This window comes from Hemitrygon akajei, chromosome 5, assembly GCF_048418815.1.
Source record: "Hemitrygon akajei chromosome 5, sHemAka1.3, whole genome shotgun sequence".
Taxonomy (NCBI): Eukaryota; Metazoa; Chordata; class Chondrichthyes; order Myliobatiformes; family Dasyatidae; genus Hemitrygon; species Hemitrygon akajei.
The window spans coordinates 166197285-166485642 of record NC_133128.1 but is presented as its reverse complement, the minus strand read 5'-3'; the positions used below and the strand labels follow the sequence as shown (position 1 = coordinate 166485642).

The 288358-nt window shown below is 39.9% G+C and overlaps 1 protein-coding gene and 1 long non-coding RNA gene across 4 annotated transcripts; one reads left to right on the top strand and one right to left on the bottom strand.

Moving 5' to 3' along the window:
- Positions 1–72531: 72531 nt before the first annotated feature.
- LOC140728408 (uncharacterized) lies at positions 72532–77172 on the bottom strand. The gene is made up of 2 exons (XR_012099062.1): positions 76267–77172; positions 72532–76192 (listed from the first exon to the last, which is right to left on the bottom strand). It is a non-coding gene; the product is annotated as an uncharacterized lncRNA (long non-coding RNA).
- Positions 77173–77400: 228 nt separating this feature from the next.
- On the top strand, positions 77401–213385 carry ube2e3 (ubiquitin-conjugating enzyme E2E 3 (UBC4/5 homolog, yeast)). Of its 3 annotated transcripts, none has more exons than XM_073047091.1 (6): positions 77401–77664; positions 78350–78575; positions 79030–79080; positions 200476–200608; positions 204245–204392; positions 212747–213385. In XM_073047091.1, the coding sequence occupies exons 2-6, from the start codon at positions 78391–78393 to the stop codon at positions 212842–212844; spliced, it is 615 nt and encodes a 204-aa protein (XP_072903192.1). In that variant the 5' UTR covers positions 77401–77664; positions 78350–78390; the 3' UTR covers positions 212845–213385. The 3 variants fall into 3 exon arrangements, with proteins under 3 accessions (XP_072903192.1, XP_072903191.1, XP_072903190.1); XM_073047090.1 differs by having other exon boundaries at positions 77403–77664; positions 78386–78575; XM_073047089.1 differs by lacking the exon at positions 77401–77664 and adding an exon at positions 77956–78160 and having other exon boundaries at positions 78386–78575.
- The last annotated feature ends 74973 nt before the right edge of the window (positions 213386–288358 follow it).

Genomic DNA, 288358 nt, shown 5'->3' with positions numbered 1-288358 from the left:
ACAGGAACAGGGAGGTTCTACTGCAGTTGTACAAGCCCTTGGTGAGACCGCACCTAGAATACTGTGTGCAGTTTTGGTCCCCTAATCTGAGGAAAGTCATTCTTGCCATAGAGGGAGTACAGAGAAGGTTCACCAGATTGATTCCTGGGATGGCAGGACTTTCATATGAAGAAAGACTGGATCGACTAGGCTTATACTCACTGGAATTTAGAAGATTGAGGGGGGATCTTATTGAAACGTATAAAATTCTAAAGGGATTGGACAGGCTAGATGCAGGAAGATTGTTCCCGATGTTGGGGAAGTCTAGAACGAGGGGTCACAGTTTAAGGATAAAGGGGAAGCCTTTTAGGACCGAGATGAGGAAAAACTTCTTCACACAGAGAGTGGTGAATCTGTGGCATTCTCTGCCACGGGAAACAGTTGAGGCCGGTTCATTGGCTATACTTAAGAGGAAGTTAGATATGGCCCTTGTGGCTAAAGGGATCAGGGGTATGGAGAGAAAGCAGGTACAGGGTTCTGAGTTGGATGATCAGCCATGATCAGACTGAATGGCGGTGCAGGATCGAAGGGCCGAACGGCCTACTCCTGCACCTATTTTCTATGTTTCTATGTTTCTATCACATAAATATTATGTGTTTTGAAGTACCTTCCATTTAGACCCAATGGCACATGTTTGATAGATCTGTAGGTAAGGACATAGAGTGGTTAAATTCTGAACTCTGACTTGAGCTGTGATCAACGAGCGTAAAATGTGAATTCAAATCCTCTGAGCAATTCTGGACTCACATTTAGAAAAAAGCTTATGACAGAAACAGCATCTATGAACCTACTAGATTGTCACAGAAATGTAACTGGTTAACTAATGTCCTTGAGTGGAGGAATTCTGTGATTTGACCAATATGTGATTCCAGACTGAACAATGTAGTTGACTTTTAACTGCCTTGTCAGCTAACAGAGATGGACAATCAATGCTCACATTGTGAGCAACACCTACGTCCCCTTGTGTAAATACTGTAAGTAAAAAAAAAGGCTTGGAACTATATCTTCACATTCTACACAGCCACTACCTACTCTAACTGCTGTGAGATTATTAAATGAAAAGATAGAACAGTGACATGTTGAACTTTATTAATAATTGAAATATTGCTGCTAACCCTGTGATGATGCAGAAATAATAGATCTATCATACTCAGTGAAATAGATCTGTGCTATTTTTATGTTTCGTAAGCACTCCTAAAAATAAGTCTGATGTGACAGCTGTTGACTGTAATATGATTTACTTTTCCCTTAGAGGAATGCTCAGGATGAATCACTTTACAACAGAATCAGTGTAAAATAAATCAGTCAGGTTTGAAAATGACTACTTCTGGAACTGTATAGATACTCTTTTTATTGCCAGTTCAGTAGGACCTGTCAGCATTTGTCCTGGCTGAGATGACAAATAACTAATATATATATGTTTGGTCTTTGTGTACAAGAACAGACCTTAAAACGATTTGATAATGGTAACATGATCAGATAAATCAGTCTACAGAAAGTAATTGTTCCAGTGCCATTAGCTCAGAATTTAAATTTATGTGCACTTGGAATAGAGATAGAAGAGAAGATTAATGCTGCAGAGCCTTATATGCCAGACACATGATTTAATATTATGAATGTTTGGAAGAAGTAATGAACCTATGTATATATTTATGAAAAAATGCTGAAATAATTGGTGTTAGTTCACCAATTCTACACTGCTACCAGGATGCTAGAGCCAAAGGAAGTTTGAATTGGAGATTTGGCAGCAATACACCAACAGAAAATCATTAACTTGTTCCTTGCCAGTTGCATGGATGCTGTGAATGTGTCAAGATACAGTTGCCTGTTTGATTATGAAGTTAAAATTTAAAAATGGCTTTTGCTCTTGATGGTTTCATAGAGTCATACAGCATGGAAATGGGCCATACGACCCACCGTATCTATGCCAACGTTATTTGATGATTTGAGATAAGAGAAAACACCAGCTCCTGTCCCTTGAGGAACTCAGGCTTGAGACTTGTTAATGTCTAACCATTACAGTCCCAGGAAGATGGAGCCTGAGCACAAATGTGGCTGATTCTTCTGTGATATAATGATGGACATTCTTTTTTGATTACCAGCTTTCAAACTCAATTTGAAACTGTGTTGTCACAGTAAGACTCCATTAACAATCACTGGTGCAAACATATTCTTGAGACTTTAGTTCACTCATCTCAGCCCAGGCAAGTCAGGCAGTCAACCTCAATAAACCTTAACTCGGAAAGGTTACCAAATAAATCAGTCAGAATTTCTGCATATAATCGGCATCCAATGATGTACAGCCTGTCAGAGTTCATTATCTTTGTTGACATATGAAGCATGGCCATGACAGAAATATGTCAGAGGGCATATGAATAGAATGTTGGATTTACATATGTATTTCTCTTCTTGCCAAATTTAATTCAGCAGTTTATGTTATCCAGCAGTAATTCTTAATATTAATGTTAACTATGAGGTTATATAGAACAATAGTCAACAATCTTAACAGAATTTTCAAATGATGTCTTCCAGTTTTCCATCAAATACAGGTTGGCAGAGAAAAATACATTGAAACTCTAATAATCTGCCACACAATTATTCAAAAACCACAGTGGTTTGACATCTGGCTTATTAGGTGATGTCTGCCATGCTTTCCAACCACACAACAGGGTCCTTGTTCCCATGCTGCCTATCCACACATTGGGTCCACAGTTCCAAATTCCCTTTCTACTCACCAGATCCCAATTACCGCACTCCCCCTAACTCACTAGGACCTGATTTCCACACACTTTTAAACTGGCTGCACTCCTTTAAAACTTTTCTGGTTCTGTTTCCCAAACTTACCTTAAGTTCACTGGAAAAAATAATCATTCTACTATGTAATGTATCTTAAAAAGTGAATTAAGTGTGTGTTGGAGCATTAATAGCATAACATCTATTAGTCTAGAAAATGTCCAGTCCAGTATCATTGAAGTTCCAAGTGCACTGGGTTAATAGGTTTTTTAACATCTAATTATGTTGGAGCATTGGCAGGGGTGAAATGGAAGAGCAAATTGTAACCCAGTGTTCCCCTGATGTGAAGTAACTTGCAAATGGCACAAAACAACCCATAAATCTTGCTGTATCTAACAAAAGCAAGGCACATTGTCAAAATGGGGTTATTGTTTCCCTGCCTCACCAAAGTGCTTTCTTGGGGATGGAAATGCCCAAGAGTAGCGGGAGGAGGGGACAGCAGTGCCTGGTCTAGGTTGGGTCAGTGATCAGGAGTTCTGATTGTGGGGATGTTTTGGGAATGTGAGCTGTTACTTGGGCTGACTGTTGTTGGGTAGATGGATAGAAGTGGGATTGAGACAAATAGAGGAAGAGGGTTGGGCAAGATCAGTGGATGGGACTCAGTACTGGAAGGAGCAGGTGAACTGCTAATGATATAAAGGTATGTATGATGCTTATAGGGATCCCATTTGGGCATTGTACTCAAAAGACCTAACTTCCCAAAGAGAATCCAATGACCGTCACTCCAGGCATAATGTGGCCTAATTTTCCTTTGAAGTGCTCCAAAGTGAGCACTGCATGGGGAATCATACAAATTGACGCTTATCTGGAACAGAAATCAGGTAAACAAGCTGCAGCAACCACATTTTCAGTCAGGTAGTTTTGAAATAAACAATATTATATTGTCCAATTTATAGGTAACTGGGTACATTCGAAGCAGGAACTAGGCCGTTTCCAAGCGTTTATCAAAGTCCAGCACCAGGAAAAGGATAATTTTTCAACGTTTATTTAAGAGCCGTCTGAGACCTGCTCCACGAGAAACCTAAAGCTTTTTGAGAGGTCCTTTGAGGGGACATAACAAGAAGAAAATTTTGCCATTGTAGAGATTGTCTGCTGACATTATTGAGTAGAACATTCTGGAAGCCCACCACAATGACTTATTTCAATGACTTTCTCCTCCATGGATGCCGTCCTAACTCTGGCTTTCTATTAGCCTGGGGTCATAAACACTCAATATTACAGCTTGGTAAATTGTTAAACTACATCTTGTGGTCAGTACATTGTGCACTGGTAGTGGAGGGAACACCACATTAACCCCCAACTCTGACCATGAAGCATGGTCAGATCTTTGAAATGTCCTTGGTTCCTTTACTGCTAGCCTCCATCTTGGATTGACCTGATACTTTCCTTTCCACTCAATAATGTTCCATGGAATGAAGGAAAAAGTGCACTGGGCATTGCATGCTTATTGATGCAAGACCTAGCATAGCAAACACCTAATGGATATGGGTATGCTATATATCAACTCTCTTGTACACTTCAACTGGTGCCAATGAATTTCAAGGCCCTTATATTTTCATGACTTCAACATGGAAGTGGTAATTCCATTTAAAATGCTTTCCCATTTCACCAGTGTTCCTCTCTCCAATTCATCTCCTGATCCAATGCTGCCTCATTCATGAAGACTGACCCCGTCGCTGCACTGATGCAGGAAAGGCTTGTCTATTGAGAAGGTCCGCTGTAGCAAAATAACCCGGAAGTATGAAGCCAGAAGCATCTCACCAAGCAATGCAGGGACCTGAGCAATTCATCTTTGCTGAAGCCACTGAGGATGTAACACGCTGAAGCATCAGGAAGTACAAATAAAACAGATAAATAAAGATAAAATGAATAAAATAAATTCTTTTCCTTTCAGATGTGGTTCTGCTACTGTTGGAGCCTGTGGCGGACATTTTGGTGATGTGTTCTTCAGGTTGTTTGAGCAATCTGGTGCTTTGGTGTCTCTGAGGGTTTTAAAGTGAAGTGTGCGGCCTCGAGGCCAAGAAGCCTAGAGACGGGCTGCAAGCCCATGATCGACTCAATTTCTTGCTGATTTTCCCGATTGAAATGTAAAAGAAGATTGAAATCATTGAGGCAAGTGTGGAAGGCACGCTGGTGTTCAGCACTGTCTCGCAGCTTCATGCTCGCTGCTGCCGGAGGAAGGTATCTGTGTGTGATGGCTTCTCTCTCTCTCTCCCTCTCTCTCTGTCTCTCTCCCCCTCCCTCCCCTCTCTCTCTCTCCCCCTCCCTCCCCTCTCTCTCTCTCTCACCCCTCTCTCTGTCTCTCTCCCCCTCCCTCCCCTCTCTCTCTCTCTCACCCCTCTCTTTCTCTCTCTCACCCCCCCCCCTCTCTCTCTCTCCCTTGTTGCTGTCAGAGGATGGTGCTTAATCAGCATGGTTTGTGGATTGGACGTTGGACTCTATCGTTCACGTTATGATGTTTCTGATTTCTGGTCACTCCTTTTTGTTGGTATTTTGGGCAATTTTGAATCGGGGTGGCCTGCAGATAACGAACACTGTGCTGATCTGAATATGTCTGGACTCCTTCAATTTTGTGCTTTATGCTCTGTGTTTTTGCCTGTTTCTTCATTTCCATTTGCATGTTTTTTTGCAGGTGGGGTGGTAGGGTTGAAGCTTGTTCTTTGAACAGATTCCATGGTTTTTTTGTTTAGTGGTTGTCTGTGGGGAAGATGAATCTCAGGATTGTATACTGTCTACATACTTTGATAATAAATGTACTTTGAAACTTTGAAGTAGATCAAAAAACACCCCCAATCCTGATCTCATCAGGGTGGAAGTCTGCAAGTCTGTAAAACTGTAAGCCACACAGGCACTCTCTGTCAAACATTTGCCAAAGGGAACGGAGACACCAGCTGCAATAAATGAGCCCTTACTGAGATGAGACAGTGACAAGTTTAAATAGCCACCTGAACTGGTGCTCAACTTGCCCGTTCCCTTGTCATTTTCCAGAGCCATGGGAAACACATAAACAATTCAGAGCCAAGTTAATAACCATTTAAAGATGCTTCGTTAATATCTCCTAAGGGTTTTAACTGAGTCAATATATATCTACCTAGCACTCAATAAGAAATTCCAAAGCTGGAAAATAAAAATCTCCTGGGAACAAAATACTGTATATGGCTTCCGTTATCCCAGACTAGGGGTGTCAAAACTTATAATAATAATAATGACTTAATTTACAGAACACTTTTCATACAGAGATGTAACTCAAAGAGTTTACAATGGGAATAAAGTACAAAAATGAAAATAAAATAAAAAAATAAAAATAAATATGAAACTCAAAGACAAAAAGATGTTAGCTAAAAACAAGGTTAAATAAATAGGTGTTGAGCTGGCATTTAAAAGTGTTAACTGAGTCTGATTCTCTTATATAGCTTTTGGTGTTGAATTCCATAGTTCACAAAAGCTGACCTGCCGATTATATTTTGAAGGAGGTTGTTTAAAGTTAAGAAATCAGCGGAAGAAGACTTGAGATCTCAAGCAAGATTATAAAATGAAAATGATTTTGTGATATACTTCAGTCCCAGACTATTAAGATCTTTAAAAACAAGAGAACTTTAAAATAAATTCTAAAAGATATAGGAAGCCAATGCACAGTAGCTAGTGCGGGTATGATTTATTCTCTCATCCTGGTTTGGTGAAAAGTGTAGCAGCAGCTTTCAGAATGAGTTGAAGTTTGTCAATAGGTTGCTTTGGAAGGCCAGTAAAAATGCATTTCATTAATCTAGTCTATTCGACATAAAGATGTGAATTCTTTTGTTAGCATCATTATAAGACAGAAATTGATATATCTTTGTAATATCTTTTAAGTGTAGAAATACTCCTCTGATTACTTTCTTTATGTGGGATTTAAAATTCAAATCTTAATCGATAACATCCAGGCAATTTACTTATGATTTTACAGGGGGAGACAAGTTCCCAAGTTTATCAAGAAGTTTATCTGTTTTGGCTTTGGGACCTGTTATGTTTTGTAATTCCAGAAATTATTCAAAAGAAAAATGTGGGAGCCCAGGGTAACTTGTGAATGTTTAGTTAGGACTTATGCCATTCACATACTTTTATGTATAACCTACAATGAATTATGTAAATAACAAAGAATATTTAATAATATACAATATTTATATACAATATTACTCAAATATTAAATGCACAATTAGTTGATTTCAGAAGAGTTAAGACTAGCTCTCTCTTACCACTCTCCCCACCCAGCATCTTCTGAGATAAAGATGCGAAGATACATAAAATTTTCCACACAAAAAGCTCACAAAATATCTATGGATAAATGTAAATATAATAAAGGTTAAGACCTTTGGCACTGACCACAAAATCCATACCTCTTATTTAGATTATTGTACTTTGTGTGATAAGTCCTTTAACTGAAAAACAATTCAGAATCAGGTTACCACCATCCCTATAATCAATCATAAAAAAACTCTAATCCCAATCATTACAGTTATTTTAATAAACCTAAGAGCTATGCAATCATGCATCATTTAGATTCCTGCAAATTCTTGTCAATATTTTTCACTAGCTTTACCACGCAGTTCAATCTGTTTCTCTATTTCTAATGAAACTCTGTGCTTTGAAGATTGAAGGTACAAAAATCACTTAGTATATTCAACAATTGTGAAACAAAATCTCAAACTTATTCATAAACTTGGAGCCACAGATTTGCCTTTCATTTTCCACTCTGACTGGCTCTGGAGAAGATCAATGGGTTGATGATGCTTTGCACAGGGACTCTGCTGTCCTGAGGAATGCCTGCAGCTAAACTGAATGGTTCAGAAAAGCCATCAATCCTCCTTTGTGCAGATACGACTCCAGCTGCGTGGGAATTCTCCCCAAAGCCCAACCACACCCCAAGCTGAGTCCATTACCCCCAAGCTCCTCCCTGCCAAGGCGAACATGGCCAAGGGCAGTAACATAGGATTTTTATTTATCCTAATTTTACCATTTCCAGTTCCCTCTTTTCATTCATTTTCTCATAATATGAAAAGGCCGTTGAACATCAAAAAGTAAACAAAACTTTATTTGGCACATACAGCACTTTGTTTCATGCTTTTGCCTAGGGGATGCCCCTTTCTTTCTCCCAGTACAATGTTCATTCACAGTGCCTTTCAAAATGAGAATTACCTTCAATGAGAAGGAGTACAATGAAAGTTCTCATCTCTTGGTATTTACATCAGCTGATGCATACAACCATTTTTTTCCTTGATCTTTATTTGATCAAGCAGTGAATAGACTTTGGCCTTCCAAAGCAAGTTGTCTTATAGCTGTTTCAGGATCAACCAGGATTTGTTGAGCGATTCAACATTGCTCTGCTCTTGCAACAAAATGAATGTGATAATTGCCTTTACGTTTGATGCTGTGTAGTCATTCCAAACTTCCAAAGGAAACTTGGAATCCGAGTCAAGCAACTGTGTACATGCATTAAGATGCAGTGTATGGTAAATAAATTGCTTCATCTTCCTCTTAAGCAATCAAACTATCAGTATTCCTAATCCACATGTTCAAAGATTGTCCTCAAGTTGCTTATCTGCTTCTTTGGTTGGCATGATTATCAATGTTAACAAAGATTAACTGCACTGTCTTAATGGAGACTTGATGTTCAGGCAAAAAAAGAGTTTCACAGACACAATACCAGCAACTTTAAATTAGTGGAAAGTTCATTGACGTCAAGAAGTTGTTCCAAGACAGTAATTCATGAACTGTTCATGAATCAAATTAATGGAATGGACGTCAAGTTGAAGTACTGGAGGGAAAATTTTTTGAATCATTTGTCAAACTGCAGGATGTCATGATGGGGTTTAGTAGTACTTTTGTAAGGAGGTGATTGAAAAGGCTGAGTTTAAGAGCTGAAAGGTAATGTTACAGCTATATAGGACCCTGGTCAGAACCCACTTGGAGCACTGTGCTCAATTCTGGTCGCCTCACTACCGGAAGGACATGGAAACCATAGAAAGGGTGCAGAGGAGATTTACAAGGATGTTGTCAGGATTGGAGAGCATGCCTTATGAGAATAGGTTGAGTGAACTCAGCCATTTCTGCTTGAAGCGACGGAGGATGAGAGGTGACCTGATAGAGGTGTACAAGATAATGAGAGGTATTGATCATGTGGATAGTCAGAGGCTTTTTCCCAGGGCTAGCACAAGAGGGCATAGTTTTAAGGTACTTGGATATAGGTACAGAGGAGATGTCAGGGGTAATTTTTTTTTACACATAGAGTGGTGAGTGCGTGGAATGGGCTGCCGGCAGCGGCGGTGAAGACGGAAACGATAGGGTCTTTTAAGAGACTGCTGGATGGATACATGGAGCTTAGAAAAATAGAGGGCTATGGGTAAGCCTAGGTGGTTCCAAGGTAAGGACATGTTCGGCACAGCTTTGTGGGCCAAAGGGCCTGTATTGTGCTGTAGGTTTTCTCTGTTTCTATGTTTCTAGATCTTAACTGTTCATTGGTGTGTCAATATAAACCAGTAATTATACCATCAATATCAAGATATCTTAACTTAGTCCTGGAAAATAAACCAAAGAGATAAGAAGGTCTAATTACTAAAACAATTATATGAAAGAGATCTAAAGTTATTATCTAGGGCTTATTGATTTCTGTTTTCACCCAATGTCTTTGAAGAAGAATTCAACCTGGATACAGTTCTGAATTTGGTCTCTTTTCTTTCTTCTTTAGCCACACCTTTTTATTGTGAAACAGTTATCACCAGCAGAATTGTTATGAACAAAGTAATATACTTGCCTGTCAATACAGGATTCAATATCATATCTTGCATAATCACATTAAAGATAATGTCAAGTTCTAGTCAGGCTGGTTTGTTTCTCCTTGGAATTCACTCTATACATATGTAGATACAAAGGATCTAGTCTTTGCTGTCCTCTTTACAAGAAAAATGCAAACACAGGATTTCAGTTCATTGTAATCAAGTGCAAAAGTTTTAAATCAGTTCTGTATGAACTCACCGACCCTTTGCCAGTCCTTGACTAATCCAACTCAGCCCTTGTTCCTCTCTCATTCTACTACTGAGATCATGCAAACCTCTGCGGTTACTTACTTGGGCTACCCCAGCAACACCTCCTAAACCAGCAACGTCAACCAAAATGGATAAACACTGCAGCATGAGAATGCCGCAGCAACAGGCTTCCTATAATTTAGATGGCATCCTGATTGTAGGAAATTATCCCATTCCTTTAACGTGGCTGGGCTTAAACGTTTGAAGCCTCTGCCCAATAGCCATAGAAGGACTGCAGGAGCCCAAGAAGGTTGTGCACTGCCATCTTCTCAAGGTCAATCAGGGAGAGACATTTTCCAGAGATGCCCCATCCAAAAATCAATATAAGTTCTTCTTTGCCCTTTGCCTTCACCTGTGTGCTTGCTGATCTATACTGATTAGGAGTTAGGCCATGATAGCACTTTAAAATTCTCCTCTTCAACTTCAAATCTTTCCAATGTTTGTTCAATCATTTTCTCCTCCAGTCATGTACTTTATATACTTGCCTGAGATTTTTGTCTTCCACAAAAATGTGGAACATTTCTGACTTTAGTTTGACTACCACAGCTTCAGTTCCCAACACACTAAGCTCCAGAATCTTAAATCCCCTCAACACCTGATCTCTCTTTCCTGATTTAAGATGCATCTTAATATCTATTTTGATCGATATCCTATTATATGCATCATTGTCAAATATTTGATAATGTTCCTGTCAAATAGCTTGGGCTGTTGGTACACTTAAGGTACTATCAAAATGGAAGTAGTTGTTTCTATACCATTTTTAAGACCAGTAAATTGTAAGATGGCAATGAGCAGGAATGGTGATTTGAAAAGCAAAAGCAAACCTAGAAATCCTGAAAATCGGAAATGAAAGCAGTATCGACTGGAAAAACTCAGCCAATCAGGCAGCACCAGTGGAGAGAGAAACAGAATTAATGTTTCTGATTTATGACTTTAACCAGAATTTGCAAACGTAAGAAATCAAATATGTTTTAAGTTGCAAGGTATAGGACGGAGTGGTGGTGGCACCTTTTGTTACATTTGGTAAAGACTGTAAAGACTTAAAAATGCTATTCCCAGAGTTAAGTCTGATGCCCTATTGTTTTATGTGATTTTATGCCCATAATTTATATATAACTCTGCCACCCCACTGTCTTTTCATGACTTTATTAGTAGGATTCTGTAGTTGCCATCATGTTCTGTAGTTTTCCTCCACTGTTAATACAAACTGGTTTCTGAGTAAATTGGCTTTCTTTGTTGCACATCTTCTGTGAATCCAGACAAATACACCATTTTGCTCTGTGGGTTGAAACAAACTATGGTCAGTGGATGTTTTGTTCAACAAAATGGAGCCAATGCTGTTGAGGCGACTGTATGATAAACTGAGCACCATGTATCTGAAGGTATGAAAATGCCTGAAGATGCCTTTCATGCATGAAGATGGGTTGTGAAACTAAACTCAGTCCCTCATTCATTTAAAACATTGACTGTTTAGCTTTCAATGTAATAGTAGAAAATGTTGGACATGCTCAGCAAGAGAGGCAGTATCTGTGGTAAAGGAAAAAGAGAGAATATTTCTGGTCAATTAGCTTTCATCAGAACTGGGAAGAGTTGGAAATAATTCAAGTTTAAAATCTCAAAGGTAAAAGGCAGAATGCACAAAATTAAAAGGGAAGATTCATGATAGGAGGAAGACCAGTCGAGCTTTTGTTATTTAATCTTTTCATTGGCATTTGGCTGTTGCTGGTAACACTAATATTTGAGGTGCTGCACATGGAAATGAACATGATTGAAAATCAAAAAGATGTAGATGCTGAAAATCTGAAATAAAAACAAAATGTTGGAAACATTCAGGAGGTCAGACAGCATAAATAGAAAGAAAAACATGGTTAATGCTTCAGGTCAAAACCCTTTTATCAGACCTGAAACTTAACTGTTTCTTTCTCCATAGAAGCTGTTCAACCTGCTGAATGTTAGCAGAATTTTCTGTGTTTTTTAATGAAATATTATGATGCAAATAAGCAGATTAGAAAAAATGTGGGGAAAGAAGAAAAAATAAAACCAAAATAATATTAGAGGAGAGATGGAAAAAACTGAATGCAAGGAATGTAAGATAAAATGAATTAATTACTTGCAGTTGTTGAATTCAGTTCTAGTCTAGATGTTGTTTCATCTGTCCCACTGTAGACATTTCTGTTAAATTTGTCATTCTGCTTGGTTCTCTGACTGATTTCAATTCTGAGTCACCAGCAAAATGTTTTCCTCCCCAGCTAAATTAATAACTTTCACATTTTTCAAATCATTTCTCAGCAAAATTTCAATTGGTCCTTATGCAGACACAACTGTTTCTGGAAATGAATAACAGGTCTGCTGGTCCTTGACTCAATGAGAAAACACAGAGTGTGCTAACCTTTTACTAATGCTTGAATCTGCCTATGCCAATGTTTGGGTACAACTTTTATCAAATCATTCTTAGGCTACAGCCTATTAAGATTCTGGATAGGATGGCTTCCTCGTCTCTACAAATATTAAGTAAACTACTCCTGAATTTAATGCTCATCTGACAAAATGCACTATATGTATTCAGAATGCTACCATCTCTGTCAAGGTTTAATTGCTCATATCATAGATCAGATTAATGTAGAAACCATGGATATTTCAGCACAAAGAGATGACATAAATTGTTCAGCCCTGCAAACTTCATTCTAGTCATGGTGGTTTGCCCTCAGGAACAATTTGAAATGTTAGAAACGTAGTAACCCGAATTCTCTTAGAATTTTAAAATAAGTTGAATTTATCATAACTAATCCCAGCAGAGTTATGATCTGTGTCCTCTACTTCCCGTCAGTGCAGGAGTGCAGTTGTACAACTAATCCTTCTTGTTAGCTTTTAGTTCTTATTGTCTCTATCTTCACTCTGTTCTTCTCAAATGCAAAGCCATTTTTCTGAAATTCAAATCAGTTAAACTAATTTAAACTCCTGAGCCCAGAATTCTACTTAAAAATATCTTAAACTGGCATAGTAGGCAGTTGCATTCCTTGCAGTAAAATTTCTCACCAGTGTGTGGGCATGTGGAAAACAACAGCCTAAAGGGGGTTGATGATAAAGGTTAAGAGCCAACGAGCACTGGGTCAGGTCCCAAGGATCACAGGATTTGAAGCAGATTATAATCAGGATCAGTATCACAAACTGCAGATAATGGCAAGCATAAGTTATATATTATTATGTGAAGAAACACAACTTGGTCCAATAATTTGGAGTTAGAAAGGGCAATCCAAAATCAGATAAAGTTCTTCTCCATTTTTGGTACTGGATACGGGCCACCTCCATCTGTGGAAAGCAGTTGCTATAACCCATTACAAGAGTCTTACCAGAGCCTTTGATTTAAAGGTAGCTTTTATTTGTCCTCTCTCGGTAGATGGAATATAGCAAGGACATATAGAAGTATAAACATTTTTACCATTTTTAGAACATATTAACATGACACATTTTGAATACTTCAAGAATATCATGAACATGCTTAATGATTATTGGCAGCTCCCAGGAGTTCTGTTGCCCTTCCCAACCAATATACATTGGGCGGCTCACCTCAGGCAAGTAACACCTGTACACTGAATGTCTGCAATGTTTGGGAAATTAATAGGTTTAATATAAGTTGGAAATCTAGACCACTTTTATTAAAAATGTAGTTATATTTAGTTTATTTTCAAACAATATTTATTGAAATTTTTAACCTGGTACGGCTTTCATGTTTGCATTTTTCAGAGTTAATTATTTAGCATAGAAAATTGATTTGGGGATCTGGAGTGTGGTTCAAGTACTTTTTCCAAATCATAATGTCACCGGAATGCTTGGTCATGTTTTTTTGTGGTATTTGCTGTAATTTATTTGGCGAATAAAGAATCAGATGCAAAGTTCATGCATATTCTTGGTTGTTATAAGGGCTTGCTTTTCATCTTTGTATGCACTTTCCATGAACCCTACAGCAGATGCCGAGTGTGGACATCATGTCCTGCTTCCGTTTTGTTTTAGGCTTCTAGATATTCCAATATTCCTCTTGCTGACCTTATTGTGAATATGTGTGAATCTTGCAAACAGGAACTTGTCTTTAAACAACAACATAACCACAAGAGGTCTGCAGTTGCTGGATATCCAGAGCAACACACAAAATGCTGGAGGAACTCAGTAGGTCTGATAGCATCTATGGAGGGGAATAAACAGCTGATGTTTTGGCAGAGACCCTTCATCAGATCAACTGTTTATTCACACAATAAATGCTGCCTGTCCTGCCGAGTCCTTCCAGCATTTTGTGTGTTACTTTATCTTCAAACAAGTTGCATCCTTTTTGATTCAGAGTTTTATAAGCCCAAGTCAGTGTTTTAACTGACATTACCCTGGCTGTATACTTCCCATGTCATAATTTCACAAGATAAGTTATTTGTTTAAGAGAGACAAGAGTCTATTAATCAGAAAGGAAAGAACTGCAAGTGGTGGAAATCTGAAAGAAAGGTGAAAGAAGAAACTACAGGATTGAAATAGACCAGCCAGTTGAGAGGTGTCATAGCAACAACCTTGCACTCAATATCAGCAAAACCAAGGAATTGATTTTGGCCTTCAGAAAGGGAAAGTTGGGAAAGTACACACCAGCCCATACTGAGGGATCAGCAATAGGAAGGGTGAACAACTTCAAGTTCTTGGGTGTCAGTATCTCCGAGGAACTGTCCTAGGCCCAACACATTGATGTAATCGAGAAGGCGTCCAGTGGCTCTACTTCATTCAGTTTCTGAGGTTACTTAGTATGTCACTGAAGACCTTTGCAAATTCCTATAGTTGAGCGGTGTGCAGGATTTTGATTTGTTGCATCACAGCATGGCATGGCAGCTCCAATGCACAGGATCACAGGAGGCTACAAAGAGTAGTAAGCTCAGCCATCTCCACCGTGGACATCTTTCCCACTATTACAGATCTCTTCAAGAGGTGGTGACTCAAGAAGGCAGTATCTATCGTTAAGGACCCTCACCACCAGTAAAATAACTGCTTCTCATTACAGCAGTCCATCTAAGAGGGAAAACTCTGATTTCAAGCCTCCGCTGCCTTGTGGCCATACCCACTCATAGGAAGGGCTTCGGGAGTAAACCCCGAGGACAAATCCGGAGCTGGAGTCCCTAAGGCAGTCCGACGTTGCCTTCAACCTCCTTCTGGCAACTCCTGCGACGACACTGGTGCCAAGCTGTATCGGCCCTTGCCCTTCCCTTGGACAGCATCGGTGGCGTGGAGAGGGGAGACTTGCTGCATGGGCAACTGCTGGTCTTCCATACAACGTTGCTGAGGCCCGCTCCCTGGAGAGGGTGCAGATCCATGGTCTCACGAGACTAACGGATGCCACACACATTACTACAGAAGGCTGAAGACCCACACTGAATGACTGCAAAACAGCTTCTTTCCCTATGCTATCAGATTTCTGAACAATCCACAAACCCACAAATACATCTACATTATTCCTTTATTTTGCACCATTTATTTATTTTGTAATTTATAGTCATTTTATGTCATTGTAATGTACTGCTACTACAAAAAACAAATTTTGTATCATATAAGACAGGGATAAAAAACCTGATTTTGTTTTGAAATATTAATAAGGTAAATAACATTTGCTGTGAAGGTTAATGTTTCAGGTTGATTACCTTTCATCAGAACTAGAACAAGTAGGAACTCCAACATGCTTTACGTTGCCGAGAGCGGGAGGAGTGCAAAACAAAGCAAATGTCTGTGACGTGCTGAGGGTGGCTGACGCGGGTCATGTTGGTGCTGGCTGAGACAGGATGGTTAGGGTTTGTGAATTTCAGCCTGTTTGGTGGAGGTTAAAATGAACATACAACAGTACAGCTCAGAAACAGGCCCCAGCTGTCTGTGCTGACCGTGCCAATCTAACTAATCCCATCCGCCTACATACGGTTTACTTCCCTCTATCCCCGTCTGTTCGTGTAGGGGATGTGCTGGAACTGTGAATAACAGAACATTGCAATCGCTGGACATCGGAAATGAATGAGAATGTTGGAGATGCCTAGTAGTTCGTATTAATACCGTAGAGCAGGGGTATCAAACTCATTTTAGGTCACGGGCCGGATTGAGCAAAATGCAGCTTCATGCGGGCCAGATCAGTCGGACGCGTGCGAACGCAGCTTTCGTTGCCTCCGTTTTTTCAGCCTGCTCTCATGTGTCTCAGTCTCTGCTATAACTACAAAGTGTTTCACTTTACAAATTCCATTTCTTATGAAGAAGACTGCCGAATAAACACTAAAAACCCTGAAAACCTGGTACCTGAATAAACTCAGCATTAGCCATATCATACGCCATAGGCGTTTCGATTACTGGGGCCAGCTTTAATAGTAATTAGATATTATCTCGCAGGCCAAAGATAATTCCACCGCGGGCCTTGAGTTTGACATATATGTCGTAGAGAGTGTTTGCAACTAAATCCAGATTATTGACAGTTTTATAGCAGATGGCATTCTTGGTTAAGTAGAATAATTTTACTGCAGAAATTTTAAAAAGCTGTATTATTTATACAGCTACATAAATGTTGACTTCTAACATATGTACCTTTTGTCCACCATAGATTGTACCTGCACATCAACCACAGTGACTCTTCTCTTCCTGGTAGGTTGAATGTCTTTTACATTTGTGGGGGGGGGGGGGCGTGGAATTTGTTCACCCGCAGGAGAAATCAAAATTCATCCCATCAGGTAGGAGGCCTGTGGTTGATGGTGCACAGGTGCTCAATGTGGTCCGCCAATTTATGATGGGTCTCACCAATGTACAGGAGGCCGCCTCGGGAGCACCGGACATATGAGCCGACCCCAGCAGATTTGCAGGCGAAGTGTTGCCTCACCCGGAAGGACTGTTCGGGGCCCTGAATGTAGGTGAAGGAGGAGATATATGGCAGGACTTAGGCCATCTGAAGGTTAAATGCCTGGAGGGAGATTACAGGGGAGGGACAAATGGATGAGGGAAATGCGGAGGGAGCGACCTCAGTGGAAATCTGAGGGGATAGGTAAAGATATGTGTCATGATAGGATTTCATTCTGGCGTCTTCTTCCTTTCTTCTCAGTCTTGAAGATGGGTCTTAGCCCAAAACATTCACTGTTTACCCTTTTCCACAGATGCTGCCCGACCTGCAGAGTTCTTCCAGTGTTCTGTGTGTGTTGCTTTGGATTTCTAGCATCTGCAGACCTTCTCATGCTTGTGATTGCTAGATCCAGTTCAACCAAATCATCAAGTTTGCAAATGACACGAGAGGTTGGCCCCATCAACGATGATGACGAGATGGCATAGAGAGGGGAGTTTGAGTATTTGGGGGAATAGCACAAGCACAACTTGAATCTCAGCATGGGCAAGACCAAAGAGTTGATTGTGGACTCCAGAAAGGTGCAGGCTGACCACTTCTCACTGCACAAACATGACTCCTCCCTGGAGAGAGTTAGGAGCACCACGTTTCTGGGAGTGTGCTTAACAGATGGTCTCACTTTGTCTCTCAATGCCACCTCTTCAGTCAAGGAAGCACAGCAGTGTCTCCATTTTCTCGGGAGATTGAGATGAGTGAGGCTCCCTCCCCCATCCCCACTTTAACCAATTTTTACAGGAGCACCATCGAGAGTGTCCTGACCGGCTGCATCATCATCTGGTACGGGAATTGCAAGTCTCTACAAAGGATTGCGAGGACTGCTGAGAGGATCATCAAGATCTCTCTCCCATTTATTTATCAGGAGTATTGCCTTAGCACTCTCAGTGATCCTTTCATCTGTCCAAAAATCTTGTTCAGGATTTTACTGCAGCAATACTTACTTACATACTTATTATCTGTTATGCCACTGGCGTTTAGGGCAACCGTGAAGATCCTCCATCTCTGACAGTGTTCAGGGCTTCCGTTATTGTGCCAGTAGCTTCCTCTCGGTTTTCATTACTGACAGCCATGCAAGTCCTGAGTGCAGACTCTGGAATACTGTCGCACTCACATGGTGAAGGGGTCTTCATTGCTGCTTCATTAGCAGTTTAGTTTTACCAGTTAGGGTTGTTAGCCCTAAGCTAAATCCCCAAACCTGGAGGGCTGGTGGACCACTCTTCCTCTGGCCTCTACTCTTTGACCTGACCGGCATGAGTAACCCTACCAACAACCAAAGCACAAAGTCCTGACTCCAGCCAATATCTCTCTCTGGATCTTTGAGGCAAGCAAACCTCCAAATCACAACGTAGTTGAGGTCCTCTTGTAGGACTGTAGCATTAGGCCAAGAACTGTTCGGATGGCAAATAGCTTCTTACCCCAGGATGTATGACTACTGAACTCCCTGCCACCGCTCAGCTCTCATTATGTATACGCATTATACTGTTAGAAAGTTTGTGAACCCTGTAGGACTTTCTCTATTTCTGCATAAATACGACATAAAATGTGATCAGATTTTCACGTAAATCCTAAAACTAGAAAAAGAGAACCCAATTAAATAAATAACACAAAAACATTCTACTTACTTGTTTATTTATTGAGAAAAATGTTCCAATATTACATGTATTTGTTTTAAACCAATCTGTTGTTGTCTTTCGGATTATTGTCTTGTTGCATTATCCAACTTCTATTGAGCTTCAGGTGATGGGCTGTTACCCTGACAATCTCCAGTAAAATGTCTTGATACAATTTTGAATTAATTGTTCCTTCAATGATTGCAATCTGTCCAGCCCCGAGGCAGCAAAGCAGCCCCAAACCACGATGCTCCTTCCACCATGCTTCACAATTGGATGAGGTTTCGTTGTTGGCGTGCAGTGCTCCTTCTCCTCGAAACATAGCAATGTACATTTCTGCAAAACTTTTGTCTCATCTGTCCACAGACCCTTGTCCCAGAAGCATTATAGACCATCCAGGTGGTCTTTTGCAAACGAAGTGTGTAGCAATGTTTTTGTTTGGAGTGCAGTGGTTTCATCTGTTGTGTCTTTCCATGAACACATTTTTGTTCAGTGCTTTTCTAATAGTGGACATATGAACAGAGACTTTAGCAAGTTCTAAAGATTTCTGCAGGTCTTTTGCTGTTAGGTTCTTTTTCACCTCTTTCAGCATTGCACATTGTGCTCCTGGTGTGACCTTTGCCAGATGCTCACTCCTAAAGAGAGTAGCAACAGTACTGCGTTTCTTCCATTTTATAGATAATTTCTCTTATGGTGGACTGATGAACACTCAGGTGTTCAGAAATGCTTTTGTAGCCTTTTCCAGCTTCATGCATCTCTACAATTCTTTTTAAGACCCTCTGAAATTTGTTTTCATCGAGGCATGGTATACATAAACATATCTTTCTTGAGAAGAGCAGGCTCTGACAGTAGCCTGTCTTTGCGTGTCATTTTTTAATGTAGGGCAAGGCCTCTCAACAACCCACATCTCCAATCTCAGCTCATTGATTGGAACACACACAAAATGCTGGTGGAATGCAGCAGGCCAGGCAGCATCTATAGGGAGAAGGGTCTGACGAAGGGTCTCGGCCCAAAACGTCAACAGTGCTTCTCCCTATAGATGCTGCCTGGCCTTCTGTGTTCCACCAGCATTCTGTGTGTGTTGCTTGAATTTCCAGCATCTGCAGATTTCCTCGTGTTTGCTCATTGATTGGACCACCTGGCTGTAAATAGCTTTTGTGGAAGGCTTTACCCCAGTGGTTCACATACTCTTTTTCCAACAAATACAGATAATATTGGATCATTTTCACAATAAATAAATGATCAAGTATAATTTTTTGTGCTATTTATTTAATTGGGTTCTCATTTTCTAGTTTTAGGACAGGTGAAGATCTGATCCTATTTTAGGTAATATTTATGCAAAATTAGAGAAAATTCTATAGGGTTCACAAACTTTCCAGCACCACTGTAGAAGAGAAAATCTGTAGATGCTGGAAATCCAAGCAACACACACAAAATGCTGGAGGAACTCAAGAAAAAGAATATAGTCTACATTTCACGCCGAAATCCTTCATCAGCATGAAGGGTCTCGGCCCGAAAAGTTAACTATATTCTTTCCCATAGATGCTGTCTGGCCTGCTGAGTTCCTCTAGCATTTTGTGTACACTTTTTAACTTATATTGGATATGTATTTTATTATTCAAGGCAATATTAAATTATGTGTTATATGTGTGAGTTATATATACTGTGTTATGCACCTTAGTCTGGAGTAATGTTGTCTCATTTGGTGGCATACATGTGTACGGTTGAATGAAAATAAATTGAGCTTGAAATTTTCAAACCATATTGATGACTGGACACATTGTGCAATCACTTCCTTAATTTTTCAGCCTCCCTTTAAAAATACATTTTACCAAGAGCAACATATTTGCATCTCAACAAAGAGAGCATTATTCATGAATGAATTTTATCAGTTATTGGCAGCAGACTGTACACAGTCTGTACACAGGGAATCACAACTGAGCCTTGCTTTGCTCACTGTATAAATTGCTCAGAATCCACATTCACACTTCCCACCAGTCATTGAAGTCAGGATTGAGAAACAAAATCAGAATCAGGTTTAATGTCACTGGCAAATGTTGTGAAATTTGTTAACTTACTGGCAGCAGTACAATACAATACATGATAAATATAGAAAAAATAAATGAATTATGATTATTAGTTATATTAAAAATTGTGCAAAAACAGAAATGACAGAAAAATAATTGAGACAGTGTTCATGGGTTCAATGTCCATTTAGATATCAAATGGCGGACGGGAAGAAACTGTTCCTGAATCGCTGAGTGTGTGCCCTGAGGCTTCGGTACCTCCTTCCTGATGGTAACAATGCAAAGAGGGCATGTCCTGGGTGCTGGGGGTCTTTAATAATGGACACTGCCTTTATGAGGCACCGCTCCTTGAAGATGTCTTGGAATCTACAGAGGCTAGTAACCACAATGGAGCTGACTAATTTTACAACTTTCTGTAGCTTCTTTCGATCCTGTGCAGTGGCCTCCCCCACACCCCCCCCCCCGCAACCAAATGGTGGTACAGCCTGTCAGAGTCCTCTCCGAGGTACATCTGTAGAAGTTTTTGTGCATTTTAGGTGATAAACAAAATTTCCTCAAACTCCTGATGAAATAGAGCTTCTTTATAGCTGCATCAAAATGTTGAGCCCAGGTTAGATCCTCAGAGATATTGATACCCAGGAACCTGAAATTGCTCACTCTCTCCACTTCTGATCCCGCTATGAGGATTGGTGTGTATTCCCTTGTCTTGCTCTTCTTGAAGTCCACAATCATCTCTTTTGTCTTACTGACGTTGAATGCAAGGTTGTCGCTGTGAGACCAATCTATTAGCTGGGATATCTTGCTCCTCCACACCATTTTGTCTCAATCTGAGATTCTGCCAACAATGGCTGTATCATCAGCAAATTTATAGATGGTATTTGAGCTGTGCCTAGCCACATTGTCATGGATATAGAGAGAGGAGAGCGGTGGGCTAATATCACATCCCTGAGGTGCACCAGGTCTGACTGTCAATGAGGAGGAGATGTTATTACCAATCTGCACAGACTGCAGTCTTCCAGTTAAGAAGTCGAGGATCCAATTGCAGAAGGAGGCATACAGGCTCAAGTTCTGTAGCTTTAAATCAGAACTATAGGAATGAAGGTGTTAAAAACTGAGCTACAGTCAATAAGCAGCATCCAGACATGGGTGTTTGTATTGTCCAGGTGATCTAAAGCCGCACAAAGAGCCATTGAGATGCGTCTGCCGTAGATCTGTGGTAGCAATAGTTTGGGAGCTCATAATTTTTGTTTGCCTTAATGTTAGGAAATTCTGCAGATTGTGAACATCTTACTATTATCCCTAATGTGCTCATCACAATACATAAATCAAACCTACCAATAATCTTTTTAAGAGGTTACAGTGAAATAGACCATGAGACACAGTAGCAGAATTAGGTCATTCACCTCAGCGTGGCTGACTTATTATCCCGCTCAACTCCATTCTTTTGACTTCTCTCACCTTTGACCTTTGACACCTTGAGTAATCAAGAACCTATCCACCTCCGCTTTAAATGTAATCACTTGGCCTCCACAGATGTCCAAAGCAATGAATTCCACAGATTCACCAGCCTCACTACAGAAATTCCTTGTCATCTCTGTTCTAAATGGACATCCCTCTATTATGAGGGGGTGTCCTCTGATCCCAGACTCTCCTACTAGAGGAAACATCCTTTTCACATCCACTCTTTGTCGGCATTTCAATATTTGACAGCCTATAATGAGATCGCCCCCTCATGCTTCTAAACTCCTGCGTGTACAGGTGCAGAACCATCAAAACACTCCCAGTACATTAACTCTTTCATTCCTAGGAATCATTTTTGTGAATCTGTTCTGGACTTTCTCCATTGCCAGCTCATCTTATCTTAGATAAGGGGTCCACAACTCTCTCAAATACTTATGATGTTATTTATATTTCCATAAAGCACTTGATGAGGTCTGTCATAATAGATTGCTAGCAAATGTTGAAGGTCACAAAACTGAAATTAAATTATTGATCTGGTTAGGAAATTAGTTGAGCAGCAGGAGATTAGAGGCCAGTTAATGGTCAATATCTCCAAATGGAAGTTGGATTTAATTGATGACCAGCTAGGACTGGTGCTAGGGCCTCAAGGACTCATATGTTTATAAATAACATGTGATGGGATAGAAAGCCACGTTTGCTGACAACACAAAGGTGTACTCAATATTGTTAGGAGCGTCGATGGAAGTACAAGATTACAGGAGACCAAATGATCAAATAAATGTGTGAACTTACTACGATGAAAGCCATTGTTAGGAAATGTGGGGCCATCCAGTTTGGCCCAGAAGAACAGAATACTTATTTTCTTTACAAAAGCTAGAAAAAAACTGGAGATCCAAAAAATATTGGAGATTTATGTTAAAAAAATTAACATCTCATGGACTGGAAGAGGGAGTAAACATAAAGGTTAATGAAATGTAGATTCTTTTTGTGCACCAAAATATGAGGGACAGAAACTATGTTATAGCTATACGAAGTTAAGGTTAGGCAACACCTGGACCACATTGACTTTTTTTTATTGGGAAAAGTGTAATGTAGATTTACTCCAGCAATTAGAGGACCTGGAAAGTGGACTACATTGGAGCACACTTTCTTTAGTGTTAGGGAGGGTGATTTCATCAGCATTTCTCTTGAATAGCATTTGCAGAATTATTCTAAGTCTGCGGCTGCATATGGAGTTATATTACACAGTTCTGTGAATACTGGACATTCGTCTGAAACAAACACTTGGTCACGTCTGCTCTCATGTTATGCTAGTTTGGCAATTGGGTTTCTGAGGTGAGTTCTGTAAACACACCCAATGTCACACATGGACTTCTTAAATGACACTTGGTCTAAACAGCTGGATGCACTTCCTATCCTGAACAACCTAACCTCCTTACATTAGTTAAAAAGATAATCAATTGCTTGCAAGAAATTTGAGGATCTGTATAAGGAAGGGAAACTTCTCGGGTACAACAGTGTTCATCTCAATCCGGAGGTGTGAGGTAGAGATTAAAGTGACAGTTGCTATTCCCATGCCACAAAAAAAATGAGAACTTTTATTGCTGTCAGCAAAAAATCATTCACTGGAATCATGAATTACTGGAGCAGGAAATGTTGGTCCAAAGTAAAAGAATCACAAACATCCACTGTACCCTTTTCCATAGATGCTGCTTTGCCTGCTGAGTTCCTTCAGCATTTTGTGTGTGTCGTGTCCAAAGTAAAAGATTCATTTTAGGAAGAGACAAGAGAGGCAAAAGAGCCTAGTTTAAGCAAACATGGTTTATCCACAAATGACCTTCCATATACAACAGTTTTATATCCATCTCACAGAGACAAAATGCACTTGGATAATGATTGTAATATAACAAATTTCCCAACATACGACAGTGATATCATTGATATCAGTGATTTCATTTGGAGTTTGAGGAGATTCACTTTGTCAACTAAAACACTTGAAATCTTCTAAGAATGTGTTTTGGAGAGCATTATGACTGGCTGCATCACCGTCTGGTATGGGGGTGGGGGGAGGGCTACTGCATAAGATCAAAGTAAGTTGCAGAAACTTTTACAATTAGTCAGCTCCATCACGGGTACTAGCCTCCAGAGTATCCAAGCCATCTTCAAGGGGCAGTGTTTTAGAAAGATGGTGTTCATCATTAAGGATCCCCACCACCCAGGACATGCCATCATCTCATTGTTACTGTCGGGAAGGAAGTACAGAAGCCTAAAGGCACACTCTCGGTTAAGTCAGGAACAGTTTCTTCCCCTCTTGCCATCTGATTTCTAAATGGACATTGAACCTGTGAATACGACCTCACTACTTTCTTATTTCTGTTTTTTTGCACTACCTATTTCAACTTAACTATTTAATAGACACATATACTTAATGTAATTCAGTTTTTTCCTCAATATTTATTGATCATGTATTTCATTGTACTGCTGCTGTAAAGTTAACAGATTTCATGACATATGCCTAAGATATTAAACCTGATTCTGATTCTGAAAGTTGCAGACAGAAATTGTGCAACATTATTATACCTGGACTGTGCTTAGCTCTTGGTTGATGTTGACCTAAATTTATAATCTGCTGACTCCTCAGCTTCTTCAGTCACGTTGTTCCCTGTACAAGAGACGTGGGATGGTGTTTCTGCTGAGATGGTGGACGTCCCTGTAGTTTAGGAATGACATATTATATCATTATTCCCACATTTTCTGAGCACTTTAACCAACATCCTTTCAAATATCTTTTATGCTTTTGAGGCAAACAAAAGTACACAAGGCAGATCCCAATGCAAACACGGCTCTATTTACACACACATGGTTAATCATTCAATACTTAATTTAGGCTTAAATTATCTCATAGATTTAGGGCCAGTCACAGACATCTTTGTTGGGCTCCAAGAGTCCAGGGTTCCCCGGTCTTCATGAAGGTTAGTCTCCTGCCTTGGGGCAGGTTTGTTTGCTGGTGTCACTTTGCTCCCTTTGTAGGCCTTGGACCTTTCTGGCTTTGCTGGCTGCTGTCAAAGTTCTTTACTGCTGACCAATACAGCAGGGTTATTGCGGCGTTGGTATGCTGATGGGGGTAGCTATACCCCTGCTGTGACCTTCAGAAACTTCGCTTGGCTCAACCAGTTAGATGCTGAGATGCAAAGGCCACTACTAGTCACTTCAAAGGATAACAAATATTGGAGTAGCTTTGAATTCAAACCCTGCTAATCTGGCAGGGTAGGCAACCTAGGCTCCACTCAGTCTGCCTCTCTCTGATTTCTCTTTCCCTGGACTAATACTCATTATGTTAAGACTCAAGATTCAAGGTTGTTTCATGTCATTTCCAGTAAAAAAAACACAGCACGATAAAGAACACAATAAAACAAAAAATCCACAATAAATATAAATACATAAGATAGCTTCGATACATTAATTGATAGTATGTCCATAAAAAAGGCCAAATATTCAATCACTAATCAATTGACCTGCACTATGGTCACTAGCACCCACTGGTACCACAGTACTACACCTGAGCCGAGGTATTTAAATTCCCTTACTATCCTCAGTATTCTGCTTTCAATGATGATGGAAAGCAGCACAGCAGCAGATCCACAAGCAGGCTGATACAAGGCCTCTGTTTTGTCAGGAATGATGGTGAGGGCAAATAGACACAAAGCTTCTGCAAACCCGTCAATAACCAGTTGCAGGTCAGACTCTGTGGGCCGTTAGAGCGCAGTCATCCACAAAGAGTGCATTGAGGTTAACTCTTTTAACTGTCTTAGCAACGCAAATCAAATGATGATCCATCAGGTCTGTACTGTAAGTATACCCTGTGTTCAAGGTCCCTGAATGTGTAGTTGATTATGTATGTGAAAAAGAGGTTGAACAGCACTAAAGCCAGAAACACTCTTGCTTCATACCATTTGGAATATTGAATGGCTCCGAGGCTTCTCCATGTGAGAGGACGAGGCCAGTCGTATCATTGTTGAAGAGGTGAGAAAGATTGATAAACCTGTGTGGGCATCTCCAGTGCTGATTCCTAGGATAAAGAAATCAATGCCAGGATTTGCAAGGCTAGTCAGAGCCTGTGCCACCGGAGACTACATGTGCTAAGCCAGCACACTATACAGATGTCCACAAAGATCAGCTGGTATATGTCCTCACTGCCTCCTGTATGGTTTTAAAATGTGGCCCATATTCAAAAAGCAACTCAACCTGCTGAAGTACTTCAACATGCAAAGTCTGAGATTCACTGGCAAGACCATATCACAAACCTGGAAGTCCTCAATAGGGCAAAGACTATTGAGCCTATGATCCTGAAAGCACAATTTCATTGGACTGGACATGTTAAAAGCACAGAGGACTCCAGATTCCCTAAGCAGCTGCTCTATGGCCAGTTATCACAGGAAAGCAGAAACTGTGGTAGACCTTGTAAGAGGTATAAAGACTGTGTGAAAGCCATCATTGCTAATGGTGGGCTTGTTCCCCGGCATCTGGAACATAGGGCATGAGACAGAACTAGTCGGCTCACCGTGATTAAACTTGCTCACAGCAACTTAGAAGATAGGTATCACACAGATCTGGAGACAACCAGGGAGAAGAGGAAAGCAGTAGCAAAAGATGGAATCGGGACAACTCCCTTGTCCCCACTGTGAATGTTTCTGCCGTTCAGGAATTGGCCTCTACAGTCACCTCCAAACACACATCAGATGAGCTGCACAAACACACTTGTCATCATTGAACTTGATGGACAATCAACACACCCGCGAGCTCTGACTGAATTCCTGGCTGAGCTGGTTTTGTGCATTTGGATCTTACACTTGGACAAGGTCAGTTTGGCTAATTTTTCCATGGCTCCCAGCTCCCTTTTCTGAAGAGTTGCTTGGCTACACTACGAAGTTCAAAGTAAAATTTATTACTTACATACATATCACCACATACAACTCTGAGATTCTTTTTCCTGCAGGCATAGAGTCATAGAAAAGTACAGCACAGAAAACTCAGCAAATCTATAGAAAAGTGATTGTAAACAGGATAAATGAAAGAGCTGAGCATATAAGACAACTATCTGTTGAATGCAGCTATAAATAAATAGCAAGAAATAACAAGAGCAAGAAATAAGAAGATAAAAAGTCCTTAATGTGAGATCATTGGTTGAAGAAACATCTCAATTGAATGAGTGTAATGATCCTCTTTGGTTCAAGAGCCTGATGGTTGAAGGGTAGTAGTTGTTCCTGAACCCGGTGGTGTGAGTCCTGAGGCACTTGTACCTTCTGCCTGATGGCAGCAGTGAGAAAAGAGCACTATGCTTATGGTTCTGAAGATTCCAAGTACCTGTCCAAAAACAGAAAGGATAATGACTCCCTGAAGATGCCAATTATCAGCACTACTGCGTGAAATATTGCGGGTAGATGCCATGGACCCAGGATGCTTAACAACTTACTTATTTTCTTACAGTCTGCTCACATTTCATGCACCATTCATCACCAACAGCTAAGTCTGGGGAGAAGGACTACCTTGAAAGTTCAAGGCAGTATTTGCTAATGGATGCCACTGTCCATGAGGTAAATTGCATGTCTCCTCCATATTAAGGCAGGTGTGTTCCTAGAAAATGGAATATATTGTGCTTGCGAATGAACTCTTCTCAGGCTTCCAGCTGGGTACATGTAATGGTTTGACTGTTGTTTCGACGACAAACTCTGCCATCTTCATCAGGGATTACATTGAGATTCTCTGGAATGCAATCTCATGACAAGAAATGAAAGTTAAAAATGTGTTGAATTACTTACTATATTTCCAGATAAATTTTGTAAGCGCAAACTTTTATTCCATCTGGCTGAATTGTTGGTCGTGATTTGTGATCTTTTTTAAGGCTGAATTTCAGTTACTTGAGATGCTGTAGAGTGGTAGTCTTGTCCTTTGGATTCAGTCTTCTAGCTTGGGAATATACATCACTGAACTTTGGTTGTTGTTTAGTCAAAATCCTGGAACTCAAAAATGGCCATTATTATTTATATAGAAACATAGAAAACCTACAGGACAATACAGGTCCTTCGGCCCACAAAGCTGTGCTGAACATGTCCTTACCTTAGAATTACCTAGACTTACCCATAGTCCTCTATTTTTCTAAGCTCCATGTACCCATCCAGGAGTCTCTTAAAAGACCCTATCATTTCCGCCTGTCGCAGCCACTGGCAGCTCGTTCCACGCACTCACCACTCTCAGCGTAAAATACTTACCACTGACGTCTCCTCTGTACCTACTTCCAAGCACCTTGAAACTATGCCCTCTTGTGCTAGCCATTTCAGCCCTGGGAAAAAGCCTGACTATCCACACGATCAATATCTCTCATTATCTTGTACATCTCTATCAAGTCACCTCTCATCCTCCTTCGCTCCAAGGAAAAAAGGCCGAGTTCACTCAAACTATTCTCATAAGGCATGCTTTCCAATCCAGGCAACATCCTTGTAAATCTCCTCTGCACCCTTTCAATGGTTTCCACGTCCTTCCTGCAATGAGGCAACCAGATAATGAGCACAGTACTCCAAGTGGGGTCTGACCAAGGTCCTATATAGCTGCAACATTACCTCTCGGCTCTTAAACTCAATCCCACGATTGAAGAAGGCCAATGCACCGTATGCCTTCTTAACTACAGAGTCAACCTGTGTAGCAGCTTTGAGTGTCCTATGGACTCGGACCCCAAGATCCCTCTGATCCTCCACACTGCCGAGAGTCTTGCCATTAATGCTATATTCCATCATCATATTTGACCTACCAAAATGAACCGCCTCACACTTATCTGGGTTGAACTCCATCTGCCACTTCTCAGCCGAGTTTTGCATCCTATCAATGTCCCGTTGTAATCTCTGTCAGTCCTCCACACTATCCACAACACCCCCAACCTTTGTGTCATCAGCAAATTTATGAACCCATCCCTCCACTTCCTCATCCAGGTCATTTATAAAAATCACAAAGAGTAGAGGTCCCAGAACAGATCACTGAGGCACACCACTGGTCACCGACCTCCAGGCAGAATATGACCTGTCTACATCCACACTTTGCTTTCTGTGGGCAAGCCATTTCTGGATCCACAAAGGAATGCCCCCTTGGATCCCATGCCTCCTTACTTTCTCAATAAGCCTTGCATGGGGTACCATACTAAATGCCTTGCTGAAATCCATATACACTATATCTACTGCTCTTCCTTTATCAACATGTTTACTCACATCCTCAAAAAATTCAATCAGGCTTGTAAGGCACGACCTGCCTTCGACAAAGCCGTGCTGACTATTCCTAATCATATTCTGCCTCTCCAAATGTTGATAAATCCTGCCTCTCAGGATCTTCTCCATCAACTTGCCAACCACTGAAGTAAGACTCACTGGTCTATAATTTCCTGGACTATCCCTACTACCTTTCTTGAATAAGGGAATAACATCCGCAACCCTCCAATCCTCTGGAACCTCTCCTGTCCTCATTGATGATGCACAGAACATCGCCAGAGGCTCAGCAATCTCCTCCTTCACTTCCCACAGCAGCCTCGGGTACATTTCGTCCAGTCCCGGTGACTTATCTAACTTGATGTTTTCCAAAAGCTCCAGCACATCCTCTTCCTTAATATCTACATGCTCAAGCTTTTCAGTCCGCTGCAAGTCATCCCTACAATCGCTAAGGTCCTTTTCTGTAGTGAATACTGAAGCAAAGTATTCATTAAGTACCTCAGCTAACTCCTCCGGTTCCATTCACACTTATCCACTGTCACACTTGATTGGTCCTATTCTCTCATGTCTTATCCTCTTACTCTTCACATACTTGTAGAATGCCCTGGGGTTTTCCTTAATTCAGTCCACCAAGGCCTTCTCATGGCCCCTTCTGGCTCTCCTAATTTCATTCTTAAGCTCCTTCCTGCTAGCCTTATAATCTTCTAGATCTCTATCATTACCTTGTTTTTTGAACCTTTCGTAAGCTCTTCTTTTCTTCTTGACTAGATTTACACCAGCCTTTGTACACCACAGTTCCTGTACCCTATCATCCTTTCCCTGTCTCACTGGAACGTACCTAAGCAGAACCCCACGCAAATATCCCCTGAACATTTGCCACGTTTCTTCTGTACGTTTCCCTGAGAACATCTGTTTCCAATTATGCTTCCAAGTTCCTGCCTGATAGCCTCATATTTCCCCTTATTAAACGTTTCCCTAACTTGTCTGTTCCTATGCCTCTCCAATGCTATGGTAAAGGAGATAGAATTGTGATCACTATCTCCAAAATGTTCTCCCATTGAGAGACCTGACAGCTGACCAGGTTCATTTTCCAATACCAGATCAAGTACAACCTTCACAGTCACAGTAAAGAGACTGTATATCATCCCCATGGAATACATGGGTTTTCTCCACATGCTCTAGTTTCCTCCCACAGTCCAAAGATGTACCGGTTAATAGATTAATAGGTCATTGTAAATTCTCCCATGATTAAGCTAGGATTCAATGGGGGTCTGCTGGGCTGTGTCAGATTAAAGTGCCAGAAAGCCCTATTCCATGCTGAAAATCTCCACCCCATCTAAACCCCTCACTCCATGGAGATGCCAATCAATATTTGGGAAATTAAAATCTCCCACCAAAATAACCCTGTTATTATTACTCGTTTTCAGAATCTGTCTCCCTATCTGCTCCTCGATGTCCCTGTTACTATTGGGTGGTCTATAAAAAAACACTCAGTGGTGTTATTGACTCCCTCCTATTCCTAACTTCCACCTACAGAGAATCCGCAGACCACCCCTCCATGACTTCCTCCTTTTTTGCAGCTGTGACACCATCTCTGATCAATAGTGCCGTAGACCATAAGACCATAAGATATAGGAGCAGAATTAGGCTATTTGACTCATCGAGTCTCTCCCAAAGGCAAACTGAAAGTAAGTGTGATGCATGGAGGCCAAACACAACAATTAGAGCTTTATGTATTAAAAAGTGGAGGACTAACACTTTTTAGATATGAATAGTTGAGAAAAGTCCAACTTGGCGGGCACTCAATCAAAGCTCTCAGTGTGACATCAACAGGCAACAGCAGCTCAAGTGGTAACACTAGCCAGAGACTGGCACAGCTGCTTAATGCTGATGAGAAAGGGATTGGTAAACTCAAAGGTATGAAGGCCAAATTTGAACTGGATGAAACAGCGACATCAAGATTCCACAAAATGCATCCAGTGCCTTTTGCACTATGTCTGAAAGTAGATGCTGAACTGCAGAGCTCAGAGGTGGCTGGAATTCCCTCCAAGTTGAATGGAGCGATTGGGCCATGCCCATTGTCCCAGTGATCAAGAAAGGGAAGGCTGGAGCCGTTCGCATATGTGGGGATTTCAAGGTGAGCATCAACCCAGAGTTGCATACCGTGCAGTATCCCCTGCCAGGAATAGAAGAGATTTTTGCATCTTTGGCAGCTGGGGAGAGGTTTTCAAAGCTTGACTTGCCACAATCCTCTCTGCAAATGGAGACTGAGGAGTCAAGCAGGAAGTTCCTCACAATCAACACTCACAAGGAACTGTTCCAGCATAATCGTCTCGTCTTTGGCGTCGCATCAGCTCCAGCAATTTGGCAAAGAGCAAGGGACCAAGTGCTTCAAGATATGCCAGGAACACAATGTTACCTTGATGATATCATTGTGACTGGCAAAAATGATGAAGAGCACTTACAGAACCTTGGTAAAGAGCTTACCAGGTTGAGTGAGTGTGGTTTGTGCACAAAGAGAGAGAAAAGTGAGTTTTTCAAGAATGAAATCTCATATTATGGACATGTCACTGACAAGCATGGCTTACATAAGTCACCCCAGAGAAAACTGAAGCAGTACTACAGGCACCCAAACTGGAAGATGTGTCACAACTCAGGTCATACTTAGGCCTTGTAAACCACTATCACTGGTTTCTGCCAGACATCGCTATAGTGCTGCATCCTTTGAAAATGCATTGTTACAGACAGGAGCAAAGTGGGAACAGTGAGAAAGAAGTGAAAAAGCATTCAAAGAAACAAAGGCATTAATAATATCCGATGAACTGCTCACACATTATGACCCACCCCTGCCCATCAGACTGGCATGTAATGTGTCCTTTATGGCATTGGAGCCATTTTGCCACACAAACTTGGAATCATTTTCGTGAATCCCCTTTGAACCCTCTCCAATGTCAGCATATCCTTTTGAAGATAAGGGTCCCAAAACTGTTCACAGTACTTCAAGTGAGGCCTCACCAGTGCTTTACAAAGTCTCAACATTACATCCTTGCTTTTTATATTCGAGTCCGCTTGAAATGAATGCTAACATCGCATTTGTCTTTCTCACCACAGACTCAACCTAAAAAGAAACCTTTAGGGAATCCTGTACAAGCACTCCCAAGTCCCTTTGCACCTCAGATTTAAAAAAAATTTCTCTCTATTTAGTCAACCCTATCATTTCTTCCACCAAAGTCCATGACCATTCACTTCCTGACACAGATTAGTGACAGACTTTGTTGTTGCAAGGAAACACTTCAACACACAAAGGCTAATATAAGTTTGAACCCCTCTCCTGAATAAGGAAAATGATGCTGGATCCATTATTATCTGCACATTTAATACCTGTAAATATCTTTATTCCATTATACATGACATGGGGCAAAAGTCCCTTATTTCAGGAGTTATAATCACAGCTGATCTGTGAAGATTTGAATATATGGCAAAGTTTTATTCCTGTGTTGTTATTTAAAATATTTGGTTCATTTAAATTTGAATTAATTGAACACTACCAACATTACCAAGTTAAAATCTTCGACTCATGGATGAGTGTCGTGAAAGGAACCATTTCATAAAGACCACATTGCGGTTTGCAATTTGGTTGAAGGTAACTGAGAAGTCTCCGAAACTGCAAAACTGTTCCTTGTTTGTAGTTCCACCCTTCCCCCATCACTACGTGCTGAAAAGAAGTATTACTTTTTCTGGGGCAAATAGCTTATGCTATTGCTTTGGAATGTATTCCTGGTTATTCTCCTGGCCCCGTGCTCGAGGAAATGAGTGGTATGGTTGTAAATGCAACTTGCATATGGAATCATAATTTTTCCCATCTGACAGGAATAAATGCTTCTGGAATTAATACACAGAAAAATAACACTGTGATAGAATTATGGTTTGAATGAGACAGTGAAAAGCACTATCCAAGTGGCTGTTCTGGTTTGACTTTCAATACAATGTGATTAGAGAGTGTGCACATATGTAAACTTCACCCAAGTGCAAATCTTGGCAATAAAATCTTATCTCACAAAATAAATTCAAGTCCAGGTAGAATTCCCCCTTTACAGAATTGATTTGAGAGAGTATTATTGTGGTATCTGTATCTTGCCTGACTTGGCTTGTGTGAGGAGGGCAGTGAGGGCAATTGACTTCAGGAAGAAAGGCATTGCACATGCTCCTGCTTTCATCAATGGTGCTGAGGTGGAGATGATTGCCAGAACAAGCTCCTTGGTAAAATCATTGTCCTAGTATATACAACCAGTTAGATCCACGGCCAAGAAAGCACACTAGCACCTTTACTTCCTCAGGAGGCTTAAGAATTTCAGCATGTCTCCATTGATTCTCACCAATTTTTATTGATGCACCATATAAGGCATCCTATTTGAATGCACCACTACTTGATATGGCAACTGTTCTGCTCAAGACTGCATGAAACAGCAAAGAATTGTAAACACAGATCAGAAATGAATGAAAACCAGCTTTTTTCCCATTGATTTTGTCTGTACTTCCTCTTGCCAGCATAATTAAAGACCCCTCCCATACCAAACATTCCCTCTTCCTCTCTCCTTCCATTGGGAATAAGATACAAAAACACATGCCACCAGGCTTAAGAATAGCTTTTATTATTATACAGTGCAGACGCTGTTTTAAGACTATTGAATTGGACCTCTTGTATGATAAAATAGACTCACAATCTATTTTGTTATGGCCTTCCACCTTATTGTCTAGCTGCACTGCACTTTCTCTGTAACTGTAACACCATATGCTGAATTCTGTTATTGCTTTTCTCCTTGAATTACCTCAACGTACTGATGTGGTGAAATGATCTACATGGATGGCTTTCAAAACAAAGATTTCTGCTATACATAATGTCTGTACTTGACAATAATTAACCAATTACCAACCAATAACAAAATAATACAGTATTTCATCATACATATTGGGGTGGTACCGCTCTCCTTTTCTCAACTGCACCAGAGATTTACATTTGGAATAAAAAGGGGGTCATTCTTGAAATATTATTCTTTGATCCAAGCTTGACTGCTCTATATTGCATTAACTCATTTTCAGTACTGGATCTCCACTGATTCTACAAGGTAGATTTAGGAAGTTGCTTCCAACTCTGACATGGCAGAGCCACAAACCTCTGCCTTGGTACATTACTTTTAAATAAGATGAAAAATTAGGAAGTATAAATTCTACTGTAAATGTTAAATTTAAAAAAATCTTACCAGTATTTATCGGATTAGATTCAGAGGCAGTGTTATTTTCAGAACCGGCCATAATTGACAGACATGCCAGGATCATCCGCTCCTTATAAAATCAGTCCAAACATAAAGTACTGTCTGGTCATGATGATAATGTTCACATCTGTCAATTGTGCTGGAAGTTCTAAATAATTGCTGAAATTGCCTGTGAGCTCACGTACATGCGGGATTCTGTTCATGCATAAAAGGATCATTAGATGGAAGCTGGCATCAGTGAGTTGTTTGTGTTTTCCTTCCTGCTGAATAAAGCTGATCATATAGGTGTTTACTTTCAACTGTTTTGTGCTCTATGACTACAGGCTATGGTTTCTCTGATTTGTTGCAGAACACCCAAACTGAACCGTAACAGGGCAGCATTATGCCATATTGACAACTACAATTGCAAACACCAGTTCCATCCTTCTGTGGTACAAATGCAGTACACCACTGAAGTGATTAAAATATGTGATGACGAAGATGTAATTTACCTCTGGTGCCATTTATATGATATTTAATGTGGAGACATGACAAAAAAAATTGACAAGACTTAAGGGTCATGGTCATGTACACTCAACAATGACAAAAAGCCAGTGTTAATTAAATATATATTGTCTTAAAATAGAGCTCAAGCTTCTTTTGGTCCTCTTGAGTGACCAAGTTGGCAATGAAAGACACAAATTCACAAATAATTTGGTTAAGTAACTTTATTTACCTCTTAACTAAATGAACAAAGAAATCAGTAAATCAAGTAATCTTGTTAACTCAACCCCAGTTACAAATCTAGTCTAATTCAACTGAAGAAACAAAACTCAAGACGTCTTTATTTGATTCTTCACTAATAAATCAAGCTTAAGGTTGCGAGCAATTCATCATAATACTTATCATCAATTAACAATTAGCAATGCTGCTTATATATTCTTAACCACTCGGTCTTTAGCTCCCAGGGAACCCTAATATTTCACCAAGAAATGAAGGAGCATCAGGGTCAACAAGCACTGGTCAGGAGTCAGCCCATGGAGAAGATCCAAAAATCTCTTGAAACAATCTTACTTTTATATTTCTCAGGGTCTCCCTTATCTCCCCTACAAATGAATAACAACTCCATATAAGGCAAAACTCCTGATAAGCAATTTTCTGGAAAATACCACATGATTTCCAGTAAATTGCCATAGACAGGCCTAATCGCATCACCAAAGCCTAAAGCTAAACTTAATCAGCAATCTTCTGGACATATTCAGTTATTTTATAGTTGTTGCAACAGGGAAATAACTAATTCTGTTAATCTTGCCACATAGGTCAAATTTGTTTCCTTGTTTTCTCTAAGAATATCCATTTTCTTCAAAACCTGCTAAATATATAACTGCACTTAATAAACAAATCTATGGAATGGGTGAATTACAGTGTCCAAGACTGCACATTGTTGTATTTGAGGCTTGCAGAACTGGTGTCCCAGCAAATTTAGTGATGCATAATAATCTGACATGATAAGAAAAGACACACACAGTATGGAGATGGAAATAAGTTCTCTGGGAATAGAGTCTGTACTCAGCTGAAGTCTTCATAGAGGGATCAGAAGTGGAGAGAGTAAGCAGCTTCAAGTTGCTGGATGTCAGAATCTTTGAGGATCTAACCTGGTCCCAACATATCGATGTAGTTATAAAGAAGGCAAGACAGCAGCTATACTTTATTAGGAGTTTGAAGAGATTTGGCATGTCAACAAATACAGTACACTCAAAAACTTCTATAGTTGTACCATTCTGACAGGCTGCATCACTATCTGGTATGGAGGGCCTACTGCACAGGATCGAAAGAAGCTGCAGAAGGTTGTAAGTCTAGTCAGCTCCATCTTGGGTACTAGCCTACAACGTGCCCAGGACATCTTCAGAGAGTGGTGTCTCAGAAAGGCTGCGTCCATTATTTTCTCTCTGCCTTTTTCTCACTGTTACCATCAGGTAGAAGGTACAGAAGCCTGAAGGCACACACTCAGCGATTCAGGAACAGCTTCTTCCCCTCTGCCATCCAATTCCTAAATGGACTTTGAATCATTGGACACTACCTCACTTTTTTTATTATACAGTATTTCTGTTTCCCCACATTTTTAATAATCTATTCAATATACATAATTGATGTACTTGTATATTTATTAGTATATTATTATTATTATTACTACATATTTTCCTCTCAGCTAGATTATGTATTGCATTGAACTGCTGCTGCTAAGTTAACAAATTTCACGTCACGTGTCGGTGATAATAAACCTGATTCTGATTCTGATACTGACTCTGAAGTCTTTCAACATCTATCTCAGTAAATAGGCAAAATACTGAGCTTTCAGAATGAGACATTCCCATCCTTGCTTGCTACAGTAGTTCCTATTTTGCTGCATTTGTGCAGTCAAAAGCAAAATTAATAATACTTTTCTTAAAAATCAGTAACCCAATGCATAAAAATAAAAATTTGAAAAAAAACATTACCCTAAAGTGGTGACATCAAATGGAAAAATAGCTGGTCTACAAAAGACTTTAATTCAAAGCTCAAGGTAAATTTATTATTAGAGTACATATATGCCACCATATACAACCCTGAGATTCATTTTCTTGTGGGCATACTCAATAAATCCATAATAGAATCACTACTAGGGCGTTCAACCAGTTTGCAAAAGACAATAAACTGTGCAAATACAAAAGAAGGAAATAATAATAATTAATAAATAAGCAATAAATGTAGAAAACATGTGATGAAGAGCCCTTGAAAATGAGTCCATTGGTTATGGGAACATTTCAATGATGGGGCAAGTGAGGCTGAGTGAAGTTATCCCCTTTGGTTCAAGAACCTGTTGATTGAGGGGTAATAACTGTTCCTGAAGCTGGTGGTGTGAGCCCTGAGGCTCCTGTACCTTCTTCCTGATGGTCACAGCAAGAAAAAGGGATGACCTGGGTGGTGGAGTTTCCTGATGATGGATGCTGCTTTCCTGCAACAGTTTATGTAGATGTGCTCAATAGTGGGGAGGTGCTTTACCTGTGGTGGACTGAGCCATAGCCACTACTTTTTGTAGGACTTCCTGTTCAAGGGGATTGGTGTTTCCATACCAGGCTGTGATGCAGCCAGTCGATATACTCTCCACAACACATCTAAAAGTTTTAGATGTCACGTCAAGTCTTTGCAAACTCCAAAGGAGTAGAGGCACTGCCATGCTTTCTTCATAATTACACATATGTGCCAGGTACTCCAAAATAATAACACCATGGAATTTAAAGTTGTTGACCCTCTCCACCTCTGAGCCTTGGATGAGGACTGGCTGATGGACCCCGGTTTCCTCCTCCGGAAGTTAATAGTTAGCTCCCTGGTCTTGCTGACATTTTGTAAAAGGTTGTTGTTATGGCACCCCTCAGCCAGATTTTCAATTTCCCTCCTATATGCTGATCCGTCACCACCTTTGATTAAAGCCAATGAGATTACATCTACTCTGGAGCTGTTGCTCTGGTAGGTAAATTGGAGGAAATCGAAGTTGCTTCTCAGGCAAGAGTTGATATGTTTCATCACGAACCTCTCAAAACACATCATCACTGTGGATTTAAGTGCTGCTGGACAATTGTCATTGAGACAGGTTACCAGGTTCTTCTTAGGCACCGGTATAATTGAAGCTTGCCTGAACCAGGTGGGTGTCCCAGACTGTTGAAGTGAGAGATTAACAAACTCAGTGAACACTCCAGCCATTCGATTAGCAGAAGTCTTTAGTACTCGACCAGGTACCCCGCCTGGGCCGGATGCTTTTCATGAGTTCACTCTCCTGAAGGCTGCTCACATGTCAGCCTTGGAGACTGAAATCACAGGATCATGCGGGGCTGTGGGAGTTCATGATGGTTCCTCGGTGTTCTGACTGTCAAGGCGAGCATAGAAGACATTGAGCTCATCCGGAAATGAAGCCCTGTTGTCGTCTATGTTGCTTGATTTTACTTTTTAAGAGGTGATAGTATTCAAGCCCTGCCACAACTGTTGAGTATCCTGCGTTGATTCAAGTTTAGACCAGAACTGGTACTTCGTCCGTGAGATTGCTTTGTACCAGGACCTATTGTAACTTTCTTGGTGACCAGACTTGAATGTCTGATTTGTCTCTCAGCTGACTGTAGTTCTCATGGTTCATCCAGGGCATCTGGTTGGGGAAGGCGCTGAATGACTTATGGGGACACACTCATCTACAACTGTTTTTATAAAGTTCATGACAACCACAGTGTTTTCATTCAGATCCACAGATGAGTCCTAGAACACGGCCCAGTCCACTGACTCAAAGCAATTCTGCATCCGCTCCTCTATCTCCCCTGATCACATCTTTGTTGTCCTCATCTCTGGAGCTTTGTTCTTTAGCCTCTACCTGTATGCAGTTGGGAGAAATACAGCCAAGTGATCCAATTTACTGAAATGTGGGCATGAAGCAGAACCAATTCCAGTCTATCTTGAAGGTTGTGATACATATCAACTAAATTTTTGTGAATGAGGAAAAATATGAGTTTATTTTGACTCTGTGGAATTTGTCTTCCTATTGGTTCAATCTTGATCGAAGATCTGCAGAATGATATAAACATGTAGTCTGCCAAATGCAAACTGATTACATTCTATTAAAAATTATTTTAAATTAATTTTTGATTAATTAATATTAGTTAATATAAATAAATTAATTTAACATTTCTAGATTTAATGATGAAACAGCCAACGGCTGCACCCTTGGTTTTTTAACAGAAAACCACCTCAGACTCTGAGGTGAAATGAGCAACAGAAACTGACAATCCTAGAAAACTTTGGCATAATGCTGGACCCGGCAGCAGAAAAGATGTCAGTGCAAATAGTATTTCCAGGAGGGAAGACATCAGTTAAGATTAAAGAAACAAATAAAAGTACAGAGGATGCTTCATAAAGGGAAAATAACGGGGAACAAAAACATTTTTGTGAAGAAGCAGGTTAAATCAATCCAGTTTATCAAAAAGAGGTAAATGGTAATAATGTAATTGTAAACATAGCTAAAAGTGGAAACATTCAGAAAGTCAGAAATGCCATCTTGAAAGGAAATGTTTTCAAGATGTTTTTGAAAACTGAAAAGATAAAGGGATTTCAAGAAGTATATTTTGCAAACAATTAGGAATGAAACAATGGTACAGGGGAGACAAATTGCAGAAGGTGTAAAAAAGCAAACATAACAGATGATCTGAGTTGAAAGTACGGAGGCAAATGGAAACAGGTTCCTTTTAATAAAGAAGGATATGTACTCTCAGTAGCCACTTTATTAGATACTGTAGCTCCTGTAACTAATAGAGTGACCACTATGTTAGATGTCTTCTGCTGCTGCAGCCCATCCACTCTAAGGTTTAACATGTTGTGCATTCAGAGATGCTCTTCTGCATACCTTTGCAATGTGTGATTATTTGAATTACTGTCACCTTCCTGTCCGCTTGAAGTCTTCCAATCTGCCCATTCTCCTCTGACCTCTCTCATTAAAAGGCATTTTTGCCCACAGAACTACCATTTACTGGATGTTCTTTTGTTTCTTGTACCATTCCCCAAAACTCTAGTGACTGTTATGCATGAAGATCCCATATCAGAGGTTTCTGAGATACTCAAATCACCCCGTCTGGCACAACATTATAGGCTCGAGGGCCTGTAATGTGCTGTAGCTTTCTATGCATGTTAACAATCATTCCACAGTTATAGTCGCTTGGAAAACATTTCTTCCCCATTCTGACATTTTGTCTGAACAACAACTGATCTTTTGACCATGTCTGCATACATTGTGCACTACGTTGCTCCTACTTGATTGGCTGATTAGATATTTGTATTGATGAAGTGTACAGGTGTACTAATAAAGTGGTCACTGAGTGTATGTTTATATCAAAAACACAGACTATTTATCACTAATTGGACATTTTGGAGGAACTTAGAAGTAAGAAAGGGATGGTCACCTTGGTAGGGCTATATTATACATATGAGAATAGTAGGATGTATGCTATTCAGATTTCAATTTTCTTGGCATTGGCCATCCAGAGCGCAAATGGCCTGGATGGGGCGGAATATGCACAGTACCTTCCAGATTGTTTCCTCGTGCAATATATGGAGTAATCTCTGCAGGAAGGAGCAAAACCGGACCACTTTTTAGAGAAAGAGGCAGTCCAGGTAACAGAAATGACAATAGGGAGCAGTTTGAGTCCAGTGGTCATAATTCAATTTATTTTAAAGTAGATATGGAAAAAGATAGAAGAGTCTATGAGTTAAAGTCCTGAATTGGAGCAGGGCCAATTTTGAGGGCATTCAGCAGGATCTAGCTGAGGTCAACTGGGCAGCTCTACTTTAATACAAAGAAACATTTAGAAAGCTTTTAAAAGATCATATCAATAGTCCAGAAGCATCATGTTCCTGTTCAGGTGAAGAGTATACATACCAAGTTCAGAGGACCTTTGTTGACATGAGACATCGAGGCTCTGGTCAGGAAAAATGAAACGTGTCACTTTTAGGCAGCAGGGTACGAATGGATCCCTCGACAAATATAAAAAGTTTAAGAGCAGGCCAAAGATGTAAATCAGGAGGGCAAAAAGAGGGTATGAGCTGGATTTAGCAGACAACGTTGAAGATGATCCCAAGGGGTTCTTCAGTTATATTAAAAGTGAAAGGTGATGAGGGAAAGACCAGGTCCTCAAAGACCAACAGGGTCACCTATTTGTGATGCTAGAGGAGATGGCTGAGAGTTCTTAATATCTAGTTCTCCTTGGTGCTTACTAAGGAGAAAATCATGAATGCCAAAGAATTGAGGGTAAGGGTAAGTAATGAGGTCTTAGGACATTTGTATATTAGAAGGTTGGAAGTATTTGCAGCCTTGACGCACGTGAAGCACCTTCAGACATTGGCAGAAGAGTATAAATCTCTGAGGCCTTTATAGAGATATTTACATTATCGTTCATCACTGCTGAAGTTTTAAAGGACTAGACAGTAACTAATGATGTTCCATTGTTCAAGAAATGTAGCAAAGACAGGTCAGGGATTTATAGGTTGGTGAGCCTGACTTCAGTTGTCGGGAAGTTACTGGAGGGAATTCTGAGGGACAAGATCCACCATCATTTGGATAGTCAAGGCTTGATCTGGAAGAGTCACCATGATTTTGTGCCAGGGAAGTCATGTCTGACAAATGTTTCAGAGTTCTTCAAAGAAGAAACCAAAGGGATAAATGAACATAGGGCAGTGAATGTTGTCTTTATGGATTGTAATAAGGCATTTGGTAAGGTCCTACATGGTAGGCTGAACTAGCAAGGTGGATTCAGAATTGGCTGGATAGGAAGGAGTGGCTGATGGTTGAAGTTTGATTGTCTAACTGGAAGAGAATGATGAGTAGGGTGCTCAAGGTGTCAGTGTTGGGACCTCCGTTATTTATTATATATGTAAACGTTCTGGATGGGAATGTGCATAGCCAGTTTGCTGATGATATTAAATTAGAGTTGGTAGTGAAGCAGGTTACAATGTATTGTGGAGATCTTGATCAGTTTGGAGGATTGGCAAATGGATTTCAACTTACGGTAGGTAAGTGTGAGGTGATACATTTTAGACAGTCAGGCCAGGGTAGGGTTTATATAGTGAATGTTGTGGAACAGGGTGGCCCAGGAGCACAAATGCTCAGCTTGCTGACAGTGGCTGCACGAATAATCAGATGGTGAACAAGGCATTTAGCATCAAGTTTAGGAGTTGCAGCTATAGAAGAAGTATTGTGTACAGTTTTGGCCACCCTGTCATAGGAAAAATGTCATCAAGCCAGACAAGATGTAGAAGAGATTTGAGGACGTTGCTTCGACTGGAGAGCCTGAGTTAGAGGGTGAAGTTTGCCATGCTGTATCTTTATTCCTTGGAGCATAAGAGAGTGAGAGGTGAGCTTATGAGTTAATAAAATTAAGGAGAGAATGGATGGATGCTAGTCTTTCTTTCAGGGTTGGGGATTCTAAAACTAGAGGGCACAGATACAGGACAAGAGAGAAAAAAAAAGACCAGAGTGGTAACTTCTTTTCACAGAGCTTGTGCAATGAGCAACCAGAGGAAGTAGTCAAGGCAGGTGTATCTACAACATTTAAGAGTATTTTGGATAGATACATGGAGTGGAGAGGCTTTGGGAGTTATGGGCTGAATGTTGGCAACTGGGACTGGGAGGAAGAATGGTGTGGTCGGTAAGAGGCCAGTTGGGCCAAAGGACCTGTTTCTATGTTGTGTTACTCTCTAACTCTAGGTATTACATCTGAAAACTCACCATCTCCACATTACATCTACATATTTACATCTACATATTACCATCAATACAGTAAAATATATTAAAAGCACAAAATATTATCAATAGAAGAGCTGACTCCAAGCATAGAAAATACAGAGGACTCTGGTTAATTGGGCCATGGGTTAATTGAGGTAGCCACTTATTTGGGATTACTCTTAAAGAACAATAACTAATTGAGAAAACTGCCGGGTTTCCCTTCGTTCATTTGGGACATAGTGCTGTTTAATAGGAGACTTGCCAACAGGTTCTAAGTAGCCTCAGTCGTGCGCACTTGTGTGGCCGTCAGATGCTACACTGTGCTCAGATCGAACAGTTTCTAAATAGCATCAGTTGCATGTGTTTGTGTTAAAAAGAAAATGAGGTTTGTCACTGATAGTTGGCGAGAAATGAACAGTAATACAATTCTGAAATATTTTGCACACTGCGGTTTCAACCATTCAGGCTTGGAGATGCCAGAAATTACTGGGAATGAACATGAAATGATTTCACAACTTCAACAAATTGGGAACTGCGAAGAATTTGAAGGTTTCAACAATCATCTTGACTGTTACAATAAAAATTAGGATTTGGAGGATGCAATCATTGACAGCATCGTATGAAGGCGGTCTATTATCTGCAGTGGGTGTCTGCACTGATTTTGTTCATTGTGTACACTAGTCGAAATCCTCCTTCGATAACTACCAGGAACTAATACACAGTTTTATAGTACTGTAGTATTATTAGTAGTGGTCGAATTTGTTCTGTATTTAATTTAAAGACATAATTTGTTACTCAGTTCGTCTTTTTTTAATACCTTTTTAACTAATTCCATGAAACTTCAGCTAATCAGGACAGCCGCATACTTGGGCCAAAATGTACTGGCCCTGCTGTGTCCCAATTAACTGCAATCTACTGTATGAGAAAAGATTATCCAAAGTATTAGTGAAATAAGTGCAAATAAAAATTTATCAATAAATATAGGAATTCCCATTTAAGACAGATGAGATAACATATTTCTCTCAAATGAACATGAATCTTTGGAACTTTATTTCTCAAAGGGTTGTAGAAATTCCTAAGAAGGTTGGCGTCATTCAATGTCTGTAGTGAGATGCTGAAGATGTTCTATAGGTCAGTTGTGGAGAGCGCCCTCTTCTTTGTGGTGGCGTGTTGGGGAGGAAGCATTAAGAAGAGGGACGCCTCATGTCTTAATAAGCTGGTAAGGAAGGCGGGCTCTGTCGTGGGCAAAGTACTGGAGAGTTTAACATCGGTAGCTGAGCGAAGGGCGCTGAGTAGGCTACGGTCAATTATAGATAACTCTGAACATCCTCTACATAGCACCATCCAGAGACAGAGAAGCAGTTTCAGCGACAGGTTATTATCGATGCAATGCTCCTCAGACAGGATGAAGAGGTCAATACTCCCCAATGCCATTAGGCTTTACAATTCTACCGCCAGGACTTAAGAACTTTTTAAAGCTATTATTAATGCTTTTTGAGATGGTGATTTAGATGCATATCATATTTTTTTTACTGAGTTAGGTATTGTATGTAATTAGTTTTGCTGCAACAAGTGTATGGGACATTGGAAAAAAGTTGAATTTCCCCATGGGGATGAATAAAGTATCTATCTATCTATCTAAATAGAGACTTGGAAATTGAAAAGCAGAGGAGAGAGATTCTTCATAATCAAGGGTTGGGAATAAGATGCTAAGCTGATTTGCAGATGAGCCATTATCTTGTTAAATGGCAGCAGGTTTCCTTCTGTTTCTAATTTGTGTGTGGGAGAGAGACTGGTCAGAGAGGGGAAGGGAAGGGAGAAAGAGGGGAGGGGAGAGAGGATGAGTGGGGGAAAAGAGGGGAAAGAGAGGGGAAGAGAATGAAAGAGGGGGTTGGGATGGGGAAGGAAGTGGGGAGAGAAAGAGGGGGACAGGAGGGGAGAGGGGTGGAGAGGAGGGGGAGAGGAAGGAGAGGGGCAGAGAGAGGGGAGCAAGGAGGTGGAGAGAGCAGGAGATTGGGGGAATAATGGAGGGGAAGGGAAGGGGAGTGGGGGATGGGGAGATAGGGGAAAAAGTGGGCAGAGAAGGGGTGTGAGGGGAGAAAGGAAGGGAGAGAAGGAGGGGAGGGGAGAGAAAGGGATGAGATCAAGTGGGAATGGGGAGGACAAGGGGAAGGATGAGTGGGAGACTGAGAGCGAGAGTGATAGTGAGAGTGAATATTATAATTGAGAAGGTAATTGCTTAAGAGCAACAGTAAAGGAGGAGTCTAGGCTGCAATGGCTGGCCTTCAACAATACATTTAAGTTAGGTTTGACAGCAACCATTGAAACTTTCACTTTGTTACTTGGGCTCTTTTTTCCTCTTGTATTCATCCTGCATTCATGTCCAAATCATTAGTGTGATAAGATCTAGAGCTGAGCAATTTTGGCAGAAAACAAACTGAGCATTAATCTTCTCTTCTTTGATTTTTTCCTTTAACTTAATGATGTTTTATGCCAAGATCACAAATGGATAAGCTCCTGGGTTATCCTTGATTCGATATAAATATGCACAACTGACAACTCTCTCCAGTCTCAGCATAATTTTTACTCTCATTGATTCTCTAAAACCTCTCATGATGCGACTCATTAATTTACCAGTTTGTTCAACTTGCTCTAGGGAAGCCTGGTAGTGTTGGAGGTGAGATGCTTTGCTTATTATTCATGCCTTTATTCTATCATTTTCTTTATGGGCCATTTTGATATTAGTTTTCCTTCATTTCACCATTACATAAATGTGATTTACATTTTGATGGTGGGTTTTCGGGCTGATTGAGCAATCTGGTGCTTTGTTGTCTCTGAGGGATTTTGGTGAGGTTTCCAGTGGAGTGTGCGTCCTGGATGCCAAGAACCCTGGATATGGGAGGCGAGCCCAGGATTGACTCCACTTCTTACCAATTAAAGCATCGAGCAAGATTGAAATCATCAAGAACAAAGAATGGAAGGCGAGCAGGTGTTCAGAGCTGTCTGCCTACATTTGATCAATCCCTCTCTCTTCCCCTCTCACCCAATGCTGCCGGAGGAAGATGCCAGTATCTTGGACCTTGGGCAAGCTTTAATTGAAGCATTTTGTGGATTGTACTCTGTTGTTCATGTTATGATGTCTTTCTGGTTACTCCTTTTTTATTTCTATTATGTGCGATTTTGATTGGGTTGGACTAGCTCTGTAGCCCGCAGTCATCAAACAGCACAGTGCTAAATTGAACTGGACTGAGTATTCCTATACTGTTTCAATGACTTTGTGATTTGATCATTTATATTCTGTATTTTTCACCTGTATTTTTTTTGATGTTTGCACAATTTGCTCTTTTTTGTACACTGTGTGTTTTATGTTTTCTTTGAAAGGGTTCCATGGTGTTTCTTTGTTTTGTGGCTCTCTGGGAAGATGAAACTCAGGGTTGTATACTGCATATATACTTTGATAATAGATATACTTTGAATCTTTGAGGATTCCAATAGAGTGCTGACTACATTGTCTAATACCAGGGATTCTTCTGATTAAAAAACATATATGCTCTTCTAATAACTTCTGTAACAGATGTTTTACATATTATAGAAACTCTGAAATTTAGGTGTGAGACCTGAATCAGAAAACACAATGCCAGGTGTGAGCTCTGTCTATTAACACATGGAAGGGTGCTAAGGGATAGCAGGTTGTGCTATTCAGTTGAGGTTGCATACTAGGGCACAGACAAAGCTGTCCAGATTCTTGACTTCCAAGCCTAAAGAATGGAGACAGTGGAGAGCAAAATCCATACTGCTTATTCAGCACAAGATGACACAACACAGGGTAGACAAAAGTTTTATTATTATCTTATCTTATTTATTACACAGACAGACAAAATTTGCACCATCAATTAAAGTTCTCAGGTGGAATGCAATGCAAGCCACTTTGAAACAGTGGACCATTATTCCTCTTTACTCAGCCAAGAGCAAGGAGAAACATTTCAGGCATAATAGAGTTGGAATTGTTTGCTGATAATTACAATTTTGGTGATTTGAAGTATAGCTCATTAGAGCTAGAATTGTGTTGGCCACAAAGGAATTAAAATATGTAAGAAAACATTGAACTCGAATGAGGACAATGGAAGTAGAGAAACCAATTGTCTTTGATCTTGCCATGTGGTTGAAGGAATGGAGGCTACCATTTTGTGAAGCTGCTCTGTTACTTCCATTTTGTGAGCTATTTTGCTCAGGAATAGTGTTTCAAAGTGGACACAACGATGCTCCTGATAATCCGCTGAACTAGCGATCATTTCCAAATAAGAGGTTATTTGTGAGGTGTTCTTTGGTACAATGAAACATACAGGTTTATGAATAGTGCAGTCTGTGTCTGACCTGAGTAATTCAAGCCTAGTAGCTGGCTGATTCAGAACAGAGATTCAGAGATTCAAAGTACATTTATTTTCAAAGAATGTATAAATTATACAACCTTGAGATTCAACTGCTTATAGGCAACCACAAAGCAAGAGACTCGAAAGAACCCAATTAAAAATAGAGAAAGAGGAAAAAAACAAAGCATGCAAACAGTAAAGCAAGCAACAGCATTCCAAACCAAAATGAGTCCAAGGACCCAGAGTCAGGAGCAGCCAGAGTATGCCCATAGTCTTAGTTTGTCACTCAGCGGGGCAAATTGCCACGAAGCTTACAGACATGAAGCATGTAGCAGCTGGAGTAGCTTCAGTGCCATGGAAAGAGGAGAAAAACAGACATTAATTACAAGTTGTCACTCGTAGAAGGGCAATCAAATGGTGCTGGCTTGCAGCACAGCCAATGGGAAGCTGACAAAACATTAGCCAGATAGGCCCAAGCCAACAAGATTTAAATATTTGAACCGTGGAGGAGCGTATAAAAGTGAGAGGCTTTGAATGCAAAGCAATGAGAACTTTGGAGACTAACGATCACAAGGAAGACTACCCATGCCAGGGGCTGAGAGAAGGATCAATCATTTGGCCAATGGGAGATCCCCTATTTCAATAGGAGAAGTAGTCTGAGTGAATATTGGTAACAAAGGAACAGTAGAATTCATGTTTTAATTTGTTGGCCTGGGGTCAATGGAGTGAAGTTGGTGTTTGTGCAGAGACAATAAAGTGCAAGCTTTGGTTAATTAAGAGATGTGCAGTGAATTGCATAGCCTAGATCAGTTGATCATAGTCAACAATTGCTTGTTTAATTCTGGAGTCCAGCCTGAAGAAATGGTTACTACGTAAATCAGAATTAGGATTGTTTCTTGGCATTGGCATAAGTCGTGAAATTTGTTGTTTTGTGGCAGCATGTAGTGCAAGCATAACAAATTACTATGTTCAAATAAAAAATAAAATAAGTACCGGTAGTGCAACAGAGGAATTGCAAGGTAGTCTTCATGTGTCAAGCAAGTTTTCCATTGTACCTGAAACTCACTGTACTTCTGCAGATGACAAAAAAAATAAATCATTGCTTGACAATAAGACCCTTTGAGAACAACAAGCATTTTTTAAATACTAGATTTGGAATGACAATTTGTTGACCCAATAATCTGGAAACCTTACATACATACATACATACAGACTAAATGGTCAATTTGGATATTTGTTTATTTTTACTTTTTTGGAAGTTTAAAACAAATGTAACATGTATGAAATACTGATTCAAAATGAATCATGGATTGTATCATAAATACAAGAAATTATGCAAGTGCTGGAAATACAGGGCAACACATACAAAATGGTGGAGGAACTCAGCAGGTCAAGCAGTATCTGTGGAAATGAATAAACAGTCAATTTTTCAGGCCGTGACCCTTCATCAGGACTGGAAAGGGGGAAGAGGCCAGAATCTGAAAGTGGGGAAGTGGAAGGAGTACAAGCTAGGTGACAGGTGGGGCCAGGTGGTGGGAGTTGGGGATGAAGTAAGAAGCCGAGAGGTGATAACTGGAAAAAGTAAAGGCCTGGAGAAGAGGATATCTGATAGGAGAGGAGAGTGGGTTATGGGAGTAAGAAAAGAGGTACCGGGGGAGGAGATGAGTAGATGAAGAGAACAAGAAGGGAGCCTGAGTGATGAATGGAAGAAAAGGAAAGGGGACTGGGAAAAAAACACTGGAAGTTCGAGAAATCATGTTCATGTCATCAGGTTGAAGTCTACCTAGCTGGAATATGAGGTGTTGCTCCTCCAAGCTGAGAGTGGCCTCATCATGGCAGTGGAGTAGGTTTCAGTAGGACCAACATTTCAGAATGGGAATAGGGACTGGAGTTAAAACAGTTAGCCACCGGGAAATCCTGCTGTTTTCAATGGAACAAAGGTGCTCAACAAAGCATTCCCCCCAATCAACATCAGTCTCCCCAATGTAGGGGAGGCCACATTGGGAGCACCAGATAACCCCATCAAATTTGAAGGTGAAGTGTTGCCACACCTGGAAGGACAAAACACTCAATGCCAATGCTGATTTATTTGTTCTTCAAGTGTCTGTTAAACATGAACAAGACCCCCAAGCAGTACTTCAGGGTGTTTATTCTCACCCTGCACAAATGAGACAATCGGAACCAAGGACATATGCAACAGCTCAAAGTGCTCATGGGGACATTAACTTACAGCATGGAAACACACTTGTTTTAGATGATAGAAGTCAAAATAGTACCTTTGATATTATGAGGAAGCAAAATGAAAAAACATTATTTGTACTACAGCAAAAGATTTCATGTTTACCTAAAAGAAAAATTCATATCTTCAATGATGATTCATTGCTGCATTATGCATCTATGAGGGCTTTTGAAAACTGTGTTGAAGCAAGACTGACAACTATAGTGACTGTGTCTATTTCCTTGAACAGTACAATAGAAGTTGCCAGCATGTTAACCCTGAGAAAGGATATCTAAAAGCTAAAGCTTTACTTCAGGAATATTTTAATTATGAATAGAAAATTGTACCCACCTACCTGCAAATTGCTCTTTCTTGGGTATCTATCAAATCTGAAGATCTGAAAGCTCTTCAAGACTACAGTCTCTTTCTTAAAGGCTGTTGCAATGCCATAGAAGTGCATGCAGTACAGGTGTGAGGTGGATACACTTACTAATATGTCATTAAGAAGGAGGTTTCTCACAGATCAGCTGCACTCATTTGGAAGGAGAGCTTCGTGGGTGTTCGACGTCATTCTGGCGGCCTAATCAGCTGCAGTAGCAGTGCACAGCAATGAGCTTTCTCACAGGTTGGCAGCACTCATTTAAAAAGAGAGGTTCGTGTGCATTCTTTGTCATTCCAGTGGTCTAATCAGTGGTGGGAGCAGCGCACAATGAGGAGGTGTCTCACATTGGCTCTGGGTAAGTTTCTGTTATATTTTCCTTTTTTCTTACTGTGTTAGGGGTACTTAGTGTAGTTTAAATGGTCGTTGTGTGTTCTTCATGCCAGATGTTGGAGTCCTGGGAGACCCAGAGGCTCCCAGGGAACTACATCTGTGTGAAGTGCATCCAGCTGCAGCTCCTAGAAGACCATGTTTGGCATCTGGAGCAGCAGCTGGATGACTGTGGTGAACTACATATACCTGTCTGGACACCCCCCCCCCCTCCCCCCCCCCCCCACGGCTGACTGCTCCTGTGGCTCCTCCCACGGATCCAGGTATAAAGGCAATTGGAGGCACTGCCCCGGCCTCAGTCTCCAGGATGTTGTGTGGTGGTCACTTGCTGCTTGTTCTTTCTTCCAGCCAATAAAAGCCTATATCTCGCCTCACGTCTCTGAGAGTTATTGATGGTGCATCAATGACTTTCGGCTTGTACAGGAGAGTGAGAAGATCATCGATCAGTTACAGGGAAGTAGTCATTCCTAAGTTTCAGGAAGCGGGTAGCTGGGTGATGGTGAATAGGGAATTAATGCAGAGCACCCCTGTGGCCATTGTCCTCAATAATAATTATACTGTTATGGATATTATTATGGTGGGGTATGACCACCCAAGGGAATGAGACAGAGACTAGGTTACTGCCACTGAACTTGGGTTTGTGGTGCAGAAGGGAAAAGAGAGAAGGGAGCGGTAGTGATAGGACACTCAATAGTCAGAGGAATAGACAGAAGATTTTGTGGGCGTGAACAGTATAACCAGATGGCATGTTGCCTTTCAGATGCCAGAGATGTCTTGGGTTGTGCCCACAACATTTTGGAAGGGGAGGGGAAGCAGCTAGATATCTTGGTACATATTGGTACCAATGACATAAGAAGGAAAAGCAAAGAGGTCCTTAAAAGAGTATTTAGAAAGCTGAGAAGTAGGACCTCCAAGGTAGTAATTTCTGGATTGCTGCCTATGCCACAAGCCAGTGATGGTAGAAACAGGATGATTTGGCAGATTAATGCATGGCTGAGAAGCTGGTGCAGGGGGTAAGGTTTCAGGTTCTTGGATCATTGGGATCTCTTCTGGGGTGGTACGACCTGTACAAAAGGGACAGGTTGTACCTGAACCCAAGGGGGACCAATATTTTCACAGGCTGTTGGGGAGTGTTTAAACTAATTTGCAAGGGGATGGGAACCAGAGTGAAAAGACTCAGGATAGGACAAATGGTAAAAAAGCCAAGTGAGCGTGCAGTCTGACGGTCTGGAAGGGCAAGCAGATGATAGGATAGAATTGCAGGCAGCGGGATGAGTATCATTGCCTTAGGGATGCAAAATCAAAAAGGGTAGCAAATACAGTACACAGTTTTATATTTCAATGCACAGAGTATAAGAAATAAGGTGAATGATCTTGTTGCACTTTTACAGATTGTCGGATATGATGTTGTGGCCATCACTGAATCGTGGCTGAAGGATGGTTGTAGTTGGAAGCTGTACGTCCAAGGTTACACTTTGCATTAGAGGGATAAGGTGGTAGGTGGGGGAGGGATGGTGGTGTGATTCTGTTGGTAATGAATGGCATTAAATCATTAGAATGTGATGTTGGATCAGAAGATATTTAATCCTTGTGGGTTGAGTTAAAAAACTGCAAAGGTAAAAAGACCCTGATGGCAGTTGTATACAGGCCTTCAAACAATAGCTGGGATATGGATGACAGAATATAACAGGAAATAGAAAAGGTGTGTCAAAAGGGCAATGTTATGATAGTCTTGGGAGATTTTAACATGCAGGTAGACTGGGAAAATCAGGCTGGTAATGGATCTCAAGAGAGTGAGTTTATTGAATGCCTATAAGATGGTTTTTTAGAGCAGCTTGTCGTTGAGCCTACTAGGGGATCAGCTATACTGGATTGGGTGTTTTTGTAATGAACTGGAGAAGATTTGGGAGCCTAAGATAAAGGAACCCTTAGGAGGCAGTGATCACAATATGATTTGAGTTCAACTTGAAATTTCATAGGGAGAAAGTAAAATCTGACACAGCAGTATTTCAGTGGAGTAAAGGAAATTACAGTGGTATGAGGGAGGAGTTGGCCAAAGTAAATTGGAGGGAGCTGCTGGCAGGGATAACAGCAGAGTAACAATGGCTTGAGTTTCTGGGAAAAATGAGGAAGGTGCAGGATAGATGTATTCCAAAGACAAAGAAATATTCAAATGGCAAAATAGTACAACCATGGCTGAAAAGAGAAGTCAAACTAATGTAAAAGCAAGAGAGAGGACAAACAACAAAGCAAAAATTAGTAGGTAGAGGACTGGGAAGGCTTTAAAAACCTACAGAAGGCAAATAAAACATCATTGGGAGGGAAAAGATGAAATATGAAAGCAAGCTAGCAAACAATATCAATGTAGATAGTAAAAGCTTTTTTTTAAGTATGCAAAAAAATAAAAGAGAGGGGAGTGGATATAGGATCACTAGAAAATGAGGTCAGAGAAGTAATAATGAGGGACAAGGCGAAGGCAAATAAACCAAATGAGTATTTTGCATCTGTCTTCACTATGGAAGACACCAGCCACGTGCCAGATGTTGAAGGGTGTGAAGGAAGAGAAATGAGTGCAGTTACTATTTATTATAAGGGATAAGGTACTCAAAAAGCTGAAAGACCTAAAGGTGCATAAGTTACCTGGATTGGATGAACTGCACCCTAGTGTTCTGAAAGGGGTAGCAATTCATATTGTGGAGGCATTTGTAATGATCTTTCAAGAACCATTCTACCCTGGCACAGTGCCAGAGGACTGGAAAATTGCAAATGTTACTCCACTCTTTAGGAAAGCAGGAAGGCAGCAGAAAGGAAATTATAGATCTGTCAGCCTGACCTCAGTGGTTGAGAAGATGTTGAAGTCAATTGTTAAGGATGAGGTTATGGAGTACTTGGTAACACAGGACAAGATTGGACAAAGTCAGCATGTTTCCGTAAGGGAAAATCTTGACTGACAAACCTGTTGGAATTCTTTGAGTTTTCAAGCAGGGGATGTAGTGGATGTTGTATATTTGGATTTTTAGAAGGCCTTTGACAAGGTGCCACACATGAGACTGCTTACCAAATTAAGGACCCAGGGTATTACAGGAAGGTTACTAGCACGATTAAAGTATTGGTAGGAGTCAACAAGTGGGAATAAGAGGATCGTTTTCTGGTTGGCTGCCAGTGACTAGTGGTGTTCTTCCGGGGTTGGTGTTGGAACTACTTCTTTTTGTGCTGTATATAAATGATTTAGATGATGGAATAGATGGCTTTGTTGCCAAGTTTGCAGATGATATGAAGATTGTTGAAGGGGCAGGTAGTGTTGAGGAAGCAGATAGGCTGAGACAGATTAGGAGAATGGGCAAAAGAGTGGCAAATGAAATACAATGTTGCAAAATGCATGGTCCTGCACTTTGGTAGAACAAATAAATATGCAGTCTATTTTCTAAATGGAGAGAAAATATAAAAAGCTGAGATGCAAAGGGACTTGGGATTCCTTGTGAAGAACACCCTAAAGGTTAATTTGCAGGTTGAGTTGGTGGTGAGGAAGGCAAATTCAATATTAGTATTCATTTCAAGAAGTCTAGAATACAAGAACAGGGATGTGATGCTGAGGCTTTATAAGACACTGGTGAGGCCTCACCTTGAGTATTGTGAATAGTTTGGCTCCTCATCTGAGAAAAGGTGTGGTGGCATTGGAGAATTTTCAGAGGAGATTCACAGGGATGATTCAGGGAATGAAAGGGATTATCATATAAGGAATATCTGATGGCTCTGGGCCTTTTCTTACTGGTATTTAGAAGGATGGAGGGAGAGGGTCTTATTGAAACATTTCAAATGTTAGAAGACCTAGAAAGCGTAGGTGTGGAAAAGGATGTTTCCTATGGTGGGGGAGTCTAGGACAAGAGGTCACAGCCTCAGGATCGAGGGGCGTCCATTTAAAACAGAGATGCGGATAAATCTCTTTATCTGAAGAGCTGTGGAGGCCAGGTCGCTGTGTGTATTTGAGGTGGAGATTGATAGGCTCTTGATTGGCCACAGCATCAAAGGTTACAGGGAGAATGCTGGGCAGTGGGGCAAAGGAGTAGGAAAAAAAGGATCATCCACAACTGAATTGCAGAGTGGACTCAATGGGACAAATAGCCTAATACTGCTCCAATGTGTTATGGTCTAAGAAATTGTCCTAAATGCTTAGGGATAAATAGAGAATGGAGGTCTGTAAACAGCAAGAAAGGCACAACCATAAGATTACTCTCATTGACATTGTTGATTTTATTAAAAGGCAAGTAAAGATTTCTACACACTTGGTATTTGGGAATATACAGGCTGCTACATCACTGGCAATAAGCAAAGGTGCAAACAAAATTAAGCCAGACTTTCATTCTAATACTAAAGGAAGCTGCTTTGCCACCATTGTGGCCACTGTGAGAAGCTAAAACTGCATGTGAAACTAATGAAAGGGAAATGGCCTCATCAGCCAAAAGGGTTTGTCAGTTCTGTGAAAATACATCCGATTCGTGCCCTCAGCTAGAGAAAATGGCTCACAGGAAGGCAATATTCTCACTAAAAGAAAATGGTGTCTGCTTTGGCTGTTTGTGGACAGGACACATCAGCAAATATTGCAGGAACTGTCTTTCAGGCAAGGTATGCAGTGGCAAGCATCCCAGCATTCTTCACATTCATTCTAATGAAAAGGGTGCAGAATCAAATAAGCCATGAAAAAATTCAGACACAGCAGTGAGTAGTGATCTGATATTTAATGGCCTGTTTGGGGCTGGCGATCAAGATTGTCAATTTTCCATAATTCCAGTACAAGTGAAGTCTAAGAGTGTCTAATAAGACAGTGGTTACTTGTGCTTTCCGAGATCAAAGAAGTACAGCAGTGTTCCACACAGCGGGACTCTGAAACAAGCTCAACCTCACAGGGAAAGGGACATGCATTCTCAAAAGCACCATGGGTCAAGAGAACATTTTGAGTAGCTACATTGTTTCAGGATTGGAAGTGGCTGGCTAGGATGGAGAAAATGATCGTAAACTACTGTGGTGAACTAGATATACCTGTCTGACTGCTCCTGTGGCTCCTCCCACAGACCCCTGTATAAAGGTGACTGTGGGCTGCTGCTCTCCCTCATTTTCCCCAGGATGTAGTGTTGTTTATTCTTCCAGTCAATAAAAGCCGATATCTCGCTTCCTAAGTCTCAGCGTGAGTTATTGATGGTGCATCAACTACCTAACATCTATACGCAGGAAAGCGTGTCTGTCCACAAATGGAACATTCCAGAACAGAGGGATTTCCTGGAATGGTCTTACCTGAAACATGTCCATTTGCCAGAGATTGATTCAGAAATTGAGCTGCTGATAGGGACAAATGTGTCTGAAGCACTGGAGCCGTTGCAAGTGATTTGCGATGTTAATGGTGAACCCTATGCAATTCGAACAATGTTGGGTTGGACTGTGAATGAACCACTGAAAGGAGCCATGGTGATGGAAGAGACTGTGCATAACCAGAGGAGACAGCTAACAGGATGTTATAGTTCAACTTGAATGAGTTTTGTCAGCGACAGTTCAAGGCAGACTTCCCTGCATGCAGTCAGGATGAGCAAACTGGTTTGTCAAGAGGAGATATACAGTAAGTTCATGGAGCCTGATTAGGAATTCTGTGAAACTGGTGGATAGCCATGACCAGACTGGTTTACCTTTGAGAAAGAAAGATGTTAACATGCCAAATAATAGGAAGATTGCTGAACAGTGTGCTCAATCTCAGGAAGCGATTTAAGGAGGATTTATCATTTCTTACTGTCTACACAGCTTTCAAGAAGCATTTCATTTCCAAAGGTTTTGCCAAAAGAGTACCAGCAGAGGATTGGGAATATTGTGATTGGAAAGTCTAGTATAATCCACATCATGGTGTTTATCACCCCCAAAAAGAGAAACTTTGTGTTGTGCTTGACTATGGAGTGACTTCAGGTAATATTATTTAACACACAGCTTTTACAGGGAGCAGATCCTACTAACTCAATTCATTGCAGTCATAACCAGTTTTCAAAAAGAACTAATGGTGATCATAGTGGATACTTAGTCAATGCTTCATCAGGCTAAAGTACCAGTGGAAGATGCAGATCTGAGGTTTCTCTGGTTGGCTGAGGTTGCCATCAGGCTACCAGAGAAACCTCAGATCTGCATCTTCCATCTTGACCTCAGCCAAGATATGGTGGGTAACACACACAAAATGCTGGAGGAACTCAGCAGGCCAGAAAAAAGCAGAGTCAACATTTTGGCCAAAACCCTTCGGCATGACTGGTGAAAAAAAGCTGTGAAGTAGATTTGAAAGGTGGGGGGAGGAGAGAGAGAAGCACCAGGCGGTAGGTGGAACTTGGAGGGGAAGGGTTGAAGCAAAGAGCTAGGAAGTTGATTTAGTGAAATAGACAGATGGCCATGGAAGAAAGAAAAAAAATGAGGGGTGGAGGTTGGAGCACCAGAGGGAGGCAATAGGCAGGCAAGGAGATAACATGAGAGAGGGAAAAGGAGATGGGGGGAGGGAGAGACATTAGTGGAAGTTTGAGAAATCCATGTTCATGCCATCAGGTTGGAGACTACACAAACAGAATACAAGATATTGTTCCTCCAACCCAAGCATGGCCTTATCACAACAGTGGAGGAGCCCATGGATGGACATATCAGAATGGAAATGGGAAGTGGAATTAAAATGGGTGACCACTGGGAGATCCTGCTACTTCTAGTGGAAAGAGTGTAGATGTGGTTTGTCTCTTTTACCAATCAATTTCCTAGCTCTTTACTTCATCCCTCTCCCTCCAAGTTTCACCTATCATCTGGTGTTTCTCTCTCCCCTCCCCCCCACTCCTCAGTTTTTTTTCTCCAATCCTGCTGAAGGGTTTCAGCCTGAAACATTGACTATGCTTTTTTCCATAGATGCTGCAGGGCCTGCTGAGTTCCTCTAGTATTTATGTGTGTTGCTCGGATTTCTAGTATCTGCAGATTTTCTCTTGTTCAAGATATGGTGGGCTTTAGATTGGCGGTACATCTCTTCAGAGTAACTTTATCACTAAGCTGTGCCAACGTTGACCTCCGGAAATGTGCAGAAGACAATGAAGAGCACTCAGCTGCGAGGCGGTGGATAAGGTTTTGAATTGCTTTAATGCTGATTACTGCCTTCTGTCAGCGTACTCGGAGGAAGAAGAGTTGTATTTCTATCATGACCTTGTATCCATCTGTGCTAAAGGCAGTTATTTAACTCTCAAAATGGATAAGCAACAGACATACTGTGCTAGCTGTGATACCAGAAGAACAAAGAGTGAAAGACTTCAAGGATTTGGATTTGAATCATGATATTGAATTGACTTTATTTTTACGTACATGAGTAAAAACCTTTCTGTAATGTCTCTGTCTAAGTGTGCAATCAAAGTAATTTATAATAAATAGAACATAGAAATACACTGAAATCAGCATGAGTTAATCAGTCTGGTTGGTCCTGGCTTTTATGCTGCAGTACCATTTCCCAGATGGTAGCAGCTGGAATAGATCGTGGTTGGGGTGACTTGGGCCCCAAATGATCTTTTGGGCTCTTTTTTCACACCTGACTTTATAAACGTCCTGAATCATGGGAAGTTCACATCTACAGATGTACTGGGCTGTCCACACCACCCTCTGCAAAGTCCTGCAATTAAGGGAGGTACAGATCCCATGCACCTGTATAAAGTTCTTAGGATCTGGGGGCCCATACCAAACATTAATCGTCTGTGGTGGAAGAGGCACTGTTGTGCTTTTCTCACCACACAGGTGGTGGGGGGGTGGGAGTGTGTACAGACCACGAGGTCCTCTGTGATGTGGATGCTGAGGAACTTATCTCAACCCCAGATTCATTGATGTCAATAGGGGCTAGCCCATCTCCATTCCTCCTGTAATCCACAAGCAGGTCCTTTGTTTTTGCGACATTGTTTTCTTGACACCACTGTGTCAGAGAGATGACTTCTTCCCCGTAGGTCACCTCGTTATTATTTGAGATTAGGCCAATCAATGTAATGTTGTCAGCAAATTTAATGAGCAGATTAGAGCTGTGGGTGGCGACACAGTCATGGGTATACAGGGAGTTAAAGAGGGGACTTAGTACACAGTCCAAAGAGGCTCCTGTATTGAGTACTTCAGTAGTGAGAGTACTAGGTGTGCAATGGTGCATTCAGTCTGATACTTCCACGTTTAAGATCATAATCCAAGATTGATCACTCATCAGAAGGGGGATCCTCTCCACAGTTAGTTCCATCTATAACCCTTTAGGAATCTTAAGTCTGGTGATGCTATCTCTGAAGAAGAGCCAACAAAGTCTATGGAAGAAAGAGCTTGGGTGGGATGACACTACTCTAACACCAGATGCTCATAAGTGAGCAAACTGGCTGGAAGAATTCTCCCAACTGGAAGACTTCAAGGTTGTTAGATATTTGAAACCCTGCGATTTAGGAGAAGTAACTGCTGCACAGTTACACCACTTTACAGAAGCAAGCGAAGATGGCTACAGAGCAGTGACCGACCAATAGTTGCACAACTCATACTCTCAAGGAAGGAATATTTGTAGCTCTGTCGAAGTCAGCTCTCATCCCTTGTATGATGCTTACTGCTGCTATGATGACAAGTCATATGGACTCATTGTAGGGGAAGGAGTTGCATATGCAGCTTCCAAACTCAGTGTTTTGGACTTATGGTACTTCTGTGCTGAAGAATGATTCTTCCAGGTTCAGAACCTTCATTGCAAACAGAATTTCAGAAATTCTTATGGTCTCACAACCACCTCAATGGAGGTATGTAAACTCTGCAAGTAACCCAGATGTGGCCTCTCGAGGGCTGAAGGCAAAAGCATTCTTAAAGAATGAGACATGGGTGTCAAAGCCTGACTATCCTTTTCAGCCTGAAGGGAAATGGTCTGTGAACACGGACTGTTCTGGTGAATTTCTGCTGTCTGATCTGGAAGTCAAGAGTAGTATTACGATGAATGCCATGCAGTTTGAAAAGGAGGTGGACATGGTAACATCACTTGTCTTGAATCCATTTGAGGAAGACAGTAGCCTAGATTCTTAGATCTAGGAACCTGCTCTTGTTTCTTGGTCGGAAGAGGAAGCAAGTGAACGTCACTCTTGCTGAGTCTGACTTGGATGAAGAACAACAAAGTTATGCTTCGGAGAAAGAGATTGAGAAGGCCAAAGGTCAGATCAGTGGAGGAGCTCAGAAAGGCTGAAATGGAAATCATTGTGTTTGCCAAAGAAAAAGATTTCCAGATGAATTCTGAAGTTTGCAAAGTATGAAAGAAAAAGCCATATTTTCAAGCTCAACCCAGTACTTGAAGATAGTGCCTTGACAGTTTGTGGACAGCTTAGAAGGGCAGCCATGCCTGAAGAGTCTTAACATCCTGTTATACTGGCAAAGGATCTTTAGATCTCAGACCTCATTCTGAGGAATGCACATCAAGAGGTGGGACATGGTGGGACAAGTTGTGCCAAAAATACTGGATTCCAGGTGCTTGTACAGCTATAAGGAGGTAAGGAGGAACTTTTTTAGCCAGAGAGTACTGAATCTGTGGAATATTCTTCCACAGACTGCGGTGGAGGCCAAGTCTGTGAGTACATTTAAGGTGGGAGTCAATCAGAGCATCAAAGGATATGGTGTGAAGGCAGGTGTATGGGGTTAAATATGGTCTTATAAGAAGCATCCTAAGTGTGTTGTTTGTCGACGGTTGCACACAGCTCCAGGATGCCAGCACATGGCAGATCTACCTCTGGACAGGGTCTCTCCAGCTGAATCTCCATTTACACTTGTAGGAGTGGACTACTTTGGACCTTCTGAAGTGAAGAGCCCGGAAGGAGTACACTGAAGAGAAATGGGGTCATGTTTATCTGTTTAGCTATACTAGCTGTTCACAGTGAAGTGGGATCTTCTTTAGACACAGATTCCTTTGTCAATGCACTTTGACACTTAATAGCAAGTCAAGGACAGGCTTGTGAACTGTGCTCTGAATGCAATAAACTTTTCTGGAGCTGAGCATGAGGCGCGAGAAGCCATTGAGAAGTGGCATCATTCACGGATCAGCAACATCCTTCTTCAAAAAGGAATTAAATGAACCTGGCTGGTTCACATCATGATGGAACAGAATCTTGACGAAGAGGGTTTTCACAGATTCCTTTGTGAACTTTAAGCTCTCAACCATTTCTATCTCACCACCACTGATACAATTAAAGGCATTTCCTTCACCCGCTTCCTGAAGTCAAAGGCAGTTCTTTTCTTCTGCTGACATTGAGGAAAAGGTTGTTGTCTTGACACCATGCTACTGGACTCCCCATCTCCTTCCTGTACTGTTGAGATCTGCCTATTTATGGGAGTTAGAACAGAATTTGGTCACACAGTTTTAAGTGTATGTTGTGCACACAACCTCATTGTCTTACTCCTGTTACAGTGCCCACTGACAATATTTTAAGTCTATAACTCCTGTTCAGTCTTGAAATATACTCCCTTCAGTCAAGCATTCCTCAATGCAGCCAGTTAATTCCTAGTTAATTTTCCTCATTGTTTCTCCTGCTTAACTCTTTCAAATTGTTCCAATTTGCAGGTATTCTCCAAATTTTAGAGAACAGCTTGTTTTAAATTTCTCTTTCTTTATCTTTTGTACCCCAATTCAGAACCCATTTCCAAGGGTCAAAGATTTCGAAGCCCAGAATTAGAGAAATTATAGAAGTATCATTTCAACTATAGATTAAAAAATGTTTATGAATTTTAAGGAAGAGCATAACAAGCTAAATTTATTGCACTTCTACATTTTTATTTGCACCAAATAAATGGGATATGACGATTATCCCATTCTAACAATATGCCATTCCTGTTGCACATCTGGTAACAATTCACCAAACAGGTTAATTGGGTTTGGGGCTGACTATTCACCAGAGTCCTTCAGTAACTAGAGGGAGCAGTGGGAGAAATATCATCTTTAAGAATTTTATTGAGCTAGGTCCTCTGGTTTCCTCCATGAGCTTTAAAAAAGTGCACAATTTTCTCAACCACATAATCATTCAGGTGGCCAAAAGTGAAACCATGAACAAGTTTGGAGTCATATTGTATATAGCAAAAAATCCCCCCAAAATGTTTTGTTTCTCATAAGTTCTTCAGTCAGTATGAAATAACTGTTGCACTTGAGTGCATTCTCTCAAGGATTAGATTTTCTTTCATTACCACATTCGGCTCAACGGCAGTCAACTTTACAAGAACTTGACTCCCTTCGAGACAATACATTTGAAGTTTAAAAAGATAAAGATCATAACAAGCTTTGCAGTGACCGCAGCTGCAGTCTTCATGTGTAGTTTTTCCTACTTCCCCATTGCTGTCATTAGCATGAGAAACTTAACCCTCTACATAATGATATAATACTTCTGGCCCTTATTAATATCCATAACTCTGCCAAGTGACTCATCCTAAGGCTTGAGTTCATTTATTCCAACCTACATGCCTTCTTTCAATGATTTTGAGCACCTTTTCTCTGAAGAATACATGGTACAAAGGATAACTTCTTCAGAAAGTAATTTCCCATAGTTGAAGTGGTCTTTCTTTGCCTGTAAGTAGTTCAATAAAACATAAATTTAAAAAAACCTTATAAAATATATTCCCCATATGGAAATTCCTATGCTTTTATGCAGTTTATGCTGGCCATATTGATATGTACATGCACGAGAAGGAAGGATTCATTTGAGTTGTTGTTGATCTTAATGTATGAATGAATAAGTTTCTGTCTGAAATTTTTCATGTTGATAACCTACGCAACATCATCATGGGTATTTACAGCGCAATTTGAATATTTTGAGGTGGAGAAGAGAAAAATTGTTTTTACACAGAAAGCTTCCCTTCCTTTACTTCACTTCCTTCAAAAGAACTTCTATGACTGATTTTCAGAACTGTGCTGACCTTACTCTCAGTAGAGATAGTTCTGACAGAACATTTTTGCTCTATTCTATATATTTTTTTAAAAAGTCTTCCCCCTCTCCAAAGTTAATGAAACTCAACAGGTTCAACAACTGATTACACATTTACAAAATGTTACCAGTAAGATGGTTACTCTGGAAAACAAAATGCTACTAGTACATGAAAGACCAAACAAGCGTGTTTTCACACAACTTCTGAACAGTATTTCAATAAAAGTCCCTTCTTCCCTTTAAGTTATCAAAGATCATTAATTTTGAGATCTGTTGAATTTTATTACTCCTCTGGATCACTCTCCTGCTTTGATGTTTCCTGATCATCCTTGCAGTATTTTTATTTCCTACCTCGAGTTTTGTCTTCTTGTTGCAAATGATCAGTCCATAGCAGAGGCACCCCTTTCCCACTGCAGTTAACTCTGAGCCTGCCATGATGTTGAGCTCTTCTTTCAGCTTTGTTCTCATTTCTTTGGCTTGAAATTTTCATCCCAGTGGGCCATTTTTCCCATTGCCAGAATTCTTGATTCATTTGGGCGCTTTCTTCTGGACTTCTAGCCTCTTTAAATTGAATCATCACTAACAACCAAAGTAACAGGAACCATCTCAATTTTTCATTTTTTTCTCCTTTCAAACCTATCCTTTCTCTGAATTTGTAACATTCCATTCACTAGAAACCCAAACTTTATCATAAAGTCTACTAATAAGTGTGGGACTGCTGAGAGTTGGCAAATTTATTGTACCTTATACAGGCAGAACATCGACCTCCTCCTCACATTGGACTATACCATCAAACATCAAGCCATTGTCTCCCTGACAAATACTGACTTCGTTTCCTAGACCTTCAAGTCTTGGTGCACCAAACTCAAAACCTCATCAAGATCCACAAACAGCACCGTCCCTGTAGATTGTTTTAGTTTCTTCTTCACTCATTAAACTTACCTTTTCCTAGCTTGATTCCATTTTCTCCCCTTCCCAACCTACACAAATAACACTTCTAATGACTCCCATGATGTTGACAGTTTCCTGTTTCTTGGTTCACACCATCTTAATTTCTCATCCTGTACACCTCCATTTTCCATGAGGATGAATGGTTCTTCCTCTGTGAACTGAGGCCCAATTAGTCATCCTCCAATACTGAACTCTCACACTGGCAAACCATTCCTTTTGCTTGACTTCACTTTCCCAATCATATGTGTAATTAAGGGAATACATATGCATCCCAAATATTTGCCCATCTCTTTGTGGGATACATGGAGCAATGCTTATTTCAGTTTTACACAGATTCCCCCCCCCCACCTCATTTCTTTCACATTGACTTAATGTTGCTTCCTGTTTTAACTTGAACATTTTATTAACCTTGCTGTCAATTTCTCTGCTCTCACTTTCCCATGGTCCATTAGTGATGTTTCTATCCTCTTCTTGGACTCTCTATTTCCATTTCAGAAAACAGGAATATATCCATCACATTAACAGATTCCTGATATCACCACCTTCTCCTCTTGCCCCCTTGTGAAGGTGCCATTTTTTGTTTATGTATCTGTTCTGTTGATCAAACTTTCCATAGTAATGCTGCAGAGATATTTTTCTGTTTCTTTAATTTTGGTTCGCCCTTGACCGTGGGACTCTAAATGCATTACCCTTATTTCTTAAAATTTTGCTCTTGCCACTCTCCTCCCAGCCACAGCAAGGATAGTTTGGCTTGCCATAGATTTAGAGAGCATTACAGCACAGAAACAGGCCCTTTGGCCCATCTTGTCTGTTGAATTGTTATTCTGCCTAGTCCAATTGTCTCACACCTGGACCAAAGCCCTCCATACCCCTCCCATCCATGTACTCTCTCAAAATCCTCTTAAAAATTGAAAATAACCTGCATTCCTCACTTCCTCTGACAGCTTGTTCTACACTAAAACCACCCTGAATGAAATGATCCCCTTTAGGTTTCCCTTAAATATTTCACTTTTCAGACTTAACCTACGATCTCTAGTTCTCATCTCACTCAACCTCAGTGGAAAAAACCTGCCTCCATTTACCCCATCTATACCCTTCATAATTCTGTACACCTCTATCAAATCTCTTCTCATTCTTCTCCAGTTCAGGGAGTAAAGTGTTAACTTCCATGCCCATTCAATACTTCTAACTTAACAATTAATACATTTCTTTTTATCTTACTGAAGTGGACAAATTCACATCATGTTATCCTGTCCAATGCTCAATATGTCTTGGTCATAATGAAACCTCTTTTGCAACTCTTTTCCCTTTCACAATTTGTATTTCACATCCAGTCAGTGTCTTCAGCAAACTTCAAAATATTATATAGGTTTCCTTATTGGTATCAGACAGACATTATGGATACTGTGACTCCCGCACTGAGTCCCTCAGCTTGCCATCCTGAAAAAGGCCCCTCAGTTGTACTTCAGATTTCCAGCAACTTCTGATACTTTCTTACTCTCTGCCCTCCTTCCCCACATTCATCTTCCATTTCTAATTGCTTCAGAGAAAAAGTCAATTCCCTTTCAAATTTCATCAAATGCAATTATGTCACCTGGACAAAACAGTCAGACATGTTATACACCCATGCATACTATATATTCCCTTTGTTCTCTGCACCTTTCCCCTACTGCAAGTGAAAACAATTTCTCAGCTTTCCACTTTTGATGAAGATTGATCTGAAATTTCCATGTCTCCACTTTGGCTACATCACCTATCCTAAACATTATTTGATTTATTTTCTGATTTGACAAAATTTGATCATTAGTCAATATGAATATAGTTAATTGAATTTAAGCCAAGTCTACCATGTATAGAATTAATGTACAAATCAGCATACTTATTGTAGTCTGATATATTATTTGAGTTGGCATGGGAAAGGTAATCATCAAGATCTCCCATTGGAATTCCACTAAATTGAAAATTATGTCGATATCAGTTCAAAATCCTGTTTCATGATAATTGTGTGCACTTGGCAGGCTGCTACATTATTTTAGAACATAATTAATAAAGACATACTTTGTATTTATTTATTAACTCTGAAACAGAACCTTGCATTAAGTATTTTAAGAGAAAGAAAGAAATTGAAAGGTCAACTAATTACACAGCAGAAAAAAAATCCAGCTCCTTACTCCATTGAAAATGCACGCAATAAATCTCCACCATTGAGTCAGGAATTAAGACATCGTCTTAATAATTTACATTTGAGTGGATTTTTAGAATTTCCCTTAAAAATTGGTTTATTTATGAGACACCAACAAGAGGCAAAGATAGGGTAAACAGAGTGGGAAGCATTGACTGGGTAGATCATGTGAGTCTTTTCTCCCCAGGGTGGAATGTCAAATACTAGAGGATATAGTTTTAAGGTAAAGGAAGGACAGTTTAAATGTGGTGTGCAGGGCACACAGAGACTGATAGCTGTTTTGAATATCTCATGTTCAAGAGCCATTCAGACAGGCACACGAACAGACAGTTGAATGGAGAGATATAGGTCACATAGAGGCAGATGGGATTAATTTGGCATCATGACCATCACAGATGTTGAGGCCCAAAGGACCTGTTCCTGTGCTGCACTCTTCTATGATCTATGTATCTCCAGTAGACATACTCAAAGAGTTGCTTTCTACATGGCTATTAATTGCTTTTTCAATAGTCTCCACATACACCTTTGTGGATAAGTCCCACTTTCTAGATTTCATTAGTTCACGTGACAGGAGCAAAGATCAAGATTGAGGCTTGTTGGATACCACTTTCAAAGAACCAATGCAGGCCACAATGGTCTGAATGCCCTCTTCCAATATCAATCAAGACAAATGAATCTATTTATTTATTTTGAGTTATAGCATGGAACAGGCTTTTTGGCACAACGAACTGCATCGCCCAACAACCCACCTACTTAACACTCGCCTAATCATAGGACAATTTACAGTGACCAATTAGCCTTCTAACTGGTATGCTTTTGGACTGTTGGAGGAAACTGGAGCAGTCAGGGGAAATCCACGCACTCATGGGGAGAACATACAAACTCCTTACAGAGAGCACCAGAATTCAACTCTGTAACGCCCTGAGCTGTTATAGCATCACACTAATCACTACGCTACTGTGGCACCATAATGAATGATAGATAAATAATCTGAAAATTAAATGATGCTATTAAACCAAGATCAACAGCTAACAGTAAAGAAATAATTTAATACAAGTAGTTATTTAAAAAAGCCAACAGAAAGACAGAGTCCTGAATCTCAAATATCAACCTTTTAAAAATACTTAATTGGAAATAAAATCTTTAGGATTCAATTAAGAGGCACATGAACAATATGAATTAACATAAATCAGAGTGGACAAATCTTGCACATAAATTATTTTGCAAAACCACTTAAATTGTGAAAAAATATTCCAGAAGGAATCTAATAAATCTCAAATTGGAAACAAGCTATACGGAGGACAAATTATTTGAAGACAAATGACTGATGGCTTTAACAAAATGGAAATGAAATTTGGAAAACTTGGTGATAAAAGAAACTTCAAAAATAGTAGCAGGTCATTTGGCCCTTTGTGCTTGTTCTGACATTATACATGATCATAGTCCATCACTTATCTCAATAATACATCTCGCTGAAATAATGCTAAGAAAAAAGTGATCTTTAATTTAAAGGTTATATCATAAATCAGGTACAAATAAATCAGCTGTTTTGTTAAAAAAAATCACTGCTTGTAAGCACATCAGCATTTATTTTTAAAAGTTTTGAGACATATACCCCAACTAATAAAACCAAATTTATGAGGACCACAAAATCTCTCTCAAGTTTAATGATATGTTTGAACCAAAATCTGAAACCTTTTGTTTTTCCTGACCTAAAATTTCCTCAAATGGGCTTGTTACCTGTGGACACTATTCACCTATCTGCTATTTCCTTAAATAGGTGTCCTGGTTAAGGCAGTTCTGAATTGGGTCGTCAGTCTCTGAGCAGTGAAAAATAAAAATACTAAGATTTAAACATACTATTGTAAATAAAAACACAGATAACAGATTAAAAACACAAGTTAACTCAGTAAAACAAACTACATGACTTCTTCCTCTAGCAGCCATTCCACTATCACAGAAAGAGCTCAGAAAATGGTCCTTCAGTCCATCACATCCCCACCAACGAATCAGCCCCTATGTACACTAATCCCGTTTCTCTTCTTATATCCTCATACCAGCCTCTGCTCCTTCAACTCTAATTCACTTCCCATTCACCCACACTATGGGGAGTTTCACTAACCAATTAACCACCCAGCACATATTTGGGAAATGGAGTTGCTGAATGGATACCATGTCTTATCTAATGCAGGCTCTGAATGCAGATTTCCCAATGTATCTGACAGGAAAATAAGAAGATTTGTGCTCCACCACAATATCCTATAAAGAATATTACAGCTGCATGGAAATTGAAGCAGCCACTTTTAAAAGCAACTAGCAGCCTTTGTGATGGTTCGGGCCAAAATTACCCCTGGTGCTAATCTGCAAACTATCATAATAATATTTCATATTCTTGGCAAGATTATCAATCAAAATACAGAAACAGTATTCCAGAATTATAAAAGCATCACTATTATGTCAAACTTGGAGATTCAAATATTCATTTTAACTACATTTCTGAGGAGAGGCAAGTAATGTCTTCACAATAAAGCTAATATGAGCAGGAGGACGTGGACATTGACCCCTCAAGTCGACACTAACATTCAATGTCAAAGCTGATTTGCTAAGTCTCAATTCCTCAATCACGCTGATACAGAGAATTATGGAATCTTCTTTAAGGGAATGCAGAGAGGATGGAAAAATAAAACAAAGTTATGATATTATTGTTGGGGTCCTTTCTTACTTTAGCTCTTAATTTATATGATTCAGAGACAACATAATCGAAAGTCTTAATGGGCAAGTTATTGGAGAAGATTTTAAGAACAGGATTTATGAGCATTTGAAGAAGCATAGTCTGATTAGGGATAATCAGCGTGACTTTGTGAGTGGCAGGTCATGCCTCCAGAGCTGACTGAATCCTTTGAGGATGTGACAAAGCACATTTATGAAACTAGAGTCGTTTTTATTTGGATTTAGCAGGATGCTGCCTGGATTAGAGAGCAAATCTTATGGGAATAGATTGAGCAAGCTAGGGCTTTTCTCTTTGGAGCAAAGGAGGATGAGAGGAGACTTGATAGAAGTATACAAGATGATAAGAGGGTGGACAGCCAGATACCTTTTCCCAGGATGGAAATGGCTTATAACAGGGGGCATGATTTTAAGGTGACTGTATAGGTGGGGGGGGGGGTGGAGAAATGTTAGTGTAGGCTTCCCCCCCCCCCCCCAACACAAAGTGGTGAGTGCATTTATTGCCCTGCCAGGGGTGGTGGTAGTAATGAAGTGCAACGTAGAAAGGAAGGGTTAAGCTGATCTTAGAGTAGGTTAAAAGGTCAGCACAACATTGTGGGCTAAAGGGCCTGGACTGTGCTGTAATATTCTATATAGAAGTTATATTTTGTTTTCTATGACAGAGACTGTTTCTTTCCATTACTTTTTTTGAAAAGGATGGTTAAATTTTAATAGCAAACAAGGCATTTTAAGTTAAACAGGAAGAACAGAATAATATGACAATTAAACACCGTCTCACTCCTTTCACTGGGGATGAAACCAGTGTGTGAGACTAAATGAGATAAAAGGAAGGAGGAAATAAAAAATAGCAGACTTTTCGGTATTGTGCTGAAGTGGAACTGTGTAGGTGTAGTTGGAAGTTTTAAGATCAGGTTTGTGACAGAGTAAAGGAATGGGAGACCAAAGGATGTTAGTGGGCAATCAAAGGGGAAAATGGTTGGACACATTTCACGAGTTACTCTCGTGAAATACATTTCACTTAACTGCTGACTGAGAAGAGAAACAAGAAAGCACCTTTAGTCTCTTTTTCCAGCAGTCTTCTCAACTTCAAAGATTTAAGTATTCAGAAGTAAATGAATTTCTGCCATACTATGCATTACAATCATCTCCTGTCTGAGGGAGAACAGAAAAAAAGGGTACAAAAAAAAAGCAAAGGAACAGCTCTGAAGACAGAGAGAGGAGACAGCAACACGAGACAATTAAGTGAACGATCGTATGCAGCAAAAGATGAGATAAACTAAGTTATATATTAAACCTGGCAAATGGATTCATTACATATTCCTAAATAACTGAAATAAAAGTCAGTGCTGAAAACTTTCAGAAGGTCAATTAACATCTGCAGAGAGACAAAAAAAAAATATTTCAGGGCAACATCTCTCCATCAGAACATGTTTTTATTTCAGGATCCCAGAAACTGCAAAGTTTATTAGATTTTCCTTAAAAACACATGTGCAATTATTACTCCTGGAGCAGGCAATCTAGTTTACCACCCACCAACCATTCCCAACCCCAGTGTTCTGGGTAAAAATTTACAATCAAATTACACTTCATTGATCCAAGGAGCTTCATTAAAGTATTCTCCAAAATATTTCAAATTAAACCACCAAAGGAAAATACATCAACAGAGCCAAGATTAGGGGCATTGTAGAGCTAAGTGAGTGAAGCAAAAGATATTTGGAAAGAAATTAAAAATAAAAATGGATATATGAGAGATGAATTCACTAAAGGTCAGTGAGTGCAGCAGGTACCTTAATGTGGACAAACAACCGTGTGTTATTTATCATTTGACATTAAATAGGAAAATTCCACAAGGTACTGGGAACGTTTACAGGTGATGTGCAGGTCTGTGCATCACAGACAGCTTTGAGAAGTGACCTCACAAATGTAATGAGCAGAATTTAATGAAAAATAGAAAAACACTGCAAAAAGCAAATAATGAAGATCTTGAATGGGTATCGAAAATATAAATACATGAGCGGAGTGAACATATACCACATAACAGTATGCTGATCATGAAATAAGCAAACATCTATCCAAGGTAATTGTAAATATCAGCTGGCTGGTTCCATAAATTTAAGGCACAGTATTAAAATTTTTAAGATTTTAAATTTTTTTTAAGGATAAAGTGTCTGCTGATCACAAAGAGCAAAGAAATTCATTGATAAGTTTGTGATGATTGCTGCTGAAGAAAGTCTAACATCAGAACAAGTCTATGATGCTGATTGTTTTCATACCTTACATAATACCTAAAAAAAAGTTAAATACAAATATAGTATACTGTAACCTGTTGATCAAAACATGGCATCGTAGGTGGAGACTGAAAGCCTACCGTTGTTTGTTGTTGTTCAACAGCTAATTCAGGCAATCTCCCGATGCTACTGTGCTGCTTGTGTTATATTGATGGTATGTAATATTTACTGTTAAGTACATATATGGGATGAACAAGTGTAAGACAAAGACTGCTTACCAGTTGCACACAAATTCAGAGTCAGAAATCATATTGATCCCAAGTCATCTCTTCCAAATCCAAAACTCTTCTGGCCCCAAGCATTTTGGATAAGGGGTACTCAACCTGTATCCGCTGAAGAGCTCATGATCCAAATGTTCCCAGTTTTGTTTCTCTGCTTCCTGTCAGGCTTTAGAAGTGGTGGATGTCAAACTTCAATTCATCCATTCATAAAAAAGTAATTTTCACTACAGCCAGATTGCTACAAGAGTTAATACAAATCCTTTCCAGGGTGCAATAAATAAAAACTCTAAAAATAGCTTTTCAACTGAGCTTTAAGCTTTTATCACATAGTATATGAGTACAGCTTTAAATGAAATACATTTTACATTTTATAATTGAGTCAACTATTTCTTTGCTACATGCCAAATTACTTTTTGGAAATGCATTTTTCAATGTGCTTCGTTTAAATGGAGTATATTTCTCAGATCTATTGGTGGGAATGAATACAGACTGAAGATAGAAAAGCCAAACAGTATCAGTGTTGAGTAAAAGAAAAGTAAGATTTCAAGCTTGCCTCTAAACCATAAAAAGCTAGTGACACAATTTTTACAATGCTAACTAAAAGAGTTTGGGAAGGGGAAAGGGAGGATGTGTAAACAGTAAAATCATTATCCCCTTTCTATTGGTTTTCAATGACATAAACAGCTTGGCAGGTGAACTCTGAATTGGCAACAGCAGCCAGTAATTTTTTCCAAGTTTTACTAGCTTCTAGTCCCTTACGGAAGCTTCCCATAATTTACTGTCAGTCACATGTAAAGAAAAATATACACGGAGCACTGTTGCAGGAAAGCAGCACCCATCATTAGGGACCCACACCACACAGGCCATGTGCTCTTCTCGCTTCTGCCATCAGAAAGCTGGTACAGGAGCCTCAGGATTCACATCACCATGTTAAGAAACAGTTATTTACCCCTCAGCCACCAGGCTCTTGAACCAGAGGGGATAACTTTACTTGCCCCATCACTGAACTGCTCCCACATCCTATGGATTTACTTTCAAGAACTCTTCATCTCATGTTCTTGATATTTATTGCTTATTTATTATTATTTCTATTTGTACTTGCAGAGTTTATTGTCTTTTTGAACAATTGGTTGTCTGCCCCTTTGATGCAGTCTTTCATTGATTCTATTATGGTTAATAGATTCATACATGGCTCTTCTGTAGAGGCGGTTAAGTAAAACAAGTTGCTGGGAGTTCACATCACCTGGTCCCTCAGCATCACCTCCCTGAATAAGAAGGCACAGCAGTGCCTCCACTTCCTAGGAGATTGAAGTGAGGCTCCCCCCCCCCCCACCCATCTTAACTGAATTTTACTGGAGCATCATTGAGAGCACCCTGACCAGCTGCATCTCCATCTGGTACGGAAACAGCCAAGCAACAGACCAGATTAGCAATCACCTTCAAAAATTAAGAATTTTGTAAATCAAGATGATTGTACATTTGTCTATACACCATAACGTTGTAACCTTGCACAAAATTACCTTTTTCCCCTCCTCCCACCTCCTCATGACCATCTTTGTTCTCATCTTAAGTGTCAAATTCTAAAGAACTTTGCCTTGTGTGTTAGCACACAATAAAGCAGTGCATGCAACTGAAATTTATCTCCTTTGACTACAATGCAGTTTCATGTCAAGTTTTATGTATAACTGTCAGCTGATCAAATACCACACACTGTGCAGCACTGTTTCAAATAGATTCTTGTCCCAAACATTTATTGAGTGATTATCCATTTCTCTTGCTGTCCCTCTAAATAAGATTGGGCCCATTGGCACTCCGACATGGATCAAATGTTTGACAGTTCTTGCCTCACCGGAAATTTTGAGCACAATTCTGCAGATGGACTTCAAACAGAAAACAATGGAAATACTGTTTTGATGAAAGTTAAGTCTTGAATTAACCCCATAGAGAGAGAAATGAAATAAAGCAATGGAAATGCAAGTTCATGTCTAAATCCTTTCAAACAGAATTCACTCTCTTAAAAATTAATCTATTCATTCAACTTATCACAATTCATGCATGTATATTATTATTACAAGGTAGGTAGGTAGGAAATAGCATTTCATAAGTTAGTTTCTGTTCCCCAATAAATTGCAAAATCAGACCACTGAAGATTTGTCTATTTTTGTGAAAGATAATGAACATATTGTAATTGCACTCTTAATAAAATTAAGGAACTTTAATTTTTTTAAAACTTGTATTTTCAATGGTTTCTCCAATTACAATGAGAAAATACCAAAAAGGAAGCAGCACTCAAAATACAAATTGTGAGAGATGATTTTTCCACTCAATTCAGAACCTAGTATCCAAAAGTACAGCAGTATTAAAACTCATAATCCATTAAAATTCAGATATAAAACAACACTAACACTTCATGAGATTTATTTTCTATTACAATGAATTATGAAATAGATAAAAGATCTTTATATAATTTCCAAATCTTCAAAGGACATGGACCTATCGTACTGAAGTTACTGGAGTAATAATCAAGGAACAAATTCAAATATCATTGCACATTTAAAGTCAAGGTAATTAATTTCGCAAATATAGTTTAAAAAGACAACCTGGTTCGTTTCTTTCCTTGAAAGAAAGAAATGTGCCATTTTAAACAGACTTGTCCATACATGAAATTCTCAGCTGCCCTCTTGACATGGAGTAAATTAAATACCATTAAATGAAGTGAATGAAACAGAAAAGAACACAAATAAAAATGGACAGTATAGTTTAAGATACAGAAAAAAAAAATCCACTTGGAAATATCCTTCTCACAAACTACCCAAGCAAAAGCACAATGCAAATTTTACAGCTAATATTCAAATCCAAGGGCACATGCTACTCAGTTGCCAGGTCAGATCCACTTAAGGTGACAATACAGTATTGTCCTCCAAATTCCTGCAGTCCACCAGGACTCACAGGATTAGTTTAAATAAAGGTCAGCAAAAGTACTGGAGTCATTCACCACCCGTTCTCAGCTGATAAAACAGTGCTCCCGCACTTTTAAAAAGAGTTGTGGGGAGTTACAATAAACTCTAATGGATATTTCAGTGTTCATCACCAAGTGTCTTGGTAGTACCACCACCAAGCTATGCATACAAGTCTCTCCATGGTGGCTGATTTTAACAAATTAGTAGAGGACACGATTATACATTCCATTTTGTTTCTCTTCTCTTTGGTTGTCCGTCCGAATCCGATGACGACATCCACTCTTTTAACGGTGAGATCTTTGATGACTATACTGTCCTATCCTGTACCCACAAGTTCTATTGCAGGTGGGACATGTACATGTAGTAGTGGTGGTGGTAGTGATGGCAACCATGGCTACATTTCTCCTGGCTTTTGCTTACATCTTACTGAATGGCATACTACCTTTCCAAGTCCTGAGTTCCCACCATGGCGATTTTGAAAATATCAAATTATTCAAAAAATCCATCAGGTTTACTCATATTCTTCACAGGAAATCTGTTCCCTTTCATTACTCTTTTACATATGATTGCTGCCTGAAGTAAGCTAAATGGGATAAACACAGAAAAGATCAAGCACTCAAAAATAAACACCCTCAAGGCAGTGTGAATGATCAACAGCACTGTATTTCACCACAATCACTTTTACTATAATTAAGATTGGGGAAAGAGCTGCTTCAATTCAGAGTACAGGACTCACCAAGAATTGCTGTATCTGCACTTAAATGTGAGCTGTCAATTTGGTAAAGCCACGCAGGACAATGTGTTTTCTAACTAGCATAGATGCAGCTAAATGTGCAACTGATATGATCAAAGATCTGCAGTCCTACCACATTCATCCATGAATTGTAGTGGTTTTAAGTAGCTAACAGGAGGATTAAAGAACATCTCTAGACCCAAAAACGCATGTCCAGTTTGCATCCATCTTCAACCAGCCACACCCAGTGAAACATCTCACCTTCCTCTTGAACCCTGCCATCTCTTAAGCCAGTCTTCAACTAACTTGATTCACTCCGTGTGAAATTAAAAGAACTGATTCATGCAATAGACTGAGACTAAGTACACTTTGTATCAACAAACACAGGCGGCAGAAATAGCCGCATTACTAGTTTAGCGATTTCAGTGCAGTCACCACTATGGCGCCTGCCCGATAACGCAGACAACTGTATATATGTATCCCATCACAAAAAGTAGGACATGTTCATTCCGACTGTTATCCCATGAGAGAAATTCAAATTGTTAAAGTGACAGAGGATGTCATCAATAATGCATCCAATAGAAATTACTGTTAACTTCATCATACCAATGCTCACATTGGGTTTTGCCAAGATCCCATGGCTCCAGAGTTTTCATTCAAATACGAGCTAAGTAATCAAATTCCAAAAGGTGTTGTGTGCAACTGGCCTAAACTTCCCCATTGCATTTTGTGGATATGACATCAGGAAGCATGGTAAAATTGAAATCAATTTTTGGTATAGATGTTCAACAATTTCTACTACCATCTGTGCAGCAACCTCACAATTCTCCTACCCTGCTTCCTTTCAGAACTCCATTCCATTTCTGCAGTATGTCATTTATGTTATTTACATATTACCTATGATACAAATGGAGGCCATTAGTCATCTATACCAGCAACCCCACTCCCCAGAAAGTTACACTGAAATTTATTACCCCCATATTCCTATCAATTCTCCCCCACACTAAAGGCAATTTGCAGTGTCAACATGTACAATTTTTGGGATACAAAAGGAAACCATAGTACTCTGTACAAAACCCACATAGTTACAGGGAAATGGGAACTCTTCCTACAGACAGCAATGGGTGCCAGTATTGAACCTGAATCGTTGGAATTGAGAGGCAACTTCACTGTGCCACCCAATGACAATTTTGGCCATGCTGCTGAAAACCATACATCTGCTTTCATATCCTCCCTCAACAAGAAGCACAAATAGGATACTTGTATAATTATTGTCACCTAGGCTGCCACCACATTTAATTAATCACTATTTCCTGCATCTCTTGTATATCACTTTCAAATGTTTAACCTTATTCTCCGCTTTCAGTATTCTTAATATTACTACTGGCCTGTCATGCCATCCTTAAGTCATCACCAATACCTTTTTCCTTCCACAACAGCATCCCCATATCACAGAAGAAACAACGCCTGATCTTATCAGCATCTAAGGACCAATTTTTCAAGAGAATTCTATATTTATTCCACATTCTCTACAACAGGGAAAGGAAACACCGATTGCCAGTAGTTAATGGGGGCATCTCCATTTAGTGCACACACAACCTGGATCTTCTATTTGTTTATCAATCTGCTCAATTACTCCATATGCATTTGAGGAACAATCTCAAAATTAATCTGCTTTTACCATTTATATCTCCACTGGCCCCCATCATGTTTCTACATCCCATTCACTACTAACACCTTTTGCAATTTAATATTTCTGCCTTTAATAGACTTCCACACTAATTTCTCTTACATTCATCCAGTCCCCTCATTCCAATGAAAGGTAGACAATAAACCAATACATTAACTTTATCAAGTTTTTAAACACTTCATTCCTAAAATTTGCAGGGTTTTAAACGTACTTTATTCCTAACATTTGCAAATGTATATCACTCTTCACAATACAGGAAACAAAAGACAAACTACCTTCATATTTTTGCAGTTATTGTCAAGAGGAGATCAATTTTTCATTTACATACATTCCATGAGTGGAAGTCCAGGGTTCTGGTCCCTCTGTGCAGCAGCAGGAAAACCTTTTCCTGTGAAGCCACTGTGCTTCTTCGCGTCCCTCCGAAGACGACCTTGGAATGTATTAGCCTGCAACATTTGGCTGTGGACAGATCCTTAAACTACAAGAAAAGCAAGTTTCTGATAGACCGTATTTCACCGAGTTGATAACATCTCAGCTGCAAGTGATACTTACCTCGTGCGTGGTTGGGAGCACCCTTAAGCACACACAGTCTCGTATTCTCTTGACATTTCAGCATGAAACTCCACAAGCACAAAATGCATCTTTTCCAGATCTTATAAAGAGCACGTTCCAAATGGAAACCTCACCCTTACTACGGCCGCCTCCGAGACGGTTGTGGTGATGAAATCCAATTGTGCGGGATCGATCTGACAGAAAGGCCTTCTCATCAATCACGCTCTCCACAAAAACTGTCTGGCAGCGTGAACTTTAGCACTTCTTGTTCTCCTTCTGATAGTGTCCGACACTTGGAATTAGTGCATTCCACTCTGCAAACCAAAAGCTTGGAAAGAAATGTAATAAAAATGCCCTCAATGTCTGCAAGAGACATCGAACTCACTTGCCCAAGGTTGTTTAAATGCGGGGTTTCCTCATGTTGAAGATTTATTTGGACGTGGGCCAAGATAAAGGTATTAACTCCGTTTATGCTTCGCCCAACAAGTTAGATCAAGAAAAAAAACTTTCGTATAACTTCTCTTCACATACACGCATTTCAAACTCGTGAGTCAAAGTCAGTGACCACAGGCTTCGGAGAATTTTAACCCAGAAACTAGATACTGCACTTATTACACACAATTAAAGGCTAAGAAAAGGCTCACCTCCGTTCTTTAATATCTCATACCTCCACCGAGTTAACTTAGGGAAAACAAGATTTGCTTTTAAAGGGACTGCAAAAGAGAGCAATAATAATCAAGCGTTTGTTTTCTGGCATCGACCCCCTTCTGAATCATACTAAAGTCCACGACATGTTATAGCCCCGGCTGGTTCAGGAACGCCTTTCTGCCTTGGAGGAAGACGGTTTCATTCTTTTAAAACCGCATTTGACATTTAAAGATCGCAGGATGAGGCAGCAGACCCGATGAGTCCTCGAGTTGCTACGAGCGCAGGCTGACTGTGAGTGGGCGACACCTCCCCCTCCAGCTCACGTGCTCTGCCGGCCGTTACCGGTCGCCGCGCGCCACCTTCTCTCCCGTGCCCGGGAGCGCGCGCACCTCATCTCCCGCTACTGCTCACCCCGCGCGTGCGCGGCAGCGTGCACTTAGTGCTGCTGACTCGGCGCGATCCTTGCGCCGGCGGCGGGAGGCGAATTAAACAGCCGAGCGTGTGTGTGTGTCTAAGGAGAAATTGAGCTCGGTTTCGGAATCAAATGATTCAGACCGTGGGCTCCTGACACTTTTTCTAAATTTCCTTTCTCCCTGTTTCCCTCTACTTGGATTATCCCCCCCTCCCCTATACACAGATATTTTTTTCGCTAAAGGAAGCCGTATTTGTTTTAAAAGCCCTCTCTTGAACATCGGCTGCCCACCCGTCATTTCGGCCACAGGCCTCGGGCTCGGATCACTCTCATAAAAGGTAAGGAGGAAGTTGGCCGTCAGTTTTTTGTTTCCCCCTCCTTCCAAAAGGTAGAGCATTCGGTCGGGAAACTTGATAAATTCCTCCTCATTGTTCCAGCGGTTGTTGAGTGAGCCGAGTTCATGCATCAGTGGCTGAGACCACGCTGATTGGAGCGCCCCTCGTTATTTTAAAATACATCCTTAAAGAAAAATAGTCACCCAAACCGGACGCACATCTCCCAACCTGACCTGCTTTAGACATTCCGCCCTTAACTGCTCCATTCTTAGTCCTGACTTCTCACCCCCGCCCCCTCCCCCTCCCTTTAAATGACCGTCAAGATCTTTGTAATGTTAAAATCCCGAGCAGTGCCACCTTACACAACAAAACCTCGTTATACAGCGGAGAGATTTCTCTCTCCACTTCTTCCCCATCCAAAAACAAAGACAACTTGATATTTTTTTTGCTGAGGATATACTTTATATTCCTTAAATTATGCTTCTAATTTCCGTCGATGGTATGTAAATTCAATGCAAAGTGTGTTTTTATATCCTTTGGAGGGAAGGGGGGCGGGGAGCGAAAGAGAGAAAAAGCCAACGTTGCTGTCTGGTTGTCCGATCTGTGACCACAAGCATTGCTTGTTGATGTCCATGCGACTAGATACTTCTAAATAGTATTTGGGCGACTTATTCCTTCTCTTTGGCAGGTGTGCTAATATCTGTGGGTTCTTTTGACGCTAAAGGTAAAATGTCCAGCGACAGACAGAGGTCTGATGACGAGAGTCCGAGTACGAGCAGTGGGAGCTCGGATGCCGACCAGCGTGACAACCCGCAGGAGGAGAGGAAAGAGCCATCCTCACAGCAACAGCCGAAAAAGAAAGACCCCAAGGTATCCAGCAAAACAACAGCAAAACTCTCCACCAGCGCTAAAAGGTAAGTACAGCCCTTCGTTTTTTTAAAGCAGTTTTTCCGCTTGAGTACCGGCGTCTTGCCAATTCTGGTTGCACTCCTATAAAGTCCTTATCGAATAGGTCAATATAAACACTTCTCTCATCATTTGCATATAAGCTCGAAAAGAGAATAATACGGGGTATTCCGATCTTTACTGGTTTAGAATTGCCTTATTTGAATCGCTTATGTACTCTTCTACCATTTTTAGTCAAAATTACATACATAGTCAAGCGACAAATAGTGGAAATTTATGAAAACTTGTCCTGTTATGGGATTTGAGTATAACGTTGCTGAGAACAAAGAGGAAGCAGCCATGTTTTCCACTTTGGTTGGGTGAGCTGCTGAGAAAAGGATGGTGATAGAGGGCACTGTAATCGTTCTTTTACATCTGAATGCAACACAGTATTTTGTACTGAATATCTCCATCAATTTTCAGAATTCAAAAGGAACTGGCTGAAATCACACTAGATCCGCCTCCGAACTGCAGGTAAGTGAGGCTGATCAATTAGCAGTTTGCAATATGTGATTTTTGGTTACATTACAGAGGTTCAGTTAAAGTGAATGTCATGTGTGTGGATACATGTAGATTGTAGCTTTCTGGACAAACACAGGCAATTGTACGCAATTTTTATCTTAAGGGTATGTGATAAAATGTAAACTGAGTAATTGTTATTGGCATTTGTCACAGTAAATGATGGATTTATTTGAAAACTTGAAAGCATACCAACATTTCACACAAGATTTATTAAGTTTTTTGATAGGTACTTTGCTGTTGCTGTGTACATGTTAGTTTTCTATCATTTGGAAAATAGTGTGAGAATGAGTTGTATTTGGGGGCGAGTTGATAGCAAAGAATTAGCTGAGTTTGATTTGTGATGTTGGAGTTTAGCATTCTTGATTCCTATGGAACAGCACTTTTTAATATTCCTAACATAAAGCTTGCTTTTAAATTGAAATGGTAAATCTTCAAGTTTTACTTGTTCGGTAACCAGGTTTTATTGATTAAGTGCTGTCAGTAGTCAAATTAGTAATGTTTTACCAGAAAGCTTATTTCTTTGTGGAAGAGAAGATAACCATACTGGGATTCTACTGATAAAAATAATTGAGATCTTTGCACATAAATTGAAACGTGCAAAAATAATAGTTTATGCTCTAGAGAAATTGGAAATTGTATTTTTTAGGGGTTAGATTTTTTAATTTAATGACAGTGTGGCTGTAGGACCTTCTGGCCCTTTGAGCCACACCACCCCAGGGATCCCCAAACCCTGATTAAACCGAACTTAACCATGGGCAAATTTACAATGATGAACTTACCTACCCGGTACATCTTTGGACTGTGGGAGGAAACTGGGGCACCTGGGGAAAAACCCATGCATTCCACAGGGAGGACATACACCATCCTTTTAGAATGGTGCCAGAATTGAACTTTGGAACACCTCGAGCTGTAAGATTATTGAGCTAACCACTATGCTACTGATTTTCTGAAAGTAGTATGCTCAAAATCCTATTTCTGTGCTGTATTACCCTGTAACTTAATCAATGTGGTGTCTGGACAAATAGTATGATGTATTTTATTTTAAAAGATGGCAAATCAGTCAGGAGTATGGAAATCAAGTTTATGTGGAGTCTTTATCAAAGGAAATGGCTTTGATTTAAAAATTGAGCTTTGAAATACAACTTTTATTCACAGTAAATTTTAAAGTTTGTAATTTGAAATTTGGTGACATTCGTATAAACAGACAGCTCTACAGTATAATACATTTCATACTTTTAAGATGAAGAATTTTACTAAAGGTCATGAACATTTTGTTAATTGGCTTTTTATTCAGATTACTTAATTTTAACTTGGAGTCTTTCAAGTCTTATCTTAAAATATAACTATAAATTTAAGATGTTCTCATGTTTGTCAAATCTCATAGTTGAAATTGTATCTTTTGCAAGACTTGGGTTTTTGTATTAGTTTTACAAAATCCAAGCAAATGGGACTCTTATAAATTATTGTCATGTTTGCTTCTTGATTTGGGCTGGTAAATGGCCATTGAAAAATGCATTACTTCTAATGACCACAACTATAATACTCTCCAAAGCATAAAAACTTAAAATGGATTAAAATGTAAATGATACTAAATGACAAATGAAATGATAAGTTCTTTATACATTTTTCTAAAAACTTTAAAGTTTCCTCTGGCATATAGTACATGATCTTTTCTGCATTTATCTTGGAAAATAAGTTACTGATCTCTTGGTAAATTAAGTCTAATTTAGCAGTGTGTTTCAAAGTGCCAGTTTTTACAGTTGCTTAAATCTGGTTTGTAGTTATTTGTTGTTGTAACTTGGCTTTATGTATCACTTCAATGTATAAAATGACCTTAGTCACTTCTCAGGAGTGCATTTGGATAGATTGGCTAAATGAAGCAACCAGAGAGATGACTAAAAGCCAAGTTAGTATTTTAGAGGACGGTGACACAGAGCAGATTTGTGAGTGAATTCCAGTGCATGTGACCAATTTTAGTTGAATCCAGTATCACCAGTGGGGTAGCAGAAGTAGATGATTGCGCAAAAGGTGAGTATTTGAATGGTTTTGAGTAACTTGGGAAGAGACAAAACCATTTAGGAATTTGAATACATCAATAAGAATGTTGTAGGAGTTGGTGAACTATAAAGTAAGCGCAGTGGTTTTTGGGAATTCGAGCTGTGGATGGGAAGTAGGATTTGGGCAGCAAACTTCAGTGGAAACTGTATTGGAGAGGTACAAATGTTATGTATTTTGGAATTGACAACTTGTTTAAAGAACAGAAGAATGAAATGTTGGCTGGAACAGAAATGACTAGTTAATTTCTGGAAGTGAAGTTTGCTTTCTGGAAGTAATACTGAGATCAACTGGTGTTACATTTTAAAAAGAAAAATACTTAATTTTGGCAGCCTTGTTCAAGTAGGTCCCTTGCAAGTGCACTGAGGAAATGTATTTAATGAGGAAGAAAGCTCTATGGAAACAGTTATTTTTGTTTCAAGAATTTCTTTTGTAGGGAGAAAGGATTTTATTGGGCTGCTGACATTCCTGGGCCATTCTAACTTTTCACCAAAATTTTCTGTTGGAATGAAGTTGGTGTAAGCAAGTAGGGCAGTTTTGTATTTTACTTCCTGAAGTTGGTGTAAGTGAGTAGGACAGTTTTGCATTTCACTCCCTGAAGTTAGTGAACATTTTCTATGTTTTCTGATACTTTGATCTGAGTACATAAAGAATATCTGCTTCATGGCATAATAAAAAGATTTATAGCAATAATTTTCATGTCATGGTGTCATCATGTAGACTCCTGAAAAGTCTGTAATAAGTCAAATATTGCTGACAGTATTCTTTGTAAAGTGTCACTTCTTTAAGGTTTATATGAAATCCAAAGGAAACATGGTTGATCTACATTTCCCCAATCCTGGTTAGTGTTATAAAAAGTATAGAAATGCTATTCCTATATTGTGCACCATGTTTGCACAGCTTTTAGAGTAAATTCATACAAGTAGTCTGGGAACCACTTGGAACAGCTTGCAGATATCTGAGGTTTTCTTTTCTCTTGTTGAAAAATGTATGATTTGATTAAATTAAGTAGTTTTAGTTTGCATTTGGGAAATTATTTCATTTAAGTATTAAGAACATTGCATACAGACTTTGTATTACAATATACAATTGCCAATTGCATTTAATTGTCCATTCCTCGATGTCATTGAGAAGGTGGTTGTGGGTTGCCACCTTGAAATTGTGTAATCCTCTGTGTGTTTTCCATAATGCTGTTAGAGAGAGAGTTCCAGGATTTTGACCCAGTGATGGCGAAGGAATGGTGAAGTATTTCCAAGTCAGAATGGTGTGTGGTTTGGAGGTTACCTTCCAGTTGGTGGTGTTCTGCTGCTTTTGCTGCCCTTGTTCTTCATGGGTTGGGAAGGTGCTTTTAAGGAGTCATGGTGAGTTGCTGCAGTACAGTGATAGTACAAACTGATGCTACTGTGTGCAAGTGGTGGAGTGAATGGTTGTGGATGAGGTATCCCTCAAGCAGCTGCTATGTCCTTAATGGTGTCGAGCTTCTTGAATGTTATTGAAGCTGCACTTATCTAGGCAAGTGGAGAGGATTCCATCACACTTGTGCATGTGGCTATTCCATTTCAGTTTCTGATCAGTAGTAATCCCCAGAATATTGATAGTGTGGGATTCAACAGCCATTGAATATCAGGGGCTGCTGGATCTTATCTTGTTTATTGTCAGACATCTTCACTATCTGAAAGGCCAGTGCAAATATGTTATAGTTATGGTGGAGAGTTCTTTTTAAAGAAAATTGCTGTGCGTATGTCTTAATGGAACTAGTAATATTTGTAAACACTTGATATTACTAGTTGGGTTGCAATTCTGGTAATTCAATAGGCTGGTGTTAATGAATTGGTGAAATTTGAGGGTTTAACATTTTGGATATGTTGTCAAAGACAGATAATTTGTAAGTTGTAGAAACATTACAACTTACAATATAACTTTAACATGCCAGACTAGTTAAGATTTGAGAACTGCAGTCTCAAATATCCCCCTGTACCCGTGCTTTATCAGCAATCAGACATGCTCTCTAATCCAGGTAGCATATTACTAAATCTTCTCTGCACCCTCTATGAAGCATCTGCATCCTTACTTTCATGAGGAAACCAGAACTGAACATAACACTCCAGGCGTGGTGTTGCCAGAGTTTTATAGAGCTGCAACATTACCTTGCAGGACCTGAATCAATTCCCCAACTAATGAAGGCCAACAGTCATACTCTTTTAACACCCTATCAACTTGCATGTCAACCTTGGGATCTATGGACTAGGACCCCAAGCACCCTCTGTTTCTCCACACTGCAAGAATCCTGTCATTATCTTTGTACGCTGCCTTTAGGCTTAGTCTTCCAAAGTGTATCACTTCACACTTGACTTGGTTTGAGCTCCATCTGTCACTTCTCAGCCCAGCTCGGCATCCTATCAATATTCATTGTAACCTACATTACAACAACCTCCTACATTAGCCACTTCGCCCCCAACCTTTGTGTCATTTGTAAACTTAATAACCCACCCTTCCATTTGCTTATCTAAGCCATTTATAAAAATTACAAAGAGCAGAGGTCAGAGAACACTACAAGTTCTGGACCTCCAGGCAGAATTGGCTCCATCTAATACCATCCTCTGCCATCTGTTGGCAAGCCAATTCCGAATCCACACAGCCAAGTTCCCTTGATCCCATGCCTCCTAACTTTCTCCTGTAAAATTACCATTGCTATCTAGTCAAGGGGTCCTTAGTAATGCCAATTCCTTTCAGATAAACGTTTTCACATAATTTTTATTGTATTTACTAAAATATCCTTTGCTCAAAATGTTTTCATACAACATTTGTGCATTAGCTTGAACAAATCTAACCGTTGAATTTTCTTATACTCTTCCTGTGTTCCAGATTTACCTTAATAGTTCTGATTTATCCCAGAAAGCAAAGATGAGTATCCACAGTGGTGTTAGAAAAATTGTGAACACTATAGAATATTCTCTATTTCTGCATATATGACCTAAAATATGATCAGATCTTCAAACAAGTCCTTAAACTAGATAGAGAACCTAATTAAATAATTAACACAAAAATCATTGTACTTGTTCATTTATTTATTGAGAAAAATGATCAATATTACATGTATTTGTTGGGAACCTTTATTTACGGTAACCAATGTGACCACCTTGTGCAGAAATAACTTTAACCAAATGTTTCCAGTAATTGTTGATCAGACCTGCACGTCGACTTGGAGGAATTTTAGGCCATTCCTCCTTACAAATCTTCAACTTTGGATGTTGATGGGTTTTTTGCATGAACTGCTTGCACAACATTTCTGTAGGATTAGGGTCAGGACTTTGATTTGGCCATTCTAAAACACAAATTTTCTTCTTCAGCAACCATTCTGTTGCTGATTTACTCTTGTCTTTTGGATTATTGTCTTGTTGCATTATGAAACTTCTATTAAGCTTCGGGTGATGGACCCCTGCCCTGACATTCTCCTGTAAAATGTCTTCATAGAATTTTGAAATCATTGTTCCTTCAGTGATTGCAAGCTGTCTTGGCTGGAAAGCAGCCCAAACCATGATGCACTTTCCACCATGCTTCACAGTTGGGATGATGTTTTGGTGTTAGTGTGAAGTGCTCTTTTTCCTCCAAACATAGCAATGTGAATTTCTCCCTAAAGGTTCAAATGTTGCCCCATCTGTCCATAGATCATTGTTCCAGAAGTGTTGCAGAATATGCAGGTGATCTTTTTGCAAACTTGAGATGTGTGTCTTTTTTTTTTGGAGAGTAGTCGTTTTCTCTGTGGTGTCCTTCCATGAACACATTTTTGTTCAGTGCTTTTCTAATAGTGGACATATGAACAGAGACTTTAGCAAGTTCTAAATATTTCTACAGGTCTTTTGCTGTTAAGTTCTTTTTCACCTCTTTCAGCATTGCACATTGTGCTCCTGGTGTGACCTTTGCCAGATGCTCACTCCTAAAGAGAGTAGCAACAGTACTGCGTTTCTTCCATTTTATAGATAATTTCTCTTATGGTGGACTGATGAACATTCAGGTGTTCAGAAATGCTTTTGTAGCCTTTTCCAGCTTCATGCATCTCTACAATTCTTTTTAAGGTCCTCTGAAATTTGTTTTCATCGAGGCATGGTATACATAAACATATCTTTCTTGAGAAGAGCAGGCTCTGACAGTAGCCTGTCTTTGTGTGTCATTTTTTAATGTAGGGCAAGGCCTCTCAACAACCCACATCTCCAATCTCAGCTCATTGATTGGAACACACACAAAATGCTGGTGGAATGCAGCAGGCCAGGCAGCATCTATAGGGAGAAGGGTCTGACGAAGGGTCTCGGCCCAAAACGTCAACAGTGCTTCTCCCTATAGATGCTGCCTGGCCTGCTATGTTCCACCAGCATTCTGTGTGTGTTGCTTGAATTTCCAGCATCTGCAGATTTCCTTGTGTTTGCTCATTGATTGGGACACCTGGCTGTAAATAGCTTTTGTGGAAGGCTTTACCACAGTGGTTCACATACTTTTTTCCAACAAATACATATAATTTTGGATTATTTTCTCAATAAATAAATAATCAAGTATAATGTTTTTGTCTTATTTATTTAATTGGATTCCTTTTTCTAGTTTTACGATTTATGTGAAGATCTGATAATATTTTAGGTCACATGCGGAAATAGAGAAAATTCTACAGGGGTCACGAACTTTCTAGCACCACTGTATAGCTTTTTGATGTATAAACTTTAAAAAGTACGTTAAGTTTCGTAGGCTTTTCCTCATTGCAATTAAGCTAATTTTATAAAAATATTTAAAATTGGCGTAAACAGCTCCTAATTGTATGAACAGAAAATTTTCTGTATTAACAATTTTAACAACTTTCAGTCTTAAGAGGGACATGCTTGCTTTATTCATTTAATTTGCCTTTTCAAATTGAATTCTGCTGACTATAGATATTCAGATTACTATCTTGCTCTGAATTAGTGACCAAATTGTTATTCAGATGGGGACACAGATCTGGTTTTATTCATCTTTAAGGATTGCCCTTGAAGATGGTGATGAGCCATCTTGAACCACTATAACCCTGAACCCTGGAATTACATATATTTAGTGTGTAATTCCATGATTTGGACAGCGAATGAACAGTGGTGAATTTTCTTGTCAGCGTGATTTATAACTGGGTAGTGAATCTGCAGCTGGTGTTATTTTTGGCAATTGAGGATGCAAGCTACTCTGTACTGGTGCTGGAGGAAGTGAATGTTGAGGGTGGTAGAGGGTAAAACCAAGTAGACTGCTTTTTTCTTGAATGGTGTCCAATGATTTATTGGAGCAAATGGAGTGTATACTTTCACATTCCTGAGTTTTATTTTGGTAAAGTGCCTTCAGGATGTTAGGAGGTCATTTATTCGCCTTGCTAGCAGTTGGGGATGGTTCCCTGCCTTTTGACCTGCTCTTATTGCCACAGAACCTGCATTACTGGGGCAGTTGAGTTTCTGTTCAGTGCTGACCCCCTAATCCTCCCAATCTGGAATAGGATTTTAATGATTCCAGAGTGGGAATGGAACTTCCTTGCCCAAGGTTATGCTCTTGAATATTAAGGGTAGGTGATTGGATCTCTTTTGGTAGAGATGGTCACTGTCTGAGATTTTGTCATTATGTTCGTCTCAATTTTGTCTGGATCTTGCCATACACAGACAGCATCTGCTTCATATGCTGAGTGGTGATAATTGGTGTTGAATATTGTGCATTCATCTGGGTTTCTATTAAGTTATGGAATGTTAGTGTTAATTTTTAAATAAGCTTAATTTAGTTTGTGTTGTTGTATGTGGATAACTTGAGTACTGCTCAGTGCAAAGGCTGTTGTTTAGATCTATGAATTTGTCCAGAAATTGTATTGAAGTTGGAGTAAATCATATTTGCAACTGTTCCTGATGTTAAACCATGCTATTTAGGAATTTTGACTCTGCTGTTGTGGTTGGAAATCACCGTGGATACTATAGTGCAAATTTGGCATCTAGGACATGTATCATTGCTTGTATTATGTTGCTTTTGCAGGGGAATTTGAATCATGTTGTCCAGAGGGTGCCTGTTGTCAGGTTCTCTCAGGAAAACACAGTGGTAAATTACATGCAGGTACTGGTAAGTAAATGAGTTGGCTAAATTCTGGGTAGTGGCATACATTACAATATATCTGACCTCGTGTTTTTGCTTTTGTCTTTTTCTTTCCTCCTCTTCCCATCTCCACCCACCACTTCTGATCATTCTTTTGCTGCTACTGATTCTAGTCCCCTTCTGTTTACCTGCACTAACAAACCCTGCAATTAATGTTGGCCTCTCAAATCTTCCTTCCACCCCCTTGCCACAACTGATGACAGTCTTCAGTGTTTTTCTCATCCATTTGTTTGCAATTAATGACCCACTGACAAAGCTACTCCAGAAGAACCAAAGCTTGTTATCAGTGTGATCCAAAATGGCACCTGCTGCAAATTCTTGCTGATTTCTCTACCTCCGTCAACCAAGGATCTGAACAAAGCCAATTTGGAGAAGATGTTGAATATGAAAGCATACAATGTCAATGTTTGCATTTTTTTCTGCATTTAGGGTGCTTTGGATTTCTAGGCAATTATATCTTCCCCTTTCTTTGCTGCTTTCCTTTTCTCCGTGTTTTGCCATTTTACGTGCATAATTTTAACTCCTCTCTTGGTCAGCCTTGAGCTTTCACTTAGTTTTCCCATTCTCATTTTTGATGGATTTGCTGTCTGCTTGCTTTTCTTCTGTGTAATCTTGCTGTGAATACTGAAAGATCAGTCATTGATCTATGTCAGGCCATATTTAATTTGGCTACCTGAAGGAATCATTACCTTCTGAGCAATGAAATCTATTATCTCTACACTGAATGAATATTCCTAGTTTAAGATAATGAAACTTGCTACTAGATATTACTATCAGAGGAAATATCAACACCACGTCTATGTTGTCAGACACCTTAAACTTCATACATCTCACTGTTTCAGCCCACATTAGGGTTTTAACCATGTTCGCTCAAATGACACTGATGAAGTTCCAGGAAAAAATCAGCTGAACAACTTACTTCTTTGTCCTGCACAGCTATATTCTTGGGTAAAGAGACCAGATTGTAGCAACATATTTTGTATCTGGTTTCTTGTAGTTGGAGCAAGCTATTGAGACCCTTGTACTCAAATTATCTTTCAATAAAAGTCAAGTACAATTTGCCTTCCTAATCTCTTGTTGAACTATGGAACAATGATTTGTTTATAAGGAACATAAAGTAAATCTGACCAATGACACTTACAATCACTGTATATATTTTAAAATTCTCTGCCTTGCTGTTTTTACTTCAAAGTGTTTCCTACTTTGTATTCAGTCTGCCTACTTTGTGTTCAAGTCCCTTCACTTTACCTGAGCCTTTTCAGAGAAGACTCGGAAAGGGTTACAATTCAAATGAATGAAGGCATGAATGCTTAAAGCAAAGCTGCCGGAATTGCAGAATGGAATATTAAGGTTAAAGGAGAGTTGAAGGGATATTTATAGGACTGAAATGGTGGAGTTGACCCCAACCCTACAGAGAAATTTAAACACATGGGTGATAATTTTAAATTGAATGTCTCTGCAATTGTGGACTTGGAAGGTCAGAATTTTGCATGAATGGGTCAGAATAACATGGGTGCAATAAATTCTTCGGTAATTATTTGTCGACAGCAATAGAAGCAAACAGAATTGTTAACTAAGAGAATATTGGAAGAATCATTTCTGGAGATAAAGTGTGTGCCTAGAAATTTCAGCATCAGATGGATTGAGCTAAGGTTGGAGGCAGTTAAAATCATTTTTATATAAAGGAGGATGGGGTTAGGTATCAGTAAGTGATGTAATAGGGTACGGATTGCCAATGGTCTGATTTAGACTGACCTGTAGATAGATGGTTGGATGACATTGTGGTTTGTTAACAAGATATTGGACAAATGCCTTCTGTGACTTGAGGGAAGGGTCAGGAGAGTTAGAGCTGTTATGTCATGTTGAACAAAAATAAATTCACCATTTAATTCTTGGTGTAACATGCGTTCTTACTTGAAGATCGTTTCACTTCATTTAAACCTTCATTATAGACATTGTAAATCTGTATCTGATGAACATTTTACTGAGAATATACAAAAGCATTTGGAGTAATTTATGAGAATCAAGGCAGTCAGTGCAATGAACTTGTTAAATGTGATTTACCAGAATCCATTTTACAGCAATGAAAAGTCTTGGTACAGTGCATGTATATGATTACAGTATATTGGGTGCTTTAACAGAATTGTCTACCTAGTAAATAATAGAGCCATTTGTATTGTGCTGCATATTTTCCCAGATTCTGCATCAAGACTTTGGAATTTTCTTCAGTGTCAAATCTTAACTTGTGCAGTTGTAATTAATTATGACAGCATTGTGGTTTTAGTTGCACTGTTGAAAAATGTTGAAAAATATGGGTGTTTTCTTGATGTATCAGTGAAAGCATTTGGAGTGCAACAGAGTATAAAAAGGTGGTGGGGATGTTGAGGGAAGTGGCTTGACTGAATTAACAAAACAAACTGCGACCCAGCCTCATCAAGTTGTTTAAGTCTGAAATAAGCTGGTTGTTTCTTTCACCAATGCCTCTTTTGGAGGCAGAGGAAGGCAGGAAAAGAGAGGGGAGGGTGGTGCAACCTGCTCTTTTCTTCCTTGTTTTTCACTCTTTGGTCCCTTGATCCTTTTGGACTTCCCTTTCCATGCCCTACACATACTTGCATAAGAACAAAAGAAATAGGAGCGGGGGAGGGACATCTGGCCCGTCCAGCCTGCTCCACCATTCAATTATAAGTGGCCATTCTGGCTGTGGACTCAGTTCCATCTACCTACCTTTTGCCTTTAATCCTTAATTCTACTGTGAAAAATTCTATCTAACTGCCTTAAATATGTGTATGAGGTACCCTCTACTACTTCCCTGGACAGAGAATTCTACAAAGTCATTATTGTCTGGGAAAAGCAGTATGTACTAAATATACTTCCCCAAATCTTGAAGCTAAATCTCCTAGTTCCTACCAGTGGAAACAGCTTTCCTGACCCCTTCTCATTCATCCCATTTATAATCCTATGTGTTTCTATGCGATCCCTTCCTCATTTCCATGTATTCTAGAGAGTATCGTCCAAGATGACTCAATCTCTCTTCATCTCCCTTCATCTCTGGAATCAACCTAGTGAACCTCATCTGCATCCCCTCTAAAGCCAGTATATCCTTTCTCCTGTAAGGAGGTCAGAACTGCACATTGTATTCTGTGTGTAGCCTCATCAGTACTCTGTACAGTTGCAGCATAAACATCCTGCTCTTAAATTCAGTCCCCTTAACAATGAAGGCCATTTACCTTCTTGATAACCTGTCTCACCTGCAAAGCAGTATTTTGCAATTCATGCACAAGCACTCTCAAGTCCCTCTGCACAACAGCACGTTGTAATCTTCCACCATTTAAGTAATAACCTGCTTTTCTATTTTTACTTTCAAAATGGATGACCTTGCATTTACCAACTTATGGTTGTATGCTAGCTGCAAGGCCCTCGTCCACTCACTATATCTAGCCCTATCTCTCTGCACTCTCCACATCCTCTGCAGAATTTGTTTTTCTATTCAATTTAGTGTCATGAACCTGCTTAGATACACTACACTTGGTACCATTTTCCAAATCATTAATATAGAGTTCCAGTCCCTGTGGCATTGCGCTCACCGTTGGTTGCCAACCAGAGAAACACATTTATCCAACTCTCTGCCTTCTGTTGGTTAAGAAAATCTCTGTCTATTTGAAGTTCAAAGTAAATTTATTTTTTAGAAGTATGTCTATGTCATCATATACTACTGAGATTCATTTTCTTGCGGGCATTCACAGTTAACAGAGAATAGTACTGAGTCAAGACAACAGCCACTATAGTGAAGTCTGACTAGAAGGGAAATGTGTGGATCAGGGAATATCAAGTACAAAATCATGGTGCAAGCTGTGATTATGTTCTTCACTGTGGAAGAACATTGCAGATTATTTTTAATAGATGCCTGTGCTAAGGATGGTGATGCAGGAAACATACTTGATATTTCAGCTACCTAGTTCCTGTGCAGTACTCTCACATTGAGCATGGCTGTTACAGAGAAATGTGTAAATTTGGTGATTGGATATGTAGCATGCTTTTATTCCTTATCACCCATAATCATACTGTGAGCCTGATTGACCTGGCTAGTTAATGCTAATTACAGTACTCTTATTTGAATACAGATATCTACAAGACTTTGTAGTATTAGTAGAGCGAAGATACAACCATTCCAAAAGTTCAGAATGGATTTTAACAAATATTGAAAGGCAATAATTAAGCCTTCCTTAACATTCAGTTAACTGTAATGTTTTTGGTATCATTAGAATGTATTTAATAATTTGATTTGGGGTTTAATTGAAATGGTATGCCTGAGGAGTGATCAAGAAATTGCTTTATCTTAAAGATTTTTGTACTCTATTTGTTAAAATAAAATTAAGTGTTCCAGTTAGCTTTAAACTCTTGGTGAATTTCTAAGTATTGGGGAAACTTTAAAAAAACAGCAATTCACTGAATTTTAAATTTCATTAAATATTTTCTATTTTTCACATTATTGAGAATTTAAAACTTAATGGTTACTTCAGTGGTACCTTACTTAGTGCTCATGATGCATTCCCAGGAATGAGTGTACTGAAGGAATTGGAGCTAAATGGGTTTATAAGCTAAAATGTACATTACATTTGTATGTGAATCATTGAATCCATTCTTTGTGTTATGTATCCAGTTATGAACTATTGTCAGCACTGCTATGCTGGGATAAAACAGGAAATGATGGAAATACTTGGGAAGTCTGCCAGCTTCTATAGAAAAAGAAGTTGGGTTAACATTTCAAGTGCCAGATTCTTAGAAGTCAGAAAAAAAATGGTTTACAGGAACAGAGAAGGCAGGGGTAGGACGAGGAGAGTATCTTTGATCAGGTAAAGCCAAATTAGTTAAAGTTGCAGTTAAAATGAGATTATACTTCTTTGTGTTAAATGCTGCTAATAACCTGACTCTGGAACATGCTCAGCAAGCCTGACCATCCTGAAGCCCTACAATTAGCAATACAGAACACAAAGCAGCATAATTCAGTTATTGCAGCCACAGGGGAGAGATGGGCAGGCAAATAAGAGGAAAGCAGCTTTCTTCCTTTGAAGTCAATTATTTGGTGTTTATCCTGCCCTCTGTCACCAGCTCATGCAGTTATACTCTCCGTACTAACTGACCTGATTTGTTGCGAGGGGAGTACTTGTGGAGTGTAGTGATACACATAAGTTGTCAATACAGCAGTGCAGAAGGCATGGGTTCTCCTGGCTGGCAGTGCACAACGTGTAAAGCTTGATCATGTAAATACAGTACTGTACAAAGGTCTTAGCCACATGTTAAAAAAAATCTGTAAAGTGACAAAGCTTTAAAAAATATTAAAAAAATTTAAATATCAAAAAATTACTATAAAGTACAGAAAATAGTTAAAAAACACTAAATCAAATCAATATCAAGGTGACAACCCTTTGCCTTTAAAACTACATCGGTTCTCTTGGGTAGTCTGTCACACAGTTTTGTAAGAAAGTCAGTTGGTAGGTTGTTCCAAGCATCTTGCAGAAGTTGCCACAGTTCTTCTGCAGACTCTGCCTGTCTTGGTTGCTCTGTCTGTCCAGGTAATCTTAGATAGCTTCAATGTAGAGGGGTGTACTTGGGTTCCAGTGGTTTCTGTGAATTCAGAGCTGACAGCAGTGTTGGACTTTTGCTGATTTAGAAGGGATATCAGTTTGATTTATCTCTCGTCTGCTGCATTCACTTTTTGTGGCTGACCACTGTGTTTCTTGTCCTCAATGTTGCCTATTTATTTGTGCTTCTTCAGAAGAGCTTGGACAGCACATCTTGAAACTCCTGTCTGCCATACAATTTCTGCTTGGGTGAGAAATTGCTGATGCAGGATGACCACCTTATGCTTGTTACTATGCTCACTCTTACCATGATGTAAGAATTGATGATTTGAAGGTTAAACTGTCTAATCTGCTCCACACTCATATTTTACTTTAGTTGTTCTTTGCCCAGTTTGATTCCTTTTACACCAGTTTCCATTTCAGTTAATCAACTTAGTTCATTCAACTCAATATGTCATTGATCATAAGCACTTTTTTGTTATCTTTGCTTAATCATGCACTGGGCTACATACCTACAAATCAAGTTTTTAGTTGAAAAGTGGTCTATTACTTAAGATGTTAGTTTCTTTAATGAAATACTAAAATTTCTCTAACATTAAATTTTTTGGAAATTTAAAATTTGCTCTTTTCTTATGGACAAGCTAATGCAGACGGAAAAATATAAACGCCTAAAGCAAAAATTGTACTTAAAAAAAAACCCGAGGGTGCTTAAGACTTTTGCACCACTTTGTATGTTAAATATCAAATATATGGTGCCCTGTATCAGAGTTCATATTGTCGGACCGTGATTGCTATAACAAATCACTATTTTGTGGAGGACAAGTACAGTATTGTTTATTTGGCATATGATCAAAATCTGTTGGGTCATTTAGGGAAAGAATTCTGGCATTTTTACCTGATCTGGCTGCTGTGTGATGACTGAAAATCATTAACTCTCTTGATTCTTTTAAATATCTTCCAGGAAAATTGCACCCTTTAGTGGTTAGGCATTGAATTCTTAGCTGATAATATCCTCTTTATTTTTTTAGTTACATTGGAGACCAATGTATCAGTTCCAATGATTTGACTGAATTGCACTCAATTTTTAGTTTTGTTTCTTTTCCTATATTCTTGATTTGTTAAGAGAATGATAGTGAGGCTTAGTTCTCATGAATATAATGAAGAAAATGTGAGAGCAACTTCTGGAGTATGCAAATCTGCAGATGCTGGAAATCCAAGCCAAACACACAAAATGCTTGTGGACTTGATAGGCCAGGCAGCATCAGTGGGAAAAAGTACAGTTGACATTTCAGCCCGAAACATCGACTGTACTTTGTTCCATAGGTGCTGTCTGGCCTGCTGAGTTCATCTAGCATTTTGTCTGGAGTATGCATGTGTGTTCAAATTCGGAATTTGTTGTTTTTCTTTCTTTATTCAATAGGGAATAGCTTTCAGTTTTCTTTTTGGAAGTATTAGTAAATTGATGAGCTTATAAGCTATCCTGTCTATATAAAAGCAAGCCCTGAGGATGCTGCAGTGTGAATAAGATTTATTTAAATTTTGTGGCGTGCCAAGCCATTACATCTGTTTCACATTTTCCTTGGTTGAAGTAAATTTTTTTTGTTTGGTACCAAATTCTACGTTGTTTAAGTTATTTCATGTCTCTTGGTATTGTGTTTTGAGTTTTAAATCTTGTATATATTTAAATATTTTCTGTAATATCTTTAAAATGTTTGTTTAAAATTGTCCAGATGAGCTGTTTTGAGAATATATCTGTGATTGATAGTTTCATTTATTTGATGCCAGCTTTGCTGTTGGGTTATTAACATAAGAATGTAAGAAAATTGGAGCAGTAGTAGACTACTCAATTCATATAGACTGCGTGACTATTGAGTATGATCATGGCTGAGCTACATCATTTTCCCTTTTGTGATTGTGGCCCTGGTTTCCATGATCTTTCAAAGACTTATCTATTTCTTCTTTAAAAATGCCTTTTAAACCAAACCTCACAACTTCTGGAGTAGAAATTTCCCTAGATTCATCATGTTCTGAGAGAAATTCCAGAGTACCTCTCTTTTAAATGACCTGCAGTTGGAAACATCCAAACATCTACTTCTCTGTGCGCATCTATGATCTAGTATGTTTTTAAACTCTGAAGTATGTAAGTCTTAATTTCTTCAGCCAGTTATGATGAGAAAACCCTCTCTTACTAGGACTTAGCCAGGTGAATATCTTGAACTGCCTCTAATGCCATTATAGCTTTTTTCAAATAAGATGACTAAAATTGTGCACAGTACTCTGATAGTTACCTTACTAATCCTTATCCCCCGTATAATTGTAACTTCCCTTTTTCTGAATTCCATATGCCATTTGCCTTCCTAACCACTTGGTATATATGCCTGATAACTGCTCATGATATGTGCACAAGCACACCCATATTCTAAAATATTTCACTAATCTGCCTTTGGATTCCTTTTAGCAGTGCATGATTTCATACTTTCCCCATGAAACTCCATTTGCCAAATTTTCATCACCTTGATCAATTTGCTATCTATACAGCATAATTTTCCATCCATTTTATCATCAAAGGCAAACTGTCAAAGTTCCTTGTCACTGACAAATACTCAGTGGCACAGGTAAAGGGGAAATCCATGCCAAGGTGATCACTCTATTTTCCTGGGCAGTTTCTTTGCATTTCTTGCAGCATGCAATTATTTATATCTTGGGATTGTTTTTTCACTTGAGCATTGTAATGGTGATGGAACAAATATTTGCAAATTTTTGACCCATGAAGAATCTATGCCAGTTGGGCATAAGTTCTGATTTTTATGATGTAAGCAAGTTCATGATGTATCCACCCAGTTGAGGAGAATAGTCTGTCAGCAGTTTACATTTGTGTGTGCTGTTCTATAGAGAATGAGTTCTTTGCCGATTCAGTTTTAAAATAAATTACTGATTTGCTGCTTGAATTCAATGAGGTCGACCAGCTGAAGCTGTGAAAAATCATTGTGCATGGTATTCATTATATGATTCCCAGCATCAAACGTTAAGCAGATAAAGTGAATTTGGTTGCAACTCAAACCTTAGAATGATGTTGAAGTGGAAACAGGATGACAGCTTTGGATCAAGAGCAATCCCGGGTCATTTTACTATATTCACAGTAGCACAGTGGTTAGCACACTGCTTTTACGGCTTGGGGAATTTCGAAGTTCAATTCCAGCGCTGCCTGTAAGGGGTTTGTACATTCTCTTCATTACTTTGGAGTTTCCTCTGGGTGCTTCGGTTTCCTTCCACAGTCCAAAGATGTACTGGTTAATTTTCATTGTAAATTGTCCTGTGATTAGGGTGGTATTTTTAAAAAAAATGTGGGTTGCTGGGCATTGCAGCTTATTGGGCTGGAAGGGTGAGTTACGCGCTGTATCTCTAAATAAAATTTTAAAAATAAACTATTCAATTAAAACATAATTTAAGCTTTATTTTGCCTGAGCATCATTTATGCACATAGGAAATGATGTACATCATTTATAAGACTTATATAAGTCTATAGACTTATATAAGACTTGACAGAAAAATGCTTACATTTTTAATTTGACATGCCAAAAGTCTCATAATATTAAAAAAAAACAGAGCAATCTTTTATGAGGATAGAAAGAAAAATGAAGCAGCTGTTGAAAATCAAAAAGTGGTCTTTTATGTTCTCAGATCTTGTTATAATGATGAGAAAGATGACAAACAATTGGATGATAACCTTTGTGTTTTAAGTATTGGGGCCAGTAGAAGTCTGCTGGGCTGAGATTTGTTCAGAAGCACTGTGAGCAGAGATCAATAATCAGGAAATCTTGGTGACATTGTATTTATTTGTCTACTTGTGTTTGCAAAAATAAATTATCTTTTAAGCTGTGGAATTTGTACTGAAGTAACTGGTATTTGTGCAGAGGAGTCAACTGGGCTCAGCAATCATTTAAAATGTCAGGATAATGTACTTAATTTAACTTTATCCAATTTTATTGTGCCATTATTATTTATAGCATTTTCCAAAGGTATATTAATCTGCTGAGAATGACATCCAGCAGTTGCCACCGAAATGGGCTTGCGTTTTGAGTTAGCAGTCTGCATTTTTTCCAGTATGTGTTAGCTTTACCAGCAGGAGGGAAAAATTTGGACCTATTTACTTATTTCTAAGCAAACAGAATGCATCTCCTTTAGTAGAGTTAACAGAATTAAATGTTGTTGGGTAACACTGTTGTATTACCAGAACAAAGGAGCAGCTGATTGTATCTGGTCACTGGTGACCTTTTCTTCTCTTCTACTGTTTTGATTAATGAAACAGTCAAATACAGTGATTTTGGTGCACCCTCTGAATGACAATTTTATTTACAAAGTATTATAGAAATTTTTTCATGGTCAGCTTTTTATTGGTATGCACTAGGAATTATTCTTGTCTTATTGGTACTTGTTGCATTAGTCAGGTTTAATATCACTGGCATATGTTGTGAAATTTGTTTTGTGGTCTTGGGTCTTAAAAATAAGAACAACACTTAATGTTTAAATTGCTGCACGAAGTTGTACACTTTTTAATGTAGAAGTTGGTGTTTTAATTGTAATAAGCAAAATACTTTGGTTCATGGAACAACAATAAGATATCAGGATCTGAAAAAATTGTACTCTGCAAATACCATTTGAATTGTGGATAGGGTAGTTGTTCAGGATATGGCTTTTGAGGTGAGATTTTATTGATATTTTCTTGTACATGTGTTCATTGAGCACATTGCCATATCAGTAATAATTCACCTAATGCTGTGAAAGGGGATAGGTTGCCATTGAGTAGTTTAATTAAAGGCTCTTTGTCACACTTAACTAATTCTGTAAGCATTGAACATTTGAAAATAAGAGACTAAAGTTGAAGTTCTCAAACTTGGGCAAGTGTGATAAAGTGAAAGGAAATATACAGTGGCATAGCAGGAGAATAACGAACACCAGGATATACAGTAAAAATCAATGATAAGCAGCCAACGATTATTTGCTACTTTTATCTGACGAAAGTGTGGGCAGCGTTTCCTTTTGGCATTAATAAAATAAGGACCAACATTTGCTACAAATGAACATCCGTGCTGATTCTGCAAATGGGATGAAGCAGGATAAGTTACTTTTTAAGAAGCTGATAAGATATTTCGAAAATTAGTGTAACCCTGTTTTTTACGCAGAGCGTGTGCTGTTCTTGGCTGAGCTTCGAAGTTTCAGTGGGCTGTATGATGTGGGTTTCCTGATAACCTTCTGGTATTGAGCACCTTCTGAAGGATTTACCATTGGTGTGTTATTGTTAGACCATCATGCGAACAGTAAATTTTGACAGGAGTTCAAGATGTCTTAGTTTATGATCTGTACAATATTTTAATATCTTTACAGAAATTTAATTCAAGCCTGGGGCTTAACACATGGGGTTAAAGTAGAAGCCAAAATGGTACAAATTTGGAAATTATTTTTTATTGTAAATATCTAGAATTTTTTTCATGACTTGCAGGAAATGATTTTTGGGGTCAGAGATGTTGAGCAGTTGCTGTCTTAAAAAAAAAAGCTGGCCTTTTCTACCCCTTGCAGCATGGGTTGGGGTTGACCATTGATGTTGTGTCTCACCTGTCTGCGTGATATACAAGGCAGTACTATATGGAGACCAAGCCTGTGCTCATGTATTAAGCTCTCCCTCTCCATGATGCAGCTGATGAACCCAAAGGAACAGCAGAGACAGATACAGTTTGGTACCCCTGGTGTTGCAGGAGTGGCCTGTCAGTGTTGAACTCAATGCAGGACTACCTTAGGGGCTCAATCTCCAGATTTTTTCCTCTGGTTTTAATCTCAAAGCCTTTTTTTTCATGAGTGGGTATAACAGCAAGGCAGCGGAGGTTTGAAATCAGAGTTTTCCTGCTAGATGAGCTGCTGACCTTGGCTCAAGAACCCCATCTGTCGATACGACTGGATTTAAGGCACCAGTAACCTGCGTTTAGATCTTCTCCTGTCAGTAGAAATGGTTCCACTGAGCTTAATAGCTAAGCGACAGCTGAAGCCAGGAGATGGACTTGGTTGTCAGAGGCAATTTAAAACGCTCACCATTGGGAAGCGTATAATAGTGTGAGCTTATCCCAGTTATCATGTGGCCATAACTAAGGTTGGTATAAGCAAAGAGGTCCTGAAAAGAGAATTGAGAGAGCTAGGCTAGTGTAGGGGACAGGGCTTCAGATTCTTCAATCACTGGGGTCTCGTCTGGGAGAGGTATGACCAGTTCAAAAGTGACGGGTTGCACCTAAACCCGAGCAGGACCAATATATTCTTGCAGGCAGGTTTGTTTGAGCTGTTGGGGAAGGTTTAAACTAATTTGGCAGGGGGTTGGAATCAAAGTGAAGGGACTCAGGATAGGACAGATGGTTAAAAAAAAAGCAAAGATAGTGTGCAGTCAGACTGTCAGGAAGGGCAAGCAGATGATAAGGCAAAATTGCAGCCAGCAGTGCATTAGAGATGCAGAATCAAAAAGGACAACAAATACTTAAAGTGTTATATCTCAATGCATGGTGTATAAGAAATAAAGTAGAATGACCTCGTTGCACTGTTATAGATTGTCAGTAATGATGTGGCCATCACTGAATTGTGGCTGAAGGATGGTTGTAGTTGGGAGCTGAATGTCCAAGGTTACATGTTGCATTGGAGGGATAGGAAGGTAGACAGAGGGGACGGCATGGCTCTTCTGGTAAAGAATGGCATCAAATCAGTAGAAAGATGTGACAGGATTGGAAGGTTTTGAATCCTTGTGGAAACTGCAAGGGTAAAAAGACCCTAATGGCAGTTGCATAGAAGGCCTCCCAACAGTAGCTGGGATGTGGACCACAGATTACAATTGAAAATAGAAAAGGTGTATCAAAAGGGCAATGCTGTGATGGTTATAGGAGATTTCAGCATGCAGGTCAATTGGGGAAATTAGGTTGGTAATAGATCACAAGAGAATGAATTTGAATGCCAATCAGCCTTGTTGAATGGCTTTTTAGAGCAGTTTGTCATTGCTGCTACTAGGTGATCAGCTATACTGGATTGAATGTTATGTTGGAGGTGATTAGTGAGCTTAGGGTAAAAGAACTCTTAGGAAGCAGTGATCACAATATGAATGACTTCAACTTGAAATTTGATGGGGAGGAAGTAAAGTCTGATGTAGCAGTATTTCAGCGGAGTAAAGGAAATTACAGTTGAGGCTAGGTCATTGGTTGTATCGAAGGCAGAGCTTGATAGATTCTTGATTGGATACAGCATCAGAGGTTACTGGGAGAAGGCCAGGGAGTGGGGCTGAGGAAGGGGGGAAAGGATCAGCCATAATTGAATGGCAGAGCAGACTTGATGGACCAAATGGTCTTGTGGTCTTCAGGAAGTTGCAGCATTAGTAGTTTATAAAATTGATGTTCATGTAAATTCATTTTTTTTCCCTGAATCACATATTGAAAACTGTAACAGGGTACCTAATGAAAGAGTCGCAATTAATTGACAACAATTTAATGATTTTTGCACACTGTTGTCTTCGACAAACTTCTATAGATATGTGGTGGAGAGTATATTAACGGTGCATCACAGCCTACTATGGAAATACCAGTTTCTTTGAATGGAAAATCCTACAAAAAGTAGTGGTAAAGGACTAGTGGTAGCCCTAGTCCATCCATCATGGGTAAAACTTACCCACTATTGAGCACATCTATACGAAGTGCTGCAGGAAAGCAGAATCTGTCATCGGGACCCCCATCACCCACATCATACTCTCTACTTGCTGCTGCTATTGGGAAGAAGATACAAGAGCCTCAGGGCTTGCATCTTCAGGTTCATGAACAGTTATTATTCCTCAACCATTAGGCTCTTGAACCAAAGGGGATAACTTCACTCAACTTCACTTGCCCCACCATTGAAATGTTCATGTAACCTATGGATTTACTTTCAAGGACTTTTCATCTTATGTTGGTCAGAATGCTGGCACATGATAGAGAATGACCTTGCCATGGTATCATCATTCCATGAGCTTCAAGAAGGTCATCCATATTTTCTGGAGAAGGAAGTTCTGCAACCACTCCCTACTCCTTCAATGTCACCAAGAGTCACAATCATCATGAGGAAATCTTGGAGATGGATTGGGCATGTGATGAAGAGAGAGGTTAACTCCATCATCAAGACAGTGCTGCATTGGACTCCTGAAGCGGGAGACCAAAGACAATGTGGAGCCGTACTATAGAGGCAGAAATGAGGACCCTGAACCATACCTGGGCTGGTGACCACAAACACATAAAGGAGGAGGATCTTCATTGCTGGCCTAAGCTCGACTGCTGTAACAGGCAGTAACTAACTCCTCTCATGTTCTTGATATTTATTAATTATTATTTTCTTTTGCTTTTGTACAGTTTTGTCTTTTTCACACTAGTTGAATGCCAAGTTGATGCAGTCTTTCATTGATTTTATTATGGTTATTATTCTAGGGTTGTAAATGGTGACATATATGTACTTGAATAATAAATTTACTTTGATCTTTGTGTTTGTGGAGTCATTTGGTTTTAAAGTTGAATATTGGTGAACGCAGACTTTTTCTGCGATGTTTACAAATAAAAATTGTGTGTTTGTGCTCTTTATACTAATCTGCTGAGCCTTACAGAATTTAGATTTTGTGTGAGGCTAGTGGGGACAAAAATGTTTTGATGTTGAGCTGTGTTTGTTTCTTACCAAATGTTTCATTTCTCAAGAGTGGCTCTTTTATAATTTTGTATGATAAGCATAAACAATTTCTAGCTACCTCGGGCAAGAATAATGTTCTAAAAACATATTTCTTGCTGCTTGCAAGACTTTGTCATCTCATGTTGTTAAAATAGTAGGGAATTTATTGATAGTGGGGTAACTATTGTATTTTTTGAGAAGACTGGTATGATCAGTCTTCAGTAATTAAATAATTGGTTATTATTTCCTGCTTCATGATGTGGCATTGTGGCAGCAAGGTAGTCTGAATTGAATAGACTTTATTTCTTACATCCTTCACATACATGAGGAATAAAAATCTTTCCATTATGTCTCCATCTAAATGTGCAATCCAAGTAATTTATAATACAATAAATAGAAAAGTCAGTGTAACATAGAATTACACTCAAATCAGCATGTGTTAATCAGTCTGATGGCCTGAGGGAAGAAGCTGCCCCGGAGCCTGTTGGTCCTGGACTTTATGCTGTGGTACCGTTTCCCAGATAAAAGCAGCTGGAATAGATTGTGGTTAGGGTGACTCAGTACTGATGATCCTCTGGGCCAGTTTTTCACACCGGTCTTTGGAAATGTCCTGAATCATGGGAAGTTCACAATTACAGATGCGCTGGGCTGTTCGCACTACCTTCTGCAGAATCCTGTGATTAAGCGAGGTACAGTTCCCATACCAGGCAGTGATGCAACCAGTTAGGATGCTCTCAATTGTGCTCCTGTATAAAGTTCTTAGGATTGGGTCCCATACCAAACTTCCTCAATTACCTGAGGTGAAAGAGGTGGTGGTGTGCCTTTTTCACCACATAGCTGAGGGATGTGTCGGACCATGTAAGGTCCACAGTGATGTGGATGCTGAGGAACTTAAAGCTGTTTACCTTGTCAACTCCAGATGCATTGATGTCAATAGGGGGTTAGCCCATCTCCATTCCTCCTGTAATCCACAAGCAGCTCCTTTGTTTTTGCAACATTGAGGAAGAGTTTGTTTTCTTGATACTACTGTGTCAGAAGTGACTTCTTCCCTGTAGGCCCCCTTGATATTGTTTGAGATTAGGCCAATCAATGCAGTCTCATTGGCAAATTTAATTAGTAGATTGGAGCTGTGGGTGGTGGCACAGTCATGAGTATACAGGGAGTTAAGGAGGGGTCTTAGTGCAGAGCCCTGAGGAGCTGCTGTATTGAAAGTCAGAGGGATGGAGGTGAGGGAGCCTATTCTTACCACCTGCTGGGTAATCTGACAAGAAGTCCAGGATCTAGCTGCACAAAGCAGGGTCAAGGCCGAGGTCTCTGAGCCTCCTGTTGACCCTGCAGGGAATTATGGTGTTGAATGCTGAACTATAGTCCAAGAACAGCATTCTCACATAAGCATCCTCTTTCTCCAGATGTGTCAGGACGCTATGTAGAGCAGTGGTTATTGTGTCATCTGTTAATTGGTTGTGTCGGTAGGCAAATTCTAGGGGGTTCAGTTTGGGTGGTAGCCTGCTGCAGATGTTAGGCAGATTTTGGATGGTAGTTGCTTGACAAGGATGACATATGACAGTATATGCATTTGGCCTGAATTTTCTTTCCTATCTTTATAATGTTTGTGGTACTATGCCTAGGTGGAGGTATCCAAGATCTCTGTTAAATCATTTCTTAGTTTTCTGCCGCAACACAGAAAATGCTGGATGAATTCAGCAGGTCAGGGGAATCGTGTGAGGGGAAATGGCCAGTTAACATTTAGAGATCCTTCATAGTCCTGATGATAGCAATACACTTCAGAAGTAGCTAAACATGGCAGATAAAGTTTGAACAAAGAATTGCAAAGTGGCAAGATTTTGGAAAGGAAAATGGAGGAAACAGATAGGACATTATTAAAGCTTAAATCTGGATGGAGGAATTTATTTGTGTATTACATTAGATCTAATGTACATGCATCATTACAGTTTAAAAGCAGATGAAGAAACAAATTATGTAGTGAAGTCTCTTGAAGGTGCTACACAAGTTAAGATGACTATTAAAACAAATGGGTATAATCCATAGCTTTACTTGTAACAGGATAGAGCACATCAATATACATACATTTTGCAAGCTTGCCTTACAGGAACTTCCATAATGTGGCCATTTTTGGAAACCATACTTCAGGAAGGATGTCAGGATGCCAGTGGTGGAGGAGAGTAACTGGGATGTTAGGATTAAGTGATATAGATTATGGTGTAGACATTGGAAAACATAACTTTGCTCCTCAGAATGGGAAGCACATATTACAGAGATCCATAATTTCTTTTGATGAATACGGTAGTCACTCTTTTACACTGGTCAGCTGCCAAAGGATACAGATTTAAATTGATGAGCTGATGAAACATTTCCTGATTCGGTCAGTTGCTTCGATCTGAAGTGCAGAGCCTGATGAAAATTCGGTTCAGGAGATAATTGAATAAATGTGAGGAAGAGAATTTATTTGTAGGATAGTGAGTATGTGGGATTAATACACTTCATGGTGGCAAGAGTGGCTTCCTCTTCTGTTACTCTGTGCTGTTTCTGTCCTTCATTGCTCATTCTAAATTAATCTTATTTCACATTTTTAATATTCTTACTTTGTAGTTGCCTTAAGCTTTTGCTGATATTTCAGATTATATTCTCTTGCTCTGTTAGAGGAACTCTACGTCAGGCAGCTTCTAGAGAAATGAATAAACAGTCAATGTTTCAGGCTGAGACCCTTCATCAGCACTGGAAAGGTTTGCTACCAGTGAAACCAGAAGTAGGAAGATCATACAGGTGGGATGGGGTTGGGGAGGGGAGTGTGGCATATATGGCTAAGGAGTTGGAATAGGAGAGAGGAATTCAGATTTTTGGAACATTGGGCTCTCCTCCAGGGAAGGTGGAATCTGTATAGAAGAGATGGTTTGCACCTGAATTGGAGGTAGGCCAATATCTTAGTGGGAAGGTTTGATAATGCTGTGGCAGGCAGGAAGGTGGACGGGGTTTAAATTAGAGTTGCAGGGAGATGGGAACAGGCACACCAGGACAGATGTTAGAGTGGTTGTGGAGGAAGATGTTAAGTCTACATAGAAGGTCAGGAATTTAGTGGTTGAATGTGATTGGACTAAAGTTCTGAGTTGCATATATTTCAGTGCTAGGAATGTTATAGGAAAGGTGGATCACCTTGGGGCATACATGGATTTATAACATTGTAGCTATTAGTGAGACTTGGTTGCAGAACGGGCAAGCCTGGCAGCTAAATGCTCTGGGGTTCTGATGTTTTTGATGTGCTTGAGTAGGAGGGATTAAAAGGGGAGGGCTGGTATTACTGGTCAGGGAAAATGTCACAGCAATGTTCAGTCAGGACAGACTGGAGAGCTTGTGGGGCTTCTGAGGCTTTATGGATAGAGCTGAGGAATAAGAAAGCTGTGGCTATTTTAATGGGATTGTATTATAGACCTCTCAGTAGTCCGCAGGATTTAGAGGAGCAAATTTGTAGGGAGATTGCAAGAAACATAAGACTGTGATAGTAGGTGATTTTTAACACTCCACATATTGACTGGGACTCCCATACTGTAAAAGGGCAGGATGGGAAAGTATTTCTCAATTGTGTTCAAGAAAGTTTTCCTAATCAGTACATAGAAATCCCAACTAGAGTGAGTGCAATACTCTATCTCATATTTGGGATTGAGACAGGGTAGGTGATAGCAGTTTGTGTAGGGGACACTTTGGATCTGGTGATCATAATACCATTAGTAATTATGGAAAAGGACCGGTTTGGTCCTTGGGTTAAGATTCTAAATTGGAGAAAGGCCATTTTTGATGGTATCAGAAAGGATCTGGCAGGTGTGGATTGGAATGGGTTGTTTTCTGGCAAAGGTGTACTTGGTAAATGGGAGGCCTTAACATTGAAATTTTGAGAGTACAGAGCTTGTATGTTCCTGTCAGAAGAAAAGGCAAGGTTAGCAGGTTCAGATAACCTTGGTTTTCAAAAGATATTGAGGCCCTGGTTAAGAAAAAGGAAGAGGTGCATTGTAGGTATAGTCAGGCAGGAATAAATGAGATACTTGAGTATACTAAATGCAAGAGACCACTTATGAAAGAAATCAGGAGGGTGAAAAGAAGGCATGGGGTTGTTCTAGCAGACAAGGTGAAGGAGAACCCTAAGGGCTTCTATAGATACGTTCAGAGCAAAAGGATAGCAAGGTACAAAATTAGTCCTCTGGAGGATGAGATTTGTAACTGCGTTGAGTTGAAAGAGATGTGGGAGATCTTAAATGGATTTTTTTTGTATCTGTATTTACTCAAGATGAGTACAGAGTTTATAGATGTGAGGCAATTCAACTGCAACATCATGGACCCTACACAGATTACAAAGGAGGAGGTGCTTGCTCTCTTGAAGCAAATTGGGGTGGATAAATCCCCTGGGCCTGACAGGGTGTTCCCTTGGACCCTGTGGAGGCTAGTGTAGAAAATGCAGGAGCCCTGGCAGAGATATTTAAAACCTCCTTAGCCATGGGTGAGATACTGGAGGATAGCTAATATTGTTTCCTTGCAAAGGAAATGCTCTTAAGAATAAGCCAGGAAACTTTAGGCCAGTGAGCTTGATATCTGTAGTGGGGAAGTTTATTGGAAGGTATTCTGAGGGAGTAGATATGAGTATTTGGATAGAAAGGAACTGATTGGGGATAGTCAGCGTGGTAGGTCGTGTCTAACCAATCTTAGAGAGTTACATAAAACATAGAAAACCTACAGCACAAAGCAGGCCCTTCGGCCCATAATGCTGTGCCGAACATTAGAAACATAGAAAACCTACAGCACAAAGCAGGCCCTTCGGCCCATAATGCTGTGCCGAACATTAGAAACATAGAAAACCTACAGCACAATACAGGTTTTCCATGGAAGTTACCAGGAAAGTTGATGAAGGCAAGACGGTGGATGTTGTCTACTTGGACTTTGGCAAGACCTTTCACAGGGTCCTGGATGGGAGGTTGCTCATGAAGGTTCAGTCACTTTAGCATTTAAGATGAGGTAATAAATTGGATTAGACATTGACTTTGAGGAAAAAACCAGAGAATGCTTGTCTCTCTGACTGCAGGCCTCTGACGAGTGGTATGCCTTAGGGTTTGCTGTGAGGTCCATTGTTATTTGTTATCTGTATCAACGATCTGAATGATCATGTCTTAAACTGGATCAGCAGCTTTGTAGATGACAAGATTAGGGGTGTAGTGAACAGTGAGGTAGACTATCATAGCTTGCAGTGGAATCTGCATCAGCAGGAAAATGTGGGTGAAACATGGCAGATTGAATTTAATGTAGACAAGTGTGAGGTGTGGCACTTTGGGATGGCCAATCAGGGTAGGTTTTATACAATGAGTAGTAGGGCACTGAGTGCAGTAGAACAAAGGGATCTAGAAATACAGATCCATAATTCCTTGAATTTGGTGTCACAGGTAGATAGGGTCATAAGGAGAGCTTTTGGCACATTCATGACCTCTGTCGGTTGAAGTTGACCATGGGTACAGTGCCTCTGATAGTCACTGTGGCTATTGAGGCTGATCCTGGAACGGCAGGTTCTGCCACAGTTGCTGCTTGTATAAGGCGACGTGGAATTGTTGTCCGCTGTGCTCTCTGTTTAGCTCTCCGCTCCTCAAACTGACTCAGGATCATGCTTTTGCCTTGCTCTCGGTGTTGCTGAAGAGTACCTCGCCATTTGTATCCTCCCAGCACTCTGTTGATTTTTAAGGTTTTCATGTCGCATTTCCAGAGGTCCTTGAAGCAAAGCTGGGGTCTACCAATGTTCCTCTTGCCTGTTGCTAGTTCTCTGTAGAGGATGTCCTTTGTCAGTCTAGCATCCTTCATACGACGGATGTGGCCCAGCCAACACAGTTTATGCTATCTTAAAAGCTTGGACATTGTGGCAAGTCTTGCACGGGAGAGGATCTCAGAGTTTGGGACTTTGTCTCTCCAGGTGATGTCAAGGATGTGGCGAAGGCTGCGCAGGTGAAAAATATTGAGATTCCTCTCCTGCTTGTAGTAGATGATCCAAGTCTAGCTACCACACAGGAAGGTGCTGATAATGCATGCATTGTACACAGTGGTCTTGGTCTTTGTAGTGAGTTTCGGATTCTCCCAAACTCGCGAGGAGAGTCGAGCAAGGATTGATGCTGCTTTGCCGATATGCCTATTGATTTCAGCATTGAGGGAGAGAATGTCGCTAATGGTCGATCCCAAGTATGTGAACTCACAGACGGCTTCTAGATCGTAATTGTCGATGGTAAAGATTGGTGTCCCCACTACGTTCTGGGCAAGGACATTTGTTTTCTTTAGGCTGATGGTAAGCCTGAAGTCCTTGCATGCCTGAGAGAAGCGGTCCATGAGGGTTTGTAGTTGCTGTTTGGTGTGCAAGGTTTTAGCAGTGTCATTGGCAAAGAGCATGTCACGTATTAAGATTTTTCGCACCTTTGTTCTTGCTCTCAGGTGCACAGGGTTGAACAGCTGCCCATTAGACCTGGTGTGCATATAGATGCCTTCTGTCGATGTCCCAAATGCGTGCTTCAGTAGCAGAGAGAAGATGCCGAATAATGTTGGGGCCAACACACATCCTTGTTTGACTCCACTACAGATAGCAAAGAGTTCTGATGAGCTGCCATCATACTGAACAGTAGCCCTCAAGTTGTCATGGAATGACTGGATGATACTTTGGAGTTTCGGGGAACAGCCGATCTTGAGGAGAATCTGAAAGAGCCCATCCCTGCTGACAAGGTTGAATGCCTTGGTCAAGTCAATGAAAGCGACATAGAAGGGTTTCTGTTCCCTGCACTTCTGGAGTTGACGGAGTGAGAAAATCATGTTGACAGTTGACATCCTTGCAGGGCTGGATTGAGCTAGTACGGGGCCTGTAGCATATGTTATAAAGGGGCCCTAAATTTAAAAAATGCACATAAGTATTAAAACATAAATTATTTACTTGCATAGTAAAGTAATTCAATTTTTTTTATTTGTTATACAGCCAGATAATACGACAAATGTCTGACACTTCAGTACTGTAATAGTATTACTTGTATGTAGGTGTCAATTTCAAATGTCAAAAGTAACAAAACTACAATTTAAAAGTTAGATTTTCTAGATTTAGCACAGGCAAATTTGTTGATGATACTGGAAATGTCTATTATACGCAGAAGTTCATGTTCAATGCTCATTAGAGTGAGATTGTTCAAGCTGTTTTGACCCATGGTGCCCCTTAGTTCATTTTTAAAATATTCTGTCAATTTGCGTGGTTTTGATATCACAAGTTGCTCTCTTCTTTCTTCTTCTTACTTCACTTTACGTTTTGCACTTCCAGAAGCATGATGATGCCCAATATCTCTGGCTCTATTGCTCATTGCTATCTGCAATGAAAAAAAATTAATGAAATATGCATTTAAAAACAAATAGTTTATGTTACAAAAGTTAAGTAGCGGTATCCACAAAGACTAGTGAATAATAACATATTTATGTGACTGTTGTGGCTATGAGCGTGTGTGGATCACATGTACTCAACAACCAACTAGGAATAGTGTTCTGAAAATTATCTGTTTAGTTGCTTATTGAAACTCATTTCAATTGGGAAATACAAGTTGAAACTCACAGTCTAATCCGATCTTGTATGTTCCTGAGACGGTTCGGACTACCTAAAGTCAGGGAAAAAATGAGGAATCATGAACTGGGTCACATAAAACTGTTGAGTCGCACATTGCTTGTCGCAGGCTCATCGCAGCGGCGCACCCTCAGGCAGCGTAACAGCGCATGCTGCAGCGGCTTGGGAGCATGGGAGATAGCACAAAGGTCACCACGACACAGCAAGGAGCCAACACACCCCTGCACACACATACCACGCAGCATGCAGCTGCCCCGACATGAAAACAACAGTGTTGCCAGATCGTTGTGAGAATACGGTGAGACGCCGATTTCACCAGACTGCAACTTGCAAGCATCTAGTGCGGGGCCTTCGAAAATGTGGGGCCCATAGCATATGCTACTTTTGCAACTAGGTTAATCTGGCACTGCCTCCTTGTGCGAAAACCACATTGGGACTCAGGGTAGACTTGTTCTGCCAGAGTTTGAAGACGTGCCAGAGTTTCACGAACAAACACTTTGCCGACAATCTCACCCTTGTTCTTGTACGAAGTGACGATTGTGCAGTTGCGCATATCCTGTGGTACGGCTCCTTCCTTTCAGCACTGATGGAGGACCTCGTGTAAAGATTGGAGGAGTGAGCTCTTGCAGGGTTTGATCAGGTATGGAGAAATCCCATCATTGCCAGGAGCTTTCCCTGGGGCCAGACTGTCAATTGCCTTGCTGGGGTCCTCAATGGTTGGTTTGAAATCAAGTTCATCCATGACTGGTAGACAATCGATGGCATCAATGGCTGAGCTAACAACAACATTTTCCCTCGAGTAGAGCCTAGAGTAGTGTTCTACCCAGCATTCCATCTGCTTGCTTTTATCAGTGATCATTTCACTGCTGGATGACTTCAAGGGTGCTGTTTCGCTCTGCGATGGGCCAAGGGCCTTCTTGATATCATCATACATCGATCTGATGTTGCCTGTCACAGCTGCTGTCTGAATGTCCTCACTGAGCTGGAGCCATTACTCATTTGTGCACTGCTTTGCAGTTTGTTGCACTTTGCTTCTAGCAGCTTGAAGTGCCTAGAGTGTTTGGTTGGATGGTGAGTGCTTGTACTCAGTGAGAGCTGCACGCTTGGCTTCGATGACAGGAGTCATGATGTTGGACTTTGCCTCAAACAAGTCACTGCTCTTTGCAGTCTTTCTAATAGATAGAGAGTGCTGATTCGTGGATGGTGTCATGAAGATATGACCATTGTTCTGTTGCAGTATCTCCTCATGAGGAGGTAGTCATAATACCCTGTATTGACTTGGCAAACTGGTCAACCTTTTCTGACTGTTTCATCTCTGTCGTGTTCATGCGAGGTTTTCTAGATTGTTTGGAGTGGTGAATTTTCTTCGGACATTGTTTAATCTTGCAGCATACTATATAGCATGATCTGTATCGCAGTCTGCACTGTGGTATGAACGGGTGGTTGGTACAGAGTTGATGAAAGAGCGCCTGGTGATGATCGTGTCTAGTTGGTGCCAGTGTTTAGACCATGTATGTTGCCAAGAGACCTTGTACTGTGACTTCATCTGAAAGTAGGAGTTAGTTACACACAGACCGTGATAGGAGCAGAACTTCAGGAGACATTGTCCATTGTCATTTATTTTGCCAATCCCAAAGTGGCCAAGACAAGGCGGTCAGGAATCATTACCAGCTCCCACTCTGGGATTGAAGTCACCAAGGAGAACGAGGTGCTTATCACTGGGAATATTCCTGACAACAGCTTTTAATTTGTCGTAGAACTCGTCTTTTGCCTCAGAGGTGGAGTTCAAGGTAGGGGCATACACACTGACGAGAGATACTGGGCCATGACTGGTGTGTAGGCGGAGAGTCATAAGTCGTTCTGATCCATTTTCTGGTGGCTCCACTATTTGCAACAAGGCGGTCCTAACGTCAAAACCCACTCCATGCTTGCGGGGCTTGTCTTGTTTCTTTCCCTGCCAGAAAAAAGTGTAGTTCCTTTAGTGTACCTGAATCCACCAAACACATTTCTTGTAGGGTAGCTATATCTACCTTGAGCCTTAGTAGCTCATTGTTCATGACCGCTGTTTCTCGTGCATCTTCGATAGTTTTGGGGTTTTGGTCAAGTCCAGTCATCATTATGCGGACATTCCAATATCCCAGCTTGAGGGGTGTTGTTTTATTCTATTTCTTTTCTTTCTTGTCTGGTGTAGTAGTTGCAGTCAGCTCTTCGTGGAATAATCTATTATCCTCATGCACCTAATGTGGAAGCCTGACTGTGGTGGGACAGCACCTTATTGGCTGGGGGCTGCCCAGCTTGAGGTGGGTGGTGGCTGTCCAGTGAAACGCGATGGTCTCTCCCACTGTCAGAAGCAACCCCTGGTGCCATACTCTACGCCAATCAAGCATCATGACTTCTAACCAGTAACTGCTGCTACCCGTGTTTGTCCAGCGCTATAAAGCGAAGCTGGAGTGGCCTCTCCAGGGCGCAAGCCAGGGCAGAATTGATATGGAGATATCAATGGTCCCATGCAGTGGGACAAGACCCCCCTCCATGCTGATGACAGGCCCAAAGGAATGATGGAAGTCGATACAGTTTGGTGCCAGCAGCATCACAGGAGTTGCTGTGCTGGTGCTGGGTACAGCATTCAGCCACCTTCAGGACTCCGACTCTGGATTTTTCCTCGGGGTTTACTCCCAAAGCCTTACCCATGAGTGGGTATAGCCGCGAGGCAGCGGAGGTTTGAAATCAGAGTTTCCCTCTCCTAGATGAGCTACCATCTGTGGTTAACGAGCCCCATCTGCCTGGAGCAACTGGTTTTAAGGTGCCAGTGGCCCGCCTTTGCCCCTTCTCCTGTCAGTGAGAACAGCTCTGCCGGGCATAAGAACTATGCCTCACGTGAAGGCCAGGAGTTGGACTTCATTGTTAGAGGCTGTTTGAGACGCACGCCATGAAGAGCATTTCTTTAGCCGTGGGAGCTCATCCCCACTACCACCCTTTGGCTATGACAACATTGGCCTTCATAAATCAATATATTGAGTACAAGAGTTGGGATATTATGTTGACATTGTTAGAGATGTTGATGAGGCTTGGTTTGCAGTATGGTGTGAAGTTTTGGTCATCTACCAACAGGGAAGATGTAAATAAGATTGAAATAATGCAAAGAAAAATTTACAGTAATATTACCGGGGCTTGAGGATCTGGGTTATAGGGAAAAGGTTGAATTGGTTAGGACTTTATTCCCAAGAATGTAGAAGACTAAGGGGAGATTTGATAGAGGTATACACAGTTATGAGGGGTATAGATAGGGTAACTGCAAGCAGGCTTTTTCCACTGAGGTTTGATGAGGCTACAACTAGAGATCATGGGTTAAGGTGAAAAGTGAGGTGGTTAAGGGGAGCATCAGGGGAACTTCACAGCATGGTGAGAGTATGGAACAAGCTGCCAGTGCAAGCGATGGATGTAGGGTTGATTTCAACATTTAAGAGAAATTGGTGTAGGTACTTAGATGAGAAGGGTATGGAGGGCTGTGGTGTAGGTTGCAGGTCGATAGGATTAATGATTCAACACAGCAGGATGGGCTTGAAGGGCCAGTTTCTGTGCTGAAGTGTTTTATGACAATATGACAAGAGGAACTCTATCCCTGTTGAGGCAGTGGGAAGATAAGATGAGCACACATCTGGAAATGGATGAGATGCATATGAGGGTGCATCAGTGGTAGAGACCTGGCGTAGAATGGGGGACTGCTTTGTCAAGCACCTCCGCTGCATCCGCAAAAGACAAAATTTCCTGGTGGCCAACCATTTTAGTTTCTATCCCCACTTCCATCCTGACATGTTGGTCCATGGCCTCTTCCACCACAATGAGACCACTCGTAGGTTGGAGGAGCACCATCGCATATTCCGTCTATGTAGCCTCCAATCTAATGGCATGAGCATCGATTTCCTTAACTTCTGATACTCGCTCTCCCCCTTCCTTTGCTCCCCCTTCCTTCTTGCCTCTTTAATTCTCTGCTCTGGCTTTTTAAACTTTTCTCCTCACCTGTCTGTCACCTTCCCTTGGGTCCCCTCCTTTTCTTTCTCCCATGTAACAGATTCTATCAGATTCCTTTTTCTCCAGCCCTTTGCCTTTTCTGCTTATCACCTCCCAGTTTCTTAGTTCATTCCTCCCTCCCTCACCCAACTGGCTTCACCTATCTGTCAACTTCCAGCTTAACCTCCTTCCCTTCCCCATTCCCTTTCTGTCTTGATGAAGGGTTGGGGCTTGAAACATCAACTGTTTATTCATTTCCATAGATGCTGCCTGACCTGAGTTTCTCTGGCATTTTGTGTGTGTTGCTGTGGATTTCTAGCATCTATAGAATCTCTTGAGTTTATAATATATAGTTTGCTGCACTGGTCCATACCATTTAGCTAGTTTTTAAATGTTTAGATCTTCATAGATGCTAATCATCTGCAGTTAATGCTAGTTTAAGTCTACGAGCATCTTGGAATCACAAAGCCCTCCGCCTTGACACTGATTTCATGCTCTTCACAGCCAGCGTTTTTGGTTTGAAGCTATTTACAACATTGAATTTATGGACTGCATTTGTTTGATCTTGAAGACTATTGATGTTGCTTTTCAGGCGCTTACTCCCCAGTTAAAGAAGTCCAACTCTGCAAATTCTGCTGCACATTTTTAAAGTACTTTTCAAATCAGTGGTAAAAAATTCAGACTTGCAGAGAAATTGGCTGACGCTTCTTGGTTACAAAACCTTGTGCAGCTTGGGTACTGCATATGTTATCCATAACCTTGTCTGACCTGCTAAGAGTTTTGCCTTGGACTTTGTCTATCATTCTGTTCTCCTAAATGTCTTTACATTCTCTTTAAAACTCTATGCAGATTTTGTATCTTGTATCAGCTAATGCTCTATCTTCTGGTGGCTCCCAATTACACAGCCCTTCTGAGTAAACACTTTTATTGGAGTGTTTCAAATTATGTTGTTACTATGTGTTCATTATCTCTATAGATGTGTTGTAGGTTTTCACTCCTTTTAAAAACCTGCGGGTGAACATTCCTCACTCCCTTCTTTCAACTAACCTTAGGTCTATAGGTCTTAACCATTAAGATGCTTTTTGATCCTCTCAGCCACTGTTATTTCACAACTCATCTTGGAGCAATTTTGTTTATTTGTACTAATAAAGCTATCTGGTACATATTTCTACAATATTATAAGTAGTTCAGTAAATACAAGTTGTTGCTTGAGTCCTTGTGACTTGAAGAATTTCTATTGCCAAAGTGTTACAAGGCAGCAGGCAGAAGATGCAAGTGTGTAGATGGTGATTTAAATGCAGGTGGAAACATCAGTAGGATTGAAAACGATGGCCTGAGATCAGATATAGCGTAGAACAGTACAGCACAGGAACAGGCCACTTGGCCCATGATGTGGTATTAAACCAGCTAAAAGGCATATCAAAAACACCCAAACACTAATCCCTTCTATCTACACCATGCCCATATCTCTCCATCTTCTTTACATTCATGTGCCTATCCAAACATCTCTTAAAAACCTCTAATATACTGATCGCTACCACCATACCAGGCAGTGCATTCCAGGCATCCACAACTCTCTTGCCCCTTACATTCGCCTTGAGCCTACTCCTCACCTTTGTTGCCACCCCTATGGTGTTAGACATTTTAACCCTGGGAAACAGATGCTGTGTGTCCACTCAATCTATGCCTCTCGTAATCTTGTAAACTCCTATCACATCTCCCTTCAGCTTCCGGCACTCCAGAGAAAACAAATCAAGTTTATTCAGCCTCTCATGTAGCACGTACCCTCTAAACCAGGTAGCATCCTTTGCACCCTCTCCAAAGCCTCAACATCCTTCCTAAAGTGGGGCGACCAGAGCTGTACACAAGACTCCAGATGTGGCCTAACAAAGTTTTATAAAATTGCATCATAACCTTTGAATTCTGTGCCTCGACTAATAAAAGCAAGCATTCCATAAGCTACCGTAACCACCTTATTAACCTGTGTAGCCACTTTCAAAGGCTATGAACTTGGATCTCAAGATTTCTCTGCTCAGCAACACTGCGAAGGATCTTGTTCTTAGCAGTGTACTGTCTCCTTACATTTGCCTTGCTTAGCTGCAACACCTCACATTTATCTGCATTAAACTCTATCCGTCATTTCTCAGCCCGTATCTGAAACTGATCTGTATCGTGCTGTATTCTTTGCCAGACTTCTACAGTATCCACATTCCACCATTTTAGCATCATCAGCAAATTCACTAAATCATCCATCTACATTTTCAATGCAGTTGTTTATATACATCACATACAGCAGAGGTCCCAGCACAGATCCCTGTGGAACACCACTAATTACAGACCAGTTCATATAAGTCCCTTCAACCACTGCCTTCTGTCTTCTATGTGCAAACCAGTTCTAAATCCAAACAGCCAATTTGCCGTGGTCCCTGGGGATCTTAATCTTCTGGATTATCGTCCCATGAGGGACTTTGTCAAACGTATTACTAAAATCCATGTAGACAACATCCACTGGCTTACCCTCATCAATTTCTCTCAGCACCTTGTCAAAAATCTCAATCAAGTTACTAAGGCACAATCTGCCATACGCAAAGCCGTGCTGCTCTCCCTAATTAGTCCATAGGTTTCCAAATGTTCATGTATCCTACCCCAGGAATTTTCTCCAACAATTTCCCTAGGTCTGATGTGAGACTCATTGGTTTATAGGTCCCAGGATTTTCTCTTGTTCCCTTAAATAAGGGTACAACTTAACCTGTAAATATACTTCGGGATTTTTTTTTAAACAAAGGGGGGGTGAATGTGGTGAACTAGATATACCTGTCTGACTGCTCCTGTGGCTCCTCCCACAGACCCCTGTATAAAGGCGACTGTGGTCTGCTGCTCTCCCTCATTTTCCCAGGATGTAGTGTTGTTCTTCCAGTCAATAAAAGCCGATATCTCACTTCCTAAGTCTCAGCATGAGTTATTGATGGTGCATCAATTTTATTGAGATGGTGGTGGACTTTAGGAGATCTAGGCCTCATATGGAGCCAGTGATCATTAATGGAGAATGTGTGGAGCAGTTAAGACCTACAAGTATCTGGGAGTACAGTTAGACGAGAAGCTAGACTGGACTGCCAACACAGATGCCTTGTGCAGGAAGGCACAGAGTCGACTGTACTTCCTAAGAAGGTTGGCGTCATTCAATGTCTGTAGTGAGATGCTGAAGATGTTCTATAGGTCAGTTGTGGAGAGCGCCCTCTTCTTTGTGGTGGCGTGTTGGGGAGGAAGCATTAAGAAGAGGGACGCCTCACGTCTTAATAAGCTGGTAAGGAAGGCGGGCTCTGTCGTGGGCAAAGTACTGGAGAGTTTAACATCGGTAGCTGAGCGAAGGGCGCTGAGTAGGCTACGGTCAATTATGGATAACTCTGAACATCCTCTACATAGCACCATCTAGAGACAGAGAAGCAGTTTCAGCGACAGGTTACTATCGATGCAATGCTCCTCAGACAGGATGAAGAGGTCAATACTCCCCAATGCCATTAGGCTTTACAATTCTACCGCCAGGACTTAAGAACTTTTTAAAAGCTATTATTAATGCTTTTTGAGATAGTGATTTAGATGCATATCATATTTTTTTTACTGAGTTAAGTATTGTATGTAATTAGTTTTGCTACAACAAGTGTATGGGACATTGGGAAAAAAAGGTTGAATTTCCCCATGGGGATGAATAAAGTATCTATCTATCTATCTATCTATCTATCTACCTACTTGCCTGTGGCTAGAGCGGATGTGAAGATACTGGTGAAGGCCCAGAATTCTCATCTCTTGCCTCCTTTAATAACCTGGGGTAAACCCCATCAGGGCCTGGGGACATCCACCTTAATACTCAATAGGAGGTCTAACATTTCCTCCTCCTTGACTTCTCAACTCACTAATATATTTATTAATTCAATACTGGTCTCCTGGTCCTCCATATCCTTTTTCTTAGTAAATACAAAAGCAAAGTACTCATTAAGTGCCTTACACAAAATACTGGAGTGCAGTTAATGCTCGAGACATCAGCTGTGAATCCGGCTGAAGGCTCTCAGCCTGAAATGTCAAATTTCCATAGATGCTGCCGAGCCCGCTGAGTTCCTCTAGTGTTCTATGTGTGTTACTTGGATTTCCAGCATGTGCAGATTTTCTCTTGTTTGTCACTAAGTACTCACACTCTTTGCATCCAAGCAAATGTTTCCCCCATTATCCATGAGTGGTCCCTAATTATCTTCTTGCTCCTTGTGTATGTATGGAATGCCTTGGGATTTGCTTTAACCTAATTTGCCAAGGACTTTTCATGGCCCCTCCTGGCTTTCCTAATTCCCCTCTTTTGTCCTTTTTTTTCACTTCTTTATACTTGTGAGCTTTTATCTTGAGGTTTCCATTCTCCGTGAAAAGTCCAATAAGGCCTAATGTAGAATCTGAACTACAATGGGAAGACTGGAGGTAGAAAAGTATTGTGTAAGTTGTATATTGATATCACATAGGTTTCAAAATTGCATTAATGATTTCCTTACATTGGTTTTGACTTCCCTGTTCCTGGCCATCATGGCTGACCTGAGGCTGCTCAGATAATTTGAAAAAATCAGAACTGTTTTCTGGACCAGGTTAGCTGAAAGAAGTGTGAGCCAGTGTTTTCAACTGAACAGAAAGGCTGAAAATACAATGAATAAAGGCTGAAGGAGCGAAGCTGTTGCTTTGCCTCATGAGAAGGGAAGTATAGTATGTTGGTGGGTGACAGTATCTGAATAAGGAATTAAATGTGTTCAACAGGGGGTTCAAATTGTAGACTTCACTGGATCTGCAGCTTTATGGGCTATCAAAAAGGCTTATGGGTGCTATGTTATTTAATCAAGTAGGAGGTAGCATTTGGATTTATGATCACCTTTTTTTTGGGAGGAAAGCAAATGATGGGAGTGTGCAAGATATTTGAGTAATTGGTGGTTTACAGATAGAGGAGGGGTTGGGTATAAGTTAAAATAATTGGAATTGAGATTAAAAATAAGCTTAGATGAGAGCAACAAGAGTATGATAGGATAGATGGTGTGCAATGTGGAGTGAATTATGAAATGAGTGTATTGAACTTTTAATCAACTTTTTAAGATTTAACTATTTGATTTTTAACCACCTTAATGTTGAAACAAATTGAAATTGCTTTGTTGTGAAAAAAGTTGTCAAGGGACTTCAATACCAACTTTGTAGTTTAATGTTGTTTTGGTATCAAAAGTATTCCTTTTGTATAAGAAATGTCTATCATGTGATAGTGCCTTTCAAAGTCCTTGTGATATGGAACTAATTATTTCTCTATGGCAAAATATAGAAAGCAAAAAAAGAAGTACAGTTGCCGGAAATCTGAAATCAAAACAAGTGCTGAAAATGCCCTGAAAATTGGTCTGAGGACCCATTACTGTTTCATGAACAATGACTTTACTAGTGCCATTTTAACACACTTGCCTCACTAACTTACTGTTAAACAAATGCAAGAGAAGCATAGTATGTTGGTGGATTTTTAATGGGCCCAAGCTGTATAATTATTGGTATTGCTTTCTGCACACACAAAATTTGAATTTTGCAAATTTTGCTGGCAGTTTCTACCTTGTTTTCACATGCACATCGTTGCTTTCTGACTTATCCCATTAATTTCTCCATAAGAGCTTTGACTGAAGATCAATATCCATTAACAGTCTTCCACAGCTGAGTCGACAGTGTTTCTGACTTTCTCTATCTTCGTTGTATTTGTTCTGATGATCAGTGATCCTTTTTTTCTGCTTATTGTGGTGTTCCTTCCATCCACCATGTTGATGAGGCTTTCAACAATTTTTTTTTTCTGCCCTTCGGTTTACACTCGTTCTTACAAATAGATTGAGATCAGTGTTTTCTTGTCCTCATCTTTCACTATACTAGCCTTCATTTTAACAAACTTTTGTTGATCATTTCTGTAGCTTTTAACAAGATGCTTCTACCCATTTCCTTTTCAACATTCTGGAAGGACCAATGTCTTTCCAATTTGTTCTTCCACCTCCATCAATTACCTGTAGAGCAAAAAATGAGCTACTGGAGGATCTCAGCATGTCAAGCAGCATCTGTGAAGGGAATTGGACTGTTGATGGGACAGGACTGTCATACTAAACTATCTCAACCCGAAAACTCAGCAGTCTATCTCCCTGTGCAATTGTTGCTTGATCCACTGAGTTCCTCAAGTAGTTCAGTTTTTACTCCAGATTCCAGCATCTGTAGTCTCTTGCTTCCATCAATTTCTTGCCTTGTCACAGAACTATGTTTTGCCCTTAAGTCTTCCAAGTGCTCTCTCCCTTTATCTAACTTGGCAACAGAAAATGATAATACTTCATTGATCCTGAGTGGGAAATTCTTTCATTACAGCAGCAACATTTAAAAGCACACTTAGCTGTGTGCAGACTCAACTAATAAACATTTATTGACCTAAAATCTTAACTTCTTTCCCCCAGAGATGCTATCTGATCTATTGAATATTTCTGATACCTTTTTGATTTTAAAATTGAATGTTGTATAACCTGAAAGTTAGATTGAAGAGCTGAATTACAGAACAACAGTTCTCCATTGTTATGGTCCAGATTGTCTGATAATATCCATTCCACAAGCTTGATATATTGCATGACCGAAATGTTACAAAGATATATAAAAGTTTTGTAATTTAGGCTGCAAAAATAAATAGAATTCTTATGAAATTTTGTTGGAGTTGCCATTGTTGGAGAGACAATCTTTTAAAATTCACTCTGCAATTTATTTAGGTGCTCAACACGCTCAAGGTTTTTAATTTGAAAAAAAAGTAAATATATCCATCAAAGTTGAAACATTTCAAATGGAAAGCCAGTGTAAAATCTTTATTATCAGCTGGAAATTGATCAAACAAACAAACTGAATAGCCACATATCTTGTGTTTATTCTTCATGCTTTTTAAGATAACTGGTTGCACAGAAAACTATATTGTTGAACAACAAACATTAGCATGTGACATTTCATTTATATAGTTCGTACTCATGGCATCTCAGATTTTCTGTGCCTTGGAATGCATTGACAATGTGAAGGCATTCTGTGCATTTCTCATCTTCACAGGTTTGGAAGCGTTCCATTAATGCCGAGTTGTAAAAGTTCTTCAGGGGTAACCTGGTATTCCGTGCATTTGTCTGTCCCCGATATGGTGAGTTCCTGATTTAGCTTGGCTGTCTGCAAGTGTATTTTCTGGTCAAAGAAAAGTAGGAAGGCAAGTTAGCTAGTGATATTTGTGTGTCTCCTGATTGACAGCTTGAGAAAGTTCTTGGGTGGACAAAGAAAAGGGTGGTATCAAGAAATTTGATGCTTGTTGTTTTGGGGTAAAGAGAATATTTGCCATCACATGCAAATTATCTTTAATTTAGAAATTATTGTGGATGTGGCCTGATTAAATTTCAATAAACGTTCAGCATAATTGCTGTGGACTGAATCAAATATAGAAATGACAGATATCAATTTTATTTTAAATGCATCCCACACACCAGTCTCAGAAATCTGGATTCAGTTTTGAGAGCATGATGTTGGAACTTAAAATTGCAGATGATGTTGGAAATGGATCTGATGGTTTACCGTAGATTGTCTTACTAAAAATGCATAATATGTTTGGTAGGGTCTTAACTTGAAATCAAATTTGATACCAAAATTACGAGATATCCAAAACTCAGTCACTATTTTGCATCTATAAATCTGAATAGTTGTAATTCATAGAATTTGCTTTTTGGGATCAGAAGCAATCTATGACGGTGTCTGATCAGAGTACAAACATAAAACCAATATCTTGTGTTTAGTTCTTTATAAAATGTGTTAAGGCACTTACAAAGCATCGTCAATTTTAATTTTAACCCACTCCTTTCAAAAATATAAATGCGATGACCAAATGTTACAGAAAATCCTCAAGGAATGCATTAAACTTAAGAAAAGGGGTAGGGGCGAAGAGTCAGACAGTGTTGAGAGGAAGGGTAGATTTATACAGAATGTTTCTTGGCAATAAAATATCTTGTTATTGATGGTAGCAATTCTAAAACTGATGTTGTGGTTCTGAATACCAAACTTTGCTCCTCCAATTTATCTAAGAAATTGTAGGGTTATTGTGTTGGCCAAGATGAGAGACAGAGCAAGGCAATGAAGGATTTAGAAAACAGCAACAGGAATAAACAATTATGAAGTGGTTGACTACTTGAGAGCCAGTGTACATCAGTGCTGGTGGGTGAATAGGATCCAGTGCCAGTTACGATACTGGCAGCGAATATTGTTGGTACTGAATGTTCACAGATCGAAAATTACTGATAACAGAAGTGTGTGGATGAAGTTTTGGATGGGGATTTCAACAGCCTGTGTCCTGTTGGTGGACAATTGTATGATGCTCTTGAGTTGGTAACTGACTAGTATTGGATTAAATTAACTAAAGGTTGTATCCCAGGCTTCAGAGATTGTGAAAAGTCAATAAAGTGTTGATTTTCGGTGACCTATGACATTCCCTTTCCTAATACATTAATTTCAATACTCTCATTAACTTAAAATTTTCTCAAAGTACTGAAGCAAAATATTTGTTGTACAGCATCAGCATAGTTAAATAAATAATTTTTGAAAAACTCCTAATTTTCTTAAATCTATTCATAATCCATAAATATTTTGCATGCACATTTCTCGCCCATCTTGATGTATGTCAACAGTTCTAGATGTCTTGTGTAGATTCCCACAAATTATAGAGCATGTTTTTGGAAATATTTTCTTATTCCTGTTTACATACAGTTAAATTCATCATGATATACACAGAATAAATTCGAAAAGCCTGCATTTCAGTATGTCATGTAATTTGCAATTATTTTTCTTGGTCAGGGTTATGGAGAGAAGGCGGGTAAATTGGTTTTGGGAAAAAAAATTCAGCCACATTTGGATGGTAGAGCAGTCTCAATGGGTTGGATGTCCTGCTTCTGCTCCAGCATCGTATGGTCTTGAATTTATTTTGTGATCTCAAACTCATCCAATGACCATTGTTTGGAGTTATGGCTTTCCATCAGCAGCAGAAGTCTAAGTTGATTTTTGGAGTGCTGTTTGAAGCTGTGTAATCCATGTGTTTCATGAAGATGCATCATTACTGTTCAGCCAACTGTGCTACAACTTGGTTTTCCTGAGTTCCCATTGCTTTCATTTTGATTGCTTTTCTGGAAATTCTTCAGAAAACCTAGCTTCTTAAATCCATTTTAGTAAAATGTATGCTTCAAAAATACTGTAATATTTGTAAGAGCCTTAGTTTTGTGTTCCTTCACTCCAGAGAATGGAGACCATGGTGAAGAAATAAGAGAGGAAGACATGGAGAAAGCTGAGCATTTTTTATGTTAGAAAATCAAATATTTAAATTTTAAAAGCAAGCAAAAAATTGACCCACGCAACACACAAAAAATGCTGGTGGAACGCAGCAGGCCAGGCAGCATCTATAGGAAGAAGTACAGTCGACGTTTCAGGCCGAGACCCTTCATCAGGATTAACTGAAAGAAAAGATGGTAAGAGATTTGAAAGGGGGAGGGGGAAATCTGAAATGATAGGAGAAGACAGGAGGGGGAAGGGATAAAGCTAAGAGCTGGAAAGTTGATTGGCAAAAGGGATACACAGCTGGAGAAGGGAAAGGATCATGGGACAGGAGGCCTAGGGAGAAAGAAAGGGGGAGGGAAGCACCAGAGGGAGATGGAGAACAGGCAAAGAGTGATTGTGAGAGGGGCAGAGAGAGAAGGGGGGGGGAATAAATAAATAAGGGATGGGGTAAGAAGGGGAGGAGGGGCATTGACGGAAATGAGAGAAATCAATGTTCATGCCATTAGGTTGGAGGCCACCTAGATGGAATATCAGGTGTTGTTCCTCCAACCTGAGTGTGGCTTCATCTTGACAGTGGAGGAGGCCATGGATAGACATATCAGAATGGGAATGGGACGTGGAATAAAAATGTGTGGCCACTGGGAGATCCTGCTTTCTCTCGCGGACAGAGCGTAGGTGTTCAGCGAAACGGTCTCCCAGTCACGTCTGGTGTCACCAATCTATAGGAGGCCACACCGGGAGCACTGGATGTAGTATATTATAGAAGGCTGCACCGGATGCAGTATATTATAGAAGGCCGTTTTGTTGAACACCTATGCTCTGTCCGCCAGAGAAGGAAGGATCTCCCAGTGGCCACACATTTTAATTCCACATCCTATTCCCATTCTGATATGTTTATCCGTGGCCTCCTCCACTGTCAAGATGAAGCTACACTCAGGTTGGAGGAACAACACCTGATATTCCGTCTGGGTAGCCTCTAACCTGATGGCATGGATATTGATTTCTCTAACTTACGTTAATGCCCCTCCTCCCCTTCTTAATCCATCCCTTATTTATTTATTAATCTCTCCCCCTCCCCCTTCTCTCCTTTTTTTCTCTCTCTGCCCCTCTCAATCACTCCTTGCCTGTTCTCCATCTCCCTCTGCTGCTCCCATCCCCCTTTCTTTCTCCCTAGGCCTTCCATTCCACGATCCTTTCACTTCTCTGGCTGTGTATCCCTTTTGCCAATAACCTTTCCAGCTCTTAGCTTTATCCTTCCCCCTCCTGTCTTCTATCATTTTGGATTTCCCCCTCCCACTTTCAAATCTCTTACTATCTTTTCTTTCAGTTAGTTCTGACGAAGGGTCTCGGCCCAAAACGTTGACTGTACTTCTTCTTATAGATGCTGCCTGGCCTGCTGCATTCCACCAGCATTTTGTGTGTGTTGGTTGAATTTTCAGCATCTGCAGATTTCCTTGTGTTTGTGTTTTTATAAAGTTGACCCTATGCTTTGGAATTATTCACACTTGGGCAGCTTGCAAGATGCATCAATAAGTCCAGTGATGTGAAGTTTTCTAGAATCAGTATTTTGGAAATTGGAGGATGGGCAGTTCTTCAGGATGCTCCATGTGTATTTGATAAGTTTGGCACTGTACCAATCCTGTGGATGTCAATGCTGAAAGGAATGGAAATACAAGAGAAATGGGGATTAAGGTGGGGTGATGTTTTGCAGGAATGAGGATAAATGGACATGATTGGGAAACATCAATGCAGATAAGACTTTTGGAAAGAAGTGGGAAAATTGATGTTTTGTGGGTAGCTATTTGGATGTGAGTAATCATAATGTTGGATTCTTTTTAGAAGTAGAAAAGGGATGAGTCTTTATTTATAATGAAGAGGCATAGACCAAAGCAACCCAGGTGGTGAAAGGAAGCTGGATGGTAAGCAGTTTGGTGGTAATGAAATTGTAGGACCAGCATTTGGTTGTCAGATGAGAATAGCCAAAATAGGGCTTATGAGGTAAGAGACAAGAATAAGTGTTAAGGGTTTTGGTCTTGGAGACAATCTGGTGTAGAAACTGAGCTTGAGGAAAGGTTAGAGAATTCAATAGTGCATGCAGCTGATTTGTCTCAATCTTTGTGACAATAGCTGTAGTTTCTTGGTTTGTTGCAGGAGAGTGGAAAGGAAAGCAGCACAAGGAAATGGCAGCGGAGGTAAAAAGGTGAGCATTTTCTGTTGTTTAGGTTCTTTCTGAAGTGGGTAATTTCAAAAGGAAATTAAATCAGGTCCTGGGATACTGAAGATGATCACGAATGGTGGGGTGAAATGAAGTGGGGCATCAAGAGGCTATGTTTTGTGGAATCATGAGTTTGTGGAAGGCAATAGCTTGGGATCTAATTGAAGCTACAAACTGTTGAAAGAATTTGGTGTTTTTGTTGACAGAATGGAAGGCAATCTAGGTAGAAGTAAGGATACTAATTGCTAAAGTTTGGAATAGTTTAATCAGGCAGTCATTTCAATTTGTATGTAGAGATGCATTGTACAAAATTTTCTTCTGATATTTTGAAAAAGATGGTTTTACTGAACCTGAGTAATCGATGAATTATTTTCTCAAAAATGTGATTTTGTTTGTAAGCCCCAAGTTTACAGATTAAAAGTTTGAATACTTGTAGTTTTTCTGCTTATCTTGAGAATTTAAGAGTTAAGAATACATGTTTTTATCATATTTTGACAAGTGTCTTTATTGGTTTTGTTGCTGTTGCTATATTGCTAAGTGATCTGTGTGGTGCCTATGTTGCTGGGCTAGATATTCAGAGGCCATGACTGATAGTGTTGAAATAATAATACACTGTGGCACAGGGATATTAATTAAATGATCTGAACTAGAATGTATTCCTGCCCATTCCATGTTAGTATAAAACTATCTGTGTCATGACTGTATGTTTGGGAAAGAAAGATGCAATCCTATACAATTCTTCCTATGTTAGAGCATCATGACTCATTCTTAACCACACTCAGAAATAGCTGAGCAAGCCAGACTGCTGAAAGGGTTGGTAGGGATGGACAGTAAATACTGGTCCTGCACTTAATGTCTGTGTCTCATGCATAATGTACAGGTGTATTTCCAATGATCAAAAATTGTTTTTGTTTTAACTGCAGTCAACTGCTTGCTGAAAATTGTGGTCATAAGCTAAACAGCCATACAATAAATTATATATTTTTTTCATGTAAATAGGCACAGAGACAAAGGCAGTAAATATCTGAAACTGACTGCAGAATTTCCATACCTGAACCACTGAACATGAAAAAGCATTATTACAGAAAGACCTTACATTGTACACTTGAGTCATGCAGATGTGTCAGTCTGAGGAACCCTTTGATAGATTGTAAAGTCATAGCCAGTTTTGTCTGTCAAAGCCTCTGATGTTTTATGAAAGCAATCAAACAACTACTTTTAATTATATTTTATTAAATCAACCAAAGCTTTGAAAAAAATAAGTTACTACAATTATACTTTTTTGCAGCTGCCCTCATCACACCTGCAAGAGTGCTATCTAACTAATGAGCCCAGCTTTGTGTTTGACTGGGTTGTTAAAAACCTTCTGTAAATGCTGTGTCATTGATTGACTATTTAAAGATTTAGTACCAACCCTTAACAATAGACATAGTCTTAAAAAACAGATAATAAGTAACCCTTTACTTCCCTGAAACCCACTTGTGTGCTTGTGAGACTAGTTTTTAAAAACAGTTGCAACACTGTTTTTAAAAACACTGCAACTGAAGAACTTTTAAAAACAGTTGAATCATTTGGTCATCTGGTAGAGTATGGATGAGTGACAATTTTTTGAAATGTTGTTTGTTTCCAGCTTGAGGACAGCAACAGTTCTGACAGTGTCGTCACTGATAATAGAATAACTGGGTGCAGAATGCACGCACTATTACAACTCAGACTTATTTTGTTTGTGCACAAGAAGAACAGCATGGTTTCTGTCACCCACACTGTTCAGGTCTGAACAGAAAACTGCTATTTTTATACATAATTGGAAATCAGTTATAGATATTGACAATTTGATAAATTGTATACTTTTGAATTTCTTACTTACAGGATCAATCACCATTCACAATAGAACTGTTAAAAGTCAATAGAAACTATACGATGGTAGCCAATGGCACTTTGAAGTTGGTGAAGCATTTGTCCTTAAGTTGGGTGTATTTCACATCCTTCTGTTTTGTCGATCTTGTCCTTCTCCAGCACCCATTACTATGTAATGGGAAGCAATGTTCTAGGTTGATTACACACTGCTACAGTTATTTTCACCTATCTGTCTGCAGTAATTTGGCTTTGGCAGTGTCACTTCAAAGATCTCCCTTGTCTGGGTTTGACTATGGGCGATTCAAGTCATCTAGCCTGGGTGTTGTCTTTATTTTTTGCCTTGAGTCACCTTGTCGAATATTTATCAAACCTGTTATTAAGCTTAATTGTTTTTGGTACTGAAACCATCTTGTTTGTCCTTAGAGTTTTAGTGTGCAGCTTTACCCCATGTATAAAAAGGTGGATTAGTGCTTTTTTTGTGTGGGGTGGAGGAAGGGAGGGTTTGTGATTTCTCTGTACAGTCGGCCCTCCTTATCCGTGAAGGATTGGTTCCGGGACCTTTCGCGGATACCAAAAAACGCGGATGCTCAAGTCCCTTATTCAACCTGTCTCAATGCCATGGACCTTAGGACCCAGCAGAACCCCAGACCTTATTTAACTTGTCTCAGTGCGGTGGAGCTCTGAATCCGCAGTGTTCTGTTCACGCAAATAATCACAATCACGATTGAAAATAAAATAGAAGAAATAAAGCAATCAGAAAGAGGTGAAACGCCTTCGGTCATTGGAAAAGCGTTAGGCGACAGTCGGTCAACGATCGGAACAATTTTAAAGGATAAAGTGGGAAAAGCCCTGCCCTGATGAAAGCTACAGTTATTACTAAGCAACACAGTGGTTTAATTATTGGGTTTTGGGGTTTTGAGCTTTTGATCCTCCACATCAACCCGGCACGGATGGTAAGCACACTCGAAAGCAGTCTATCACTGGCTCCCGAGCCCAGTGCTGAAACATATGTTCTTAAGTGTTTTATATGTATAGAAAGGTAAAATATATACAATATACTAAGACAAACGTTTGACTAACTGACGTTAATTAATATCGGATATACCTGTTCTGACTGACTTAGTGAGAGAACTTCTGATTTTTTTTCATTCCTGATCCACGGTAACCTACGCATATCCTCCCATATACTGTTAAGTCATCTCTAGATTACTTATAATACCTAATACAATGTAAATGCTATGTAAAATAGTTGTTATACTGCACTGTTTAGGGAATAATGACGAGAAAATAAAGTCTGTACATGCTCGAACAACAAGTGCTTGAACAGCACTTCTGGGTTTTCTCGATTCGCGGTTGGTTGAATTCGCGCATGCAGAACTCGCGGATAAGAAGGGCCGACTGTATTCTCTTGTATTCCATTGAAAAATGTCTGCTTATTCAACCTTTCCCTGTAACTCCAGTCAAGTTCTGGCAGCATATTGGTAAATTTTCCCTGCCCGCCTTCAAGTTTATTGATATACACTGGATTCTGGTTAATTGGGGCAGCTGCTCCTCTGGAACAACAACTCTTAAAGAAAAAAAACAAATTGAGAAATTGCTGGGATTGTTTTCATTTATTTGTGATGCTATGCAGCTGAATTGGGGTAGGAGACTGATGTGCAACAGTTTCCAACTAGAGTGGGTTGCATACACATCATGTGGCTATTAGACACTCCACCATGCTTAGAGTGAACAGTTTTTTAAAAATAGCATCACTTGAGTGTGCTAAGAAGAAAACAGGTTTTTGCTCACTGTGGTTTCAAGCATTCAGGCTTGGAGGTGGCAGAAACAGCTGAGAGTGAAAATGTAACTGTTCACTACTTTAACAAATTAGGAACAATGAAAATTTGAAGGTATTGACAATCATCTTGAATGTTTCAATTAAAATGAAGGTTTGGAGGATGAAACCATCAAAAACACTGCTTGAAGAGAGTCCACTATCTGCTCTGGGTGTATGTGCTGATTTTGTTCATTAACAGTCAATCAAAAGAAAATGTCAGTGTACTGTATAAATTCCTCTTCGATAGCTATTAGAAAGTAATGCACAGTTTTATAGTGCTATAGTAGTTTTGGTAGTGTTCTAATTTATTTTGTATTTCATTTAAATACTTCAGATTGTTCCTCAGTTAAATGGTAGTTAGTCTTTTTTTTTACCCTAAACTATTCCCACAAAACTTTGGGCTAATTGGGGCAGCCACTCAATTGGGCCAAAATGCCTGGTTCCAATGTGCCCCAATTAACTGGAATTTACTGTATTTCCTGCAAGTAGGTGACCAGAACTACACATAATGTAGCCTCGTTAAAGTATTGTACAAGCTCAACGTAACATCACAACTACTGTACTCAGTGTCCTGATTTATGAAGAAGGCCAATGTGCCAAAAGCTCTCTCTATGACCAATCTACTTGTGATGCCAATTCGATGAATTTTGGATCTTTGTATTCCAAGGTCCCTTTGTTCTACTGCACACCTCAGAGCCCTGTCATTCACTGTGTCAGTCTTGCCCTGGTTTGTCCTTCTAGAGTGCAATGCCTCACAGGTGCCTGCAGTAGGTTCCAACTGCCGTTTTTCAGCCTATTTTCCTAACTGGTCAAGATCATGCTGTAAGCTTTGATAGCCTTCCTCATTATGCACTGTACCTCCAATCTTGGTGTCATCAGTAAATTTGGTCACCTCAAATCAATGTAGGTGATCCATGTGCAACACCTCTAGTCACAGGCCTCTAGTAAGAGATGACAATCTGTGGCTTCTCCGGATTACTTTAATTCAGCAGATTACTTCATCCTGAATGTAAAGCTGCTGAACCTTTTAGATCAAACTCCCATGCAGGACTTTGCAAATGCTTTGCTAAACCTGAATGCTTGGTCTAATTATCCTGAAGTCAAAGTTCAAATTCCATCAGGGCAGCAATCCCAGAATAAGAAAAGCTTCTCTCATCAATGATGACTATAAAATTACTGAATTTCCATAAATATATATTTTACTTTAGGAAATAATTTTTCTTTTGTCACTGAATTTGATGTAAATGTGACTCCACATCTGGTATTTGTCTCTGAACTACTGAAATAGTCTAACCAGTATTGAATCCAGAGCCAACAAAGAATAAACAAAAGAGATTCTGCAGATGCTGGAAAGGTAGAGCCACACATTCAAAATGGTGGAGAACTCAGCAGGTCAGGCAGCGTCTGTGGAATTGAACAAAAAGTTGACATTATGGGCTGAGACTTCTTCAGGACTGGAAAGGATGCCAATGCTGGTTTTGTCAACAATGTTCACTTTTGAGTGAAATATAAATAAGTGTTTGCTTTTAAGATTGATCACATGCCCAGGATATCTGCAAGGACTAGATGTTGGAATGATTGGTCATTTTGCAATATGTTAATGGCCTAGAGTTGAATACTCCCAATATAATTTCAAATTGTACCGATGTGAAATTTGGAAATGTTGTCACTAGTGATGTCGATAGGATGAGTGTAGATATAGTGGATAAAACTTATATTACATTTCAGTGATTCCTCCTTTTGATTCATGAGTATACAGGAACCAGGGGACCTCGGAATACTAATGTTTTTTTTAAAATAAAATATGACATCAATTTATAATTAGTCAAAAGAGTATCAAAGCAGGAGAGCTTTTCTAAACTGCCCATAATAGGCCTTGATTGCAGATTTGGGGTTGATCATGGAACATTTCTTTCAGGAAGGCCTTAAAAAAAGATGCAGTGAAAGTTGTGTGCTGCTACCAAAAATTATTTGATTTAGTTATCACTTCTGTTCTGAAAATCCTTTCCCTCTATCTTCAACTTAAAACGTGTGACTTTAATGTAGCATATTGTTTTATTTATTGCCATATTTACTGACATATGGTAAAAAACATGAATTGCATATTATCCAAATAGATCATTTCATTGTAATGGTGCATTGATGTTGTACAGTCAACCTTCACTAATCCGACTACCTGTAATCCGGTTCCTTCGATAATCCAGCATTAATTTCAAATTTTCCACGCAACTGTAATTTCAAATTTAGTGGGCCACCGTACCAGTCTGCGCATTGTTTTGATTGCGCTAGATCGGTTCACGTGTTGGCACGCTCTTGTAAGCACAGACAGGTGATTCCTGCTTGTTTTCTTGCATTTATTAATATCATTTGTGTGAGGCGCAGCCACCTGGCACCCACCTGTCTCACCCGCCAGCGGCAGGGGAGCTGGCGTGCGCTGGGTCGGTCTGCCTTCTCGCCCGCCTGCCGGCAGTCGTGCACTGCCCTCCAGTGTCGCCCAGCCGCTGCTCCGTTCTCTTCTGTCTATGTCCTCTGATCAGACGTGGCGACCCGCTGAATTTAAGCATATTACTAAGCGGAGAAAAGGAAACTAACGAGGATTCCCTCAGTAACTGCGAGTGAAGAGGGAAGAGTCCAATGCTGAATCTCCGGCTGCCTGACAGTCGCGTGAAATGTGGCCTATAGAAGACCTTCTTTCTCCGATTTCTGCTTCTGCTCACCCAGATGTGCTGCCACCAACATCAACAGTTTTTATAGAAACTTTTGTGCCAGTTTCAGCACCAGTTCCTGATGCTTCGCTCATTTTTCAAGATGAAGATGTTGATGATCCTGACAGCCCCACACTTGCAGACATGTAACTTTGCCTGAAGGTATATTAAATGTCTCTCTTTAGAAGTGGAAGTGCTCAACTGTCCTGTATAAGTTAATTCCTGTACATTTACCTGTACCCGTTTTTTATCTGTGCCTGTACAGTGTATTACTTTATTAAAATTTCACTTGCTACTCATTTAATATTTCTGTTTCATTATTATCTAACTTGTACTGATTTACATGATATTTTAAAGGTATGATGAGGCAGTTAGCTATTGCTTAATGTGATCCTTCTGTAATTTGGCATTTTCACTAATCCAGCACTCCTCAGGTCCCAATGGTGCTGGATTGTAGAAGGTTGACCTGCACAAGGTAATACGATAACAGAGTGCAGAATGTAAGACTATAAGACACATGAGCAGATTTAGGACATGTAGCCCATCAAGCCTGCAGTTGTAGTGTTACTCTGCAGGTAGATTGTGAGATGAAGTGTCCACTTATCATCATAGGGGCAGTTTAGCATAGTGGTTGGCACAATCACTTTTACAGCATCAGCAATCAACGATTGTGGTTTGATACCCACCACTGTACATAGGAGTTTGTATATGCTGTGGTTTCCTCCCATGTTCCAAAGATGTACAGTTAGGGTTTGTAAGTTGTGGGCGTCCTATGTTGGGGCCTAAAGTATATTCAGCATTTTGTTTGGGAGGAGAATCTTGTTCGTAAAGTTGTCGTTGAATGGGTTATGCTATCTGTGCAACAGTATTTATAAAATATTTTCTTCACTGCATTTAATGAAAGGATGGTGAAGTCTCCTTAAATTTCTTTGCTATACTCTTGGCATAATTTTTTCTGGAACAGTACAGAATTATATCATTGTTATATAATTATCCTCAAAAGGACAAACTACTGTGTGGTGCAATTTCCCCCAGTAACATTGATTTCTTATTTATAAATATTACTGTCAAGGAAATCCGTGTAGTGCTAGAGAGATTTCCCCAACCAGAGCTGCCTTGAAATGTATTTGTACAACTGGGTTTGGGTTGGTATATTCTTTCCCTTGTCAAAAATGTGGTTATGTTTAAAAATTCAGTAGAAAACATTTTGATTTATTTGAAAGGCTTTAGACAATTTGTGGTACCCTTGGTGCAAATTACAACCTTGACTTAAATATATTATTTTTGAGCAGAAAAGATTGACTTTTGGCTTGGTGTAACGAGTGCTTCTGTTTTTTGGAACTTGTTTTATGGGGCAAAGTATATTTATGATATCAATGTAATTGTTTTAATTTTTTCCTGATATTCAAGTAAATTAAGATTTTGAAACAGTTGTTTGTTTTGTTCAGCATGTTTCCATAAAAGTCATACAATTTGTAAAACTTCTAACAATTTTCTTCATAATTTTCCTTTTTCAGGACTCTCTTCCAGTTATCACCTTAAACTTGTTTACTAAAGCTGATGGTTTTTTTTGGTGCTTTCTTGGTCATAAATTAAACCCAGGGTATTTGCTGCTTAAAACACAGCTCTTTGTGAAGAAGTGGCTTTCTGAAATTTCCAAATATGAACACAAATACTTGTTAATATATTTGGTCATTATCTTTTGTCCTCTGACGTTTTACAAGCTATTCAGTTTCCAAGTAGCTGTAAGATTGGCTGGTGACGAAGTTTAAAATGTGCAAATGAAATACATAATTTTTAAGTTTTTAAAAATATTGGCATATGTGAGATTGGTGTAGAAACTGAAGCTGCAAAATTATTTTCATTTTATAAAAAAAAATCCTACAAGAAGTAATGGATATGGCCCAGTCCATCACGAGTAAAGCCCTCACCACCATTGAGTACATCTACACGAAATATTGTCGCATGAAAGTAACATCCATCATCAGGGACCCCCATCACCCAGGACACACTATTTGCTGCTGCCATCAGAAAGAAGGTACAGGAGCCTCAGAACTCACACCACTGGGTTCAGGAACGATTATTACCCTCAACCATCATGCAGGCTCTTGAATTCACTTGTTCCATCATTGGACTGTTCCCATAACCTATGGACTCACTTTCAAGCACTCTTCATCTCATGTTCTCAATATTTACAGCTTGTTTGTTTATTCATTATTTCGCTTTGTATTTGCAGTTTGTTGTCTTGTGCACACTGGTTGAATGCCCAAGTTGGTGCAGACTTTCATTGATTCTGTTACTGTTATTATTCTGTGGATTTGTTGAGTATGCCAATGAGATAATGAATCTCAGCCTTTGTTTATGGTGATATATATGTAGTTTGATAATAAATTTACCTTGAACTAAGAAATCCGCTAACTTTGCAATGCATGCTCTGGATTCCAGCTCCTCTACTTAAATTTTGGTATGCTATGGCTAGAGAGTTTGTTAAATAATAGTTGAGCCAGGTGGTTAAGGCTTTGGGCTAATGATCTCAAGGTCATTAGTTCGAGCTTCAACCGAGGCAGCATGTGTGTCCTTGAGCAAGGCACTTAACCACACATTGCTCCTGCACGTTCATAGCCCAGTGGCGGCGGTTGGTGCAGTATGGGCAAGACGAGATAATAAGTCATTTCAATCCATAAACTACAAAGCAACACCTCAAGGTGAAAATAGTTTTTGATTAAATTTTCACCAGATCATGAACTTCTGAAGATGATCTTGGGAAAGGTTTCAAAGCTGAAAATCCAAGTTTACAAAAAACAACGGGCACCAACTTTTGGACTTCCATGTTTAATAGTGTATGCGCAAACCTCGAGAAATGAATGCAATTAATAGTACAATGATAATGTAAATTTGACAGTTGTTTGAACATTACTATCATGAAATCTTGGTCCTTAACACTTGTAGTTAAAGCTAGTGCCAGGCTACAATTGAAGTTTGGAATGTCTATTTGCTGTTGCTTCTGTTTATTTCCGTCTTCTCCCAAAAAGAAACACTGTATGCAGAAAATCTTATTTGCTGATCTCTGCATTTCACATCTTAGGAATTCCATTGATGCCTAAGCAAATTTCTTTTTAATAAGCAGTGCATTGTTTTTATAATGCATTCCAAAAGATGTTAAATGAGCTCTCCATTCTCCTAGTACGAGAGTTTTATCTTTAAGTTTGGTACCAATTTGCTTTCTTTATCTCACTTGGTACAGTTTTATTTATGGGATGTGAGTGTCACCAGCTAAGCCAGCATTTATTGCCCATCCCTAGTTGCTCTTGAGAAGATGGTGATGAGCTGCCTTCTTGAACCGCTGCAGTCCCTGAGCTGTAGGTACACCCATAGTGCTGTTAGGGAGGGAAGTCCATGATTTTGACCCAGCAACAATGAAGGAACATTTCCAAGTCAGAATGGTGAGTGTAGGAGGGTGATTTCCATATGGTGGTGTTCCCAGGTATCTGCTGTTCTCCTCCTAGATGGTAATGGGTGTGGGTCTGGAAGGTGCCGCCCTGAACTTCTGTGTGTTGTTGGACTGTGTACTATCTGTAACAGTTCAGTTGTAGATAGTACACACTGCTACAACTGTTTGTTGATGGTGGAAGGATTGGATGCTTGTGGAAGGGGTGCCAATCAAGTGAGCTAGCTGCCTTGTACTGGATGGTGTTAAGCTTCTTGGGTGTTGATGGAGCTGCACCCATCCAGGAGAGTGGTGAGTATTCCATTACACTCCTGACTTGAGCCTTGTAGATGGTAGACAGGCTTTGGGGAATCAGAAGGTGAGTTAAAGCTGCAGGATTCCTTGCCTTTGGCTTGCTCTGGTGGTCACAGTGTTTATATGGCTAGACTACATCAGTTTCCTGTTAATGGTAACCCTCCCGGGATTTTGATAGTAGGGGATTTGGTGATGACACTGAATGCCAAGGGATGATGGTTAGGTTTGGTATCACTATTCCCCTTTGAAAGTGATGTCCAGTGTGGAAAGGCAACATCCAAGGTGGTGTAATCTGCAACTTCCGTTGAGTCGTTGCTCAGATGTTCTTGTTTTTTAATTGTTTATTTAGGTTCATAAGATTGGGTGAGGCAGATATACATTTGAGTCTGACTAAATGTCGAACATTATCTTTTGCCTCCCTTTTGGCTAGATGCTTAATTCTTCTTAGGTGGAGAGATGTTGCCCCACCCACCCATGCTCAATGGTTTAATGATATGTCCTGTTTAGACTGAAAAAATTCACTACTCGCTTCTCAACTCGGACATAAAGTTTCAAAAGGTGTGAGGACCTATTCTTGAATACTTTCACTATTCCTCTTTAGATTAAGTCTATTTTCTCTAATCCCTTATTTTAAGCTTTTTTTTCTCTCTGTAAGTTCTATGCTGTTCTTTTTGTTTGAAATTTCATTTTAGTTTTGGTAGCAGGCATTATTTTTTGGTTTTATTTATATTTACAGTTTTGGGAGTTTGAATGCTCCGATTAATTTTTTTTACATTTTGTAATGGTTGGCCTGGAGATTTTTTCCGTGGGAGGGTGGAGAGGATACTAACTTTATAGGATTTTATTCTGGGTGCTATTTCCTTATTGTTTTGAACTATATAATTGATATGTCTATTTTGCACTGTATTGATCTTCATTTTGCTGTTGGGTTTTTACATGTAGTGGTTGTAGAAATGCATAAAAAAAATCAATAAAAAAACAAAATGAAAGGAAAAAATCATTATAAAGAAGAAATAAATATCAAGAACATGAGATCAGTCCTTGAAAGTGAGTCCATAGGATATGAGAACAATTCAATGATGGGGTGAGTGAAGTTATCCCCTCTGGTTCAAGAGCCTGGTGGTTGAGGAGCAATAAATGGTGGTGTGACTCCTGAGACTTAAGTACTATTTTCCTGATGGCAGCAGTGAGAAGAGAGCATGGCATCGATGGTGGATGCTGTTTTCCTGCAACAGTGCTTTGTGTAGATGTACTCAATGGTGGGGAGGGCTTTACACATGATGGACCAGGCTGTATCCACTAATTTTTGTAGGTATTTCCATTCAAGGGCATTGGTGTTTCAATGCCAGGCTGTGATGCAGCCAGTTAGTATACTCTCCACCACGCATTGATAGAAAATTGTCGAAGTTTTAAGTGACGTGCCAAATCTTCACAAACGTCTAAGAAAGCAGAGGCACTGCCATGCTTTCTACATAATTGCTCTTGAGTGACAGATAATCATAATCAGGTTTAATATCACTGGCATATGTTGTGAGATTTTTTAAAATTTAGTGGCAACAGTACAATGCAATACATGATATTGTGAAAACTTAATTACAGTAAGCGTGTGTGTGTGTGTGTGTGTTAAATAAGTTTTGCAAAAACTGAATTAAAAAGGTAGTGAGGTACAGAAGCCTGAAGGCACACACTCAATGATTCAGGAACAGGTTCTTCCCCTCTGCCATCCAATTTCTGAATGGACGACAGAGGGGAAGAACCTGTTCCTGAATCATTGAGTGTGTGCCTTTAGGCTTCGGTACCTTCTTTCTGATGATAACAATAAGAAGAGACCTTGTCATGATGGTGGGGGTCCTTAATGATGGATGCCACCTTTGTGAGGCACCTCCTTGATGTTTTGAATGCAATGGAGGCTAATGCTCCTGATGCAGCTGACTAATCTTACAACTTTCTGTAGCTTACTTCGATCCTGTGCAGTATCCCTCCCATACCAGACAGTGATGCAGCCAGATTGAATGCTATCCATGGTACATCTGTAGAATTTGCAAGTGTTTTAAGTGACATACCAAATCTCCTCAGAATAGTAATGAAATTTAGCAGCTGTCTTGCCTTCTTTTTGTTTCATCGGTATGTTGGGACCAGGTTAGGTCCTCAGATATTGGTGCTCAGGAACATGAAATTGTTCACTCTCACCACTTCTGATCCCTCTGTGGACTGGTGTGTGTTACCTCATCTTACTCTTTCTGAAGTCCACAATCAGCTCTTTACTCTTATTGACTTTGAGTGAAAGTTGTTGCTGTGACACTACACAACTTGCTGGTGAATCTTGCTCTGTACGCCCTCTTGTCACCATCTAACATTCTGTCAACAATGATTGTATTATTAGCAAGTTTATATATATATAATTTGAGCTGTACCTAGCCACACAGTCATGAGTGTTGAGGACACACCTTTGAGGTGTGCCAATGTTGAATGTCAGTGAGGCGGAGATGTTACTTCGAATCAGAACAGATTATGACTTTCTGGTTAGGAAGTAGAGGATCCAGTAGTAGAAGGAAGTGTAGAGGCCTAGGATCTATAGTTTTTCAATCAGGACAGTAGGGATGATGGTATTGAATGCTGGATGCTGAGCTGCAATCTGTAAACAGAATCCTTACACGGGCATTTGTATTGTCCAAGTGATCCAAAGCCAGTGGAGAGCTAGTGAGATTGCGTATGGCGTAGACCTATTGTGGTGACAGGCAAATGGGGACAAAGCATGCAGCTTTGTGGTGCACCTCTGCTGATGGAGAGTGTAGAAGCGTTATTGGTGCCAATCCGACTGATTGGGGTCTGCAAGTGAGAAAATCGAAGATCCAGTTGCACAAGTGGTATTGAGGCCAAGGTCTTAAGGCTTATTGATTAGTCTTGGGGGCATAATGTTAAATAATACTGAGCTGTAGTTGATAAAGTGCTTCTTGATGTATGCATTTTCGCTGTCCAGATGTTCCAGGGTTGAGTTATGAGCCAATGACATGGCATCTGTGGTTGGCTTGTTGAGAAGGTAGGGAAATTGGAGTGAACCCAAGGAATTTCTCAGGCAGGGGTTGATATGTTTCATCGCCAATGTAAAGGTAGGTACCTTAAACTGCTGAAGCAAGAGGTTAAAGATCTTGGTGAACATTTCAGCCAATTGATCAACACAGGTCATTAATAGTTGGCCGGGTATTTCATCTCGGCTGAATGCTTTCCATGGGTTCACCCTCTTGATGGATGCTCTCATGTCAGCCTCAGAGACTGAAATCACAGAGTCATTGGGAACTGTGGGAGTTGGTAAAGGTGCCTCTGTGTTTTGATGGTCAAAATGAGCATAAAGGGCATTGAGCTCATTTGCCACAGCTGTCGAGCATCCTTCAGTGATGTACGTTTGGTCCAGTTGCATATGAGAGATGGCTTTATTGTTATTGGATTGGCAACAATAACGCTTCTACACTCTCCATCAGCAGAGGTGCACCACAAAGCTGCGTGCTTGGTCGCCAGACCTGAATATCACTGATGTGGCCCTCAGCAGATTGTGGATCTCATGGTTCATCCAAGTCCTCTGGTTAGGGAAGACTGAATGATTTTATGGGTACATACTTGTCTATAACTGTTGTTATAAAGTCCAGGACAACTGTTGTGTATTCATTAAGATACGCTGAATCCTTGAACACAGCCCAGTACACCGATTCGGTGACTTTTCCTAGATGCAGGTAAGAGAAGGACAGCTGAGTGATCAGATTTCCTGAAACACATACAAAATGCTGAAGGAACTCAGCAGGCCAGGCAGCAACTATTGGAAAAACAGTATTGTCGATGTTTTGGGCTGAGTCCCTTCAGCAGGACTAGAGAAAAAAAGATGAGATTTAAAAGGTGAGGGAGGGGAGAGAGAAAAACACAAGGTGATGGTGAAACTAGGAGGGGGAGGGGTGAAATAAAGAGCTGGGAAGTTGATTGGTGAAAGAGATACAGGGCTGGAGGAGGGGGAGTATGATAGGTGGGAATAGAAGGCCATGGAAGAAAGAAGAGTGGGGAGGAGAATGAGAGGGAGGCGATGGGCAGGCAAGGAGTTAAGGTGAGAGAAGGGAAAAGGGATTGGGACTGGTGAAGGACAGGATGGGGCGGGGCAAGCATTACCAGAAGTTTGAGAAATCGATGTCCATGCCATCAGGTTGGAGGCTACCCAGACGGAATGTAAGGTGTTGTTCCTCCAACCTGAGTATGGCCTTATTGCGACAGTAGAGGAGGCCATGGACTGACATATTGGAACTCGAATGGGAAGTCAAATTAAAATAGGTGGCCACTGGGAGATCCCACTTCTTCTGGTGGACGGAGCATAGGTGCTTGGTGAAACGGTCTCCCATCTACATTGGGTCTTACCGAGAGGCCACACCGGGGGTGGGGGGGGCACAGTATGTGACCCCAAGAGACTCAGATGAAGTGTCACCCCATCTGGAAGGACAATTTGGGACCTTGACTGACAGTGATGGAGGAGGTGTACGGATAGGTGTAGAACTTGTTCAGTGCACAAGGATAAGGGATTTCAGTGGGGAGCGATGAATGGACAACGGAGTCGCGTAGCGAAAGGTCCCTGTGGAAAGCAGAAACAGGGGTGTGGGGAGAAAGGTGTGCTTGGTGGTGGGATTGTGTTGGAGATGGTGGAAGTTCTGGAGAATAAACTGCTGGACACGGAGGCCAGCAGCAGGGTGGTAGGTGAGGACAAGAGGAAACCTATCCTGAAATGTATTCAAGGCATGGAATGAGTAGGCATTCTTAATCATAGTGGTCTCGTATTTTTGGATCCCTGGTGTTCAGGTTATATGTTGATGATCATTGGACCCTCTGGTCTGATGCGTAATCCAGCTTGTCCGGAGTGAGCCCTGTCTTCATGAAACACAAAACAGGGTAATTCCTCATTTCCCAACGATATAGCAATCTTGCTCTTAAATCCTCAATTTTGTTTTCCTGCGACTGTACATTTGCTAACGAGATACCGCGTAGAGGAAGTTTCATACCCCCTTTTTAGTCTAGCTTGGCGTCTTCCCCTTCTACCACTCTTTTGTCCATGGTGATGTGCCTTTTTCTGCCTATAGGTGGTTGAGAGTTAAGTCTGTTGAGTTCTTCAAAAGATCATGAAATTGCCAGTTGGTTCAGATGGTTTAAAAGTACATTATTTAAAGGGAAATTACAGGCTATAGATTACAGTGAGAGTAATTCAGAAGAAATATATTTAGAAATTTTGTAAGCTGCCCACAATATATCACATGTTTCATTCACCAGTGGCGTTTTGTCATTTTAGGGTTTAAGGAATGGGATGTAAGGAAGTGGAGGTCAGTCTGGAGTCTAAATCTATATATCTGCTCTGTGTTCAAAGGCCAGTGCAGTGGATGTGGGGCATCCGTGGTTAGATGTCAGATGTTGGGCCACCCAGGTCAGTGAGTTGTCACCAGATTCTAGAGTCGGGAGTTGTGATGACACTCTGATTTTGTGAATTGATGAGACTGGAGTTTGAGGCCCAGTGTTCAGGATCCCAACATTGGCCTAGTGTTTGCTGCTTGGAGTGTCCTGGGGTTAGTGCTGAGAATCGAGACATAGGGGTTGAGTCAGAAATCCAGAAGACAAGCCCATTGGCCAGAGCCAAGTCTGTGAGTTTGCTTGGGAAGTCCTAGTTCAATGTCTGCCGGCCAGAGCTTGATTCCAGTTGCTGGGATTAAAGAATTGTGTATGTGCTTGGGTTGGAGGGAGGAATGCAGCTTGTTTTTGCTGTTTTATTGCTTGTTGTGTTCTGTGTTGTTCTGCTGACCATTGTCGTCATACTCAGTTGACACCTGAATATGTGGTGACATTTGCGGGCTGTACCCAGCACACTGTTGGGTGTGTTGGTTATTCATGCAAATGACATATTTCACTGCATGTTTTGATATACTCATGATAAATGGACTTGAAATTTGAATCTTGAACATGAACGTTGGTTTCAAGTCCACACATGGGCCTTGTGCTGTCATGTTTGCTGTTGTGTGCTGGGGCAGCAGGCTGAGGATAGCAGACACCAACAGAATCAACAAACTCATTTGTAAGGCCAGTGATGTTGTGGGGGTGGAACTAGACTCTTTGACGGTGGTGTCTGAAAAGAGGATGCTGTCCAAGTTGCATGCCGTCTAGGACAATGACTCCCATCCACTCCGTAATGCATAGGAGTACATTCAGCCAGAGACTCATTCCACCGAGATGTAACACTGAGCGTCATAGGAAGTCATTCCTACCTGTGACCATCAAACTTTACAACTCCTCCCTCGGAGTGTCAGACACCCTGAGCCAATAGGCTGGTCCTGGACTTATTTCCACTGGGCATGATTAACTTATTATTATATAATTATTTATGGTTTTATATTGCTGTATTTCTTCACTATTCTTGGTTGGTGTGGCTGTAACGAAACCCAATTTCCCTCGGGATCAATAAAGTATGTCTGCCTGTCTGTCTTGTAATCAAGGATTAAGATATCAGCTTGTATCTGCTCTTGGTTGGAGCTGTGTTCTTAAACCTTCTGTTAACTCTTCACTGTCAGACTGACTTTGAGCCTCAGTTCACACGTAAAATACGCAAACCCTTGTTGATGTTTTGGCATGTGAAAGTTTTAGCGTGCAATGTACACGTACTTAATTTTATTTTGTGATAATAACTTGTTTTTATGTTTATTATGAAGTGAAATATGTTGTGCGGGAGTGATGATGGTTCTTTGTGCACATTTTAGGTCCTGAAGTTTTATTTCCAGTATGAGTGTAGGTTCAAAGGTCCAATTTAATATCAGAGAAATGTATACAATATACATCCTGAAATGCTTTTTCTTCACAAACATCCACGAAACAGAGAAGTGCCCCAAAGAATGAATGGCAGTTAAACGTGAGAACCCCAAAGTCCCCTCCCCCTTGCACATAAGTGGCAGCAAGCAATGATTCCCCTCCCCCCAGCAAAAAGAAGTGCATCTGCTACTGAGCACAAGCATTTCATCCGGCATTTGACAAACCACAGTTTCTCCCTCTTCTGAAGAGGGGAGAAGGACTTGTCCCCCATTTTCAGACTGTATTTATCAAGTATAATTATCTCTAACAAAGCCAGCATTCACTTGCCATTCCTAAATAAGATGAAGTGATGAACCATATTCTAGAACTGCAGTGGTTGTTTTTTAGACTATAATGTCATTGTTGGGTGGGAGCTTAGAATCAGTGATACTAAACAATGCTGATGTATTTCCCAGCTGTGCAGCTTTGAGAGGAACCTGCTGACCTTGCTCTCACTGGTAAAGTTTGCAGTTTAGAACATGCCATCAGAAAATTTTTGAGGAAATAGTGTTTTTCTGGTGGTGGTGGTGGACTGAGTGAATCTTTCCGGATCTATCTGGGATCAAGATATTCTTCCTCATCTCCGTTCCAAAAGGACACCTCACTATTCTGAGGCTGTGTTCTCTGTTCTTAGACTCTCCCATCACAGGAAACATCCTTTCTACATCCACTTTATCAAGGCCTTTCACCATTTGATAGGTTTCAATGAGGTCACACCTCATTCTTCTGAATTCCAGTGAATACAAGCCCAGAACCATCAAACACTCTTCAAACAACAAGCTATTCATTCCTGAAATATTTTTTGTGAATCTCCTTTGAATCCTCTCCAACTTCAGTACATCCATTCTAAGATAAAGGGCCCAAAGCTGCTTGAACTACTCCCAAGTGAGGCTTTACCAGTACTTTATGAAGTCTCAACATTTATATTCTCATCCTCTTGAAATGAATGTTAGCATCACATTTGTTACCTTCACCAGAGATTCAACCTACAAAATTAACCTTTGGAGAATCCTTCACGAGAACTTTCAAGTCCCTTTGCGCCCCATTTTTTTGTATTTGTTGTGTAGAACATGTCCCTACCTTAGAAATTACTAGGCTTACCTATAGCCCTCTATTTAACTAAGCTCCATGCACCTGTCTAAAAAGTCTCTAAAAGACCCTATCATATCCGCCTCCACCACTGTTGCCGGCAGCCCATTCCACGCACTTGCCACTCTTTGAGTAAAAAACTTGCCCCTGACATCTCTTCTGTACCTACTCCCCAGCACCTTAAACCTGTGTCCTCTTGTGGCAACCATTTCAGCCCTGGGAAAAAGCCTCTGACTATCCACATGATCAATCCCTCTCATCATCTTATACACCTCTATTAGGTCACCTCTCATCCTCGTTCGCTCCAAGGAGAAAAGGCTGAGTTCACTCAACCTATTGTCATAAGACATGCTCCCCAATCCAGGCAACATCCTTGTAAATCTCCTCTGCACCCTTTCTATAGTTTCCACATCCTTCTTGTAGTGAGGCGACCAGAACTGAGCACAGTACTCCAAGTGGGGTCTGACCAGAGTCCTATATAGCTGTGACATTACCTCTCGGCTCCTAAATTCAATTCCACGATTGATGAAGGCCAATACACTGTATGCCTTCTTAACCACAGAGTCAACCTGTGCAGCTGCTTTGAGTGTCCTATGGACTCAGACCCCAAGATCCTTCTGATCCTCCACACTGCCAAGAGTCTTACTATTAATACTATATTCTGCCATCATATTTGACCTACCAAAATGAGCCAGCTCACACTTATCTTGGTTGAACTCCATCTGCCACTTCTCAGCCCAGTTTTGCATCCTATCAGTGTCCCGTTGTAACCTCTGACAGCCCTCCACACTATCCTCAAAACTACCTTCTATCTTCATATAGTCTGCAAACTTTGCAACAAAGCCATCAATTCCATCATCCAAATCATTGACATATTAATGTAAAAAGAATTGGTCCCAACACAGACCCCTGTGGAATACCACTAGTCACCAGCAGCCAATCAGAAAAGGCTCCCTTTATTCCCACTATTTGCCTTCTGCCAATCAGCCACTGCTTTATCCATGGTAGAATCTTTCCTGTAATACCCTGGGCTCATATCTTGTTTAGCAGCCTCAAGTTTGACACCTTGTCAAAGGCCTTCTGAACATCCAAGTACCCAACATCAACCGATTCTCCTTTATCTATCATGTTTGTTACTGCTTCAAAGAATTCCAACAGATTTGTCAGGCAAGATTTTCTCTTGAGGAAACCATGCCGTCTACGGTCTGTTTTATCATGTGCCTCCAAGTACCCTGGGACCTCATTCTTAATAATCAACTCCAACATCTTCCCTACCACTGAAGTCAGACTAACTGGCCTATAGTTTTCTTTCTTCTGCTTCTCTCCTTTCCTGAGAGTGGAGTGATATTTACAATTTTCCAGTCTTCCAGAACCATTCCAGAATGTAATGATTCTTGAAAGATCATTGCTAATGCCACCACAACCTCTTCAGCCACCTCTTTTTAGAACTTTGGAGTGTACATCATCTGGTCAAGGCGACTTATCTGCCTTCAGACCTTTGTTTCCCAAGAACTTTCTCTCTAGTAATGATAACTTCACACACTTCATGACCCTGACACCTGGAATTTCCACCATACTGCTGGTGTCTTCCACAGTCAAGACTAATGCAAAATACTTAGTCAGTTCATCCACCATTTCCTTATCTCCCTTTACTATCTCTTAAGCATTGTTTTCCAGCTGTCTGATCTCTATTCTGCCTCTTTTTTTACACTTTATGTATCTGAAGAAACTTCTAGTATCCTCTTTAATAGTATTGGCTAGCTTAATTTCATATTCAATCCTTTTTAATGACTTTTTAGTTGCCTTCTGTTAGTTTTTACAAGCTTCCCAGTCCTCCAACTTCCATGAATTTTTGCTCTATTATATGCCCTATTTTTGGATTTTATGTTGGTTTTGAACTGTGAGCCACCATTGTGTAATTTTGCCTTTGGATACTACTTCCTCTTTGGCATGTATCTATCCTGTGCCTTCTGAATTGTTTAAAAAAAATAGCTGAATCAATCATAAAAGAGTTAATGAGAGAAGCCGATTTATTCGGAAGAGTTTGTGTGGGCTTGGATCTATCCATCAAAGGGTTTCGACAACAATTAAAATCCCCACCCATTATCAATCTATATTGATTCAAATTAGGAAAAGATGTAAATAAACGTTTAAAAAATTCAGGACAATCAGTATTTGGAGCATAAACATGAACTAAAACAACTTTTTGATTAAAAAGTCGACCAGTAATAAGCAAAAATCTACCTTGCGGATCTGAAATTGTTTCATGATGTATAAAAGAAGTTGATGAATCTATAAAAATGGAAACACCTCTTACTTTGGCTTGCGAATTTGAGTGATACTGTTGGCCCTTCCAAAACCTAAACAACTGTTGACTATCCACCTTCCTTACATGAGTCTCTTGTACAAGAATAACATTAGCATTCATTCTATGGAATACTTTGAATGTTTTTTTCCATTTGATCGGATGATTTAAACCATTAGTATTCCAAGAAACAAAGTTAATAGTCCTATCCATATTGACAATATTTATTGCAGTTAACACATAAGTTTGAAAAAAAAAGTGAACTCATGAACCCGGAAGAAGGAAGTAAGTTCAAGGAGAAACCGGAAGTCACGGCACTGCGACCATTTTTGTAGTTTCATATAAGCCCATGAAATAAAACTAAGCAGAAAGCAAGCAAAAAGAAAAGAAAAAAGAAAAATCCCCCTCCCTCCACCCTCAAAACCCCAGGAAAAAAGCCAAAAAGAGGCAAGCAAGCAATCTAATACTAAAATTACCCCCGTGTCTCAAGACGGCAACTCAGACATAACAAAGTTTAAAAAAATACAAACAACCCACATTATAACAGAGCGTTGGTATAACAAAAGTTAAAATATAAAATTAGTATTATGAATGTATATAAACAAAAGGGTTAAAAAAGAATTAAAACGATAAAACCCATAAATGACTAATACTGGGTTGGTATTGTAAATGAAAGTTTAAAACTTTCAAACACATCAAAACAGATATGACGTTCCAAGCACTAAAGTCTGTCGGGAAGAAGAAACACCATTTTATTTTTTTTAAAAAATCTTAATATTTAAATGTTAAGAGTATAAAAAAAGCATATATCAGCTTAAAAAGAAAAGCAAAAAGGAAAAAAAACCCTAATAAGTTATTTTCAATGCTAATAGATTAATAATATGGAAAAATAATAAAGGCAAAATAAACCCAGCAAAAAGAGCTTTAACCGTATATAAGAAATACATGTAAGCCATACCCAAAAAAAAAACCAAACATCATTCTGTAACAGATCCAAATCTATAGGCTAAATTACATTAGTCAGCCCGATAGAATGTCATTGTTCCAGGAAACCTTGAGCATCTGCTGGAGATTTAAACAGCCAAAAAGTTCCGTCCTCAAGAGTGACTCTCAAGTGTGCTGGAAATAACAGCGCTTGCTTGCAGCCTTTCTGGTGAAATTTCGACATAACTGATCTAAAAGCCATTCTTGCCCTTAAGACTTCAGGACTATGATCTTCCAGAATGCGAAATTTAAACTCTTGATAGCTGATCATACCCTTTTTCCGAGCTGCCCGAATCAAACGTTCTTTGATATGAGGGTAATGGATCCGGAGAATTACATGTCGTGGTTTCAAACTTGAATCAGACCGAAAACGGGAGACACGGTGTGCCCGATCGATTACCGGGAGAGAGTCTAGTACCTCTGGACCCAAGACTTCCATTAGAAATTTAGAGAAGAAAACGGTAAGATCACCGCTCTCAAATTTGTCGGGAATCCCAATTAACCGAAGATTTTGTCTTCAAGAGCGATTTTACAAATCAGTAATTTTAACTTTATAACGATCCATCTGTTGAGAAGTCGAAGTTTGCTCTTCTTGTATTTTTTCAATTATACGATCTTTCTTGCGAGCGGCTTCTTCAAGAGCCAAAATACTTGCTTGTTGTTTTTGTGATTCCAGTGTAAGTATCTGGAGCTTTTCTTCAACAAGCTTCAAATGTTCATCATACCGAAAAAGCTTTACGGTTAATTTTCTCTCCAGTTCTTCAAATTTGTCTTCTATAAGCTTCACAATTGTTTCTAAAGTTATCGGTTCTTTCGTCTGTCTCGATTCTTTTGCTTTAGACATTTCAGCAAGTTGAGAATGATTCAAATAGTTAAAAAGAAAAATTCTGTATGTTTAGACCCCTTTAGAATAAGTATAAGAAGATCCTTTAAGGGGTGTTTGTAGGTTAAAAAGACGTAAAAGGTTTGGAGCAAAGCCTAGAAGCGGTTTACTCCATGAGTGCCATCTTGAGGCTCCACCCGAATTGTTTCCAGAATTTCCAACCATTGCTGATCTGCCATCATCCCTTTCAGTGTTCTTTTCCATTCAATTCTGGCCAACTCCTCTCTCATGCCTCTGTCATTTCCTGTACTCCATTGTAATGCTGATACATCTGACTTTAGCTTCTCCTCAAATTTCAGGGTGAAATACATCAGATTATGATCACTTGCCCCTAGAGGCTCTTTTACCTTTGGTCTCTAATCAATTTTGGTTCATTGCACAACACCCAATCCAGAATAGTTGATCCCTTCGAGGGCTGAACCACGAACTGCTCTAAAGAGCCATCTTGTACAGTGCCTAACCCCCCCCACCAGATGGTGATGCAGCCGTTTAGAATGCTCTCCACAGAGGCATCTGTAGAAATTTGTGTATGTTTTCTTTGTAATTGCATTGATATGTTGTGCCCAGGAAAAATCCTCAGATGTTGATAGGCAGAAACTTGAAAATGCTCACCCTTTCCACTTTTAATCTCTCTATGAGGACTTGTGTGTGTTCCCTTGTCTTACCCTTTCTGAAGTCCACAATCAGCTATTTGGTCTTACTGACATTGAGTGCAAGGTTGTTGCTGGAAAGCCACTCAATTAGCTGTTATATCTTGCTCCACTACACCTTCTCATCACCATCTGAAATTCTGTCAACAATAGATGTGTCATCAGCAAAGTTATAGTTGCTGTTTGAACTGTGCCTCGCCGCACAGTCATGGGTGTAGAGAGAGTAGAGCAACAGGCTAAGCACATATCCATGAGGTGTGCCAGTGTTGATGGTCAATTGATGGAGTTGTTATTTCCAATCTGCACATACTGGTCTTCCGGTGAGGAAGTCAAGGATCCAGTTTCAGAGAGAGGTACCGAGGCCCAGGTTGTGGAACTTTTTGATCAGACCTGTAGAAATTATTGTTAAACGCCGAGCTGAGTCAATAAACAGCAGCCTGACATAAGGATTAGTATTGTCTGGGTGATCCAAGGCCATAAGAAGAGCCGATGGGATCACATCTGCTGTCGACCTATTGTGGCAATAGGCAAATTGCAGTGGATACAGGTCCTTGTTGAAGCTGTTGGTTCTAGCCATAACCAACCTCTCAATGCACTTCATCACCATTGTTGTGTGTGTTACTGGATGATAGTCATTAAGGCTGCTCTTCTTTGTTGTATGATTGTTGCCTTTTTGAAGCAGGTGGGAACTTCCAACTGAAACAATGAGAGATTGAAAATATCTTTGAATTCACCTGCCAGTTGGTTGGCACAGGTTTTCAGAAACCTACCTGATATTCCATCGGGGTCTGTTGCCTTACAAGATTTACCCTCTTGAAAGTTGTTCTAACATCTATACCCAAGGCAGAGATCACAAGGTCACCAGATGCTGTAGGATCCTCATAGCTGTAGTTTCATTCTCCCTTTCAAAGCTTGCATAAAAGGTGCTGAGCTCATCTGGGAGTGAAGCATCACTGCCATTCATGATAAGTTTCATTTTGTAGGAAGTAAGTACTTCTTTAAAATTAAAGAAAGGAAAGTGCAACTGACAAAATAATTCACAGGCAATGGAATAATGTCAGAAGTACTGAATGCTCCTAAAAGACTGTTTTAAAAAAGAAAATTTGGATAGTATGAGTAATAATTGATGATTTTGGGGGCATGCTGAAGTTGTTTGCATGTGCAAAAAAGGTGGTGGAGCAAAATAAGCCAAATGAGTCAATTTCACTTTACAGGCAAGATTGTAAATTATTGCAAATACAGTACAGTCGGCCCTCCTTATCCATGAGTTCCGCATGCACGAATTCAACCAACTGCGAATCGAGAAAACCCGAAAGTGCTCTTCCAGCACTTGTTGTTTGAGCATGTACAGACTTTGTTTTCTTGTCATTATTCCCTAAACAATGCAGTATAACAACTATTTTACATAGCATTTACATTGTATAAGGTATTATAAGTAATCTAGAGATGACAAAGTATACAGGAGGATGTGTGTGGGTTATCGTGGATTGGGATCGAAAAAATCGGAAGTTCTCTTACTAAGTAAGTCAGAACAGGTACATCTGGTATTATTTAGTGTCAATTAGTCAAACGATTGTCTTAGTGTATAGTATATATTTTACCTTTCTATGCATATAAAACACTTAAGAACGTATGTTTCAGCGCCGGGCTCGGGAGCCAGTGATAGACTGCTTTCGAGTGCGCTTACCATCCATGCCGGGTTGATGTGGAGGATCAAAAGCTCAAAACCCCAAAACCCAATAATTAAACCACTGCGTTGCTTAGTAATAATTGTAGCTTTCATCAGGGCAGGGCCTTTCTCACTTTATCCTTTAAAATTGTTCTGATCGTTGACCGACGTAGCCTAACGCTTTTACAATGACCCGATGGTGTTCCACCTTTTTCCGATCGGTTTATTATTTCCACTTTATTTTCAATTGTGATTGCGATTATTTTCGTGAGCAGAAACACTGCGGATTCAGAGCTCTACCGCCGGGTCCTAATGTCCACCACACTGAGACTGGTTAAATAAGGTCTGGGGTTCCGCTGGGTCCTACGGTCCATGGCATTGAGACAGGTTGAATAAGGGACTTGTGCATCCGTGATTTTTGGTGTCTACGAGGGGTCCCTCGCGGATAAGGAGGGCCGACTGTATATCCACTGACAAAATTTATTAAAGCCTTAGGACTTTGTATAAAACTCTGATTAGGGCATGTTTAAGAGTGCACACTTTTAATCTCTAAACTACAAAAAAAGACATTTGAGTGACAGGGGAAACGATAAATGAACAATTGGAAAAGAATGAATTGAGAATTTTATTTTGGCTGAAGACCTGATGGATAGTCTTAAATGGTGAAATGTAGATTTCCATTTATTGGAAGTTGCAAAACTGAAGGTTCAAAGGTGTGAATATATAGAACATGGAATAGTGCAGCACAGTACAGGCCCTTTAGCCCACAATGTTGTGCTGACCCTTAAACCCTGCTTCCCATATAACCCCCACCTTAAGTTCCTCCATATACCTGTTTAGTAGCCTGTTAAATTTAACTAGTGTATCTGCTTCCACCACTGACTCAAGCATTGCATTCCATGCACCAGCCACACTCTGAGTAAAAACTTTTCCTCTAATGTCCCCCTTGAACTTCCCACCCCTAACCTTAAAGCCATGTCCTCTTGTATTGAGCAGTGATGCCCTGGGGAAGAAGCGCTGGCTGTCCACTCTATCTATTCCTCTTAATATCTTGTACACCTCTAGCATGTCTCCTCTCATCCTCCTCTCCAAAGAGTAAAGCCCTAGCTCCCTTAATCTCTGATCATAATGCATACTCTTTAAACCAGGCAGCATCTTGGTAAGTCTCCTCTGTACCCTTTCCAATGCTTCCACATCCTTCCTATAGTGAGGCGACCAGAACTGGATACAGTACTCCAAGAGCGGCCTAACTAGAGTTTTATAGAGCTGCATCATTACCTCGCGACTCTTGAACTCTATCCCTTGACTTATGAAAGCTAACATCCTGTAAGCTTTCTTAACTACCCTATCTACCTGTGAAGCAACTTTCAGGGATCTGTGGACATGTACCCCCAGATCCCTCTGCTCCTCCACACTACTAAGTATCCTGCCATTTACTTTGTACTCTGCCTTGGAGTTTGTCCTTCCCAAGTGCACCATCTCACACTTCTCCGGGTTGAACTCCATCTGCCACTGCTCAGCCCACTTCTGCATCCTATCAATGTCTCTCTGCAATCTTTGACAATCCTCTACACTATCCACAACACCACCAACCTTTGTGTCGTCTGCAGACTTGCCAACCCTTCCTTCTACCCCCATATCCAGGTCGTTAATAAAAATCACGAAAAGTAGAGGTCCCAGAACCAATCCTTGTGGGACACCACTAGTCACAACCCTCCAATCCGAATGTACTCCCTCCACTACGACCCTCTGCTTGCTGCAGGCAAGCCAATTCTGAATCCACCTGGCCAAACTTCCCTGGATCCCATGCCTTCTGACTTTCTGAATAAGCCTACTGTGTGGAACCTTGTCATATGCCTTACTAAAATCCATGTAGATCACATCCACTGCACTACCCTCATCTATATGCCTGGTCTCCTCCTCAAAGAACCCTATCAGGCTGGTTAGACACGATCTGCCCTTCACAAAGCCATGCTGACTGTCCTTGATCGGACCATGATTCTCTAAATGCCCATAGATCCTATCTCTGAGAATCTTTTCCAACAGCTTTCCCACCACAGGCGTAAGGCTCACTGGTCTATAATTACCCAGACTATCCCTACTTCCTTTTTTGAACAAGAGGACAACATTTGCCTCCCTCCAATCCTCCAATACCATTCCCGTGGACAACGAGGACATAAAGATCCTAGCCAGAGGCTCAGCAATTTCTTCCCTCGCCTCGTGGAGCAGCCTGGGGAGTATTCCATCAGGCCCCGGGGACTTATCTGTCCTAATACAATAAAATACAATAAAGCGGTAAGAAAACAACTACTTTATGCACTGGGAGTTCAGAGTGTGGAACTTGCTATCACAGGAAAATTGAGAGAGGTAGCTTTCAGAAAGCAGCTAATTACTTGCATGATGGATGATTTCAATGCAAGGTGACTAGTGTGGAGAGTAACAGCTACACAGCAAAGATTTGTGGTATATAATATTCTATCTATACTATACATTAAATGCTGGTTGATTGTGGTCATGGAGGTATACAACACAGAAAAGGTTCTTTGTGTCTGCAGAGCCCACACTGACAATCATTTATACTGATGCGGTACTACTCCCACTTTTCATTCTCCCCAGATTTTGTTCTTTTCCAAAATACCTTCTTTCATTTTGGACTTATTGATGCATACTCTTTCATGGCTGAACTGTACAATACGGAATTGTCTGTCAGTTTAATTGGAAAATTCTATTCAAATCACATTATAGACAATAGACAATAGGTGCAGAAGTAGACCATTCGGCCCTTCGAGCCTGCACTGCCATTTTGAGATCATGGCTGATCAATTCCTATCAATACCCGGTTCCTGCCTTGTCCCCATATCCCTTGATTCCCTTATCCATAAGATACCTATCTAGCTCCTTCTTGAAAGCATCCAGAGAATTGGCCTCCACTACCTTCCGAGGCAGTGCAATCCAGACCCCCACAACTCTCTGGGAGAAGAAGTTTTTCCTTAACTCTGTCCTAAATGACCTACCCCTTATTCTCAAACCATGCCCTCTGGTACTGGACTCTCCCAGCATCTGGAACATATTTCCTGCCTCTATCTTGTCCAATCCCTTAATAATCTTATATGTTTCAATCAGATCCCCTCTCAGTCTCCTTAATTCCGGCGTGTACAAGCCCAGTCTCTCTAACCTCTCTGCGTAAGACAGTCCAGACATCCCAGGAATTAACCGCGTGAATCTACGCTGCACTTCCTCTACAGCCAGGATGTCCTTCCTTAACCCTGGAGACCAAAACTGTACACAATACTCCAGGTGTGGTCTCACCAGGGCTCTGTACAAATGCAAGAGGATTTCCTTGCTCTTGTACTCAATTCCCTTTGTAATAAAGGCCAACATTCCATTAGCCTTCTTCACTGCCTGCTGCACTTGCTCATTCACCTTCAGTGACTGATGAACAAGGACTCTGAGATCTCTTTGTATTACTCCCTTACCCAACTCTACACCATTCAGATAATAATCTGCCTTCCTGTTCTTACTCCCAAAGTGGATAACCTCATACTTATTCACATTAAACACCATCTGCCAAGTATCTGCCCACTCACCCAGCCTATCCAAGTCACCCTGAATTCTTCCTAATATCCTCATCACATGTCACACTGCCACCCAGCTTAGTATCATCAGCAAACTTGCTGATGTTATTTTCTATGCCTTCATCCAAATCGTTAATGTAAATGGTAAACAGCTGTGGTCCCAATACCGAGCCCTGTGGCACCCCACCTGCCATTCCGAGAAACACCCATTCACCGCTACCCTTTGCTTTCTATCTGCCAACCAGTTTTCTATCCATGTCAATGCCTTCCCCCCGATGCCCTGAGCTTTGATTTTACCCACCAATCTTCTATGTGGGACCTTATCAAATGCCTTCTGAAAATCGAGGTACACTACATCCACTGGATCTCCCTTGACTAACTTCCTGGTTACGTCCTCGAAAAACTCCAACAGATTAGTCAAGCATGATTTACCCTTGGTAAATCCATGCTGGCTTGGCCCAATCCTATCACTGCTATCTAGATATGCCACTATTTCATCCTTAATAATGGACTCTAGCATCTTTCCCACCACCGATGTCAGGCTGACAGGTCAATAGTTCTCTGTTTTCTCCCTCCCTCCTTTCTTAAAAAGTGGGATAACATTAGCCATTCTCCAATCCTCAGGAACTGATCCTGAATCTGATCCTGAATCTATGGCAACCTAAACATTGTTGCCATATTCCTAACCAAGCGTAGTGGGAAAACAGAAGAAAGTTAAATCCCACCCCACAAATATTGTTTTTTTTTTTCAAGACCAAAAACAGCACGGCATTCCTCAAAAATGTTAAAGAGCATAAAATAACCAGTCCACACTGGTAAAGATTCTAAATAGTCAAAGGTAAAACTAGAGATGAGAATGTTAATATCTCTCTCAACAAAATTAAGATGTGTAAATAGCTTTCTTATCCATAGTGGGGAGTACTGGGAGGCTGATTTGTATTTGCATCTTCATAAAACAACTGATTTGTCATGGTATATTAATATCTTTTGTTAATGAATTAAAATTGTGAACAATGGAAGGCAAGAAATAACATTGAAGTACTTCATCTTGTTTGATAAAAATCTGATCAAACTATTTGGTTTTTTACCTGCTTTATGAAGTGAGCAGGAGTAAAACTTAAGGTGAATATGATTTTCTTGTCTTATACATTCTGAAATCCATTGCTTGACTAAGTTTTTTTAAAAAAAAAACTGTTTTAGTATAATGACAAAGATATATAGATACATATAGGTGGGCTGGAGTTCCAAGCTAATGTCTTGAATTCTTGCATTCATTTTTATATAATGGTATTTTATATTTGTTTCTATGCACTGTGCAAAATGTATTGAGAACTGGGAATCTTTCTGTGTTGTTACTAATAAAGCCTAGAAATTTTTTTAATGGTTACATCAATGTCGGCGCACTGCAGCAATCTGAGTTGTGGTGTTAGGCTACCATTGCCCACAAAGCCCAGGTCCAAACTAACAGTGCTAATAGCTAGTATTTAATATGCTCTCAGTTGATGTGTTGACAAAGCTGAGACTTTCATGTGGCAGTTCCTCTGCAGCACTATTATGTAACAATAAAAGTGACATCTGATGTCAAAGATGTCAGACACAGAGGTGCTTCCAGAATCGGCCTGAACTGCTAAAAAGATTAGCTGGTTTGTTTCTAGTTTACAAGACCTACATTAACAAAACATTAGGAAGATTTGTGAGGCAAACATGAGGAAATCTGCGGATACTGGAAATTCAAGCAACACACACAAAATGCTGGTGGAACACAGCAGGCCAGGCAGCATCTATAGGAAGAAGCGCTGTCGACGTTTTGGGCCGAGACCCTTTGTCACGTTGCAGGAAGATTTGTGAAGAATTTTGTAAAAGCTATTTCAAATTTCTTAACGAAACTCTCTTGCTTTTACCCACCATTTAAAATCTGCTGTTCAGAAGTACTCCTTAGCCTTTTTACACACCTGAGTCTTTGAGCAAAATCTTGGAGTTTTTGTGTAAGTGATAAACAGCTTTAAGAACTTCAGTTTTTTGATATTTGTGAAAATGTGATTTCTATCCATGAATTAAGATTGAAAAATCAAAGTTGCTGTCAGTTTCATGGAGTATCAGTGCTGTGCAGTGGTAGTTTGCTGGTACTATTTAACTAGATCCAGATTGCAGTGATCTTCTGGCTTTCCTGACAACTAGTGCTGACTAGTGGTTATTTGGAAATTATGGTACCTTGCACACAATTCAGTAGATATGTTGACCTTTATGTTCATGAGTTGAAAAGTAACACATAGTTTGTTAAATACTTCAAAACTTGTCCTGGATTTGTTCACCTGTGAGTTGGCTGGTGTGGTATACTGCGTCCGGTGCTCCCGGTGTGGCCTTTTATATATTGGTGAGACCCGACGCAGACTGGGAGACCATTTCACTGAACACCTACGCTCGGTCCGCCAGAGAAAGCAGGATCTCCCAGTGGCCACACATTTTAATTCCATGTCCCATTCCCATTCTGATATGTCTATCCATGGCCTCCTCTACTGTCAAGATGAATCCAAACTCAGGTTGGAGGAATAACACCTTATATACCGGCTGGGTATCCTCCAACCTGATTGCATGAACATTGACTTCTCTAATTTCCATTAATGCCCCTCCTCCCCTTCTTACCCCATCCCTGACATATTTGGTTGTTTTTTTTTCTCTCTGTCTCTGCCCATCACTCTGCCTGTTCTCCATCTCCCTCTGGTGCTTTCCACCCTCCCTTCCTTTCTCCTGAGGCCTCCCGTCTCATGATCCTTTCCCTTCCCCAGCTCTGTATCACTTCTGCCAATCACCTTTCCAGCTCTTAACTTCATCCCACCCCCTCTGGTCTTCTCTTATCATTTCGCATTTCCCCCTCCCCCGAATACTTTCAAATCTCTTGGTATCTCTCCTTTCAGTTAGTCCTGACGAAGGGTCTTGGCCCGAAACATCGACAGTGCTTCTCCTTATAGATGCTGCCTGGCCTGCTGTGTTCCACCAGCATTTTGTGTGTGTTGTTTGAATTTCCAGCATCTGCAGATTTCCTCATGTTTGCTCCTGGATTTGTTGATACTTTGTGTAAATTATCCCATGCAGATTTGCCAGAATACACAAGTATTTATGTTTCACTATTTTCTGTTTCATTAAAAACATGTAAAATGACTGTTGGTGTTGGAAATGTGAAATAAGAAAATCTGCTGGAAATACTTGGCCAAGCAGACAACATCACTTTGGGGGAGAGCAGGGAGAGAGTTAGTATTTCAAGACGGTGATCTTTCTTCAGAACTATTTTAATGATAATTGCATCTCATTTCTGATACAGAGGATACTAGTTAATTGGTACCACTGCATTTTGGCCCAATTAAGTGCTGGCCCAATTTGCTGAAATTTTATAGATTTAAAAAAAAGTCATATATTAAAAAAAGACAAACTGAGTAACTGTCCTGCCAAAGGGTTTCGGCTTGAAACGTCAACTGTACCTTTTTCTATAGCTGTTGCCTGGCCGGCCAAGTTCCTCAAGCATTTTATGAGCGTTGCTCAGATTTTCTCTTGTCTGAGTAACAAATGATGTATTTAATCGAAATATAGAACAAGTTTAGGAAAACTACCAATGTTACTACAGTACTATAAATCTGTATTAGTTCCTCTTATTTATCAATGGAGGAATTCATCTGCATAATTTTTGACAATAAATGAAAGAAATCAGTGCAGATACCTAATACAGATAATGGTCTTCCTTCATACAGTGCAGTTAGTGATTGCATTCTCCACATCTTGATCACAAAAGTGCAGCTGATGCTATTTCAAAAACTGTTCACTCTAAGCACAGTGTAATAATGGCGATGCAAGTGCATGGAACTGACACTAGCCTTCTGCCTTAAATCAGAGGCACAGTGCCCCAAATAAACAAAGAGAATCTCAGCTATTTCTCAAGTAATATTTAATTCTTTAAGGAATTGACCCAAATAAGTGGCTGCCCTGATTAACTGATAGCCTAATTAACCGGAATCCACTGTATTTGTTGTTGATCACTGACACCTACTTAGTCATGTAGGCTTGGTGTCATGTTTATATTTTTACACTTTTATTTTATGTATGGATGCTTGCAGAGGTTTTAATTGTTTCTGCTATGAATTTGGCTCAGCTTCTTGATAAGATCACGTCTGATTACTAGGAAGCATGTCAGGTTAAGTTTTAAATTCCAGAACAAAAAGAGCATTGCTTCCAGTTTAATGTAACTGCTGAGGCAGTTATTTAAATATCCAGGTGACTCATGAACTTTTAGTTTCAGCTGCAAAACTCATGATGGCAATTTTGTTGTCCTTGTATGAAGTTTACAATGTAAATTAAGTTATTTACTGAAATAACATTAAAAATGTCACTCATTCCAAAAGTTGTATACATCAAATCAGAGGTTTTAGTTACATCTTTAAGCATGCATATATTTAATTTGCATATTTATTTAACTTGCATAAATTTAATTTTAATTGTAGACTCAAGAACCAGATAAGCCTGATCATGTATAGTGATATCCGGAGGTTAAGAACACTTGACTTCTGGACATCCCTACAGGCGAGTGAGCTGTCATAGTATTATTAAATACAGGGGTCCCCCGTTTTTTGAACGTTCACTTTACGACAACTCGCTGTTACGAAAGACCTACATTAGTACCTGTTTTCGCTAACCAAAGAGGATTTTTGCTTTTACGAAAAAAAGATGTCCACTTTATACGTGTGTTTACCCCGAGAAAGACTACAATGACTGTGAAACCTTGTGCAGGCAGTTGTTTGCGCATGCGTGTACGTGCCGATATTTTTTTTCTCCAAGTCGATTTTGGCTCGCTGTCTTCCCGATTTTTGATAAGTGAAACTACACTGTACATACAATATTTCTACTTTATATAGGGTGTATATTTATCATGTCATTCCTGCTTTTACTATATGTTAGTGTTATTTTAGGTTTTATGTGTTATTTGGTATGATTTGGTAGGTTATTTTTTGGGTCTGGGAATGCTCAAAAATTTTTCCCATATAAATTAATGGTAATTGCTTCTTCGCTTTACGACATTTCGGTTTACAAACTGTTTCATAGGAATGCTCTACCTTCAGGTTGCAGGGGAAACCTGTACAAAAGGACACCATGTGTACATGTTTGGACCTTTGAGTGACAGAACTACATAACTTTTACTTTCCACTTTTAGTAATTGTTCAAAAGTGTTGAGAGCTTTTGACGCCATTCATCGCAATACTGAAGTAGATGTATGGTTGCTATATCAAATTTTTGTTTGTTTTTATGACTTGTGAACGCAATCACTTTATGTACATCTTTAAATATGGAGCTTGTTTGTTCTCCGGGGCCGCCTGTTCCTTTGACCTGTATATTAGACCAGGCTTGAAGCATGTTGCTGATATCAGGCATGCAGGATGAAATAACGTTAGGCAATGTTCGGATCCAGCAGTTTTTAATATTTTCATATTTTTCTGTAGGTGGGAGATTAGAGGCATTTTCAGCCATCTGATAAATGCAGAATAAAATCATCATATGTTGTCGATGTTTTGAGAATTGATGGAGCTAAATGTTTAGAAATATAATTCTGTGCCTTGATTTCTAGATTGTAAGCAACCTGTTGTAATAGCAATTTCAACAATTAACATTGAATCTTTGTTTCTCAGCATAATTTCCTGATTTGTGATCTACATTGACATTAACTGATCGCACACTTTCAAAATGATATTTCAATTTCAAGATGTGCTTCCTGTAAAAGATTACTGTAACAGGCTGTAAATGATACTGTACAAGAAGCTTTTCTACTTAAAATTTCAATCTACAATGAAAGTTGATAATACATTTCTACATTGCTTTTCTTGTTCTAATGTGAACACTGTTGCATAATGGCTGAGGCTTTTATAAATATTGGAATTATTTTCACAATTGCATTTCATGGAAAAGTAACACTTAATTTTATTTGTTGTAGTGATGTGCAAAATTCAAGTAGGTGTATTTATTCCTGGGAATGGTGAAATTTTTGATTTGTCCAGTTTTGGATCATCCAACACATTCTTGATTGTCTACTCTCCTGAACTGCACTTGAAATGCATAAGAAACTGTTGGCTGTGCCATTGTTTTGTATTATCTTCTGTTCTGTGTGTCAAATCCATTTCAGGGTTATTTGATTGATGAATGAAAACAGAACACCTCTCCAAACACAGGATGTCTGTTTTCAATTGTTTGGCATTGAGAGCAATGAGCTCTGACAAGTGGTGGATTTGTGACATTTAATAGTAAGATCAGTTTGTTGAGTGTTAGGTGAGATCTCCAGTGAAATCATGGTATTCATTGACATGGTCAGCAATGATAAAGAGTTGCTTCAGTTTACAAATGCTGTGTTCTTGCTGCTGGTTCAAAGGTACATTTAATGTCAGAGAAATGTATACAATATACATCCTGGAATTCTTTTTCTTTATCCATCCACTAGAACAGGGAGTGCTCCAAAGAATGAATGACAGTTAAACGTTAGAACCCCAAAGCCCCGCCCCAAGCTCCCCCACCCACACATAAGCAGCAGCAAAGCAACAATCCCCCTCCCCCACCAGCAAAAAAATGCATCAGCACCCCCCACTGAGTACTCAAGCATGCAGCAACGTATCAATAAAGGCACAGACTTGCAGTACCGCAAAGACTACATTCAGCCCTCCTTATCCGTGGGTTCCGCACATGCGGATTCAACCGGCTGTGGATCGGGAAAACCCAGAAGTTGGGCATTGTTTGCCTCGCATCTCATTCGTTTGCTACTTGTGTTGTGAGCAAGAGGAAGGAGTTTAAAGCTGGTAAGGGATGGCTGGCCAGCTATGTAAAGCGCTACAGCCTCAAGAACTTAAAGATCATGAGAAAGTCGGGATCGGCTGATTCCAAGGTGGCATCAGCATTCCCAGAAGAGCTACGATGGTTGCGTCTGTACTGAACATGTACAGACTTTTTTCTTGCCATTATTCCCTAAACATTACAATATAACAACTATTTACATAGCATTTACATTGTATTAGGTATTATAAGTAACCTAGAGATGATTTAAAGTATACAGGAGGATGTGCGTAGGTTATATGCAAATACTACGCCATTTTATATAAGGGTCTTGAGCATCTGCGTTGTTTGGTATCCGTGTGGGGTTCTGGAACCAATCCCCCGCCGATAAGGAGGGCTGACTGTACTCGTTCTCTGTTAATTTGACATACCGCAGGCTCTCCCTCCTTAATAAGGGAAAAAGAGATATCCCCGTTTTACAATGAGAAGGGAGACATATGATTTATGATGTTAAAAGTCTGTTACTTTGCTGGGTTAGGTACAGAGCTACTTAAACAGGTTCAATCCATTATTTCTCTGCAAAGAAAACTTTACAATAGGCTTGCCAATTAGACATTGATTTTTTTCTTTAATTGCTGCAGTGAATTTGTCAACTTCAGAGAATTTAGTACAGTATGTGGCATTGTCAGTCACGATCCAGGGCATTGCCAATTCTATTTCAAAGTCTGTAAGATGTTTAAAGACAGTTGACTAACTCATAACATCAAGAACAGCATTACCCAAAAGAAATGATTCTGGCTTTTCTGAACTACACATTTGAAGAACAAGACTAAATGTAGTAAACACTAGGAAATCTGCAGATGCTGGGAATTCAAACAACAACACACACAAAATGCTGGTAGAACACAGCAGGCTAGGCAGCATCTATAGGGAGAAGCGATGTCGACATTTCGGGCCGAGACCCTTCGTCAGGACTAACCGAAAGGAAAGATAGTAAGAGATTTGAAAGTAGAGCGGGGAGGGGGAAATGCGAAATGATAGGAGTAGACCGGAGGGGGTGGGATGAAGCTAAGAGCTGGAAAGGTGATTGGTGAAAGTGATACAGAGCTGGAGAAGGGAAAGGTTCATGGGACGGGAGGCCTCAGGAGAAAGAAAGGAGTGGGGGAGCACCAGAGGGAGATGGAGTACAGACAAATAACTAAATATGTCAGGGATGGGGTAAGAAGGGGAGGAGGGGCATTAGCGGAAGTTAGAGAAGTCAATGTTCATGCCATCAGGTTGGAGGCTACCCAGTCAGTATATAAAGTGTTGTTCCTCCAACCTGAGTTTGGATTCATTTTGACAATAGAGGAGGCCATGGATAGACATATCAGAATGGGAATGGGACATGGAATTAAAATGTGTGACCACTAAATGTAGTATCCAGTTTTATGTTTTTCTCCTCAGACACAAAACTTACACAATCCATGTTTTAAAAAAAATTTATTTTGTCATTTCTTTTTTTCTGTATCTGAAACACCTCGGTTAAATGATCTTGACAGTGTTCCTTGATTGAAGGAAGAGTGACATGCTTTGAGGAATCAGTTTCTGTACATATTTTCTCAATGCTGTTATCCAGCTTCTCCGAGAGTTTGTGCATGAGGAAACTTTGAAGCATTCAAGATGTGCCACATTTTGCATGTTGCAACATTGCTGTAATGAAACATGGGTGCATGCAGAAGTTATTGGATATTTTTAATGTGATTCAGCTTCAGTGTGCCTTTTTCATGGTGATCCTTTCTGAACATTGTGGTACCATGTAAGAGAATGGTCTAATGTTACACTGTAGTTTGTATGACACAACTCTACCATGTCTGCATACTTTTTCTTTTTCTTTCAAGTAGCTAATGTTCCATTATTCATGAAGGGAAATGTGGATAATCCTGAAATCTATAGACTGCTGAATCTCAGGGTAAGAGGTTACTGGAGAAGATTCTCAGTGATAGGATTTATGATCAGTGGAGAAACCAAAACTTAATTAGGGACAGACAGCAGGACTTTGTGTGGCAAGTCATGTCCTACTAATTTGATCAAATTACTCAGGGAGGTGGCAACATTGATTGTTGAAGGTAAGACCGTAAGACATAAGAGCAGAATTAGACCATTTGGCCCATTGAGTTTGGTCTGCCACTTGATCTTGGCTGATTCATTATTCCTCTCGACCCCATTCTCCTGCTTTCTCCCCGACATCTCTGATGTCTTTACTAATCAAGAACCTATCAATATCTGCTTTAAATATACCCAGGGCCACTGAAGGCAGAAAAATGCAGTCTGTCTTGGGGTTAGAAGACTGTATGGGTGAGGATGGGAGGGAGGAACTGTTGTTGTTTTGTTGTGTCAAGCATTGTGGGCATGCGACATTGGTGCCGAAAAATATGGCGATATTTGTGGGCTGCTTCTAGGACACATGGATTTCAGTTAGGTGTCGGACAAGATCCCTCATGGGATATTAAGAGTATCAATGTGCATGGGATCCACAGTGAATTGACCATATGGCTTGCTTGTAGAAGACAGGGTAGTGGCCCCTGGAACTTATTCTGGCTGGAGATATGCAAGGATCTGTACAGGGACCTCTGCTGTTTGTTTTTTATATATATATATTTATATATATATAAATGACCTGAATAAAAATGTGGGTGGGTTTGATAGCTTGCAGATGATATGAAGATTGGTGTTGTGGATAGTGTAGAAGACTGATTATAGCATATAGGCCAACTGCAGATACAGGTGGAGAAATGGCAGATGTTTAACTCAGCTGAGTGTGAAGTGTTGCACTTCCGTAGACCAAATATAAAGAGGTAGGACACTGTTAATTGCAAGATCCTTAACAGTGTTGATGTGCAGTGGGATCTTGGGGTCCATGTACATTGCTCCCTGGAGGTGGCTACACATGTTGATAGGGTGGTCACCAAAGCAAGTATATGGAACACTTGCCCTTGTTATTTGAGGAATTGAGTTCAAGAGTCAGCATGTTATGTTGCATTTTATAAACCTCAAGTTTGGTTGCATCTGGAGTTTTGCATTAAGTTCTGGTTGTCCCCATTATAAGAATGATGTCAAGTCCTTTGGGACGCTGCAGAGATGTTTACTAGGATGTTGCTTAGATTAGAGAGCATGTGCTATATGGGCAAATTTGGGCTGTTTTTTTCTGAAGGGAGACCTGAAAGATGTTTATAATATTAAGATGTGCCAGGATAATCAAGGATAAGTCCCACCCAGCCAACACACTTTTTGTCCCACTTCCCTCTGGGAGAAGGTTCAGGAGCATGAAGATACATACGGCCAGATTTGGGAACAGCTTCTTTCCAACTGTGATAAGACTGCTGAACAGATCCTGACCCGATCTGGGCTGTACCTTCCAAATATCTGGACCTGACTTGCACTACAGTACTTTCCCTTTTCTATTTTCTAATTATGATTTATAATTTAAATTGTTTTTATTATATTTACTTAGATTTGTACTTCAGCGAGCGCAAAGCGCAGAAACAAATATCACTGTGATAATTGTACGCTCTAGTATCAATTGTTTGGTGACAATAAAGTATTTGTATTTGTAAAGTATTTGTATATTAGGACAGGCATAGATAGATGGCCAGTATTGCTTTTCCCCAGTATTGAAATCTCTATCTTAAAGCAGAGGCATTGAAAGTGATAGAGAGCAAGCACAGAAGATGTGTGAAGCTCATCTTTTACACAGAGTGATGGATGCCTGGAAAGCACTGACTGGAGTGGTGGTAGAGGCAAATATGATAGGGGTGTTCAAAAGATTTTTACAATTCTGTTCAGTTCCATCTGTTATTTAAAATGGTGAATGTACAACAGAATTATAGATTTAGGACTGGAAAGCTGTTTTCCTTATGGAGCCAAGCTGCCCTCATATATCTTTGACACTAGAAAGGACAAATTCATCCCAGCAATTTATCTTCTAAGCAGAAATGCTTATACAACAAGTTACAGCTGTACAGTCATAGAGGACTTACTATTAATAACTTTTTTCAGCCAGGAAATATTCTAATCAGTTTTCTTTATGGAAACTTGAAGCTTTCCCAAATTCGCATTACTGGAGACCAAAGCAACATTCATTATACAGTACCTTAAAATGTTGAAGGGACTCTGTTGTTCAAATGGAAGCAAGAGTTTGAACAGGTGCATAGAGGTTAAGTGTTCACAGAAATATGACAGATTGGGTTTTAACTTGGTGTGACTCCATGTCCATTGAAACAAAGGAATTAGAAGTATGTTTTCTTCATAGTGCACTTCAGTGAACTGCAGAGGCCAAAGTTTGTGGTCGAAGAACATAACCACTTAAAAATGTGGAGCTAATAAATGAAATCAGTAAATTAAATGGAATTTCAACCTTAAACTTAGAATGCAAAGTTTACTGCAATGCATCCAATTTTGAGTTAAATTAGCCTTAAGCATACAGAATAAATTCACCAGAGTATTGGAAGTTTAAGTTATGAGGAAATTACTTGAATTTAGTATATGGTAATGTGAGTATGCAAGTTTAGGGGACACTTCATTCTACTGATATTCAACGTTAAAATGTCCTTTCTTTTTGAACAGTCCCTTGGGATCAAGGGTGACTTGATTTTCTTGGGGGTTCTAAAATGGGTGATGTGGCTAATGTGGGCACTTCAGATTGTTCCACAGTTGAAGCAGAATGTGTGGATATTTTGTGAAGTGCCTTCAGCAATTCCTGCAGAGCTGTATGAGGCTTTCAATGCCATTTTGAATACTCCTTTTCACTTTGATCAGTCATTAGCAAGAGTTTTTCCACAAATCTATGGGGATGTTGCATTTCTTCAGGTGTCTTTGAACATATCTTTGAATCCTTTCTTCTTTCCACCTGTTTTTTTTTACAACCTGTGACAGCATTTGGAATGGCGTATGGAGAACTTAATTAGGTCATGTGTGCATTGGCATATTTTTAATAGAGCTGGGTTCAATGGGGATAATGTAGGGAACACACCACTTTAGAAAAAAAAACTAAAGGAAGGTAAATAATTGGAATTAAACAGCCTCAAAATTATTCTTTGAAATCTTGGATCAAGAAATTTGGTTGAAAAAGTATCAGATAAAGATAATCCAGGAGAACAGGTGCAGCAAATAAACAAAGAGATGTAGGTAATAAAAGTTGATTTGAAATAAATTGTTGTGGCGCCATTTTATTTACAATCTATGGTCATGCTTAGTCAATGGTCAGGATGTTAAGATGCTTAAGGTAAATGATTCTTGATTCTTTAAGAGCTTATCAGGAATAAAAGGCCTATTTTCAGAGCATGACTGAAACAAGTATTTTTAATCTGAATAAAGAAAATTGAGAGCAAATTCAACAGTCATTCAATATAGCTTGATTTTGTACTGGTAATGGACATAAAACTATTTCCACTGGAAGTGATTCCATAATGCTACTGAATCAATTTAAGATCCAGATTAAGGAAAAATGGAAGCTCTCATTTCAGGCTGATGATGGACAGGACTTGAAGGAGATAATACCAGCAATTGTAAAGACAGAAAGCTTGTTAACTTTAAAGGACCAGTATAAAACAGGTAAATGAAAAGAGAAAATGATATTTTGGCTTGGTACCCTCTGGCACTGGCAGTTCTTGTGAATGTAACAGTAATGCTGACTTAAATTTGCAGTAATTTCAAAATAGATGTAGCTATTGTTATACATCAGGCTGTGGGAATATTGTTATGTGCTGTGTTGGTTCAGGTGAATTCTGATGCATTTTAGAGTGTTAAATTTTATTTAACCATTAAAGATTAAAATTGCACCTGTATGGCTTCTGCATGAATAATTTAGCTTCAGATTTTTTGTTTTGAAATTGTTTGCTTACAAGGAGAAAACTAGCAGAACAGTCTGCCAGGTAGATAGCCAGCTTTTATCATTTGTTTGTCACGTTCAAAGCCACATTTATTTTTGGAAGAGCTGACCAAGAAAAGGGCAGGGCAGTAGAGGGTGACTCTTTGGAATTAGCAGTGCATTTGATATAGTCTCTTAAGATGGTCCGGAAGTCCTGCATTGGCTCTGAGAGTGTAAAGCACAGTCAGTTATTGTTAAGAAGTTGAAAATTATTCCAGGTTGAGAGCCAAGGTAATGTAACTAATTGAGTGCAAATTAATGTTATAATGAAGAAAATAGACCAAAAATTGTGAATTATTTATTAACAGTCAACCTGTCCATTCAGATGTAGTTCAGTTACTTAAAGTGACAAATTTTCACTATGGTTAAGTTGATGTAATTATTGATTCTTTTAAACTTTCAAATCAGTGAATGCCTTACTGACAAAATTTTTAGGATGTGCAAAAAACAAAAGAGCTGATCATTGATTTTAGACAAGGGGTGGCACACATGCTTCTGTTTACATCAGTGATGCTAAGGTTGAAAGGGTTCAGGGTTTCGAGTTCCAGGGTGGGAAAATCACCAAGAGCGTGGCCTGGTCCAACTATACTGATGGTCACAGTCAAGAAAGTTCATCCACACCTCTACTTCCCTAGGAAGCTAAAGAAATTTGTCATTCTTCAGTTGACCCTTAAAATTTTTATTGATGCACCATAGAAAACATTCCATCTGGATGCCTAATGGCTTGGTATGGCTACTTCTCTGCATGTCACTGCAAGAAATGACAGGGTTGTGGGCACAATTTTGCATTTGACAGAAACCTGCCTCCTCTCTATGGACTCGGTCTATACTTCTCAATAAATCAGACTCCACCTACCCTTCATATTCTTTATCAGCAGAAGATAAAAAACCCCAAAAGAGTAGATTATCGGGCTCAAGAATGGCTTCTACCCACTGTTATCATATTCTTGAATGGACCTCTTCTACAATAAGATGGACTTCCAACCTCACAATCTAGCTTGCGATGATATTGCACTTTATTTTACCTGCTCTGCAGTTTTCTGGTAGCTTTTGTACTTTATTCTGGATTGTTATTGTGCACTGATTTGATCTGTATGCACACTATGCAAGATCGGCTTTTCACTGTATATTGGTACATGGACAGTAATAAACCAACACCAAACTTATAGACACAAAATGCTGGCAGAACTCAGCAGGCCAGACAGCATCTATGGGAGGAGGTAATAACGACGTTTCGGGCCGAAACCCTTCATCAGGAGTAAGGGGTAGGAAGGAGTAAGAGAAAATGCCAGATTTTGTAATTTAAAATGTTCAATGACTTAAAAACCTATAGTTGTTAGAATGTAATTCTTATAAAAAAACAGATTTTCATCTCATTGCTGCAATGAACTCTGTTTCAGAAAGTTGATTTAAGCTGCAGGTCTAACACTGCTTCAATTTTAACTTCTGTTTGCATAATTCACACCCCAACCAAGCAAAGCTTATTTTTAATGGCAAGCAAAGTAATTTTTGTTTTAAAAGCTTGTATGAATGAGATATATAACTGAAGGTAAAAGTACATTTATGTAATTAGCAACTATTTGTATACAACTTCATAAGTAAAATTTGAACATTAATTTGATTGATATATTTTTCATCCCTGGAGAAGCTGGTCCTGGCTCACCTCCAACACCTGGTCAGATCAGCCCTCAATCCCCTGCTGTTTGCCTACCAGGAGCACATTAGAGTCAACGATGCTATCATATATATGCTGAACAGAGACTACTCACATTTGGATAAGTGGGGATCATATTTTTTTTGATTTCTCAAGTCCCTTCAGTGTCATTGCTGGGAGGAAAAGTTTTGTTCAATGCAGTTTGGCCCTTCCATTTTATCCTGGATAATGGACTACCTGACTGGCAGACCATAGTTTGTGTAGCTTCAGATCTGTGTATCAGACATGGCTATGAACAGTACTGGGGCTCCACATTGGATTATATTGGCTACCTTCCTGTTTACCCTGTATACCTTGGACTTTAGGTGCAACACTGAGTCATATCATCTGCAGAAATTCTTTGACTCAGCAATAATGTATAATGGGAGAATAAATATAGATACCTGGTGGAGGGCTTTGTCAAGTGGTGCAAATCATCTGCAGGAGATGATAGTGGACTTTAAGAAGACTAAGTCTGCACTGCTCCCTGCTACTATTGATGGTGATGACGTGGATGTGTGAGGACCTACAAGTACCTGGGGTTGCACCTGGATGATGGACTTTAGTGGAGTACCAACACAGAGGCTATGTATAAGAAAGGCCAGAGTCACCTTTACTTCCTGAGGAGACTGAAACCCTTTGGAGTATGCAGACCTCCCCTTTACATGTTGTACCAGTAGTCTTCTGTATGCTGGGGCAATGGCATCAACAGGCTCAATAAACTGATTAAAAAGTCTGGTTCCGTTATAGGAGTCAAACTGGACATACTGGAAGCTGTGGTAGAACAAGGGACCTACAGAAAATTCTGGCAATTCTGGACAATGTTTCTCACCCTCTGTATGTCACCTTGGCTGGACAGAGGAGCACTTTTAGTCATAGGTTAAAACAACTGCGCTACTCGAAAGAGCGCTGTATAAGGTCATTCTTGCTCTAGGCCGTTAGGTTCTATAATGAATCAAGCTATAGCCAGGGAAGTGATGACCCCCTCCTGTTAGACTGTTCAAGGTAACTTATTTTTTATTCTTTCTTTCTTCTCTTCTAATAATGGAATATTTGTATATCTGTGCACTTGTAATGCTACTGTGACTCTGTAATTTCCTTTGTGATCAATAAAGTATCTGTCGATCTATATAGTCATAGTCTGCCATGGCATGGCACTGTTGTGCTTTCTTTGTAACTGCAATGATATGTTAGGATCCACGATCCTAATGACGTGATGCCCAGAAACTTGAAACTGCTCACCCTTTCAACTGTCCCCCTCAATGAGGACTGGTGTGTGTTCTCCCAACTTCTCTTCTTGAAGTCCACAATTTCACAATCTTGCTGATGTTGATGACGGAGTTGTTGTTTTGATGCCACTCAGCCAGCTGATATATTGCACTATTGTAATCCTCATCATCATCTGAGATTCTGCTGGCAACACGTGTCATCGGCAAATTTATAGATGGCATTTGAGCTGTGCCTAGCCGCACAGTCACTGGTGCAGAAAGAAAGAGCAGAACAGTGGGCTAAGCACACATCTTTGAGAAGGCGATATTATTTCTAGTCTGCATTGACTATAGTCTCCCGATTAGGAGGGCAAGTTTTGAAGCTTGTTGATTAGTACTGAGGGGATAATAATATTGAACGCTGAGCTGTAATCAATAAACAGTAGCCTGACTTTGGAATTGCAATTGTCCAGTTGGTCCAATGCTAAGTGGAGGGCTGGTGAAATTGCATTTGCTGTAGACCTATTGTAACAGCAGGCAAATTGCAGGGAGTTCAGATTCTTGATTAGGCAGGAAATAAGTCTAGCCATGACCAACCATTCAAAACACTTCAAAGACTGATGTAAACCTATTCCATGATCAATCTGTAGTATCCCTTCCATTCTACATTGCCCATAAACTTCTTTTTTACATCCGTGTGTCTATCCAAATGTGTTTTAAATGTGCTTCTCTACCACTCCTGACATTTCTTTCCAAGCATTTATCAGTCTTGGTTTTAAAAAAAGCCTACCTGACAACTGTCTTAAACTTTCCTCCACTCATCTTGGATGGGTGTCCTCTGGTGTTGACCATTGTTGCCATGGGAAAAAGATGCTGGCTGTCCACTCTATACCTCTTGTAATATATACCTTTTAGCTCTCATCTTCGTTCTCTCCTAACACATAATAGCAAATACAAAATCTGTTTTGTTAAAACAACTATGGTTTATTAAGCCATCCATTCATTTCCTGGATACATTACAATTTATAATTCAGCAGTTGAACTACTTTGGGTATGAATTGTGCTATTCCATGAATCAGAATTTTTATTTTGCTCCTCATTTGCTACTCTCTTATTTTAATAACAGTTGGATCAGGGTAAGAGAAAATTTAACCTGTTTATTGCAACCAGACTTCACTGAAAATAAGAAAGTATTTCTTGTTGGTGTTTAGAACATACTTAACATTTATTTATTTTGCTTTACCGACCCTTCCGACCCTTGAGCCATGCTGCTCTGGCAAACCCACAATCCCAATTAACCCTAACCTAATTACATGATGATATACAATGACCAATTAATCCAACTGGTATGTCTTTGGACTTTGGTAGGAGGTAAAGGGCTCAGAGAAAACACATGCATTCCACAGGGAGGACTCCTTAGAGAATGCCGCTGGAATTGAACTCCAAACTCTGGAATGCTCCAAGCTATAATAATCATTGTGCTAACTGCTACCCTACCGTGGTGTCATAAGGAAAAATGGCCTGCAGTTCCAACTGATGGCATGGTATCCATATTACCACAAAATGTGGAATAAGTTTATATATGTCTTTTTTTAAAAAATGAAGAATATTGGCAATTCCAAATTTTCAAGCAATAAAAATCTTATCTATTTTAAATGTATACACATTAAATCCTTTCACAATAAGCACCTTATAAAGGAGTTTGATTTGGCTGTAGCTATAGATTTATTTTGCTGTTTCTTTGGTTGAGATATGTTGAATTTATAACTGATCGGCTATTTAATGTGTACTTATTTAAAATAATAGGTCATTATAATGTAGTCTAAGAAGAAATATTCATTATTGAGAAACAATAAATATAATGTCTTGAGGCAAAGGTAAATAGAAACATTATTGATATGGGTATGTTTTGATGATCATGACTTTGACACTTAAATATTTGGAATTTTGTTTATAACCTGAATTGGCAAGTAAGCTATAATTTATCTTTTTTTTAGAATATTGGTTGGTAGTTGTGTGGTTCAGTTTACTACAATCCTGCTTGAATCATTATGGTTGGAGTTCTAAATTCCACTTTAAGGATTTAACCTTAGACATTCCAGTCTGATGTACTAAGGCAGAATAATAAGAGTCCTGCCTTGTTTTAGATGCTTATGTAAATAAGATGTTAAACCAAGACCTAATCAGACACTGTGTGGTAATATGGATCCCATGCCATTGGTTGGACAACAGGCAATTTATCCTTATTATAATTATCTTTAAATCAGGATTACTGAAAAACTAGAGAAAATCTGCAAACACAAAGTGTTGGAGGAACTCAGCAGGCCAGGCTGAGTTCGTCCAGAACTTAGAAAAGAGTGTAGTCAATGTTTTGGGCTGAGGCCCTTCATCAGGATTTGATGAATGCCCTGCTGCTGTTTTGAAGTTTGCTGAATGCCAGTTGGCTGCCTTGTTTGCTACATTAAAAGAATTACTTCACATCATATTCTTGTCAAGTACTTTTGGCTATGTTAAAAGTATGAAAGACACAATTCTTCCAGATTGTAATCATGGAGGGGTTTCATGTCATATACTTATGACAGTGTGGCTGCAGCCTGTTTGCATTGTGCAGGGAACATTAATCTTTGGCAGTTTGCTTTTTCTATTTTTCTTAGTTTCCAGAATGGTTTTCATTTAGGAATTTATTTTTTCATTTATAATTTTCTGAAAATGCATCTAGAGCAAATGTTGAAACCATTTAAAACTGATAACAAAATGTCATTTCTATCAGTTCTGTGAAGGGGAAAAGGTAATCTTTAAAATCAAGTGAAGAGAGGAGACATGACTTAGATGTGTAAAATTACAGGATATAGTTGGGTAGATTGTAAAAAACATTTTCCCTTATCAGAGGTGAGTAAGACTAGAGGACATAGATTTAGGATATCTGAGGGGTATTTTCTTCAGCCAGACAATAGTGAGTACTATGAATGCACTGCTGAAGAGAGTAGTGGAACCAGAGTAGCTGAATTCATTCAGGAAGTGTCCATGTGAATGTTCCAATCACTTAGGCATAAAAGGCCATGAGCCATAGCTGGAAGATAGAATTAAATATGAATGAGTATCCACTGACTGATATGGAAATGGTGGGCTGATTGATGACCGACTCCTTGTTGATTGGTTGCACTGACATTATATCACAAAATATGAAGTTTCAAAAATAAATGTGTTATTCAACTATGCTTTTATTAGATTTGCTAAAAATGCATTTAATGTTCAGGTGACACTTAATATGATGTTTTATTTTGGAATTCTAGCAACTGGAGAGTTTTGTATTCAGCACTTACAGTTTTGTCTGTCTACAATCCCCTCCTCCCATCATCGTTCATTTCTTTCACTTTACATTTTCAGTCAGATCAGCTAGGATTAACAAACTTCCATCAACCTCTCAGCAACCCTTGTCATGTGGCATTTTTCTCTTGGTCTCTGCCCCATTGCTGAAATTATTTTTTATCTTCACTCCTTCATTCTCTGAAACTTAAAATGTGTTTAATCTTACACATTTTCCATTTTCTAGGTTAAAGACCATAAGACATAGCAGCAGCATCAGGCCGTTTGGCCCTTCGAGCTTGCTCCGCCATTCCATCATGGCTGATTTATTGAATTGAATTGACATTATTTCTTACATCCTTTACATACATGAGAAGTAAAAATCTTTATGTTACGTCTCTGTCTAAATGTGCAATCAGTAATTTATAATAAATAGAACAGTCAATGTAACATAGAAATCAGCACAAGTTAATCCTGGAGCCTGTTGGTCCTGGCTTTTCCCAGATGGTAGCAGCTGGAATAGATTGTGGTTGGGTTACTCAGGTCCCCAATGATCCTTCGGGCCCTTTTTTTCACACCTGTCTTTGTAAATTTCCTGAATCATGAGAAGTTCACAACTACAGATGCGCTGGGCTGTCTGCACCACTCTGCAGAATCCTGCGATTAAGGGTGGTACAGTTCTCATACCAGGCAGTGATGCAGCCAGTCAAGATGCTCTCAGTTAGAAACATAGAAAACCTACAGCACAATACACATCCTTTGGCCCACAAAGTTGTGTCGGACATGTCCCTACCTTAGAAATTACCTAGGGTTACTCATAGCCCTCTTTTTTAAGCTCCATGTACCTGTCTCTTAAAAGGCCCTATCGTATCCACCTCCATCACCATTGCCGGCAGCCCATTCCACGCACTCACCACTCTCTGCATAAAAAAACAACAACTTACCCCTGACATCTCCACTGTATCTACTTCCAAACACCTTAAAACTGTGCCCTCTCGTGCTATCCATTCCAGCACTGGGAAAAAGCCTCTGAAGGATCAATGCCTCTCATCATCTTGTATACCTCTATCAGGTCAACTCTCATCCTCCATCGCTCAAGAGAAAAAGGCCAAGATCACTCAACCTATTCTCAAAAGACATGCTCCCCGATCCAGACAACATCCTTGTTAATCACTCTTTCTATGGTTTCCACATCCTTCCTATAGTGAGGCAACCAGAACTGAGCACAGCATGTCAAGTGCCCCTGTATAAAGTTATTAGGATTTGGGGGCCCATATCAGACTTCCTCAATCATCTGAGGTGAAAAAGGCGCTGTTGTGCCTTTTTCACCACATAGCTGGTGTGTCCAGACCATGTGAGGTCCTCGGTGATGTGGATGCCGAGGAACTTAAAGCTGTTTATCCTCTCAACCCAGATCAATTGATGTCAAATGGGGTTAGCCTGTCTCAGTTTCTCCTGTAATCCACAATCAGTTTTTGCGACATTGAGGGAGAGGTTGTTTTCTTGACACCACTGTGTCAGAGAGGGGACTTCTTCCCTGCAGGCTAACTCGTTATTTTTCAAAATTAGGCCAATTGTAGTGTTGTTGGCAAATTTAATTAGCAGATTAGAGCTGTAGGTGGTGATACAGTCATGGGTATACAGGGAGTAAAGGAGGGGACTTCGTACATAGCCCTGAGGGGCTCCTGTGTTGAGAGTCATAGGGGTGGAGGTGAGGGAGCCCTCTCTTACCACTTGCTGGCGATCTGACAGGAAGTCCTTGATTGAGCTGCACAATGCAGGGTCAAGGCTGAGTTCTCTGAGCTTCCTGTTGAGCCTGGATGGAATTATGTTGTTGAATGCTGAGACTGTAGTCCAAGAACAACATTCTCACATAAGCATCCTCCTTCTTCAGATGTATAAGGATGGTATGTAGAGCAGTGGCTATCGTCTGCCGATCGGTTGTGTCCCTCTCAATCCCATTCTCCTGACTTCTCAACATAGAAACATAGAAAATAGGTGCAGGAGTAGGCCATTCAGCCCTTCAAGCCTGCACCGCCATTCAGTATGATCATGGCTGATCATCCAACTCAGAACCCTGTACCTGCTTTCTCTCCATACCCCCTGATCCCTTTAGCCACAAGGGCCATATCTAACTCCCTCTTAAATATATCCAATGAACTGACCTCAACTGTTTCCGGTGGCAGAGAATTCCACATAACCTTTGATGGACACCCTTACTATTGAACAACCTATCAGCCTCAATTTTAAATATACAAAATGATTTAGCCTCCTCAAACTTCTATGGCAATGAATTCCACAGATTCACCACCCCCTGGCTAAAGAAATTTCATTGTATTCTGAGGCTATGCTCTCTGATTCTAGAAGGATCTTCCACTACAGGAAACATGTTCTCCATGCCCACTTTATCTCGGTCTTTCAATATTCAATGGGTCTCAATGAGACCCCCTCCATTCGCCTAAACTCAAGAGAGTACAGGCCCAGAGCCATTAAATGCTCCTCAAACCTTAACCCTTTCATTTGCAGGATGATTATCATGAACCTCTCCAGTAGACTTCTCCTGATCCATTGACTTTATCTTTCTCTCTATATTCTGTGTAATCCTCCACAGATACTATGTGATCTGAGTTTTTCCAACATATTCTGCTTTTATTCTGGATGAATAACCATTTCCTATATTAAATACTATGAAGACTGATCCTCAATCCCTTTCACAAACCTCATTCAAAGGTTATTGACTTTCATTGATAAACTGTGATTGCAGGCATATGTAGGCTCCCTGTCAAGCAGCATCTCAATTCTTGTCCTTGTTTGAAGATATCTCTGTAGCCTTGCTCTTCCTATCTGTGATTTCATAAAGTCATCTGAGGCAAGAGCACTTCTCCACTTTCAAAATCCCCAATGTTAACTGTACCTTTGATTTTCTGTTGAAATCTAGTGTGAAATTCCCTTCCTTTGCCTTGCCATCTCTGTTTGCTTATTTTTAAAAAAAATGTTCTTTCAAACTTGGAATTTTGATCAAACTTATTGATCATTGACATTAGGAATGTACCAATGAGGCACTTGGAATATTTTGCTACGCCATTGGTTTAATATAAATGGAGTAATCATTGCTGTAGATTTCCACAGATCCGTTCCTAATACTTCTCACTTTTGTATTCTTCAGATTACTTTTGAATGTTGTTAAACATTTTTAAATTGGGTATTAAATTCATATATAGAATAAGAATTCAATGCAACTTATTGCAAGAGAGTCATAACAGAAAGCTAAAGATCTGTCTTAACCTTCAGTGATGTCAAAAACATCAGCAAGATATTTCCATTAAGTGCAAGCAATTATATCGCTGATCACAATTTTGCTGATCTTTAAGGTTCAGCAAGCTGTTTGTAATCAACAAACATTGGGTCTGGCTGAGTGGTTACCCCATTATAGAATTGGTTTCTTTTTATTTCTCTTGCAAACTTATTTGATGTTGGCAGCCTCAAGTTAATTTTCACAGATTTCTTCTTGAGACTTGAGAATAATATCATACACCTTCAGTTGTCACAAACCTTCAATAGCTTTAAATATTTAATTCTTCTTTGCCTATTCCAGGAACCTATTTATAGAATTGAAGCGCAAATCATTTTGGTGCAAGTCAGTTCCTTTATTTAACATTTTCTTTTCAATCATACTCCTTTTTGAACTTCATTGATTTTAACTTTGCTTCCTCTGCTGAGATCATTAAATGTTAATGGAATCATTGAGGTAAGTAAATAGTTACTTTAATATTTAGAAAATGTGTTTGTCTATATTTGTTCTTAACATGCTATTTTGGCAGAAGTTTTTAGAATATCCCCACCAGTGATTTAGCTTTGCTTTATTCAGCTTTGGCACTGACATCCACCGTAATGAAGTGTTTTGAGAGGTTGGTCACGGAACTCATCAACCCCAAACTCCCAGGCAACCTTAGCTCACAGCAATTTACCTACCACTGAACTAGTTCCACAGTGGATGTTATTTTTCTAGTCCTGCACTCATCTCTGGTGTACCTGGATGACAAAGGCACCTACATCAGACTCCCATAAAAGCTATTCCGCTTTCAATAGCTAAATAAACTCACCTCCAGACTCCTGGACTTAGGACTCAGCACCTCTCTTTGCAAAAGCATCTTTGATTTCTTAACCAAAAGACGGCAATCAGTAAGGATAAGCAGCAGCACCTCCGCCACAATTATCTTCAACACTAGTGCCTCACAAGGCTGTGTCCTCATCTTTCTGCTTGTATTCAGTATTGTGTGGCTGGATACTGTTCTAACATCATCCACAAATTTACAGATGATACCATTTTACTAGACGAGATCTCAAATAATGCCAATACGGAGTACAGGAAGGAGAAAGAAAGCTTAGTAGCATAATGTCATGACAATAACCTCTCTTTCAAAACTTTGAGAGCAAAACAAGAACTGATGGTGACTTCAGGAAGTAGTGGTTCATGTGCCCCTGTGTGTATCAGTGTTGCTGAGGTGGACATAGCTAAGAGCTTCAAGTTCCTTTGAGCGAACGACAGCAATAGCCTGTCCTTGTGCAACCAAATAGACGCTATGGCCAAGAAAGTGCACAACTACATCTATTTTCTCACAAGGAAATTTGGCTTGTCCCCCTTCACCCTCACTAATTTTTATAGATGCACCATAGAGAGCATCCTGTCTGGATACATCACTGCTTGATATGGCATCATCTTTGCCCAGGGCTGCAAAAAAACTTCATAACTGTGAACCCAGTTCAGCCATCATGAAAACGGGTCTTCCAGCCTCCTATTCATGGAGTCTGCTTCGGGAAAACAGCCAACGTAATCAAAGAACCCTCCCCTTTCAAATCTGGCGGGTGAAAGGTACAAAAGTTGAAAATGTGTGCCACCAGGCTCGAGCAGCTTCTGTCCTGCTGTAGTAATGTTATTGAATTGACTTGTATTATAAAGACGTACTTTTAATCTCAATCTACTTTGTCATGGCCATTGCACTTGCACTTTCTCTGGTAATTATTCTGCATTCTGCTGTTGCTTTTTCCTTGTACTAACATACTTATGTTTTGAAATTATTTACATTGATGGTAATAATAAACTTATTACCAATTAAATACCTCAAATCCAATCTACCTTTTTCCTCTTATCTTGAGACACTTGTTGAACCCACAACTTTGACTATAAGCTCACTTCTGTCATAATATCCAATTCTGTTGTTGATTACACTCCTCTGAAGCATTTTGAACTGTTTTACTGTTTTAAAGATGTTATTTTCATGGCAGTTATTCTGATTCTATTCTGGATTAAGTGAGCATGTATTTAGTTGGTTCAAATCCAAAAGCTGATTTTATTTTATTGTTTAGAACTCAGTGCCTTCTTAATTTTGCAATGTTTTGTAGTCAGAATCAGCTAACATTTGTTTCTTTATCAGATTTAAATTACATCAGTTTCCTTGGCAAATTTAAATGTTGGGGTTCCTAGCGTGATACTGCAGTCATTTGTGAAATCTTGGCATTGAAATGTATTTATCTACATAGATAGAAAGTAAAATAATTGGGTGCTGAGGCATTCTTAATACTCACAAATTTTGATTAGTTTCTACTTTCCCCGTTAAAGAGAAGTTGATGTCAAATAACTGAGTTTCAAAGTAAACTTACTGAGAATATGCTAGCTTATACTACCTTAAGATTCATTTTCTTGCAGATATTTACAGGAAAAAAATGACACAGTATTATGCAAAAATCTTGGGCGCATATAAAAAAATTCTGTAAAATGAAGATGCTTTCAAAAATAATGACATTAAAAGTTTCTAAATATCAAAACATTAGTATAAAGGACAGTAAACAGTAAGTAACTAAATCAAATCAATATCTGGTGTGAGTACCCTTTACTTTTAAAACGCATCAATTCTCTTGGGTACACTTTGCAGTTTTATCAAATCGGCTGGTTGGTTGTTCCAAGCATCTTGCAGACTTTGGCTGTCTTATTTGCATCTGTCTCTAGGTAATCCCAGACAGCCTTGATGTTGTTGAGATTAGGGCTCTATGGAGGCCATACTACTGCAGAATGAAGTTGGAACCGATCAAACATCTTCCTTATGGTATTGCATGATAGATGAGAATCAGCATTGAGGATTCCATTAATTCTCAGCAGATCATCAACTCCATTTGCAGAAATGCAGCTCTGAACCTGCAGGGAACTTCCACCCTGCTTCACTGTTGGCTGCAAACACTCATCTATGAGTGCTCTCCAGCTCTTCGGCGGACAAAACTGCATTCTGTTTGAGCCAGAAATGTCAGATTTTGAATCACCAGTCCAGAGAATTTGCTGCCATTGTTCAGCACCCCAGTCTCTGTGTTTTAGTGTGTAGGTGAGTCTCTTGGCTTTGTTTCCACTTTGGACGCTTTTTGTCAGCAGCTTTTCCATGACGACCACTTTTGACAAGACTTCTCTGGACTGCAGAGGGGAATACTTGGGTTCCAGTGGTCTTTGTGACTTCAGAGCCAAAAAAAAGTGTTGGACAACTTCAAATTTAGAAGGGATGTCAGTTTGATGTATCTCTTGTTTGCTGCACTCAGTTCCCATGGCAGATCACTGTGTTTCTGGTGCTTAACCTTGTCCACTTCTTTGTGCTTCAGAAGAGCTTGGGCAGTGCATCTTGAAACTTCTGTGCTGCAAAATTTCTGCTTGGGAGAGACCTTACTGATGCAGGATGACCACTTTGTGCAATACTTTATTGCAATACTCACTCTTGCCATGGTGTAAGAATTGATGATTTAAAGGTTAAACTGTCACATCTGCCACACCTTCATCTTTTAGTTTGGTTGTCCTTTGCCCTGTTCGATTCCTTCTACACCTGTTTCAATTAATCAGTTTAGTTTGTTCAACTCATTATGTCATTGATTATTAGCACCTGTTTGTTATCTTTGTTTCATCATACACTGGACTATATACCAACAAAATAATCAAGTTTTTGTTTGCAAAGTGGTCTTTAACAAAATACAAAGAAATTTTCTAACATCAATTTTTTTGGAAAGTTAATGTTTGGAAAGCTCGAATTTGCTCTTTTCTTTTGACTCACTAATGCAGAAGACAAATCTGGGGTCCCTGAAGCTTTTGCATCATACTGTATCTAATAGAATTTTTAAAAAAAATATAACATAAACACTGTGACAAACATTTAGGTGCAATGTGCAAAAAGACAAACTGTGCAAATAAAAATAATACTGAGAACGTGAGTTGTTAAGTGTAATAGGAGTTGAAAGTAAATCTATAAATTGCAGAAACATACACAAAATGCTGGTGGAACACAGCAGGCCAGGCGGCATCTATAGGGAGAAGGAGTCCTGACGAAGGGTCTCGGCCCAAAACGTCGATAGCGCTTCTCCCTATAGATGCTGCCTGGCCTGCTGTGTTCCACCAGCATTTTGTGTGTGTTGTTGTTTGAATTTCCAGCATCTGCAGATTTCCTTGTGTTTGCTCTATAAATTGAAGAATCAGTTCTGAGTATATTGGTGAATGATGTTATCAATGCCTGTTCAGGAACTTGATGGTTATAGAGTAATAACTGTTCCTATCTGAGGGTAGTAGCGAAAAGATGGCATGTCCTAGACGGTATATGTTGTCATGGTGGTATTTGTACTGATGACCCTCATAGTTTATAAAGGATTGTCAAGTCTCTGCTTGGTCAATATCTTGTCAGCAGATCATTTGCTCAAATGCGTCAAATGTTCTGTAAAAGATGGCTTATAAAATTAGGTGCTGTAAATGGATTCAGAAATAGTTTCACTTTGCTATTCTGATTAATATTTATGCTCTCTATCAAATTTATATCAACTTAAAGTTGTGTACTTTCTTCCAATTTGTTGAATAATGGACCTGGCTGCATCTGAACTAGTATCCAGGATAAAAACTTTTAAGTTGCTGTGTGTAGTAGCTGAGCTGACTGAGTACATAAAGGTGAGATTTGCTCTTGAAAAGCATCTATCATTTTTGCTGAGTCTGCTTAAAGTCAATTACAAAAAGAATTACTGATGAAATGCATTTTTGCAGGCCTTATGTTGCTAAAATTGATTTGATTTTTGTTTTGATGTGAATATCTTTACATTTTTTGTGTTCTTCAGTTTATATTTTTAACCACTTCCACAAGTGCTTAATTTAATGTTATATGCCTCCCTGTTTATGTCTGTTTTCAGTTTATCATCCTTTTGAACTGTATTAATTTGTTTTTATTTGATTCTCTAAATCTTCAATTACCATAGTATGGAATCACATTTTACTCACATTGGAATTAAAAGAAGTTGCACAAGGTGTTAGAAAACAACTGTCTTCCAATTGTGGACTTCTTGCATCATTACGAAATATTAGAATTTCCCACCTAACTGAAATAAAATGTGTCAGAGGTACTTCACACTGTATCAAGCCACACCGATATTTGATGAGAAGTGAAAATAAGCTGCAGATGCTGGAAATATGAAACCAAAAAATGTTGCAAACACTCAACAGGTGGTTAGCGTTTATGGGAAGCAAAACAGAGTTGACACAAGGTCGGAGTGCTTCATCAGAATTGAGAAAGAGGTGATTTTTAAACTGAAATGAAGTTGACAGGAAGGGTAAATAGAACATTGGTATTTGTGATAGGGTTAGACTAGGTCACATGGTCTCCTTGGGTAGTTCAAGGTTGATTATAACAACACACACAAAATGCTGGTGGAACACGGCAGGCCAGGCAGCATCTGTAGGAGAAGCACTGTCGACATTTAGGGCCGAGACCTGATTTCTCAGCCCGAAATGTCGACAGTGCTTCTCCTATAGATGCTGCTTGGCCTGCTGTGTTCCACCAGCATTTTGAGTGTGTTGTTTGAATTTCCAGCATCTGCAGATTTCCTCGTGTTTGCTCGAGGTTGATTATACTCCTTTATGTGTTGTTTATTGCTAATAGTTTGTCAAGTGTACCACGGGGTGGGAGTTGGGGGGAGGAGGGAGAGAGGGAAAAATACTGCGCCAGTGTTGATAACATGCCCTTTTCTCACTGTTACCATCAGGTAGGAGGGTACAGAAGCCTGAAGGCACACACTTAGCAATTCAGGAACAGATTCTTCTTCCCCTCTGCCATCTGATTCCTAAGTGGACATTGAACTCATGAACACTACCTCACTTTTTTAATATATGTTTTTTTTCTGTTTTTTGCATGATTTTTAATCTACTCAATGTATGTATACTGTAATTGATTTACTTTTTATTATTATTTTTTCTTCTATATTATGTATTGCATTGAACTGCTGCTGCTAAGTTAACAAATTTCACGACACATGCTGGTGATAATAAACCTGATTCTGATTCTGAGATGACTTGTAGACAAAATAATCAATTCTGGCATGAAAAGTGAATTATGTAAGGTTAAAGAACTTAGTGTCTGGAAAGCTGTGCTATGCTCAGATTGAAGTCAAAGTATCAATTTTTGTACTTGCATTGGGTATCGTTGGAATAATGCAGCAGTGGCTGGAATGGGATGGCAAATTAAAATGTTAGAAAATAGAAAACTTAGGGTCAGTCATTGGCCTGAATGTGGGCACTCCTTGAAGCAATGACCCAAAAAATCATTTGCTTTCTGCAGTGTTGAGAAGACGATCTTGTACAGTACATTAGATTGGAAGAATAAGTAAATTGCTGCTTCATCGGGAAAGACTTATTTGGATCTCTGGATGCTGAGAAGTGAAAGGACCAGTCTTGCAGCTTTGTGGTTGCATAGAAAAATACATAAGATGTAAAGTGCTTAGTGGGGACTGGAGAGTTGATGAAGGTGACATAAAGGGAAACTGGTTCTTCATTGCTGAAGGGGAATACATGTCTGGAGTGGAGCATTGTTGGAGTTGGTGAAAACTACAAAGGATGATTTGTTGAATGTGGAGGCTGATGGGGTAAAAGGTAAGGGGCATGAGAATATCCCTTCTTTGTCCGGGAGGAGTGGTGCTAGCAAAGCTACTGGAAATAAGTGAACCATAGTTCGGGGCTGTGTCTACTTTGGTAGTGGGGAGGTCTTGATTGAGGAAGGAGGAATGAATTTCAGAGACATCTGTGTGGAACAATCACCTTTGAAGCAAATATGATGAAAACAGTGGAAGCGGGGGAATGAAAAGGACTTCTTCACACTGGGTGGGAGAAAAGTACTGTAAAGCTAGCTGAGAAAGTCTGCTACCCTGTAATAATTCTTTGTTCTTGATCTCTCACCCCTCAAATTTTAAGATACTTAAAAGAAGAAAGAGGAGAATTAAATAAGGAAGGGCTTGAGAAAGAAATCCCAAGGTTTGTGGCTTTAGCAGCTGAAGAAACCTACAAAGAAATGTTGATTGTGAGCTAGAAGTTGAGTTTATTGTCATGTGCACAAGTACATTTATGCACCGGTGTAATGCCTGACTTACTTGCAGCATCATTACAGGCGCATAGTATTGTATAAGCAGCATTCACAAAAAAAAGAGAAATGTCTGTTCTAATGCAGTGATCAAAGTGGTCATTGTGTTTCTGAACTAGTGATTAGTGTGAAACAAATGGTTGAAGGGAAGTACCTGTTTTTGAACCTTCTGGTGTTAGACTTCAGACTTCTATATCTCAAGCATGATGGTAGCAGTGATGGCATGGCCCAGATGGTGGGAATCTTTGATGGATGGTACCTTCTTGAGTGAGCTTTCAGTTGGAAGGATGTGCGCAGGATGTATTGGTCAGTCTTCTGCTCTCTCTCTAGCTTCTTGTGTTTCTGTGTATTGAAATTGCTGTACTGGACCATAATACAGCCAACGTGGGATACCTTCAACAAATCATCTGCAGGGCTTTGATGGCAAGATTAACCTCCTTAATCTCATAACACAGTAAGAACCCTACTGTGCTTTCCTTGTGATTACATCTATGTGCTGGGCCCAAGAAACCAATATGTTAATGCTAAGGAATTTAAAGTTGCTGACTCTCCACCGCTGATTGCATGCTGTAAGCTGGCAGATGTTTGTCCTCCCCGCCCCTCCTGAAACCAGCAATCAGCTAACATTGAGGAAGACATTGTTATGTGGCACCACATAACCAGGTCTCTTATCTTGCTCTGGGACTCTGCCACCTGTGATTCAACCAACAACAGTAGTGTTGTCGATGAATTTGAACATGGTATTGGAGCTGTGCTTAGCCATACAGTTGTCTGTAGAGAGTACAGCAGGGGGCCAAACATGCAGCCTTAACGTGTACCTGTTTTAATGCTCAACATGGAGGAGATTTTACTACCAGTCCTCACTGATTAAGGTCTGTCGATGAGGAATTGGAGCATCCATTTGCAGTGGGAAGGAGGTGCAGATCTCTTTTTGGTGACCAGGGATTGATACAAGTTAGAAGAGCCATAACATTAACAGTCAAATTAGAGGGACTAGTCATAATAGCATTGCAATGGATAGGTTGTACTGAGGTTAGTATGTTTGTATATACTGTCTTTATGTCAAATATGGCACTAAGGTTATCAACATACTGGTTCATTCTTGGTTGTCAGGATGTGGGAAGAACTTGATTAGGTAATGGTATTTTGTTGGACACTGAAGACAGTAGTTCAGACTTAGCAATATTTAGCCAGCAATTTTGATTATTTGAGTTACAAAATCTGTAATGAATGCGTGTTTTGACAGATGAGTGAGAGAGCCTGGTTTTTGCCTCAATTTCAATACAATAAGAGTTCTGAATTAGGATGACGTATTTCCATTTTCTGTTGTTTTTCCCCTTTATTTCAACTGAGTTTTTAAAAATTCATATGTGTATCACCAGTGTCTGATTTTTTTTTTCCTCTCTTAACTTCAGTGGTATTTTACAGATAGTATTAACTTGGATGAATTGCATATATAACAGTGCATCCAGCTTTAGTATCCAATTGTTGAAATTTATAAGTTACTACCGCTATGCTAAAGTTTATTGATTTGTGGAGATTACAAGAAATGTTGCTGTTGGTATATAGGCCATTTTCTTTGCCTCTTTGTTGTTTCACAGACCCCTAGGATAGAATTTGTAATATCTGGTTACCACAGTGCTTGCATAGTTCCCATATGCCAAGTAAGAATAAAAGCACCATCTAGTGGCTGTTGTTGGATATGATGACTTTGATTAGTGCAACTCATTTGAGCCCATCCTGCATTATAGTGGAGGGCCTGAAGTGTCAACTGTACTCTATTCCAAAGATGCTGACTAGCCTGGTGAGTTCCTCCAGCAGTTTGTATGTGTTGCTTGGATTTCCAGCATCTGCAGATTTTTTTTCTTGTTTAGAGTAGGGGGTGGTATGTCCCTTGATTATTGTGAGTTTCGGTAAGGCAGAATACATCATCTATACTTGCATCAGGAAATTGGAGTTGGAGAAATAATTGATTATTTTGCAACACACTCTGAGAGGGAATTTTATTTATTTAGCGATAATGCTGAGTAGGCCCTTCTAACCCTTTGAGCCATGCCGTCCCAGCATCCTCACAAGCCGGATTTAACTCTGACTTTGTCATGGGACAATTTAAAATGACCAATTAACCTGTCTGGTATGTGTTTGGACTGTAGGAGGAGACTTTAGCACCTGGGGGAAAACCCATGCATTCCAAGAGGAAGATGTACAGCGACTCCTTACCAAATTGAACTCCAAACTCTGGAATGCGCTAACCACTCTGCTAACAATTTTTGGGTGCATTCTGTCCCCAAGTTTTAAATACCTAACTTAGGGACATGCATGCATATAAACAAGTTCTTGTTAAGTCAAAGGTCTGACATACAATGGCTGGTAGGACACAAGTTCATTCCTGTAACTGGCAGCACCAGTGTCCTCTTTATCTCCAATTTTAATAATTGTTCATATCAGACATGTGCTTTTGCCACCTTGCAGTTACTATGTCACTTGATTTTTGTGTGCTTTCTGATTTACAGACAAAATCGAATTATGGATTTCTGTTAAAATGGAATCTGTTCATTACCGAGGGATGACCTTTATTGACTTATGACTTCTGTAAAGATGAATTTCTGTAACCCAACTGGCTATAGCAAGAGGATTGCCTGGAATAAAAACTGAGTCCTATTTTTAGGACTCTCTGGGTTATCGAAAACATGATTTAAGGAAATACGACTTTATGCTTCTCCCATAATTTAAAAAAAAAACATACATACACAAAATGCTGGTGGAATACAGCAAGCTAGGCAGCATCTATGGGGAGAAGCACTGTCGACGTTTTGGGCCGAGACCCTTCGTCAGGACATGATGACATGTTTCATGGAATTCATTAAACAAATTGGTACAATATATTTTCCATTAGTTTAATTAGTTTAATTAGGGTGATCATAAAAGATTTTTGAAATGGAAGAATTTTAGGCAATAACATTCAGAGTGAAATGATAAGGGCAGCTATTGAAAGCTGATATTTCTGACTTGTGAGGGGTGGGGGAATCAACTTACAGGCAGCTTTCAGGAATAGAATCCTTACGTAACTTGGGCAGTGCCTGTATATTGAAATGCTCCACCTTGATTCTCTTTTGATTTTTCTTCTTCTACAAGGAAAGAAGTAGTGGAGGATCTTTGGAATTCAAAATGTCAGTTGATTTAATTATCCACTTAATACTTAATCAATTTTGAGATGTAGACTTTTATAGCTAAGAACAGTGAATCCTTTTCCAATTTTGTTAGCACAATGAAAAGCTGATGTTCGAGTTTTATTAGTATGTCATAGCTGAAGTTATTTTAGATTCCTGTTGTGCAGTTTGAAACTGGGAACATTAAGTGGGCTTTAGGTATTCTCACTAGGATTGGAAAGTACAAATTATAGCACAGTACGTTGGCTCTGTGCAGCATTAAGTCTGAATCCCAACATTTGAATATCAGTTCTCTATGGAGGATTATCAGCAAAATGTCACAATTCCATGCCTAAAGTTATTAGAATCAACTTGAATAATTGGTCATGCATTGCAAGGAAACAGTTGACATCGAAATTACTAAAATAAAAAGGAGTGATTTTTTTGAATGTGCACAGTAGAATTGTAGGTTGCATCTGTCAGACTTGTTGATTTAAATATTACAAGCCTTTTTTTTAAGGCATCGTTGTTCTTTGGAAAGGACTGGAAATCTATGTTGCATCTCTGTGAATGGAAAATTGAGACATGATTGAGGAAGGACCATTTCTATTTATGGACGAAACCTCCAATTACTCGGAAGTATCCGTGACACAGTAGTTTTATTAATTTTGCTTGCTTGTTTTTGAGAGTATATGGCAATCTATGTTGGACCTGCAAGGAGGAGCAAAAATGAATGCAGTGGATTCTGTTTAATTGGATCTTCAGTTAATTGGGGCAACCATTTATATGGGACAGCTCTTAAAGAACAAAAACTAATCGAGTATATAGGTGGGATTCTCTTTATTTACTTGGGATGCTATGCTGCTTAATTGGGACAGGAAACCGTTGCTGAACAGTTTCTAACTATCATCAGTCATGTGAATTTGTGCCCTGTTACACAAATCACTATTCTTACAGTGAGCAGTTCTTAACTAGCATCAGTTACATGTGATTGTGTTCAGAAGTAATGATTTTTGTCACTGATAGCTGACAAGAAATAAGTATTAAGACAATTCAGAAGTGGCTTGCTTACAGCAATTTCAAGTATTCAGGCTTGTTTAGATGTCAGAAACAGCCTGGAGTGAAAATTAAGTGATTTTACTATTTAAACAAGTTAGATACTATGAAGAATTTGAAGTAATTGACAAACATCTTGAATGTTACAATGAAAATGAAGACAAATGCAGTGCATTATCTGCACTAGGTGTCTGTGCTGATGTTGCTCATTAGTGGTCAAAAAAATGCAGCAGTGTACACCGAATGAATTCCTCTGTTGATAACTATTAGGAACTAATACAGTTTTTAACTACTGTAGTGGTATTGGTAGTGTTTTAATTTGTTCTATATTTTATTTAAATACATAAGTTGTTACTCAGTTAAATGTTAGTTTGTCTTTTTTTATATAACTTTTAACTATTTCCATGAAACTTCAGCTAATTGGGGCAGCTGCTTAACTGGGCCAAAATGTACTGCTCCTGATGTGTCCCAGTTGACTGGAATCCACTATAATAATGATGTTTTGGGCACTTTGATGTGGATTTCGTTTGGTGAACTAGTTTGTGGTCTTGTGTTTAATTGGCTGCTGGCTTATTTTTTCTTTCCTACATTTCTTTGTTGTTCTGTCACCTCCACCCACCCCTCTCCCAAGCAATATCTGACTTTTATTTATTATATAGTGTGGGATTTGAAGCCACGGCCTTTGTCCATCTGGTCCAATATTGTTCATCTATTTGTAGTATTTATTTATTGCATCAATTAATGACTGCAAGAAATAATGCTAATCTTACAGAGTCCCAAGCCAGCCATCACTTGTGGCAAGGCTTGCATACTATAATGGGCTGCGAAACAAAATCAGGCACCATCGGTGACAATAGCACATCTTTCTCCGATGGACTTATTGCATTCTATGCATGTTTTTACCAGCAGGGATTGGAGCGATGCTACTCACCCTGATAGCTTCCAGTGCACCTGAACCTACAGTTATCATTGTAGTTGAACAATCAGTATTCCAGTGAATTAACCCATGGCAAGCATCTGGCCCTGTCATTGTCTCTGGTTGTGCCCTTAGACCCCGTGCAGATCATTTGGCAGGGGTATTAGCAGAGATTTTTAACCTCTCCCTGCTTTAATCTGAGGTTCCCATGTGCACTAAGCAAACATTACCATGTTGAAACCCAAGGAAAGCAGAGTAATCTGTCTTAATGACTACTGCCTTTTGGCTCTGCCACCTACCTCGAGAGAGACTGCTCATAGCATGCATTAACTCCAACTTGCCAGACAAACTTGACTTCTAACAATTTGGCTACTGTCAGAACACCATCTGACTGGCCCCACACTCTTCTTTGGACAATAAAGGCACCTACTGTAGCATATTGTTATTGACTACAGCACTTTCTTCAATAGTATAATTCCAAGCAAACCCATTTCTACTCTGAGACCTGAGATTGAGCACTTCCCTTTGCAATTGGGTTCATGGCTTCCTTACTAACAGACACCTCTGCCATGATTATCCTTAACACTGGTGCTCCATAACCCTGCTCCCTTTGCATTTATGAATGTGGTCAGATTCTATTCTAATCCCATCTGCAGGTTTGCAGATGATACAGCCGTAGTTGGTTTTAACAATAACCCTTCTCCCAATATCAGCAAAGCAAAAGAGCAGGTCATTGACCTCAGGAAGTTGGAAAGAGGACATGCTCCTATTGACATCAACAGTTCTGACCACAAGAGCTTGAAGTTCCCAAGAGTGAACATTACCAATGGCCTGTCCTGGTCCAACCATGTTGACACTATGAATGAGAATGCTCACTAATGCCTCTACTTCCTCAGGGTGCTGAAAAAATTCAGCATGACATCTTAGACCCTCATCAGCTTTTATTAATGCACCATAGAGCCCATCTTCTGTGGATAGTTAACAGCTTGATAGGGCAACTGCTCTGTATGTGGCCATAAGAAACTGAAAAGTGTTGTGAACATAGCTCAGCACATTACAGAAATCAGCATTCCATTCATGGATTCTTGCTACACTTGCTATCCTGGCAAAGCAGCCAGCATAATCAAAGATCCCACACATCTACCCAGACATTCTCTCTTCTTTTCCACCCCACCCCATACCTCCCAAAATCAGGGAGAGCAGCCTGAAAAATGTACCACCAAATTTCAAGGATGGCTTCTGTCCAGCTATTATTAGACAATTGACTAGTTTCCTCGTAGAATAAGATGGACCCTTAACCTCATATTCTACTTCTGTGGCTCCACTCTCCATAAATTCTGTTGGTTGCTGAAGTTTTTTTTTTGTTCAACTGTACTGATTATTCTAATGTAAGTCAATATTTATGTTTTAATATGGTATAGATATATGTTAAATATAATGCTACAGGTGTATATGAACAATAAAGCTATTTCAAAGCTCTGAATAGGATATTTTATAATATATAGAATATTTTTCCAACCAGCAATTAAAAAAGTGAAAAAATATTGTTACTTTGGGTATTTGATGAGATTCTTGCAATTGATGCAAAGCTAAAGAGCTTTTGACAATCTGGTTGCAACTTAGTTAAAGAGGGTCAAAGATCACCTCTTTTTACAATATTAAGACAGTTATGAGCTTTAAATATCAGGTGAAGAGCTTGGCCAAAACCACATTCAACTAGATAAAAGGCAGGAAATCCAATTTCAAACAACTTTGCTTTCTCCCAAGGCTGTGGAAACTTATTTTGAATATCACTAGTTATCCAGAAATTTTGCCTGCTGCATTTCAATTTTGCTTGAACTGCTATAACTCTCTAAGACATTCTTGCAATGTGTTGTCAACATCATCCATATTCACCCCAGATAGATCCACCACCCAATCTGGAATGTGCATCTCCAGCAGGTCTATGAACCAAAATTCCATATCTGTGTGTGGTTGTTCGAAATGATCAAGATGTACAATCTTGCAATTCTATTTTAAGAGTGACCAGTAAAGGCAATTGCATAAATCTGCGACGTCCAATATTGCTGCTGAAAAGTTTGTTTTCCAAGGAAAGTGTTGATATGAGATTGCAGTTTTTTTGTTGTAATTGTTTAATAAATTCAGCTTTTCAAATGTACATTTGCAACATTTGTGACCCCTTTGCAATTACTTGGTTTTCTGCCTTAATTACTCATAAAGTGTGGTCTAATCTTCATCTAAGTCACAATAATAGACAAACACAATCTTCCTAAACTAATAATATATAAACAATTGTACTTTCATGTCTTTATTGTTTAATCATTCACAGTCCAGGCTGGGAGAAGTATGTGAATCTTTGTATTTAATAACTGGTGGAACCTCCTTTAGCAGCAATAACCACCATCAAATGTTTCCTGTAGCTGCTGATCAGATTCGCACAACGGCAAGGAGGAATTTTAGATCATTCCCCCACACAAAACTGTTTCAGTTCATCAATACTTCTGGAATACCTTGCATGAACAGCCCTGTTCAGGTCATACCACAGCATCTTAATTGGGTTATGGTCTGGACTCTGACTTGGCCATTCCAATATACAAATTTTCTTCTTTTTAACCATCCTGTTGTTGATTTACTTTTGTTTCAGATCATTGTCTCATTGCATCAATCAACTTCTATTGAGCTTCAGGTGACAGACTGCTATCCTGACACTCTTCTGCAAAATGTATTGATACAATTTTGAATTCATTGTTCCTTCGATGATTGCAAACTGTCCAGGTCCTGAGGTAGCAATGTAGCACCCAACCATGATGTTCCTTCCACCATGCTTCATGGTTGGAATGAGTTTTTGGTGTTGGTGTGCAGTGCCACGTTTCCTCCAAACATAGCAGTGTGCATTTCTGGCAGTAAGTTCAACTTTTGTTTCATCTGTCCACAGAGCATTGTCCCAGGACTGTTGTGGAACACCCAGATGGTCTTTACAAACTAAGACGTGCAGCAGTGTTTTTATTTGGAGAGCAGTGGTTTTCTCTGTGTGGTCCTTCCATGAACACCATTCCTATTCAGTTTTTTTTATATAGTGGACACATAAATGGAGACTTGTGTAAGTTCTAGAGATCTGTGCAGGTCTTTTGATGAGTTCTTTTTCACTTCCTTTGGCGTTGTACTTTGTGTTCTTGGTGTGATCTTTGCAGGATGCTCACTCCTAAAGAGAGTAGCAACTGTACTGAGTTTCCACCATTTGTAGACAATTTATTTTACTGTGGACTGATGAACAGCCAGATCTTTAGAAATGTCTTTGTAGCCTTTTCCAGCTTCATGCATCTCTACAATTCTTCTAAGGTCCTCTGAAATTTATTTTGATTGAGACATGGTGCACAGAAACAGATATTTCTTGAAGAGCAGGCTTTGTCAGTAACCTGATTTTGTGTGTCTTTTTTACAGGGCAGGGTACCTGTACGACCCACACCTCCAAACTCATCTCATTGATTGAAATAACTGACTCCAAATAGCTTTTGTAGAAGGCACTACCCCAGAGATTCACATACTTTTTTGAACCTAGACTGTAATTGTTTAACTCATGTACTCAGTATTGACGAGAAGAAGTAGAATTGTTTGTGTGCTATCAGTTTAGGCAGACTGTGTTTATCTGTTATATATTATGACTTAGTTGAAGATCAGACCAAATAATTGCAAAAGGTTCATTAACTTTTTCTTGCAACGATATCTGACAGGTAAAATGTGTCAAACTTAGCAGCGACAATTTGTTCTCCAACTGCTTATCGCTTAGAAATGCTACAATACCATCCCAAAGTGCAACAAAAGCAATGAAGCTAATTACCTTTTGATAATCATTACATCTCTGTATGAATTAGTAGCCATTATAAATCTTCTTCATATTCCTCACCAAGTTGTTGAAAAAGACTATCTAGAATTGCATTTGATTTGAAGTTGACTGCCCTTACCACAGCAGCAAGGGTGTCAGGTAAACATCCTCCCAATTGTTTTTGCAACCGAATACTAACGCTGGGTGACACAATGTATGCAAAAAACAGCAGGCACAGCACTTTCTTAAATGACTCCTCTGTATCTTCCTACCATTGAAGCAGCACCATCATGTTGTGTAAGCCATTATATTTTCCAGTGGAATATTGTTTTCCAAGAAATAGCTGTTCTTCAAAATGATGTGCTCTGATTCATAAGAGTTGAAATAACAACAGTAACTGCAGGCAGAATCAATGATTCGCCTATATTATGTGGTTTGCTATCTTTTGCAATTAAATTTGAAATTCCATAGGATGCGAGTAAAATCTTTGTCTGTCTTAGCTGCTTTTTCTTTACTAAACATTTGCTTTATTGACAGCCTTGTTTGAAAATTATCATGTAGTTTTTTTTAAGTAATCCAGTGTCTTGTCTTGCCCTTAAATGCTGTTTGCTAGTGCTTCCTCGGTTTATATGGCCACATACTTTAATTTGGAAGCGTAGTCTTACAAATTAGATACAGTGGCATTGTTTTGTCCTGTGGGGATGGAATAAAAGCATGGGCAAGATGCTCAAGGGAATATTGCCAACCTTTTTTCTTTGCTGTGGTAGCCATAGGTAATCTGATATATCTTTTTTAATTTTAATTTTATTAATATATGAATGTATGTCTGTGTTTTTGTATATATAAGTGTGTGTGTATAAATAGTAATGATAACACAATTCTGTGAGTAATCTCTATAGAAGACTAGTAAATGACAAAGAATTATAATAAATATAATCACATGAAGAAATATCAGTACTGAATATGCCTGTAAAAATAAAGCTAGCTATTTAGGCAGTAATTGTTAAAAAATTAATTCTCAGGCAAATTTTTTTAATGCTATTATATACACAAATTGTTTGTGGCAGTGAAGCTTGTGTACACACGAAGAACTTCCTTTCAAAATTTAATGTAAGTTGTAGTGGTAGATAGTGATGTAGTGGTAGACTTCATGCATTCTCACCTCTCTGCGGTTTAACAGTTTCTGGCAAGTAACCCCATTGCAATAATGCTGCCTTCATGTCACATTTTATAAGTGTTTTTACATTCGTGGGTTAGTGGAAGGCAAACAGAACCATCCTCCTGCTGCATATTCACTGACTGGCCTTGCACAATACTGCCCCACCCAATCTTCAGTTTGTTCCTGAAACTCATTTTAATTAGATTACTACAAAACGGTCATGTCGAACTTTCCATATTAATCCCCAATCTAACCCCCACCCCTTACACCACACTACACCCACCCGTAGCATCATCTAGGATATTTTCTGATTAATTTCATTGAAGGTTCCAATTAAATTACCCAGCATTTATTAATTTGCTTTTTATTTATATATTTTAGTAATATTTTATTAAGACATTAAACTTAAGACCCATTCAGGACCTGAGGACCCCAGGTTTTTGTTATTTGCTTTGGCCCATATGAAATCCCGCGTATTTATTTATTGAGATACAGCTGGGAACAGACCCTTCCGGCACTTCAAACCACACTGCCCATCAAGTCCTGATCCCTCTCTTGTCTAATCACAGGACAATTGACAGTGACCAATTAACCCACCAGCCGTTACATCTTTGGGCCGTGGGAGGAAGCCAAAGCACCCAGAGCGGTCACAGGAGAATCTCCTTACAGACAGCGGCAGGAATTGAACCGGGTTGTTGGTACTTTACAGTGCTGTACTAATCAATATGCTACAGTGCCACCCCATTGACCTGCAGGCTTTTCATGGTGAGAACCACTGATCTATCGCAGCATGACCTTGACATTCTTGAGCCTCACTGCACTTTCTCTGGAACAGTAACACTTTATTCTGCACTCTGTTATTGTTTTACCTTGTAATGTTGTTACACTGTCATAATGATTTGTATGAAAAGTAAGCAAGGCAAGTTTTTTTCACAGTACCTTGTTACATAACAGTGTAACGCTTGGGGCTAATGGTGTGTGTTTGTCTAGGGGAAAAGCCGTTCACCCACCCAGATTGTGTCTCTGTAGTAATAAACAAATTTGTCAATTTAATAGATTTCCAGATGTTCCATATAGGGAGTGCTTTCATGACTCAGAATTGCTTTTCAGATCCTTTCCATTTAATAGTTAAATATAGAAAAGTCTCAAAGTTAATTTCACCTTTTCGGGTACCTGGGCTGGTAGAAGGACTTTTATTTTCAACTGGGTGTACTGAACTACCTGGTATTCCTCAACTGGAATCAACTACAAAATTGTTTCAGTTCAGAAGTTAAAGATTGGTGTTGCATTGGAATATGTAACTTGCTATTCTTTGGGTAAAATCCTCCAATGTGGTGATGAACAGCTAATAGTTTTAAACAGAATTATGCATTATTGTCTGTATTTGGTTGCCATTATTGTGAATGAGCAGAATTGTGAGAGATTTTGATACTGAAACAGTTAAATTTTATTGGGTGCATCATTACTTTTACATTACTTTTCAGTTATTGCAAGCACATACATTACTAATAGTCGCAAACTTCCATGTGACGTGTTTCTTTTTAAATTCTAAATGCTTAGTGTGTTTATTGATGGTTCGTGAGTGGAAAGGGTGAGCAGTTTCAAGTTCCTGGCTGTCAACATCTCTGAACATCTTTGCTGGGCCCAATATATTGTTACATTTACAAAGAAAGCACATCTGCAGCTATATTTCATTAGGAGTTTGAGGAGATTTAGTATGTCACCAAAAACTAACAAATTTCTACATATGTACTGTGGAGAGTATTCTAACAGTTTACATCACTGTCTGGTATGGAGGGGCCACTGCACAGGATTGGAAAAGGCTGTGGAGAGTTGAAAACTAGTTAAGCTCCATCATGGGAACTAGCCTCTAGCATTGAGGCCATCTTCAAAAGACAATGCCTCAGAAGGGAGGTATCCAGCATTAAAGACTCACATCACACAGGACATGCCTTCTTCATTTTGCTATCATCAAGGAAGAGATACAGGAACCTGAAGTCACACATTCAACATTTTAGGAACAGCTTCTTCCTCTCCACCATTGGAATATTTCTGTAAATGTATTTCTGAATATATGTGAAATTTCCCAAATGAGCAACGAACACTATGTATTTATGTAAAAGTAATTTATAGTTTTTTAAATGTATTACATTGTACTGCCACAAAACAACAAATTTCACACTGTCAGTAGTAATAAATCTGATTCTGATTTGAGAGCTTTTTAAGGATGTTTCAAGATGTAGCAAAGTAGGCATGCAAATAGGAATTGTCTTTTGGATGTAATGTTTTACAACTACCAGAGTTGGATAAAATAGGATTTTTTTTTAATTTGAAATTGTTGAGCTACTAACCACTAGCATACTAGATCTGAAATTAAATGACTACATGCACAAATAGTTTTTCTTTTAAATTTTCATTCTTTTAGTTTGAACTGACATGATAGAAGAAGTAGTTTTTCCCCTTTTTTTTGCAGCTATGTGGAAACAGAATTTCAAGAACAAAAGTGTTAATCTGGCTTTTGAGGAATGGGTTATTTTACTAAAGAATAAACAGAAGATTGAAATTGGGTTAAAGAGAGAAAACTTCGATCTATAAAATGACAGAAAACAGATACCAACTTAAGTTTGCTTCATTTGTTTAAAAAAAGTTGTGTTAAAAAGAATAATGATCAATAATGTTCATTGATCAAAAAATGAGTCTTGCTACTTGACTCTCCATAACTGATAAGAGATTTAAAAATGCTTCCAAGAAACGTACACTTGGTCATATACTTATTAATAATTCAATTATAAGAGAAAGACTATTCTTGGTGTATTAATGCTTGTTAGTACAATGTAACTTTGATGGAATATTTCTTATTATGTCACTTTTTTGAGCTTTTTTGTTAGTGACAACAGCTGATTTTTTTTTACAATATTTTTATTCAGAAGAAAAAAAACAAGATTTACAGAGTGCAACACATAGATGCATCTCAACATAACTTGTGTACATTCACATATTGTAATAAAATTGATCAAAATGTTATAGCATATCACATAAAGGTATACCACTCTGGTATCAAAAATTTAAAGATAAGTCATACATAATAAAAGAAAATTTTTATATTAAAAAAAGTCAACCCCCTACCAACTACCTAAGAAAAAAAGCTGATGGACGATAATGGATAATTAGAAAAAAAACATTCGCTTAAGAAGAGAAGATAAAAATATACATAAAAGTGCGCACTGTTAAACTTTATAAGTTGGAAAAGTAATTTAGGAAAGGTCCCCAGATATCATAAAAAGATTGTTTTGAATTTAAGACTGAGCAGCGGATCTTTTCTAAATTTAAATAAGACATAATATCACGTAGCCATTGAAGATGTGTCGGAGGGGTCGACTCCTTCCATTTAAGCAAGATTGCTCTTCTTGCTAAAAGAGGGGTAAAAACACTAAAACCTGCTGGTTAGGAGTATTTAAAGTTATATCTTCATTTGCAATAATACCAAACAAGGCAGTAAGGGGATTTGGGTCAAATTGGACCCTAAAAAGTTGTGAGAAGGTATGAAATACTTCCCGCCAAAACTTTTCAATTTTAGGGCAAAACCAAAACATGAATTAAAGAGGCATCAGTAGAGTTGCATTTATTACAAAGTGGAGAAACATTCGGGTAAAAACTGGACAGCTTCTGTTTAGAAATGTAAGCTCTATGAACCACTTTAAATTGTAGAAGAGAATGATGAGTACAGAAAGATGATTTATTAACCCATTTAAGAATTTTATTCCATCTATCATCAGAAATCTGACAATTTAGGTCATCCTCCCAAGCTTTTTTTATTTTATCTAAAAAGTCTTGTCTAGAATCAATCAACGAGTTATAGATATGAGTAATAGAACCATTAACAAAAGGTTTTAAATTTAAAAGATCGTCCAGTAAATTTTTATCAGGACCTATAGGAAAAGTAGTTAATTGGAAACGTAGGAAATCTCTAATTTGAAGGTATCTGTAAAAATGTGTTTTTGGGAGTGCAAATTTATTTGACAATTGGTCAAATGAAGCAAGAGATCCTGAGATAAACATGTCCCAAAAACACTTAATACCTAGTTCGTCCCAATCTTTTAAAGACTTTGTCAGTCGTGGAAGGGATAAAAAAATAATTAAGGAGAATGGGAGATGATAATGAAAAATTCGCTAAGCCAAAAAATTTCCTAAATTGAGCCCAAATCCTTAAAGTTTGCTTAACAATTATGTTATCTGTTATTTTATTTGCTGAAAAAGAGTATGATCCAAGAAGAGAGACAATAGAGGAATTTTTTACAGAATTAACTTCTAAGGAGACCCATGATGAGCAATTTTTACGATAAATATAATAGGACCAGAAAGTAATATTCCTTATATTGGCAGCCCAGTAGTAAAACCTAAAATTGGGTAGGGCTAATCCACCTATCTCTTTATTTCTTTGTAGGTAAACTTTACTGAAATGAGCTTGTTTATTATTCCAAATATAAGATGTTAAAATTGAATCTAAAGAATCAAAGTAGGTCTTAGGAATAAAAATAGGTAAGGCCTGAAAAAGATATAAAAAATTAGGAAGAATCTTCATTTTAATCGAATTGATTCGGCCAATTAGGGATAAAGAAAGAGGGGGCCATTTAGAAAGCGTCTTTTTCACATAATTCAATAAAGGGTTTAAGTTTTCTTTAAATAAATTCTTGAAGTTTTTAGTAATTGTTACACCTAGATATGTAAATTGACTTGTAACAACTTGGAACAGAAATTTGGCATTTGATGACATTAGGTCATTTAAAGGAAATTTCCCTGTTTAGTTCTTTTTCAGGATATAAGCTGAACCTTATATCCTGAAAAAGAACAAAACAGGGAAATTAAAGAAAGAACCAAAGGTAAAGAAGTTTCAGTGTTAGAGATAAAAAGTAAAATATCATCAGCGTATAATGAAATTTTATGAGTCATACCTTCCCTTAATATACCAGAAATGTCTTTAGATTCTCGAAATGCTATTGCTAAGGGTTCTATAGCTAAAGCAAAAAGTAAAGGACTAAGAGGGCAACCTTGTCTAGTTCCCCGCTGTAATTTAAAGGGCTTAGAAATTTGGGAGTTAGTAATAACCTGAGCGGTAGGAGACAAATAGATTAATTTAACCCAATGAATAAAATTAGGCCCAAAATTAAACTTTTCTAAGGTCTTAAAAAGATAATTCCACTCAATCCTATCGAAGGCTTTTTCTGCATCTCAGAATAATATACACTCTGATATTTTTTGGATGGTGAATATATCACATTCAATAAACGACGTATATTAAAATGTGAGTAACGATTTTTAATAAATCTTGTCTGGTCATGTGATATAATAGATGGCAAAATATTTTTGAGCTAAGATTTCGGATAAAATTTTTGCATCAACATTTAATAAAGAAATTGGTCTGTATGAAGAACATTCAGCTGGATTTTTATTTTTTTTTAAGAATTAGAGAAATAAAAGCTTCATAAAAAGATTGAGGGAGTTTACCTGATTTAAAGGACTCTGATAAAACAGAGGATAAATAAGGTGTAAGTAACGTAGTGAAAGTTTTATAAAACTCCCCAGGAAAGCCATCAGGTCCTGGGGTCTTACCAGAATGTAAAGCACGTATAGCCTCAGCCACTTCTTCATTGGAAATAGGCTGATCTAACTGTGTTAGACTATCAGCAGACAATGTAGGAATGTTGATATTACTGAAAAAAGCATTCATATAGGTATCATCTGAAGAAGAGTCAGACTGATACAACTTAAAGTAAAAGTCTTTAAATACATTGTTAATTTCAGAATGGTTGGATATCTTAGTTCCATTACCTTTAAAAAATTTCTGTGATTTGACGATTAACTGTAAAAGATTTTAAGCGATTGGCTAATAAACTACCAGTTCTATCCCCGTGAATGTAAAATTGAGTTTTATCTCTCAACAGCTGTCGTTCAATTGGGTAAGTCAGCAGAAGATTATACTTGGATTGGATTTCAATACGCTTATTATATATACTTAGATCTGGAGATAGGGCATACTTTCGATCAAGATCTTTTAATATCGCTGCTAGGTCAGACCTTTCTTTGTCAGCTTTTTTCTTTATATAGGTAGAGTAAGAGATAATTTCTCCACGAATATATGCTTTAAAAGTATCCCAGACTATATTACCAGCAGTATCTCCTTTAAAATTTTCTTTAAAGAAAAAAGTAATATGGTTTTCCAAAAACTTTAGAAAATTTTTATCAGATAACAATGATAAGTTAAAATGCCAACTTCTATTTGGTACAGAGTAAACAGGTAATCTTAAAGCCAGAAGCACAGGTGCATGATCAGACAAAGCAATCTCCTTATAATCACAGGATCGTACTAGTGGAAGTAAGTTTCTATCTATAAAAAAAAAATCAATCTGAGAGTACATATGATGAACCTGAGAGAAATATGAATATTCCTTTTCTTGGGGGTGTAAAAAACGCCACACGTCGAGAATACCACATTGAAATAGAAAAGATTTAAAAAGTAGGACTGAATTATTAGTGTCAGGGGTTTTACTTGAAGAGCGGTCTAATATAGGGTCAAGCCAAAAATTAAAATCTCCACCCATCACTAAGGAATACCGATTCAAATCCGGCAGAAAAGAGAAAAGACGTTCAAAGAACAAGGAGTCATCTGTATTTGGAGCATATACATTCGCAAATACGATTAGTTTATTCTCAAGACTACCCGAAACAATAACAAAGCGCCCATTTGTATCAGAAATTACATTATGTTGAATAAAGGATACATTCTGATCAAACAGGATAGAGACGCTTCTCGATTTAGATTGAGAGGGTGAGTGAAAATGTATGCCCTTCCATCCTTTGAAAGAACGTGAAATATCATCTTTACGAATATAGGTTTCTTGGAGAAAGATTATAAGAGTTTTAAGTTTCCGGATATAAGAGAAAATCTTATTTCGTTTAACAGGGTTATTTAGACCTTTCACATTAAAACTAAGTATATTAATAAAAGAATCCATCAAGTATCCTTTAGTAATGTATAAAAGGTAATCACAGACATGTAGATAGTGAATAAACAAAACAGTAAAAACATCCAATCAGCTTTCTGGAAGAACCCATTTCCCCCCTCCCTCCCCCCAAAAAGAGAAATCAGCCAAGGAAGGCTGAAGACTAAATCTAACGCTCCCAACCCAAAACTCCGGTGGCTCCAGAAAATATATATGTATAGCTGTGCTGAATAAACGATTGTAAATATATATATATATATATATACACACACACAAAAGCAAAATATCAAAGTAAATAAGTTCGCTATTTACGAAAAAAAAACCATGGGAAAATATAAGTATTAGACTCGGTAAAAAGGAAAGACAGATAAGGAAAATCAATAAGTAAAACAACATATACTCGGGGGTGCAAAAAAAAAGGAGTAAAGAAACAAATAGAAAATAATTAGAAAGGGAAGCGGTTTCGCTGGTTTTATAAATGTTAAACAAGCAATCCTCAGCAGGTTTATCGGGTTCTCCCTGCCAAACCTGTGCATCACCTGTCACAATCTATCAACTCCCATCTTGGCATAACCATGAGCATATCATCACCAGGACTGTAGCTGTTCAAGAGGGCAGTTCCCCACCATCTTTCCTAATACATTGAGAAAAAGAAATAGACATTCGTTAAGTCATGGACATGCATAATGCACAGATGTAAAGGAAGCAATGGAATATTTTGAGTCGATTGAAAAGGATTAAAACATGAGTACATTGCATGACCAGAGGCTTGCAAAATTGGTCAGCAAGGCCATAGATTTTAAGAGACTGGTGCAGGGGTTGAGTAGGAGTCAGTAAAATTTGGAATTCTGAAAAATGTTGGGTGTATGGACAGTAAGGTATTGGGATATGAAGCTGAAAAGAGGATGAAAAGCATTTTTGTAGGAAGGGACTTGAGCAGTTGCATCAAGATGGATGACACCATTTCGTAACTAAAACATTAACAGCTTGTATTCAAATGTTAACTATGCTTGGGACCTGATAACTACAAATTAGGTGGTTAAATGTTGCAAATCATATGTTTTAACATATTTTTAATGAATTTATTTCAGTGCTGGTCCAAAAGGTGATAATATATACGAGTGGCGATCCACCATTTTAGGCCCCCCTGGTTCAGTTTATGAGGGAGGAGTTTTTTTTCTGGACATCACTTTCTCATCTGATTATCCATTCAAACCACCAAAGGTAAGCTGTAGTACCTCATGAACTGTATCCACTTACAAATGATTAATGGTTGAGTATGCTGCCCAACACTGATCTAATGAAAATCTGCCCGAATTTTTAAAATATAATATGAAATCGTTTTGAGCCTGTGCCAAGTACTTGGATATCGCAGGCAATATGTTTGCAATCATTCAAAAATTCATACATCTGTAATTTTAATTTTAATTAATAAATTTAACACAGATCAATGTATTTTTTTGATAACAGCATATCTCTGAGGTTCAGGGAACTTCAGACTGTTCTATCTGTTGCAAACCTAGACTAATTTTTTAAAGTTTATAATTCTGGAATGGATTAACACTTTCAAAAGTATGGTTGACATAATTTATTCAATCTCTGCAGTTTGGTTACAAATTGCAGAAAATAAAATTGTGATACTTGGAAATACTCTGCTTAAGTGGATGTCTTTTCTCATGTTTCATAATTGGATTTAATGGAACCATTAAATCACTGAAACTTAAATTTACAATTTCATAAATTTGAATAGTAAATTTAAAAATAAGCCACTATCCAAACATAAGCAGGCAATGAAAGAAATAAAAAGCTAGAATTTGTGCTAATTGCTTGAACCAAGTTTACCATTAAATCACTAAGGTTTTTATTTGTCCATGTCTCTTTGTTTTACTCATTTCTGTTTTTAATAGACAAGAAACAATTTTTCAGTTAATTGTAGTTCTTTTTATTTTGTGGATGAGAGAAGTTTCTTGAGTCTTCAAAATTATTTTGAGATTGATGCTACTTCAGTGAAAAAGAAGCTCCTTAAAGGATAACTGCCTACAATCTTGTGTTGATTTTCTTTGCCAAATTCTATACAGTTTTCCACTTTTTCCCCTTTACTTTTTTGGTGCTAGAAGCTTCTATTGTGACAATATAGGTGGTCTGAGCATAGCTAAAAGCTTCATTGCAATGAGAATTACTACAGATGAATAGTGCTGAGAGTTTTTGAAATGGTTGAAGAAATATCCCTTTTTTGTTCAAAGAAAAGATACAAGAATCCATCAGTAATTCACAGTGTGTTCTGTTTAATCTCAACAGGAAAGTTTCTGAAATGAGGAAATAATTAGTGGTTTCTTGAATAAGTATGGATTGATGAGAGAAAACCACCAAAAATTAGTTTAAGGCCAGTCATGGCTGGCTAACTTGATTTTTTTTCATGAATTAAGAGAGTCAATTGAGGAAATAGAGGTTGATGTGATGTCATGGACTTGGCATTTGAGGAGCAGATACATAATAATCTTGCCATCAAGAATGCACCCCTTGAATTTAGGGGCTGAAGCAGCAGGGATAAATAAAATTTCCAAGTTACAGGAAGTAGGAGAAGGAGTGACAAAGTTTCTGGATCAGAGGGAAATTCAGTGGAATTTCCCAGGGATTGGTGCTTGGGTGGTTTGACAAGAGATATATACAAATAATGAGGTGTTCTGAGAATCAGAGTCAGATTTAGCGTTACCCGTATATGTCGTGAAGGGAAATATATTTGTTGGCAGATGGGTCAAGAGCTTGGGTGCACAGGAGTATAACTGACAAGAGAATCAGAAGTACCATGAGGAAGAACTTTTTACACAACAGTATTTGGAAAACACTGCCATAGGTAGTAGTGGAAGCAGTTTCAATTGTAACATTGAAAAGTGAATTGAATCAGATCAATATCTAAAAGGGAAGCATTTATAGGACTGTGGGAGTTTAGGACCTCTTTCATAGAGCCAGTATGCATTCATTGGGCCAATTATTCCTTCTCTGCTGTATCTTTTCTGTGATTTCCCAAATATGAGCTTTAAATAGGATTATTTTGGATGTTTATATTGTGATCACATGACCCTGTTGGACATTGATAACGTAGAGTACTGTAAGTCTGTTAAACTGGTTAATCGGCAAGACCAATGGCGGGGATGCTGCCTTGCTTCGTTTATTGCATGGACATGGCCCTTGTGCTTCGGGATCACCTATTGTGGTCTCTGATGAAGGAGATGCTGGAGCTGGTTGTGTGCTGGACTTTGTACCGGGTTGGGGAATAGCCCCTTCCATTGGTGCTGCCCCCTAATGTTGGTTCAGTGCTTTCCCCCGGTATTGTATTGGTGGAAGAACAAGCTGAACCAGGCCAACTCAAGGACGGGGTACGTATTTTTTCACTTTGTGACTTTTTTTTCTAAAATCATAATCATATGTGCCCCAGAGGAACATTGATTCATTTGCGTGTGCTGTTGAGGACCCGTGACTTCGCCTTCAGAGCAGGCGACAAGGCAGCCCTAACAACAGCAAGGGCCAAACTGTCCTGGGTCATCAGAGAGGCAAAGTGTAAACACACCCAGGAAATCCACAGCCACTTCCAGGACAGTGGTGACACACACGCATGTGGAAAGGCATTCAGGACATCACCAACTATAGGACAACATCACCTGACTGTGCGGGTGATACCTCCCTCCCAGATGCGCTGAATAACTTCTATGCTCAGTTTGAGGCGGAAAATGGCGTGGCTGCGAGGAAGTCCACCCCTCCTCCAAATGACCAGGTGCAAGTCTGTTAGGGTCAACCCACGGAAGGCTGCTGGACCAGACAATATTCCTGATAGAGTGCTCAGAGGATGTGCAGACCAGCTAGCAGATGTTCTCACTGACATCTTCAACATCTCCCTGAGCGGTGCCACTGTTCCAACGTGCTTCAAGGCTGCCACTGTCATCCCCGTGCCAAAGAAGTCTTCAGTGTCCTGCCTCAATGACTACCATCCCGTTGCACTCACATCCATCATCATGAAGTGTTTCGAGAGGCTCATCATGAGGCACATCAAGACCCTACTGCCCCCCTCACTGGACCCCCTGCAGATTGCGTACCATCCCAACCGCTCAACAGATGATGCCATTGCCATCACACTCCACCTGGCCCTAACCCACCTGGACAAAAAAGACACGTAAGTTCGAATACTGTTCATAGACTTCAGTTCAGCATTCAACACAATCATCCCTCAGAAACTGATTGGAAAGCTAAGCCTACTGGGCCTGAACACCTCCCTCTGCAACTGGATACTAGACTTCCTGACTGGGAGTCCTCAGTCAGTCTGGATCAGAGGCAGGATCTCGTTTTTACTGTGTACTGTACCAGCAGTTAAGGTTGAAATGACAATAAAATGTGACTTGTTTTGGCCGTATTCATGTATGGTTGAATGATAATTAAACTTGAAACTTGAACTTCTGCCCTAACGATAGTCTGCTCACTAGAAATGCTGATCTAATGGCCTGGTATACATAAAGCACTGTAACCTGTCTGGATTCTTCACAAATGCTCTGTTTCCATTAGTTTCTATTTTCATTTCTATGGGATGGTGGTCATGCTACAGTCCATTTTGCATGTTGAAATTACATTCCTAATCAAATAAGTTTAGAATTTGTTCTATTATCTCAATTGGCATTGTGAGATTTAAATATTCTTGAATTTAAGAGTACTGCCATGGTATTTTATCTTTTTTAAAATTCCCTTTTCAACAAGCTCTCCTTTCTGTTTGGTCTAGTTTATGGCATTACTTGCATATTATCTTTGTTGCTGTTGATGAGGATATTAAATTATGTGATGCTAAAAACAACTGTTCTTGCCTGCTATCTTTAGGTAACATTCCGGACCCGAATCTATCACTGCAATATCAACAGTCAGGGAGTAATCTGTCTGGATATTCTGAAAGATAACTGGAGTCCAGCTCTGACCATTTCAAAGGTTCTACTTTCTATTTGCTCACTTCTGACAGACTGTAACCCAGGTAAGTAAATGATGTCCCAAAGAATCTGAGAGATGACTCTTCGCATCTAAATCATTTGAGATTCTGTGCATCTTGTGCATTATTTATTTTAAAATTAAATGTTAAAACTTGTGTTGGCTGTTGACTGGATTATTAAATTTGAACCTTGATCATTTGCCTTTATCTGTTGAGCTTGGCAACATGCTTTCAGAAGCTTTAGTCTTTGGTATATACTAGTGGTCGCCAACCCGTTGATCACGATTGACTAGTCGATCTTTGAGACTTTCCCAGTAGATCCCGAAAAAAAAAAAAAATAAATAAATACACAAATACTGTTGAGAGATATTGTTTCTGGGTTATGGGGTTTTAGTTCCGTTCTTTCTGCCCAGTGCACATGCGTGTAGATCCCCCACCATGCACTCTCATTCCCCGTCATGCCCACTGTTGAACTTGAATACATACGAGGTCATTGCCCAAGCGTGTCAGGGATCACTGGTTGGCCTTGGGTAACCGGCTGCTTTGTGCGGCTGGCGGGAAGTGCCATTGCTACTGGCCTGGAGCACGGACAGATGGGTGCAGCCTCGAAACCTGTTTAGCACACCGAATGTTCGTGGGGAACCCGGTGCTAAAATACTTGCAGACGACCTAATTCGGGCTCAGGGTTTCATAAGCAGCAGAGCAGCTACCTAGCTGCAATCTACTGAAACAAACTTTTGTCGGCCGATAGATCCTACAAGGGGGGTAGACGTGCGCCCTGTCGCACTCCTTGGTTGGTCACTCTCTCTGGACTGCGACCGCTGCGGCCCTGGACAAGGTGGTGGGCGGATGGGAGGCTGGAGCTCAGGCCCGGAGGCTGTCTAATGAGGCAATGACGCCCTCAAAAGTGATTTGGTACCTTGAGTCCAAGCACCCTGCACTTAAAGACAAACCTGTTGAGTTTTTTTCCAGTGGAAAAAACTTGAGCAAGCTGAGAGCCACGTAAACTAAATTGTGGAATAGACTGGATATAAGGAATCTGCTTCGAGTATCGCTGTATTCCGGTCGTGTTTAACACCCCCCCCCCCCCCCCCCACCAGATGGCCGGTCCGTAAGAATATTATCAATACTAAACCAGCCCGTGGTGCAAAAAAAAGGGTGGTGACCCCTGGTGTTCATACATTATTTCTACTTCCGGGTTGCGGGATTTTACTTCCAGTCTTTCCTGCCCCGATGCGCATGCGTGTAACTAGTCGATTTGGAGTCGATCTTGCCTTTCACTAAGGCTGAGGTAGGGGATCTTGGGCTTAAAAAGGTTGGTGACCACTAGTATTCATTGTTATGCTTAGTTGTCTACTGACATTGAGAGTCAATTTAAAAAAGATATCCAAATGTAATTTTTTTTACTTTCTTTTTCAAAAGCTTTAAACAAATTGCTATCTTCATTTGTATAAATTGCAAATACTAATTGCTTAATATGCTTTCAGCCTGCTATCTGGGGGTGGTTGTCCATTGGCAAAGGTGGCACAACTATAATATAAAAGTAAAATGGTTGCAGTGGTGTTGAAAACATGATGTGAAATGATGCCACTGTTTGAAGTTTTGCTACACATCAAATTCTTACCCCTCAGTTTGTCCTTCTTTCACTTGCTTGTTTAATCAATTTTCTTCTTTTCTCATCATCATCTTGCATAATTCCACTTGGTCTCTGTTTGCTATTCACCATATAGAATAATTTTAAAAAACACTATGACTGTATAGGCTTGGATCTAGTCAGTGGTGTTAATTCTAACTCAGTTAGAATTGCAATCCCTGCACTTTTTAGTGAAGAAATTTAAATGTCAATGTCTGCTTCAAAAACATCCTCAAACTATTAAAGTGATCACAAGTGTGTACTACAATTCTGTAGACATGGGCATACCTAAGGGTGGAATGCGACTCTATTCTTTCATTAAAAAAATTGAGGTGCTTGGGGGCTGAGATTACAGAGTTTTGAAGGAGTTGCAGTTGACTGATTTAATTGTTGCCATAAGCAGTCCAGATAGTAGTAGTATGGTTTTTGCATTTATGTGATAGTTTGCATCAGACTTAGATCCAAACGTTTGAGTCTGTGGAAGTTCAGAATTTCCTAGAGTTTTGGACTAAGATATTGCACAATAGTACATTCTGTGGAAAATAATACATTCTGTGGTTAATTTCCAAATAGGTGAGTATGTTTTACAATGAATGTACCTTTTGAATTGGATGTGTACTAGAAGCTCTTTTGCAAACTTTGTAATGTGCAGTAAAGAAGATAACCAAGAGTAATGAATATTACTGACTTTGTCTAGAATGTTGTCATTGCAGCAAAATATGTAAAAACTCACAACAAAGTAAAACCTTTTATCAGGAAATGCAAGGCAATTCTGAAATGTGTATCTACGTATGATGTTGCATGGTGCAAAATAAGTTATTTTGTTGGTCTTACAGAAAAGTAAAATCAGTAATTTGGACTTCTGTTAATTGCTTCATGAATATTTGAAATTTTATTGCAATAAATTTATGTTGGTAAATTCAACTATTTTTCTTAACGTATATGAAAGGAAAAATTCTTGGAACCTTTTCTAATTGGCAGCTTTTGTTTTAAGATTTAAGGTGAAGTCATATTTTTTTTGATGTATTATATGTAAATTGAAGATATTTTCTCCAAGCTTCTGAGGCTGAATTCTTGGATTTTATTCAGATATTTTGATGATGATGTTGGTGTTGATCTTTATAGCGTTGTAAATGACTTTATAGTTACAGACATGCAAAGTCATCACATTGTGTGCTTTCCTTCATGGTATAGACATAAAGAATCTTGTACTTCATTTTGTAATATTTCTTTGTCTTGCATATATGCATTTGTGTTATTTGTGTTATGGTTTTGAAGTTACAAGTCTTGTGAAGTTTTAGAAGAAAACTACATCAATATTTACCATGGAATATGCCATGCCAGCATTTTCTTGTTAGCTAGCAATTGGTGAGCTCTTCCCATTTGGTGTGGTTTTGTCATTTGTTTAGCCTGCCATTTTGATTTTCAACTTTCTTCTTTCCTCCTTTTAATTTGGTTTTGCTTTTAACTTGTTTTTTAGTGAATTCTATTTGTAACTCTTGTTTACAAGCTATGAATTAAGCCTAATTGAGCTTGTTTATTGAGCCTAATTAAGGTTTGATACTTGGGTAAAGGCTTTCCTGTTTTCAGCATGCCACAACTCCTTTACTGATTGGTACCGAGCTCAAGGCAATGTCACAACGCTTGATTCAGGCTGTTGCATTTGAGGCCACCTTTTTCCAATCCATAATTGTATTGTCGTTTACATTGGTTCTGCATTAAGATGTATAAATATAGGTTTGTATCCAATGTGATCTCTATATTTGATTTCCTACGTGGGACCTTTTCAACTTCAAGATTTTCCAGAGCAGCAAACTTAATGTTTTGCTAACTTTCCCTTTTCCCAAAACCCTAATATAGTGCCATCTCCAAAATTTAAATGGTCACTTTCGGAATTGTGTTTGAATCCCGTTTTGGCCCAGTAATTAAATCATCCCTTTCCGTCCTCTGTACCTGTTACAGCCTTCACAATGGTTATTGGACCTTCATCCTCCAGTGCTTCCATTGTCCAGCCATTTGGGATTATGCTAGCCTTGTTCAGTTTTTATCTGTCTGGGTGTAAATTGAAATGCCTGCAGTGCCTTCTTCCACATCAGTACATCCAGCTCTGTTTTGCTCAGACATTGTTATTTAATTGGTGTCCTTGTTAGACATTTTCTTACAGTTAGTTTACACATTGGTGGTGTTGCTAACCTGATCAATCACAACATCACATCATTTGTTCCATTTGCTTTTTAAATTATTGGACCACTCGCCCAACGTCCAAATACTAGATCATTAGTTTCCCCCCAGTAAATATTAGAAAGAATGAACCAATATCTTCGCTTTGTACTGCAAGTTCCTAATCTATTTACTTCCTCCTTTTGGTAACTTCCTTAGCTTTATTCAAACTACATGAACCCAAGAAAAGCTTCTGAACACAGAATGTAATTATTGTTTGAAACCCATGGTTGCCACATTCAAGAAGAGTAAAGGCACTTGGCAAATAAGAACCAGACAAATAAGAACAAATTATCACTTGCAGCTTCACCACCAAATCTAAATTAGATTTGTATTGATTTTTCTCCTTTGTCACTGGTTTCTAAATCCTTGAGTTCCCTTCCAAAGCACTTGAAAACACCTTCACCAGACAGACTATTTGCCATGATCCTATCAAGGACAGTTGTTGTTTGGCAATAAATATTGGCCTTGTCAGTAATGCAGTGGTTTCAAAAAAATAACTAAGAAATTTATTTTTCTATACTGGGTCTGCCTCTGTTTTAAGTCATTTCCTGCTGAAAACCTCACCCGTTCTTTTGTTTCTGATATGTTAACTGCCAGTCACTTCTAGCTTTCAGTCCCGAAGCATAGGATTCATGCTGTGTTCCTTTGTTTATACCAAGTTCTATTTGTGTTTTGCCTTGATGTTCATTGATTTCTTTTCTATGATACTCTTCTATCTTGACATTAGGAGAGAAGAAAGCAAAAGTCAGCAATATTGCTCCTTAAGGCTGTGCTGCCATTCACCATGATTATGACTGATCTTCTATATGATGCAGCACACACAGTTTGCTTCAGTGTCTGTATCATACGAACTTGAGAAAAAGGAGCAGGAGTAAACAATTTGACCTTTTGTGTCTGTTCTACCATCATTTAGATAAAGGATGGGCTATCTCACTACCATCTTCCTACACTGTAATGTCCAGAAAACTATTCATCTATTTTGAATGAACTCAGCAACTGAATTTTGAAAGCTCTCTGGAGTAGAGAATTCTAAATATTCATCATCCTTAAAGTGAAGAAATTTCTCCTCATCTCATCCTGTCCCCTTAATTTGAGACTGATCTTTGGTTCAATACTCTTCAGCCGGGGGGGAACATTCTTCCATTTTTTAAACAGTTCAAGTACTGTTAGAATTTTTAAAGTTTCATTGAGGTCTTCTCACATTCTTCTAAACCCTAGTGAATATGATCCTTTCCTGGGAACATTCTAGTGAATCTTCACTCTAATTTCTCTAAGGCAAGTGCATAGTTATTTGAGGGGAACCAAAACTCTGCACAGTCATCAAGGTGCACGCTTGCAACTGCAATAAGTATTTTAATTGTATATTTGCATGCTGTCAAAATAAAGTCTGCCCAACTAATTGCTTTTCTAATTGCTTGCTTCAACTGCATTTTGGTTTCAGAAATGTGTATGCAAATATACATTGAACACCAATGTCACTCATCATATCTCACCATTTAAATTACATAGTGCTTTTCTAGTTAGTGCACCAAATCCATAATCACCAACAGTTTTAACAGTATGAAAATATATAAAACTCTCTAAACTGAATTCCCCAATTAAAAAAGCCTAGGTAGTTCTAAGTTAGGGACATGTTTGGCACAGCTTTGTGGGCCGAAGGGCCTGCATTGTGCTGTATCTCTATGTTTCTAAATTCACCTTCTCAAGTCTATTTATTCTGCGACTCAGAGTCCTGTTTAACACACTCTTTTTATACTCTGGGTTTCTGGTAATAGCGTTTTTTAAAAAAAATGGAGGCTGGGGGAAAATGGATCAGCCATGAAGAAATGGCAAACTCAATAGGCCAAATAGTCTAATTCTGCTCATATATCTTGTGGTCTTGGAGAAATAAAATTGTCTTGGAGTGTTAATAAGAATATTAATATAGAAAATCAACCAGTCCATCAACGCAAATTAGTTTTATTGTTTTAAGTTCTATTTTTTAAAGTTATTTTTTAAGTTGTATTTTAAGTTCTATTGTTTATTAGTATCCACTTAATGAGCTTTCTCATACAGAAATTTGGCAAATTAGGTACTTATTCTAACGGGGTCGAGAATGAGATCAAACACGAGGAAATCTGCAGATGCTGCAAATTCACAAAGTCCTGACGAAGGGTCTCAGCCGGAAATGTCGACAGTGCTTCTCCCTATAGATGCTGCTTGGCCTGCTGTGTTCCACCAGCATTTTGTGTGTGTTGTTTGAGAATGAGATGTCTGTTTTCAGAGTCCCTAATTTCAAGGCATTTGGACATTCAGAAATGTTATTGTCAGGATAACATGGGAAAATCAAGATTCACATGGTCAAGATGACCAAAGATACAATGATCTAAAATAAAATGAAGATTTTTAAAACAAAACCTGCAGGTCTAAAATAAAAATGGAAATTGCTAGAAATACTCAGCAGGTTAATTTGCATCTGTGGAAGAGAAACAGAGCCAATATTTAAAGTCAAAAAGCTTTTTTAGCATTTTCTGTCTTTATTTTAGCCTCCCAAGGAGTCTACAACAATGTTTCTTGATACAAATCTTTTTGAATTTTACCAGTTTTCCTTCTATATTATGGCCAGATCTATACATAGTGATGTTAGCATTTTTTGTTGTTGCTCTGGATGCACTTGGCTATGTTGTAAACAATATCCTATTGAACTGTACTAGTAGCTGTTCCATTCAGTTTGCCACCCCAGGGTTTATACTCACTGAGTATACACATTTTGATTAAGTTAATTATCTTCCAGATTTAGAAAGATTTAATTCAATATGATTATAAACTCACTATTAGCCATTAGTGGCTGAAGGTCTTTTACAAATTTCCCTTTTACTTTGGCTTCACCATCATTGGTTACATTTTTAAGTTGTTTTGACATTTTTGGCCTGTTTATTCATGCTGGTGGATAGAATAAGACATTTGAAGTAAGATTTCAATTCTGAACAATCTTAAACTCTGCTAATATGTAGTATCAAGCCATTGATCTGTATTTGTAAGAAATAGCTGCTTGGCCTGCTGTTGAGTTCAAAACCATGTATGACCTGAATAAATCAAAATGTCAAAATAGAATTGAGATTTATATTGCACCTTTGTCAGTTACTTGGTTCTGTTTTCAATATAAATACTAATCTGTCTCTGTTGTCAGATCAGAACTCTTTGGGAGGACTAGATAGGCCATTGATTGCTGGAATCTTGCCATTGTGTTTTTCTGTCATCCCTTAAAACTGGAGATCAAGGGTCTGATGTAAATTAACAATTAGAGAAGAGAAAGGGTCAAGTAATGAATTTTAGGATCTGATTTGACGCAATCAACAATCTTTGTTTTTGTAGTGTTGAAGTGGCAGAAAGGAGCCATTTTATAGGAATAGAAACTATATGATGGCTCATCTGATTCAGGTACTGGCAACTCCTGCCAGTATTATGGAGGGGTTGTGTTCCTAGAAAATAATCTGTATCATAATTTTTCATAACATGAAACCCCATCCCCCATTTCCCATGGAATGCCAGTTTATGACTGGAGATGTATGAGATCTATTCCTATGTGATGTTTTTCTCTTATTAACCCATTTAATTAGTGATGACAAAGTGACCCAATGCCACTATTTAGCCAATGAAGTCAAAATTAGTCTCAGGATAATAGGGGGATGGAGGCAGGATGGGTGTGTGGTGGAGGCGGAAAACAAGGCTCACAGTCTAGATAAGGGTTAGGAGGAATCAGCTTTGAGGATCTGGGTTCATGTGAGAAAGGTTGTGAAGAGAGAGTTTGGGGAGTTACTGGGTTGAAGGGCAGCAACTGTGGACTATAAAAAGGATAAGAGGTTACATTAAGGAGCTGGTTATGGCTACCTGGGCTCCCCATAGTGCAGCACAGCAGAGAAAATGCCTTGCAAATGAAGGGGAAGGGCAGAGTTGCACTCTGAGACAGCTGTTTACTTGTCCTTTGACAGAAGAGGCTGTGGTAAAGAATTGTCTGCCAATCCTATAAGCATGGTGATGACTTACTCAAATCTTACTGCATCACAGTATAGACTGACCAAAAGTAAAAACTGACAAAACGTATTGTTTCTTTCACTTTTGTTTGTTTATTTTGCACACTTATGAAGGTTACCTGTGTATCAAAAATTGCGGTTATGTTTTATATTTACTCCCTGTGGAAGAAAAATCATGATAGAATTCATGGTACTGTATATAGTGTAAAGAAAGAAGACAAGATACTCTTTGTAGAAATGCATCTTTAGAAATAATGTCATGACAAGAACTGGCAAAATTATAATGCTTTTTATAGCATTATTCCTTTAGAAAATTTGATAGCATGAAATTCTCATTGTTTTTTAAAATAATACTAATGATCTATATAATACAATGCTAAATTGATTGGAATTCATTTTATGAATGTGTTTCATAGGAAGAAAGTGGTAAATGCAATAAACGGAGAATGTGGGGATTGGTAGAGATGTACATAGAACAATATCAGTTTTTTTTCCTTTGGCTCATTCAATCATTTTTTTTTGTTTGACAGCGGATCCTCTAGTTGGGAGCATAGCAACCCAATATTTGACCAACAGAGCAGAACATGACAGGATAGCCAGACAGTGGACCAAGAGATACGCAACATAAGTTACATCACTTCCTGTGCTGTGAAAAAGGAGCAGGAGGCATTATTTACAATGTGCAACAATTCTTTATAGCCTTTACAATATGGACTTCTGTGTATATGTTATACTGATTCTAATCTCTGCTTTTATCTTTTGAAGATTGGGACAAGACCATGTAAAAGGTAAATGCTATTGAAGTAGATCTTTGTAGCAGTAGATTAGTTATGTTTAAATGCCTACTTGCAAGTCTGCTTCTTTGAGATATGAAAATGTATTTTGTGATGTAATAAGGAAAATGTTCCTCAAGTCAACCAAATATAATGGTGCATTTTAGCCTGATCCATTATCTGTATGAAATCTATGATAGCTGTAGATTATTAGAATTTTGGCATTCGTATTAGACTCAGTTCCATTTCTGATCATGTGGTACATGCTGTTGTGAATCCGTTTTACCTTTTGTCAATTTGTAATGAAGAGATTTCATTTAAAACTTTGTAGCTCTAAATAATGAGCACCTGATGTATCATCTCAAAACACAATAAACTTGTTTCTGAGGTTATTTATTTATTTTATATTTGGTGTGTTATTTGGTGGGTGTGGTAATATATCTTGAACGAGATGTTTCAATGAATTGATAGTGATGGATATTTCCACTGAGGTGGCAATATCATTGATAATGAATATGGGTGATGTAGAAGTGGTTGCCTTGAAAATAACCAGTATGTATTGGGAAAGAAAAAACATGCGTTGATAGATATTAAGTTATGAAGTTGACACTGTAAACTATGGTAGACAAACGTAAGCATATAGCTATTTTAGCACTTGCTGAAGAAGAGTGGACTCTGATAAACACTGACTTACAATGACAGCATAATTCACTGATCAGATCCCAATCTACTTCTGTTGTAAGTTGATAGGATTTTAATATTAAGAAATAAATGTTTCTACCCACTTACTGAATTGAGCAACAAGATGCACATCATGCCTGGTTCTTCTGGTTTATGATGACAACACAAGTGATTTGACTTAAATAATATTATTTTTGTATTGTAATACTTTAATGATGAGATTTTGAATTAGGATTATTATTATTTTTAAAACACCTTCCAAGTGTTGTCTAGCCAATGCTTCTCTGAGAGTAGTGCAATAGTAGTTTCAAAAATCCTTTGTACCCATTTCTTTGGAGGTTCTAGATTTATAAAGATGAGTTGGGAAAGGAGCATGTCAAAAAAATAAATTCAGTTCATATTATTGTATGTAATTGGATAAAACTTATGAAGGGACTTAAATGTGCTTGCCTTCTGCCAGTGGTTTGGAAGATCACTACACCAGCATAAACACTACCTCACTATTTTTTTTGGCTCTCTTTTTATGCTACTTAATTTTTATAGATTTATTTCTTAGTGTAATTTCTAGTTTTTTATTATTATGTATTGCAATGTGCTGTTGTCGCAAAACAACAAATTTCATTACATACACCAGTGATGTTATGCCTGATGCTGATTCTGGTCATATTCATCCATCTAGGGCAGTGGTTCCCAACCTTTTTTTGGCCATGCCCCACCTAATCACCTCTAATCCTGATGCCCCCTGTGGTGATATATAATTCTTATTATTCAAAAAGTGAACTCCTATTCACCTGGAGGAAGCCTAAAAGACCATTAACTTGGTTTAAACAAGCTTCCAAAGAACATGGCATTCATGAAAGAGAAAAATAAAAGAACCAAAGGACTGTTAAAGTTCTGAGGAAGAAATTACTAAGAAATTGTAAAAAAAAGAACATTAAGTGATATTAAAATAATAATAATAAATAAATAAAACAATGCCGATTCGTTTCTACAGCATACAAAGACAGATACACCGTTTAAAAGAAATGACGCTATGTACACACCTTCACACCACCAAGAACCGAAAGCTACTGCAAAAAGCAGCATTGGCGCGACCTCGTACGAGTTTCTTACACGTTTGGACTTGTTCATTCGTTCCTTCCTACATCAGTCAATTCATTAATTTAATTATGAAAGCCATTTGATGGTTGCAATGATGGTGATACACTATGTATACAGTACATACGCAATTACACATGTACATGCACACAAGTATTTTTATGTATGCATACTGTATATACACATGTATTAACTCACACACACACACTCATACTCACACAGACTTACTAGAAAAAATTCACTGTTAATAACTCATTCTCGAATTGCCCCCCCTAAAAAATCGAATTACCCCCCTGTGGGGCGTATGCCCCATGTTGGGAACCACTGATCTAGGGTCTTGTTTAATTATTTTGCATGAATAATTTCTTATAAAATGATTGACAAATTAATTTGTTGTGTAAGGCAACCAAGCTGGGAGACAAAATTTGAGATTTGAGCTGGAACTACACATGGCATTGCTATAATAGATAATCTTGTATTTCATCTGTCAAGATTGAATCTATAATCTGTTTGACTGATGGTACAGTGGCTACTTGGCAGTGGCAGTATTTTGGTCCATTAGGTTTAAGCTGAGGTAAAATAGAAAATTAGCAACTTCTTCTGTATGACTATCAATTTGCCATTCTGTGTTGACACATACAACACACGAGCACTTGCATCTTAAAAAAAACAAACTCTTTTGAATAAAAGAGTTCATGTTTGGCAGATAGTTAAATTAACTTTAGTGAGTTAAGGATGGACCTTTTTAATTTTGCAAAAATGATTGCACTGGAAGGAAAAGCATTGGTTTTATTGATAAATTTGGAGCCAAACAAAATGAGTTTCTCGGTCAATAAGAGAGAATTTTTGATGTCAGTGTTGAATGTCAAATGCTACAATGATTGAGATGCATAAGACGATTGTGGCTAACACAATAAATGTTAGACACGAGCCTCAATTGAGCATGAAAAAGATCTGAGTTGACTGAAGGTATGCTCGGAACTCTAGCTCTGTGGTGCTAAGGTGTTTTGTGAGGACTATTTAGGATCCAGAGCTTTCTGCCACAGTTGAAAAAAGTAGTTGGGTTATGGAGGTGATGTATCTCTCCATCATTTTTGATGGACTTTTCCTTGTTTGCAGTGAAGAGATGAGGTGCTTGATGCCTTCCCAGATACTATTCCTCCCAATTTTAGGGGGGGGGGGGGTGGTTTCTATGAAAAGGATTTTGCATTTCTTTTCAAGCTGCCACAATCCTTTGCAGAAACAGAATTCACATGAAAGTGCCTTTGGGGGGAGCCCGGTATCAGGCATTCAAACAACGTGCTTTACTCAGGCTGACAGTTGTAAGAATATGGATGCTGAGAATGTTGTTTGTTTTTTCTACTTGTATGTTTTAAGTTCCTGCTGCAGATTAGTTCATATCTTATTCATACAAGAGGGTAGGAATCACAGTTGCCTAGTCAATCATGAGCTTAGTACTGCATGTTTTTCAAATGTTTTTCTGCATACTGTGCTAATATTGTGGTGAATTTCTTCATCCATGTCTGCCTTTGCTGAAGATTAGAAGGTGATCAAGGATCTTTTTATAAATTGTGATTTTCAGGCACTGATGTCAACAGGAAGGTTGGTAGAGAACCTTTATTCATTGAAGATTTAATGTAAGGCACATTCTCACAGGCACTCAAGGCAATAAGTCATTATTGATTTGGAAGTTGGCCTCTGTGTAAATGCATTAAGTGTGGTCTCCATTCTGCAGCTCTGAGTAAGGTTGAAGTAAAGTGTAGGCAGGAGATGCTGGAAATATTCAGCAGGTCAAGCAGCATCTGTAAAGAGGGAAAGAGTTAATGTTTTTGTTTGTTGACCTCTCTTCAAAATGGGAAAAATTGGAAAACAAATGTATTAAATTTCAGAAAAGGGTGAGATGTTGAGAGATCAACAGGGTTAGAGCTACCATCAAGAAAGATTGGCACAGTACCAGGGAGGGAGAACGTGGTGAGTTGTTAATTCTAATTGTTGTGGAAGATATCAAATTAGGAAGTGTAAAAATGCTGGAGCTAGTAGAAATAAAACATTACAATATCTGGAGGTCTGAATTCAGAAATTATACTGAAAATGCACAGCAGGTCAGGCAGCATCTATGAGGAGAGAAGCAAAGTTAAGCTAACTGACCTTAGTTCTGGAGTGAGATGGTTAAGTTATATGGTTTTTCATGTGTGATGACTGAATTTGGGGTGACCTGGATGATGGAGTATGGAATAGTTTCCCATTTTCTCTTAGATTGGGGAAATTTGTTAGATGCCATTTACAGAGTGATAACATTAAAAATTGTGAGAATCAATTAGGTGATGATACAGCTTTGCTTAACACCAGTTTCCACTCTGATTGGTTAGTTGTTGACCTGTTTATTGAGATCGTGGTTTGCATGACATCATTTAGTAGACACAATCTGAAGATGAATTTTTGTGGGCAGCCAGTTGGAATTGGTGGAGGCACGTGGTCAAAAAGTATTGTGTATTGTCCTTTGATTGACCACTGGATTGAGGTATATGAGGAAGTTCCTGGCTATTGACTTGTGACTGACAGTAGTCTAACCATTACATCACAAGGAGAGCACAAATTATATCATGTAACTCATGGGTTTTGGCAGCAAACGTTATTAGCAAAATGTCCTTTCTTAAAAGCAATTACAGATTTTTTTTGAGGAAGATTCATTGTTATTGGGTTTTTAGTTTGTAGCAATTAGCTTTTTCTTGGAAACTGAACAGCAAATATGAAATGATTCATACCCTTGTAGAGGTTACAGTATTCTCTTATGCTTTTGGACCTGTATTTAAAATCTTAAATGACCTCCAATTTAATTAGAGAGTGAACATTTTTATCTTATAAATCAATTTAGCTTAAATTCTGCCTCCATTTTTTGTTGAAATATACCATAGGTCAGTGTATTTTTGAATGTACAATGCTTACTGTATTTTTGAAGCACAACTTTCAGAATAAATGATGATTCTGGTCTTTGGAGTTCAGTTTGGTTGAATATCATGTATTGATCAAATGGAACTGGCTTTCCTTCCTCCATATTTACCTACTTTCTATTTCTGGGATGTGCCTACATGGAACAATTAATGTCCTTTTTAATTTTTTGAATGGCCTTTGAGAGTTTCAACACATGTTCTGCAACACAGTGGTGATTTCAATCAAAGCTGAAAATTAGCAAAGTGGTGCATATTTATTGCAACTCTTTCATGTTTCCATTGACCCCAGTTTATTTTTAACCTCAAGTATGTCTAAATGGACTTCGTATTTTCACCCTGTGACTCCTTGTGTTTCCCCCAAATTCTTCAGTTTTCCTTAAAAATCCCAAAGGTAATAGGCTAGTAGGTGAGTGTAGGTTGTGTCTGGTGTAGGTGGCTGGGAGAATCAGGGGTGGTAAATATAGAAATGTGTGAGAAATTAGGTTACAGGGAAGGAAGTGTCAGAATGCTATTTGCTTGTTGGTTGGGTGATAGGAAACAATGATAGGTTAAAGGATGGAGTAGTTGGTGTAAAGGTAGATGCAATATGTAGACGGACTGAGGAAGGATAGGCAGAGGGTAGGACATACTTGGAGTCAGTTGGATGTATTGAACACATCTACTTTAGTGAAGGAAGTATTTGGAACTTGGAGCATGGATCAGTATATGGAACCATGACATAGCCATTGGATTACAGAGACTAAGCTGTAACAAGGGCAGAAATAGATGTTCCAGGGTTTAGGTGTTTCTAAAAGGACAGAAACAGGGAGGTGAAAGAAGTGGGGGAGTGGCATTGCAAATCAGGCATATTATCTTAGTTGCAGAAAGGGAGGACATGGATTGTCCACTGAGTCAATGTGAGTGGAAGTCAGAAGCAGGAAGCGAGCAATCACTATTGAGAATATTCTATAGCCGCACCCCCCCCCCCCCCCCCCCCAAACAGCAACAGAGACTTGAGGGACAGATTAGGAGGCAGATTTTGGAAAGGTACAAAACTAGGGTTGTAGTTGGTGACTTCATCTTCCCTACTATTGATTGACATCACCTAAGTGCAAAAGTTTAGATGGGGCAAAACTTGTTAGATGTGTCCAGGAAGTGTTCCTGACACAATGTGGACAGGCCAACTAAAGGAGAGCCCATACTGGATATGGTACTCGGCAATGAACCTGGTCAGGTGACAGATCTTAGTGGGTGAACATTTTGGAGACTCTCTGACCTTCACTGTAATCTTGGACAGGGATAGGAGCAGACTGTTTGGGGAAGTATTTAATTGGGGGAGGGTGAATTATGCTATTGGGCAGGAACTTGGGAACATAAATTGGAAACTTCTCATGGAACTACATTATGAAATGTGGTTGTTTAGGGAATATATGCCTGGAATTCTGGATAGGCTTGTCCCATTCAGGCTAGGAAAGAATGGTAGGCTGAAGGAACCATGATTGACAGGAGATGCAGAACATCTAGTCAAGAGGAAGAAAGAACATACTTAAGGTTTGGAAAGCAAGGATTAGACGGCTCTTGAGAGTTATAAGATAGCTTAGGAAAGCAAGAAGGGGGACGTGAGAAGGACTTGACAATTAGGTGCTTGGTGTCTCAGAGTGGCTGCAGAAGTTCTCGAGAGGGGGGATGGTGTGAGCAGCCAGAGGCTATGGTGCACATTGGCACCAGTGATTACAGGCATAAGACTCAAGCACATATCACGTCATTGCTTGTCATCAGGGACCCCATCAGCTTTCTTCTCGCTGCTGCCATCAGGAAGAAGATACAGAAGCCTCGGGATTTTCACCACCAGGTTCAGGAACAGTTATTACCTGTTAACCATCAGGCTTTTGAACCAGAGGGGATAACTTTACTCAATTTCACTTGCCCCATCATTGAAATATTCCTGCAACATATGGATTCACTTTCAAGGACCGTTTATCTCAGTATTTATTGTTTGCTTGCTCCTTATTTCTTTGTTTTTGTATTTGTACTGTTTCTTGTCTTTTACAGACTGGTTGAAGAGTTTGTAAATCTGGCAGGAGTAAAAGAAGTTGGAAATGGTGAAAGTGGAGCACCATGGGTGGGGTGTGAGATAGGTGGTAGAGAAAGAGTGCCGGGGCAGGAGTTGGCCCAGGTGCAGACACACCAACCCTGAGGCACCAGGCCAAGTCACTTGATTACAAACAATTGGTTTATTAGATCATTATGGAAGGTCTATGGTGCTTCCAACTCCCTCCCCTCTCCCTGCCCTCTTTTAACTCTCAGTCCACAATTGAAACCCATATCAGAATCAGGTTTGTTATCATTCACGTATGTCATGATTTTTTTTTTGTGACAGCAGTACAGTGTAATACATAAAATTACTATAGTACTGTGCAAAAATATTAGGTACCCTAGCTCTATATATATATCTCATATATCTATCTATATATGTGTGTGTGTGTGTGTGATAAGGCTGATGTTACAATAGTCTTGGTGGATTTCAATATGTAGTTAGACTGGGAAAATCAGGTTGATGCTGGATCCCAGGAGACGGGTTTTGTCGAATGCCTACAAGATTTTTTTTGGAGCAGCTTGTGGTAGAGCCCACTAGGGAAAAGACAGTTCTGCATTGGGTGCTGTGCGGTAAACCAGATTTGATTTAGGAAGCTTAAGGTAAGGGAACCCTTGGGAAGTAGTGATAATAATATGATAAAATTAATCCTGCCTTTTGAAAGAGAGAAGATAAAATCAGATTTAATCAGTGTTACAGTGGAGTAAAGGGAGGCGGGAGGCATCAGAGAGGAGCTGGCCGAAGTTGATTGGAAAGGAACACTAGCAGAACAACAATGGCTAGAGTTGCCTGGAGCAATTCAGAAGGCACAGGATAGATACAAACCAAAGACGAAGAAGTGTTCTCAAGGAAGGATGAGGTCACTGCTGACAACGGAAGTCAAAGACAGCATAAAAGCAAAAGAGAGAGCATATAATATACCAAAAATTAGTGGAAAAGTAGGGTATTGGGAAGCTTTTAAAATCCAACAGAAGGCAACTAAGAAAGCTATAAGGAGAGTAAACATGAAATATGAAGGTAAGCTAGCCAATAATTATATTAGAGAATTTCAAGTTTTTTTTAGATACAGAGAGAAAAAAAGAGGCAAGAGTGAAAAATAACTGGGAGAAATGGCAGACGGACTTGAGTATTTTGCATCACTCTTCAATGTGGAAGACACTAGCAGTATGCTGGAAATTTGAGACTGTTTGGACCGAAGGAGCTGAAAGCTGAAGAGGGAAGCAGTAGAATGGCCAGTTAGCCTGGCCAGTAATTGGGAAGGTGTTCTTCTGGTCGAGATGGCACCTGCATACAATGCTGCAGTGGTTGACATCTTCTGGATTGACCATGAAGCCATTTACTTCACTTTTATGTCTTTTACATCTGTTTTTTGTGCTTCTGGAACTGCTGGTCTCCATGATTTGTAGTTTGGCGATCGTTTGATTGTTTCAGCACTCTGCAGTCTCTGAGAAGATTCCGGGAGGCAGCATACACAAACCTGGTAGTGAGGAGACTGCAGGATGCGGCGGGAATGAGACGATTTTTGACTCCATTTCGCCAGTTAAAGCTTCCATTGTTCACTGATAAAAGTGTTGAAGAAAATTGAAATATCGAGGTGAATGGAGAAGGTGAGCACCAGCTTCCTGCCTTTTGAATGCTGGTGGGATCACTGTGCTGCCAGGGAAGGGAGACTGCCTTTTGATTGGTGGTGGGATTGCTCTGCTGCTGGAGAGGGGAAAGGCTGCCACTGCGCCTGGAGAATGTTACCAGGTTTTCTGTGTTTCGGATGTGGATATGAATTATAGACTTGGACTATGGACTTCTTTTCAGATTTTTATATTCTGCATATTTCACCCAATCCTTCTCATTTTTTTGTGGGGGGGGGGTCAAGTGACTGTTCTGTTTTTGTTTGTTTTGGGCAGGGAGGAGGTGCATTTGGGGGTCAATAATCATGCTGCCATTCTTAATTGGGTTTTGTGGCTATCTGGAGAAGAATTTCAGAGTTGTATACTTTGATAATAAATGAACCTTTGAATCTTTGTTTGAGTCAATTTTTAAGGATGAGGTTTTGGGGTACTTTGAGTCACATAATAAAGTAGGCCGAAGTGAACATTGTTTCCTTAAGGGTAAGTCTTGACTGACAAACCTGTTGGAATTCTTTGAGGAAATAACAGTCACAATACAAAGAGTCAGTGGATGTTGATTACTTGAATTTTCAGAATGCATTTGACAAGGTGCCGCACATGAGGTTGCATAATAAGCTCATGGTGTTACAGGAATGTTACTAGCATAGATAGAAGATTGGCTGACAGGCAGGAGGCACAGAGCAAGAATAAAGGGGCCATTGCTGGTTGGTTGCAGCGGACAAGTGGTATTCCATAGGGATTGGTATTGGGACCACTTTTATTTATGTTTTATGTTAGCAATTTAGATGGCAGAATTAATGGCTTTGTGGCCAAATTTGCAGATGATAGTATAGCGAAGTGTATTGTCATGCACTTTGGTAGAAGGAATAAAGGTAGATGAGAAACATAGAAAACCTACAGCATAATACAGGCCCTTCGGCCCACAAAGTTGTGCCGAACACAACCCTACCTTAGAAATTACTAGGCTTACCTATAGCCCTATATTTTTCTAAGCTCCATGTACCTATCTAAAAGCCTCTTAAAAGACCCTATCGTATCCGCCTCCACCACCGTTGCCAGCAGCCCATTCCATACATTCAGCACTCTGAGTAAAAAAACTTACCCCTGACATCTCTTCTGTACCTACTCCCCAGCACCTTAAACCTGTGTCCTCTTGTGGCAACCATTTCAGCCTTGGGAAATAGCCTCTGACTATCCACACGATCAATGCCTTTCATCATCTTGTATACCTCTATCAGGTCATCTCTCATCCTCCTTTGCTCCAAGGAGAAAAGGTCAAGTTTGCTCAACCTGTTCTCGTAAGGCATACTCCCCAATCCAGGCAACACCCTTTGTAAATCTCCTCTGCACCCTTTCTATGGCTTCCACATCCTTCCTGTAGCGAGGCGACCAGAACTGAGCACAGTACTCCAAGTGGGGTCTGACCAGGGTTCTATATAGCTGCAACATTACCTCTTAGCTCCTAAATTCAAATCCACGATTGATGAAGGCCAATACAGCATACGCCTTTTTTTTTTAACAGAGTCAACCTGCGCAGCTGATTTGAGTGTCCTATGGACTTGGACCCCAAGATCCCTCTGAGCCCCCACACTGCCAAAAGTCTTACCATTAGTACTATATTCTGCCATCATATTTGACCTACCAAAATGAACCACTTCACACTTATCTGGGTTATACTCCATTTGCCATTTCTCAGCCCAGCTTTGCATCCTATCAATGTCCTGCTGTAACCTCTGACAGCCCTTCACACTGTCCACAACACACCCAACCTTTGTGTCATCAGCAAACTTACTAACCCATCCCTCCACTTTCTCATCCAGATCATTTATAAAAATCATGAAGAGTAAGAGTCCCAGAACAGATCCCTGAGGCACTCCCCTGATGACCGACCTCCATTTAGTCAGAGGGTGGTGAATCTGTGAAATTCATTGCCACTCACAGCTGTGGAGGCCAAGTAAACACAGAGTAAATTCAAAAATCAGTAGTGTGAAAGGACATGAGAGTCCTTGTGCAGCATTCACTAAAGGTTAATTTGCAGGTTGATTTGGTGATAAGGAAGTCAAATGCAATGTTAGCATTCATCCATGATGAAAGGACTAGAATATAAGAACAAGGATTGATGTAAAGGCTTTATAAGGCATTGGTCAGACTGCACTTCAACTATTCTGAGCGGTTTTGTGCCCCTTATCTAAGAGATGTGTTGACATTGGAGAGGGTCCAGAGCAGTTTCAGAAGAATGATTTTGGGAATGAAAGGGTTAACGCTTGAGGCATGTTTGGTGGCTCTGGGTCTGTACTCCCTGGGGTTTACAAAAATAGGGGGAGATCTCCTTGTAACCTATCAAATATTGAATGATCTACGCTAGATGTAGGGAGGATGTTTCCAATGGGTGAGTCTAGGTTCAGAGGGAACAGCCTCAGAATAGTGGTACATCCATTTAGAACAGAGATGAGAAGGAATTTCTTTAGTCAGAGGGTGGTGAATCTGTGAAATTCATTGCCACAGACAGCTGTGGAGGCCAAATCATTGAGTGTATTTAAAGCAGATACCTTATCTCTTTGCCTGCCCATCGCCTCCCTCTGGTGCTCCTTCCCACTTTTCTTTCTCCTATGACCTTCTACCTCTCCTAATGAACCACCCCCCACCTTCTCCGGTCCTGTATCTCTTTCATTAATCAATTTCCCAACTCTTTACTTCATTCCCCACCTCCCCAGTTTTACCTATCACCTAGTGTTTCTCTCTCCCCTTCCCCCACCTTTTAATCTAATCACCTTTTTTTCTCCAGTCCTGTCGAAGGGTCTCAGCCCAATATGTCAGCTGTACTTTTTTTTCCATACATGCTGCCTGGACTACTTGTTTTTTTAATCCCTCAGTTTCTTTGGAAGTCAAGAATGAGGCATAAAGCTTGTTGCTTACAATCAGTTTTATAAGAAAGTGTTACAAGAAGAAAGGAACGAGGGCAAAGGAAAGATAGCAGAGGGAAAAACAAGGCCCAGTGACAAGGAGGAGACAAAGAGCACAGACAAAATAAAGTGGAGACTGAAAAATATGGTTTGGTTTTCTGATGCCAGATTGCTTGATATCACACATTCCATTCAAATTCCATTGCTTAAATTGACAATTAAATTAACCCCTATTCAAGTAATGTGATACCCGACACTGAAACTATGAAGTTCCCCTGAATATACAAAGGGAACTGCAACCACAAAAAAACACACTTAAACATGTGTATACGTAATTATATAAAATCATAAACAAGCAAACTTACAAGGTACAGTAAACAACAATTATACAGTTTGATTCAACAACCTGCTCAGTGTAGGTATTCTGATGAGAGGTGAGAACTGAAAGAAATAAAAGCACTGCATTTATATCACCATGAGTCAAAGAGTTTCATTTTCTTGTAGTTGGAAGTGAGTGCCTTCCATATAGGAGGATTATTAAATCCAGTACCTTATTCTGAATGTCAACATCCCCATCAAGAAGGTCTTAAAGCTGTCCTCGTCTTTCTAGTCAGCAGATCCAAACTGTTTCCCTCCACCACCACTCTGCTCCATCTGGCGGAACTGGTCCTCACTCTCAATAATTTCTCCTACGGCTCTTCCTACTTCCTTCAAACCAAAGGTGTAGCCATGAGCATTCAAGTGGGTCCCAGCTATGCCTGCCTTTTTGTCAGCTACATCAGTCTATGTCCAAGCCTACACCAATATCACTCCCCAACTTTTCTTACACTTTATCGATGACTACATTGGTGCTGCCTTCCTTGTCAACTTTGCCTCTAACTTCCACCCTTCTTTCAAATTTACCTAGTCCATTTCTGATACTTACCGCCCCCCTTCTCGATTTCTCTATCTCTGGAGACAGTCTATCTATTGATATCTTTCATAAGCCCACTAATTCTCACAGCTACCTGGATTGTACATCTTCTGACCCTGTCACTTGTAAAAATGTCATCCCCATCTCTCAGTTTCTGTCGTGTCTGCTCTCAGGATGAGGCTTTTCATTCTAATGTGATGTCCTCCTCCTTCAAATAAAAGGGACTGCCTTCTTCCATCATCAACACTGCCCTCACCTGTATCTCTTCCATTTCGCGCATATGTGCCCTCGCCCCATCCTCCTGCCACCTCACCAGGGATAGGGTTCCTCTTGTCCTCACCTACCATCCCACTAGCCTCCATGTGCAGCACACAATTCTCTGTAACTTCCACCATTTCCAAATGGGATCCCACCACCAAGGACATCAGTGCCTTGTACATCTTTCACTCCTCCCAGCCCCCTCTGGATTGCTCCGTATGTGACTTCCTTGTTCACTCATCCCTCTCCACTGATCTCCCATCTGACAAGTGCCACACCTGCCCCTACACCTCCTCCCTCACTACCATTCAGGGCCCCAAATGGTCCTACCAGGTGAGGTGACACTTCACCCGTGAGTCTGTTGGGGTCATCTACTGTATCCGGTACTTCCACTGTGGCCTCCTGTATATTGGTGAGACCCAACTTAGGTTGGGAGACCACCGCTGAACATCTGCTCTCCAATTTGCCAGAAAAAGTGAGATCTCCCAGTGACCAAACATTTCAATTCTATTTCCCATTTTCATTCAAATGTGTCAGTCTTTGGCCTCCTCTACTGCTGTTGTTATGATCCCAGCCCCCTCCTTCTTGAGAATCGCAAGATCGCTATTAATTCGGGTCTTGGACCCAGGAAATGAGAGAGAATCCTCAAGGTTTTGGAATGTGTCCTGGCCCCTCAGCAAGACAAAGCAACGGATTTGGCCATTGTTTCTTGGAGACACCTTTGTGGATTGCGATCCTGTACTACGTGCCAGCTCTCAGGGCTGGGCTATGGGGAGAGATTGCATCATCCCAACCTGATTGACATCTGCTACTTGGCGAGTCCAGATAAAAGAGGGGCTGTAGAGACGGCCCCTCAGACACACCAGAAGAGATGCTAGCGATCCCGTATAGCGGGCAGCCATTTGAAGGAAGCCACGTGTGTTCGGTTCCCAGGCCTGGGAGCTGGTGGCTGATACCACAGAAACGAGTTTCTGTAACTAACAACGGGGAACCAACTCCCCCGACACATCGGATCGGCCTCATCAAACGACCCGGGCAAGTTTCTCTTATCACAAATCTCTCTCTCTCTCTCCAACAAGTGAAAACCCAGCGGTCCCCAAAGGCTAAAGCCTGCATGAACTTGAGAGACTTTTATATTTCCATCGGACAATATTTTTACCCCTAGACAAAAACAATAGAGCTACTTCTTATTGATGATTATTACTATACCCGCGCTTTAGATTGAGTATTGATGACGTATATTATCTGAATGTTTGTATTAACCTTATTTTTGTGCCCCTTTATAAATAAAAACTTGTAAAAATAGTACCATCAGACTTCAACGGACCTCTCTATCTTTGCTGGTAAGTGACCCAGTTACGGGGTTGGTAACACTGTCATGAGGTCACATTCAGATTGGAAGAGCAGCACCTTATATTCTGTCTGGGTAGCCACTAAACTGATGGTATGAACATCAATTTCTCAAACTTTTGATGATTCCAACCCCCCCAGACCAATCCCCATTCCTGTTTTCCCCTCTCACCTTATCTCTTTACCTGCCTATCACCTCCCTCTGGTGTTCCTCCCCTTCCCTTTCGTCCATGGTCTTCTATCCTCTCCTATCAGATCGCTCCTTCTCCAACCCTTTATTTCTTTCACTAATAACTTCCCAGCTCTTTACTTCACCCCCTTCCCCTCTCCCGGTTCCACCTATCACTTACCACCTTGTACTTCTTCCTCCCCTCCCCCACCTTCTTACTCTGGCTTCTCATAGTTTTTTTCCAGTCCTGATGAAGGGTCTCAGACAGAAATGTTGACTATTTACTCTTTTCCATTAATGCTGCCTGGATTGCTGAGTTCCCCCAGAATTTTATGTGTATTGCTTTGATTACTAGCATCTGCAGATTTTGTTGTATTTGTGACCTTATTCTGAAACTATTTTACTTGGTCTGGTAGAATACAAAGTTCTTGTAATTGTGTTTCTTGAATTTAGCCCAAAATACATATTGAAAAATAAATTTTACTGAGCTTTATTTATTTTGAAAAAAATTCAGCTGAACTAATGGTGAAATGATGGTGTAGTGGTATCAGCATTGGATTTTGAACAGATAGTCCTGAGTTCAAATCTGGCTGGGTCCCAACCTGGGCAGCAGCAGTATCTGTATGCAGAAGGAAGAACTTCCGTATCTTGTCCACAGACTCAACGACAACAGCAATGATGAAATTCAGGACTTTTGAAGTATACATATGGATATATAGTGAATGGGAAACAAAGTTGAAGGTCGACAAGGACAAGCTGTAGGTTACAGAGATGGGACTGGTTAAGTTTATGTGTGCCAGCCCAGAGTTAGTGTGAAGTGAAAAAAGTAAAAGAATCAGCTGAAAAAAAAATCCAGCCTCATGTTATCAAAGTAATTCATGATAAGGTTTCACTAGCTGTAGATGTAGAGGGTAATGTTTCCCAGTGGAAATAAGAAGTATTGATCATTTGTGAGGCTCCATAATTAAACAAAGGATGTAGTATTTAACAAAATAACAATTTTCATTTGCATAAATTTATTTACTTAACATTTCTCTGTGTTGGCTATACAGTTTTGAGCTGCAGAATGCAAGGGTGTTTATCCCATTTCATTGAGATATTTGGTTGGAATAATTTTGCTGTCCACTAGTGTCTTACAAGGCAATGTGCAACAGAATCTCAATTTCATTTTCTTGATCATTTTGGAATATTAATGAAAATTTGACTTTTTCAAGCTTTTATACCGGATGCCATGTTTTGCTTCAAAGTTAGAGCTCCAAACAAGTGAGTTAGGTTTGTTTACTTGTCTGTCTATTTGGGGGTTTTCCTCACTTTTGGTTTGCACTTAAATTAAGTAGCATTACTGAAAACTCCCAAAGCTCTTAGTATATAATGAATTACTTTTTAAATGTTATCGCTGTTAAATAGGCAAATGCATAAGCTATTTTGTGCACACAAAGGTCCCAAAGCAACAATAAAGTGAATGTCCTAATTAATTTTCTGTCTGTTGATTAGGAATGTTGGTTTGATGTCTGGGGAAATGCCTTATTTTTTAAGTAGCAAATGTTGTCAACTTTCATTACAGTGGCACCATATTTTTGCCAGTAGAATAAATATTTAATGAGTACAAGACAAGGAGTAGCACCGTTGTACATGGGCTTTTTGACCTCAGTAAAGTTTTCGACACCATTAATCGTAGAGACTATGAAACACCTTCGTATTCGTTTGCCCATTGGAATTCAGTTGAATCTTGCTGTGCTCAATAATTGTTCAGAAAGGATCTAGAATGGAGCCATTCTTTGTGAAGAGTAGTGACAGTCAAAGCTGAATCACTACCCAACCATATTACTAATCTTTTTTTTACTGCAATGTCTCACTTTACTTCCAATAAACTAGCTGTCGAGTGAAGCTAATCTTCAGAACTGATGGGAAACTATACTCCAGGACCAAGGTCGTGGAACCATAGTAGCAGAGCTGTGACATGCAGACAATTGCTATTGCATTTACTTAAAAAACATATTCAAAGACATCATCGACATCACTGAATATTTCAAGGAATGGGCTGTACACCGAACATCTGCATAACTAAATTCCTCTACTAACTTGTCACCTTTCTAAAGCAATACTGCCCCTCTAACAATAAAGATTTACAATGAGACCCTGAAAAACATGGACGACTTCCCAAATTTCAGGAGCCATAAACAAAAGGCAGATATCAATCATGAAATTCACTGCCACTTTCAATGTAACAACACAGTCTTTAGCCAATTGAGGAAAATTGTATTTGAAGATCAAAACATCTGATATAATACCAAAACATTGGTGTATGCTGTAGCAGTGATCTCTGCTCTCCTCTGTGCTTCTGGTACACTGGAATATGAGGCATATGAAAAGGCATATCAATGCACAGGGTGCGGTGGGGATGAGCACCAATGTCATTTCCATATTATCCAAAAGAATTAGTGAACCAACATTAGTGTCCTCTCTTGCGCCAACTGTCCTAGCACTGAGCCACTGGTTACACTCAGTTAATAATTCATCTCCTTCTACCTTAGGCCACACACTTATCAATCACCCTGGATGAGTTATTAACTTCAAACTTTCTGCATAATCACTCAAAGAGTTGAACTGCATGTGCATGTAACGAGAGCTGTATAACTCATCTTCTTCTACCTTAGGCCACAAACTTATCAATCACCCCTGCCGTGGACACTTTCTGGAGGTCCAAGATCCGTATGCTCCATGACCGCTGGACTAAGTGTGTAAATGTAAGAGGGGACTATGTTGAAAAATAAATGTCCTAGGTTTTCTAAAATTGACTCCTTCTACCCGAGGCCACAAACTTATCAATCACCCCTCGTACAAAGCTGAGCCTCCTTTGAATAATATCTTGTACTAGTATAATTTTTGCAAACAAATTTAATAGGTTTAATCCTTGACTCTGGTCATTTTTGCAAAATTTTGTTAAGTAAAAGTGCAGAGAATCTCCCCTGCCCATACTGGATGCTTGTAAGAGTAAATTGGATAAACATAGGAAGAGGATACGAATATAAAGTTTCAAAGAAAGGGTTTGACAAAGAAGACTTGCCATGCTGCATAAATATTGACTCAGATCAGTTGGTCCAATTGGCTTCTTTTCTACATAGACCAATTTGTCACATTTTGCCAGCTATTTATAGTTGGAATAAATATTAATATTTTTACATATATTTTGAAAAATACCATTGACAATTTCCTTTTGAAATCTATTTCCCTTTATTCACCCAGCTATTGATTTAGTTAGACTCTCAAGAATCCAAGAGTAATTCCATATAAATCAGCATTATTTTGCATTCTTGGAATAGCTTTTAATAATTGGCTTAGTTTTTAAATTGTCCAACATTTTACTTATTTTTAACCATATAGTAGATTTTATTGATGTTTATATTTGTTTGGGAACAGCCCAACATGCAATGTGGAGCAGGTGGTTTGATCTTTATGATCGCCTATTGGTGTGGGTGGTATAGTTAATGCTGTAATTAAATTTCTCATGGCCTTCACAGCGCAGAATATTAGTGCTGGTTTATTTTTGTCACCTGCACTAAGATACAGTGAAAACCTTTCTTTGGTATGATATGCCATCCAGACAGATCACACCATAATCAGTACATTGAGGTAGTTAAAAGAAAAGCAAAATAAAGTGTTGAAGTTACAGGGAAACTGCAGTACAGATAGACAGATAACTGAAAGGGCCATGATAGGTAGTTCTGGAGTTTAAGAGTTCATTTTCAATGGATAAGAGATCTATTCAAGGGTCTCTCATACATTCAAGGATGGTAGATGACCTTGAGTTTGGTGGTATTTATATCTTCTGACTGATGGGAGAAAGGAGAAGAAAGAATGACTAAAGTGAGAGGGTTCCTTGCTTATGTGGGCTGCTTCAAAGGTGTGGGCCCCTGCAATATTTTTACAGTATTACTGCTGTCATGTTTCTAATTATTCTTCAGGGATGCAGCAGGCATAAACTGTACCTTTGATGGGTTATGTAGCCAATGGCTTTTTGGAATAGCCATTGTTCTTTCATTTTGTAGTTGCTTCTTACACATTCTTTTAATTCTCATGAAAAGCTGTGAAGTATTCAAACACAAAAACATTCTGATGCAAATATCTGCAATAAATAGTTGTGTGCCAAGGGAAATAATTAGGCTTCCTTGTAATATCTCAGATCAAAGAGGTAACTGGAGAATGGATAGGTCCCCTTAAGGATCAGTGTGATCATTGAGGTGCAGAGTCGAGACAAATGGGATGATGCTTTTAAAGGAGATGTGAGGGGCAAATTGTTTTATACAAAGGAGGATGCTGGAACAGGCTGCCAGGGTTAGTGCTAGAAGCAGATGCAATTGTGGTGTTTAAAAGGCTTTCAAATTAATATGGAGCAAATGGATGGAGATGAATTCTGCAGGCAGAGCAGATTTTGTTTACTTCAGCATCATGTTTATATACTGTGGGCTGAATGGCCTGTTCCTGTGCTGTATTATTCTATGTTCTGCATGTTTAGATATGTACATTAAGGTGATTGGTCCTCCCACCAGAAAAGAACCAGTTCTGCAGCAGTTGAATGAAAATTCCTGATGAAATGGTGAGGGGTGAACAGATTTTTACTATCTGATCTTAACTGTAAACGACTGTACGTGTGCAGCTTCTTACTTTTCATCTTTACTCTGTGGAAATTAAACTTTACTTTCAGTTTTTTAACCTTAATTGTCCAAACTGGACCTGCAATGTCCTTTTTGGTCATAGTTTCTGCACATAATTGTCAGATTTTAACAACAAATTTTATTTAAATTATCTTTTCTCTGGCATGCAAATAAATGTGTTTGTAGTGATGCCTTTCCTACCGATTTCACTCATAAAAATGCTGTTAAAAAAGGTTTATTTGTGTGTAAACCTTATGAAAACAAACCCGTACACACAAAGGAGGTAACTTTACTGATAGTCTGTTTCTTATCAACTGTTTTTGTTTTTTTATACAGCAAGTATTCATTGTTAAAAGCTTTATTAGGAACCTGATAAAAATCAGCCATGTGGTTTCATATTAGTACTGATTCTTGTCTAGCTTCTAAGTACAAAACTGGCATAAAAGTAGCTTTAATGGCAATCCCCTCAACATCTGTTGCATAAAGTTTCTCTGCAGTTTCAAGGATGAGGCAAACACTGTATCTGAGTATGAGTTATCTATAATCTATCTCTTTTTAAAAATTCAGTGCAAGGATGAATCATGTTTTTTTCTATGACTATTTATACGATAATGAAAATTATCTTTGATTCAACATGATTTCTTAGAAAATCTTGATTAATCAAATCATATGCTTTAAAAATAGTCACTAATTTCTTAGCTAAATCAATGTTTTGCATAGGATCACTGCAGAAAGATATGAATGTTGCAGGGGTATTCAATGAAATGCATCATTGAAACACTCGTCCACCATTTGAGTGAGAAGGTTTAAAAGAACTGCAGAAACTGGAATCTAAAACAAAAATGCTGTAACAACGAGTCGAGCTATATCTGTGTAAAGAAAAACAACATAGCTAATAATTCATGTCAGTCTTTCTTGCTGGCAAACATACAGTCTCTGATAAATAAAATCGATGATCTCAGAACTAGGGAGCTGAATCAGAGGGACATTAGGACCACGTATGTCCTTTGTTTCACAGAATTCTGGTTAACCCCTTCTGTACCAGATGCAGCGATTCAGATCGACGGGTTTACTATACACCATCAGGATAGATCTATAGAGTCTCTCAAAAGTAGGGGTGGAGGAGTATGCTTCATGATCAACTCTTCTTGGTGAACAAATATATCAGTGCTGTCCCAATTCTGCTCACCAGACCTGGAATATTTAGCAGTTAAGTGCCATCCTTTTTACCTACCATGGGAGTTCTCTGCAGTCATTTTGGTAGCAGTTTACATTCCACCTCAGGCCAATGTCAAGCAGGCTTTAGATGATCCGAGCAATGAGATCAACATGCACGAAACAGTACACCCTAACGCCTTCACCATTGTTTTGGGAGTTTTCAACCAGGCCAGGCTGAAAAAATCACTAAGCAACGACCATCAACAGATCACATGCAATACCAGAGGAAACAACACACTGGACCATTGCTACACCACCAGCAAGAATGCCTACTGTGCTATTCCACGCCCTCACTTCGGGAAGTCTGATCACCTGGCTGTACTTCTACTCCCTGAGTATAGGCAGAGTCTGAAGTCGGCAACACCAGCAGTGAGGACCAAGAAGGTATGGACAAGGGAAGCACAGGAGCGCTTACAGGACTGCTTTGAATCAGTGGACTGGACTGTATTCAGGGATTCATCTTCGAACCTGGATGAGTATGCTGCAGTTGTTACCGACTTCATTAAAACCTGTGTGGATGAGTGTGTGCTTACAAAGACTTACTGTACATTCTCAAACCAAAAGCCATGGATGAACCAGGAGGTACATAGCCTGCTGAAGGCTAAATTTGTGGCATTCAAGTCTGGTAACCCAGGAGGGCTATTTCAAGGGCGAAGAGACAATTTCATTCGAGGTTGGAGGCGACATTGGATGCACGGCAACTCTGGCAGGGTCTGCAAGACATTACTTCCTACAAAACGAAACCCAATTGCATGAATGGCAGTGATGCTTCACTACCAGATGAACTGAACACATTCTATGCCTGAGTTGAAAAGGAGAACACAACTACAGCTGCGAAGATCCCTGCTGCATCTGATGACTCTGTGACATCCGCTTCAGAGGCCAATGTTAGGCTGTCTTTAAAGAGAGTGAACCCTTGCAAGGCAGAAGGTCCAAATGGAGCACCTGGTAAGGCTCTGAAAACCTGTGCCAACCAACTAATGGGAGTACTCAAGGACACTTTCAACCTCTCACTGCTACAGGCAGAAGTTCCCACTTGTTCCAAAAAGGCAACAATTATACCAGTGCCTAAGAAGAACAATGTGGGCTGCCTTAATGACTATCGCCTGGTAGCACTCATATCGACAGTGATGAAATGCTTTGAGGGGGGTTGGTCATGACTAGACTGAACTTTTTCAGCAAGGACCTGGACCCATTGCAATTTGCCTATTGCCACTATAGGTCTATGGCAGATGCAATCTCAATGGCTCGCCACACGGCTTTAGACCACCTAGACAACACAAGCACCTATGTCAGGATGCTGTTCATCAACTATAGCTCAGCATTTAATACCATCATTCCCATAATCCTGATTGAGAAGTTGCAGAATTGCAGAACCTGGGTCTCTATACCTCCCTCTGCAATTGGATCCTCAACTTCCTAACCGAAAGACCACAATCTGTGCAGATTGGTGATAACATATCCATCTCGCTGACGATCAATACTGGCGCACCTCAGGGGTGTGTACTTAGTCCACTGCTCTACTCTCTATGTACACATGACTGTGTGGCTAGGCACAGCTCAAATACCATCCATAAATTTGCTAACAATACAACCATTGTTGGGGGAGTCTCAGGTGGTGAGGAGAAGGCGTACAGGAGTGAGATATGCCAATTAGTGGAATGGTGCTGCAGCAACAACCTGGCACTCAAAGTCAGCAAGATGAAAGAGCTGATAGTGGACTTCAGGGAAGGGTAAGACGAAGGAACATGCAGCAATCCTTACAGAGGGATCAAAAATGGAGAGAGTGAGCAGTTTCAAGTTCCTGGTTGTCAAGATCTCTGAGGATCTAACTTGGTCCCAGCATATCAATGCAGTTATAAAGGAGACAAGACAGTGGCTATATTTCATAAGGAGTTTGAAGAGATTTGGTACATGAACAAATACATTCAGAATCTTCTATAGATGTACCGTGGAGAGCATTCTGACAGGCTGCATCACTGTCTGGTATGGAGGGGCTACTGCACAGGACCAAAAGAAGCTGCAGAGGATTGTAAATCTAGTCAGCTCCATCTTGGGTACTAGCCTACAAAGTACACAGGACCTCTTCAGGGAGCAGTGTCTCAGAAAGGCAGTGTCCATTATTAAGGAACTCCAGCACCCAGGGCATGCCTGTTTCTCACTGTTACGTTTAGGTAGGAGATACAGAAGCCTGAAGGCAAACACTCAGAGATTCAGGAACAGCTTCTTCCCCTCTGCCATCCAATTCCTAAATGGACATTGAACCCTTGGACACTACCTCACTTTTTAAAAATATAACCATTACAGCACGGAAACAGACCATCTCGGCCCTTCTAGTCAGTGCCGAACGCTTACTCTCAACTAGTATAGCCTGCACTCAGCCCATACTCCATTCCTTTCCTGTCCATATACCTATCCAATTTTACTTTAAATGACAATACCGAACCTGCCTCTACCACTTCTACTGGAAGCTCGTTCCACACAGCTACCACTCTCTGAGTAAAGAAATTCCCCCTCGTGTTACCCCTAAACTTTTGCCCCCTAACTGTCAACTTATGTCCTCTTGTTTGAATCTCCCCTACTCTCAATGGAAAAAGCCTATCCACGTCAAATCTATCTCTCCCCCTCATAATTTTAAATACCTCTATCAAGTCCCCCCTCAACCTTCTACGCTCCAAAGAATAAAGACCTAACTTGTTCAACCTTTCCCTGTATCTTAGGTGCTGAAACCCAGGTAACATTCTAGTAAATCTTCTCTGTACTCTCTCTATTTTGTTGACATCTTTCCTATATTTCGGTGACCAGAACTGTACACAATACTCCAAATTCGGCCTTACCAATGCCTTGTACAATTTTAACATTACATCCCAACTCCTATACTCAGTGCTCTGATTTATAAAGGCCAGCATACCAAAAGCTTTCTTCACCACCCTATCCACATGAGATTCCACCTTCAGGGAACTATGCACCATTATTCCTAGATCACTCTGTTCTACTGCATTCTTCAATGCCCTACCATTTACCATGTATGTCCTATTTGGATTATTCCTACCAAATGTAGCAAAATATACCGTATATATACCAAAATATACAGTATTTCTGTTTTTGCACGTTTTTATTCAATATACATACTGTATACTGTAATTGATTTACTTGTCTATTGATTATTCTTATTATTTTTATTTTATTTTTTCTCTCTTCTAGGTTATGTATTACATTGAACTGCTGCTGCTAAGTTAACAAATTTCATGTCACACGCCGGTGATAATAAACCTGATTCTGATAGCTTATTAAACTCTACTGAGTCTACATGATAGAATATGTTGAGTTTAACATTTCAGACTGTGTAAGAAAATAATAACCTGAAACATTAACTCTGTTTCTCTTCCCACAGATTCTTCTATAGATAGCAGCAGGAAGTGGCAGGCTAGTGAGTTGCAGGATCAGTTATGTAATCCTGCTGTTTACACTGGGCTTTGTGGGTTTGATACTCACTTACACACTGAATGCCCCTTATCTGCTTTGATTCGTTATGGGCCAAAGATTCCCAGGTGTCTCTGGGGATATTGCACTTCTTTCAAGGAAAGTTTGAACACATTCTTGAAGCATAAACTAGGAACTTCCTCAATATTAATGTCAACAAGCCCTGAGTTGAATTGCCTTCCTGTTACAGCTAAGTTCAATTGTTCATATGGTTATATTTAAATATTTCACCAATTGCAATGTGCAATCCTTGGCAAAACATCTTACAGCTTTAAAATTTCCTGTGGGGGAAAATAATAACTCAACATACTAAATGACCATATAGTTCAAGGCATTCTGCAGAGTTACATCATGGACTCTTGAGTTTAATGATATATTTTGGCTTTTGTAAGGAAATGCAATTTTCTGCTTCTCATAGATAAGAAGGTGGATTTTAATTTTTACAGAAAGTTTAAATGTCTTAAATTTTAAAATGTAATTTAAAAATTCTCTTCAGAACATTTCTTCCCATGAAGAAATGAGGTGACTTAGTTGCCCAGTTCTAGCAAAATAAGTTTGATTGGCAGTGCATGTTGCCCAATAGTGTCTTAAACTGCTTATTGATAGGCTTAATTTTCTTGGTAGGTTCAATGCATATTAATGTATAAAATGAGTAATACTTTCAAAAATATTGGTGAGTTCAATGGAACTGGCAGAACCTTGTAAACCTTGAGGTTCCGAACTTTCTCCTAATTTTCTGGACTCTGACTAATTTGCATGCTTGTAGTGGATATACACTGATCCATAATTTCCACTCAGCACTGAGCCATTAAAGTATGCCCCAAAATACAGTTATTTTTCAACAAGGTAAATCCTTTCTCCTAGAAAGTTCATTTTATTAAAGTTGTAGTTCAATCATACTGCCATCTCGTGGCCAACTCTTCAGACTTTCAAGATCCAATTATAAAAATTGAGCTTGATTTCATTACTTGCTATGATAAGTGCCTCAGCCAATCTTCTTTCCCCTTCCTGAATCATTTGGTACCCTTTTAAAACTGTGGATTCTCTGATCAGCATACTATATTCAAAATGTTTTTCCATTCATTGAATGAGCTACAAGGATAGAATAGGAAGTCTTAATTTAAAGTGCAATGAAGTACCATATGAGCATTTTATAAAATGCTTTGTTATTGGACATCACTGATCAATTGTTGCATGAATAGTGAACTATTGTTTATTTAAAGTTTGGCCTGTTTCCTAACTCAAAGTTATTATAATCAGCACCTCCTAATTTATCTCCTTTGTTTCTAAAGCACGCATTCAAATATTTCTGCTGCTTTTCTGCTGCTCTTTCTCCGGTCTAAAGTTTTATCTATTGATTTTCTCACTTTTTCAGTACCGGTATTTGTGTCATTCTCTCATTTTGTGTCTTTATCTCATTTCTCTTTATTTGTGTTCTTTTCTCTTTAGAATATTTGGCAGTTAGTTATATGGTTTTCATACTTAACTCTTTGGGATTTGCATGTGTAACCTCAAGTAGATATTTTAGGCATAATCTATCCTGATGAGCTCGTATCAATTAACCTATCATTTTTTATGTTAGTTAATGAAACTTAACTATAAAGTCTACTTGTGGAACTCCATTAGTATTGGACATATTTGTACACCATTGCAGTATATCCTCTACCAAATGTAAGGAATAAGATTTATAGAGTTATACAGCATGGACATAGGCCTTTGGGCCAAGTTCATCCAAGGCAAACAAGATGCCCATCTAAGTTAATCTTATTTGTTTATATTTGGTCTATTTTCCTTGAAACATTTCCTATCTATTTGTCTATCCAAATGATTAAAAAAATTAAATACAGTATATATAAATATAGCCAGTCTAAAGTAGGAAATTTGAACTGATATTAACTGGAAAAACTAATGATCTAGTGCTTTCCTGGTGATTATGACAAATAAACTCATATCCGGCTTCCAGCTAGGTACAGATATCAATTTTAACTGACACTTTGATGACAAGCTCTGCCTTCATCAGGGAGGATGCCTGGCCATGTCTATTCTGGTGGTCTGTATACCCCTATCATTCATCCCACCTAATTAGTTAGACCTCATCCAATCACGTTTCCACTTTCCCACCTTGTTTGCAATTGAATTCCAGTTCTCATCTGGAATGAGACCTTCATCTTTGTTAAAATTCTTTTTCTCTAGTTTTATTCCAATGGCTTCCTTCAGCAGGCAGTTCCAAAAGCGATTTTTCTGGGTAACCCAAATGGATACACCTCCCGCGCTTCTTGATGTGGGCTTACTCCGCATGTTCCATCTGATAATATACACTGCGTTTGAGTTACCTGGAGAAATCGGCGGTATAGAACATTGCATTCGCAATGGCTAAAGGATTGACTTTGACGGCACAAAACTACTGTGGCTAACCAATCAGGAGGGATGGACGGCGGGGGTATAAATACCACCAGACTAGACATGTCATCATCTCTGATGAAGATGACAGAGTTTGTCATCAAAACTTGAGTTAAAGTTAATACCTGTACCCAGCTGGAAGCCTGTGAAGAGTTAATTCATGATATTAACTAAGGGAGCCAAGGTTGTGAAGGAAGCAAAAGCCATCAATGTTGGGGGTGGGGGGGAAAGCATAGAACAAAATAACAAAATAACTTAACAGTTGTTCTATTGTACCATTATCAACTCTCTGAAAGATGTGCCACTTAGCTCTTTTTTCCCATGAACCCTTGTATAATTATTTGAAGGGGGAGTTCTTCCTGCTTCAAATAATTACACAACTCCCTTCAAAAATTGCTGTTGAATTCTGCTTAAAACATACTTTTTGCATTGTATCCCAAGTAATGGTATTTTACATGTGTTACGTTCCCCAGTAACCGGGTAATTTACCAGCAAAGATAGATGGGTCCACTGAAGCCTGATGCTACTATTTTCAAACGTTTTTATTTATAAAGGGGCACAAACGTATGGTTAATACAAAACATTCAGATCATATACGTCGTCACAACTCAATCTAAAGCACAGGTATAGTAATAATCAATCAGAAATAAGCTCTATCATTGTCTAGGGGTAATGTAGATATATATTGTTTACTGGATATCTAAAAGTCTTTTGTGGTCACTGCAGTTCCACCCGCTGCCGTTGTTGTGGTGTCGCATTGGTGCACTTTTGTTAGAAAGAGGGAGAGAGATGGGATGAAACAGTTACCCGACCGGTTTTCCAACCTGGAGAAGTTAGGTCTGTTGGAGCCTCGTTGGGGGAATGAACGCTCATCTGTGGCCTCCCCTGTAGCTAAGCAGTTCTTCCGTTGTGGGGTTGCCAATCCCAGGCAAGGAAAAGACGCACACAAACCCCACCACCGGCTGTCGCTATCAAAACGCTGTCACAGGATTTCTAGCGTCTCTTCTGGTGCGTCTGAAGGGGTCGTCCCCCCCAGACCCTCCTTTATACTTCCTCACGGGATCGCCGGTGTCAATCTCTCTCTCAACCAGCCCACGTTGCCCGAGGGCTTTACACGTGGTCTTCATGAGACAATAGTCAGAGTCACTTTATTCTGCTTCCCGGGGGAACGTGGTCTTCTGCACGTCTCCCTCTCTCTCCCATTTTCCTGTGTCTATTCAGCACGTCTCTCCCCCTCTTGGGTCATTTGACCCCCCCTTGACTAGGGCTCTTGCGATTCTCACAAAGGAGGGGGCTGGGGTCATGACACATGAAACAAAAATAATGTCTCTTGTTCTTTTGGTAATTACTTGAAAACCCATAGTAAATTAGCAGTTTCTCAGACCATTGTAAGATTAGCATGGGAAAGATTTGATTTTTATTTGATTATTAATTTGCTTCAAATTTTTTTTTGTCATTTGTCATCCAAACTATCCTTGCTAGGGAATTGGGTAGAAAGTTTAAGTACTTAGAAGATTAGCCTTGATTATTGGATTTGCTTCATGATAGATAGAATCAAGTTGTTTTTAAGCTTCAATAAATTGTCTTTCAAGGCGATAAAGAAATAAACACCTAGGCTGATGGCACAAAGGGTATGTATGATATTATCAATGTAGATAAAACAAAGGAGCACTTGAAAAAAATCTAGATAAAACATTGATCACTTTTTTCAATAGTGACACAACATACTGCATGTCAGTGATAATAAACCTCATTCTGATTAGTGTAACCTGTGGGTTCAAGTCCTGTTCCTGAGGCTTCAGCACAAGTATCTAGCATGACGCTCAAGTGTAAAACTGAGAGTCTTAGGTGCATGATGCCATTACTTGTCGACCCCTCACATCCGGAGGTATAATATCCCGCAGCACCATTTTGAAGAACTACAAGAAGGTTATCCCTGGTTACCTGACCAATATTAAACCATCTATCAATATTAGTTGCATTGTTTTGGTTATCACAACAGTGGCTTTTCTTCAAAATATATCATTGGCTATAATGTGAAGGGCACAAAATAAATATGACCCTTCACTTTTGCACTTGAGACAGTTTTAGTGATATTGATGAAAATAATGTTCTTAATTTCCAGTCTACTTTTGCCAGTTACAGCAAGGCAGGGTAAAAAGAGGTGGCGTTACCAGTAAATGTAAAATGTATTCATGAGAACCTTTGAATAGTAAAAAAAAGAATCTCATTACCGACATATTTATGCCACAGCCTGTGACCAGATGACCTAATCGGAACGGTTACTTGATCAGTAAGAAGAATGCCGATGCCTCATTTGCAAGGTGTGGTGTATCATCAATTACAGAATTTTTTTTGCACTTGCTATTTTCTTTTTTTAAAGTTTGAATTTGTGTGTTTGGAACTCTGCAGGAAACACTCACAAGAGATATGCAAATATACATTGTAAACTTCAGAATGCCATTTTGTCAACATTTGCCTATATTTACAGGAATTGGATGGACAAGGTATTTTCTACAAAAAAAAAGAATGGACTGGATTATCTTGAACTTGGCTCACCACTCATGGTCCCTACCCACTTGTACTTATTTTTTCAATTGCAGGGAGCTAAATAAGTTGACCTTTGCATCTAACAAGAGCTCAACAAGATAAACAGGTATTGAGTGATGAAAAGTCTGGGGCCTAACAGACATTTAAAAGCAATTCAAATATATTTAAATGATAGAAAACATAATATTTTAATAACAATACATTAAAACACAAGCAAAAATATTAAAATGAAGTGAAAGAATTAAAGAACTTCCTTGTACTTATATTTTTTCTACACGATCACATGAACAAAAGTTCTCCACTAATGGAGTATATGGTGAGAAATGCTGGTATTTGATCTTCAGCTCCAATTAGACTCCCATCTTTCACTGTGTATGCACACAAGTTCTGGATGTACTGAAGCTCAAACAACACGTAGCCAGTGGCTCCATTCAGACCTGTCGAATTAGTCGGCAACATATGATTCTAATGACTTCCCTCATACTTCCGAGAAAGAAGAAGCTGAAGCTTTTGCTTAGCTGTTTCAGTTATTGGAAGTGTCATACAATTTAAAACTGTGACAGGTGCTGTACATCTGTATATAAATGCAACATATGTTCTTACGTACTAGAACTTATTCCTACTTATTCTCCTATTACTTCAGTTTCTGCAGATTTTGGGTGCATCCAATTATCATAACATGCAATTTTGCTGTCTTAAAAAGATTAAAAGGCAGTATTAGAAAGAAAGCTGCCGCTGTGATGTGGGGGAATATTTCAGTAGGCTCCCATGATGACATTTTGAAAAGCGCTTGAGGAATATATATTGATCAGTAAACGTGTGACAACTGGCATTCTGGTTTCTAAATACTTGCTTTGGAGTCTTGCACATCCACCTTGAAGGACAGATGAATGTTTTTATTTGTCATTTATTTTGTACACTAAATTTACTAAATTACAATTCTGAGAGATAAAGCTTGGATTACATTGCAAACTGTTTTCTTAAAAAAGTTATTCAGTTATTTTTGTTTGTACTAACACCAAACTTGGAAAATAATTGAGGAAAGCTAAAGGCCAAAACTTAAACACCATCGGTCTGTTTGAGAGAATAGGCTCATTTTGAGGCAGAGGATTGTCATACAACAATGAGCAATGGCCTGGATGGCAGAAACTGAATAAATGAATGAAATGTTTCCTGTATCTAGAACCTGGTATCATGTGAGATTAAAACTTTGCCAGATTAAACCACATGCCCACATACCAGTGCATTTTACGATAATTGCTATTAAGACAAAATGTCCATGTTTTGGGGGAAATATTTTGCACCTTTCTAAACAGATAGGTTTATGTTGTTCCTCCATTGTGCTGAATTTTAACAAAGAAATTTAGTTTTATGAATAGAAATGATTTTGTCATCGGACCTGAATTTGATTCAGTTACTATTAAATAGTTGATTGTTTACCTCTGAAGCTACGAAGGACAACAACTCATGAGTGAACAAAATGAAATTCCATGGCTTACTAACTTCCGGAAGTACACCCAATTTGGGGACATACTAAGACCAAGAAGTTGGTCAGCATTTAATGCCAGATGAAGTCGGTAGTCGATATCTAAACTTCACTGCTTCAATGCTGAACCTGGAATCTCCTGATTCAAATGAGAGCCACCAACAGAGCCACAATTAACACTGCAAATATTTTTTTGTTTTTAACAGTTTCTAGGATTTTATGAACTTCTGTTGGCCATTTAATCGATAGTAACTCTGGTAGATCAATCTGCCACCACAAATGTGAAAAACATCTCTGTCTTTGAAAGGCATCAGGACACCAGATGCCTGACATTTTCTCATCTCCTTTCCCACAAGCTCTTGTGACTTATTTTGAGTTTCCATTTGTGAGGGACTCGTTCTCATCTCAGTGCCAGGCCTGGTAGCAATTGTACAGTTGCCTCCATTCTTTTCAGATGCTGATTATTAGCCAGTGGTATTTTATCAATATTTTCTACTTCCTTTCAGATATCCAGTTTGCCTCCAGTTTCATGATACGATAGTGTTATGCTATGCACACATTTAGTGAGGTGCTTCCAGCACCACAATGTCAAAATGCATCTGTAGATTCACTGTTGTAAAAATGCAACTCTGCAATGAATACGATCATATCTAACTATGCATGAATTGTGTTCTGTCTTATGGAGAACACAGGATTTTTATTTTGGTGAAGGAGTGATCCTAACATAGAATGAAGATGTGAAGCATGGTCACAGAACATAGTGCCAATTGCACAGTGGCCTGTAATTACATAACTTAAAACGTATATACAGGGTAAGAAGTAAATGTCATGCTGAAGTGCAAGATTTTGATATGTGCTATGTTACTTTCAAGGATGATGATATCAGTAATACTACGTAATTGCGGTAAATGTTTGTGCTCAGGGAAGATTGACATTTTTCGAGAGAAAGTATGAAGTATTATGTTTTTGGGTAAGCTTTCTTGGGGTTGCACAAAAGAAGACAGAAGCCATGCAAGTGATTCTCTGGCTATGCAGCCCATCTTCGGCTGGACAATGGAAGGGAGACTTGTGACACTAGATTGTGAAGAAATATTATCAACAACTCACAGCATTTAATTTTCTTCTGTAGAGTGTGAAGATTTAATATTAAGCTGTTGGCAATCTTGAAGGATGAAATAAATTTAAATCACTGAAAATTTCAACAGCCTTACTGTGACAAAACCATTTCTTTTAAAGTGGTAGTTTATTTTAATCTATGCCTGTAAACTATCAATAGTACTTAACACTCGAATACAGTTACGATTGTAAAAAAATGTAAAAATAGAAGTTCTTGTATTCCTTCAGTGAAGTTACTGAAATATTGGTATTTCCAAGAATGGTAATGAATCGGAGTTTCATAAATAGTGCAGATGACACAAGGTCTCGGTTGCGGCTTAATCGTGGGAAGGAAGAAACCACAAATGTTTTGCTGTCACTCTGCTGAGACCTTGACAAGGATAATGATTCAAAAGCATATGTTGGAAATGTGATAAATATTTAATTTGCTGAAATTCATTGCTATACTGTGGAATTGGGATATCATTCATTTCTTTGGTATATTCTGCTGCCCTCACATGGTGCATCTTTAACAGTAAAGTCAGTGCATGGTGCTGACAAGACAAGCTGGCATCTGATTGCATGCTGTAAAACCTCCAACCTACAGATAAAGTGTCAGAGTTTCAATTCTAATCATTAACACAGTGAACAATATTTGTTTCATCAGGTTATTGTAAATGGATCTCTCAAAAGTATTTTAAAGTATACTTTTAAAAATAAAATCAGATTTATTTGGATTGACAATGTGATAGATAATGTTTAAAAAAAAGTTATATTTTATTCACTATATCAGGATACTTGGAAAATGGATGCTACCTTAATTATTTAAATATTACATAATTTCCTGTTGAACCTCCATTTCTAATTTTAACCATTTCCTTTTGTTGTTTTACCTTGTTCCTTGATTCTTTCTTCCATGGACACCACTTATGACTGAAATTAATAATCACACTCTTTCAACGAGATCCACATTTGAAGGGAATGTAGCTGTGGATTGAATGTCTATATTGTAATTTGCATTCAGTAAGCCAGCCTTTATATCTGAGTTCCATCTCAGTAACCGCTTGGGGGTCACTGACTTATTAACCTTATAAACACTAGCTTTATGTAGCAAGTGTCGGCAGGGTGTTAAAACAAGAACCTGTCCTGAAGAGAATATATTGCATGTGCACCTTTAAGCAATCTTTTAATGTTACACTGATGATTGATAACTCTCTCTACCCCAAGAGCATTTAGGAAGAAATTAGTGAGGAAATGCTGACTTTCATATTTGGCTTCCCCCCCCCCACACCCCCCAACAGCCGAACATGAAGAGCCGCATTTCCTTACTGTGCACTAAGAGTAGAACCAAATGATTCTGGCTTCAAGTTGTGGCCTGCTCTGACTGCAGTGACGCCTGGCTTCATCACTTCCATAAACTTCAGTTCTGGATGCCGTTCGCTTCCTTGTATTGTCTGCACAATTTGGTTTTTTCCTCTCTACACATTGGGTGTTTGACGGTCTTTTTTTAATGGGTTCTTTTGGGTTTCTTTGTTTTGTGGCTGCCTGTAAGGAGACGAATCTCAAGGTTGAATAATGTGTACATACTTTGATATAAATGTATTTTGAACTTTGAGGCGGTATATGTGTAAGCTGTCAAGTATTACAATTGTAACAGCAACTGATCTTTATTCCCCACCTTTATCACAGTCAGACACTGTGTTTTATCAGGTAAGATCTAATGGCAAGCCCAATAGAAGCACTGATCAAAAAGAGTTTCTTCAAAAGAGTTAAGAAAGGTATGAACAAAAGTATTCAAGAGTTTAGGTCCTAAGCTGAAAGGACAGATGCCAACGGTAGAGAAATTGAATTCTAGGATGAGCAGGAATCCAGATTTATAAAATGCATACATGAAAGAATTATGAAAATAAAGATGAGATTCCTAACTGCAGAGTGCATGGCTAGTAGAGCTGAAACTTCAGTGATCCAGGTTTGATCCTGTTCTCCTATACTGTCTGTGTCTACATGGTCTTCACCCAGTTCCTCTGATTTCTTTCCATCTCCCAAAGATATGCAGATTGGAGTTTATTTATCCTGAGTACATTGTGTGTAACTGAGCGGTACAATCTGGTGAGAGTTGATGGGAATGCGGAGAGAATACAAAAGATTAGAATAGTTTAGCATAAATGAAGTGTGAAGATAGTTGGTTGGCTTGGACTTGATGGATTGAAAGGCATGTTTCTGTGCTATATCCCCCTATGACTCTATAAAGTTGTTGCTAAATTGAATACAATGAAGATTGGAGAGCACAGGATGATGAATATATAGAAAGTTAGGATGTGACCAGCAGGATATTGAATGCATGCGGGAGGCATGCGGGAGACTCTGAAGTTAGCTGGAAGAAGGTTTTATGGTCTGATGAAACCAAAATTGAGCTTTCTGGCCTTCAGACTAAATGCTATGTTTGGTGTAAACCTAACATAAGTGTAAGCCTGACATAGTGTAAGCTATGTCAGTACCACACTTGCATCTTGCTGAACATTGGACCACACCACTACTGACTACAGTCACCAACCCAGTGGATCGGGTGAGTTCGTTCCATTTTACTATCAATGCTAATTGCATTAATAAGATGAACATCACGCTTCTGACTTCTAGACCAAAGACTTATGTGCTTTTTATGCTCATTCTCGCAAATGACATTAATTTAAATCCAAGGCCATATTAGCCAAAATTTCCCTGTATGGTTTGTAACAAAGCTGCTAAGGATGGGCAACTAGCAATTGAGTGTGAAATCAATTGTAATTTTTGGTTTCATTGTGCATACACTGAAATGAATGAAAAAGATTTTAGTGGAGCATCCATCTTATTCCTGGACCTGTTGTAACTGTGGTTTTGCTAACTTTGATTCCTCCCTCTTTACAGTTGATAATATTGAAACTCGTAATAGATTCGATTTGCTTGCATCTCAGTCTTCGGATCCCTCAGAATCAGAGTTGGACTTAAATGTCCCCCCAGATATTGGATCCCCTACCAAGGCATCCACACCAAACTTTAAAACTAAAGGGAAGTGTCTCAGATCTACAAAGACATGCAACTGGCAGAAGTTCAAGACTTTAAAAATTGTAAACATGAATTGTCAGAGCTTGAGAGCAAAGAAAGCTAATTTTCAAGCTTTGATTGACAATGAAAACCCTGACATAATACTTGGTACTAAGTCATGGCTCAACAACGACATTGTTTCGGGAGAAATCTTACCCCCCCCCCCCCCACTTCCAGGTTTTTAGGAAAGACGGGAAATCTAGCTCCCATGGTGGAGTGTTTATTGCGGTGAAAAATACTTACATAGTTACTGAAGAAAATACACTAGATTCAAATTGTGAAATAAAGTGGATTAGTATTCATGTTATAGGCCTAAAGCCAGTGTATGTTGGAGCATTCTATCACCCTCCATCATCTGATGTTGATTATTTAAAGGAACTGGATTTGTCTTTTTCAAAAATCGGTTCAATCAGCATCTATCTGGATTCTTGGAGATTTTAATCTGCCTAGTGTGGATTGGGACAGCAGTGTGGTCCACCAAGGGGGCAGTTATGTAGCATTCAGTAAACTAATGGTGATATTGTAGCTGATTTTAATTTGACACAAATTGTTAGACATCCTACTAGAGGAAGTAACGTACTGGACTTATGTTTTGTGTCAAATCCAGCTTTAGTTGTAAATCACCACGTCACTGCAGGGATTAGCGATCATGATGTTGTTGTTGTGAATGTAAAGCTTACTGTGAAATTAATTAAACCCCCCAAAAGGAAAATGTTTTTGTACAGGAAAGCAAAAGTCCAAATCCTCGCGCCGACTTATTGATAGAAACATCAGGAAAGCTCACCATCAATATGTTAATGAGGTAATAAGTGAGAGCTTAAAGAGTGACAACACCAATCTTTTCTGGAGTTTTATTAAATCTACAAGGCAAGAAGTTTTTGGAATTTCTTCTCTCTCCTCTGGGGCTGCGTTGTATCTCTTGCTGCAGACAAAGCACAAGCACTTAACCAGAAGTTTTGCTCTGTGTTTACAAGGGAAAACGTGAATGAACTCCCCACTTTAGACCCCAGCAATATCCCAGACTTGCCAGATCCCATTCTAACTGAAACAGGGGTGAAGAAGCTTCTTGAGGAATTACAGACTAAGAAAGCACCAGGACCTGATCAAACACCAGGACCTGATCAAACACCAGGACCTGAGAAAGCACCAGGACCTGATCAAACACCAGGACCTGATCAAACACCAGGACCTGAGAAAGCACCAGGACCTGATCAAACACCAGGACCTGATCAAACACCAGGACCTGAGAAAGCACCAGGACCTGATCAAACACCAGGACCTGAGAAAGCACCAGGACCTGATCGAACACCAGGACCTGATCAAACACCAGGACCTGATCAAACACCAGCCATGATTCTGAAAAGCTGTGCATCTAGTCTAGCTCCCATTTTGCAAAAGATATTCCAGAAGTCTGTTGATACTGGGACATTACCGGACAATTGCTTGAAAGCGAATATTGTTCCAATTTATAAGAAGGGTGAGTGCACAAATCCAGGAAATTACAGACTGGTTTCACTCACTTCCATCCCTTGTAAAATTCTTGAGCATGTTATTCACCATCACATTATGGACCATCTAGACAGACACAATGTTCTTACTCAGCACCAACATGGATTCTGACAGGGCAGATCTTGTGACACGCATCTTGCAGGGCTGGTCAATGACCCTTGACAACAGAAGCCATCATGCTCAACTTCAGCAAGGCATATGACACGGTCCCCCACCTGAGATTACTACATTATCTTGAACACGTGAGCATTAACAACAACCTTCTACATTGGTTAAACATGACCCTTACCAACAGACAGCAATGTCTGTTTCTTGAGGGTTAGAGTCCCCTGAATTTCCAGTAACATCTGAAGTGCCCCAGGGGACCGTGTTGGGACCCTTACTTTTTCTCATTTACATCAACGACTTGCCAAATATAGTCAAGTCCAAGGTCAGACTCTTTGCAGATGACTGCATAATCTACTGTGAAATAATGACCAAGATGCTCAGCTGCTGCAAAACGATATTGATTCATTATGTCAATGGGAGTCTCAATGGCAAATGTCCTTCAACTCATCTAAATGTTATGCTATGCATGTCAGTCACAAAGTTAAACCAATCAACACGACGTATAATATGAAAGGAAAGATTCTTGAACCAGTCACCCAACACCCATATCTTGGTGTTGAAATTAGCCAGGATCTTAACTGGGCATGCCACATCAATCAGATTACGGCCAAAGCCAACAAAATGCTGGGTATCCTGCGAAGAAACCTCCACTCATGTAGTAAATCCGTCAAGGTCATGGCATACAAGACACTTGTCCGTCCAAAGCTTGAGTATTGCGTGGCCATATGGGATCCCCATCAAGCTAACAATAAGAAGTCCATCGAAAAAATCTAACACCATGCTACTTGCTTTGTGCTAAATGATTACAGCAGAAAATCCAGTGTCACCAACATGTTCTCTAACCTTCAATGGCAACCACTTGAAAACTGATGTACTAAACTACAGTTAATCTCCATTTTCAAAGAAGTTCACAACATCACTCCATCAGACATCCAAATTCATCACAGGGTCAGTCCAACTCAACAGCAAACTGGACCTGACATACTGGAAACCCCTTCCTTCAACAGGATTTGCTACCAGTACTCCCTCTACCCAAGATCAACAAGAGAGTGGAATCTTCTGCCATCAGACTTGCGTAGCATTTCTGACATTAATATTTTTAAAGATAGACTCAATCAAATCAATTTAGGAGATCTAGTCAAAAAAGATCACTTTACAATTTAACTCTCACGCTGTTCACACCGACTGCGCGTCATAACGGGTGTCCGGCAGAGCTTGCACAGTACCAAGCAGAAGCACCGCACTTCATCAAACCATCCCTACCATCAAGCATGATGGTGGCTGCATCATCCTGTGGGGATGCCTCACTGCTGCAGGCCCTGGAAAGGCAGAAGGATAAATGAATGCGGCAATATACAGGGAAATCTTGATGCAGTTTGCAAGAGAACTGCAACTTGGGAGATGATTTGTTTTCCAGCAAGACAGTGACCCCAAGCATAAAGCCAAATCTACACAGGAAAGGCTTAAAAACAACAAAGTTAATGTCCTGGAGTGGCCCAGTCAGAGTCTAGATCTCACTTCAATTGAGAATTTGTGGCTGGACTTGAAAAGGGCTGTTCACTCATGGTTCCCATGCAATCTGACAGAGCTTGAGCAGTTTTATAAAGAAGAATGGGGAAAAATTGCAGTCCAGATGTGAAAAGACTCAAGGTTATAATTGCTGCCAAAGTTGCATCTACCTAATGTTGACTTGAAGGGGGTGAATACTCAGGCAATCAATAATTTTGTGTGCTTATATTTGTAGAGATTAGATCTATTTTCTCTTTGACACGAAATAATCTTTTCTTTTAATCAGTGTCAAAAAAAGCCAAATTAAATCTGCTGTGATTCAATGCTGGTAAACAACAAAATATGAAAACTTCCAAGGGGTGTGAATACTTTTTATAGGCACTATAACTTGTCAATTCTTTTGACACACATACTGTAAAATTTTGGTGGTATGCCGATTTTGGGAAGGGGCTAAGCAGCCACAGTGACATTCTTGTTGCAAAGTAACACAAATAGAGCAATGTGACTGATCACACTCTTTTTCACTGCTATTCATCTTATAATTCCGCAAGGGGCTGCTACTACCGTGGCCTAATCAGAACTGTATGAAAGCATGTTACAGAAGATTCTGTTCGAGTGCATTGAGTATCATACTAAATCAATTATCCTTTGAAGAGCAATTTATTTCTAATCCTTGTATTCAAAGGCTGCAGGTAATTAGGCTATAAATTCCACAGTGACAGATCTTTGTAACAGCAATCTTGTAATTTAATATCCATGTTACTTGAGTGTGAAATTCATGCTGGGTTATTTGAAATTAAGCAAAGCTTAAGGTAATGCAAAAGACGCTGATTGCTTTCTTTTCAAGAAATATCGTGATTATTTTTAAGAGCCTAGTGTTAATGCTGGTTTCTGAATTTTATGTGTATCGATAGGATGCAAGTGTGTATATTTTTCTTTAGCCCTTTACTTCAAATTCAGAAATGCTTCATATTAACAAAATTTCAAATGTGTTTTTTCAGGTTTCCATTATTAAATTAATTTTAGAGGCCTGCTGTCCAGAAATAGCCATACTACTAGCTAAGTTGTTCCAGTATTGTTACAACCCAGACTTCAATGTGACAAGATGGACAATTGCCCAACTTCATCCTATCCACAAAAAAGGACAAATCTGATCTGGCTAATCATCACTCAGATAATCAACACCAAATTAGCTGCAAGTACCGGTAGATGGAAAGAGCAACACAGGCGAAACGCTGGAGGAACTCAGCAGTTAGGCAGCATCTATGGAGAAGAGTACGCAGTTGATGTTTCGGGCCAAGACCCTTCTTCAGGACTGAACGAAAGTGCTGTCAATTAGCTCTTGATCAATCAGCTCAGCGATAACATTCATCAATGCTCAGTTGGGGTTTTGCTAGGACAGAACAGTTCCTGGCTTCATCAAAGCCTTTGTACAATAATAGAACTAACAAACTCAAAAGGGTGAGGTGAAAGTAACTACCCTTAATATCAAGGTAATTTTTGATTGAACCTGTCATCAAGAAGCCCTGATGAACCAAGATCAACAGGAAGGAAAAGCTCCTTTAGTATAGTCATACCTCACACTGGTGAAGAACATGTTTATTGGAGGGCAGTCATCCCAAACTCAGGACATCACACCTAAATCAAACTTGCTGTTGTATTGACAGAAGCTGGGGTTGTTTGCTGTTGATAGTGTAATGCTAAATTCCATTTGCAACTTATCAGCAAATGAAGCAGTCCATGCTTGCGTTCATCAAGAGATAGACAAGGGTAATTATGGAAGTACAATAAAAGGCCATGCAGAAGGCATCCATTCCTGAAAAAAATGAATGTAATAATTAATTTTAATGATAAACGCATCTTAAATTATATTAATGAATCTATAAGGGGGTTGTGAGGGGGTTGTAGATGATCATCAGAGCTAACATCCAAGAACCAAATCTGTAAACCAGTGTCATTTTGTTTAGTCTTCTTTCTGGAAATGAAAGACAGTATGGAATCAAAGAAGTCCATTAATATATGACTTGAACTTTGATATTTGTTCCATTAGTTCACAGGACCTCTGCTTAACTACAGATAATAATTTCTGATTAGACGGTAAGATCATAAGATGCAGGAGCAGAATTAGGCCATTTGGCACATCGAATCTGCTCCACCATTTCGTCATGGCTGATCCAATTTTCCTCTCAGCCCCATTCTCTTGCCTTCTCTCCATATCCCTTCATGACCTGACCAAGCAAGAATCTATCAACCTCTGCCTTAAATACTCCTAAATAATGACTCCTAAGTCCCTTTGTGCCTCAGTTTTTCTTTGTATTTTCTCTCCATTTAGAAAATAGTCAACCCTTTCATTTCTTCTATCAAAGTGCATGACCATACACTTCCTGACACTGTATTCCTTCTGCCATTTCTTTGCCCATTATCTTAATCTGTCTATAGTTTTGTAGCTTCACTACATCCTCAGATCCACTTCTCCCTATCTTCATATCATCTGCAAACTTTGCAACAAAACTATCAATTCCGTCATCCAAGTCATTGACATGTAACATAAAAAGAATCTGTCCCAACACAGACCACTGTGGAACACCAGTAGTCACTATTATCCCAATGATCCGTAAATCTGAATCCATGCTTACGGCACCATCTAATTCTTGATGAGGATTTGGAGATAGCTCTGATAAGAAATGCATAGTTGTCTTGTAATATGTTATTTGTTTAATTTGCCTCATTATATAATGAGACAGGGAAAGGATGGTAGTGTACAGGAACCATGGTGTACAAAGGCTGTAGAAAATCTAGTCAGGAGGAAATGAAAAGCTTACGAAAGGTTCAAAAAACTAGGTAATGATAGAGATCTAGAAAATTATAAGGCTAGCAGGAAGGAACTTAAGAATGAAAGTAGGAGAGCCCGAAGGGGCCATGAGAAGGCCTTGGCGGACAGGATTAAGGAAAACCCCAAGACATTCTACAAGTATGTGAAGAGCAAGAGGATAAAATGTGAGAGAATCGGACTAAACAAGTGTGACATTGGAGAAGTGGGTATGGAATCGGAGGAGGTAGTGGAGGTACTTAATGAATACTTTGCTTCAGTATTCACTATGGAAAAGCACCTTAGCGATTGTAAGAATGACTTACAGCAAATTGAAAACCTTGAGCATATAGACATTAAGAAAGAGGATATGCTGGAGCAAGTTGGATAAGTCACCGGGATCAAACGAGATACACCCCAGGCTACTGTGGGAGGTGAGGAAGGAGATTGTTGATCCTCTGGCAATGATCTTTGCATCATCAATGAGGATGGGAGAGGTTCCGGAGGATTGGAGGGTTTCAGATGTTGTTCTCTTATTCAAGAAAGTGTGTAGGGATAGTGGAGAAAATTATAGACCAGTGAGTCTTAACTTCAGTGGTTGGAAAGTTGACGGAAAAGATCCTGAGAGGCAGGATTTATGAACATTTGGAAAGGCATAATATGATTAGGAATAGTCAGCATGGCTTTGTCAAAGGCAGGTCATGCCTTACGAGCCTGATTGAAGATTTGAGGATGTGACTAAACACACCGATGAAGTTAGAGCAGTAGATGTAGTGTATATGGATTTCAGCAAGGCATTTGATAAGATACCCCATGCAAGGCTTATTGAGAAAGTAAGGAGGCACGAGATCCAAGTTGCAGACAGGTCACATTCTGCTTGGAGGTCGGTGACCAGTGGTGTGCCTCAGGAATCTGTTATATAAATTACCTGAATGAGGAAGTGGAGGGATGGGTTAGTAAATTGCTGATGACACAAAGCTTGGAGGTGTTGTGGATAGTGTGGAGGGCTGTCAGAGGTTACAGCGGGACATTGATAGGATGCAAAGCTGGGCTGAGAAGTGGCAGATGGAGTTTAACCCAGATAAGTGTGAGGTGGTTCATTTTGGTAGGTCAAATATGATGGCAGAACATAGTATTAATGGTAAGACTCTTGGCAGTGTGGAGGATCAGAGGGCTCTTGGGGTCCAAGTCCATAGGACACTCAAGACTGCTGTGCAGATTGACTCTATGGTTAAGAAGGCATACGGTGCATTGGCCTTCATCAATCATGGGATTGAGTTTAGGAGCCAAGAGGTAACGTGGCAGCTAGATAGGACACTGGTCAGACCACAGTTGGAGTACTGTACTTAGTCACCTCACTACAGGAAGGATGTGGAAACCATAGAAAGGGTACAGAGGAGATTTACAAGATTGTTGCCTGGATTGGGGAGCATGCCTTATGAGAATAGGTTGAGTGAACTCGGCCTTTTCTCGTTGGAGTGACAGAGGATGAGAGGTGACCCGATAGAGGTGTATAAGATGATGAATGGCATTGATTATGTGGATAGTGAGACACTTTTTCCCAGGGCTGAAATGGCTAGCATGAGAGGGCACAGTTTCTAGGTACAGAGGAGATGTCTGGGTTAAGTTTTTTATGCAGAGAGTGGTGAGTTCGTAGAATGGGCTGCCGGCAACTGTGATGGAGGTGGATACAGTAGGGTCTTTTAAGAGACTCTTTGATAAGTACATTGAGCTTAGAAAATTAGAGGGCTAGGGGTAACGCTTAGTAATTTCTAAAGTAAGTACATGTTTGGCACAGCATTGAGGACCGAAGGGCCTGTATTGTGCTGTAGGTTTTTATGTTTATAATTAAACCTGATTTGGAAAATAAATCTGATTCTTTTTAATAGTTGGCTATCGTTTGTTATGTGCTGTGTCTGTAATTTAAAATGTTGTGCTGCCTTTCAGCTCGATACAGTACAGCAGTTAATCTGGCATATTTGGGACTTTAGTTGTTGTTTCGTATGTCATTCACACTTCTAATCGAAGAATGGCCCGGGAGGGGCAGACGTGAGTCTGTCCGTTCGGGAGCTGGGGTTGGATCGATCTTCATCTGGCATCTTGTCCACAGCCGTTCCAACATGGGTGGCCTTGAGTTGGCATCACCTGATGGAGTCCTTGAAGCACACAAGCCTCCACGCGACATCAATGTGTTGATCCAGGTCATGGAGGGGGACTTTGGTGATACTGAATTGGCATACTTTCTGCAGCTATTCCACTGCTTAGTCCTCCTACACACTTTTACTTCCCTATTTTTAGATACTGCATAGTCATATAATAAGTTCTCCAGTGAACCAGGTAGGCTAAAAGGGAACATGGGAAACAGAGCCTGCTGAGCTTTAATAGAGTTGGGAGAGAAACCCTCAAAGTTTTAAAGGGAGTGTGTGGGAAATAGGGTCCTAGTCAAATTCCAGTGAGTGTGGGAAACAGAATCAACTGAGCTTAAGGGTGAGTGCAGGAGCTGGCGTCCTGGTGCGTTTAAAAGTGAGTGCAGGATCCAGGACATTGATGAGCTAGATTCTTAAATTATCAGATAGCAAATGATTCGGGTTTACTGTGTATGAAAAAGGACAAATCTAAAATCATAAAACATAAGATTTATAAGATTTAGGTCACTTGGCCCATCAAGTCTGCTCCTCCATCCAGTCATGGGTCATTCGCCTGCCTTCTCTCTGCAACCCTTAAACCCCTTTACAAATCAAAAACCTATAAATCTCTGCCTTAAATACACCCAATGACTTGGCCTTCACAGCTCTCTGTGACAGCAAATTTCACAGATTAACTGCTGAAGGAAGTCCCCCTGATCCCAGTTCTAAGGAGATGCCTCTTTCTTCTGAGGCTTTGATTGCATTACAAATAAAACATATTGATAGAACTTAAGTAAAATACTACACACGTTTAAAATCTAGAGCAAAGAATTAAAAATATTGGAAATGCAGCATCTGCATGTCAGGAAGATCATCATTCTGAGACATTAACAATATTTCTCCTGAGTTCCTGAGTGACAACTACATTTTAGATTTTTATTTTTCATGTTTTAGTAGAATCTATTAAAGTTCTTCCCTGGGTTTGGAATTGTCAATGTGGAAGTAACTTGAATCGCAATGATTGTTATTCTGTCCTTTCTATCAGATAAATCAGATTGTACAAACTTAATGATGAAAGGGAGATCCCAGATGGTACGCTGGAAAGGTAGAAACTGCCTGCTTACATTAGATTCCATTCACTGCTTCCCTCTGTACATGTGGTATATAACAGCATTTTGGGAATGTAGTACAAGCTGTTATAGCACCTTAGGGCAAGTACCAACTGAACAAACCTTGAAGAGCTATGCTTTATATCTTAGAACCTACTGAGGTATTACAAACTTGCCATGTACTGCCAGTCAGATTTACTCAGGTTTAAAGAGGATGCAAGATCTCTAAAGCATTTAATTTTAATGCAATGGCTACTAATAATCATTTTTAGATTCTGTTTATTTAAAATAAACATTCGAAACCCATGTAATGGAAAATATCATTATTGGATGAAGACAATTTCTGATTTACATACCAAGATTTACCAATAATATTCAATACCACATTTGACTTAATCATAGGGTATTTACAATACTGACTAGATAAATGTCTCAATAACATAGAATATAATGCTTTTTTAACTTCAAGTGTACTCACGCTATGAAAATTGTATAATTACTGTACTGCAAATCAGGTTACTGTAAACACAGTGGGCCATAAACTCCTGGTTCCGTTGGTGTTATGTTTCAAAACGTTAACCTAATTCAAAGGAAGTCATGGGAGTCTGGGAATGGGGGTCTAACTTCGGGTTTACTTTAAGCGAGGCACATGCCTATCACGTGCTTGCGTAATGACGTATGCAATTCACTTACTTTACAGATAACCTGTAATAAATTATTTAAACGCACAAGAATGCTTAACCAAACAATATACAGTATATGCAAGATTACTCAAATGTTACTAAAAAATAAACAACACTCCTCGCTGCTTAGCTATAAAGTCCAACTTAATAGAGAATGCATGTCAATTATACACAGTACATTACGAGGGGTGATTGATAAGTTCGTGGCCTAAGGTAGAAGGAGTCAATTTTAGAAAACCTAGCGCATTTATTTTTCAACATAGTCCCCTCCTACATTTACACACTTAGCCCAGTGGTTGTGGAGCATATGGATCTTGGACCTCCAGAAAGTGTCCACAGCATGGGTGATTGATAAGTTCGTGGCCTAATGTAGAAGAAGAGGAGTTATACAGCTCTCGTTACATGTACATGCAGTTCAACTCTTTGAGTGATTATGCAGAAAGTTTGACGTTAATAACTAATCTCCTTCTACCTTAGGCCACAAACTTGTCAATCACCCCTGATGAGTTATTAATTTCAAACTTTCTGCATAATCACTCAAAGAGTTGAACTGCATGTGCATGTAACGAGCTGTATAACTCAAATAAAAACAAAATGCTGACAGAACTCAGCAGGCCAGACAGCATCTATGGGAGAAGGTAGTGACGACGTTTTGGGCCGAAACCCTTCATCAGGAGTGAAGTAACATGGGATGGTCGAGGGGGGATAAGAAGTGGGGGGAGGGATAAAGTAGAGAGCTGGGAAATGATAGGCTGGAGGGAAATGGGCTAGGGAGAAGGGGGAATTGTCTGTCCATGGCCTCCTCTACCGTCAAGATGAGGCCACACACAGGTCGATGGAGCAAAACCTTATCTCCCGCCTAGGTAGCCTCCTACCTGCCGGCATGAAAATCCAACTCACAGACCTCTGTTGATACCCCTGCCCCCCCTTACCCCCATCCCTATCTATTATTTTAGTCTGGTTCTCTTTCTCTCTCTTTCCCCCCCTCACTATAATCTCCCCCCAGCCCTACCTTTCTTTCTCTTTTATTTCCCATAATTCTCCACCTTCCCTCTAGCCCATTTCCCTCCAGCCTATCACTGCCTAGCTCTCTACTTTATCCCTTCCCCCACTTCTTATCCCCCCTCGACCATCCCATGTTACTTCACTCCTGATGAAGGGTTTCGGCCCGAAATGTCGTCACTACCTCCTTCCATAGATGCTGTCTGGCCTGCTGAGTTCTGCCAGCATTTTGTGTTTTTACTTATTTCCAGCATCTGCAGATTCACTCGTGTTGAGCTGTATAACTCATCTCCTTCTACCTTAGGCCACAGACTTATCAATCACCCCTGCTATGGAGACTTTCTGGAGTTCCAAGATCCTTATGCTTCACGACCGCTGGACTAAGTGTGTAAATGTAAGAGGGGACTATGTTGAAAAATAAATGTGCTAGGTTTTCTAAAATAGACTCCTTCTACCTTGGGCCACGAACTTATCAATCATCCCTCGTATATCATTCAAACACTATATACAGACCTTCACAGTATAGTAAATTTTAAGTTGCCCCATTCAATCCTAAATATTTAATTGCATGGAGGATTTCTTACTCTTGTGGGATAATGTCTTTCCTGACAAGGGAGGACTCTCTGCCTGGCAGGTGAGACTCTCAAGTTCTGGTGCCTTCTCTGCATTGATGGTAGGACTTGACTCTGAGACTGCAGAAAGAGGTTATGACAGTGGTAAGCCAGCTTTCTTCTCTAACAATTCACTCTGCTGTCCTCAACTGATTGATGTGTCAGCCCCGGATGATATCAGACTCAATCTCCACTGTGCTGGAGAGGGAACCAGATCTGTCCTTAATCTTCCCAAGTACCCACTTTTGATCAGTTCTGTAGGCCCTTGCCAGGACTATTTGTCCAGGAGTGAAACATCGAACCTCTTTGTTTGAGGAGCCTTCAATCTGTCTCAGCTGTTTGTCCTGCATAAGCCTTCTGAGATTAGGCTTGAGGAGATCCAAGTGTGAATGCAAGGGATGACCCAGGAATAGCATAGCTGGTGAATTATTGCTTATAGAGTGTGTTGCATTATGATATGCAAGGAGGAAATTGGCAAGCTTCTGATTCCATGTTAGTGAAATGTGTTTTGCTGACATCGCTCACGGTGCATTCTTTAGACTGTGGACAAACGTTCCACCAAGTCATTTATAACTGGGTGATGTGGTGCAGATGTAATATATCTTACTCCGTTCATTTTTAGGAATAACTGAAACTGTTCCACTGCATGATCCATCGTCACTGACTAAGTGTTCTGGACCACTAGTCTTTGCGAAGAGGCTTCTCAACACGTTAACATTGTGCAAGGCTGTGTAGTGGAGGCCATTGGGGACACTCTTGGCGACTTTATAGCTGCATTCACTACTACCAAGAAACTTGTGTCCATGAATGGTCTGGTAAAATCCATGCGAATCCTCTGCCACAGCAATACAGGTCATTCCCAAGGGTGGAGAGGCGCTGTGGGATATTTTCTGGACATGTTGGCATTCCATACAGTGCATGAGAAGCTGCTTGATCTGTGGATCTATTGCAGGCCATCAGACAAAGCTTCAAGCCAATTCTTTCATTTTACCCATGCCTAGATGACCTCCAAAATTTTAGCTCTCAACCACTCACAATCCTCACATCAGGCAACCTCTGGCAAGGGCAAGTTCATCTCGGCCCTGGTAGAAATGGGGTAACTGGAGTTCCTGCTGCACATCCCAGCCATTTTGGGTGGCCCAGTAGATGGTTCTTTGGATCATATCTGCCGTAATTGAGAGACTTTCGATTTGAGTTAAGGAATATACATCAATAAGAATATTGTATCTTTGTTTGTAAATTTTTCCAGTATTTCCTTTTCTAAGAGTGAACGGGACAATCCATCAGCATTTCCATGAATAGTCATCCTCTTGAATTCAATCTTGTAATAGTATCCTCCAAGAAACAAAGCCCATAGTGTAACACCCTTCTGTGGATTGAAAATGGACACCAATGGTTGATGATCAGTAATGAGAGTAAACCCTCTCCCATACAAATACTGACTGAAATATTTAACAACCCAAACCAGACTCAAGGCCTCTCTGTCAATCTCTGCATAATTTTTTTGTGCAGCGGTAAGGGAACACGATGCAAAGGCTATGGGGCATTCACTTCCATCACACATATATGTGATATGATCCCACCATACCATTAGGTGAGGCTTCACAGGCAAACCTCACTGGACAATGCGGATCATAAGATAGATAGATAGATAGATAGATAGATACTTTATTCATCCCCAAGGGGAAATTCAATGTTCCTCCAGTATGATATCACATAAACACAAGACAGACCAAGACTAACTGACCAAAAAAACCACATAATTATAACATACAGTTACAACAGTGCAAAGCAATACCATAATTTGATAAGAGCAGACCATGGGCACGGTAAAAAAAAGTCTCAAAGTCCCAGATAGCCCATCATCTCACGCAGATGGCAGAAGGAAGAAACCTCCAACGTGGCAAAACTTCCCGATGCAGCCTCTGGAAGCACCCGAGCACAGCCAACTGTGAGTCCGTCCGAAAACTTCCGACAACTTCGTGCCTCCGACCAGCCCTCCGACACCGAGCACCGAGCACCATCTCTGCCGAGTGCTTCAACCCCGGCTCCGGCCACCAAGCAACAGGCAAAGCCGAGGATTCGGGGCCTTCCTCTCTGGAGATCTCTCCGATCGCTCAGTAGCAGCGTCAGCAGCACAGGCATGTCAGAAGTTTCGCCAGATGTTCCTCCGTGCTTCACACATCCGTCTCAATCAAATCAGGATTGTGCACGGCCCCTACTTACAGATAACGGATATTCCTTACTGGAGTGGCCGCTGCGCCCTGCGTCGTCGCGCCGCCATCTTGATCTTATAATGTGTGAGTACAGTCTGATGTCACCATTTCCTTTGCCTTTTGGAAAGCCAACTCACACTGCTTTGTCCACTGTCATTTCTTCCCGATCTGCAGTAATAAATTCCTGGATTGGAGCACAGCTGCCAGATTTGGCAAGAGACTGCTATAGTAGTTGACATATCCCAAACAAAGGACTGCAACTGTGACATGTCTCTTGGCCTTTGGCATCCACCAGTACTTGAATTTTTCAGCACATTTGTGTAATCCTTATGCATAAATAGTGTGACCACAGTAAGTGATGTTTGGTTTAAAGAATTCACACATGTTGTGTCATGCTCAGAACCCATAATCTTCAAATTACTTTAATACTGTCTTGGGGTTTTGGAGGTGTTCCTTTTCACTCTTGAGCACTGCTGTGGCATCATCTGGAACCTTTTTTAATTTGCTTTCATACAGCTTCATTGCGGAGGATGTGGGAAGCAAAGTGTGGGTGGATCTCCAATCAAGTTGTAGTTGTCCCAGCTAGTCATGTCCCTACAATTCGGGTTCTCCTGATTTTACCATATACAAGCCCAATGTGGCTTGTAGGTTGTTGTATTTTGCTGTCATGAACGTCACTCCCACAGGAGTTATCTTTTCTATGGTTAAAGTTCTTAGTTCGACATCTGCAGGCTTCAGTTTAGTATCTTTGAAATGCCATTCAAAACTTATTTTATGGACTGACTGAAACAGCAGAGCCAGTGTCCAATTCTATTTTAATTGATTTGCCATTCACTTCTGGTATAAGCCACATTGCACGTCTATTGTTAATTTTCACACTGTAAATCTACGGCTACACAGTCCTGTGTCATTCTCATCATTATCAGATTTTTCATTAACAGTGTGCAGATTAGTGCTTCTTTTGGAACTGCAACTTGACTTTTTATCTTTTTTCAGCACATTCATGAAATCCTTACGCATAAATGCATAAATAGTGTGACCACAGTAAGTGATGCTTCCATTTGCTTACATTTTTTTAAAACTCAATTGTGTCTTCCCTTCCGAAGAACATGTACTGGGTGCTTTTATTTTTAACCTGACAGTCTCTACACATGCTGGGCTACATTTTTTTTCAGATTGAACGTCCTGCTGCACTTTAACAGATCAGTAGCTGTCTCAGGTTAGTTTTAAATGTACCTCATTGCCAATGTTACGTTTTTGCATCATCAAAACATTAAACTAATTCAATGGAAGACATGGGAGTCTAACTTCAAGCGAGGCATGTGATTACATATACAATTCACATATTTATACAAATAACCCGTAAAGAATTATTTAAACAAACAAGAATGTTTAATCAAGCAATATATATACAAGATTACTCAAATAGTACTGAAGTATTAAATACACAGCAGCTGGGTCATTGTAGCTGTCACTACACTTATGGATTACATGTGGAGGCCAGCGTCAGAGTTGAAACTTGCTGGGAGCTGCCAGTGTTACTCTGTCTTTCCGCTTGTTACATCCTTTTCCCTTGGGACTGAAGGCAATTCGATGTGGCAGAGCTGAGGCGAGGTGAGGCAGTGGGCCTGCAGCCAAGATCGTGAAAGGTTGGGCACAGGTTAAATTGAAGCTGCAGGGTCCAGGCTCCAGAGTGTATTGATGCGATGGAGGTATACTGGCTGAATCGAGGCGGCAAAGACCAGCATATCCATACATTGGAACCCACTGTTCGGATGGGGATTTAAGCACTGGGCTTGATTGAAAAGTTCAGGCCGTTAGGGCCTGAGATGAGGTGTGGGCCAGTTTGGATCGCTGCTCCAGGTCGTTTCCTCAGCCCTGCGCTGAATCATGGGGCTCTCTTTACAGTCTTCAGTTCAGAAACACTATTTGCTTACAGTTACTGTTGCATGCCGTTTTTTCTCATTGCACATTGGGTGTTCGACGGCCTTCTTTTTATGAGTCATTTTATTTTAATTTTTATGGGCTTGATGTTTTTATTCTCTGCACATTGGGTGTTAGACAGTCTTTATTATATACATACATGGGGTTTGGCTTTGGCTTTCTTTCTTACGTGGCTGCCTGTTGGGAAACAAATCACAAAGTTGCACAATGGATACATACTTCGATAATAAATGTACTTTGAACTTGAACATCCTCATTGGATTGTTGTGATCATTCATTTAAAAGACAAACCCTGTCTTGTGGATTAAAGGAACGAAGGTAAATTATTTATTTTATTAATTTTTAAAACATTTTTAAATATTCCTTAGTATTTTAATCATTTAACTACAATGTTTAAGGTCAGCAACACACCTTCCAGCTTTGATTGAAAGTAATGTTTTGTCATCAGCCTTGGCTCCTGTCAAGGCTGGAAGGGCTTATGGGATCGAACCTTCAGCAGTTCACTACCGAGGATCATTCCTTGTCAAAACTCCAGTGCAGCTTACCAGATATCTTGGAAGTGGCCACACAGGTGATAGGGTGAAAAAGGAGGCATATGGCATGCTTCCCTCTATTAGTTGGGGCACTAAGAGTAAGGAAGTTATGTTGTAGCTTTGTAAAACTCTGGTTGGACTGCATCTGGATTATGGCATTCAGTTCTGGTTGGCCCATTATAGGAAGGATGTGGACAGGTTGCAAAAGAGGTTTGCCAGGATGGTGCATGTGGTATAAGGAGAAGTTGGACAAATCTGTTTTGTTTGCCCCTGAGATGAAGGCTGAGGTGAGACTTGGTAGAAGTTTATAAAACTATTCCAGGCATAAATAAACAGATGGTATCTTTCTCCCAGTTTTGAAATGCCTATTACAAGAGGGACATGCGTCCAAGGTGAGAGGGAGAAATTTCAAGATGTGTGAGGTAAGTTTTTTACACAGGGAGTGGTGTGTGCCTGGGATGTGGTGCCAGGAGAAATAGTGCAGGCAAATGCTCTAGTGATGTTTAAGAGGCTCTTAGCTAGGCACCTGAATGTGCAGAGAATGGTGGAATTGTTGGCATTGTGCAGGCTGAAGGGATTAGTTTTAGTAATCTATTCAAATACTAGTTGAATTGGTTTGCCACAACATCCTGTGCCTAAGGGCCTGTTTCTGTGTTGTACCGTTCTATGTACATAGACAAAGAATGATTGTTGTTGGAAATCTGAAATAAAAGCAGAAAATGCCAGTAACATTTGCCTTTCATAGACAAAGGAAATCTCTCATCCATCCCCTCTTAGTATCCATCCTATCACACACATTCCTTTTGTTCTCTCTCTCCTCCACTTACTCTGCAATTTAAAACATGCTGAATTATAATCGCTTACACTTCAGAAGGAAGGTCATATCCCTGTCATGCTAACTCGATTTCTCTCCATGTATGATGCCTCACCCGCTGAATGTTACTGGCATTTTCTGTTTTTATTTCAGATTTCCAACAACAATCATTCTTTGCTCTTGAAATAAATTTCTGAAGCATTAAACTATTTTTTTAAATCACTGCAGATCTTTGAAATGTGGAATTAAAATCAGTAGCTGCTTTCAGTTCCCAAAAACTCCCTGTTGCCTGCAATTTTACTTCCCTATCCTACTTCCATTCTGACCTGTCCATGGTCTCACACACAGAGAGGTTAATTATAAATCAGAATCTCCCTATATACAAAAAAATTTAACAAACAGGTTTGTCATTGAACAATCATTTATCTTCATAGAATTTTGTGTAGAAAGTAAGTTTGAATCGCATAACTGCCTCAGATCCTTTGTACATCATTCTTATTTAATGACCTGATTTGTAATTTTTTGAAGAGCTATACCTTTAAGAGATCTTATTCAGAATCATATTTATGTTTTATGTAACCATTTTATCAATTTCTAGAGCAAACACGAGGAAATCTGCAGATGCTGGAAATTCAAACAACAACACACACAAAATGCTGGTGGAACACAGCAGGCCAGGCAGCATCTATAAGGAGAAGCACTGTCAACGTTTTGGGCCGAGACCCTTTGTCAGGACATTCGTCTGTGCCTGACCTGCTGTGTTCCACCAACATTTTGTGTGTGTTGTTGTTATCAATTTCTATTTTGGACAAGTGTGCCCTTTATATTTAGGGCTGTTTTTAATGACCTGTGCCATTCAACAACCCACCTATTTAACACTGGCCTAATCACAGGACAGTTTGCAGTGACCAATTAACCTGCTAATTGGTAACCTGCTACTGTGCTTCCTCAGCTGATAGTAGACATTAATTAGGAAACAAATATTCATCATAAAAGTAGTTTTGCAGCTCTACCACTGACCAATAAGGACAAGATCTAAAGGAAGTATCTACAATTCCAGGCCAATGACTGGATTTGAGGCATCTAACCTGAAGGACATAGCATAAAGGAACTGCGGGTTGGAGCTGAAAGGGAAATGGCAAGTGCAGGTGGCTCCTGATGCCAAGCGCAATGTAAGGTCATCCTCACTGGTTCACCTGTATGTATCTTTCAATTATAATCAGGTTTACCATAATTAAACTGTGGTCTTGACTCTTTGAGTATTTGCATTGCATTCTTGGCATACAATTGGAATTTTTCCCTGATTACCATTCAACAGATTATGGTGTTGAAGACGACATGCAGCACTGGAACAAAATAAGGAATTTGCACAAAAGTAAAAATTGGTGTAGACAGTCCCATAGAGTCAGAGAAGAGTAGAGCACAGTAACAGGCCCTTTGGCCCATCTAGCCTTCACTGAACCATTTAATCTGCCTATTCCCATCGACCTGCTCTAGGACCCTAACTCTCCATACCGCTACCAACCATGTACCTGTCCAAACTTCTTTTAAATGTTGAAGTCGAGCTTATATGCACCACTTGCACTAGCAGCTTGTTCCACACTCTCATGACCCTCTAAGTGAAGAGGTTTCACCTCATGTTCCCCTTAAACTTTTCACCCTTTACCTTTAACCCATGACATCTAGTTGTAGTCCCACACAACCTCAGTGGGAACAGACTGTTTGCATTTAGCCTATCTATACCCTTCATAATTTTATATACCTCTATCAATCTTCTAAGTTCCAAGGAATGAAGTCCTAACCTATTCAATCTTTCCTTCTAATTCTGTTATGACTTGCACCCAACCAGGCCAGCGTCTGGTGTTTAGATGCTCCAACTCTCCAGAATATGGACAGTTGGCACGGCCCACTTAAGAGTTCAGGACTGTCCTGCTAATTGACAATCATGTTCTGGGAGCCAAGAATTGAGTACTTAAAGAGCACCTGAAAGGAAGTTCAGTGCTCAGTCATAATCCTAACTAGAGATATCATCTAGCATTTTGATTTTGTTCAGTTTTTGTTCCAGCTAATAGCATGTCTTGATTCCAGCACTTGTGTCCAAACCATCCTCGTCAAGATCTCTCATCAAAGTACGATTGAGCCAACATGGACCCAGTGAGGTATCAGAGTTTCTTGGCTGCTGTAGCCAGCCACAGTGAGAGGATTTCTAGACAGAACCTGGAGGTACATGACTTCCAGGCCACTGTATACCAGCTATTACAAGGAGGATGCCAGAATTGGTAGGGTGAAGCTGTCGGTCACTCTGTGGAGATAGTACATCTTTCGACCCCAGAGAGATTCGACAGAGACCCAGGTTCTTGCTATGGCTTCCTCACTCAGTGCTCATTGGTGTTCAAACTCCAGCTGTCCCAGTTCCCTTCGGAATGCAGAAAAGTGGCCTTCATGATCTCTCTCCTGAACTGGAGAGTGCTCACTTGGGTCACCACACATTGGGAACGAAGGTTGGAGATTTGCATGGATTCAGAGGATTTCATGGCCAGCATGAGAAAGGAATTTGAATCACCCTGCTGGCACAGACAGAGCCTCGGACATTCTGATGAAGCTGCATCAGGGAAGTCGGTCAGCGGAAGTTGACGCGAGAGAGTGGTTGGAACAGGGAAGCCTTGGACACTCAATGCCACCACAAAATTTGCGATGGATTAAAACATGCCCTCGCCTCGTGAGAGCCAATGGGGAACTTACAGTTCCTCATCGACCAGTCCATCTGCCTTCACGATCACCTGGCAGAGCATAAGAGGGACTACATTACAGAACCGAAGAGGGATAGCCCAAGCCCAATCTCAATCCAGTGTGGTTCTACTCACCCCGATCTTGGAGCATGACCAGCCCGTCATCTGCTCGGGATTCTGTGGAGCCCATGAGATTGATTACACAAGGTTCCTCACCAATTAGAGGTCCTGGCATCGGACTCAAGGCGGCTGCTATTACTGTGGGGAAGCCACCTGCGGACTGAATGTCCAAAGCTTCAGGGCTATGCAGAACTACTAAGACCAGTATTGGGAGGACTGTATCGATAGCAGCCACTTCTCCCAGTCCCACGGATTCTGGTTTTGTGCTGAAGGCGGAGATCACTGGGGGTAAGAACTTGAGGAAGGTGATGGATTTTGTGGATTCTGGGCAGTGAGTAATTTTCTGGTCTTAGAAACTGTCCGTTGATTCAACATACCGCTGCGAAAGTTGAACCACTCTGTGCTTGCAATTGTCTTGGATGGCTACCCACTGGGTTCTGAGCAGATCCAGCAATAGACGGTGGTTTTGCAGATGAGGAAAAGGGATCATGCCAAGGACATTAGTTTCTGCATCATTGTCTTTCCACCAATATCCCTGATCCTCGAGCACCCTTGGCTGTCCCAGGAGAAGCCATCTGTGAACTGGAGGGAGGGGAGAACCATTGCTCGGTTCAGTTATTGCAATAGGGAATGTTTGTGGAGAGGTGTTCAGATCCCCAGACTCTCTCAAGACCTCTGATCAGCAAGGGGACAGTCTTCAGAGCGAGGTAACCCGAAGCCTAAGGGATCCAGCCGCCAGGTCCCAAACAAAGGGAAGACTCCTAAACGCAGACCCTTGGGGTCTGTTCCTGGGGGTGCAGGGACCATCTGTAACACCTCGTGGCATCGCCTGAGGAAACAATGGAGTCTAGTGAACTTAGAGAGGAGGCTCAGAGGTCAGTCAAACCACTCCTGCCACCTAAGAACCCTCAGGAGTCGTCCTTGAAGGTTGGTTCAGAAGAACTTGCAACATCCAGGCCGGTGAAAGTTCCTTTTGTGTAGAAGGGCTTGGAAGAGGCCTTCAGTAAGGGGAAGGCTTCGACTGTTCCACCATACCGACCATACGACTGTGCTATAGATATCCTGCCTGGTACTTGTCCTCTGCGTGGCTCATTATACATGCCTTCAGGTCTAGAGAGAAGTGCAATGGAGGAATATATAAAGGAAGCTCTTGCTATGAGATTCATTCGGCCCTCCACTTCACTAGCAGGCGTAGGCTTCTTCTTTACGAAGGAAGGATGGGAGCCTCCAGCCATGTACTGATTATAGAGGATTGAACAGCCTAAAAGTCAAGTATTGTTACCCTCTTCCACTCATGAATACTGCCTTTGAGATTCTCCAAAGAGCAGGAGCATTCACAGAACCAGAGCTACAGAGTGCGTACAGTCTGGTCCGTATAAGGGAAGGTGATGAATGGAAGACTGCGTTCAATACATCGATGGGGCACTACAAGTACCTGATTATGCTCTTTGACCTTGCGTATGCTCCAGCAATTTTTCAGGACTTTAAATATGACGTGCTCTGGGAATATTTCCATAAGTATGCTTTTGTCTACATGAATTACATCCTAATCTTCTTTAACTCCATGGAGGAGCACATCAGTCATGTCAGGCACACTTTAAAGAGGCTCCTAGAGCATGGATTTTATGTCATGTTGCAGAAGTCTGAATTTCACACAACTGTTTCATCATCTCTAGTGGTGATCTCAAGATAGACCCTACGAAGACCCAGGCAGTCAGAGATTGGCCACAACCATCCAGTATCAAGCAAGTCTGACGATTCCTGGGGTTTGCTAACTTTCATCATGAGCTCATCAGCAACTTCTGCTCGGTGGCAGCTCCTCTGTCAGCTATAACTAAGAGATCCACAGGCCCCTTTGTCTGGACTACTAAAGTGGAGTCTTCTTTTGCAGAGCTCAAACAGCAGTTCACTGCAGTTTCACCTAAACCGGACCTTCCATTCATTGTGGAGGTGGAAGCCTCGGACTTTGGAGTGGGTGCAGCATTGTCTCAACGATCACCTTCGGACAGTAAACTGCACCCATGTGCATTCTTTCTCCAAGTGGCTATCCCCAGCAGAAAGAAACTAAGACATCAGAAATGGGCAGCTAATAGCAGTTCAGCTGGCATTGGAAGAATTCACTAGCATGAAGGGTCCAAGAACACCTTTATTGTCTGGACAGGTCCCAAGAACCTGGTTTATATTAGGAGGCCAAGAGACTGAATTCCAGACAGGCCAGGTGGTCTCTTTCCTTCACCTATTTTAGCTTTGTCCTGACCTATCGACTGGGGTCAAAGAATCAGTAAAAAGATGCCTTGTCTATTCAGTTTGACGAACCTGGAGGAGAGGAGCAGCTTACCACCATTTTGCTGCAATTGAAGTTGATAATGCCAATCCATTGGAGAATCGATGAGCTTGTTCACAAGGCCTAGGCACAAGGGGAGAGTCCAAAGGACGGTCCTCCAGGTCTACTGTTCGTCACAACCAAGCTCCATCAGGTCACAGATATTCCTGTGGGAACATTCATCGAGAATGAGAGCTCACCCAGGGATTGCTAAAACCCTCTAGTTCATCAAGAGGAGGTACTGGTGGTTTGGATTGGTAAAAGAGGTTTGGCAATACGTGCAGCCATGTGAGGTATGCACCCAGAACAAGGAACCCATACCCAACCCCAAGGCTCCTCCATCCTCTCCCTACCTATTCCAGACAGATCATGGGCGCACATCTCCACTGCCTTTGTCACAGGTCTTCCACCGTCCAGAGGGAAGACCATCATCATGGTAATTGTTGATAGATTTTCAAAGACCTGCAGATTCATTGCCTTGGATAAATTACCATCTGCATCGGAAATGGCCAAAATTGTCCTGGAACAGGTCATCAGAATCCATGGTTCTCCGGTGGACATAGTCACGGATCGTGGTCCACAATTCACATCAAATGGACTAGGGCAAGGGAATTTTTGTTAGCCTGTACCTGGAAGGCTGAAATAAAGGCAAACTGCAAAAGAAGACAGGAACCAGTTTGGCAGCCTGGACAACAGGACTGGCTGTTGACTCACGATTTGCCTCTCCATGTGGAGTCTAGGAAACTGAACCCTTCAAGGTTCTCAAAGAGTAAACCCAATGACTTGCAAGCTCCCCAAGACACTCAAGATCAATCCCACTTTCCATATTTCCAAGTTGAATTCTGTGAGTACCTGTCCTTTAGCCCCAGCACCATCAGCCTCACAGCCACCCAGATTGTTGATGGGGAACAGGTTTTCACTGTAAAAAGAATTCTGGATTCACAAACCATTTGGGTTCCTCATGGTTAGGGAAGGATTTGCATAAGAGGAATGGTGCTGGGTTCCTGAAAGGGACTCTTGGATCCGGTTCTCATCTCTGACTAATATCTTTGCCTCTCTGAGCAGCCAGGGCTGTCAGGAGTCAGCCGTAGGGAGGGTGTCCTGTTACAATACGCAACCAACCATGCCAGCTTCCGGTGTTTTAACTCTCCAACTCACTGGAATATGGCTAGCTGATGTGGCCCCTTTAAGGGTTCAGGAGCCTTAAAGGATAGCTAATTGGCAATCATGTTTTGGGCACCAAGAATTGAGTATTTAAAAAGCACCTGAATGGAGGATTGATGCTCAGGGTGGTTGTGTGATTGGCTGATGATTGCTGTCCAGCAAGGGAGTTGGTGCATGTGTGAAAGTGGTTTGGAACTTGTTGAGGGAAAGAGAGTGGGAGTTGCTGGGAGGGGGTTGCCTGGGTCTGGTAATGGCAGACAAGGCGAGAGGAGGGGCTGAGGGAAAGAGAGTGGAGAAGGAGCGAGATAGGGATTTGGGATCAGAGGTAGGCAGCTGGGGAGAAATGGATTATTGTGAAGGGAGAAATAAAGGGAATAAGGAGATAGTGAGGGAATGGATGAATGAAAACCGAGACAAAGGGAATAAAAGAATAAGAAATGACAATGGAGAGAGTTCTGAAAGTGAGGAAGATGAACAAGTTCAGAGAGGAGGTGTTGTCATAATTAGGTTTAATGAGAAGGCGCAAGGACACATGAAGAAAATTAACCCGTTTGTGCTAACAACAACTCTGGCAAATAAGATAGCAGAAATAGTATTTGCAAAAGTCCTTAATGATGGCAATCTATTGGTAAGATGTGCAAATGAGGAACAACTTGAGAAAGCACTCAAGCTAAAAGAGATAGGAAAATGCAGGGAGGGTGGGAGCACGAAATGGTGGTTGTAAAGGAGTGATCACGGGTGTAACAATGAGTATCAACATGGAGGAGTTGAAGAGGAATATCAAAGGGGGGAAAGTAATTAATGTGCTAAGACTGAAAACAACAAAGGAGGGAATGAAAAAGGAAAGTGAAACAGTATTGATTGAACTTGAAGAAGAAAGAGTTCCAAGGAAAGTGTTCCTGGGTTTCATGAGTTACCCAGTAAGGGTATATGTGCCAAAGCCATTGAGGTGCTATAATTGTCAAAGGTTTGGACACATAGCTAAAAACTGTAAAAGGCAGAGGAGATGTGCTAGATGTGGGGATGATCATGAATATGGAAAGTGCGGAACAGGAGTGCAACCAAAATGCTGTAATTGTGGAGGAGCTCATAATGTGGCATATAGTGGATGTGAGGTTATGAGACGGGAGAATAAAATTCAAGGAATAAGAGTGAAAAGAAAGATCACTTATGCAGAAGCTGTAAGAATGTCAAGAGAACAGAATAATGCTCCTAATGACCAGAGAGCAATAGGGATGCAAGAGATGCAGCGAAGAGTAAATGACAGGATTTATGTGGGGGAAAAAAAGCCCTAGTAACATTCATTGCAGGAGTCATTAATAGTACGGCAGAGATAAAGTCAAAATGTGACAAAATTCAGCTGGTGGTCAAAGCAGCAGTAAACCATTTAGGGTTAGTAGGACTGACATGGGAAGAAGTGAGGGAGAACCTCACTAATCAGTCAAGCCAGGAAGTGTCATAGGTTGGTTAGTACACATTATGGTGATTCTTTTGCAATGGAATGCAAGGAGTTTACTCGCCAATGGCCAGGAATTTAAGGACTTTATTAAGGAAATGGTTGTAAAACCGGATGTAGTGTGTATTCAGGAAACTTGGTTGAAACCAGCTTTAGACTTTGTGGTACATGGGTATACAATGGTAAGGAAAGATAGAAATCTAGGGGGAGGAGGAGGAGGTTGTGCTATGTTAATCAAGCAAGGTATACCATATAGAGTACGGGAAAAAGGAGACGATCAGGAATACATAGTGGTGGAAATATGGGAGAGACGGAAGGGAGTGGTTATAATTAACTACTACAATCCATGTAAAAGGTTGGATTTGGACAGCCTACTAAGGATACAAGGACAAAATAGACATAATGTAGTGTGGTGTGCAGATTTCAATGCTCACAGCACAATATGGGGGGGATCCGATTACAGATTCAAATGGAATGGTAATTGAAGATTTGATGGAAGAAAGGGATTTGGTATGTATGAATGATGGTAGAGGAACAAGGATAAACATAACAACAGGAACTGAGTCGGTATTAGATATTACGTTAGTGTCTAATGTCTTGGCTGGCATTAGTAACTGGGGAGTTTGGACTGCTTCAACAGTAGGCAGTGATCACCACCCAGTTTTATGTTCAGTGGGTGAAAGAGTTGAAATAAGACCAGGTGGGGGAGTCCCAAAGTGGGTGTTTGGAAAAGCAGATTGGGGTAAGTTCCAGAAGTTAAGTGAAGAAGCATTGACAAAGATTGACATTTCTGGAGATATAGATGATTTAAACAGTCAGGTGACTTCAGCAATTATTATGGCAGCAGAAGGATCTATACCCAGGAGTAAAAATAGGATGAATAGAAAAATAGTGCCAAGGTGGACAGAGGAATGTTGTCAGGCTGTAAAAAAACAAAAATAGAGCATTCAGGCTAGTTAAAAGAACCCATAATATGCAGCATTTGATTCAATATAAGAAGGCACAGGCAGTGGTGAGAAGAACTATACGTCAAGCTAAAAGAGCAAGTTGGAGGAGTTTTTGCACCAAAATAGGAAGAACAACACCTGTGGGAGAGGTATGGGGAATGATTAAGAGGATGGGGCGAGATAGAAGGGATTGGGAGTATCCAGTAATGATATCTGAGGAGGAAACGGCAGTCTCCAGCAGGGATAAGGCTGAGATCATGGCCAAGTCATTTGTAAAGATACATAGTTCAGAAAATTTGTCTGAAGAAGGGAGAAGGAGAAGGGAAAGAACAATGAGTCAATACCCAGGTGTGTTAAACAGGAGGAAAGAAACAGATGATATAATTGATGATCCATTTACTTTGGCAGAAATGGTGAGAGCAATAAAGAGATCGAGACCAACCTCTCCAGGGAAAGATCTAATATGCTACGTTATGCTAAAAAATCTAGGAGAAGGAGCGCTCTTGAAGTTACTGCATTATTACAACCGAGTGTGGGAGGAAGGAAGATTACTAAGTGCATGGAAAGAAGCAGTAGTAATTCCAATAAGGAAATCTGGCAAGGATCCATCAAAACCCACTAGCTACAGGCTAATAGCACTAACATCAAATATATGTAAGGTAATGGAAAGGATGATAATTGATCTTGAGAAGAGAGGAATGATGGCAAGTTATCAGAGTGGATTGGTTTTAGGAAGGGAAGGAATTCCATGGACTCAGTGATAAGGTTAGAGACTGAAATAAGAAAGGCCCAGGCAAATAAAGAATCAGTAGCTGCAGTGTTTTTTGACATTGAAAAAGCCTATGATATGATGTGGAAGGAAGGATTATTAATTAAACTGCACAAGATGGGGGTTGGGGGGAGAGTTTTAAATTGGATTAAAGATTTTTTGTTTGGTAGAAAAATTCAAGTTCAGATTGGATCAGAATTATCAAAACAGTACATAGTAGGAAATGGCACACCTCAGGGTAGTGTGATTAGCCCGTTACTTTTCATCATTATGATCAACAATGTCTTCACAAAGGTACCAGTGGATATAGGTAGGTCACTGTTTGCGGATGATGGGGCCTTGTGGAAAAGAGGCAGGAACACGGAGCATATAATCAGGAAACTACAAGGAGCAATTGATGAAGTGGTAGAGTGGGGTTATGATTGGGGATGTAGATTTTCAGTAGAAAAAACTCAAACTGTATTTTTCACTAGGAAAAGAATTGAAGTAGGGAAGAAGTTAAGGATGTATGGGATTGAATTAGAAAGGGTTGGATCATTTAAATTTCTGGGAGTTATATTTGATTCACGATTAACATGGGCAGACCATATCAGGAAAGTTGAGGAGAAATGTAAAAAAGTATTAAACGTGATGAGATGTTTGACTGGTAGGGAATGGGGAGCAAGTTGTTCAGCATTGAAGAGAATGTATGTGGCTTTAGTAAGATCTGTGTTGGATTATGGAAGTGTAGCATATGGATCAGCAGCTAGGTCTCTTTTCAGGAAACTGGATGTGATTCAGGCTCAGGTTTTGAGAGTGTGCAGTGGGGCTTTTAAAACATCACCAGTATCAGCCCTGCAGGTAGAAATGGGAATAATGCCTTTGGAATTAAGAAGGATGCAATTGATGGCAAACTACTGGGTTAATTTGCAGGGACACAATGATTCTCACCCTGCTAAAGGAGTGTTGCAGGAGTCCTGGGAAAATGGGAGGTTTCAGAGGGAAAACTTTAGTCGGGTAGGGAATGATATTGCTAGATCATGTGGAATGTTTGATCTAAGGATAAGTCCTTCAGTAGTTTATCCGGTTGTAGCTCCATGGAAGCTGGTATGGCCTGATGTAGACTGGCATTTGTTAGAGGTAAAAAGGAAAGGAAAATATAAAACTGATTTGGTAAGTGCATTTAACTGTCAAGTGATGGAAAAGTATATACTCAGGTCTATACAGATGGTGCTAAGGAACCTGAGACAGGAGTGACAGGTTTTGGGGTGGCTATACCAGCAAAAGCAATTGCATCAGCAGAAGAACATCTGATAAGTTAGCGGTGTATACAGTGGAGATGATGGCAGTGTTGGTTGTGTTGCGTTGGGTGGAGAAAACTAAACTAGTCAAAGCGTTGATATGCTCAGATTCATCTTCAGTACTAGCAAGTTTAAGGTCTTCTCACTCAAACAGCCGGCAAGATGTACTTCATGAAGTCCTTCAGTCAGTCACAAGAGTTGCAAATCAGGGAGGTCAGGTTAAATTTCTATGGGTTCCAGCTCATGTAGGGGTGAAGGGCAATGAAAGGGTGGATGAGTTGGCAAAGAGGGCAATAAAGAAAGAAAATATAGAAATGCACATTAGTATCAGTAAAGCAAAGGTTAAGTGTGTAATCTGGAAAAAAATTAACCAAATGTGGCAAGAAAGATGGGACAGGGAGGGGAAAGGGAGGCATTTATATCAAATACAAAAACGTGTTGCAGGTACTAGGGTAGGAAGTAGATACAGAAGAGAGGAAATTGTGTGGACTAGGTTAAGGCTGGGGCACTGTGCACTAAACCAAATATTGAAATTGATAGGGAAACACCAGACAGGATTTTGTGCGGAATGTCAGGAAGAGGAGTCAGTAGAACATGTAGTTCTAAGTTGCAGGAAGTATGGGATACAGAGAGAGATGATGAGAATTAATCTAAGGGAATTGGGGGTGCAGGAATTCACATTAAAAGGGTTGCTGGGCATGGGTGAGAGAACACAGGTCAGGGTATTTTTAGCTTTCTTAAGGGGTATAGGGGTTTTTTATAGGATATCATGGATAAACAGAAATAGGGGACTAGGATGGGAAGGATGAAGTGTAGGTTAGGGTATGTGTATGTGTGCGATTGGGTGAAGGGATTTAGAGTGTGAGTCCATCGCATACTCCGGAACAGAAGGAGGCGGTAATGCACCATTAAGCTGGGTGCCAACCACTGTAAAACAAGACGGGGAGAGGGAGAGGGAGAGGGAGGGAGGGAGGGAGAGGGAGGGAGAGGGAGGGAGAGAGAGAGAGAGGATTGATGCTCAGAAGAGTTGTGGTGGAACTGGAGGGTGGAAGTGTTGTTTTGATGTTCGATCAGTGGTGGTTTCCCTTAACTTTTGGTTGGCCAGTTTGTTTAATTTTATGTATTTTATTAATTTATTTTCTTTCCCTTTATTCAGCCTAGTAGTTTGAAAAGGTTAGTTTGTAGCTTATGGCTGCAAAGGGTGGGGGGGGGGGGGTTGAGATTGAAGGAGGAGGGAGGGACACTGTAGAATACTCCAGAAGTAAGGGTAACTAAAAAGAGAGGTGCATCAAGTGAAAGACCTGATGTAATAGGGGACAACAAATTTGAGGAAAATGGGTGACTTGGAGGAATTTGTAGTTCTGTATAAAATTAAAGGTCAGAAGGAAGGGGAAGGAGGATTTAGAGCCCTTAATCCTTTGAAAGTGGCAGCAGCATTACAGAACGAAATAGGTAAAGGATTCCAGGCCAAGATTTTGTATAATGGATTGCTGTAAATTGGTTGCAAAGATGTTGACCAATATAGCAGTGCTAAAATGGTGGGAAAATTGGTTGTGAAAGTGGAGTGTATTACTCTGAAAGAAAGGAAGGGAGTTGGGTGGTAGTGAATGGTGTTTGGTCTGGCATGACTGAAAAGGAAATTTTGGACAATATTAAAGGTTGTCGAGTGACTGAAGTCAAGTGATTAAAATCGGGAGAAGGAGGTAATTAGGATTCTCCTGTCCTACTGGTTTTTGCAGGTGATGTTCTTCCAACTCGAGTCTATCTTGGGAGCATGTCTTATCAAGTTAGAGAATATATTAGATCTCCCTGATGCACCATCAATAACTCTCTCTGAGACGTAAAGGTGAGATATCGGCTTTTATTGACTGGAAGATGGAACAAGCAGTGGTTGACCACCATACTACATCCTGGAGACTGAGAGGCCGGGCTCAGACCTCCATCACCTTTATACAGGGGTCTGTGGGAGGAGCCACAGGAGCAGTCAGCAGGGGGCGTGTCCAGACAGGTATATGTAGTTCACCACATTCACCCCCCTTTTGTTTTAAAAGAGAGTCCCCATGTGGCGAAGAAAAGCTTTTCAAAATAGAGAAGTAATGGTAAGTGTATTTCTAGATACTGAAAGAGCATATAACTCACTATGGAAGGAAGGTTTATTAATTAAACTGTGATGCGGGAATTAGAGTTAGAATGTTTAATTGGATCAAAGATTTTCTTAAGGAAAGGACAATTCGAGTAAGAATAGGCGGAACAATCTCCAAGTCAGTTAAAATAGGTAATGGTTCTCCTCAAGGAAGTGTCATTAGTCCAGTTCTTTTTAATGTGATGATAAATGATATCTTTGATCAGGTAGGGACAGGATTTGGCAAATCGTTGTTTGCAGATGATGGTGCAATCGGGAAAAGAGGAAGAAACGTAAAGTATATATTAAAGTAGGTACAAAAGGCTTTAAGATCAGTTGAAAACTGTGCAAATAAATGGGATTTCAGGATTTCTGCTTCTAAGTCCAAACATATGAGTTTTGGCTTTAGAAGAAAGATTCCTGATTGTGAGTTGTGTCTATATGATTCTCCATTAAAAAAAGTAAAGTATTCAAGTTTTTAGGCATCTGGTTTGATGAAAGACTTACTTGGAAGGTTCATATAGATAAAACAATTGGGAAGTGTGAGAAAGTATTAAATGTTATGAGAAATATTGCTGGATGTGACTGGGGAGCAGGGCGGGAAACTAAGCACTTAATAAATCTAGTTATGATTAGATCAGTTATTGATTATGGTTGTGTTGCTTATGGTTCCACTGCTACAGCAGTGCTTGAAAAATTAGACACTGTGCAGTCCAAAGCACTTAGACTCTGTTGTGGAGCTTTAGAACAACATCAGTCCCTGCATTATGTGTGGAGATGGGAGAAGTGCCTTTACATTTAAGACAAGTTAAGTTGGGCCTGCGGTATTGGGCAAAACTAAATAGCTTCAGTCACAGCTGTCCATCAAAATGTCTTTTGCAGGAGACGTCAGAGCGCCAAAGTAAAATTAAAAGATATCCATTTTTAGATTTGGTTAATATCTGGGCTGTGAAATTGAAACTGACTGAGGAAGACATAACTGACCAAATTTGCTTGCCACCTGTTCCTTTTTGGCTTTTGTCAGAACCAGAAATAGACCTATTCCTCCTTTTTCAGCTTCAAGGAACCAGAGCAATTTCAACAGCGTCGATTGTAAATGAATATTTAAATAATAAATGGGGATCTTATCTGAAGATTTTTAGTGATGGCTCAGTGGACCCAGAGAGCAGTAAGGCAGGATTTGGGATGTACGTGTCTCAACTTGGAGTTGAGATTGGTCACCGGGTTTCAGATGGTGTTTCTGTCTTTGCAACAGAATTATTAGCAATCCTCTGGTCCTTATGGTGGATAGAAGACTCTCCACCATGCAGGGTTATCATCTGTTCGGATTCTGCTGCTGCCTTAGAGGCTATAAAAGAGAATAAATCAAAAACTCATCCTGACATAGTTATTGAGATTGTCTTAGTTTTGTTTAGAGTAGGGAAGATGGGTTGTGAAGTCCGATTTACATGGATACCTGGGCATGCTGGGGTGGAGGGAAATGAAATTGTGGATGGCATTGCAAAGTCTTCCTTACAGAGCGGGCAAGTAGGAATTAGAATACCCCTAGGCAGAGCAGAATTGAGAAGTAGGATGAAAAAAGGCATAGAGAAGCAATGGCAGGAGGATTGGAAAAATGAATTAAAAGGAAGGCATTTCTTTTCTAGTCACCCACTGGTTAAAAAGGTCTCAGACTGTTACTCTTTAAATTGTAGAGATATTGTGAAATTAACTGGACTTGGGTTGGGGCATTGTGGGCTAAACTATTACTTAAAGATAATAGGAAATCATCCAACTGGATTATGTGACTGTGGTAGTCCAGAGACAGTTCAGCATGTTTTGCTGAGTTGTAATCGATATAAAATTGAAAGAAGCATATTGTTCACGAGGCTGTCTGACTTATATGTATTTTTTTTAAATTATATCTTTGTTTGGCCACCAAGAGAACCACCATCTGATTGAAGAGTTTATTATTCTGTTTCTATGTGCGACTAGTTCATATGCGAGAATTTGAGTTTCTTAAAATTCTATAATTAATTATACTTCCTGCGGAGGGCAGTAATATGCCAAGATGCATCGAAACTGCCGGAAGTAGAAGAAGGATTGAAGAAGGATTGGGACTGTCCTGTCTCCCTTTCTCTTCACCATCTATACCTCGGACTTCAACTACAACACAGAGTCTTGCCATCTTCAGAAGTTTTCTGATGACTCTGCCATAGTTGGATGCATCAGCAAGGGAGATGAGGCTGAGTACAGGGCTACGGTGGAAAACTTTGTCACATGGTGCGAGCAGAATCATCTTCAGCTTAATGTGAAAAAGACAAAGGAGCTGGTGGTGGACCTGAGGAGGGCTAAGGCACCGGTGACCCCTGTTTCCATCCAAGGGGTCAGTGTGGACATGGTGGAGGATTACAAATACCTGGGGATACGAATGGACAATAAACTGGACTGGTCAAAGAACACTGAGGCTGTCTACAAGAAGGGTCAGAGCCGTCTCTATTTCCTGAGGAGATCGAGGTCCTTTAACATCTGCCGGACGATGCTGAGGATGTTCTACGAGGCTGTGGTGGCCAGTGCTATCATGTTTGCTGTTGTGTGCTGGGGCAGCTGGCTGAGGGTAGCAGACACCAACAGAATCAACAAACTCATTCGTAAGGCCAGTGATGTTGTGGGGGTGGAACTGGACTCTCTGACGGTGGTGTCAGAAAAGGGGATGCTGTCCAAGTTGCATGCCATCTTGGACAATAACTCCCATCCACTCCATAATGTATTGGTTAGGCACAGGAGTACATTCAGTCAGAGACTCATTCCACCGAGATGTAACACTGAGCATCATAGGAAGTCATTCCTACCTGTGGCCATCAAACTGTACAACTCCTCCCTCGGAGTGTCAGACACCCTGAGCCAATAGGCTGGTCCTGGACTTATTTCCACTGGGCATGATTAACTTGTTATTATTTAATTATTTATGGTTTTATATTGCTATATTTCTTCACTATTCTTGGTTGGTGCAGCTGTAGCGAAACCCAATTTCCCTCGGGATCAATAAAGTATGTCTGTCTGTCTGTCAATTTTAAGCCTAACTAGAGATATTGTCTAGCGTTTTGTTTTTGCTCAGTTCTCCTTCCAGTCTAATTCAGTGTCACGATTCCAGCCTCGAATACACCAGCACTTGTGCCCAAGCCATCCTCGTCAAGGTCTCTCATCACAGACTGATGTCCTCCCATCCTGGTAACATCCTTGTATATTTTCTCTGTACTCTTTCAACCTTGTTTACATCTTTCTTGTAGGTAGGTGACCAGAACTGCATACAGTACTCCAAATTTGGCCTCATTAACGTCTTATACAACTTCAATATTACATCGCGTCTTGGGTTTTTTTGTTGGCAGAATGAAAATCTGTGTTATTTGCCATTAGTTTACATTTCTAGGGCAACACTAATGTTGAAATGTCAGAATACAGGGTAGATGAAAAAGCTTAAACCTAAGTAAATGCACTTGATCATGAAAATTATGTTTTTTAGCAAAAAACATTTGTAATGGGCAGCAGGTTTGGCAGGATTTGTGAGAAATTCACATACTGAGGCATGTGAACCTTTATCAGGAATAGAAGATTTTAATAGAGGACAGTATTTAAAATAAGAATAGATCAAGGTGTTGGAGAAGAAAAAATACACTGTGGTATATGGGAAAAGAAATAATGACCTGTAAAGTGCTTAAATTGAAGACAGGAACTGATTTAAGGGAAACAGGAGATGGAAGTCAGCAAAAGGGGAGACAGCAAAGCATAAGTGAATTATTTAGTGAGTGGAGATAGACGTATATTCAAAACAGAGCAGTGAGCCAGGTAATTGACACACCATCAATAGCTCTCTGAGACGTGAGGCGAGATATCGGCTTTTATTGGCTGGAAGAAAGAACAAGCAGCAATTGACCACCACATTGCATCCTGGAGACTGAGACCGGGGCGGAGTCCCCAATTGCCTTTATACCGGGGTCCGTGGGAGGAGCCACAGGAGCAGTCAGCGGGCGGGGGGGGGGGGGGGGGGGGTGTCCAGACAGGTATATGTAGTTCACCACAGTAATAGAAGAAAAAGACAACTGAAGAACATAGGTGACCACATTAACACACCTGGGTTGGTGTGGGTGAATGAGAATTTACAAGTTTCAATCCTGTTCAATGAATTGAATTGTTGCCATGCAATTTTATACTTGGTCTAAGAACTTCATATAGGGTAGGATTTAACTATATTTCTCCATTGCTGTTTTATAAACCAATAGACTTAATGGCAATAAAGTGGGTCATACAAAATAGTTAACCACAATGGAAAATAATTTTCTGTTGGACTTGATAGAATATCACAACATGGACATCGTTCTGTTCTTCACCTTACAGCTTAAAACTTAATTAAATTGGGCCAGTAAAGCTGTAGTCAGCTATTCTCGGTTAATGTTGATGCCATTTCTATTTTGTAACATGACGTCTGATGTCTCAGATTGTCTGTCCATGGGATAATATTGCTTTTTGCACCAGTACTATGTAATTAGCCTCTCTGGTGCATCTAATGCCACTGGTGGTGTTTTATTAGACAATAAAATGATACTAACAGTCACTCTCCTGCACTATTATTTATGCCATCCTCCCCGTGGCATTAATCAACAGCACAGTAGGCAAACCCAGCTGCCATCAAAGGTGTTACAGAGCACTGAATGAAGTCTGTCTGGTGAGATGTTTAAGAAACAGAAGGGCACCATCCTTCAGGATTTAAACAGAGTGGATTCATTTCCTTTTAGATTTTAAAAGTGAACACAGTAAATACAGACAAAATACAAAAATACAGTGGACTAATATAACTAGGGTTGTTTTACATTTAGAGACATTATTTTTGGCTATATTTTGTCCAAACTCTGGCCTAATAAATACAAACAATTACAGAATTTTAAGAACATTAGAAATAAAAACGGGATGAACATTCAACGCCAACCACCTGCTCCACTATTCAATGATTGTTGTTCCTTTTCACACCTTGGGCAGCATTTTTGCCACTTTCATAGCATTTGACTATTTCTTTTTCCCCGAGGCCGAGTTGCTAACTTGACACTCAACCCATCACGAATGGGAAGTGTGCAAGGAACTGGCTGGATTCGAACCCAGGACAATTCACCTCTAAATCTGCTGATGATGCTACTACACCACTGACTGGTTCATGAAGATAATAGCTAGTCTTTAATTTCCAATTTACCTTCATTCACTATCCTAATATCCCTCAATTCACATAATTATCTATTGATCTCGGTCATTAATAATCTCTGTAATTAACTCTGAAACTCTGAAATTCATTATTTTCAGGGTGAAGAAATTTCTTCTCATTTCAATCCTGAATCGCCTACTCTAAGAACTCTTGGTTCCAGATAATTCAAAGGAAACATCATCCCTGTAAGGCCCTGAAAGAATATTATTGGTTTCAAAGAGATTATCTCTCATTTTTGTAAAGTTTAAAGGTTATAGGTCTAGACTACTTAATTTCTCCTCAGAACAAATCCTATCAACTGACTAACCTTTGTTATACTTTCTTTAGTCTTTCTCAGTGAGTGAGACTAAATCTGTATACAATATTTCAAGGTAAATGCTTACACAGGATACTCAGGGCAGATATCTTAGATCTTTGTACAATGTATGGCAATCTACTATTTGCTTTCCTAATCCCATGCTGTACATATCAGTAGACTGAAAGTTTAGCAAATGTAAATATTGAAGTAAGGATAGAAGGAGAAAATAGGTAACCATTGACCAGTTAACCTAACATCGGTTGTCTGGTAAGTGCTGACAATACACTTACATAAATTAAGTGATTAAACATACTGAATCTGGATAATGAAACAGAAGTTATGTTTGAAATATCTATTGGAATTTGGGGGGCTGTAATTAGATGGTAGGTAAAGGGAAAACAGTAGATGAAGTACAAACTTTGTAAATTTATATTTTCAATAGAATTTGTTAAAGTACCACACAAAAGTTACTTGTATAAAATAAACACACACAGTTTGGGCTTGTGTAAGAGAAGTGGCGTGGCAGATGTTGGAATCTGGAATTAAACATTCTGCTGGAGGAGACATGACAATGGCAGTTATGAGGTGTTTAGACACATGAACATGCAGGGGATGGAGGGAAATGCATCATGTACAGCCAGAAAAGATTTTCTTTAATTTAGCATTGCATTCAGTATAGACAGTCTAGGCTCAAGGGCCTGTCCTATGTTGTACTGTTCTATGTCAGATTTGGCAGATTGAGAGTAGCCTTTGTGAGGATATCCCACATCAAGGTGAATCCAAGATGGATTCAAAGATAGAAAGCAGGGAGGAAGAGTAAACAGGTTTTTTTTTTGCACATTAACTTATCACAAAGGCCAGAACTAGGTCTTCAGCTGTTTACAATCTGTTTCAGTTACCCAGATTTTGTCTGTAAATAGTAAAACTCAGCAAGTCTACATTTGCCTGTGTAATTGTCAGCAAGTTTGGGGCTTTGGGACAGATCTGCAAGTCCTAATAATGCCGGCTCGGACCTACTGGTAATTCCTGGGCTGCATTTAGAACGTAGAACAGTGCAGCACAGTATGAGCCTTTCCGCACACAATGTTGTGCCAACAAACATAAACCTACTCCATGAACAAGCTAACCATCCCCACTTTATAGTCCATAACCCTCTATTTTCCTTAATCCATGAGCCTGTCTAAAGGTCCCCATCTTTTCAGCCTCTAACAACACTCCGAGCAGTGTGTCAAGGCACCTACTGTTCTGTGTATAAAAGAAACTTGCTTCATCACCAAACCCTGAATGAAAAATTACTTGTATTTTTATTCAGATTTTAATTGTTTTGAATTAATTCTGCTCACCTATTTAAATATGTAATAATTGTAATATTTTGATTCTAAATTTCATTTCATTAGCTTTTAAATGTTCAGAATGTTAGTTCATTCGAATTTAGTGAAAATCTTTGACAGCAAGCAAAGCTGAGGGCTGGGCTATATCATCAGTCAAAGGCTAGTTCATTCAGAGACTTTGTAGTGCCTTGTGGGCAGGGTTTGTCCTTGACTACTCATATTACCTACAGTAAGTATGCCCTTTGAGGATCCACAACTCTCAGACGCTGGGACTACATCAGCAAACTAATTTTTTAATTTATCCATTTTTTGGGGGAAGTGAGTGTCAGTGACAAAGTTAGCACTTATTGCCCATCACCAATTGGCCTTGGAAAGTTGGTGGCCGGCCATTCTTTTGAACCATTGCAGGCCATCTGATGAAGGTACCTCCCACAATACTTCTGGGGTTTGGAGTTTCAGTATTTGGACATACTGTCAATGAAGCAATGGTACTTCAGAGTCACAAAAGTTTCTGACTTGGAGAGGAGCACACGCACAATGTCGTTCTCACCCGCATGGTGTCCTTGCCCCAGGTAGTAGTAGTCACAGTTTTGGAGGATGTCATTGGAGTAGCCTGAGTAAGGTATACACTGGAGCCAAGGGGTACTGGTGGTCAAAGGAATGACTGTTCAGGAGACAGAGGGGTGCCAATCAAGTGGGACATTTTGTCCAGCATGACATAGACCTTCTTGAGCTTTGTTGGAGCAGCACCCTTCCAACCAAGTGGAGAGGATTCCACCATGCTCTTGACTTGTACTTTGCAGATGAGGGAATTGCTTTTGGGTGACAGGAAGGGAGTCATTCACTGGAGGCTACCTCATCTCTACCTTTACTACTGCAGGATTTACAGTATATAATGGTCCAGCTGAACTGCTGCCCAAAAGTGCTGATGTAATTGAATGCCCAGTCATGGACTCCATGTTCCTGATTGCTGGGGATGCTCATTCGAAGTGGCCAGAGGTTATACCAATGAAGTAAAAAGCTCAGCGAAGACTGTCTCTGCTCTGAGGACTACCTTTGCGAGAAATGGCTTACCAGAACAAATTGTAAGTGACCACGGGCCACAATACCCATCAGAAGAATTCTGACTGTTCATGAAGAAAAATGGCATCAGACGTTTCAAGTCAGCTCCTCACCACCCAGCAACGAATGGGTCAGCTGAAAGGTTTATCCAAACCTTCAGGAAGTCCATTAATGTGATAGACAAAGAGGACATTTCTCTACAGCACAAGGTGGACAACTTCCTTTTTGTGTATCAGACCTCTGTTCGTACAACAACAAATCAGACTCCTGCATTGCAGTTCATGAACAGGAATCTGAGATCTCACATAGACCTCCTGAATTCAAATCTGTGGAAGGAAGTGCAGGATAAACAGTTCAGCCAGTTGCCAAGTAAATCAGCAAGGGGCTTTGAGATTGGACAGGATGTCCTAGTGTATGATTACCAAGAAGACAAGTGGACACCCAGTAGGATTGCTACAACAACTGGACCACAGATGTACACAGTGGATGTTGGAGATCAGACAGGAGATGTCATGTGGACCAGATACTGGATGCTTAATTGAAGAACACAACTGTTGTCTGCATTCAACAAGATGGACACATTACAGTCACCGGACTTGCCTCTCAATGATGATGTCACGGATACCAATGTGACATTGAAAATGTAGAACGTTGTCTGAGACAAGACACCTACCAAACCTGATGCCACTCCACAGGTCCAGAGGCATATCCTGAAAGAAACAGAGCACCACCCAAAAGACAGAATCTTTAGAACTGTGGTTAATAAAATACTGTTATTGTGAAAGTGTAGCGATGTGCTACACACAGCGCTGAAATAACGACACGCAGTCGGTAAGTCGTTTCAAGACTAGTTTATTCAAACTTCGCGGCGCTGGCATTTTATCCGGGCGGAAATGACGTCAGAGGTGCATTACCAAAGTCTCCCCCCATGCGCTGGCTATTTGTGAGCCGGTTCACCTGTGCAGAAAGTGGGTCGCCACGTACCCGCCCCCCCCCCCCCAGAACCAGCGATACTCCCCCCAATGTCCACAGTCTGGATCAGCCTCTGTTTGGGAGGTCCCCAATTCCTCCATCCTCTTGAACTCCTCCTTCGCCAGGCGGAGCTTTTCCGAGGGGAGCCTTAGTGCGCGGGCGTGGAGGGGTGGTCCCTTGGTCGGGATGTGGTGCTGAACCCCGTGTCTGGGCATGGCTGCCGTGAACTGCGGTGCCAGAATCGATGGAAAGTCTGCCAGGATTCTGGTGAATTCATTGTCCGACAGCGTGGTGGAGTCCAGGTGTGGGGCCTGCAACTTGGCTTCACCCAGGGAGAACGTCTGGAAAGTCTCGGCATGTACTAGTCTTTTCCCTTGCAAGTCGACCAGCAGGCTCTGAACTTGCAAGAAGTCCGCCCCCAGGAGTGGTTGGGCCACGGCGGCCAGTGTGAAGTCCCACATGAACCGGCTGGCGCTGAACTGCGGCTGCACTGTGCAGGTGCCGTAGGTCTGTATCATGCTGCCGTTTGCGGCCCTCAGGGTGGGTCCTGGCTTCCTGTTGCGGATGTCGTACCCCGTCGAGGGCAAGATGCTGATTTCCGCTCCGGTGTCGACCAAGAAGCGGCGTCCCGAGTTTGTCCCAGACGTACAAGAGGCTGTCCTGGTGGCCAGCCGCCATAGTCATTAGCGGCAGCTGGCCCTGGCCCTTGTAGGGCGGGCGACAATGGCGGGCTTCTGTGCCCCACCGCTGGTGGTAGAAACACCACTGTTCACTGTCCTCCTCACTCCTGCCTCTGTATAGTGTGCGCTCCGTTGCCGGGCCTGGTCTGGTCCGCTGTTGGGTGCGTTGCCTGGTAATCTGACCAACGGACGCCACGCTCTCCCTCTTGGCTTTCCACAGCACGTCTGCCCGGGCCGCCACCTTCCGGGGGTCGCTGAAATCTGCGTCGGCCAGCAGCAGATGTATGTCCTCAGGCAGTCACTCTAGGAATGCTTGCTCGAACATGAGGCAGGGCTTGTGTCCATCAGCCAGGGCCAGCATCTCATTAATCAATGCTGACGGCAGTCTGTCTCCCAAACCATCCAGGTGAAGCAGGTGGGCACCCTGCTCACGCCGTGAGAGGCCAAAGGTCCCAATGAGCAGCGCTTTGAGTGCTTCATATTTGCCTTCTTCCAGAGGCGACTGTATGAAATCTGCAACCTGGGCGGCCATGTCCTGGTCAAGGGCGCTCACCACGTGGTAGTAACGTGTGGAATCAGAAGATATCTGCCAAATCTGGAACTGGGCTTCTGCTTGGCTAATCCACACGCGTGGTCGCAGCGTCCAGAAAGTCGGCAGTTTCAGCGAAACTGCGTGAACAGATGAAGAGTCGGTCATCTTTGGTCCAAATCTCGTTTGGACCGTCGGGGTCACCAATGTAGTGATGTACTACATACAGAGCTAGAGACGACACACAGTCGGTAAGTCGTTTCGAGACTAGTTTATTCAAACTTCACGGCGCTGACATCTAATCCCTAGCACCTGCCCTCTCCAGGCAGAAATGACGTCAGAGGTGCATTACCAAAGTCTTCCCCCGCGCGCTGGCTATTTGTGAGCCGGTTCGCCTGCGCAGAAAGTGGGTCGCCACAAAAGCATGTTTATTTGGAATAGGGGTTGTGCAAGGAAGATTGAATGTTTTGTACATATACAGTTTTATGTTGCATTAATCTAAAGGAGGAAGAAATGTAATCTCTTTCTTTTAGAGCATTGACCACCCCCCAGCACTACGCATTGATCTGTTTTCTGCACGTGCACTTGTCTACGCATGCACATTGTTCTCTCTCTCTCATTGCAATGTGAATACACCAGTTAAAGCCATCTCCCATGTTCCTGCTTTTTTAAAATTGATACGTAGTTATGCATAGACACAACACTGTCCATGTGTGATATTCTGTCAAAGGATCACTTTGTCCAAGCTGACAAAATAATTGTCATACCCAGAATTAATTGTATCTGTTGGTAATAGAAAGTTATCAGAGATCTTCCTTCGAGGTACAGTTTTGATCAGTTCTGCTTGAATTATCAGCTGGAAAGTTGGCTTTACCAAGGCCTTTGACAAGGTTCTGTATGGGGGTTTGGTCAAGAATGTTCGGTCATTTGCCATCCAGGATGAGGTAGTACGTTGGATTAGGTATTGTCTTTGCTTACAGCTGTGGAGGCCAAATCATCGCATAAATTTAAAGCAGAGGTTGACAGGTTCCTGTTTAGTCAGGGTAAAAAAAAGTTATGGGGAATCGGATTGAGAGGGATAATAAATCAGCCAAGACGGAATGGCAGAACAGACTCGATGGGCCGAGTGGCCTAATCCTGCTCTTTTGTCTTATGGTCTTTTTGTCTGTCTGCACTGCACTTTCCCTGTAACTACAGGATGGCAGTGCTCATGGATACAGTGGCCACTCTGGTTCCAACCAACAGTGAAATTTCTTGTCCTGTTCATCTTTTCTATGACCAATAAGCACTGCTGAACATTAAGAACACTAAAATCTGCAAGTCTACCCCATTAGGAAGCGGAATAACGAAGGTGCTGCACAGTTACGGACTAACCCGGAGAGTGGGCTGTTTCT

What these genes read in the sequence shown, in the direction of transcription:
- ube2e3 (XM_073047089.1), top strand. Translation starts at nt 78,139, where the DNA reads ATGCTTCTAATTTCCGTCGATG. An exon ending in GATCCGCCTCCGAACTGCAG is followed by an intron (nt 79,081 to 200,475) that starts GTAAGTGAGGCT and finishes AATTTATTTCAG; the next exon opens with TGCTGGTCCAAAAGGTGATA. An exon ending in ATCCATTCAAACCACCAAAG is followed by an intron (nt 200,609 to 204,244) that starts GTAAGCTGTAGT and finishes TGCTATCTTTAG; the next exon opens with GTAACATTCCGGACCCGAAT.